General features: G+C 50.3%; 7 protein-coding genes and 1 long non-coding RNA gene across 11 annotated transcripts; 3 read left to right on the plus strand and 5 right to left on the minus strand.

Moving 5' to 3' along the window:
- Positions 1 to 52,399: 52,399 nt before the first annotated feature.
- Positions 52,400 to 116,354, minus strand: DCDC2C (doublecortin domain containing 2C). The gene is made up of 11 exons (XM_043453598.1): positions 116,042 to 116,354; positions 108,898 to 108,949; positions 103,490 to 103,566; positions 100,619 to 100,747; positions 96,439 to 96,576; positions 92,633 to 92,675; positions 82,233 to 82,359; positions 78,795 to 78,895; positions 77,246 to 77,314; positions 55,840 to 55,887; positions 52,400 to 52,425 (listed from the first exon to the last, which is right to left on the minus strand). The coding sequence occupies exons 1-11, from the start codon at positions 116,326 to 116,328 to the stop codon at positions 52,402 to 52,404; spliced, it is 1,095 nt and encodes a 364-aa protein (XP_043309533.1). The 5' UTR covers positions 116,329 to 116,354; the 3' UTR covers positions 52,400 to 52,401.
- Positions 116,355 to 117,327: 973 nt separating this feature from the next.
- ALLC (allantoicase) lies at positions 117,328 to 140,495 on the minus strand. The gene is made up of 12 exons (XM_043453666.1): positions 140,223 to 140,495; positions 137,459 to 137,553; positions 131,465 to 131,515; positions 129,962 to 130,049; positions 128,413 to 128,538; positions 127,245 to 127,324; positions 126,262 to 126,394; positions 122,050 to 122,205; positions 121,589 to 121,662; positions 120,001 to 120,109; positions 118,398 to 118,522; positions 117,328 to 117,674 (listed from the first exon to the last, which is right to left on the minus strand). Exons 1-12 carry the CDS (start codon positions 140,296 to 140,298, stop codon positions 117,510 to 117,512), a joined length of 1,278 nt encoding a protein of 425 aa, XP_043309601.1. The 5' UTR covers positions 140,299 to 140,495; the 3' UTR covers positions 117,328 to 117,509.
- An 8,495-nt stretch (positions 140,496 to 148,990) lies between these two features.
- Positions 148,991 to 172,853, minus strand: COLEC11 (collectin subfamily member 11). Its single transcript, XM_043453398.1, has 7 exons — positions 172,710 to 172,853; positions 167,628 to 167,770; positions 160,015 to 160,086; positions 154,332 to 154,403; positions 151,857 to 151,910; positions 149,920 to 150,015; positions 148,991 to 149,741 (listed from the first exon to the last, which is right to left on the minus strand). The coding sequence occupies exons 2-7, from the start codon at positions 167,743 to 167,745 to the stop codon at positions 149,350 to 149,352; spliced, it is 804 nt and encodes a 267-aa protein (XP_043309333.1). The 5' UTR covers positions 167,746 to 167,770; positions 172,710 to 172,853; the 3' UTR covers positions 148,991 to 149,349.
- A 3,898-nt stretch (positions 172,854 to 176,751) lies between these two features.
- On the minus strand, positions 176,752 to 181,744 carry RPS7 (ribosomal protein S7). The gene is made up of 7 exons (XM_043453622.1): positions 181,611 to 181,744; positions 181,366 to 181,448; positions 181,200 to 181,271; positions 180,920 to 181,063; positions 179,952 to 180,016; positions 177,303 to 177,453; positions 176,752 to 176,868 (listed from the first exon to the last, which is right to left on the minus strand). The coding sequence occupies exons 2-7, from the start codon at positions 181,438 to 181,440 to the stop codon at positions 176,791 to 176,793; spliced, it is 585 nt and encodes a 194-aa protein (XP_043309557.1). The 5' UTR covers positions 181,441 to 181,448; positions 181,611 to 181,744; the 3' UTR covers positions 176,752 to 176,790.
- A 6,575-nt stretch (positions 181,745 to 188,319) lies between these two features.
- Positions 188,320 to 205,475, plus strand: LOC122431974. The gene is made up of 3 exons (XR_006266678.1): positions 188,320 to 188,331; positions 203,296 to 203,301; positions 205,187 to 205,475. It is a non-coding gene; the product is annotated as an uncharacterized LOC122431974 (long non-coding RNA).
- On the plus strand, positions 192,325 to 202,070 carry RNASEH1 (ribonuclease H1). 3 transcript variants are annotated; one of them, XM_043453652.1, is made up of 9 exons: positions 192,325 to 192,545; positions 193,595 to 193,710; positions 196,212 to 196,370; positions 198,114 to 198,213; positions 199,050 to 199,104; positions 199,452 to 199,536; positions 199,996 to 200,120; positions 201,241 to 201,331; positions 201,721 to 202,070. In XM_043453652.1, the coding sequence occupies exons 1-8, from the start codon at positions 192,415 to 192,417 to the stop codon at positions 201,325 to 201,327; spliced, it is 858 nt and encodes a 285-aa protein (XP_043309587.1). In that variant the 5' UTR covers positions 192,325 to 192,414; the 3' UTR covers positions 201,328 to 201,331; positions 201,721 to 202,070. The 3 variants fall into 3 exon arrangements, with proteins under 3 accessions (XP_043309587.1, XP_043309588.1, XP_043309589.1); XM_043453653.1 differs by having other exon boundaries at positions 192,328 to 192,545; positions 196,233 to 196,370; XM_043453654.1 differs by lacking the exon at positions 196,212 to 196,370 and having other exon boundaries at positions 192,328 to 192,545.
- Positions 205,476 to 224,456: 18,981 nt separating the features above from the next.
- ADI1 (acireductone dioxygenase 1) lies at positions 224,457 to 232,703 on the plus strand. Its single transcript, XM_043453633.1, has 4 exons — positions 224,457 to 224,680; positions 226,747 to 226,866; positions 230,994 to 231,173; positions 232,160 to 232,703. The coding sequence occupies exons 1-4, from the start codon at positions 224,561 to 224,563 to the stop codon at positions 232,277 to 232,279; spliced, it is 540 nt and encodes a 179-aa protein (XP_043309568.1). The 5' UTR covers positions 224,457 to 224,560; the 3' UTR covers positions 232,280 to 232,703.
- Positions 232,704 to 238,585: 5,882 nt separating this feature from the next.
- TRAPPC12 (trafficking protein particle complex subunit 12) lies at positions 238,586 to 276,909 on the minus strand. Of its 2 annotated transcripts, none has more exons than XM_043452851.1 (12): positions 276,799 to 276,909; positions 266,775 to 267,989; positions 261,436 to 261,552; positions 256,333 to 256,446; positions 254,907 to 255,045; positions 247,570 to 247,682; positions 244,674 to 244,746; positions 243,990 to 244,063; positions 242,488 to 242,586; positions 241,014 to 241,114; positions 240,328 to 240,415; positions 238,586 to 240,208 (listed from the first exon to the last, which is right to left on the minus strand). In XM_043452851.1, the coding sequence occupies exons 1-12, from the start codon at positions 276,904 to 276,906 to the stop codon at positions 239,966 to 239,968; spliced, it is 2,484 nt and encodes an 827-aa protein (XP_043308786.1). In that variant the 5' UTR covers positions 276,907 to 276,909; the 3' UTR covers positions 238,586 to 239,965. The 2 variants fall into 2 exon arrangements, with proteins under 2 accessions (XP_043308786.1, XP_043308785.1); XM_043452850.1 differs by having other exon boundaries at positions 243,990 to 244,150.
- Between the last annotated feature and the right edge of the window lie 480 nt (positions 276,910 to 277,389).

Here is a 277,389-nt window from a genome sequence, read left to right on the forward strand (position 1 = left end):
TTGGGCTATAAAGAAAGCTGAGTGCCGAAGAATTGATGCTTTTGAACTGTGGTGTTGGAGAAGATTCTTGAGAGTCCCTTGGACTGCAAAGAGATCCAACCAGTCCATCCTAAAGGAGATCAGTCCTGGGTGTTCATTGGAAGGACTGATGTTGAAGCTGAAACTCCAATACTTTGGCCACCTGATGCGAAGAGCTGACTCATTGGAAAAGACCCTGATGCTGGGAAAGATTGAGGGTAGGAGAAAGAGAAGACAGAGGATGAGATGGTTGGATGGACATGAGTTTGGGTAAACTCCGGGAGTTGGTAATGGACAGGGAGGACTGGCATGCTGCGGTACATGGAGTTTAAAGAGTCGGACACGACTGAGCAGCTGAACTGAACTGAATCCTGAATACTCAGGGTTGATCTCCTTTAGGATGGACTGGTTGAATCTCCTTGCTTTCTAAGGAACTCACAAGAGTCTACTCCGAACACCACAGTTCAAAAGCATCAATTCTTCGGCGCTCAGCTTTCTTTATAGTCCAACTTGTACATCCCATACATGACTACTGGGAAAACCTTAGCTTTGACTAGATGGACCTTTGTTGGCAAAGTAATGTCTCTGCTTTATAATATGCTGTGTAGCTTGGTCATAGCTTTTCTTCCAAGGAGTAAGCATCTTCTAATTTCATGGCTGCAGTCACCATCTGCAGTGGTTTTGGAGCCCCCCAAAATAAAGTCTGTCACTGTTTCCATTGTTTTCCCATCTATTTGCCATGAAGTGATGGGACCAGATGCCATGATCTTAGTTTTATGAATGTTGAATTTTAAGCCAACTTTTTCACTTTCATCAAGAGGTTCTTTACTTCTCCACTTTCTGCCATAAGGGTGGTGTCATCTGCATATCTGAGATTATTGATATTTTCCCCAGAAATCTTGATTCCAGCTTGTGCTTCATCCAGCCATTGGCAGGTTCCAGCAGTACTATACCTATTGGCGGGTCCCAGAAGGCAGCTGTAGCACCATCAGTGGGCATGGCAGCACAGATGCTGTCTTGTTCATTAACAGCACCAGGGAAAATCACCAGCAGAAGAACAAGTGGTGCCATCCAGGTGGGTAGTCTAGCAGATTTTTCTTTAGAGCATCCATGAGGCAGCCACTGAGGTGCCCAAAGCTGTTGCAGGGAACTGGAGCTCTTGATGTGCAGATAGAGTCAGAATCCAAGTCCGAAACATGCAGAGTTGAGAGACTTTCTGAGATCCTACCTTACTCTTGGGCTGCTGTGATCTGGAGAAAACGTGCTGCATCTTACCAAGAACAGAAAATGGCAGGAAAAAAGGGTTGTTTTTAGGCAGAGAACACTCAAGAGAGAAAGTGATGTATAGATTTTGAAAGGCAGAGAGATGATGGCAGGTGGATTCGACTGAAATAGAAAATCTGAAGGTACCAGTTGACTAGTTGAGGGACACAGGAAATCTGTGGGTGTTTCATGACAGGCTGGAGGAGCTAACCTCTGGCAGGACTTGGCAGTGCATGGATGGTTGAAGGGCCAGTTTTCTGGCCCACAAGTGTATGTCTCTCCATGTAGTCGTATCTTCTTTTCTGCCTCTCAGTGCCATCTGGTTTTTAATAGTAAACACTGAATTTCAATTAAATATAAATGAAAACTTTATTCCTGATATAATTTACATCCCTTGAAAAGTTAAAATGATCTGAATATAAAGTTTCTTCTAATCTGTACTGAACATAGGGGTCATGATTACTAAAGGTTAGTCAAACCCTATATAGGAAGTAAACTAATGATTGCTTTTTCCTTTTTCTTTTCTTTTTCCTTTCACTGTGTTGTAATCTGCGTTTCATAAAATTAGGGGTGATTTTTATAAATCTCCTCAAAATTGATAAAATTAAATCATGTGTAACACTTAACAAAGTGATTTTGATTTCAGCATAGTGAAACTGTCTTTTTTTTTTTTTCCTGTTTTAACCTGAAGTAATTTTGTCAATATTTGAATTGCTTTCAGTGCAACACTTGCTTTAAACCTTAAAGTATCTCCATTTAGATTATCAGAGTACAAAATCCCTTCTGTCCCTGCCACCCCCGACCAAAGCAAACAAAACTCCAAACCCACAACTCAGTTTCAAATAAGCTTTGAAGAAATGGGGCTCTAGATATTTACATATAGGTCAAGAAATAAATTGCAAACTATTTACAAAAATACACAAGCTTACATGTATTAAAATCTACATCAGTTAATAAAAATATTAATACATATAAACACTATATAAAGTACCGTAGTGCTTGGTGCTAATTACCCTAATTACCACGATGCTCCAATCCATCTGAGCTTGTCATCTTCTGTCAAAGCTCTCTTTGATCCAGAATTATCTACATTCATCTTTTGGAGAGTCTCTGATATTAGAAAAAAAAGTAACTCCATTGTATTGATTTGCCCTAATGAATACATGGGCTTCCCTGGTGGCTCAGATGGTAAGGAATCTGCCTGCAGTGCAAGCGCCTACGGTTCGATCCCTGGGTCGGGAAGATCCCTTGGAGAAGGGAATGGCTACCCACTCCAGCATTCTTGCCAGGAGAGCTCCATGGACAGAAGAACAGGTGGGCTACAGTTCATGGGATCAGAAACAGTCAGACATGACTGAGCAACTTTGAGAGAGAGAGAGAATGAATATATGGATTATTAACAGCCAGCCTCTTAATGTGTTCGAATATAATTGATACTTTAAAGAGGAATGCCTATTCAAATGAACTTGAATTTGAAAGAATTTCTTTCATTATTAGAATGTAAAAAAAAAATCAGGCTGTTTTAAGAGGGCACTTTTGGGGGTAGGGGTGAAAGCGTTTGGTTATTTTTTGGAGACCGGTTCTGTGGGTAGTTAGAAGCCTAAGCTGTTCAGCCTTTTCAGGTTCACTTCCTGTGTGAAGAGCCTGTTATTTCTTAAGCTCTCAGGTCTTTCACAGTTTCTTTTGACGATGGTAGTAGGGGTGTTGACTTTATTGTAGGAGTTGTTTGAAAGGTCTTTCCTGTATCTTGGTTACGAGGTTTCTAGGTATCTATGTTATTAGATCTCTGCCTCCAGAGACTTAGTTGAGGAGGGAAAACAGATGAAGAAAAATATGTAATAAGTATTATAATAAAGTTTCTTAGAGGAATTGACACTTGACTTAATTCAGCAAATATTAACTAGGTGCCTGCTGTCTGCCCAGCACAGCCTAGGTACTGGGGATATGGTGATAAATAGGACAGGCTTAGTCCCTGCCTCCATGGAGCTTACTGTCTAGTGGTTCTGGACAGTGGGCTGCAGGCAACATGTTGTCAGGGAAATGGTTACTACATAGAGGTCAGGCAAAATGCAGACTTGCTTTCATGTTCCAGCATGGTAAAGTGGCATTTCATATGAAATGGAAAAGTAGCTCATGAAGTTATCTTGTATGATTATATGGGACTGTGTACTCACTGAGCAGGAAGTTCTGGGGAATCCGATAGCTGTTGCCATAGGTCAGTTTAACGGGGAACAGGCGTGATTGAACCATGATGGGTGTCTTTAATGGCATGGGGTAATTTAAAGCAAGCAGGTGACACATTCAGATTGCAGAAGTATTGCTTTAATGGAGTACAACTGAAAGCCTTTATGGGATAGTGTTGTAAAAAAACAATCTCTTATAGTTTGTAGTCAGGGCTGAGATAACTGAAAGCCAAATTCAGAGATTGATTCTGTGATTTGGTAAATTATGTTAGTATGTGAATTCACATACTTTGCAAGCATTTTATATGAATGTCAGGTTAAGCTAGATTAGTGAATAATGGGGTCTTAACAAATGGAATAGCAGCATATGAAAACATCAAGGCTTAAAGAACCCCAAACTCTTAGATTTATCCAAAATAGAATTCTCCATTGTGGCACTGTTAACATTTTGGAATGGATTATTTTGTTGTGGGGGGCTGCCCGGGGCATTGTGAGATGTTCAGCAGCATCCCTGGCCTCCACCTACCAGATGCCACTAGCACCCCATCCCTGAGACACGGCAATCAAAACTGTCTCCAGATATTGCCCAATGCCCACCCCCAACCCGGTGAGGCAAGGGGGGAAATTGCCTCTGGTTTGAGAAGCGTTGGATAAGTGTTACCTGTTGTGTAAACCTTGCTTGAGGAAACCATGACTCACAGAAAACCGAGAAGTCGTCTCATGCTCCATCTCTCATTATCATTTATCTAGTAATTCACACTTAACACTGTTAAAATCATATTAAACACTTTATAAAAGTAAAACAAATTGCAATTCTAGCATAAGTATCCATCTGTCAGCGTCAAATGCATAGCTCACTTCACACTTGTTACATCTGATGATATATATACACACATGGAATTAGTAATATGAATTATTTAATATTGCAAAGTGTTTCTCAGCTTCCCTGCATAGTGGTGTTGAATAGTATGTTAATTAGTGAGTATCACACTGGATACTCCAACTAGAATTTGAAGTGAAATTAAAAAACGGACATGCACCACTCTGAGACTTTAATATACAAGTATCTACTTCATCCATGCTCTCAGAGAGGATTTGTCAAACAATTTAATTTGCATTTTCTCTTATCAAAGTGCTTGTGCTGTTCCTATTTCTTCCATAGCAAAGTCTGTCTTTGATAGCAGAAGCACAACCCACATGCCTACACAGGCTTCAGGGAGAGTTATTTAGAGGGGAACGGAGGACAAGAACAAGAGATGCAGAAAAACATCTCCCTGGAGCCCAAATTAAATCAGTGTCACAACAGGGACCTACTTCAGGTCATAGATTGCCCTGTGCCAGCACTGAGTGCCAGGCCCAGACTGGTATCGACATCCCTTTGTTCTTTTATGAATCTATTCTCTCTCTGCTACGTAGGGGGCTCTCTAGCAAGTGGGGCCCAGGTGACGAGTTCTAAGGCTGGCACTGGGTCTTATCATTCATGTGTACTGCTTAGGTCATGCCCTTTTTCCCCAGTAGGGTACCTACTCCACAGCTATTCTGCGCTTACCAGTTCAGTCTCTGCAGAAAGAGTTCATGCCATGAGGGAGGGGAACTAGGGCTCTAGTTCCTTCTCTCCTTTTTGTATTTTAAATCTTTCTATTTGGAAAGACTTTTATTTTTTAATAAGTTTATTTATTTATTTTGGCTGTGCTGGGTCTTTGTTGCTCCGCAGGCTTTTCTCTGGTTGAGGCGGGGGTGGGGGGTGGGGGCTGCTCTCCAGTTGTAGTGCATGGGTTCCCATTGCGGTGGCTTTTCTCATTGTGGCACACGGACTCTAGGGAGCACAGGCTTCAGCATTTGTGGCATGTGGCCTCAGTAGTTGCGGCTCCCAGGATCTGGAGCACAAGATCAGTAGTTGTGGTGCTGAGTTGCTCCTTGGCACATGGGATCTTCCTGGACCAGGGATCGAACCTGTGCCTCCTGCATTGGCAAGCAGGTTGTTCCACTGAGCCACCAGGGAAGCCATTGAAATTACAAAAAACTTGCAAAGATAGTACAGGTCTCCTGTATACTCTTCCCCAGGCTTCCTTGAAAGGTAACATCTTCCACAATAAAGCTGCATTTAGAAAACTAAGACATTAACAAGAGTGCAATACTGTTAACAAAACCACAAACTTTATTTGGCTTTCCCCAGTTTATTTTTGCTGATGCCCGTTCTCTGTTCCAGGATTTTTTTTTTTTTCATTTATTTTTATTAGTTAGAGGCTAATTACTTTACAATATTGTAGTGGTTTTTGCCATACACTGACATGAATCAGCCATGGATTTACGTGTAAATCCCGATCCCCCCTCCCCACCCCATCCCTCTGGGTCTTCCCAGTGCACCAGCCCTGAGCACTTGTCTCATGCATCCAACCTGGGCTGGTGATCTGTTTCACCCTTGATAGTATACTTGTTTCAATGCTATTCTCTCAGAACATCCCACCCTCACCTTCTCCCACAGAGTCCAAAAGTCTGTTCTGTACATCTGTGTCTCTTTTTCTTTTTGTTATAGGGTTATTGTTACCATCTTTTTAAATTCCATATATATGCGTTAGTATACTATATTGGTCTTTATCTTTCTGGCTTACTTCACTCTGTATAATGGGCTCCAGTTTCATCCATCTCATTAGAACTGATTCAAATGTATTCTTTTTAATGGCTGAGTAATATTCCATTGTGTATATGTACCACAGCTTCCTTATCCATTCGTCTGCTGATGGGCATCCAGGTTGCTTCCATGTCCTGGCTGTTATAAACAGTGCTGCGATTGTTTCAGGATGTTACACTGCATTCAAGCATCATGATCCTTTAGTCTCCAAGCTGTGATACTTTTTTTTGGCTTTTCCTTGTCTTTTGTGCCCTTGGCAGTTTTGAAGAGTTCAGTTCAGTTCAGTTCAGTTGCTCAGTCATGTCCGACTCTTTGTGACTCCATGTACCACTGCACGCCAGGCCTTCCTGTCCATCACCAACCCCGGATTTTATCCAAACTCATGTTCATTGAGTTGGTGATGCCATCCAACCATCTCATCCTCTGTCTCATCCCCTTCTCCTCCTGCCCCCAATCCCTCCCAGCATCAGGGTCTTTTCCAATGAGTCAGCCCTTCGCATCAGGTGGCCAAAGTACTGGTGTTTCAGCTTCAACATCAGTCCTTCCAATGAACACCCAGGACTGATCTCCTTTCGGATGAACTGGTTGGATCTCCTTGCAGTCCAAGGGACTCTCAAAAGTCTTCTCCAACACCACAGTTCAAAAGCATCAATTCTTCGGCACTCAGCTTTCTTTATAGTCCAACTCGCACATCCATACATGACTACTGGAAAAATCCATACTTGATTAGACAGACCTTTGTTGGCAAAGTAATGTCTCTGCTTTTTAATATGCTGTCTAGGGTTGTCATAACTTCCCTTCCAAGGAGTAGGCGTATTTTAATCTCATGGCTGCAATCACCATCTGCAGTGATTTTGGAGCCAGAAAAAATAGTTAGCCACTGTTTCCACTGTCTCCCCATCTATTTCCCATGAAGTGATGGGACCAGATGCCATGATCTTAGTTTTCTGAGTGTTGAGCTGTAAGCCAACCTTTTCACTCTCCTCTTTCACTTTCATCAAGAGTCTCTTTAGTTCTTCTTCACTTTCTGCATAAGGGTAGTATCATCTGCATATCTGAGGTTATTGATATTTTTCCAGGCAATCTTGATTCCAGCTTGTGCTTCCTCCAACCCAGCATTTCTCATGATCTACTCTGAATATAAGTTAAATAGGCAGGGTGACAATATACAGCCTTGACGCACTCCTTTTCCTATTTGGAACCAGTCTGTTGTTCCATGTCCAGTTCTAACTGCTGCTTCCTGACCTGCACACAGGTTTCTCAAGAGGCAGGTCAGGTTGTCTGGTATTCCCATCTCTTTCAGAATTTTCCAGTTTATTGTGATCCACACAGTCAAAGGCTTTGGAATAGTCAAGAAAGCAGAAATAGATGTTTTTCTGGAACACTATTGCTTTCTCGATGATCCAGCAGATGTTGGCAATTTGATCTCTGGTTCCTCTGCCTTTTCTAAAACCAGCTTGAATATCTGGAAGTTCATGGTTCACGTATTGCTTAAGCCTGGCTTGGAGAATTTTGAGCATTACTTACTAGCATGTGAGATAAGTGCAATTGTACAGTAGTGTGAGCATTCTTTAGCATTGTCTTCCTTTGGGATTGAAATGAAAACTGACCTTTTCCAGTCCTGTGGCCACTGCTGAGTTTCCCAAATTGCTGGCACATTGAGTGCAGCACTTTCACAGCATCATCTTTTAGGATTTGAAATAGCTCAACTGGAATTCCATCACCTGCACTAGCTTTGTTTGTAGTGATGCTTCTTAAGGTCCACTTGACTTCACATTCCAGGATGTCTGGCTCTAGGTGAGTGATAGCAGCATCATGGTTATCTGGGTCATGAAGATCTTTTTGGTATAGTTCTTCTGTGTATTCTTGCCACCTCTTCTTAATATCTTCTGCTTCTGTTAGGTCCATACCATTTCTGTCCTTTAGTGAGCCCATCTTTGTATGAAATGTTCCCTTGGTATCTCTCATTTTCTTGAAGAGATCTCTAGTCTTTCCCATTCTGTTGTTTTCCTCTATTTCTTTGCACTGATCACTGAGGAAGGCTTTCTTATCTGTCCTTGCTAGTCTTTGGAACTCTGCACTCAAATGGGTATATCTTTCCTTTTCTCCTTTGCTTTTCGCTTCTCTTCTTTTCACAGCTATTGGTAAGGCCTCCTTAGACAGTCATTTTGCTTTTTTGTATTTCTCTTTCTTGGGGATGGTCTTGATCCCTGTCTCCTGTACATTGTCACGAACCTCTGCCCATAGTTCATCAGGTACTCTGTCTATCAGATCTAGTCCCATAAATCTATTTCTCACTTCCACTGTATAGTCATAAGGGATTTAAGTCATACCTGAATGGTCTAGTGGTTTTCCCCACTTTCTTCAATTTAAGTATGAATTTGCCAATAAGAAGTTCATGATCTGAGCCACAGTCAGCTCCCGGTCTTGTTTTTGCTGACTTTACAGAGCTTTTCCATCTTTGGCTGCAAAGAATATAATCAATCTGATTTTGGTGTTGACCATCTGGTGATGTCCATGTGTAGAGTCTTCTCTTGTGTTATTGAAGGAGGGTGTTTGCTATGACCAGTGGGTTCTCTTGGCAAAACTCTATTAGCCTTTGCCCTGCTTCATTCTGTACTCCAAGGACAGATTTGCCTGTTACTCCAGGTATTTCTTGACTTCCTACTTTTGCATTCCAGTCCCCTGTAATGAAAAGGACATCTTTTTTGGGTGTTGGTTCTATGAAGACCTACAAGGTCCACTGGACTTTCAACTTCAGCTTCTTCAGCATTACTGGTCGGGGTATAGGCTTGGATTACCGTGATAATGAATGGTTTGCCTTGGAAATGAACAGAAATCATTCTGTCATTTTTGAGATTGCATTAAGTACTGCATTTTCGACTCTTTTGTTGACTATCATGGCTACTCCATTTCTTCTAAGGGATTCCTGCCCACAGTAGTAGATACAATCATCATCTGAGTTAAATTCACCCATTCCAGTCTATCTTAGTTTGCTGATTCCTAGAATGTCAACGTTCACTCTTGCCATCTCTTGTTTGACCACTTCCAATTTGCCTTGATTCATGGACCTAACATTCCAGGTTCCTATGCAATATTGCTCTTTACAGCATTGAACCTTGCTTCACCAGTCACATCCACAACTGGGTGTTGTTTTTCTTTGGCTCCATCCCCTCATTCTTTCTGGAGTTATTTCTCCACTGATCTTCAGTAGCATATTGGGCACCTACTGACCTGTGGAGTTCATCTTTCAGTGTCCTATCTTTTTGCCTTTTCATACTGTTCATGGGGTTCTCAAGGCAAGAATACTGAAGTGGTTTGTCATTCCCTTCTCCAGTGGACCACAGTCTGTCAGACCTCTCCACCATGACCCGTCCGTCTTGGGTGGCCCCACACGGCATGGCTTAGTTTCATTGAGTTAGACAAGGCTGTGGTCCTGTGATCAGATTGGCTAGTTTTCTGTGATTGTGGTTTCAATTTATCTGCCCTCTGATGCTCTCTCTCAGCACCTAATGTCTTACTTGGGTTTCTATTACTTTGGTCGTGGGGTATCTCTTCACGGCTGCTCCAGCAAAGCGTAGCCACTGCTCCTGACCTTGGACGTGGGGTATCTCCTCTCTGCCGCTCCTGCACCGTGCAGCTGCTGCCAGGATACTAGAGTGAGTAGCCTATCCCTTCTCCAGGGGATCTTCCTGACCCAGGAATTGAACTGGGGTCTTCTCTGTTGCAGGCAGGTTCTTTACCAACTGAGCTATCAGGGAAGCTTCTTTTGAAGAGTCCAGGTCAGGTATTGTGCGCTGTCCCTCTATTTATGTTTGCCTGGTGTTTGGATTTGTAATGATTCCACTGGGGGTATGGGTTTGGGGGACAAATGCCACAGAGGTGAGCCTCCCTTTTCACTGTATCACATCAGAAGAATGGACAGAACATGACTTATGACTTACCCTTGGAGTGCTCACTTGGCTAAGGTGCTGGGTCTTGTTTCTCTAGTTACTTGTGTCTCTCCATACTGTGTATTTTTTTTTAATATCTATTTATTTGGCTGCACCAAGTCTCTGTCTGCAGCGTGCAAACTCATAATTGGCATGTGGGATCTAGTTCCTTGACCAGGGATCGAACCTGGGCCCCCTGCATTGGGAACCTGGAGTCTTATCTCCTGGACCACTGGTAAGTCCTTCTGTACCCTAGTCTTTAGAAGAAAGTTGCTAAGCCCAGACCACACTCAAGGGATAGGGAATGTACTTTTAAAAAAAGCATTCTAGCAATCCTTATTGAATATCCTTTCTTACCCCCACCTCCAAATGTCCATTCAGTTCCTGAGCCTTTGGAAGATTCTGTGATACATGACAATTTCGTTCTTGGCTTTCCCTACTATATTCTAAGTCACTTTTCTGCATTCCAGCCTTAATGTTTTATTGCTGTTGTCTCCTCTTCTTTTCTCTCTGGATTTATAGGATTATGAGTTTTTAAAAATCCCTTTAGAGTAGTTTTAGAGGAAGTGAAATTGAAAATTATTGTATTCAGTCTGGCATCTTTATCTGGAGGCCTCAGGGGAAACATTTTTTAATCATCAAAATTGACATGTAATCTGCATTAAACATTGTGACCAGTCAGGAAACTCAGTTCACAGCTAGAGAAGCAGGGCTTCTAGTGTTGGTTGGTATGCTTGGCCCTGATCATCAAGGGTAAATTAGGGTTACTGTTATAAAGCTAGCAGAGTCTGGACACTTTCTCTTACATGCCTAGTTAATAAGTTTAACAAAAAATAAAGTAGGCTTAGATACCTCAGGAATCAAAATTTGGGTCAGCTGACCAGGCAGAGAACTTTAACTGACTTATGATAGCCAAAGACAACCAAAGCTTGGATTGGTAGGGGAAGGAAGTGTGGACCATGAATCTTAAATCCTTATAACTCGGCTCAAACACATCTTTATTAATCAATATAGTAACCATTGTAATCAACACATGTTTGCCAACAAGAAATAAGCGTGTTTACTCCTATAGTGTAGTTTTCTGTGTGATTCAGAAAGTTCAAACCAGGCTCTGTAACAACAAGAGGGTGGGATGGGGAGGGAGGCAGGAGGGAGGCGTAAGAGGGAGGGGACATAGGTATACCTACGGCTGATTCATGTTGATGTTTGGCAGAAGCCAACACTATACTGTAAAGCAATTATCTTTCAATTAAAAATGAATTAAAAAAAAGGTAGATTATGGATCAGTATAGGCATTAATATAGTCATGGTGATTAAATATAAACCCCCTGGGTCGGAAAGATCTCCTGGAGAAGGAAATGGCAACACACTCCAGTACTCTTGTCTGGAAAATCCCATGGATGGAGGGACATGGTAGGCTACAGTCCATGGAGTCGCAGAGTCGGACATGACTGAGCGACTTCACTTTCACTTCATAATAAAAAAAAAAAAAATCTGTGCTTCAGGATTTGACAAACTCTTGGAAAACATATCTTGCCTCCTGCTGGTTGCAGAAGTATTTTCCCTACAAAAAGTCGTTGATATGCTTGAAGAAGTGGTAGTCTGTTGGCGAGAGGGCTGGTGAATATGGAGGATGAGGCAGAACTTCATAACCCAATTCGTTCAATTTCTGAAGCACTGCTTGTGCGACATGTGGTTGGGCATTGTCATGGAGGAGAATCGGGCCCTTTCTGGTGACCAGTGCCACCAGCTGCAGGCATTGCAGTTTGCAGTGCATCTCATCGATCTGCTGAGCATGCTTCTCAGCAAATGTAACGGTTTCCCTGGGGCTGAGAAAGCTGTAGTGGCTCACACTGGCAGAAGACCATGAAACAGTAACCATGACCTTTTGTTGGTGCAAGTTTGGCTTGGGAAGTGCTTTGGAGCTTCTTTTTGGTTCAGCCACTGTGCTGGTCGTTGCTGGTTGTCTTAGAAAATCCACTTTTCACCACGCATCCTAATCCAGTTGAGAAATGGTTCATTGTTGTGTAGAATAAGAGAAGATGATACTTCAAAATGATCATTTTTTTGATTTGCGGTCAGCTCATGAGGCACCCACTTATTGAGCTTTTTCACCTTTCCAGTTTGCTTCAAATGAATGCCGAATGACTGTAGAATGGTTGACAGTGAGTTCTTCAGAAACTTCTCATGTAAGAGGATCAGCTTTGATGATAGGTGTCAGTTGGTCATTGTAACTTCCGATGGCTGGCCGCTGTACTCCTCATATTCAAGCTCTCATCTCCTTTGCAAAATTTCTTGAACCACCACTGCGCTGTGTTTTCATTAGTAATTCCTGGGCCTAATGTGTTGTTGACGTTGTGCGTTGTCTCTGCTGCTTTATGACCCATTTTGAACTTGAATAAGAAAATCGCTGGAATTTGCCTTTTCTCTAACATCATTTCTATCTGTAGTCTAAAATAAACAGCAAGTAATGTCATTAGCTAAAAAAAATAAAGTGAGAAATGAGCATTAAAATGATGGATAGCATAACCGCATTTATTTAAGAATATATTCCAGTATCAAACGACAAAATTCTATGCAAAACTGCAGTTATTTTTGCACCAACCTAATAGCCACTCTGGCTTCTTGACCATTTGTGTAAATGAAGACTGTTCTCCATGAATTTGCTCTCTTTCTCTCTCCCTCCCTTGTCTTTCATCTTTCCTCCTCTTCCTCTTCTTCTTCATCTTTTAAAAACACTTTTAAAGAGCAGCTTTGTGTTTATAATAAAATTGGGGGGAAGACACAGAGATTTCCCGTATATAGGCATACCTTGTTTTATTGGGCTTTGCTGTTTGGTGCTTGCAGATACTGTGTGTTTTTACAAATAGAAGGTCTGTGGCAACCCTGCATCAAGCAAGCCTGTCAGTGCCATTTTTTTCCAACAGCATTTGTTCACCTCTTGTCCCTATGTCAGTTTCAGTAATTATTGCAATATTTCAAAGTTTTTCGTTATTATGACATTTGTTATGGTGATCTGTGATCAGTGACTCTTGATGTTAATATTATGGTTATTTGGGGGAGTCATGAACCATGCCTGTGTAAGATAATTGATAAATGTGTGTATTCTGACTACTCCACCAATCGGCTGTTCTCCTGTCTCTCTCCCTCTCCTTGGGCCTTCCTATTCCCTGAGACACAGCAGTATTGAAATTAGGCTAATTAATAACTTCACAGTGGTCTCTAAGTGCTCAAGTGAAAGGAAGAGTTGCATATCTTTCACTTTAAGTAAAAAACTAGACATGATTAAGCCTTAGCGAGGAAGGCACATTGAAAGCCAAGATGGGCCAAAAGTTAGGCCTCTTGCACCGGTCAGCCAAGTTGTGAATGCAAAGGAAATGTTCTTGAAAGAAATTAAAAGTGCTACTCCATTGAACACACAGATGATAAGCAAGCAAAACAGCCTTGCTGTTGATGTGGAGAAAGTTTTAGTGGTCTGAGATTAGGCCACTAGATTAGATAGAAGATTAAACCACCATAACATTCCGGTAAGCCAAAGCCTAATCCAGAGCAAGGCTCTAAATTCTCATTTTGATGAAAGCTACAGTAAGAAAGCTACAGAAGAAAAGTTTGAAGCTAGCAGAGGCTGGTTCGTGGGATTTAAGGAAAGAAGCCATCCCTTTAACATAAAAGTACAAGATGAAGAAGTATATATGTTCTGATATAGAACCTACAGCAAGTTTTCCCAAAAATCTTAGCTAAGAAAATTAACAAAGGTGGCTATGCTAAACAATAGATTTTCAATGTCAACAAAATGGCCTTAATATTGGAAGAAGATGCCATCTGGGACATTCATAACTAGAGAGGAAAAAATAAATGCCTGGCTTCAAAGGACAGACTCACTCTCATATTAGTAGCTAACACAGCTGGTGACTTAAAGTTGAAGCCGGTCTCATTTACCAGTTCAAAAATCATGGGGCCCCTAGGAATTCTGCTAAATTTACTCTGCCTGTGCTCTATAAATGAAACAACAAATCCAAGATGACAGCGAATATTTTAACCCCATGATTGAGACCTATTGCTCAGAAAAAAAGGACTTCTTTAAAAACATTACTGTTCACTGATAATGCACTTGGTCACCCAAGAGCTCTAATGGAAATGTACAATGAACTTAATGTTGTTTTCATGCCAGCTAACACAACATCTACTCTGCAGCCCATGGATCAAGAGTAATTTTAACTTTCAAGTCCTATTATTTAAGAAATACATTTCATAAGGCCATAGCTGCCATAGATAGATATTCCTCTGATGGATCTGGGAAAGTACATTGACAACCTTCTTGAAAGGATTCACCATTCTAGATGCCACTAAAAACATTCGTGATTCATGGGTATAGGTCAAAATATCAACACAGACAGGGATTTGGAAGGAGTTGATTCCAATTCTCATGGACGATTTTGGGGCGTTCAAGACTTAAATTGAGGAAGCAACTTCAGGTGTGGTGGGAACAGTAAGAGAACTGGAATTAAAGCGCAGCCTGAAGACGTGACTGCACTGCTGCAATCTCCTGATGAAACATTAATGGATGAGGAGTTGCTTCTTATGGATGAGCAAAGAAATGGACTTCTTGAAATGGAATCTACTTCTGGTAATGATGCTGTAATAATTGTTGAAAGACAACAAAGGATTTAGAATATTACATAAACCTAATTGATAAAGTTGCAGTAGGGTTTGAGAGAGTTGGTTCCAATTTGAAAGATGTTCTGTGGTGGGTAAAATGCTATCAAACAGCATGGCAATTACGGAGAAATTGTTTGTGAAAGGAAGTCACTGATGTGGCAAACTTCATTGTTGTCTTTTTAAAATTTGTTTATTTTTAATTGGGGGATAATTACAATATTGTGTTGGTTTCTACCATATATCAGCCGTAGGTGTACACATGTCCCTGCCCTCTTGACTCTCCCTCCCACCTCTCACCCCCGTCCCGCCCCTCTAGGTTGTCACAGAGCATCTGGTCTGCGCTCCATGTGTGACACAGCGAACTCCCGCTGGCTCTCTGGTTTACACATGGTGATGTAAATGTTTCAGTGCTGCCCTCTCAGCTCGTCCCACCGCCCCTCCCCCACTGTGTGCACAAGTCTGCGTCTCCTTTGCTGCCTTCCAAATAGGTTCATTAGTAGATCTTCCTAGATTACATATATATGTGTGTGTGTATATATGTTAATATACGACATTTGTGTCTTATTCTAAGACATTTTCATCCCAACCTTCAGCAACTGCCACCCTTGTCAGTCAACAGCCACCAACACTGAGGCAAACTCTCCCCCAACAAAAAGATTATGATTTGCTGAAGGCTCAGATGATGATTAGCATTTAAGCAATAAAGTATTTCTTAGTCAAGGTATGTAATTTTTTTTTTTTTTTTTAAGACATAATGCTGTTCGGGCATCGAAATGTGTATTATCAAGGGTGAAACAGATCACCAGCCCAGGTTGGATGCATGAGACAAGTGCTCGGGCCTGGTGCACTGGGAAGACCCAGAGGGATGGGATGGGGAGGGAGGCGGGAGGGGGGATCGGGATGGGGAACACATGTAAAGCCATGGCTGATTCATGTCAATGTATGGCAAAAACCACTACAATATTGTAAAGTAATTAGCCTCCAACTAATAAAAATAAATGAAAAAAAAAAAAGACATAATGCTGTTCAACACTTAATAGACTATAGTATAGGGTAAATATAAATTTTATATGCACTGAGAAGACAAAAAAATTCATGTGACTTGCTTCATTGTGATATTTGCTTTATTGCAGTGGTCTGGAACTGAACCCACAACATCTCTGAGGTATACCTGTATTTCTTGAACCTGCGTATGCATAGTCTCCACCGTTATCAACATCCCTCATGAGAACAGTACAGTTGTTACAAAGGATATACCTACACTGACACGTCATCATCCCCCAAAGTCCACAGTTTACCTCAGGGTTCACTCTTGGTGTACATTCTGTGGATTTGGACAGATGCATAATAACAAGAGGATGAGATGGTTGGGTGGCATCACCGACTGGATGGACATGAGTTTGAGTGAGCTCTGGGAGTTGCTGATGGACCAGGAAGCCTGGTGTGCTACAGTCCGTGGAATCGAAAGAGTCGGACACGACTGAGCGACTAAACTGACAGATGACTATAATATCATTCAGAGTATTTTCACTGCCTTAAAAATCCTGCAGGCTTCACTTATTCATCCCTCCCTCCAAACCCCAGGCAACCACTGATCTTGTCTCCATAGGTCTGCTTTCTTCAGTGAATAATGTGCATTGGTAAATAGAGAGCTTCTTTGTTCTTTTTTTCCAGCTGTGTGGATGCTGTAATGTTTGCTTAACCAGTTCCCTATAGGAAATAGGGTTTGTTTCTCCTTTTCGGCATTGCAAGCAACACTGCAATGAATAACCTGCTACAGACTTCGTTTTGTAGGTAGGTAGGTATATTTGTGATATGAATACCTAGAAGTGAGAGAATCGCAGAATATTGACTTAGTATTACAGTGGACCTGGAATGGGATTAGCAGTCATCTACAGAAACAGGAATGACCAGAAAAATAACACCCACTTCTAACAAAGAGTCGGACATGACTGGGCGACTAATGCTTTTCTTTCAACGCTAGTATTTACAACAGAGGAAATGTAATGCAGGGAAGTGCTTATGACATGAAAGAACTGAGAGCCTAACTGAGAAAGTGAAGCAGAGGCACCACAGCTTGTAGCCTGGAGACGCAAAAATGAAAAACCTGTGCTACTGAATCCCAGAGCTGTGGGTCACCTGTTGGAGACTAGGACCTCTAAGGACCTGTCTGGTGGGGGCTGGGGCCACTGAGGACATGCAGACGCTGCTGGAGAAGCGCCTGAGTTAGAAGAGAGAGGGAGAGGAGTGTCCTGGCCTGGTCCTTTCCTTCCTGTCTTCCAGTCTTTCAGAAATCAGCTGATCGTGAGTGTGGGTGCCACAATTAACAGAGGTCAGCCCCTTGCAGTCCAGAGCAGTGTGGTGGAAGCACAGTGAATGGATTCAGAACCTATATGGCCCAGTGCTTATTTTACTCAGCATTTAAGTTCATTCATCCTTCAGCCCATGTTTAGTACCTTCAAACTTCACTCTCCCCCTTTTCCCCAAACAGGAAGAGGGACTCAAAGTCCCATTAGTCACCGTCTCCTTTTTGACTTCAGGATCTATTGATGAGCCTCACCCCTCCCCAGCAGGTCCAGATGTGACTTTTTGTGGCCTGGTGACCTAGGAACTAAATTGTAAATTAAGTCCCACCAACACTCCATACAAAACTGTAGGAGATGGGGAAGGGGAAAAGTAGAAATCATTGGTTTATAGGTACAGAACAAAAATATGCTTTAGTATTATCATCCTGATTGCTATAAAGAGTCACAGGATCATAGCTGCTATTTATCACTTCCCTCTTTTATCTATTATTCCATATTTCCTTTTTTTTTTAAGCTAGCCCTTCAGGTGGTTAGGGTTATCTACTTGGCAGGGTAACTGTGTCAGTCAGGATATATTCACAACAACAGAAAACACACCTGGAATTTCAACTGAGAAAATTCAATACAAGGAATTGGTTAAGTAGTTTTGGCCACCTGATGTGAGGAACTGACTCATTGGAAAAGACCCTGATGCCGGGAAAGATTGAAGGTGGGAGGAGAAGGGGATGACAGAGGATGAGATGGTTGGATGGCATCACTGACTGGATGGACATGAGTTTGAGCAAGCTCTGGGAGTTGGTGATGGACAGGGAGGCCTGGCGTGCTGTGATCTGTGGGGTCACAAAGAGTCGGACATGACTAAGCGACTGAACTGAACTGAAGTAATTTTGGAGAACTGAAAAGGCAAAAAAGGGGATACTGAGCTAACCCGCAGGTAGGAACTGTGTGATGAAGCTGTCGCTCCTGGGACTGTAGGGACAAAAGAAGCTTGAAGGAGAGTACCTGGAGATCTCTGAGACAGCGCCTGAGGCTGACAGTTGATGGTATCTTTGGTTAGGCATGATGAGACTGGTTCTAGGAGTATCCCCCAACCCAAAGCTCAATACTGTAATTGTTAACCACTTGTCAGAGAATACTACATCCTTTCTCCCTCCTCTGCGTTGCAGAATCAAACAGAAAGTCAACTGGCAAAGTAGAAAGATGGTTTTCATAGTCCCAGCCCTAGCATCACAAAGCAGAGTGTTAAAGTGTGGGTTTGGACCGAGAGATGATGCTGTAATAACTGGGACAGCTCATCACTTTGCCTACTCAATATCTGTGCACAACTTTCTACATCTATTTCAACTTCTGGTACAGCAATCACAAACTTCAACTTTTCTTTAACAAAATACAATTGTCCTTTGTAGAAATAGGCACTCTCACCTTTTCCACAAAAGAGAAGATTGCAGATGTTATTTTAGTGATCTTTGGGTGATGTCAGTTACTCCTCAACTTTAGTTATTAGAGTCCCTCTTGAATATCCTGTAAGCTAAAGATGAAACTGTCAAGTCAACCAGTGCCATTAATTCTTACAGTGCAAAGGAAGAAAAAATTAGTTTGTATATACACAAATATATAAACACACAGATTTATAGAAATACATTAAGCAAAGAAGAAAATAATATTTAGGTATTAGTCCCCTCTTCTCTCTGGTCATGAGCCTGTAGTTGATACTTGTAACTTCCTTATTCCCCTACTCATTCCATATTTCCTTTGCTCTGAGCCAGCAACTATATCAGGTGGTGTGATCCAAAGCTCCATTCCTGAAGACTCTGAATCTTCAGGGATTCCCTCTTGTCTTGGTTGCTGTAGTTTCCCAGTAACTTTTGCAGTGAGAGTCGCATAGAGGAGAAAATGAAGAGAGCTGACACAGAGACAGACTCCCCTGACGTGGCAGCTGGTCACATGTGTAGGAGCAGGGGACAGAAATCTAGATGAGCACTAAAACTTTTACACAGATGTGACCCAGTTCTGGTTTGAGTGTGAATGGAATGAGATCTGGGCTTTATGTAGGGTTATCAACTGCCCTGGTTTGCTCCAGACTGAGGGATTGCCCAGAACCTGAGACTTCCTGCGTTTCAACAGGGAAAGTCCCTGGAAAACTGGGATGAGTTCATCCCCCTAGCCTACTGTGAACTGGCGAAGGCTGATTAGTGACAGGAGCTTCTTGGCATGAGCACCGAGTCACCTTCTGGGATAACCAGCCCTTAGGGAATAAGCAGTCAAGATAGGTTAGTTGGCCCAGTACGAAAGCGTTAAGTGGTGCAGGGAAGTGGTTCTTAAGACTATGTGGCAGCTGTCATTCAGATCCATCCCCAACCCTCGGAACCCATGAGTCTAATGTGAGCTCTAGGGAGAGAAGAGGTTGGGGGTAAAATCTTTGACACCCCCTGCTCAACAGAGTGCGACCCAGAGGGGACAGATTCTTTCTCACCACAGACCACCCACAGCTCCAGAAATTGAAGGCTCTAGCGCATTAATGACCAGTTGAAGATAGGCTGGAAGTTTCCAAGGGGTGGGGAGGAGGAACTTGGTAACACGGACTGGCACATCGAAGCTCTGAAATACTCAGCAGGGCAGAATAACATTTACGCAGGTGGGGCGTAACTCAGTGAAATGTGTGTTATTACAGCAAAACACCACAGGAGCAGGCCAGGAAGTGGGGAGGCCAGAGGAAACTTGGCAACAGTTAGGCTTTTCTTGAAGCAATTCCAACTGGCAGAAAAGGATGACGTTACTTTCTTTGTAATATTGCGCCACCTGGTGTTAATTTCTATGTACTCCTTTCTCCTAGTTCAGTTGCTAAGTCGTCTCAGACTCTTGGAGACCGCATGGACTGCAACATGCCAGGCTTTCCTGTCTAGTTAGATGCTTAAAAAGAAGCAGATGAATTAAGAGTCTGAGGACAGTTTCCAAAGTCATCAGTCATGTCTTCTTTTGTTAATTCGGCAGATATTGATTGAATAATTTCGATATGCCAGTTACTTTTGTAGGCATTGACAGTACAGCTGTGGACAAAACCGCTGAACTCATGGACGCTTACAATCGTGTGGGGATGATAAATAAGATAAATAAGTAAAGTATATAGTATGCTATATGGCTATAAATTTTGAGGAGAAGAAATAAATTAAGGAAGAAAGAATTAAGTTTAAAATTTTGGAGAGGGGAACTCTAAGTTTAGACCAGGTGATTAGGGAGGCCTCACTGAGAAGCTGACCTGTGAATAAAACACAGGGATAGAGAGAAAGAAACCTTACCTGCCTCCTGAGAAACCAGTATGCGGGTCAAGAAGCAACAGTTAGAAGTGAACATGGATCAACTGACTCATTCTAAACTGGGAAAGGAGTGCGGCGAGGCTGTATGTTGCCACCTTACTGGTTTAACTCACATGCAGAGCACATCATGCAAAATACATGAGTCACAAGCTGGAATCAAGATTGACAGGAGAAATATCAACAACCTCAGATATGGAGATGATACCACCCTAATGGCAGAAAGTGAAGAGGAACTAAAGAGCCTCTTGATGAAGGTGAAAGAGGAGAGTGAAAAATCTGGCTTGAAATTTAACATTAAAACAACTAAGCTGTTTCATGTTGATGTAAAAAACTAAGGTCATGGCATCCAGTTCCATCACTTCATGACAAATAAAAGGGCACTTGCTCCTTGGAAAGCAAGCTATGACAAACCTTGACAGTATATTAAAAAGCAGAAACATCACTTTGCTGACAAAGGTCCATATAGTTGAAGCCATAGTTTTTCCAGTAGTCATGAATGGATGTGAAAGTTGGTCCATAAAGGAGGCTGAGAGCCAAAGAATTGATACTTTTGAACTGTGGTGTTGGACAAGACTCTTGAGAGTCCCTTGGACTGCAAGGAGATCAAACCAGACAATTCTAAAGGAAATCAATCCTGAATATTCATTGGAAGGACTGATGCTGAAGCTCCAATACTTTGGCTTCCTGATGCAAAGAGCTGACTCATTGGAAAAGACGCTGATGCTGGGAAAGATTGAGGGCAGAAGGAGAAGGGGGCAACAAAGGATGAGATGGTTGGGTGGCATCATCGACTCTGGACATGAGTTTGACGAAACTCTAGGCAATAGTGAAGGACATGGAAGCCTGGCATGCTGCAGTCTATGGGGTTGCAAAGAGTTGGACACGGCTGAGCGACTGAACAACAATGAACGAACTTCAGAAAGTGGGTATAGAGGGAACATATCTCAACATAGTAAAAGCCACTTATGGCAAACTCATGGCTAACATACTCAGTGGTGGAAAGCTGAAAGCATTTCCTCTAAGATCAGGAATAAGACAACGATGTCCACTCTCACCACTTTTATTCAACATAGTTTTGGAAGTTCTGGACACAGTAATCAGGGAAGAAAAATAAAAGGAATCCAAGTTGGAAAAGAAGAAGTAAAACTGCACTGTTTGTAGATGACTTGATGCTCGATTATACACAGAAAACCCCCCAAACCCTACCAGAAAACTGCTGGAGCTCATCAATGAATTTGGTAGAGTTGCTAGGTACAAAACTTTAATATACAAAAGTTTTGTGTGTATACATATATGTATATACTATCAGAAAGAGACATTAAGAAAACAATTCTGCTTACCATCACATCGAAAATAATAAAGTGAAGAGTGAAAGTGATAGTCACTCAGTCATATCCAACTCTTTGTGACCCCACAGACTGTGGCCTGCCAGGCTCTTCTGTCCATGGAATTCTCCAGGAAAGAATACTGGAATGAGTTGCCATTCCCTTCTCCATAAAAAATAATAAAATACCTATGAATAAACCTATCTAAGGAGACAAAAGACCTGTACTCTGAAAACTGTAAGATGCTGATGAAAGAAATTGAAGATGACACAAACAGAAAGATAAAATGTATTCTTGGATTGCAAGACTGAATATTGTTAAAATAGCCATAGTCCCCCAAGGCAATCTACAGAGTCAATGCAATCCCTATCAAATTACCAGTGGCATTTTTCACAGAACGAGAACAAAAAATTTTAAATGTATGGAAACACAAAAGACTCTAAATAGCTGGAACAATCTTGAGAAAGAAGAACACAGCTCAGGAATCACACCCCCTGCCTTCAGGCTGCACTGAACCCGACAGTTATCAGCGCTGTGTGCTACCGGCACCAAAACAGACGCGCAGATCACAGGAGAGGACAGAGAGACCGGAGACAGACCCACACCCTTACGGGCGGCTACTCTCCGACAAAGACGGCAAGAATATGCAATGGAAAAAAAGACAGTCTCTTCAATAAGTGACACTGGGAAAACTGGACAGCTGTATGTAAAAAAATGAAATTAGATCTTCTCTAACACCATATACAAAAACTAAATCACAATGGACTGAAGACCGAAATGTAAGACCAGATACTATAAAACTCCTGAAGGAAAACATAGGCAGCACACTCTGACATAAAGTGCAGCAATACATTTTGGATTTATCTCCTAGAGTAATGGAAATAAAAACAAAAATAAACAAACGGGACCTAATTAAACTTAAAAGTTTTGACACAGTAAAGGAAACCATAAACCACAATCACAAAAAAACAACCTAAGGACTGGGAGAAAATGTTTGCAAATAATGTTACTAACCAGTGATTAATTTCCAAAATATACAAAAGTTCACATAGCTTAATATCAAAAAACAAACAATCAACTCAACCAATAAATAGGCAGAAGACCTAAACAGACATTTCTCCAAAAAAGATAACAGATGACCAACAGGCACAGAAAGCACACGCGGCTTCACCAGCTCCCGGAGCTGCTCAGACTCACGCCCATCGAGTCGGGGACGCCACCCAGCCATCTCATCCTCTGTCATCCTCTTTTCCCCCCGCCTTCAATCCCTGCCAGCATCAGGGTCTTTTCCAGTGAGTCAGCCCTTCGCATCAGGTGGCCAAATTATTGGAGTTTCAGCTTCAACATCAGTCCTTCCAATGAACACCCAGGACTGATCTCCTTTAGGATGGACTGGTTGGATCTCCTTGCAGTCCAAGGGATCTCAAGAGTCTTCTCCAACACCACAGTTCAAAAGCATCAGTTTTTCAGGGCTCAGCGTTCTTTATGGTCCAACTCTCACATCCATACATGACTACTGAAAAAACCATAGCTTTGACTAGATGGGACTTTGTGGGCGAAGTAATGTCTCTGCTTTTTAATATGCTGTTTAGGTTGGTCATAACTTTTCTTCCAAGGAGTAAGCGCCTTTTAATTTCATGGCTGCAATCACCATCTGCAGTGATTTTGGAGCCCCTAAAAATTAAGTCTGTCACTGTTTCCACTGTTTCCCCATCTATTTGCCATGAAGTGATGGGACTGGATGCCATGATCTTAGTCTTTTCTGAATGTTGAGTTTTAAGCCAACTTTTTCACTCTCCTCTTTGACTTTCATCAAGAGGCTCTTTAGTTTCTAACTATTAAGGAAATGCAAAGCAAAACCACAATGAGGTATCACCTCACACCAGTCAGAATGGCCATCATTAAAAAAAAATCTGCATGTAATAAATGCTGGAGAGGATGTGGAAAAAAGGAACCTTCCTATACACTATTGATGGAAATGTAAACTAGTGCAACCACTATGGAGAACAGTATGGAGGTTCCTCAGAAAACCTAAAAATAGAGTTACCATATTATCTTGCAATCCCACTCCTGGGCAGATATTGAAAGAAAACTACTTTGAAAAGACACATGCACCTTGATGTTCCTGCTGCTGCTGCTGCTGCTAAGTCGCTTCAGTCGTGTCCGACTCTGTGCGACCCCATAGACGGCAGCCCACCAGGCTCCGCCGTCCCTGGGAAACCCCAGGCAAGAACACTGGAGTGGGTTGCCATTTCCTTCTCCAATGCATGAAAGTGAAAAGTGAAAGTGAAGTCGCTCAGTCGTGTCCGACTCTTAGTGACCCCATGGACTGCAGCCTACCAGGCTCCTCCGTCCATGGGAATTTCCAGGCAAGAGTACTGGAGCGGGTTGCCATTGCCTTCTCCACTTTGATGTTCATAGCAGCCCTATTTACAATAGGCAAGATTTGGGAATATACATTTAGATTCTTGATCCAGTTTGAGTTAATTTTTGTAAATGGTATGAGCAAAGGGCCTAGAGTTACTCTTATGAAAAGATTTTCCCTTTCTGATTCAATTTCTTTTAAGATATTCTAATTTTCTATTTCTTCTTTTATATTTTAAAAGCCTTAAAGCAAAAATTAACCATGTTAAGCACTAATGCTCTGTTTAAGGTTCTAAGTGTAAAGTTTCAAGCTACAAGAGACAGCCATCACTTTAAGTAGAGTTTTTCAGTAGTCATGTTTATTATGAAATATTTCAGAAATAAACATGTAAAGATTATTATAATGAACACGTATCAACAACAAAGCTTAAGAAATAAAACATTTCACATCTAGAGGAAGCATACTGTATCTCCCTTTCAAATTGCATTTCCTTCCTATCATAAAAGTAACCACAATCACAAATTTGGTGATCATTCTTGCAATTCATATCCTTATATTAACTCCTTATTGCCAAATTCAGACTTAAATCGAAGAAAGTAGGGAAAACCACTAGACCATTCATGTATGACCTAAATAAAATCCCTTATGACTATACAGTGGAAGTGAGAAATAGATTTAAGGGACTAGATCTGATAGACAGAGTGCCTGATGAACTATGGACGGAGGTTCGTGACATTGTACAGGAGACAGGGATCAAGACCATCCCCAAGAAAAAGAAATGCAAAAAGGCAAAATGGTTGTCTAAAGAGGCCTTACAAATTGCTGTGAAAAGAAGAGAAGCGAAAAGCAAAGGAGAAAAGGAAAGATATTCCCATTTGAATGCAGAGTTCCAAAGAATAGCAAGGAGAGAAAGAAAGTCTTTCTCAGCGATCAATGCAAAGAAGTAGAGGAAAACAACAGAATGGGAAAGACTAGAGATCTCTTCAAGAAAATGAGAGATACCAAGGGAACATTTCATACAAAGATGGGCTCACTAAAGGACAGAAATGGTATGGACCTAACAGAAGCAGAAGATATTAAGAAGAGGTGGCAGGAATACACAGAAGAACTGTACAAAAAAGATCTTCACGACCCAGATAATCACAATGGTATGATCACTCACCTAGAGCCAGACATCCTGGAATACGAAGTCAAGTGGACCTTAGGAAGCATCACTACGAACAAAGCTAGTAGAGGAGATGGAATTCCAGTTGAGCTATTTCAAATCCTAAAAGATGATGCTATGAAAGTGCTGCACTCAATGTGCCAGCAAATTGGGAAAACTCAGCAGTGGCCACAGGACTGGAAAAGGTCAGTTTTCATTCCAATCCCAAAGAAAGGCAATGCCAAAGAATGCTCAAACTACCACACAGTTACACTCATCTCACAGGCTAGTAAAGTAATGCTCAAAATTCTCCAAGCCAGGCTTAAGCAATATGTGAACCATGAACTTCCAGATGTTCAAGCTGGTTTTAGAAAAGGCAGAGGAACCAGAGATCAAATTGCCAACATCTGCTGGATCACGAGAAGGCAAGAGAGTTCCAGAAAACATCTATTTCTGATTTATTGATTATGCCAAAGCCTTTGACTGTGTGAATCACAATAAACTGTGGAAAATTCTGAAAGAGATGGGCATACCAGACAACCTGACTGGCCTCTTGAGAAACCTGTATGCAGGTCAGGAAGCAACAGTTAGAACTGGACATGGACCAACAGACTGGTTCCAAATAGGAAAAGGAGTGCGTCAAGGCTGTATATTGTCACCCTGCTTATTTAACGTATATGCAGAGTACATCATGAAAAACTCTGGGCTGGAAGAAGCAAAAGCTGGAATCATGATTGCCAGGAGAAATATCAATAACCTCAGATATGCAGATGACACCACCCTTATGGCAGAAAGTGAAGAGGAACGAAAAAACCTCTTGATGGAAGTGAAAGAGGAGAGTGAAAAAGCTGGCTTAAAACTCAACATTCGGAAAACTAAGATCATGGCATCCAGTCCCATCACTTCATGGGAAATAGATGGGGAAACTGGAAACAGTGTCAGACTTTATTTTTGGGGGCTCCAAAATCACTGCAGATGGTGATTACAGCCATGAAATTAAAAGAGGCTTGCTCCTTAGAAGGAAAGTTATGCCCAACCTAAACAGCATATTAAAAAGCAGAGACATTACTTTGCCAACAAAGGTCCCTCTAGTCAAGGCTATGGTTTTTCCAGTGGTCATGTATGGATGTGAGAGTTGGACTGTGAAGAAAGTTGAGTGCTGAAAAATTGATGCTTTTGAACTGTGGTGTTGGAGAAGACTCTTGAGAGTCCCTTGGACTGCAAGGAGATCCAACCAGTCCATCCTAGGGGAGACCAATCCTGGGTGTTCATTGGAAGGACTGATGCTGAAGCTGAAACTCCAATACTTTGGCCACCTGATGCGAAGGGCTGACTCATTGGAAAAGACCCTGATGCTGGGAAAGATTGAGGGCAGGAGGAGAAGGGGATGACAGAGGATGAGATGGCTGGATGGCATCACCGACTCGATGGACATGAGTTTGAGTAAACTCCGGGAGTTGGTGATGGACAGGGAGGCCTGGTGTGCTGCGATTCATGGGGTCACAAAGAGTCAGACACAGCTGAGCGACTGAACTGAATTGAACTGACTTTTGCTTATGTATGTATCCCTCAATAGGATGTAATGTTACTTTGTGTTTTGTAAAGTAATACATAAGTGATATATATATAGTATGTGTCTTTCTACAGATAGAAATGTTTTTGCTACAGTTTTCTATTTTGTCATTTGTTTAGAGATAATTTGGAATTGCTTATTGAAGCATTTTTTCCCCCGGTAAAACGAATTGGATTTTCAGTTTTTAAATTAATTTTTATTGGAGAATAGATTTACAATGTTTTGTTAGTTTTCTCCTGTAGAGCAGAGTACATTGGTTATACATATACATATATCTACTCTTTTTTAGATTCTTTTCCTATGTGGGTCATTACAGAGTATTGAGTAGAGTTCCCTGTGCCACACAGTTATTACTTACTTTTTAAATATATAGTATTGAGTATATGTCTGTTCCAATCTTCCAATTTATCCCTCCTCCTGAAGCATTTTTTATGAGGGCTGCTCTCAAATCCTTGTCAGATAATTCAAATATTTGGTTTATCTTTATATTGATATCAGTTGATTGCCTTTTCTCATTCAGGTTGTGACTTTTCTGGTTCTTGGTATGATGAGTGATTTTGTTTTTGTATCCTGGACATTATGAGAATTAAGTTATGAGACTCTGGATCCTATTTAAGTCTTTTCTTTCAGCACGCAGTCACCTGTTTATGTTCAGGGCACAGTCCCTTGCTTGCTTTCTTTGGCTTTGGTTCCAATGACAGTGTAGGTTTCAGAGCCTAGAGGGTGCTTTTCTGGTTCACTGTGTTCGCCTGGCACCCCCAGGGCTCCTGTTTGATCCTGTTGATGCTGCAGGGGCCGAGTGCGCTTTCCCTGCAGGTCCTGCTGGAGGGAGTGTGGGAGATGCTGGGCCATGGGGCAGTTCTGCTTCCCTGAGCCTGTTCTCAAGGCTACTACCTAGGGCCTGCCTCATCACTGATGGTGCTGCTTGAGGGGGGTGGGAGGTACTTTCCTGGGCCCCCAGTGCTGCTAGGGTAGCGGATGCTGAGCCTGTGGGGCAGAGAGTGTTGCCCAGGACCTTCTCTCTAGGGCGCCTTGTGCCAACATGCTTCTTATTCCATCTGTGCCAGTGCCACTGAGGAGGGGCACATCTCCCGGGGCCTCCTTCTCCCTCTCGTGCTGGGAGTCATTCTCCACCAGCGAATGTGGTCCAGGAGACTGTGGACATAGGTCTCCCTCTGCTGCTGAGTGGAGGGCCAGGAGGCCCTGGGCCTGTTGGTGCTCCTGGGTGGAGCCAGGCGCCCACTCTTGCAGGTGCTGCTGGCGCAGGCAGGGCAGGCCAGCCAGGGATGGGGTGAAGGTGGGGTTCCCCACTAGGGCTCTGCTGCCTCTTTCCCGGCCCTTCAGCCAGAGAGAGCTGGCTTTTGCTGGAACTTTAAAAAATCTGTACCTTCTGGTGGTTTGAGTTGGGGCCCTTCTTCAGTACCGTCCAGGATATATGGGAAGCAAAGAGAAATTCCAGGGGACTTACCACTATGTCATTCCTCAAGTCCTAAGGTCCCTAGCCAGCCTGCTTCCCTCTTTCCACCTTTCAGAGTCCTTTCATGGTTGTCTGTAACTATTGCCAGGATTTTTAGTTGTATTTTGAGAGATGTGAAAGAGAAAGTGAACCTTCGTCATCTCATCTGGGACCAGAAGTTTCAAAGAAAGTGGGCTATTTTAGTACTGAAACATGTGTATTATCGTATGTAAAACAGATGACCAGTGCAAGTTTGATGCATGAAGCAGGACACTCAAAGCCGGTGCTCTGGGACAACCCAGAGGGATGGGGTGGGGAGGGAGCTGGGAGGGGGCCCAAGATGGGGAGACACATGTGCTCATGGGTGAGTCACGGCGATGTATGGCAAAAACTGCCCAATATTGTAAAGAAATTATCCTCCAGTTAAATTGATTAGTTAAAAAAAGAAAGTGGGCTATTTTATTTCATAGTTCTTTCCTCACTTTATTTACTCACATTTTGTTATAAACATACTTATAAACATCAAGCTTAAGATGACAGAATCTTTTTTTTTATCTTTGTATTCTGTGTCGGGGTATAGCCAATTAACACACAGTGGTGTGACAGTTTCAAGTGAACAGTGAAGGGACCCAGCTGTTCACACACATGTATACATTCTCCCCCAAATTCCCCTCCCAGGTCAAGGTGACGAAGCATAAAAATCAGACCCGAAGGTGGGCAGGAGACCAGAGCAGACGCTGAGGACCCCAGCCTGCTGGTGAAACCAGGCTGGTCTACCCATGTCCCTTCTGATTCTAGCATTCAGCAATGTGCTTACTTTTCCTTTTAGAAATTGTCCAAGTCTTCCCAAAGGATGTAGAATCCCTTAATGTGAAAAATAATTTTTTGTGGGCTTCTGATTTGCTCTAAAAAACCTTCAGTACAGAAAAGGCACATGGAGGAGTTGGTCTCTCCGGGCCCCCGGCACTTCCTATGGTGAGAACACAGACATGGGATACATACTTACACTAAAAATGACTTGCCATTAATTCGAAATTCACATTTAACTGCATGCCTATTTTTGATCCGGACCAAGATGCCCGCTTCCAGCCTTGAGAAAGTGGCAGGGTGCAGAACTACACTCCAGTCATAAACAACTGGAAGACCAGCAAACTGCGTGAAATGAGCATTGACGGCATTGGACAATGCAAGACCGTGTACCCTGAGAGGGACGGAACCTGGGGAGAGGGAACCCTGCAAAGCCCAACTTCCTTTCATCCCCCCCAGCCATTAATTATCCCAGCTCTGGCCCCTGCCCTCCCTCCCACTCCCTGGGCTGGCAGACTCCAGACACATGTAGTATCTGTTTCTCCAAGATAAGCTCACCTTGTCCTGCCAACCCAGCCTGCGCTCCTGGGAGCTCAGGCCAGACCTGGCCACGCACGTGGCTGATGCCCTGCCTGGCACGGCACGCCTGCTCCCGGGTGTGCAGACTCGGCAACTAAAGAAACAGCAGATCACTGCATGGCTCCCCTGCTGTGAATCTGGGACACGGCAGACTCCCGCTTCTCCACACCGACTATGCTGGGAGCCTTGTGAGGTGAACCACTCAGATTCATCTGAACACCAACAGGAGTGTGTGCATGGCTGAAGCTGTCACCACATTGCTGATCGGCTCTACCCCAATACAGAATAAAAGGGTGAAGTCAATAAACAATAAATAAAATAGGAATGCGGAATGAACTGCGGGGTGACACAGACGCAAGCGTGGCCAGGATCGGGCATGCTGTTGCTGCTGTCCAGTCGCTAAGCTGGGTCTGACTCTGCACCCCCAGGACGGCAGTGCACCGGCCTCCTATGCCCTCTACTACCTGCCCGAGTTTGGTCAGGTTCATGTCCACCCAGTGGGTGATGCCATCCAGCCATCTCACCCTCTGTCGTCCCCTTCTCCTCCTGCCCTCAATCTTTCCCAGCATCAGGGTCTTTTGCAATGAGTCAGTTCTCCGCATCAGGTGGCCAAAGTATTGGAGTTTCAGCTTCAGCATCAGTCTTTCCAATGAATATTCAGGACTGATTTCCTTTAGGATTGGCTGGTTGGATCTCCTTGCAGTTCAAGGGACTCTCAAGAGTCTTCTCCAACACCACAGTTTGAAACCATCAATTCTTCAGGATTTGGGTGTGAAGTGATTTTGTCACCACGAATGTCACTTGCATTCACAAGCTCATGGCCATTTCTAATTAAAGGTGAAGGCCCCTAAGTGCCTAGGGTGATAAGAAGTGTGTAAAGGGGAAAAGTCCTATTTTCTTCTCAGAATTGTGCCATTTGTTGTAACAATTGCATGGAACCCTATTCAGAAACTTGTAATGTAAAGCTATAGACACACCAACCTACACAAGCAAATTGCAGAATAGACTTGCTCTAGTCAAATATTTCCATTTCTCTAAAATTTCACTAATTGCCTTGGTAATTGCATTTGTAAGACTATAAGATGCTAGTGCAGGCTAACGTTTTAAATTCCATAAACAAAATAAGAAGGGACGTTTGCGAGAGGAGGGGAAAGAGTGCGGCGCCTGATGCCGTGTCTACATCCGGGCACTCCGCCTGCACCGGCCACGCACTGATTTATTTTTCACGCCATTACAAACAGGAAATTAAACTATATAAAAAGTTTTTGAACTAATTTTTCAAGCTGGCATTTTAATGCTTGGATATTAAGAATGGCCCACTTCATTTTCTTCCACCCTTTCAGTAACTGGAATGATCGGATTACGAGATTTCCAGGGTTAAATTACTTTACCCTTGATCCGCATCACACTTTACAAGAAATTCCCGTTCTTTGCTCTCAACAGAGACCCTGATGACACTGCGTGATTTGGTCCCAAAAGAAGCTAGAATGTTGGCAGCGAAGGTGCCACATTTTAATCTGATGGAAGCAGAGATACAAGGAAAATCAACTTAAAATCTGTTTGTGACACGTAGCTTTTGGAGCCGCCGAGTCAAGGAAAGCAGAGAGAGTGGAAATAGAGTCATGCTCTGTTTGTACGGGATTTAATTTCAGAGTCCTGATCTATCTTTTCTAGAAGTAATAACCCAAGCGCTTTGATTTTCTGGCATGCCTTAGTGTGCGGATTGGCGGCTATGTCTTTTTCCAACATCTTTACATTTGAGTGCACCTAAATCCAGACTTGATGGAGGTCAGACCCTCATTAATTCACTTCACCAGGCTGGAAAACTGCTCTCTAAGAAAGGGTGAAGAAAAAAATAAATCCCCCCTCATTCACAAACAAGGAATTACCAACATAACATATATCAGGAAAATCAGGCCAAAGAAAAAGTAATTCAACACCAGACCCACAATTTTCATCTAGGTTTTACCACAATCCCAATGTAATTGGTAAAAAATAAGTTAAATATGTTTTAAGATCAAATGTTTCCTTCAGCTTCAATTTAGAATGCTCATAAAATCATGAGCTGGCATCCACTGTCCTGATGAATCTTTAAACTTGGAACAGACCTCATATCATGCGAGTAAATTATGACACTGGATTTCAAAATGCTCATGTAATGTGATGGACTCTCTACAAAGACCCCGAAGAAATAAATATTCCAAGCCTTCGAGCCAAGGTCGCCCTATTGATTGAACAGGAAAGGGCGTTCTAGAAGGGCAAAGCCTTTTCAGAAATTAACACTACACAGATGCACCTGAATGCTTTTAAGAAATGTCTTTGGCAAATGGAACATCAATCTAAGGACTGGAAAAAGAAAAAAAATCAGCTCTTGTTGAGAAAAGGAGAATGACACTTAGAAAGCACTGATCCTGCCTGAAAGGAAAGGGGGAAAGAAAAGAAAAAAGGAGGGAGCCAAGCTTTCTCTAGGGATTAGAAAGTCACTGTGCTTTAATGGGCATTGAGCTCCCAGGGGTTGTAACATGGGAATGACAGCAGACTTCAAAGGTCACGTAGTCTATGCGGTCTACCGTGGAGGTCGTGACCTATGGAAGAATGGCCTCCGCTTATAAATAGCCGTGTATTGAGTGAAATGAATGGAAACCCATTTGTATCTTGGAAAATGTAATTGGGCCGATGGACTATGAGGAGAGGGGCCCTGGAAGAGAAGGGGAGGAGGTCACTGCTGCCAGCGTGCTGGGTCAGCGAGCAGGGCAGACGTTCCTGCAGGGCCGCGGGGCTGGGGGCAGGCAGGGAGGGCTCCGGGCTCCCTGTGCAGGGGACTGACTCCATCGGGCACATTAAACCATCTTCCATGGGCTGCTTTCCCAAAGCCGGAGGGGGCGGCCTGTGACCAGGGCTTGCCGCTTGCCTCATGATTTCAGTTTTTACATTAAACAGTGAATCTCCACTGTGAGAGGAGGTTCTGGGTTCCTGTTTTCATCTCACGGTTCATTTCCCCAATCCATCTTGCTTACTGACGTCTCGTGGGATTTCATGCCTGTGGTTTGCAATACGATGATGAGGCAGGAGTCTGTTTTCAGGCGTTCCTTCGCTGGGCGCATTGTGCTCAGATAAAACTGATAAGAAAAGTCACAGAGGTGTCTCATCGAATATCACACGCAAATCTGCTGACTTCTATTCTGCATGGCTGTGTAAACGGCGTGCTGGGATCACATGCTGCCCATCACCCCAACTCTTTGTGATTCAATATTTTTTTTTATTATACTCCATTTAAAGTTATTATAAAATATTGGCTGTATTCCCCGTTCTATATGACTCCTTCAGAGAAGTCGGCACTAGAAGAGACCTAGGTGTGTGTGTTACTGTAATGAGCCACTCAGATCAAACTGCAGTTTCACTCCAACCAACACTCACTTGGCACCCAACATTCACCAGGAACATTGCCATGAGCTACAAGCATCACTGGGAAAGTATATACTCTTTGCCAGTAAGGAGTTTACTGTCTTCTGGACCAGTAAGTCCTGGACCCACAACCCTACTCTCACACAGGCTTTGGGAATTCCAGAATATCAAAACCCCAACTAAAAGATTAGATAAACTTCAGACAGCTTGATACACAAAATAAGTCAACCGATCACTGGAGGAATGCCCACCTCCCCAGTCAATCACAAGTCTTTCCGCTCATGTTCTGTTTTCATTCACCTTGAATTCGAAGGCAGAATGTTGACAACTGACCCAGGAAACAAGCATGGAGCTAAAGCTCTCATTCTTACCTTGAAATTCCTAAAACTTTCTGTAATGGGTGTGCGGCAAGGAAGTCTGATATTGTTATAGCCACGCTTTCCGGGAAACAGACTCACTCAGAAGGACAATGCAGATAGTGGAGTGCAGTTTATTACGCCGGCGGGCCCAAGGCAGAGTCTCCTCTTAGCCAAGGACCCCGTCCAGCATTTGTGAAAATCTTTTATACCCCATGCGTACGTGTCTAAACCCACCACCTGCCCCATGTGTACGTGTCTTAAACAGTCAATAGTCAATAAGCCCGCAGTTACATTCCAACCAGTTAATAATCGATAAGCCTGTGATTACATCTTGACAGATACGAAAAAATTTTATGACCTGTCCTGAGACAGGTGTGATTCCTCTTAGGCAATGAGTAGCCTGGATGTGATCTTCAGGATTCCTCTGTCTGGAGGGGGTCTTATCCTTCCATTGTCGTCCTCACAGGCACTAAGCAGAGAGTTCAGAGTCCACTGGAGAGGCAGTCGAGCACAGCCAGCACGGACAGGCCTGAGATGGAGTTCAGGCCCTAGGAATTCCTTCTTCAATATGAGGTCCAGAGACACCCAGGAGGGTCAGCTGAGAGCAGACCACCTGTGAAGAGGGGAGCAGGTGGACCGTGAGGATGGGGGCCCTTCCGCTGGCCAGCCCCCTGCCAGCCCCCCCAGCCCTCCCCAGACCCCTCCCATCAGAGCAGGCTAAGTCCCAGGGCCAGGAAGGGCCTCCCAGCAACACTCCTGCTGGAAATGTTGAGATTTATAAGCAACGACGTTGATTCAATTCTATCCACTTATCATGAGTTAAGAGCCAGGGTGATCCTGGGAAAACTAGTTAGGGGAGAAGAGAAGAAAGTGGCGGGGGGGAGGAGAGATGCCTCCAGGACCCACAGCCTCGGATCCAAACCAGCGAGGGCCCCTGGAGCGGCCGGCAGTGGAGACGCCCCGTGAGCCGCAGGTCCCATCCTAGTGTGGTGGGAGAAGAGCTGGGTAAGAGGCAGAGTTCACTCGGACGGTTTATCTAACCTGATACAGACAGAAACATGGTCATGTGAACATGAAGTCAGTGCAGAAATTACTGACCAGCAGCTGCTTTACAGCCCGTTCTCCCGACAAGTCTTGGACCCCAATGGGTTTCTTGCTCGCCGCCCCTCAGTCAGGAGAAGTCACGTCCACGCACTTGGAGACCACACGGGTCCAGCCCAGGTGACAGAGTTGTGGCCCTCTCGGGAAGCGAACCCTTGGAGAATGGTGACAGGTTAGATGAAACCCAGGCGCTGCTTCTGAGCTGAGCCACCTCCCTTTTCTTGAACAAAATCCTTTTTCCTGAACCTGCAATATTGGCTCTATTTGAACTGGATCACAGATCTTCCTAGAAACGTGAAAGGTTGCCTCTTTCCCTAACCACAGGGCGACAGGACCGGCTCTCAGTCAGGCCTGCGTCTGAGCGGCCGAGGTGACCGTTCGTCCCTGGGGGTCTGAGCAGAGCCTCTCGAGATTGGCCTCCGATGTGAGACGCTGGGGTGAGACACACCTCTGAGGTCCCTCTCAGCTCTTCTGCTTCCTCACAGCATCTCTCAGGAAAGGGGCTCAGTTTATGTATCTTTCCTCTTTGCTGATTTAATTAGTGCCTGCTGTCTCTCCTGGGGCCCATGATGGACAAGTCTGCGGGTACAGTGGCTTTTGTCTCCCAGGCCTGCCTTGCCGCAGGACCAGATCCCCAGGCCTTCTCACCGTTGGGAATTTCATTTATCTTCCTTTTTTCCTAAGAAAGCCAGTAAGTCCCACATGGCTTCATCTCTGCCTGATGCCAACAGTGTGAAGCTCTTGTGTTAAAAAGCCTCACTGAAATAATGACGCTATATCCTAAATTCCAACAGTACTGGCTCTGATCAAAGAACTTGGAGCTCAAGTGAGATGAACCAAACTTCCGTCTTCTTGGCAGGAAGCTCCGTGCAGGCAAATGCAGACAAGTTCTGACGGCAGAAGTCCTAACCTCGATGCTGACGGGCCTTCGGACACTTCCCTCCGAAAGGAGACGTGACAGATACACACGACAGAGGAGAAGCCCGGTACTCTGCGGATCACCTGCGTCACCGCAGGCTGTCAGTCTCACCCGCCCTTGGCACAGACGCTCAGACTGAACCCAACAATGCATTAAAAAGACCACACACCATGATCAAGTGGGGTTTATCCCAAGGATCCAAGGATTTTTCCATATCCGCACATCAGTCAATGAGATACAATACACCACATTAGCAAATTAAAGAATAAAAACAATATCATCATCTCAATAGATGCAACAAAAAAAGCTTCTGACAACAAAGGCCATATATATGACAAGCCCACAGCTAACAGCACACGGAAAGCAGAAAGCATTATCTCTAAGATCAGGAACAAGACAATGGTGCCTATTTTCACCACTTTTATTCAAAATAGTTTTGGAAGTCCTAGCCACAGCAGTCAGAGAAGAAAAGAAATAAAAGAAATCCAACTTGGAAAAGAAGTAAAACTGTCACTGTTTGCAGATGACATGATACTATACATAGAAAATCCTAAAGATGCCACCAGAAAATTACTAGGTCTTGTCAATGAATTCAGCAAAGTTGCAAAATACAACATTCATACACAGAAATCTCCGGGCACTTTCTTTTTTAATTGCATGACTCTAACCTAGAAGGAGGAGGCGACCTCTGCCAATAATACTGCAGAGGTAGTCGTCCTGAGCTGTATATAAGGACAGTCTTATATTTAAGAAATACAATATTGAGAAAAACTCAGATAAGAACTTCTGGCATTTCCGATTCTTTATGTGATAAGCTAACCATTCTGCTCCTCTCCCAGGTCACAAGTGAGCAGCACTCGCCGTGAACACAGCAAACCTCACTCTCTGGTGGTGGGACCGAGTCAGGCAGGGCGTAAGACTGTGTCTGAATCCCTCACTACAGTCAGCATCTCCCAGCGGGAACACGGCCCTGAATATTGTCTAAAGGAGGAACGAAAGGTCCTTGACTTTGTGTGATGACTAAACTGTTATTATTTGGTCTCGTTTGACTATTTGCCTTTGTTTCTGCATGTTCTCGGTTCTCTGATTAAACTTATTCCTTGGCTGAAGTTTTTCCACAGACAAAAGGCAGGCTGAGGACACAGGGGTGGGGAGGAAGGACCATGGGGTCCTGCTCCATTTCACATCAAACCAGGATGGCAGGTAAAGTACCAGGAACACTGATCAGGGTTTCATTTCAAAATAATTCATCAACTAAGGAATCAGCCTGTGTGTGTGCGCGTGCGTGCGCGCGCATGCTCAGTCACTCGGAGTGTCTGACTCTTTGTGACCCCATGGACTGTAGCCCACCAGGCTCCTCTGTCCATGGGATTCTCCAGGCAAGAATACTGGAGTAAGGGTGCCATTTCCTTCTCCAGGGGATCTTCCCGACCCAGGGATCAAGCCCACATCTCTTTTGTCTCTGACATTGACAAGCAGATTCTTTACCACTAGTGCCTCCTGGGAAGCCCCACCAGCCTTTACCTCTATCAAAAACTTCTTCTCTGATTCTCCAGGTCTCTTCCATCAGACCTGGATCCCATGAACAAGGTTGGGAAAGTTGCCCCCAGCTTGGGAGTTTCTCAGGATTCTCCCAGAAACTCACCTCCTCTCTGTAACCCCGTGTCCTCTCAGTGCCTTGAGAAGTAGCCTGGGAAGGGGTGTTTTCCATCCCTGACACGCACCACGGTAGTGAAGGTGCCAGGAGGAGGGGGCCGCAGCCCAGATTTGGGTGGACACAAGGCCCCTGCAGGCTCCTCCTCCACAGCATCTTCAAGAAGGTGTGAGAGCAGGACAGGCTCAGCCATCGTGCAGACGGCCAGAGCCAGCGTGCTTGGAGCTCTGCCCTGTGCCTGCACATCTCCTACCACCCCTGGGCCGCCAGGTCCAAAAATGTGCTCAGCTGACCTTGAGTAACAGGGACTGAATGGTGTGGTCCCTGTCCATGCACCCGTGGACATTGTAGTGCATTCATACAGGTCTTGCACCATCAGGGAAGCAGCTGGTTGAATCCACGGATGCAGAAGCTCAGATACTTAGGACCAGCCGGTGACTATGTCATACTTGGTTTTCCCCACAACTCCTTCATTGTTCAGTGGTCAGTTATCAGTTGTATTGGTTGTGTGTTCCATCCAACAGAATAATTCGTCTTTGAAGACAAAAAAAATACGCTTTCTTATTTGGGTCTGATTCCCCCAAACCTGGCCCAAGCCCAGCACTTGGGGATATTTAATGAACTCAGATGTGTGCATGAACGGGGGAATGACTGAGCCTTGCACTTAGGAATCCACAGGACATAAAAGCCTTTTTTAAAAAGCCCCTATGTCTGATGAGCTGTTTCAACCAGACTCAAGTATATGGTGAGACGGAATCCACCTGACTGCAGTTCCCACCCTAAGCTGTGCCATCCCCAGACTCACCTTCCAGAGACCTCATCCCCAGATCACCTTCCAGAGACCTCATCCCCAGATCACCTTCCAGAGATCTCATCTCCAGATCACGTTCCAGAGATTTCATCCCTAGATCACCTTCCAGAGACCTCATCCCCAGGGCTCAGGGTACCCACTCCTCTGTCACCAGCATGGAAGAAGGTGGTTAGGTCCCAGACTCGTTCTGAGCTTTTGCAGCAATTGGAAAAGCAAGTTAAAGGTATCTCTAAGTGAGCCTAGGAATGTTTTCCAGGCTGAAAGCGGGGGTAAAACTGACAGGAATACAGCTCTTCATGTTGAAGCAACTGAGAAAAACACATGGAGAAGAAGTAAAACAATATAAAATATAACTGGGACTTGCAAATGATAAGCAATTTATTTTCCTTTCACACCATATTGAATCACAGAGAAGAGTGATGTCATTATTTTATTATTTATAGCTACTGGGACTTAGCCATCTGAGACTTGGCTGGGGTATCTGGATTTCAGACCATTTGTTTTCTGCTTTTATCATTAATCATCCCTCCAGCCAAACACTGGAGCTACAGAAATGCAGAGATCCCAAGCTCCCAGCTGTTGTGAGCACGGAAGACTTAGTGTGAAGCAGGGTGTTTGCATGTGTGTCCTGTGGGCCAAAGATGGTGGAAACACACGTCGGTGGGTGGCGCTAGCATTACAAAAGCTGTCAGGAGTCCCCCCGCCCCCATCCTCCCGGGCGGACAGGGCAGCAGGTGTGGTGAGGACCAGGGAAAAGGGCCTCAGGTCAGACTCCCCGTGTCCTGGATGCCTGCCTTTGGTGGGTAACACACAAGCTCCCAGCCCGCTTCCTGATTTGCAAAACCCTCCCCTCACTGTCCTCCCGCTCCTCATCCCCGTGGTACCCCCTTGCTGACAGGTGCGCTGCTGAGATGCACACGGTTACACCGAGCTTCACTCCCTAGTGGTTGACCCGGCCACTCGGCCTCCCCGACCCTGGGCGTCCAGCCACTGACATCCAAAGATGGCATGAGTCTCTCACCTCAAAAGAGCATGACCTTCGACGGCTGCTGTGACATTGCAGTGCCCAGCGTGGCAGCCACATGTCACTATCAGGCGCCTGAAACACGGCTCCTCCAAACTGAGATGCGGTGTAAACACAACACACACGCTGGACTTGAAGTCAGGCGTCCCGCTCATATCTTACACTGGCCGACATGGAAGAGAGAACATGCTGGTCTATGGAGCTCAACACGACACGTACTGTTAAAATTAACTGTGTACCTGTTTTACTTCCTTTAGTGTGGCTGCTGGAAGACTTGGAATTGTACACGTGGCTCCCGTCTGTGGCTCCCACGTTCTCCTCCTCTTGGATGGCGCTGTTCTAACTCCCTGCCTGGCCCAGCCCTGGGTGGTGCGGGAGTCGCTCTGGTCCAGCCGCTGTGAGACAGCAGGCCTGGAGGAAGGGGTGGCCTGTCCAGAGCAGCTGGACTCTTGGCTTCAGTCTTAGTGGCATCTTCACGCATCAGTAAGAGCTCAGGGGACTTCCCTGGCGGCTCCGTGGTGAACAATGCAGCAGATGGGGGTGCGATCCCTGGTCCAGGAAGATCCCACATGTGGCAGAGCGACGAAGCCCATAGGCCTCAAACGACTGTAAAACTAGTAGTTGTTTCCGGTCATCGGAGCCCAGGAGTGGGGGGCGGGGCAGGAGGAGTTGATGGGGGCAGGTGGAGGCAATGACGAGGTGAGTCCAGGAAGGCAGAAACAGACGCAAAGTGGGTGCAGGGGGCCAGGCCGGGGGCCACTGAGCTGGGAGGAGGGACTGAGAGGGTCTGCACACAGTTGCGGCCGGCCGGCAAGGCAGGACGGACCCGCAGTGCCCACAGCCCAGGTCACGATTATGCCAGAAGGTAACGCAGGTGCCGAATTCATTTCCTAGAGACCAAACTGCGTGCCCATGACTTTGATAATCTGCAAAGGGAAACCCCCCTCCACACCCACTTAACTCAAGTTCTCGAATTCACTTGGCCACTGGGGTAACTACTTTGAAACCTGGACACGTGCCTGGTTATTCAAGTCCAATTTCCCATAAAACAGTTCTCCTTTTGTCTTATATTCTAGCATTCCTTAAATCAGAAGTGTGAGTAAATAGGCCATTTCTAACATAAACGTTAATATCCCGTTATGTTCCTCAGTAGCCATCCTGTGAGCAGCCTCAGCTGCGCCCAGGCAGCCCCCACCGACTCTGAGAAACCCGGAGTTCAGACCCAAGACCTCAGAGGGGCCGCGCCCGCTGCTCGGACCAGCAGGACCAGAGGTGGGGAGGCCGGCGGAGGAGGCGGGGCCCTCAGATTTGAGAGAAGGTCCTTCTGCCCCGGAGGTGAAAGGTTCTCACCTGCTGCTGCTGCCGCTGCTAAGCCACTTCAGTCGTGTCTGACTCTGTGCGACCGCAGGGACTGTAGCCCACCGGCTCCTCTGTCCATGGGATTCTCGAGGCAAGAATCCTGGAGGGAGTTGCCATTTCCTTCTGTTCCCACCTGAGCAGGGTCCATTTTCAGCGTCTGTGTGAGCCCGGTCCACCTCCCCAACAGGGAGGGACCTGTAGGCACGAGGGGACCACAGCCCCTAAGAGGGCGGGCGGTCATTTCCCCACCAGCCAGCACATCGGGGAGCTCAGAGCTCTCCTTTTTCCTACAACACAAAGTGTATCTGTATATTTATATGCATCTATATACTTATAAAAAGGAGGATTTGGGGCCCTTGAGTGTTTAGGAGCATTGCTTTTTCTTTTCATTTTAAACTCTCTACCTTATACTGAAGTACAGCCAATGACAGTGTGATGATAGTTTCAGTGGACAACAAAGGGGAGAGGCATTTATCACCCACGCGTGACCGCATTTTTCTGTGTCTAGACTCCAAAAGCATGCCTACAAAGCACGCTGTGGGAACCCCTTCTGGCTTCCCCGGCCGTCAGGGTTCCTGGGGTCGCGTCGCGGATTCCACCATGGCCGCCTGCACGGCCCGCCAGGGCCCCTTCCCGCCGCTTCCGCTTCCGGCAACACCGCAGCCATGACAGGGACGTGCCGGCCTCCCGGCGTTCCCAGCTCGTCGGAACGCGGCACCTCGGCGGGGCCCGTTCGAACCCCGTCCCCGGCTGACCCGTGTGGACTCGGCACTCCCCGAGCCCTGCGAGGCCTCGCTCCAGACGACGGACGGGGCTGGGCGGCGGCCGGGCTTCGGCGACCCCTGGAGGAGTGCGGCCGACCCTCCGGGGAGCGGCGTGTTTACTCTTCCGCGCTGCACGCAGACATGTGCCTTTGTTAACGCAGACTTACTAACCGGCCAGAGGATCTCAGGGACAAAAGAGCGTCCTCATTCTTCAAGTGAGGAAGTGCTGGCTCACGGGCTCCAGTCGGCTGAAGGAGCATGCAGGGTGCAGCCCAGGCCTCCCCAAGACGTGCCCTCGGGCAGGACTGTTATTCCGAATTTAAGGCAGGCCAGACCCTGCAGGCTCAAGACAAATTCCTGGGCCCCTCCCTTAACTACCTAACGAAATTTAAACTGGGTTTTCCCCAGAGGCGTGACTGCTGGAGTCCAGTTCTGTGCGAGACCCAGCGCCTGCCCTGCCCCGCGTTGTCCGGGCAACGGCCCTCCTGACCCCGGCAGCCCCAGGCCCGTCCCATTCCTGAGCTCAGGGTGCTGTGTGAACCCCATTTTCCCTTCCTGCCTCTGACCCCCTTGACTGTGTGAGGTTTCCATTCACACATATTAAATTAGATTAAATTAAATTAGGTTTTCTCCTGTCCATCACCCTATGCCTTGGGCAGCTATCTGCTGTCTTCCTTCACCACGGTCTGAGCATCTTCCCCGCAGGTACTGCCACGAGGAATGCACCCAAGGGCCTCAGAAAGACCAGTCAAGGAATCTGTCCCCTACCTGAGCCTGGGGACAAGGAGGTTGGGGGTTCTGCCGGAGAGAATGGAGATTCTTGCATTATGAGCTACACAGAGTTGAAATGGGTCATTGGGAAAGGCCCTGATGCGGAGAAAGACTGAAGGTAAAAGGAGAGGGGCGGCAGAGGATGAGATGGTTGGATGGCATCACTGACTCGATGGACATGAATGTTAGCAAACTCCGGGAGATAGTGGAGGACAGGGAAGCCTGACGTGGTGCGGTCCATGGGGTCTCAAAGAGTCAGACATGACTTAAGAACTGAACAACAAGAGTTGAATGTAGCCTGTGCCTACATGACTCTGACCCCATGAAAATCCAAAACACGAGACAAACAGCATTCTGGATTGCTCTCAGCACACTAGATTTCGTTTCTGGCTGGCCAAGGTCACTCCTTTGGGCATTAATATGAGCAGCTCAACACATCCCCTCACTAGAAATGCAGTGAATCCTCAAAGAAAGGAAGAGAAGTGGCAGACATAAACGACCTACTTCAGACCACGGCCAGCAAGTCATCAGAGGGTAAATTTTTTCAGAATACTTTCCATTGGCAAACTGGGCATGTGTACAGAACAGCTCAAAGGGTGGATTTATTTCTGGACGTCTATCCTTGACTTTCTGATCTGACATTCCTAAAGGTCTAGATTGATTAATGGGCTTCCCAGGTGGTGCTAGTGGTAAAGACACCACCTGCCAATGCAGGAGACATAAAGACATGGGTTCAATCCCTGGGTTGGGAAGATACCCTGGAGGAGGAAAATGGCAACCCACTCCAGTATTCTTGCCTGGAGAATCCCATGGACAGAGGAGCCTGGCGGGCTCCAGTCCATGGGGTCACAGAGAGTCGGATAACACTGAGCAACTGAACACAGAATGATTAACTTTGTATGCTGTGATATTTTACAATGAGCAATAACAAAGGGCTGGTTTGCCACTACCAGGGAACCTCTTGGGCTTCCTGCTTGCTGCACTGGACTACGACGTCCCACGAAACACCATATGAAGCTTGCTACCACAAGGAAGCCTCAGAGTTATCAATACTTTAATAAGCCAGGGAGACTCATAATTCTGAATCCCACCTAGGAAATTATGGGGAGCTGCTCTTGCAAGTTATTTCCTCTGGAAATACTCTTAGCCTGCCTCTGCAGTCACCACATGAAGGTGGAGAAGCTTAAACGGAATAGGATTTACTGTCTCCTGCTGTTCGGATGCAAATTCATGCAGCATCGGTATCTGAAAACCTTCTCCAGAGATGTGAGCCAGCTCCTCCTCCTGTCTGTCAATTTATTATTTGTGTTGACAACTCACACCGCTGGTATCAAAGGGCAGATTGGACGTCAGAATTAGCAATCTTGGGCGCTAAACTAAACTAGAGAGGAAAAAAGCCGTCTAAAATTCAAGTGAACTCACATGAACCCCAAGAGTATGGGGGGAGATGGACCGACCTGGAGTCCGCACCGAGAGCAAACCCATGGGAGACCAGCAGGTCGGAGTGCGTGGAGGTGCCCTCCCGCCGGGCCTGGCTCAGCCCTGCGGCCGCTCCGCGCCCACCCCCCTCCCACCAGAGAAGCCGGTCCACACTCTGCCCTGTGCCCTCCAACCCCTCAAACAAAGAGGCCGGAGTGACACCTGCACGAAGGTGCGCGCTCTGCACCTGCGGCGTCGGAGAGGCTGCCTCCAGGGCAGGGGAGCGGAGCACCAGGAGCCACCAGGTGAGGGGCTGGCCGCATCCTCCCCTCAGGGGCACAGGCAGCGGGTCCTGCCCTGGGAAAGGATGCCCAGGCCCTTTGTTGCCTGTGCTCTGATCTGCGGAGAGCATCACTGAAGAGCATCTTGTGTAAAAACTGCAGGAAAAACATGAAGACATCATTTTCCAACTTTTTAAATTTTGAATATCCTTTGTGAATTTTTTTTCAGGAAAGAATTCATCTTCATGGGCATGTAAACTTGTTTTACCATTGAAAAATACACAGTGGAAACTTTATTCAAACTAATGTCTGTTAGTGTCGCCCGTGAACAATGCCAACAACACATTACACCCAACATTTTCTAATTCTCTAAACCTCAAATTTTAATCTAAACCTCAAAATTTAGTCAAATCTCATATTCTTTTATAAGTGTTTTATTTCAGCATTTAAAGTCAGAAATTTGAGGAATAAACATAGCGCCCTATGAGTCCATGATGTGCAGTTAAAGTTGGGCTTTCTCTGAATTTTCTTTTCATTTGTTTAGTTGAGTTATGAGCTGTGAATAATACTAGACATACCTTATAAATTGGGCTTCCCTGGTGGCTCAGCTGGTAAAGAATCTGCCTACAATGCGGGAGACCTGGGTTCAATCCCTGGGTTGGGCAGATTCCCCTGGAGAAGGGAAAGGCTACCCACTCCTGTATTCTGGCCTGGAGAATTGCATGGACTGTATAGTCCATGGGGTCGCAAAGGGTCGGACACGACTGAGCGACTTTCACTTCAGTTCACCTTATAAATAAGCAGCAGAGATACTGCTTAAAAGAAATCCATAATCTTGGTGATAGGCAGCTTTCTTCCAGCCTAGATGCCATTTCCAGTTACAACCTGTGCCCCCCTATTTGAATTGATGGCCACATCACTAACACTTCATGAGAAGACACGCTGCCCCTTGGACAGCCACAGGAGGGCTGTGGCAGACGACCAGGGAGCCAACTAAAGGGAGACGCCCGTTACAGGAGCAGAGGTGGGCAGCTTCTCCCCCTACCCAGGCTCACACGAGACTCAGGAAGCAAGCAGAAGACCCTGGAAGCTGGGGTCACCAGCACAGCATCTGTGCTTCAAAGTCATGCATTTTCCACGGACAAGAGCCCCAGCACTCACCCACGGTCTCCAGTATTCTTGATTTGCATGGCTCACAAAACACGTTTTACTGTCTTGTTTCTCATCCATACTGGAATAAACATTTCTCAATTTTTTCTAAACTCTGGTTATAGTCTGTTCAAAATCAGTTGTAAGCTTTGATCAGATTATTCCACAAACAGAGCCAAATAAAGTGTTTAACCTTATATAACTGCAAGCTTTGGCAACTTCCAATTATTGAGGGAAAAGCTTAAAACCAGGAGGTTCACTGAAATGTATCCTTAGAAAAGCAAAGCACGGGACTTCCCTAGCAGCGCAGTGGTTAAGACTGTGAGCTTCCACTGCAGGGAGCTCAGGTTCCATCCCTGGTCTGGGATCCCAGATGCCACGCACTGCAGCCGAAAAAGCCATGGAGGCATTCAACATATTGAACGATGAGAGTTCAAGTGGAGGGCTTAATTTGGAAATCCCATAATTTTGTGGAATTTTGTCAACTGGTAGGAAGTTTATGAAGAACCTATTTTTTAATTGGATAAATTTACATTTTATCACAATAACACAAAATTGAGAGGTTCTGTGATTCTGCAGCATAAAAACGTAACAAAACATTAAAAAAAAAATAATTAAGAATAGAAAATGGTGATCTGGGCTGATTTATGTGTGTGTGTTCTTGAACTCCAATTAACTACAGTTTCCAGAGGACAGAACTAAAATTAATCTAAGAGCTAAGATGTGCAGAGAACAGGAAAAGAGATCTTACAGCAGAAAGTGGGAAAATGTAGCATTTGCCTCATCTATCAGTGTGGATTATCACACTGGTCAATAGGGCCCACCCAATGAAATGCCTGGAATAACTGTCCTTTCTCAACAACCTGAAGTCCAATGAGGCAAATTTTTGACCACTAAAACCATGAGGAAGGTTTTATTAGGTATATAAAACAAGCCACTCATTTCTAAGGTGTTGAGTATATTTTCATTATCTTATAACCAAAAAAAAAAAAAAGAAAGAAAATCTATAAAAAAAAAAAAAAAGTCATCAGTAGAAACAACTTCTTTGCTGAGTTTTGTTCTGTAAAAATATTTGTCAAAAAAAGGTGCCCTGCATGTAAGCAATGAGCAAACTACAAAAATATTTGCCTGAAGTATTTTTTAATTCCAATATTTTTGAAATAGTAGTGGGGATTTTCACACTTAGCAAAATTTTCTCTGAGTTTACCAGGTCCCTCAGCACCTCTAGAGAATTTTCTGAATTAAAAATATAATAGTGTGCACAGAAGATGCAATAATTAGACCATATTAAACACTGATATCTTTTAAAAATACAGGGACATGGTATTAAACAAATATAATTTTAGGAAGGCAATTAACATACGTGAATATGTACCAAGAGTGGCTATTCTGCTTTTTCTTAGTTCAGATTATCTATATCAAAAAGTCCTGTTTGCTTTAATGTATGTGGACACTTTTTATTTTATATAAAACTTGCTTTTTCAGAAGTTTCAAAACGTGCTTTTTAATAGAACCATCTTCAGATGCACCAATGTGGTAAAAGTTAGTTTGGAGGCCAGTCACTCTCAGAGTGTGTGTGTGTGTGTGTGTGTGTGTGTGTGTGTGTGTGTGTGTGTGTGTGTGTGTGTGTGTGTGTGTGTGTGTGTGTGCGCGCGCGCATGCACACCTGGGTGTATGTCTGTCTTCTCTCCCTCCCTCCCTTTATACACACATACATATATTAAATTATTTTAGTAGCCTTTCTCACTATCAAAAGTACCCTAGTTCAGATGATATTATAAGACCATCGTAGTCATTTGCTTAATGGAGAATGCTTCAGCTTTTCCTTCCCTGCTTCCCTTTAGGTGGAGGAAGAATAACGCTTCCTCCCACATTTACCCAAGAGCTTCCCTGGTGGCACAGCTGGTAAAGAATCCGCCTGCAATGCGGGAGACCTGGGTTCGATCCCTGGGCTGGGAAGATGCCCTGGAGAAGAGAAAGGCTACCCACTCCAGTATTCTGGCCTGGAGAATTCCATGGACTGTATGGAATGGGGTCGTAAAGAGTCGGACACGACTGAGTGACTTTCACTTTCACTTTCCACATCCACCCAAAGTCAAGTGAAGGAGACTCTCACATGTACCAATCACAGAGCCTGAGGACTTCCAAGACTGAGGACTTGACATGCCATTCCCCAGTCTGGTGGCGATACGGGATTACTGATCTGCTTCTCTGTGTTTTTTTGGGGGCTCCAAAATCACTGCAGATGGTGATTGCAGCCATGAAATGAAAAGACGCTTACTCCTTGGAAGGAAAGTTATGACCAACCTAGACAGCAGATTAAAAAGCAGAGACATTACTTTGCCAACAAAGGTCCCTCTAGTCAAGGCTATGGTTTTTCCCGTGGTCATGTATGGATGTGAGAGTTGGACTGTGAAGAAAGCTGAGTGCTGAAAAATTGATGCTTTTGAACTGTGGTGTTGGAGAAGACTCTTGAGAGTCCCTTGGACTGCAAGGAGATCCAACCAGTCCATCCTAAAGGAGATGAGTCCTGGGCGTTCATTGGAAGGGCTGATGCTGAAACTGAAACTCCAATACTTTGGCCACCTCATGCGAAGAGTTGACTCATTGGAAAAGACCCTGATGCTGGGAGGGATTGGGGGCAGGAGGAGGAGGGGACGACAGAGGATGAGATGGTTGGATGGCATCACTGACTCGATGGGCATGAGTCTGAGTCAACTCCAGGAGTTGGTGATGGACAGGGAGGCCTGGCGTGCTGCAATTCATGGGGTCGCAAACAGTTGGACACGACTGAGCAACTGAACTGAACTGAACTGAACTCTCTGTGTTTATATAAATCAAGAGAGAACAGAATTAAAAACATGTGGCAGGTGGAAAAATGGAGGCATCTGCATTCTCACCTGTTGCCATGTCAAGAATGCCACAAGAGAAGCATTTCTGAAATAGCAGAGTAAGGACCATCAAAAGTCCACTCCTCCATAAAAGTAACAAGAACACTAGCAAAAAGGGTCAAAATCACTTTTTTAGGACTCTAGAAATTAATCAAAGGATTGCAGCTGTCCAAGGAGCATTTATTTAAGAAAAATAACTGAATCTCAGTAGGAACAGCAGGCTTTGTGACATTTTAACTTGACCTATTCCTAGCTCCCTCTCCCCAGCTCAACAATCACCTTGAAAATGGATCATCTCACAACTGTGAAAACCACAGCTTAGCACCCACAGGAGAAGGCAGGATGGGTTTGTGTGCATGGGTGCATGCAGTCGCTTCAGGCATGTCCAACTCTGAGACCCCATGGACTGTAGTTTCTCTGTCCAGGGGATTCTCCAGGCAAGAGCACTGGAGACGGTTGCCCTGCCCTCCTCCAGGGGACCTCCCCGACCCAGGGGTTGAACCTGTGTCCCCTGCAGCCCCTGTACTGCAGGTGGATTCTTAACCCCCTGAGCCACCTGGGATGCCCAGAGTGGGTTTGGGGCCCTCCAAAACCTCATACCCAGTATCTCTGTCCAATCAATAGCTGAACACGGAACTCAGCAAACTCCAAGCTGGATAAACTCAAAGAGATATGTACCTAGACACATCATGATTGAACTATGAAAGCCAAAAGCAAAGAGAGAATCTTAAAACAATAGGAAAGAAGCAACTTCTCACATACATATAACTCGTGCTACTTCGGTGGAAACACAAACAGTTTACTTTACCATATACTTTTGTAAAAGAGAAATATGTCTCCACTCTGCTCATTTTCCTTCCGGCCTCCCTACTCAGTTGAGAAGGCTTGGCAGACATCCAAACTCTTTTTCCTACTTCTTCACTTTCTCTTGCATACCCCAATAGGTTCTGACACATTTCAATGCACGCCGACTTCCAAAGCGTGTTAAGTATCAAATATAAGAAGTTGACACTGTTGAGCCTGTTACCAATGGTTATGACTATATTATCAATAAGTGAAGTGAAGTTGCTCAGTCGTGTCCAACTCTTTGCAACCCCATGGGCTGTAGCCTACCAGCCTCCTCCGTCCATGGGATTTCCCAGGCAAGGGTACTGGAGTGGGTTGCCATTTCCTCTCCAGAGGATCTTCCCGACCCAGGGATCGAACCTGGGTCTCCTGCATTGTAAGCAGACGCTTTACTGTCTGAGCCACCAGGGAAGTCAGTAAGTGTAACAGAATATATGCTTAAGTTCTCAACATAGCAATGCCCCGTATCTTGGAGATGACAATATTTAAATCTCTAATCTTGGTAGGAGGAAGGTTCAAGAGGGAGTGGACATACATATAGTTATGGCCGATTCATGCTGTTATATGGCAGAAGTCAGCACAACATTGTAAAGCAATTATCCTCCAATTAAATAGTAAATATTAAAAAATAAATGAATTTCTAATTTTGAAAATTTAACCTTGTTGATAGCATATTTTTTTTTTTACTGAAATGCAAAGGTAAATAGCCTGCAGCTTCTTTAACTGTGACTAGAAGGCAAACAGCACACAGTTAAGAGCTCTATGTGTGCTCAGCGAAACAACCCCCCAACTCCGAACAGAGTGATGTGAAGGCATATATTATTTGCTGTAATTAAAATCTTTGCTAAAGAAAACTGTTAAATCTTTGCACTTAGCTACGTGGGTATTACTTTTGTCATTAAGAAAAAGTAAATTTTAAAACCCATTTCCCAGCTCACCTTGGTAACTTTTTTCTTTCTTTTGGAATTAATCATTCAGCAGATAAAATATTTTCACACACTTTGAACTTCACAAAGTGGAGATTCTAGATACCTCTTTGTGAGAACTTCCATGTTGCATAAAAATGAAACCATACCTTTCAATACACATTCCAGGAAAAAAAAAAGTCATGAGGGGAAATGTGCAGACGTTATTCCAAACCCTTCTGGTTTTCTGAACTATCCCTGTGAGCCTTAATTTTAAAGAATCACATTTCACTCTTCTAAATGTTTACTAAAAAGAAATATCATCAAGAAAAAGAATCAGAAAAACATGGGATCCACGAGAAGCCCTCATCTCTAGCTCCTGAGGGGACACTACTGCCTGGGGCCTCGCTTCACCCCGGACGTGGTTTCTTGCTGTTAAACTGTCCATATGTGAGACGGAAGCATCATGATGGAAGAAAAACTGACTTCAAGTGGATACAAAGGTGATTTTTTTAATTTAATGGTTTCCACTCCCAGGCCATCTGAAAGACATAAAAAAGCAGGTTAAAGGGAAAACTTCCTCCAGCTCTGGTCTGGCCACAGTCCACTCCCAGTTCTCATGAGAGCTGGTATTTCTGTGAGGTCTGGAGATTCTGGGTGATTTTCTGGGCCGCAGTCTGTGTCGTGTTGAGAGTCAGGATCTATGGTACGAGATGGAAACTAACAGCAGTGCATCCAGGCAGTGGTTTGCTGCGGGGCAGGCGCTGGTGCAGAAAACAACCTTGACAATTTATTTCAAAGTGAGTCTGAAATTAGTTCGGGGTGAGTGGTCATCTCATTTCGGTTGATCTAAGGAGACCCCTGGGGTCCCTCCTGCCCCGTCTCCATCTTCTCCCCCAACCCCAGCCCCCAGCCCGCATTCTCTAAAGGTGCTGAGCTACCATGGCATTGCTTGAATTTCAGTTTTTTTGTTTGATCGTAATACTGAATTGCTCCTCCAGCACCCAGACCACACTAAAGTTAGGCCACAAATGTGGGTATCATTGGATGCACTATTTTAAATGAAGCAATATTTATGTACCCATTAAAATAAAGATTCTATCTTATACCAGCACACTACTGTGAATTTTAGAGAGTTTAGTTTCATTTGTCACTACAATAATTCTACACTAAGACAGATTAAATATTTTAGTGATTTGTAACTAAAAAAATTTTTTTAAGGGGGAAATAAAAGAAACCATGAGTCCAAGTCCTACCCTGTCACTATAAGCTGCACAGGTCACCCGCGTCTTTGGGTCATTAATTAATCCCTATGGTGTAAACGCCATGATCTCTGGACTTGCTCCTAGCTCTCACATCATCCTTCTCGCTTACAGAAGACCAAGGTCAAGACCATCGGGTCCATGAAGGGTGATGTGGACCGAACTGGAGGTTCTTACCCCAAACCCATCTTCTTTCCGAAGTAACACACACCAGACCCAGGACTGAGGCCTTGGGCAAAGGGACTGGGACATACAGCTCTGAATTCCTTCTCATAAAACATAGTGAGAATGGGGCCAGGTCAGTCAATGGGTTCTCCATCAGAAACGTATTGATTAACTGAAAATATCTAAAGACAAGATGGAGATGGTTTCCATTTGATTGCAATTTCCTCCTTAGGGTGTAACAAATGCTACGGTCAGGTCTAACACCAAGAAACCATGAAATGGTGAAATAATAGCTCTCCTTTCTCCTTCCACAGGCAAACACTGTATTACTAATTAACAGATGGTAAAGAACTGGTATGATTTTTAACAAGGACTCGACAATCCGGAAATCCTTGTTGCCAGCTTTGTTCAGCAGTCGAGCACCTCAGGTAACCCTCCGAAGAGTCAAATCTGGTAATAATCTTCGCAGAAACTCCAGCTTGCCTTCTCTCATTTAACAGAGAAGACAACCACCAAAATGAAATGACGGGACAGCCAACGCTTTTAGTACCTCCCATGTGTTCTTGTTCGAAGGGCTTTTTAATAAGTGATATCACTGTCAATCACCCCAACAACCTGAGTCAGGCATTACTGTTAGCCCCAATTAACAGATGAGACACAGACCTAGTTCACGTACTTAGTGAGTGGAGAGGTCACAGTTGCGTAGTCTGACTTGAAAGTCCATTCTCCTCACCAACAAAAATACACCATTTACTGGGGCTCTATTGCCTATTTCTGACATGTATGTGCAGGCATATGTATAAGTGATGCAGATATGTTTGTATGTAGATTTATATATCACATGTATTACGTGTATGTTCAGTCACTCAGCTGTGTCCAACTCTTTGTGACCCTGTGAACTGTAGCTGCCAGGCTCCTCTTGTCTGTGGAATTGTCCGGGCAAGAATACTGGAGTGGGTTGCCATTTTCCTCCTCCAGAGGATCTTCCCAACACAGGGATTGAATCCGGGTTTTTTTGCATCTCTTACACTGGCAGCCTGATTCTTTACCACTAGCGCCACCTGGGAAGCCCCAATATGTATTATAATTATGTCTTAAATCACTTTTAGATAGGAAGAATTAATTATGGATAACTATGCAAATATGTATCATTTTGGGGATGGCTGAGTCGCTCTGGAATGCCACATATGGGCGAGGTTCTAAGAAAGAGGGATGATCTAGGCCACGTGACGACGGCCATTCAATCTCACCAACCACTCCCTCCCAGCTTTACACTCAGGGAACAGAAGAAAGAATTCCAGATACATTTAGTCTTAATCGTTGTTTGAAAACTTTATGTCTGGGCACCAAAATATGAAATTCACAATTGTAACATCTTACTGCCATACCTCTTCAGCATCATGTGAAAAAAATGCCTAATGTTATTTGCATTTGCCTTTTGATCTTTCTAGCTTCAGACTGTTGCTCTTCACAGCTACGGCTGATACTTTGTTTTCATGGTATCTGTTGTTCTTTGTCGTCTGCCTGAGTCAGCTGTTCTTGGGAGGGCTGTCCCAAGGATGCCGGTTCAGGGGGTTCTTGTTGGTCGGGCACCTGTTCCTGGGACGGTTGTCCCAAGGATAACTGTTCAGCTGATTCCTGCTTGTCGAGTTTCACGTCTGGTTGTCCTGGCGAAGGCTCCTGTGACTGCTGTCCCATTGGAGGTTCTCTTTGATCTTTTTCAACTGGGGTGTCTAGCCGTACAGGTGTATTTTTTTCCTCTAGAATGTCATTTGGTTCCTTTTCTTGTTTTCAGTAAACAAAATAAAACAAAACCACCAGTAAACACAATAGCCATCTAAACCACATGAACTAAATCATAAAATGACAAGCACTGCTACTATATCACTGATTCCAAAATGACAATGATAATATTAAGAAAATAGTTTTCACATATGACATTATACTGACAAAGTGCTTTTACATGTTTTATCGCTTTTACTCTCATTTAGAAATGTCCATTCACTGTTTAAAAGTTGACAAGCTACTGGGAAGGCTTGATTTTTCTAAGAGTCACAGAGGGAGGGAAGGCACTTTCATAAAAATTAAAAAGAAAGCATCAGTGCAGGAGAATCCAGAGCCGCTGTTCTCCAGAAGAGGCGCCAACACATGAAAAACTGCCTAAGCAGAGAGGAGGATTCCTGGGTGATGACCAACCTCCCACCAGCCCAACCGTGCTCGCCAACGCCAAGCGAATCCTGCAGAAATAAAATCCCCCTGCTGTCAGAAAGCAGAGGGTGTCCCTAAAACCTGAAAACACCACCGCTGGAAACAGCCCAAGGAAAGATGCCTTCAGCTGGAGCTTCACAGAACCCAGGAGAAGCCAGGTGCCTCACACCCTGGCACGCTGATACCTTCCTTCCCCCCAAACCTGCTCCTGCTCTTGTTTGCAGGAGTAACTTTGCACCAGAGCCCAATCCAGAGAGCCCAGCTCCAGCGTCAACTGCATCACTCCTATCCCTTCCGCGGCCAGGTCTGGTCCATGTGGTCCTGAAGTCCGTCTCTCCTGTGCAGCCCTACTCCATGGTCCACGCCATCTAATAGACGTTACAGACAGTAACACTCAACCTCTCCCGTCCCCGCCTCCTGCTGTCAGAGTGATGATTTTAAAGCACGAACCTGATCACATCATCTCCCCGCTTTAACATCATCTACAGGACAGAGGCCGGGCCCCTAGAGTGACACCCGGGGCGTGGCAGCAGTGACCAGCGGACCCAGCTGTGCTCCCGCCCTAGCATCCAGCTGCTGCGGATGGTTCCCAGCCAGCTCGCACCTGGGATGGGGGGCTAAGGCCTCGTCCGACCACAGGGCTGAGAACGTGAAGCCCTGTTCCCGGCTGAGCTGGGGAGGGTCTCATGTAACCTCCTGTCTCTCCTCTCCTCTGGAAGGTGGCAGCATCATGAAGCCCCCAGATCCCTGAGTCAGCGCTGGGAGGGGAGATGCCCAGGAGAGCCTCCACCCCGTGGTTAGTGTCGCGTCCCCGAGACCCGGGGCTGATACCTTTACCGGCACCTGGCCCCGCCTGCTCTCGGGGACACAGCAGACCCGGGTTAGGGCACCTGCGTCCCTGTCTCTCCCCTCACATGGCCCCCCAACATCCTTCTGCTCCGGCTGCACCGCTGGCTCCCACCGCCCCTCCACACTGGCCCCCTTGCCCTGACCTCCTTCTCAGCACTGCCCACCCCTCCAGCAGACCCCCTGACCCTTTGCAGTCCACCTGCACAATCCCCTCCTTTGTAACACCTCCCGTCGCCCCCTGCATCCTCTCTCCTGGCCCGGGATGTCAGCCACTCTCTCCCCGGGACATTTCCAGGGTCTCCAGCACAAGCCTCTATCTGTGTCTGCGTCCACCTGTGTCCCAACCCGGGAGCAATGAGCTTCCAGAGAACGGCAGAGCGGCTCCGAGCTCACCTGTAATTCTCTCAGCACTCGATGCCGAGCTCGGGGTGGGCAACTCCCCACTATTCTGTTTCCTTTTTAAAGGATGATTTAAGTGACTCATGAGTGCTGGTTCGTCTACCTACATTCAGAATAATCTTGGACAGATTGCCTTCTCTTCCTGGGTCTCAGTTATTTCTTTCTTGAAAAAAAAAAAACAGGTGAAAGTGGATCTTCAGAAATGTAAGATCATGGTGATATGTGATCAAAGGCCACAGTGAACTGTGATCACTGGTCCCTTCGCGGGTGTGGTTCCGGGGACCCCACGGATGTCCGGTTCCTTACATGACGGGACATGGTGTCTGCACACAACCTAGGCACGTTCTCCGATATACTTTAAATCATGTCTAGATTCTTAGAACGCTTAACATGATGCAAATGCTATCTGAGCAGCTGTTGCGCAGGACAGTTAGACACTGTAAACGGTCACCTGCACTTGGCAAAGTTTTGCTTTGGGAAACTTTCTGGAATTTCTTCCCTAGTATTTTTGATCCACAGTTGGTTGATTCCACAGATGTGGAAGGCAAACTGTACGCATGATACTTATTATTACCACAACAGGTTTAAAGAGAGAAAACAAAGGAGGGGATTGTTATAGAAGAAAGACTAAAAACCTTCACAAGGTAATAATCGATTATATGAAAATGAAAGGCCGAGGAGGTGAGAGGCAGGGGGAGGTGAAACTGCACTTGGCAAACCCCCAGGAAGGTGCAACTGCGCGCCACTCACACCGGCCTAGCACCTCCTCCAGGCTCCCTCCTGCACCGGGAGGCGGGCTGACCTCTGCTGGGTCCCAGGCCCCACCTGGCAGCTGCCTGAGGCAGGCGTTGTGTCCTAGGCATCTTTTTTTTCCCAAGTGCTCAGCTCAGCCTGGCACATGGAAAGTACTTGGAAAATGCTTGATAAATGAAAAAAAGGGAATAAATAATAAATGGACCATCAGTATCTAGTCCCATAGGTAAAGCATCCCTAAAGACATATAAACTTAGAATGTGCAAAGTTAAAAATGGTAGTGAGATGTGAATAACAGATCACCATACTCTTTAATATGAAATTGCATGAAAGATTAATATACAGTAATAATGTGCTGTATCAATATGTAATAAAACACATTTCAAAAATCCCTGAGTTCACATCACCTTTTAAATGCAATCATCAGTGAGGTGTCTCTGACCTTGCACACTTGTTCTATATTGCACCCTTTCAGAATTGAACCCATAATCCAACAGGCCCCCAAATGTGGCTAAAAACGTGTCACTTCAGGGCCCTAAAAATTTCCATATTTGTCTCAAGTCCCCTGTTGAAACCTGCACCTTCTTACTCCAAGGACAAGGTTTTTTTTTCCCCTCTTCTTTTCTTTTTCCTTATAAAATGCTATAAACACAGTGAAATCTTAAAATGACTGCATAGTTCAACAATGCAAAGTCTGCCTGGATGGAATCACTGGCTGACAGACAGTGTGACTGTGTTGCTGAGTGAAAACCCTCCTTTGTCAATCCGCCTAAATATGGTGCCATACAAAAGAGGGTTTGCAGAGGTCAGAGCACAGTCACCAGAGGGTCAGCTTTTGCTCCAAGCCAGACAGGCTGCGTGGACACTGCCCCCAAATGGAAGTTCCGGGGGTGGCCCAGCGGGGGCGCTGCGCACACATTTCCGGGGGTAACTGCCAAGGACCCGTCTCCCAGGCGCCCCACAAACCATCACGATAGCCATTCTCTTACCAGGAAACGGAACCACTTTCTTATTCTTGCTGAGGTTCTTGAGAGGTGCTGAAAAAAGAAAGAAAGGAAAACCCAGATATTAATACACCGACTGAAAGGTTTCCGTCCCATGAGACGGTGGAGTGAGACCCACGGCTAAAAGCACGCGGGGCATGCCAGCACGCAGAGGCGAGCAGAGGCGTTCAGGGCCATTTCCGTGGAAGCAGGACCCTGCATTATGACTCAGGAGGTCAGACCAATGTTATGCCAACCGTGGTCTCTGAGACTATGGGGCGACGGAATGTTGATCTTCTTGTTTCTCTTCTAAGAAAAAGAGCATATTTTAGTCAAGGTGTTTTTTTTTTTTTCTCCAGCTCTCCCTCCTGCAGTTTCCCAGTGGGCAGTGGGGGGCACGTGCTGGTATTTCCTTTCCGCCACACAAGGGACCCCAGGGGGCCAGCGGCTCTCCAGCCAGACCAGGAACCTGGAAAGTGCGCATGTCAGGTGTACCCCACCACCAATCAGACAACGTCACTCAGTTTCCATGGCAGCTGCTCGTCAAAAACCTCAACAGTAACGGGCAGGAAAATTATAATATTCCGTGTCCAGTGAAAAATGCTAAAACTAGAAATGTGCGATTTACATCAACACTTGCAAGTTACAAAGCGCTGGTACACACAAGCACAACGTAAATAAATGCAATAAGACTTCTGCCGATCCACCCACTGAGCCTCTCATCTGACATTCTGCTTTGATTTCAGGTACTTTCAAGTTCATGAGCATCTCTGCCAACCCACCAGCACGGCATGAAAACGGTCATTCTGTTACAGACGCGCTCCGAAAAACTCAGTGTGTCGTTTCCGCTGACATAATCAACACGCAAATATTTTTGCTAATAAGCCTTCCAGTTAAATTGAACTCAGGGGCCAAAAAGAACTAGACTGAGGCTGTTCTGAAGACCTGACGTGTTGGCAAGTGAGACGGAACAGACACGAGAGCAGCTGGGGGAGCTGCCGGTCAATAGGGAAGAAATCGGAGAAGCTGTTAGGAGAGATAACTGGAGAGATCAGACTGCCAGCAACAGCAGCTGAGAGAATCTGAACGTTGGAGCCGAGGGGAAAGGAGTGAGAACTGAGATTTTCAAGAGACGGCTGATTTCGTTGACAGTCGTGGGAGGTCAGAGGCCACCACGAACCACAACAGTTGCATGGAATCAGAAAAACCATTGCCTTTGTCCACAAACCAGCCCCCTAATGCCCGGTATACAGTCGTGTGATTTGAACGTACTGTTAAGTCCTGTGTTCAACACTTGCTTCAAAATCTTGTCTTCATTTTCACTCATTTTTGAGACTGCCGGAGTCTACTACAGCTGCTCATTATGAATTAAGATGTCAGGCTGAAATTTGTGAAAACGAATCCAATGTTTTGGTTTCAGGGGTAATTGCGTTGTGACAGTTAGGAACCCTAAGTTAGAGGGCATTTATTTTTGTGTTTGGTGACAGCCATGCAGGCATCTGGCCTCTCCGTGAGCAAGGCGCGTTTCAAACAATCAGCAGACGTTCACCGGGTCTCTGCGGTTTGCTGTTGTTTTTGTTGTTAACTCATGTCTGACTCTTTTGCAGCCCTGTGGACCATAGCCCGTCAGGGTCCTCTGTCCATGGGGTTTTCCAGACAAGAATGAGGGAGTGGGGACCTTCCCAACACAGGGATCAAAGCCGCATCTACCACTGAGCCACCCAGGAAGCCCCAGGCCCTTTTACAAATCACATCAGAGAGCAGTTTGAATTCACAGACTCTCTGACAGTGACTTAAAGACCCAACAGGAGACCTAGATTCACAGATCAACTCTGTTGATTCTAGATTCAACAGCTCTCCTGCAACCGGTAAGGGTTTTTATTCCTAAAATAATTCTGTTTTCTACATTCACATGTGCTGCTCATTACAGAAAACTTGGAAAACAGAGAATAGGCTCCCCCCCAAATGAAAGTAAATTTAAGTCATAGACCCACCACTTGTTGTTTTAAGTTGTAACCTAGATGAAGTCTGGAGATATAAAATAAGCACTTATCTCTGATTTTACAGCCTCAAGATAAATTCCCTGATGCAGACTGCTGATGGAGAGGCGTGTCCTGCAGGAACCGACCCAAGTCACATCCTCCCCAGGACTCGGTCTCCCCGCAGCCCTCTTGAGCGACAGCTGCTCACTCTGCCACATGCCTGGAAAGCGGGTTCCCAAGCCTTTATCCCTCCTCGCCCCTAAAACCACCTCAGCCTCTTTGCCGTTCACATCTTGAGACTGGACTGCCCACTCCCCCTCCCTGGAGTAGCTACACCCCGCCTCTTGGACCAGCTTAGCCCGTGGTCTAGGGTTGTTAGCAGACTCTGGATGCAGGGGCAGTGCTTACCATTCTTTGTCCCATGTAGCAAACCCAAGCATCACTTTACATCGAAGTAAAGGATCACAGAATATCACTAAGCAGGTCTCTCAAGTAACCAGGGGATCTTCCCAACCCAGGGACTGAACCAAGGTCTTTTACGAACGGAAGGAAGCACCACCTGGTTAGTGACTGCGGACTGCGCACTTGCGAGAGCGCAGTGAGACGTGATGGTGGATGCATGGCGTTCACAGCACAAGACTGGAATGGAACACAGTCAAAAATTATTCTTAGTGAGAAAAAAAAGTATTACTGTTTTGAATTAAACTTCAGGGACTTAAAACTGCCTTAGTCTCCTAGAAAAATGAAACTTGTAAACTCTCACAAAAGGTAAGGCGCTGCGGTGTTTTGGAAACAGTATAGCGACCAGTAAGACTTCCGAGATTTTTGAAGCACGGATTACACAGGCTGACAGGATGGATGGGTGTTAACAGCCGGAAGCACTCAGGAGGGAAGGTAACGCTGTCCGGGTGAGGTGTGAGACAGGCTCACGCCCTCCCCTGCACAAAGCTCCGTGGGGCCACAGTGAGCTCCCAAAGCTCTGTGTCCTGTGCGTGGGTGCAACACTGCTCAGAGGCCTCGGCGGCTGTCCTTGAACTTCGGAGCACCCAGGCAGAGCCCAGAGGCACTTGCAAACAAACTGGGGGGCGGGGGGTCCTGACATCACTCACAGCCCCCTCATCGGGCGCTCAGGATGGGCGTTACGGAGAAGCCCCCCCTAAGCCCCACTTCTGGGGCCACAGCCATGACCCAGCTCACCATCCCCAGCACCCAGCTCAGCGCCTCCCCGGCAAGAGTGGGGAGGGGGAAGCGGGCGGAGCTGCTTGAATCCCTGCTCTTTCCACTGTCACCTCTGCCACCAAGGACAAGGCAGGTAATCACTCTGGCTCCTCCTCTGTAAAATGACGATCGTCACCTGGCAAGGTGGTTAAAATGAAAATAAAAATCAGAAGGAGATGCCTGTGCAGGAATTATAAATTATTGTTACAGCAGATGGTTCAATACACATTTTGTATATACTTAAGGCTCCATAAAAGCCGACAGCATTTAATGGGTTTTTTTTCAAGTACGCAGGTCCTTGACTGCAGGGAAATGGCACTGAGAGGCTGGAAGGGAAGACGGGGTGGACTCTGTCCATGGAGACGCCTCTCTGGGGTGAACTGTCCCCTCGTGAGCATCCTTTTGTGGAAAATGGAATAGCAAGGAGGAGAAGCAGGGGCTTAGACACACCCTGAACTGCAGGTGTGTGTGTGTGAGTCACTTAGTTGTGGCTGACTCTTTGCAACCCGAAGAACTGCAGCCCTCCAGGCCTCTCTGTCCATGGGATTCTCCAGGCAAGATCACTGGAGTGGGTTGCCATTCCCGTCTCCAGAGGATCTTCCGGACCCAGGGATCGAACCCTGGTCTCCTGCATTGCAGGCAGATTCTTTACCATTTGAGCCACTTAGAAGTCCCTTAAACTGCAAGGACACGCCTATTTGTGATGCTCAGCAGGTTTCTTTCTGGCCACTAACCGGGAACCTGGGGCCCACGTGGCTGTCTGCTCCCCTGTAGGGTAAATACTACCTTCACCTTTTAATACCTGGGATCCACTTTATAAAAACCTCTCTTCTTGAAAACAGAATATCTTCTCTGATCACTTTACTGGCATTTATGAATGAGGATTTTCTCTTAAGTTACCAAGAAGAGTAGAAAATGGAAAGGTAGACATTCCCCCACATTCAAAGGAAATTGTGGTTGAAAGATTTTGATTGTGGAGACACTGACACTTACAATGCAATTTTAAAATTGAAACCCCAAACGTCACAACACAAGGTCAGACTGAGGAACCCTGTCTTCCTGGATCTGTCGCTCCTCCCAGGATATAGGTGAGAAACAGCATAGAATGCTGCGCAATGAACTCTGCCGTCTTGGAGCCTGAAGGCACCCCCCTCCCCTGACCCAGCCTCGCTGGGCCTGCTCCGACTCCTGGTGGCTCTGCTTCCTGGGGTCTGACTAGACTCCACGCTCACCTCTTCCACGGGAAATCATCAACTGTTCCTTCAGCTCTCTTTTCCCTTCAAGGCTCCCCCCGGGGTTGGTTTAATCTACGTTTTGTGTTAATCGCTCAGTTGAGTCCGACTTTGCAATCCCATGGATTGTAGCCCACCAGGCTCCTCTGTCCATGGAATTCTCTGGGCAAGAATACCAGAGTGGGTTGCCATTTCCTCCTCCGGGGAATCTTGCTGACTCGGGGATAAAACCCAGGTCTCCTGCCTAGCAGGCAGATTCTTTACCATCTGAGCCACCAGGGTTTACCATGTATAAATGCTAAAAGAAGCCGGCTGTTGAGATGTGATGGGTGATCCCCTGTCCACCAGACAGGAGTCGGGGCTGACCTGCCTCCATACGAGCTGCTGGGGACCTCTTCAGCCTCTCCTGTAGCAAACACGCCTCCTCTACTTTCCTCAAGGGGAACAACCACAGGTCCCCACACATGGAGGCCACAGGGGAAGGGCGGGGGAGCCACAGTGTTGGATAATCCTGACTACTGGCTCCTTTCACAGGACACGATTGTCTCGAAGACTGTAATCACCACACTTCAGAGAAAGGAGTCTGTAGGTGCTTTGTAGGGGGAATAAAGTACACTCAAAGTACATACAATCCTAAAGGAAAGTTAGTCCATCCTAAAGGAAATCAGTCCTGAATACTCACTGGAAGGACTGATGCTGAAGCTGAAACTCCAATACTTTGGCCACCTGATGTGAAGAACTGACTCATTTGAAAACACCCTGGTGCTGGGAAAGATTGAGGGCAGGAGGAGAAGGGGACGACAGAGGATGAGATGGTTGGATGGCATCACTGACTTGATGGACATGAGTTTGAGCAAGCTCTGGGAGTTGGTGATGGACAGGGAGGCGTGGTGTGCTGCAGTCCATGGGGTCGCAAAGGGTCAGACACGACTGAGCAACTGAACTGAACTGAAAGAGCAAACACGCTGCTGATAGAGATTTGAGCCGCCGTTCAAGCCCTGGGGTGAACTGTAGGGTTCTACCCCCACCCCCAGGCGTGAGGCTTCAGACCTCAGAAGACACACCCTGATGGCTTCCCGGGTGTCCAATGGTTAAGGCGTCACCTAATGATGCCGGGGGTGCAGGTCTGATCCCTGGTCAGGGAACTAAGGTCCTGCATGCCTTGAGGCCAAAAAACCAAAACCCTAAAACAGAAGCAATACTGTAACAAATTCAATAATGACTTAAAACAAAAACAAACAAAAAAAGGAAGACACACCCTGGAGTGAGTTCTGGCTACAATGTTACAAGTTCAGGAACCTAGGAAATCATCCTGGCCCTAGGAAGCATGCACCCTGTCTATGCCTCAGTTTCCTCATTCATAAAATACCCAACTTACATGATAAAAAGACAAATGGTTAAGAAGGCATCCATCTTCACAGTCTGCAACACACTGCGTCATTTAATACTGTGATACATCATTTCCTGCGCCTCATGGTTGATATGCTACACTAGAAGGCGTGTACGGGAAAATCTCCTGTAAACTGCTTTTAAAACTACAAGTATAAACCATTATGATCATTAACGAATAGGTATGGAAGAAACTGGGGAAGGGCTCTCTCATTGGGTGGTGTTATCACCATGAGGCTCTGGGGGCAGGAACTAAGACCTTTGCTCTGTCAAGTGTTCATGCATATTTTAACTCCTGTTTCAGGAGACAAACCTGACTATCTGTTTATAACAGGATCTTACCGTGTCCCCGTGCATGGCTGAATTATTACAGGATATATACATTTCTATTTCTTCAACATCTACATGACATACCTTTTTTCTTTGTGTTGTGTCTTAAGGGAAACTTTTTCTTAAAAGACATTCGTGAATTGTCTTCCTGAAATAGAAACCGTCAGTGTTAGCAGCTGATACTTTGCTCTCTGAACATAAGCAAGAGCCCTTGGGACTGGAACATCCAGCTACAACTGGACGCTGAGAACTGATGTTTGCAACAAAGGTCAGCCCGCCAGAGGTTGTCACACATGCAAGAGAGTGACGTGCCAAACCACACAGCCCGTGCTGGAAGGCCGCCCACCTCTCCATGGTCCACCATGGGCCGGCCTTACTCTGGCCTGGCCTGGGAGCCCAGACCAAGATCAAGGAAGCCCACAGGTCACCCTGGACCAGATAAGTTCCCTTAGTCCAGCTTCAGGGTCCAGCCCTTCTCTGTTGGACTCCATACTGGAGACCAGGACCTATGGACCCAGTTCACACTGATTCCCAAGTGTAACTGTTTTCCATGACCATCCTGTCTTCTCAAACAGCCCCCACATCAGAATGACCCAGCTTCACCTTGGAATGTAAGGAACTGCAAAGAGAATGGCTCCCATCCTAACAAGAAAAAGTCAGATTATCCACAGAATTACAACCGTGAACTCCTGGGAGAGGCGGGATCACAGGGCAACAACCAGGCTGGACTCTCAGGACAGACAGACTCCCCTAGGAGAGAAAGGACAGAGAGCCGGCTTCCCTAGAGCAGAGCACAGGAGGAAGGGACCGCCACAGAGGGCAAGCGGATTTCAGCCAGGAGTTTCAGAGTGCTGCCGAATGTGAGGGCTTACAACCCGGGCTCCTCAGATAAACGGGATTCCAAGGCAGACAGCTGGGAATGAGCAACAGGAGCAAGGACACACCTGTAGCAATAGAAACAAAGAGAGCTCGTAAAACAACAAAACTCGTCAAAGGGACACCGGAGCCAAGCTGAAAGAACACCAATGGTCAAAAAGGGAGCAACCACCAACAGACCCTTGAAAAGATGCTCAGCATCGCTAATCACCGGGGAAATGAAAGTCAAAATCATGGTGAAATATCACCTCACAGCTGTCAGCGTGGCTAACAACAAAAAGACAATAAGTAACTAATTTTGGTAAGGCTCTGGAGAAAAGAGAACCCTCACCCCCTGCTGGTGGGACTGCAACATAGTAACTACTGACAGATGTAACCCTGGTCTGCAAAAACACAGGTCTTTGCAGGCCACAATTCATTGAAGTATATAAAGGCTTCCTGAGAATAAGTTTGAGAACCACCACCCTGAAGTATCAAATCAAATCAAAATCTGATACAGTACTATTTAATTCACTCAGCATATTATAAACAAGAGATGCTTGTGCGTTAACTCAAATAGTGGTGCCCTGAGTCCATCATCACTCTACACATCAAACCTCCAAGACCGAAAATAAACTCACAGTTTTCAAGCTCACCATTTGCAAGGAGAATTTCCGAACTAGAATTAGGAAAAAGAAGCCACCAGCTTCACCGATTAAGATATCTTTTTGTTACTTTTTAAATCTGATTCTTTATTTTTAATTACATGTTCTTATATATAGCAAGCAAGAAGAGAAACTTTACATTAAAAATACAGTCCTAAGTACTTCCCTGGTTGTCTGGTGGTTAAGGATCTGCCGTCCAATTCAGGAAACGTGGGTTCAATCCCTGGTCAAGGAACTAAGATCCCACATGCAGTGGTCCGCACACTACGACTACTAAGCTCTTGCGCTCCAGAGCCCAGGCGCCACAACTAGAGAACCCAGGCACCACGACAAAGATCCTGCCTGAGGCAGTAAAGACCCCCAGTGCCACAAATGAGGCCCGATGTGCATGCATAGTAAGTCACTTCAGTCGTGTCGAGTCTACAACGCCAGGGACTGTAGCCCACTAGGCTCCTCTGTCCATGGGGTTCTCCAGTCAACAACACTGAAGTGGGTTGCGGTTTCCTTCTCTAGGGAGTTTTCCTGAGCCAGGCATTGAACCCACATCTCTTACGTCTTCTGCATTGGCCGGCAGGTTCTTTCTCACTAGTGCCACCTGAGAAGCCCCACAGACCTGACACAGGTGAATAAATAAATACATTTAAAAACGAGACAAGCCTAACCCCCTTCCCATCCCCTAGCTCCCCCTCCCCAAGCCTGCAGTCTCTGGGCCAGGCTCAACAGAGCAGCGATTCGTGAATCAGGTGACAAGTCCGCATTTTAGAGCATCTTCCTGTGCCCGAGCACTGCAGAGTCTCTTACGCCTGAACAGACACTGAACGCATGGTGCTTCCTCACTGGAGATTCGAAATTGCTGTAAGATACTTCTACTGTGAGAGGGAAATTACCAAACATTATGGTATTGAAAGAAGCAAAGAGATGGTTCCATTTCCTCCTCAGTAGAAGGAAAGACTGCAGAACAATCATTGTGGAGGGGGGAGCCTCTCAACCAGCATTTGAAGGTCCCAACAGTTCAGTTCAGTCGCTCAGTCGTGTCCGACTCTTTGTGACCCCATGGACTGCAGCACGCCAGGCCTCCATGTCCAACACCAACTGCCGGAGTTTACTCAAACTCATGTCCATTGAGTCGTGATGCCATCCAACCATCTCATCCTCTGTCGTCCCCTTCTCCTCCTGCCTTCCATCCTTCCCAGCAGCAGGGTCTTTAGACCCAGTATATTCCATGGACAGATGGCTAGAACGGGGAGTCAGTGGCTGGTCTAACACGGGTTATCTCCCAGGTACGAGTGCATAGACTTGGTGATGCGTGTTTGGACGGTGCTGACAGAGAACACTGCATGTCACACGGGTTCCGACACTGAGGATGGGGGGAAGGATGCTCGGGGGCGGGGGGGGGGGGCACCTCAGTGCAGCAAACCCACGGAGACTGCTGACACGCATGTTCTGAGCCTGCAGTGCTCAGCGATCCGCGAGGTGCGGTATTGCGTGTAAGGTGGGAACCTGTTTTCCCATATTTTACAGCTTTCAAATAGCCTGTCTCTTCCTACTCATTCTATTCACAAGCAGAAATGTGACTTTTACTCACAGAACTGATATTTGCCCTGCCATGGACTCCCCTCCTTCAAATATCAGTACAGACAAACCCTGAAGATGAGTCAATAAGAGACAGGCCTTGACCTGAGCCACCATCACACGGTCTCGTGGACAGCAACTCTGTGTGAGCTCAACAGTAAACCTCAGCTTGGAATCCCAAGGACCCGGCTATTTCTCATCTTAGCTCTCTCTCGGGGAAAAGCTGCCAGGACCACAGAAAATACGTGGAATCAAGACAAAGGGCCCCAAACAATCTCATTTGTCAATTCAACATTCCTGTGGACCTTCCAGCCCTTCTCCTCTTCATGTTTCTGATTTTCTTCCCACTAAAACTACTCATGGAAAAGATATACTTTCTTCCAAAATATGGCTATTAATTTCTGGCAGTTAAGTTCTGAATTCACCTAAAAGCATCTTTCCAGAATGTGGTTGGTACAGGCGGCCAATAAAGCTTTCCCAGAAATGAAAATTTTAAATGATTTTTTTAATGTTTTAAATGTTTAAATGCTTTGCTTCCAAAAATTATATGTATGGCTCTGTTTACATTACACAGGTCTAAACCCTAGGTTGTTTGGTCCCTTACAGAAACATTGTAGATGGACTACATACTAATAATTCTCATAATTAAAAGTAAGTCAGGTCCCTAACCATCATTTCTAACATTGGCATAAATTCAACAAAAGTGTTTGGATGGAGCCCACCATATGAAAAGACAGATCGGTTCATTTATGTCTATTCTGTTATCAAACATCAATTCAATACCTCTGCTTTATTAATGCAGAGCATTTCACAGAATATATATGCCTGCAGCTGTGATGAAGAGAAAGCCTTTTTATTCAACAATGAACATTTCTCTTTCTGCTTGAATCCAAAGGAATCTCTTATGTATGGACGAATCCAAGCTTTATTTTTCTGAAGCTGTATAATTCTCTAAAACTTTTAGTTCACCAAAGCCCACTTAGCATCGATAACTTATATTTAGTCTTTGAAACTACACTTCTGCTCAGTATTAACCTTGCCTCTTAGGGAAGGAGTAAAACACTCAACTGTAGTGACAAAGTGATATCAAAATAATACAATGGAAAAAATGGTAAAGATACTGGGCAGGCAACGAATTTCAAAAATCAACTAAAGAATCGATGTCACTTTCACTGGTCACAAAAATCCTGAGTCAGAGACAATGAGAGATCAAACACTCCCCAGCTTTACTGGCATTTCTGGCAAAGGTAATTAGAGGAAATCCTCTGCCGACTGCCTGATAAAGCAGATGACAAGGGTAAGTTACTGTTGTGGATTTGGTGTGCATTTTATTTCAGCAAGATGCTTCAACAGTATTTTCATCAGTAGCTGCAGGCAATGGGAAATGACCCACGTTCTGAGCCCAACACTTGTTAAGTGTATTCAATCACTTATATGTAATTTATGTCAATTGAGAGAAACTGCTACTTGATTTTTTTAAGGTTTTGCTGTCTTATCAATCATTTTACAGTTAGAAACATATCAAGTCACTGTTCTGATCTGATCTCATCTGCGATGAGGTGCAGCACTTCCCTGCCCACGCAGCCCGAGTGAAGCAGAGCTACAAACAACATTTCTTTCAAAACCCCTCATCCTAGGAGGTTTTGATCCACAACATTACTTATTGTTATTTATATAAGAAAACCAAAATGCAAACAGGACATGACTCTTTTTTAAAAAAAATAAGCACGCAACATTCATCAATGATAGATAATTTCTGCTCTCTACTGCACCAAAATTACCCACAGTGTTCTATTTTTATTCCAATTTTCTTGTTATTATGACTGTACCCAGAGTCATAATGGTTTGAAGTTTTCTATTTTTCAACCACAAGAAAACACTGAAGTCTAAAAGCTATGAGAGGACCCGATCTTTCTCATCTCAGATTTTAGTTCTAGGAGGCCCAGGCTAGTTCAGTTAAGAATGTTTTGAACACATGCTCCTTGGCAGAAAAGACTGAGCAGAAGTTACGGCCCGACAGAAGGAACTGCCGCCTTGCAGGAAGAATAGGAGCCGGCACGCTTGAGAAAGCTGCTGGAAACCTCGAAAACACACCCACAGTAACTTGGGGGTAACCAGGGGGAAATGACAAGATTAAAATAGCATGCGTAACTGCCAAAAGAAAGGGTGTTAAGGAATGACCAGAAAGGGTAATTGATGAGTTTCTTGGAAGAAGTAACTCATGAATTGATTAGAGACGCAGCTTTAGGGAAAGAATGGAAGATCAGGCCAGAAGGGGAACTTAGAAGCTACGCTTCTTCAGGGGAAGGATGGGGGTCCGCCCTCCACTGAAAGGAAGAGAGGACGCAGGGAGGGAAGCCGCCACCAGTGTCCCCCATGAGGCTGACCCCGCAGGCTCACTAACGGCACGGCCAGGCCATCTGAAGGTGCCCCTTTCCTCACCTGGCTCTGCTTCTCGTTCAACACTATCAACAGAACATTCCTGGACAAGATTAAACTCTGAAGTCCATTGCACCTGCAGAATACAAGCCTTGCCCTTGAACAGCTTACATTAATTCCAGCCTAGGGCAATAACCTACAGACAAAATGACCCTCAGCGCTCCCTTGTCAAATCAGACACTAGACAGCAGATTCCCAATTTAGGCTTGTGTTCTAAATCTTTCAATTTATAAACATCAAGATTCTAACAGAACAAGCAATACCCCAGTGTACATTATTTTTAAGTTTACATTATGTCCCAAGGAATAAATTTAAATAGACATGAGCTCTATTTATGTGTTACTGGGGACTGTTTCTCACTTGCTTTTCCAATGGGCTAAATTACAAATGCTTTAAAGTCAGACAAAATCTGCTATTTTTCCATCACATTGACAGCACTTAATGCTCCAGAGGTTTTGAGGTCTGGTCCAGTCTTGCCTTTAACATGCATTTGAAGGGACTTCAACTTGATCTAATCAGACATAGTGAAAGTGAAAGTCACTCAGTCGTGTCCGACTCTTTCCAACTCCATGGACTATATACTGCATGGAATTCTCCAGGCTGGAATACTGGAGTGGGTAGCCATTCCCTTTTCCAGGGGATCTTCCCAACCCAGGGATCGAAGAGGGGGTCTCCTGCATTGCAGGCGCATTCTCCACCAGCTGAGTCACCGGGGAAGCCCACATACATAACATTGTCACAAAACGTACAAAATGCACCTCTATGAGGTGATAAAACATCTCATAAATCAGTGAATACATGTGTCAAAGATCTTGTCTAGGAAGTATTTTATGATGGATAGCACACTTATTATCAAAGTATACTTGACTTTTGAAGCCTTTGGAAAACTTTCCACAATTATCCTTTTATCTTCTTTCATGCTTTGTACCTAGAACCTGTCACCTTGGCAGCCAGTCTGGATGCCTGTCAGTCAAGAGTGGTCATGTGTTCTGATCACGTCCTACGAAGCAGAAATAAAACCAGACCACCGACCGGCACACCAGGGTGTCCGAATGTCCTTCGCTGGTGTTTGGTTTCAGTTATTATCAGCCGACACAGGACGGACCAGAGTAATTCCACATCTACTTAAGGTTTTAAACTTTAGTTTCCATTTTTAAATGTATTACTGAATAAACTACTCTATCCATTGGAGGGGAGCTCGGGGGGCCAGTCCTGATGCAGATAAAAGTCCGAGCATAACTAGTAGTTGGCCCTCCGCAGAGGGGGTCCCTCCCCGTCCGAGGGCCCACACCCACAGCTGCACACAAGCGCGGGGCCCGTGCAGCGGGGCGACATTTACTACTCAACAGCCCTGCGTACAAATAGACACCTGCAGTTCAAGGGTCGACTGTACCTCCCTAAGACTCTCAATATTTCTTTATAATCACAAAAATATACCCAAGGAGAAATCAATAGAATATTTATTCCAGTAAAAGAGAAGTAAAACTGCTGGCGTGAAATTAACTGATCAAAACGAATGACACCCAAGACGATACCCAAGAAGTGAACCCAACGTTGTTCTGGAAGAATTCCACACAAGCACCTGATTCTGTCTTTTTTGTGGGGGCGGGGTATTCTTTTTATGTGAATGGCAGCTTTGCTCAAAATGTTTGCATTTATTCCAAATAAATAAAATCACCATTCTGAAGTATACTGGAAAAAAAGTAAATTCTGATAATATCCTCAATACTGATTCATAGTACTTGTTAAAATAATACTTTTCTATTATCAGCAGAGTCATGGTTCCTTTAATATGCTACATAAAAAAATAAATGGAAAATAGTCTTAAGAATATACACAAAAGTGAAAACAGATTCTAAACAGGAATTCAATGTTTTCACTTTTTTCTTATTTGTATCTGCTGAGAATTCTTCAAGAACACTGAACTTTTTATAGTTTGGTAAAATCTTCTTAATTTTAAAACATGAGATAGCATAGAAGGAGATTTAATTTAAAAATACAATTAATGCCAACTATGAGTAAGGCATTTTATGTGCCTGATGTTAACAAAAATGAAAATATAAAATAAAGTCAAATTCCCACTTTCAAGGACTTGAAACCGCTACTAGAAATCACGATGAGATTGGAGAATAAGAGCAATAACTGCTATAATTACTCTTAACCCACTGTGTAAAGGCTTTTTAGGAATCACTCTAATCTCCACACTGACCTCACAGGTTAGAAATCCCAGCTTTACAAAGAAGCTGGGGCTCAGGGAGTGACACTGTGTTCACGACACAGTTCATGTCCAAGGTCTGCACTGGTCATCCACTGCGTTTGGTTAAACATTCTGGTTAACAGAGCAAGTAACACCTGCGTCACACGAGTGGTAAATCTCCCCGAGAGTCACTGGACGCTGAAAGCCAAGTGAATGGGACTTCGGTTTTCGGGGACATCAGAGCAGACACACACTGTGACCTTCTCAGCACAGGCTGGTCACTGAGGGGCCTTTCCTAAGGACCCTGCAAAGGGCAGAATGCTGGACAAAACCCAGCACACTGCTTCTAACGAGAGAGCTAAGAGGGAGAACCCAGTGCCCACTTTCCAACTGGAAAACACGCGCTTTCGTTATTTAGCTTCAATACAAATCGCATAAACATCGTTTTAAACATAAATATACTTTTCAAGAACTTTCAAATCCACTGTCACAATTGATTCTTTCAAGGAAAGTAAACCTGTAAATGTACAATAGTCCTTGATTGAATGAATGGGATTCAGAGAGGTAAAATTACTTAACAAAGGACACTTGCAAATTAACAGAAGCACAAAAACTGGAGTCTGGCCCTCTCTAACTCGGCTGCTCGTAGAAACATGTTCACACATGGAACCGTATCTCATGTGCGCCCTCTCCCCTGAAGCTGTCAGGATCCTCCTATAATTTGCTATTTCTACTCATATACATAAAAAGCGTAGCATCGAGCATATTTTATCCACATACTCACTAATCCCAGAGGTTAATTTGGTGATAAACTACTGAACAACAGACCTGCAGCAGAGGAAACAAGCTCTGAAATGTCAAGGGGTCTTCCCAAGGTCACACAGGGTGAGTGATGGATAAGCTGATGTGATGTCAAACTTTGGATGGCTTCCAGGTGCTGGTTTTGATAGGTACCTTCCCAAATATTAGTATATATGGCCCAAAGTATTACTATTTATGGCTCAGGCATTTTTTTATGGAGTGATGAGAATAAGTGAACTCAGGAATTAGTAAAGAAATTCTTCTGTACTCAGACAAAAATCATTATGATCATGTAATTATTTAACAAACGAGGAGACCTTGACTCCACCTAGGACACAGCTACTGGAGAGGAACGCCATGGAGGCGGACGCGCCATCACCCGCCACGTGGGGCCAGCTGCTCGGCCAAAGCCCTGCCTTCCCAGGGGCTGTGAGCCTAGTGGTTTGGGAGCGCATCCTCCCCTGATGCCCCCACCCTGTGGACACGTTCATCCTGAGCCTGACAGCGCGGAGCATTCCTGGCTCCCTGGACAACCCAGGAGGGTGTCTCTAGGTGCCTGAGGCAGATAACTTGGGGTGGGGGGAGGCGTCTCCTGATACATGACCCTAAAGGAGTCTTCCCGCCCCTGTTTGTTATCTGCTTTTAGAGCGGATCCATCCACCTGCTTGAACTGTCTTCACATTTCCTTTCCTCTGAGTCGGTTTTCTGCCTCTAGGGAACAGAGCTATGGTGGATGATGGAGACGCAGATGTTATATTTCTAACAAGCACCTGACAAGGTTTGGGAATCCTTTGATTATCTTGTTAGGTCTGTCTTCAGAATAGGAAACACAAAACTACAGAATCTGTTGATACAAACCTTCCTTTCATTATCTTCATAAAGCTTTTCATCTTCTTTTTCCTATTGTTAAAAAATAAATATAGCAATCAACTATCTGCAAGAAGGATATTGTCAAATACATCCTTAATCTCCCAAACTCCTCTCACCTTCCTGGTTGGGTCAAATTCTTTCTTGTTATAAATATCACGCAGCAGTTGGGTCTAAGCCTTGACTATCCTGGCTACCACTGCTGGGATCCTCTTTCCCTTCCATTTGGTCAAGCACTACCCCTTCCCCACTCTAAACTCTTCATTTTTGTGTGCACCTTGTTACATATTTTTATACAAAATACAGAATATTATATGCTCAGTTGCACCTTGATTTTTTTCACTTAACATGACATTCCGGAGCCCCCAACCTCAGTACACATGTGTCTGTCTTATTATTTTATAGCTGCAGTGTTTTCCATTGTATGGATGAAGCATAAATTAATCAACCAACCCCACAGGATGAATATCTCACTTGTTTCTATTTCTTGTTATTTATGAGTATATCTGTGGGATATTCCTAGCTATGGAAATGACGGTTTAAAAACATGTGCAGGTTTAATTTTCATAGGAAGAACAAAATTCCCTTACCAAAAGGCTGTACCATTTACCTTTGACCCTGTTAAGAAGCATTTCATCACCCTGCATCATCCCAGCCCTGGACACCATCAACCTGATTTTCAAAACAAACTCACCATTTCTTGCTTGTATTTCTTTAAATAGAATGAAGTGGATATATTTTCTTACATCTTTCACTGATGTGTATTCTTCTCTGTGAATTTCCTACCTGTCTCATTTGCCTTTCTTTTATGGGATTATATTAATGACTTAATGAACTCTTTGTAAATTGAGAACATTTGCCTTACAAATAGTTTCTTCCATATTTTGGCTGACTTTTGGCTTTATGGTATTTTCCAAAGAGGATTTAATTTTCACATAGAGAAAGGTCAAGGCTTCGGTGACATCTTAAGACGTAGTCTCTGGAGACTGACTGAATATCTGGCTTCATTTTTAGTTCTCTCTGTTGGGAATCACTTCTTGGCCCCAGCTTTATCACAGCCCTGCCTCGAGGCCAACCATACAGTAGTCATCTACTGTGCTCAGGTTCTTGATGAGATTCAAGACCAGTTACTCCTGCATGCTGAGCGATGTGAGAGTTGTTAAGAATATAGTAAAATAAAGTCTCTCTTCACAAAACTTACTCTGTCAGAGGACACAGGAGAAGCGCTCAAATGACTCTAAGAAGAGCCACCGTGTGATTCAGATGGTGTAAGAAACAAGCAAAACCCCACAGTGGGTCACAGGGGGAGAGCTACCGCCTCCTGCCGAAGGATCCAGAAAGCTTAGTGAGGATGTTGGGTTTAGTAAGGAGCCTTGGAGGGCGGGAGAAACTTGAAATGGCAGTGATGAGGTTGTTGTTCAGATACAACTTGTCCAGCTCTTTGTGACCCATGGACTGCAGCACGCCAGGCCTCCCTGTCCATTGCCAACTCCTGGAGTTTACTCAAACTCATGTCCATCGAGTCAGTGATGCCATCCAACCACTTCATCCTCTGTCGTCCCCTTCTCCTCTTGCCTTCAATCTCTCCCAGCATCAGGGTCTTTTCCAATGAGCTGGCTCTTCGAATCAAGTGGCCAAAAGGCAGTAGAAAGTGCCATAATAACCTCCATGGAGAGCACCCCAAATACCAATGTCAACCTCTCTCCCTCCCCACTCCATGGATACACAAAATAACCCAGGACATTTTTAAACAGATAACCTTTTTGCAGGCAGGAAAAACTTAAAAAAAAATCAATTAAAAGGTTGATAACCCATATCTCAGAGTTAGATATAAAGGCTTAGAGTCCCAGAGGCTGGACAACCCATGCAAACCTGCCTGCAGACCACTCTGAACTCTTCCCAGGGTGCAGAATTCCTGCCAGGCCGGAGAGCCCCAAATACATGGCCTGTGACTTCATCTTCACATTCCTTTGGAAAGTGACTGAATCTTTGCTAAACTCTTAGACAATGTTTTACAAACTTAGCAGGCAGCACTCATGAAGTCCTGCTTCCATGCGAAGTACCTTACAACGGATGGATCCAAACAAATCAGCCACGAGCAGGGCTGGAGAGACTGCAGCCCATCTCGATTCTGACAGTTCTCAGAGACCCAATTTAATTAAAAACACGTGTCAGGAATGCAGTTTGAAATAAATAAAGAGGGAAAGTACACACATCATCTTTATAAATTCACAGAAGAGTTTTCCAAATTAGCTAATTAACATTGATAAGATCCCAACTTTTTAAGAAGGAAAATATTATTACAGTGTCAGATGTGGGCAAAGTTGTCCTGACTGTAACTAACACATTTAAAGCGTCCTGAGGATGTAGCTGTGCAACACTGCAAACGTATTTCACATCCCTGAACTTAATGAGTGTGATGAACTAAGTGCACTAAAATAAAGTCAAAACAGCAAATCTTATGCTATATATTAACATGCTTTATCCTAAAAAATTTCAACTAAATGAAACAGAAACACTTGTGATCCAATATCAAAAATACGTATTTCTAAACATTGTTCATCAGTTCAGTTCAGTTGCTCAGTTGTGTCCGATTCTTTGCGACCCCATGGACTGCAGCACACCAGGCCTCCCTGTCCATCACCAACTCCTGGAGTTTACTCAAATTCATGTCCATCACGTTCGTGATGCTATCCAACCATCTCATCCTCTGTCATCCCCTTCTCCTCCTGCCCTCAATCTTTCCCAGAATCAGGGTCTTTTCCAATGAGTCAGCTCTTCACATCAGGTGGCCAAAGTACTGGCGTTTCAGCTACAGCATCAGTCCTTCCAATGAATATTCAGGACTGATTTCCTTTAGGATGGACTGGCTGGATCTCATTGCAGTGCAAGGGACTCTCAAGAGTCTTCTCCAATACCACAGTTCAAAAGCATCAATTCTTCGGTGCTCAACTTTGTTTATAGTCCAACTCTCACATCCATTCATGACTATTGGAAAAACCATAGCTTTGACTAGACAGACCTTTGTTGGTAAAGTAATATCTCTGCTTTTTAATATGCTGTCTAGGTTGGCCATAGCTTTTCTTGTGTTTTGTTCATAACAGTATGCTATCCTACAGCTTGGCACGGTCATTACCATTTTATCCCAGGATCACACACTTTGGTTTAAGCAACTGAGTCACAGGCAACGCAAAGCAATTCCATAGAATTTATGAAGCTCCTACTGTGTATAAGACACTGTCCTAGACACCGTGAAGGACGCATATCAGCCCCTCAGGATTTCACAATCAGTTTGGGGAAGGTGATCAAGCCAGAAACCACATGCCTAAGAAACCTATATATCCAAGGTCGAATAAACATCACAAGATCGATTTTTCAAATGAACAGACAAATGCAATGCCAAGAGAAACCCCAGTCCACCGAGAGCAGATAGATCACACAGCCTCTTGGCCAAGAAGAGTGGAGTATTATTTCTTTTCATTAGCGTTACTAGCTACTGTAATGCTTATACAATGCTTGCTCTCTCTGTGATCCCATAAGAACGTGCAGGGCTGGCAACCTGCAACCTCAGAGGCCTTTCACACCAGTGGGGTTTTTGATCGTCTCGTGCTGGAGCCAAGATGAGTCGTGTGCACTTGTCAGGACTGAAACATCCGGCAGCCTCGCACATGAGTAAGCCAGCACCCAGCCCTACAGAGCACCCGTCCTGGAAGCCCGGTGTGGGGAGTGCCCCCTCCGAGGAGCGGGACGCAGCTAGCCCGCTCCCTGTGGAGGAGGAGAGACCGACTGTAGAGCATTTGAAACTGGGTTCAGAGCCCAGCACCCTGCTTCCTGACTGCCAGTGTGGTAGACTCGCTCACATCTCTCCATCTCGCTGGTTTTGAGTCTACAAAGGGCCTGACACCACCTGGAAGAGCGACGTGTGGGTGAGCTGGGATGCGAGTCCCAGCACTGTGCCTGCCCTCCGGGCAGAGCTCCGTGGAGATGCGTCGGCCCCATCCAGCCCTTCTGCCCGACTTAACTCATCCTGTTTGGGCAAGAGAAGGAGGCTTGGAAACTCCTTATCACCTTCCTGCCCCAAAGCTCAGGTCCTTAGCCCAGATACGTACAAACGAGGTGCTTGTGTTTGCCATCACTCCAGTGATACTGCTGGCATTGAGAAAGTCACTTTGACACATGCTAAGAAATTGTCTCCTGACTGAAGTCAGCTGCTAATACACAAGACGCCCCCAGAGGCCCAAGGAGATGTATCTACAGAACAAGTCAGTAAGGCAGAGATGAATTCTGACAGTGTGCAGACCTCCAGGTGATGGTATAAACTCAGTGCAGACGAAACCCTAATGCCATGTTCCCGTTAAACCATGACATTCCATTACTCCATGACTGGATCCTAACAGTGCCCTTTCCTCCAGGGCCCCAATACAAGCAGCGGACCCTTGGCCCCTGGTCACCCAGTGTCCTGGGACTGACGCCCTCCCATCCCAGACGCAGCCTTACACTCATCACCCACCGTGAGCATCCTTGTAAACACCCCCGACCTGCATTTGAAAGGTTTCCCTAAGCGTCTGGACACAGTGTGTCTTTCCCTGAATGCTGCCTCCTGGTCAGAAATAAGACTCTAAGGAAGGAAAAAGGATCAATTGAAAGATTATTCCCTCTAGCCGTCTGTTTCAGATCATAAACTTTCTCAGGTTGAAAAACCTGAACCAGCTTCCTGAGGACCCACATCCTTCCCCTTTCCACGATGGGCAGGAACCAGGGGCTGACTCCAGCTCCAGCACCCCACAGTCCCCCACCTTGGAGTCACTGCTCCCCCTTCCCACGCGTGGAGCCTGGACACTGCGGGGCAAGTTTCAGAGCAGGAGACGGCCGCCTGCAGGGCCATCACACTGTGGATTGGTTCACATTCTGTCATCAGAACACACTTGGACTCGATACCCCACATGTGTTACACAACCTCCTGCCTGGGACCAAGAATTTAAGAACAAGAAGCCACCTTGAAAAAAAAATCTAGGGATAGAATTTTTAAAACAAATTCCCAAAATCTGTTTGTCAGCTCCATGAACTGTACATTTAAAGTGAATTTTGTCTTGAATGTTCTCACCACACACACGTCTCTGTTAATCAGCTGGATTATGATGATCATTTCACAATCGATACATATATCAAGTTGTGCACCTTAAAAATAGACAGTTTTTAGTTATCAAATATCTCTCGATTAAACAAGTCAAAACAGAAGGGCATCAGTTCTGTTTTCCCAGTGCACAGATTTCATACAGATCAGTCACATAATCTCACCACTTACTACAGGAAGAAACACGCTGCGTGCGTTGACGGCACATCCAAAGCATATGGACGGGAAACAGAGAAAACCCAATCCACACGGTGTGTTCTGAGCGAGCTCACGCGGCCACTGCAGAGCCTGTGCCACATGCAGCCTCAGCCAAGACGTCGTCACACCACACGGACACCCCACAAAACCGACGCCCGAGGTACTCGGAACAACGGAGCCTCCCCACACCCCCTGCCATGGCGCCCCTTCCCTTCCTCCCTTCTAAAGATGCCTCTTGAGAGTTGTTGGGGGAAAAGCTTTTCAGTCTGTGACTGGAAATACAGCAAAGGGCAGTTAGGATTAGTGCAGAACCATGAACACTACGCCTGCAACTTCTGACTCACGAGAGCCCGAGGTGAGCACAGCCTGGAAGACACACACTCCGGTCCAACAAGTCTACCCTGGGTGAGCTGGCTCTCAGACCCTTGTCTCATCCAACGGGAGACCCACCCAGCATGTGACAAGGATGAAGAGGGGCCCTACGGCCCCCCAGCTCAGGCTGGCCAGTACAAAATGAACGAGAGTCAACTCACCCTGTTGCTTTCAAAATCAGACATGTGTCTGTGTGTCTCTTCAGTGTCTTTGACGATCTCGGCTGGTCTCTGGGGAGAAAAGACACCACATGCTGGATTTAGTCAGTCAACCTCGTCAAGGTCCTTCCAAGCCACAAAGAGCGGGTGAAACCCTGTGACTGTCTGACGCTTGTACGGGCAGAGACAAAAGCCACCCTTTATCCCACAGAGGTTTCTTCCCTCCCAGGATAGCACCTGCTCTGTGTTTTTACCTTTGACTGTGACAACGAATGCCCACCTCTGTAATAAAATTGTTGGGGAAAAATGTTAAGAGACACTGTAAATGCCTTTTGGGTAAAAAGGAGAGACTGGTCACTGCAGACCCTCTGCAATTCCCAGCGTACCCATGGGGACCCTGAACAGCACCCTCCTCCGGGTCCAAGAGACTGCCTGGCCCTGCTCCCTCCAAGGCCATGGGCACACTATGCTGTGTGGGTACCTTCCTGGTGGTCACGGCTTGTTGGCAAAAGGCAACGAGCTGTTGCAGTCGGTGCCCTGGGGTCTCTCTCTGCTCTGGGAAAATTGTGTGTTCTGGGGTCAAAAATCAAAGGCTCCCGCGGGGGCTTCTGGGGCAGATGAGGGCCTCCCAAAGTCAGTCAGCCAGGAGAGTCCAACCCCTGGTGCTCCCATGACCTCAGAGGCAGAAAGGGCACGTGGTCAAGTGCACACTGGCCTTTGAGGCCTCTGCCTGGACAGGTTGCATGTCATCGGGGACAGCAGGTCATATAGCCACACCCGACTTAAAGTGAGTGGACGAGTGGCTGGACTGATGCTAGCGCTGAGCCCCGAGGGCCCGACAGCTCCTGCCAGCTGATCCCGGACATGCAGCCCTTGGCTTCGGCTCCTGTGCAGGAGCCCAGCCTCGAGGTCAGCCCCCCGGCCAGCTCATCTGTCCCCTCCTCTCCTCTGGGGGCCACGCAGGGCTTCACCTCCCTCCTCTGTGAAGCCAGGAGGACGGGAACGGTGAGTGAGGGTCCCCGGTGCACCAGGCCCTGTATGGGACACTTCCACGCCGAGTGCACGATGTCACTCGGGGCCCAGGCTGACCGGCTTGGTGACGTCACCTGACTGCAGGGACAGGAGGCTGAACCTGAGAGCAGGAAGCTAGGAAGGGACAAACCCCTGGTTCCCGACCACGTGGTCTGAAGACACCACTCATCCTGTCTTTCCAGCAGTGATTCCTAGGAGCTTCCCACCTGCCAGGCCCTCTCCTGGGAACAGGGGCTACACAAGTAAGCAATGCAGACCATCCCATTGGTGTGGAGCTGGCAGCTTAGCCAGGGGGAAAAGACAGGAACCAAAACAATGACAAGATGGAGTATGCAGTCACAAATAACTGGTCAGAGGGTCCTGGTGGCAGGAGAGTCTTGGGGGAAAGATGGGCAGGAAAATGTGAGGTGCAGGATCTGAAGGGTGTTAACCGCAGGAGGCAAAGAACATTCTAGAGGGACCAGGGAGAGCTCAGGGGAGGGGCCGGGGACGTGGCCAGGCAGGGGGAGGGGCCACCCACCCCGTCCACAGGCAGCTCCACGCGCACGTCTGGGGCCTCCTTGACTTCCGGGGCTCCTTGGGTCTCCTGGTTAGGAGTCTGGGCTTTAAACACGTCACCATCTGGAGGAAAATAACACAGTGTTTTCAAGCTGACGTGCACTGCACCTTTTCTGACCCAAACCAGAGTTACAGCTCAGCATTCTCAGAGCCTCCTGTGTTGTTGTCAGGCAGCCTGGTCCAGGGGCGGCAGGCCCTGCACGCCACCTCCCTCCCCGCTGCCCCGGTCCTGCTTCAGTTCAGGAGCTGGGCTTGGGGTCCCTCGACACCTGTACTGTGTCCACAAAGGTCCTGGACCCTGGGAGTCCGGGTCATCCCTGTGTCCCACAGCTCACGGGCCTCAGGCCAGAGACAGATGCAGTGAGCATTCAATAAGAGTGTATCTGGCTCCGTCAGTTAGAAACAAGTGCAAAGCAACCGCCAGAGATGATCAGAGTTTAAGAGCAGTGCTAACAACAGCAGTGACAGCAGCACGAATGACGGTGGTGCCAGCGGTGCCAACAGTCACAGTCTCAGTCACGCTAACAGCAGTGACAGCAGCAGGGGCAGCCACAGTGACAGTGACACTAGTAACAGCAGTGACAGCACCAGGGGCAGCCACAGTGACAGTGACACTAGTAACAGCAGTGACAGCACCAGGGGCAGCCACAGTGACAGTGACACTAGTAACAGCAGTGACAGCAGCAGGAGCAGCCACAGTGACACTAGTGACAGCAGCAGGAGCAGCCACAGTGACAATGACACTAGTAACAGCAGTGACAGCAGCAGGGGCAGCCACAGTGACAGTGACACTAGTAACAGCAGTGACAGCAGCAGGAGCAGCCACAGTGACACTAGTAACAGCAGTGACAGCAGCAGGAGCAGCCACACTGGCAGCAGCACTGACAGCAGCACGAATGACGGTGGTGCCAGCGGTGCCAACAGTCACAGTCTCAGTCACGCTAACAGCAGTGACAGCAGCAGGGGCAGCCACAGTGACACTAGTAACAGCAGTGACAGCAGCAGGAGCAGCCACACTGGCAGCAGCACTGACAGTAGCACGAATGACGGTGGTGCCAGCGGTGCCAACAGTCACAGTCTCAGTCACGCTAACAGCAGTGACAGCAGCAGGGGCAGCCACAGTGACACTAGTAACAGCAGTGACAGCAGCAGGAGCAGCCACAGTGACAGTGACACTAGTAACAGCAGTGACAGCAGCAGGGGCAGCCACAGTGACAGTGACACTAGTAACAGCAGTGACAGCACCAGGGGCAGCCACAGTGACAGTGACACTAGTAACAGCAGTGACAGCACCAGGGGCAGCCACAGTGACAGTGACACTAGTAACAGCAGTGACAGCAGCAGGGCAGCAGCCAGTGACAGTGACACTTAGTGACAGCAGCAGGGGCAGCCACAGTGACAGTGACAACTAGTAACAGCAGTGACAGCAGCAGGGCAGCCACAGTGACAGTGACACTAGTAACAGTGACAGCAGCAGGAGCAGCCACAGTGACACTAGTAACAGCAGTGACAGCACCAGGGGCAGCCACAGTGACAGTGACACTAGTAACAGCAGTGACAGCAGCAGGAGCAGCCACAGTGACAGTGACACTAGTAACAGCAGTGACAGCAGCAGGAGCAGCCACAGTGACAGTGACACTAGTAACAGCAGTGACAGCAGCAGGAGCAGCCACAGTGACACTAGTAACAGCAGTGACAGCAGCAGGAGCAGCCACAGTGACAGTGACACTAGTAACAGCAGTGACAGCACCAGGGGCAGCCACAGTGACAGTGACACTAGTAACACAGTGACAGCACAGGGGCAGCCACAGTGACAGTGACACTAGTAACAGCAGTGACAGCAGCAGGGGCAGCCACAGTGACAGTGACACTAGTGACAGCAGCAGGGGCAGCCACAGTGACAGTGACACTAGTAACAGCAGTGACAGCAGCAGGGGCAGCCACAGTGACAGTGACACTAGTAACAGCAGTGACAGCAGCAGGAGCAGCCACAGTGACACTAGTAACAGCAGTGACAGCACCAGGGGCAGCCACAGTGACAGTGACACTAGTAACAGCAGTGACAGCACCAGGGGCAGCCACAGTGACAGTGACACTAGTAACAGCAGTGACAGCAGCAGGAGCAGCCACAGTGACACTAGTAACAGCAGTGACAGCAGCAGGAGCAGCCACACTGGCAGCAGCACTGACAGCAGCACGAATGACGGTGGTGCCAGCAGTGCCAACAGTCACAGTCTCAGTCACGCTAACAGCAGTGACAGCAGCAGGGGCAGCCACAGTGACACTAGTAACAGCAGTGACAGCACCAGGGGCAGCCACAGTGACAGTGACACTAGTAACAGCAGTGACAGCACCAGGGGCAGCCACAGTGACAGTGACACTAGTAACAGCAGTGACAGCAGCAGGAGCAGCCACAGTGACACTAGTAACAGCAGTGACAGCAGCAGGAGCAGCCACACTGGCAGCAGCACTGACAGCAGCACGAATGACGGTGGTGCCAGCGGTGCCAACAGTCACAGTCTCAGTCACGCTAACAGCAGTGACAGCAGCAGGAGCAGCCACACTGGCAGCAGCACTGACAGCAGCACGAATGACGGTGGTGCCAGCGGTGCCAACAGTCACAGTCTCAGTCACGCTAACAGCAGTGACAGCAGCAGGAGCAGCCACACTGGCAGCAGCACTGACAGCAGTGGCCAGCAGTCACACTAGCAGCAGCAGTGACAGCAGCACCAGGAGCAGCCACACTGGCAGCAGTGACAGCAGCACCAGGGGCAGTCACAGTGACAGTGACACTAGTAACAGTAGTAATGGGCCAATAGCAGCAGCGACAGCACCAGGAGCAGCCACACTGGCAGCAGCGCCGACAGCGTGAACAGTGACCACAGCAGCACTAGTGGTGTCAGTTGCAGCAACAGCCCTAAAAACAGCAGTGGGGCTGGAAGGAGCATATTTTAAATTATCCCCTTTTAAAATCACTTCTCAAAGTGAGTCTTTTAAAAGTCTCTCATACTCCAAACAGTTCAGGTGGCTTTTGTGCTCACATTTCCCTCAAAAGGTTGACATGCTTGTTGGCTGTTTTCTGTGTCAACAGCCCTTCAGGGACAACATGCCCACCCTGACGTCCAGAGAGACAACGGAGTGAGTTCTAAGTCCTGTGTTAATCTTCGGCTTCCTGACAGGAGAAGCCCACTGTCCTCAACCGAGGAGTTTTGTTTTTTCACTCCCCTCACCACGGCCCTACCCGATAACCGATGTATTAATAAATCGGACATTTACAGTCAGGATTTTAAATCAGATCGTCATCAGTCACATCTCTGCAGGGTGAAATTGGTCTGGAAAAGCACATTCTCAACCCGGCAGCTTTCTGCATTGCCAGCAGCCACGTGGAATTTCACCTCACCTGCCCCACTCTGGATTAAAGCCTCTGCCTTTGGTTTCTTTTTTCCTTCTTTGGCATAAAACACAGAATCCTGTGTTTTGGGTGAAATGCTGTCCTGTTTACGAGTGTCTTTCACCTTGGGATCCTCCTAAGGTACAAACGAAGAATAAAAAGCACATTAGAATGGATGCGTACTGTCCATCTAATCAGTTATTTTGAGAAGAGCCAGGGAAAGTGCACACTCCTCAGGTGATTTGTGGGAGAGGACCCAGGTACCCCCAAGAGGCCCCCATCTTGCACCATCTGGACCATGCTGTCTCCTACATTTCTCTTCTGTAAAGTGGCAAAAATACTCCTCTCCCTCCTCCGAGGAACACCAGGGGAAGCACCTTGGCAGGAAGGGAAGCGGTTCTCTTCCCAAATGAAGGGGCCGTGCGCCTGGCGGAGGAGGGCCTCCCAGGAGGGTGTGCGTGGGGCGGGGGGCAGGTCTGCAGGGGTCGCTGGGGCTCTAGAGACACTCCTGCCAGCCTCTGAAAAAGTGCTTCAGCAACAACCACCCAACGATCGCCCCTGGAACTTCAGGGCGGGATGGAGCCCCTCCAATGAAAAAAAACAACGCCTGGCAGTTGTGTCGGGTTACACCTGAGGGGAACTCAGATTTCTTAAAAAAAAAAAAAAACACCAACTATAAACTATAATAACAAAGCATAACCAGATCACAGTGTGAGATGAACTCAATCTGAGCACCACTCCAATTCTACCCCATCGTTACATACAACCTTATATTCCACCCTTTACATACAAACCATCTTTTTTAGTTCTTTACTGAAGTATTTGGAAGTGAATACAGGTAAAACTATATAGACAGATACTTCTCGTGAGTTCTCTATGTCACTTAAGAAAATGTCAAACTAATTAAAAAAAGACAGAAAATGTCAAACTAAAAACAACTACCTTGTACCATTTATATACGGCACTGTGTATTATGCAAACCACTAGGGGTTTCTTCCTTGTGGAAATTAAAAGTGAAAATAGTCCTTCGACCACATATAAGCACCATGCAAAATCTTTCTACCTATTTTAGGAGGCTTTCCTGCAAGTTGAAACTGTGTTCATAAGTAGAGGAAGCAAGGCCTTGGCAGAACTGGTTTTAGAGACAGAAATGGTATATGATGTTTGTGTCTTGGAGGCAGCTGGAGGCTGGGATTTAGAAAACTTGCTTGGTTCTTCCTGGCATGACTCACATCTCCTTGTCACAAGCATTTTCCATCTTTGGTCTCTAAGATAAAGACATCATATATTGAGCTTATTATCTCTGAAATAGCACTCAAAGGACAGTGACAAGGAAATATTGCCCCCCCTCATTACGAGGGCACAAAGGCAGAGACAATGCTGAATGAAGAGACCAAAGCAACGCACACTCATCGAGGTCAGACGCCTGCTCCCACCACCCCAGGAGTTCCCAGGGCAGTGGGGCGGCAGGTGAAGGCGCATACAAGTCCTATCTACTGTACTGGGTGGTTCCCTGACATTAGAAACAGAAGCCCCTGCAGAACTGCAGGACGGTCACCTCGTTCAAGAAACAGGCCTTGACACAGACTGCTAGCTAATCCATCATCCACACTCCAATTTGGTCTCCATACCATGAACATGCTCCGTGGACCCTAACTCAACCACAGACCCAGCCCAGAAAAACAGCAAAATATTTACACAATTCTGCTTTCAATTTCCTTCATCTTTCTTCCTGTTAAAAGTATTTTTGGAAAATAAACCTAAGACAAACTGAGCTTATTACCCTGTGGTGTCTTGAGAAATAATATTATCCCGCAGAGCTGCCATCAATCAGTCCAGAGAATTCCATGGGCTGTATAGGCCAGAACACTGGAGTGGGGAGCCGTTCCCTCCTCCAGGGGATCTTCCCAACCCAGGGATCGAACCCAGATCTCCCACATTGCAAGCAGATTCTTTCCCATCTGAGCCACCAGGGAATCCCATGAATACTGGAGTTGGTAGCCTATCCCTTCTCCAGGGGATCTTCCCAACCCAGGAATCAAACTGGGGTCTCCTGCATTGCAGGTGGATTCTTTACCAGCAGAGCTATCAGGGAAGCCCAAAGTGAAAGCATTAGTCGCTCAGTCATATCCGACTCTTTGTGCCCCACGCACCCACGCACTGTAGCCCACCAGGCTCCTCAGTCCATGGGGATTCTCCAGACAAGAATACTGGAGTGGGGTTGTCATTTCCTTCTCCAGGGGATCTTCCCGACCCAGGAATTGAACCCGGGTCTCCTGCATTGCAGGCGGATTCTTTACCTACTGAGCTATGAGGGAAGCCCTCCTATTAAAAGCATTTTTGGAAAATAAGCCTGAGGAACACTGCACTTACTACTCTGTGGTGTTTTGAGAAAGAATATTTTCCTGCAGAGCTGCCATAACCAATCCAGCTATTTTAATGCCACTGCAACGGATCATCCAACACATGAAACACAGCCTCCGAAGGTCACCTGGGACGGACGAGACTGGGTCCAGTTGGCGAATGCAACAACCAGTTCCAAGGCAATCCATCCTCAGGTAGAAACCTACACGCCTCCTGGAAAAAAGGCATTTCTCTGGCTCCCCAGGGAACTTCCTGGTCCCAAAGCGGGTCAAGACCTTCCATCAACAAACCAGTCTCGGCTTTGAGCATTGCTAACACAGAGGATTCGCTAACATTTGAACCTGAGCGTTGCATCCCCAGGCTGCCGGAAGATGACAACAAGCACTTCCTGACTGTCCTGTGACGCTGTGTGTGACCTCGTCAGCATGCAAATGTCAGCTCCAGAGTATTTATCTCACACTGAACTTCAGTCTAGACCTGGCTATTAGAGTGTGGGTATCAGGCGCCCACATGCACTCACGCTTGGGTTCCAGTGCTTGATCTCAGTTATTTACTATTTGCTTACCAACACTTGGGTTTTATGGCCCAAGAGAAATAGGTAATATTAACATTCTGATCGTGGATATGATATAAATACAATGCTCACTAACTATTTACCAGTATTTTATGGAGTCTTGCACCATGTATCACTTTAATATACAAACCCAATTTTAAGTGTTTGTTAAATTAGCCACACTTCTCTGGAAGGTAATAGATACCTTCTTTGGAAGATACATGCGTGCATGCTAAGTCACTCAGTCGTGTCTGACTCTTTGTGACCCCATGGAACGTAGCCCGCCAGGCTTCTCTGTCCATGGGATTCTCCAGGCAGGAATACTGGAGTGGGTTGCCATGTTCTCCTTCAGGGGATCTTTCCAACCCAGGGATTGAACCTGTTTCTTAACGTCTCCTGCTTGGCAACTGCACAGTAAATTTGGGTGCTATAAAACTGAATTTGCTGTAACAAAATCAGAGTGGCTGTCTTCAATTACTTTCATTGGACTAAGAGAGTCATGGTTCAAGTTAAGTGGACCATTTAAGGCATTGACAGGCTCCTAGGACTTCCGTGGTGGTCCAGTGGTTAAGAATCCACCTGCCAAAGCAGGGGACACAGGTTCCATCCCTGGTCTGGAAAGATTCTACACGTTGTTGGGGAACTAAGCCCATGTGCCACAACTACTGAAGCCCACAGACTCTGGAGCTGTGCTCTGCAATGAGAGGAGCCACTGCAATGAGAAACCCAGGCACCGCGATCAAGAGTAGCCCTCGCTCATCGCAACTAGAGAAAGCCCACACCAGCAACCAAAGATAAAAATAATTTTTTTAAAAAAAGGAATTAAGGTATTGGCAGAGTCCTAATGCATTTCCTGATGTTCAAATATCTGCCTCGGGCAATAAGTGAACTAAGCCAATCAAACAAGGCAGACTGGGTCCCAAGTATGGTTCAAGTGTGCTAATTATTATTATTTTTGCCATTCTCTTAAAAATGGGCATTTTGAACAGTGCGATTTAAAATTCCGCTAAGTTAATTCCGCTTTCATTTTGTTCTCAACGGAAATCTAGATGTAAGAAGCAAACAGCTTTGCTCTTCACTTTTTTTTAAATACTCTGTTAAGGTATCTACATTAGCTTAAATTATCTACATTAGCTTAGATTTATGCCCTTGGAAGCAAGTCAGATGCCAGGAATCCTGCGGGAGGGAACAAGAAGGAAAGGGGGGAATCGGCTTTCACCAATGGAAACCGTGGAGGTCAGTGGCAGTAAGTCTCACCACTGGTCAGCAGAGCCAGGGTTCCAACTGAGGACATCAGAGTCCAGAATACTCGCTCTTAAAGCCCTGGGCATTCCCTGTGTGGGAGTCCTTGGCTATAAGGAAGGAAACCTGTTGTCATAATATGTAAAGAAGGTCTCGCCCACTTCCTAGGCATCCAATTAGATCCAGAGAAGTTTCATCTTTTTCCTCATTAAAGAATCCACACGGATAACCCCAGATGAACATGGGAGCAGACTTGTCCTCTACTGCAGATCACACAGAATTCTGTTTGACATCAACAATGCTTCACGGGGAGTTCAGGGTTTATGAGCCCAAGTCACTCGTTCTCCTTGCTTGGCCCTGCAGTAAGCTTTTCTCTGATCAAAACAAAACCAAAACAATACTTTTCTGTACAGATATCATCTCATATCGCCCCTTCCCTCTCGTGTGGCAGACATGGTCATCTTGAGCAAAGCACCTCCTCGCACACCAACATCTACCTCCTGCTCCCCCAGGGGCCCAGTTCTCTGAGCTCCTGACCGCCATCCACACCGCCGCCCTGGGAACCCTGAAGTCACTCCTGACTCCTCCCACTTCCTCACACTCCCGTCATCTGGGTATGCCCATGTTCCTCCTCACGGTTTTCCTTCCCATTTTACTGAATTGAGATGCCAAAAATCGGTAAGACACATGGTTCTTTCCTGCGTTGCTAATAAAGAAGTTAAGTTGCCACTTAAGCCATGTTGAGGTGCTTCCTTATTACCCAGAAGTTCTTTCCTCTACATCCTGAAAAAAAGCCCTTTGGAACTATTTAGACATAGATAATTATCAATACTATGTGGAGGGAAACAGTGTGTGTGTGCGAGCTTACTTATGTCTGACTGTTTGCAGCCCCATGGACTATAGCCTGCCAGGCTCCTCTGTCCATAGGATTCTCCAGGCAAGAGTACCGGTGTGGGTAGACATGCTCTTCTCCAGGGGATGTTCCCGACCCAGGAATCAAACCTGAGTCTCCTGTGTTGCAGGCAGGTTCTTTACCACCTGAGCCACCGGGGAAGCCCAAAGGAAAACAGAGGAGCCAATAACCAGAACCAGCTTTCAGAAGTGCGGACATGACCTTAGACTCCCCCAGCCCAGTGGACCCTTCAGCTAAATGCAGCCTCACAAGTACCTGGTGGAACCAGCCCAAGACCCACTCAGCCAACCCACAGAATCTAGAGAAATAAGGAATCGCTGTCATCACAAGTGAAACTCGCTCAGTCGTGTCGACTCTTTGCGACCCCACGGACTATACAGCCCATGGAATTCTCCAGGCCAGAATACTGGAGTGGGTAGCCTTTCCCTTACTCCAGGGGATCCTCCCAACCCAGGGATCGAACCCAGTTCTCCCGAGTTTCAGGAGGGTTCTTTACCAGCTGAGCCTTCAGGGAAGCTCAAAGGCTGGCATGTCAAGAGTCGTCGTAAGCTCCTCTTGTCGTAAGCACCTCGTTTTTAGATAATGCTCTTTGCACAGTAACAGGTCATTGAAACCGGTAGCTCAGCTATGCATGCGTTGTCTCCCTTTCTGGGTCCATAAACGAATTGGCTGTTGTTTTACAAAAGCATATGGAACTGAAGAACATACCCACTAAAAGCAAACGCACATAGGAGCCCACTTCAACTCTGAATCACAGCAGAATCATTTCAAGGACATTTACACAGCAATTAAAATCACCATGTGCAGTGCCAGCCATGCACCCCCTCAACTGGAGAGACGGTAAAGCTAGTGGCTGCGGTCAGGTTCACCGGGACAACAAATGAATCCACAACACGACGGCCAAGAGGCATCAGCCTAAGACGCGCGGCTGTCTTGGAGCCGGGAAGACGGGCGAACGCTCGTCACAGAACCAGTGACGCGGGGCAGCTCTCCAGCCCGCCTGCCGCCCTGCGTGCCGTTGCCTGGGCGACCCGGCGGCCTCAGGATGGGCCTCTCCTCTGCTATTTCCACCCGTGCTCCATTTTCAGCCCGTACAGTTCGTTCTGTCGTTAGCAGGGATTCTCAAGTGCACGTCTGTTCATTTCACTTCCCTGCTGAGGTCAGGAGCCCCAAGAATACAGGTGTCTCACCTGCCCTCCCAGCCCGCCACCTGCACCCCACTTTCCCTCCACAGATACTGTGTCCTCCTCACTCTTTGCGGCCGTGCTAATGGAGAGACACGGGTGCATCTGAAAGTCAAAGAGGTGACTGGCTGCCCTCCTGGAATTGTTGATGAAGGGGGGTGTTGATGCTGGTGGAATTGGGAATGACAGCAGGCTTGGGCTAGACCAGAGAACAGAGCCCATTTCCCGGGTGAGGACAGTCACGATCCTGTGGTCCCTGCGTCCTGTTCACTGGCACGTTCTGGCACTCCACTGGCAGACACTCACATGTGGCTCATCTGTTATCTCCAGCACACGAAGCTTTGCCCGGCCACCAGACACACATAAATTCATCAACAGATGCCCTCATTCAAGCCTGACAGTCTGTGGGTGGAGAACTCTGTGTGTATTTGAGTTTGTTCACTGAAGGGTCAGGAAGACCTTGTACCATAGGTCATTTACAAACACACTTGCAGGACTTCGCTGGTGGTGCAGTGGATAAGAATCTGCCTGCCAACGCGGGTGACCCAAGTTCGATCCCTGGTCCAGGAAGATTTCACATGCCGCAGAGCAACTAAGCCAGCAAGCTGCAGCTCCTGAAGCCTATGCGCCTGGAGCCCTGCTCTGCAGGAGCAGAAGCCACTGCGATGAGAAGCCTGAGCACCACAACGAAGAGCGGCCCCCACTCGCCGCGACCAGAGAGAGGCCACGCCCAGCAACGAAGAACTGGCGCAACCGAAAATAAATAATTTTTAAAAAATCAAATGCGTTAAAACAAAACACACACTTGCAGATTTAGGCCACACGATTCAGCAGTTCCACTTCTGGGCTCATATCCAGAGAAAACACTAATTCAAAAAGATATACACACTCCAATGTTCGAAGCCGTACTATTTACAGTAGTCAAGACATGGAAGAAATCTAAGCATCCATCAACAGGTGAATGGATTAAGAACAATGTGGTACATGTGTACAATGGAACAATATGGATGGAGATTTTCATGTTATCAGATTATCATATCATTATGATTATCATCATCGTATGAAACAAACATACCTAACATTATCATATTATCAGAAGTTATCTTATTAAGGTAAGCCAGAGGAAGACAAATATCATATGATATCCTTTATATGTGGAAACTTTAAAAAATGATACAAACTGACTCATTTACAAAACAGAAATAGACTCACAAACATAGAAAACAAACTCGTGGTTAGCAAACGGGCTAAGAGGAGGGAGGGATAAACTAGCAGTTTGGGGTTAAAATATGATACTTTGCTCTACAAAACAGATAAGCAGCAAGCACTGGGGACACTGAGTATAGTGTGAACTGTATACAACTGAGTATACAGTGAACTGTACTCAATATCTTGTAATAGCCTATTACAGAAAAGAATCTGAAAAAGAACATATGCACATATGTATGTATAACGGAATTACTCTGCTGTGCCCTTGAAAGTAACACAACATTGTAAATTAACCATACTTCAATTTTTAAAACTGTTTTAAAAAACTGCTTGCAGATTTAAAAGAAAACTCAGTTCTCAGTCTTACCAACAGCTGCTACTCCGCCCACCTGACACCCTTAGAATAGGGAGACGACCAAGGACTCAGGAGAGCCCCTCAACATGCTGCAGGGCGATGTCCCCACCGAGGGGCAGTCCTGGGCTTCCAGGTGGGTTTTTAAATTTCCTCCCCTCACTTTCCAGAAGGATGTTGAGATGGTTTGCACAGAATATAGATGAAAGCTTAATAAGCTAGAAGTGGAAAATCGGGAACAAGTAAATAAGGGAACACATGTATGTAGCGTAAGATAGTTGCCGTGACTCATCCTAAATCCAGGTTCCTGCAGCCAAAGGGAAAGGGTCAGCATGCAGAGCGGTTTCCATTCTCAGCAACACAGCCCAGTCCTCAGACGGGGCTAGGACCCCCTCGGGGCTTGTTCTGAGGTTAATAGGCCACATGGACCTTTACACAAGAGACAACGGATAACGCAGAGCCCTTTTCGATGTCTGTATCTCAGCCTTTGCTAAACCAGTGCTGTTTGTTTTCTCCTAGGACTTTTAGTCTTCTATTAATAAAATAAAACCTGCTTGTGTATGCATGATAGATCTAATTTTTCTAAAATGACACATTTTTGCATTGCAGTTCATGCCATGTTGGTAATCATTCTGTTTAAAGAGTCCAAAGTATTAAATACTGTTGTCGAAACCCATTATCTTCCCAGTGATAGATTTCCAGAAGGGGAAAGGAAATGCAGATACGCTGGAAGAAATGTGCTCAATTTTAGATCGATTTTAAATGTATAATGAAAAGAAAACTACATCCCTAGTTATAAGGAGCCAAAGCCAAAACAACAAAACAGTGAAAAGAGGGCACAACAAAAGCACGTAGTTACCAACCCGCACTGCAGGTGCAGCAGATGGATTCAATCACCTGTGTGTTCAGCAGCGTCCAAAACCACCAAGGTGTGGGATTTCAAACATGCACCGTTCATGCTAAATAAGAGTCATCACTGAGAATTCAGTGCCCACACGACGTGTGAAATCCCGGGGAAGGCGGCAGAGAATAACGCTGTAGAGCTCAGATCCTGTGCTGTTTCCCTCCCGGATGACCTGGCGCTTCTCTGAGTCACGTCTCCCAACCTGCACCTCGTCTGCACGTGGAGACGTGCCGACCGCCCCCCTTCCCACCAGCCATCATCCTAATCACACGACTCATTTATACAAAATGTGTGTCACAGCACAAGTCCATGCGTCTGTCCCCACTAGATAGAGAGCACCCCGAGGGCAGAATCCCGTCTATCATTTCTGTGTTCTCGGTGATGCTTACCCATTCATCCAGCAGACATTTAACATTCAATGCAATCCTTAGAGACAGAGAGAGATAAAAGTAAGTAAGATGATCCTTCAGCTCAAGAAGCTACCAAAATAACAACAGAATCAAATCAGAGAAACCTTCACACCAAAAGCCAGACAGCAGGAGAAAGAGGTAGTCCAGGCTTGTCTCATCTAGGAAGAAATGTGCAAAACTCCCTAGCAATATTTAGCAAAATATACTCAGAAAGTATTTTTTTTCAGCAGTGAGGCTTTTTCAGGGCAGGCCGGCTGGGCAAGGATTGTGGCCATGAATTCAGTGTGAAGAGGGCCAGTTCAGTGGTGTCATCACTCTGAGCTCTTCCAGGGCAAGTACAGACCAAGCGAGGGCTGGGTCCCAAGGCGAGGCTTGCCCCAGGTGAACGCAAGGTGGTCCGGGGGTACAGAAGCCAGAGCTCCTTGCAGGGAGCTGACAGACGGTGGGTATGAAATAGGAACTGCCATAGGAGGGGAGCAAAACCCAAAGGCTGGCGGCCTGCTATCAGAAAACAGTAGACTGATAACTCAAGAGCTCCCAACGCCAACAGGTTCCAGAAGGTCAGGACTCAAGCAGACCAGTTGGGAAGGAAGGAAATAGTAGGCATTCAACAGCTTTGTTGAATATTCACACAGCGGAGCCACTGCAGCACGGATTTCATAAGCTGGTCTGGAATATGCGGTCATCGTATAAACAGGTGATGTGGGCCTGTCCAGGTTGCCAAGATCTGGCCTCTACCTGCCTCCCTTGTCCCATGCTTTGTGTTGCAGTAACAGATTGTGTGTTTGGATGAACACATACACACGTGCACACACATAAACACACACACACACACTTCCTCCAGCTGTCATGTCTACCTAAAATCCGCTCCCAGCTCCCTCCAGGCCAAGCTTGGCTCACTTTTGCTCCTCCCAGGCGGTCCCATAAGACCTGTGTGTATTTTTATCTCTGTACTCCCTGTGTTCCATCGCTAACATCTGACGTGCCTCCCAGGCCTGGACTCTGGGCCCCAGGTTTGCCCCTGATCTGTTCGCCTCGTTCACAGGAGGGAGCCTGTGCTCAGAAGCTCGTTCTACAGGAGCGGAGCCAGCCTGTCCAGTGTCCTTTTTGATGCCAAAGGACACCAGGGTCTTCTGGAGGAGGAATGCACCTCACCTCACCTGAAGGGGAGCAAACCCAAGGGCTGGCGGCCTGACTCAGAACAGAACAGACTGACATGCTCAAGAGCCCCCTAGGGGCGAGGACAGTTGTCACTGTCCCTTGTCAAGAAGTACTTACTTTTTTCTTTCTTCGTGAATGTTTCTCCATGTCTGTGTACTTTCTGAAAAAACAAAAGAAAGTCACGCTTGAAATGTTTAAAGCTCACCAAAATAATCAAATAAAAATGTCGACCACCGTCTCAGCCTCAGGAAACACTGACCACCACAAGGAAGGAGCTAACTGTCCCCAGAGGACACAACCTCCTAGCAACATCAGCTTCCAGGAAGAGAAAGCACCCCCACCCTGGGGTTGTGGGGGGGTAGTGGCTGACCCAAGGTTGACCCAAGGGCAGCACATTTATAGGCACCTTCTGCCCTAAGGCCTTTATATGCTCTCAGGGCAGGGTGGATGGGAACCCTAACATTTGAAAGGATTTGACAGTTGTTTAATCACATTTGCAAACACGGTTTCTTCACACAGCCCTTGAGAGGACGTGCAGAACCAGCATTCCTGCTCTCCTTGGGCTGGTAGACAACTCGGGCTCCAGACACGAGGGTTTACTCAAACGCCCAACTGATCAGCAGAACTGGGGCCAAAGCAGCCAACGTTGGGCCAATCCAGCCCAAAGTCCGGTTCCTCCCCCGTCCCCTCCCCTGCCAGCAGGGCTCCTGTCTGCCTTCCGAGTCGTCTGCCTTCCGAGTCGACAGCCACGCAGACCGGCCCCCCTGCAGCTAATACTTCCCTGGGGCCTCCGGGCCTCCGCTGTGCGCGTTCGGACCGGCCCCCTGACGCAGGCCTCCCGCTGAGGAGCACCTGCCCGGCCGGCCCCCCTGACGCAGGCCTCCCGCTGAGGAGCACCTGCCCGGTCTGCCTCCTGAGTGGTGACTGGACTCAGGCTCTCATCCACCCTGCGGACTCTTCATCCCAAGCCCCAGCTCTCTGACGAGGGAGAAAGCTCTTTAAGCAACCCAGAGACTCGGGTCAGGGTTCAACACGTGACCAGATGACAGGAAAGAACAAAACACTGATGGGCAGAGGCCCTCGTGCGAGGAGCCAGGGACACAGTGGGAGCACCATTCAACTCAGCCCAACAGCCCCGACTGTCTCTCCACCCACCACGTTGTCAGGACCATCAGCAGTGGATTAGAACCGCAGTAAAGCCGGGGTAAAAAGCTTTCTATAAAGAAAGCTGAGTGCTGAAGAATTGATGCTTTTGAACTAGTGTTCAAAAGGGACTCTTGAGAGTCCCTTGGACTACAAGGAGATCCAACCAGTCCATCCTAAAGGAGATCAGTCCTGGGTGTTCATCGGAAGGACTGATGTTGAAGCTGAAACTCCAATACTTTGGCCACTTGATGCGAAGAGCTGACTCACTGGAAAAGACCCCGATGCTAGGAAAGATTGAGGGCAGGAGAAGAAGGGGACAACAGAGGATGAGCTGGTTGGATGGCATCACCAACTCAATGGACATGAGTTTGGGTAAACTCTGAGAGCTGGTGATGGACAGGGAGGCCTAGCGTGCTGCAGTCCATGGGGTTGCAAAGAGTCAGACACAACAGAGCGACTGAACTGAACTGAAAATCGGGAAATACCCAGCCCCGCCAGGCGTGGGGGCGGGACGCTTACCCAAGCATCCACCTGCCCACCACACCACGGGGGGTCCCCGTCCACCAACGGGACGAAGGGAGCCTTAAAGTAGAAACCCTAGCCGCGGAGGAGCCAAATTGGGCAGGAGGACACTGCTCCCGTGAAAGCGTCTCAAGTTTCCCACCCGGAGCTCCTGCGGGGGTCCTGGGGTGGGGGTGAAGGCCCGCCGGCAAGGCGGAAACCACCCAGTGCCCCGCAGTGAGATGAAAACAGATGCCTCTTGTTCTCAACGCAGTGACCCTAACAGCTCAAGGGAGAAGCCCGACGCGGAGGGTTCCCGCAGGCCCGCCCATAGGCCCCACACTAAGTGTGGATCTGACACAACCCTGGGGGCCCAGCCACCAGCGCAGCACAATCCCGAGGGTGGGCTTCAGACACTGCTCATCTCAGCAAGGCCTGGAGCTCAGACGGGTGCTTGGTCCGCCTTAAACACTGCAGCGACAGCCCCGTGAAGAAACACGTGGGCTCGTGTGTACACGGGTCCACGGCCCCCAAGAGCCCGACACCCCTGGCGCAGGAGACGCGGGGACGGCTGCAGGTTCCCGGGCAGGCCCAGGCCTGGCCCCCAGCAGGGCACATCTGATGCCCGCAGGCCTGGCCTCCCCTGCCCAGGCCGGTTTTCTCAGCTGACCCAGAGGCACCAAGCCCAAGCCTTCCCTTGGGGCCAAACGTGAGGAGCTGGATTGGCATACAGCTCCGACCTTCGGTCCCGCAGGCAGCCTCCTGCCCGCCCGTCTGCGGAGCCCGGGGCCGCCCCGACGACACCGGGCATCCAACACTCACAGCTCGTCCGGCGCCGTGACCCCGAGGGCCCCAGACCCACAGGGCGGTGTCTGCATCTGGCGGCAAACTCAGAAAGGACAGACGGGACTGGAATCCACAGGCTGATAACGTGGAGCTGGGAGCACGGAGGGTTTTCACACAAATACAGCCTGAGGGCAAGCTGGGTGGGACACGGAAATTCGCGGAGGGGTCAGGCACCATTCTGCCCCGGGGACGGACGCAAACCACCTGTCTCATCACCTCAAGGACCGGGACCGAAAGACGAACTCTCTGCTGAAGCAGTCCGCTCCGTTCTCAGGAGCATCGACGCACGTCGGATCCCCGACGCTGGGCTCTTCAGGACCCGGGACGCACGTCAGCGCCAACATTGGACACGGGAGACACGTCAGCGCGCCGACGCTGGGCTCTTCAGGACGCAGGACGCACGTCAGCGCCAACGTTGGACACGGGAGACACGTCAGCGCGCCGACGCCGGGCTCTTCAGGACGCGGGACGCACGTCAGCGCCAACGTTGGACACGGGAGACACGTCAGCGCGCCGACGCCGGGCTCTTCAGGACGCCGGACGCACGTCAGAGCCCCAGCGCCGGGCACTTCTGCCTCAGGGAAGAACCCGGCCGTCCCCCAGGCCTGAGCCCACAGGAGAGCACGGGGCCTTCTCTTCAGGCGCCCGCCTGCCCTGTCCCAGATGCCACCGGAGAGTGACGGACAGTCGCCAGACGCTCTCAGGGGACGGGATCGCAGCCCCCGCCGTCTCATCCTCCTCCCAGCCACTCCTCCACAACCAAAGACCCACACTCCGAGGGCTCCCTGTTACCTAGGTACGGGATCTAGTAAAATCATGGCTTTGTTCACCAGGAGAGACCACTCCCCGGCACACACTGCTTTACAGAAGGAAAAGCAAGTTGAATTAAGAAAACAAACTGTGTCAGGGGGAGGGTGGGTTATCATGACCGTGGCCTGGGACTACCTCCATCTTGCACGTTTAGACCCTTGACCTCTGTGACCCCAGGAACCCAGAAAAACCCCAGTCCCCAGCGCACTGGACACAGGACGTCGCTGTGCTGTGCAACTCTCCCCAACACCAGAGGTTCCTCCACGCCTAAGATTTTGAAAATCCAAAACTGCATCACATATAAAATGAGAAGATCAAATTTCACTACAGAAAAACAGCAGATACCTGAACTGATCTGGTAACAGCAGATACCTGAACAGATACCTGAACAGAGGATGAGATGGTTGGATGGCATCACCGACTCGATGGACATGAGTTTGAGTAAACTCCGGGAGTTGGTGATGGACAGGCAGGCCTGGCCTGCTGCAGTCCGTGGGGTCACAGAGAGTCGGGCACGACTGAGCCACTGAACTGACTGAACTGAACTGGCCACGTGAGGGAGAGGTGCCAGGGAAAGGGCAGGTTTCACCAGGCGGAATAAAGGAATGGAAAGTGCTCACTGTTGGACTTCACTCGGCACCTTCGGGGACTTCCAGTAAGGGAAATTCTTGAAGGCCTCCAGTCCCGCCGCCACGTAAAAATGGTTGTCTTGCAAATCCTTGGAGTTGTCCAAAAGATGTCCATTCATTGTAAATAATCTGCGGATAAAGAAAAAGCAATGGGCTGGAGATTTAAGAGCCATGACGTCAGGGCCGAGGATGGGGAGAAGGGGCACCCAGTAGCCAACACGACTGGCATGTGGACCACATAGGGAGTAACGGGACTGATGCTCTCTGAACAAACCTAATCCAAACAGGCCGAGCCCTGAGCGGGCGGCTCTGCCAGGATTGGGCTTGCTTTCCATTTTCAGATTTTTTAATTTTTTATTTAATTTTAATTTTATTAATTTTATTTTAATAAAATAATTTTAATAATTTAAATATTATAATACTAATTTAAATTTAATAAAATAATTTTAATAAAAAATAAAATTAATTTTATTTAATTTTAATTTTTAATTATGTACAAGTGCTGAAAGGCGCTTTCAGAGAAGAACACTTTAAGCTGTTGGTTGTTGTTCAATTAATTTTAACTAATAACAGCTAAAATTAGTACAAATTGGCTTATGGTGTATAACAATACTTGAAAAAAAACACCCTGGCATTTATTAGAAAATAATATGCCTTCTTATAAGCACTGAAAGAATAAAATATGTCTGCTTTCCATTCTGCACTCTTTCCGGCAAGTATTAATGCACTCATTCATTCATTTAAGAAGCCATTCAGATCGCTCAATGTTGAGCATCTGTTAGGCACAAGACAATGAGGTAGTCATTGCCTTGGATAAAAATATGAATAAGAAAGTCACTGCTTCCCCAGAGTCAAGAAGTGTACAAAACTTGGAAGCCAAGTAGGACCAGAGAAGGGCAAAGGGCCAGTGTTCTGAGGAGAGAAAGACCAGAAGCTACTGTAGGCTTCACTGAGGTGGGAGAATGTGCAGAGGGGTGTGAAGGGTGCATAGGAGTTCCATGTGTGAAGATGGAAGGCTTTGCGGAAGCAGAAGGGGTCTCTGCAAAAATCCAGGACACAGGGGGCTGACTGCCACTGAAAGATGACACCCAGAGGACTTGAACTCTGAATCTCGAGCCTGGAATTCTAAGGGGAGGAGCTCATCGCTGACTCAGAGTGAGCGGAGGTTGGAAATGTGGGGCGAGCGCTGTTTGACGGCACTCAGCTGGCTGTTATGGATGGGATGTGACCAAGGGAAAGCACCTCGCCCCGGGGAAGGAGACGCAGAGCTGTCGCTGGGGTGGAGGACGTGCTTACCAACAACTGCAGCAAGCACAGGAGGGGAGACGAGAGAAGGAAGCAGGACATGTGGAACGGGCGGGACCCCTGGGACCTACCCCTCCCTCCATCACACACCAGCAAGCGGGGGACCAGCCCGGGGGCTGGCTCACGCACAGCGGCGGGGGCCCCCCCGCCACGGAAGCGCTGATCCCGTGAGCCCAGGATGGGGCCTGAGCATCTGTTTCCAACCAGGGCAGCTCCTGGCCCTGCTGCCATGGGTCACCTGGAGGGGCAACAAGGAGACCCCAGACAGGAGAGAGCAGTGAGACACCTTGGGAGCTGAGCACCAGGCTTCCAGGTGGGAGGCAGGGCTTGGAATTCCCTTCCCCGCCTGCTCTTCCCTTGGACGGTCAGTGCCTGTCCCCCCAGAGGGCTCACAGCTGACCAGCAGCAAGTCAGGGTGGGGCAGGCACCCTCAGCAGTGAGCGGCCCGGGGAGGTGGCAGACTGACCTGTCATAGCCTGGAGGACAGCATCCCCCCAAAGCCCGGGCTCCGGGGGTTGCACCCCAAGGCACTGGGGGTGGAGCCTGGGGAGACGCCACTGGAGGAAGTGCTGGGACAGATGGAGCAGGAGCTTGAACAAGGAAAACTTTATAAAGTAAGGGAACTGAGAAATGAGCAATTACTTGAAAGAGACACATGTATCCCAATGTTCATTGCAGCGCTATTTACAATAGCTTAGAACATGGAAGCAACCTAGATGTCCATCAGCAGATGAATGGATACAGACGTTGTGGTACATATATACAATGGAATATTACTCAGCCACAAAAAGGAATGCATTTGAGTCATTTCTGATGAGGTGGATGAACCTAGAACCTATTATACAGAGTGAAGTTAGAGAAAGAGAAATACCTTATTCTAACGCATATATACAGAATCTAGGAAAATGGTACTGAAGAATTTACTTACAGGGCAGTAGTGGAGAAACAGACATAGAGAATAGACTTATGGAACATGGAGGGGAGGAGAGGGTGAGATGTATGGAGAGAGTAACATGGAAACTCACATGACCATGTGTAAAATAGATAGACAACGGGAATTTGCTGTTTGTCTCAGGAAACCCAAACAGGGGCTCTGTATCAACCTAGAGGGGTGGGATGGAGAGGGAGACGGGAGGGAGGTTCAAAACGGAGGGGATGTGTGCACACCTATGGCTGATTCATGCTGAGGGTTGACAGAAAACAGCAAAATTCCGTAAAGCAATTATCCTTCAATAAAAAATAACAAAATAAGCAATTACTGTTTGGAACATAAAACAGAGGAGCCATCCCAGGACAAAGCAGGGAATGATAACAGAACACAGAGATGGAAAGTTAGGGGGTAAAAATGAGAAGTGCCATCATGCAGACAATAGGAATCCCCAAAGAAGCTAAAACAGGAGCTGAAAGGAAGAAACACATGTAGAAACAATGAAGATTAATGTCACAGAGGGAAAGACAGAGGGCAGTTGAGCTGGAAGTGCCCCCAGCGGGTGAGAAAGCAGAGAGACCAGGGTCAGGGTCACCGGCACGGCCGACCGAGCTCCACAGAGGCTGAGAGTGGAAACGGTCGGACCTCGGAGCCTCAGGACTCGGCCAGGACTGCTCAGTACCGTGCTCTCCAGCTGGGACAGGGAGACAGGGGGCGCCGGAGGACAGGCCACCCTCCCTCGTCCTGGGCTTGCTGCCCGAGCAGACTCCACTGCTGTCTCAGCCTCACCTTCCCCTCCGGCCAAAGCCCTGCGGCCTCGACGACCTCCGCTGCCTCCCTGCACAGACCACCAAGCTGCTGGCTACGACCTCGGGCTGTCCCTGGACTCACCTCCTCACCGAGCCCCTCCGGGCTGGTCCCTCCCTGCCCGGCCATGGGCCGTCCACCCATTTGCCCCCTCCCTCACCCCGGGCCGCCAAGCATCAGAGAAAACCGCGGCCCTGCAAGGCATCCCACCGCACATCCCGGGCCCAGGCTCGTGGGGCCCCCAACTCTGCTCGGCCTCACTTCTGCTCCGCTCACTCGGCTCGCTGTCCCCCGTCCACTCACGAGAGACCACCTTCCCACCTCCAGGTCCAGCGCCTTCCATCTGCTTGGGACCTTGTCCCCGTGGCCACCCCAGCCCTCTCCTCCCAAGTGCATCACTGACCACGCACACACACATGCACACACACACACAGAGCAGCCTCGAGACAGCAAGGTGCCGGCCTGCAGGGCCTGCATGGTATGGACACTGGAGGCTGCTCTGGCCTCAGGCCTGGCTACCTCCTCACAAGGACGCCAGCTGTATACAGTGGACCATCTGCGGTTTCCCCCAGACCCTTCGCTTGTTCCTGATCGTGATTGCCAGCCCATCCCACACTCACAACACACCAAGGGTTCCTCAGACACCACCACATCATGACTCCTGGAAGCAGGTACTGTTCTAATTTCCAGTTTCCCAGAGGAGGAGACAGGCCTCGGGAAGCTCAGCGCCTCCCCAGTGTGACCCACGTGCGGCTACTGCGGCCTCCTTTGTCCAAGGACTCCACCCCCACCGATGGGCCAGTCAGTCCCCCGACTTCTCCTGCCCAGGTGTAATTGCTGGCCACCCGCGGGGACGCTGGGGGCCCTGGGGACAGAGTGGGGTCACGGGACACACCTGCCTGGGTAGCCATGTTCACCACACCTCGTGGGAGGGGGACACTCACGAAACTTCATTGAGTGAATGCACAAAAATGGTTAAAAATAAGTATGGTCCGAAGACTCCAGAAATACTGCCTGCCTGAAGAATTAAAACCAGAGTTCACGAGCCTCATGTCAGACCTCGCTGTACTGGTTAGAAGTTCTCACCGAAACCCCCACTTCCCGGGTCCCTGGGGCAGCCCGCAGGCTTACTTTCTAACGCCTCCCAGAGGAAAGACCTTCTCCCCGACCGTGGCCAGCACGCTGTTCCACTCCATCAGGCTGAATTTGGGTATAATAATCTTTACAGGTGGAATAAATAATCTTCCATTTGTGAAAACACTGCAAGGATAAAAGGAAAAGACTTTGTTAGTGCCTCACGCTCTGGGGGAAAACGCTGGGCGTTCAAGAAAAAAACACAGAACCATGGAAACCATGCAAAGCCCTGAGCTCAGAGAAGGGGGCAGAAACAGCAGGGACTCGGCCTCCTAGGAGAGAGAACACATCAATGAGCAGGGCTACACTCTGTTCTTTAAAAACTATGCCTCTGTCAAAACAGAATTCTCCTACACTGTTGGTGGGAATGAAAACTGATACAGCCACTTGGGAGACCAGTATGGAGGTTTCTTAAAAAACTAAGAATAGGATTTCCACATGACCCAGCAATCCCACTACTGGGCACATACCCAGAGAAAATCATAATGCAAAAAGACGCATGCACCCCAGCGTTCACTGCAGCCCTATTTACAACAGCCAGGACGTGGAAGTGACCTGGATGCCCATCAGCAGAGGAATGGACAGAGAAGATGTGGAACATACATGCAATGGAATAATATTGTTGTTCAGTCGCTAAGCCATGTCTGACTCTTCCACAACCCCACAGACTGTAGCCTGCCAGGCTCCTCTGTCCGTGGGATTCCCCAGGCAAGAATTGTGGAGTGGGTTGCATTTTCTTCTCCAGGGCATCTTCCCGACCCAGGAATCGAACCCACATCTCCTTCATTGGCATGAGGGTTCTTTCCCACTAAGCCACATCCAAATGCAAATAATTTAAAACTGGAGAAATACATCTCTTTTTTTTTTCAGGGTAAATGTAAATTTAATTTAACATGTTTGCACCCAATAAAAAGAATCCATTTTCTCATTAAGGCTCTGTGGCAAGAGGCCTGCAAACTCCAGAGTCCACCTTTTCCATGTTTAAATGTTGCCCCCAAACAAACCTTGAAAGGATGTTCTGTGCAAGCTGCATCACAACTCATGTGTGATGTTACTACTACACTGAAGATTTGCAGCAACGTTCCCACCTAGTGGTGCTCCTAAAGGGTGTACACCAAAAGTCTTTCCAAACATAGACAGCTACTATTAATTGTTTAAGTAGGACAAACATTAAATGTTTCTAAATAAGAAGTATTTTTTCAAAGTAGGAAATAGGACCTGGATCCAGGAATGAATTTTATTATCATGGTGATAATGATGGTGATAGTGGTGGTGATGGTGGTGGTGATGGTGGTGGTGGTGGTGGTGATGGTGGAGATGGTGGTGATGGTGATGATGGTGGTGGTGGTGGTGATGGTGGTGGTGGTGGTGGTGATGGTGGTGGTGATGGTCGTGATGGTGGTGGTGGTGCTGATGGTGGTGGTGGTGGTGCTGATGGTGGTGGTGGTGGTGATGGTGATGGTCGTGGTGGTGGTGGTGGTGGTGGTGATGCTGGTGGTGATGGGGATGGTGGTGGTGATGGTGGTGGTGATGGTGGTGGTGGTGGTGGTGGTGGTGGTGGTGATGAAAGGTCACAACACCTTTCTCCCTCGAACACTGAGAACTCTGAAAACCATCTTAACTATTTTCTGTTTGTTTTTAAGTTACAAGGTCTCCATGCAAACACGGTAGAAAAGGCGCTGCATTTGGATGGTATTTGGGTCCATCTAGTGGAGTTTCTAGCACACCGTGTACAGAACAAAGCACAGGCCTTAAGAATAACTGATTTATTATAGGAAAAAACAGTCTGGAAACGGAAGTGAGAACCACTGAAAACTTGGGTCAGGACAAAAAAATACATATATATCTAGGGAAATGTGTCTTCGCCAGGAAGGACTCAAGCCAGTAATGCTCCCTCAGGTTTCTATCCATTCTTCAGAAAGAGATGTCTTTCACAAAATTTAGAAATACTGTCTCTCGTTATTTCAAAACAGTTCTCAGATGAATAAAAGACACAGTAGAAAGATCTCGGCTGTGTGAGTGGCTCCCTTGCAGAAGGCTAAGGAAAAGTATCTTAGAGAAACGATGGTTGGGTTTTTGAGGGTAAGTGAAGGAGCAGCTTTGCTAACCAGCAGGCCATGTTTGCTCGTGATGCCCTTGGGTGTCTCCGTCAGGGCTCTGCTGGTTCCACAGGGGCTTCCCCGCCTCCCGGGCCCCAGCTCTTGGCTGGTCAGCAGGGGCGGGAAGGACAACCGGCTGGAAAGTGGAGCCTCGGCTACTCAAGGGACCAAGCCGAGCTGGGGCCCCTCTGACTGGGAGCCAGGACCTGCAAACTCACTGGAATTCCTTCTACAGGAGCAGGACCAGGAGAGAGGGGAGGCGCATCAGCTTCTGTCTCCGGCATCCGGCTGCTACAGAACTCACCCTCCACAGCCTCCGCTCCTGCTACCCCGGCTCCCGGTTCACCAGGGAGGGTCAAAACTACCTTCCTCGCTCAAACATCAGAAACTCTGAAAGCCACCATAACTATTTTCTGTTTGTTTTTTAAGTTTCGCTGGGAACAGAACTTCTACATTTCCTATCACCATCCAGCAGCTGCAATGACTAGACTGCAAAATGAATGAAAAAAATGGAGACTAAATTGCGTGTTTCTGCCCCACGTGACCCGGGAACTGCGGTGGGGCAATGGCATTGGTTCTCCAAACTCAAGCTTCTCGAGAGAACACGTGGCACCTGCAAGGCGGAATCGAACAGAAGGTTCCGGGAAGATGGACGAGACGGCAGGGTGACAAGGAGGAGGACAAGGAGGAGGGCAAAGCAGGGAGGCTACTGTCTTTAAGGGGCTCGGGCAAGCGCGATCTCTCCCCCCCACCCCCAAACTGTACTCACTTTATTTGTCGGGACATACGATGGAACATCTGCCACCTGGAAGGCACGTTCATGCCACAGTGCACCACCGGCTTGATCTGCAAGGAGACAAAGGAGGCCCAGAACCCAGGTCAAGCTAACAAATGCTTGGTGGATACCGATATCACACACAGCGTCAGCCCAAAACCTAAGTAAAGGTGGGGCAGCCCCGCTAACAGAACAGACCCCAGAGGGGACCAGGGAAGCTGGGCTCCATGCTGGGCAGAGTCTGGGAGCTGCAGCTGCTCAATCTGGCACATCCTAGAGCCTGTGCTCCACCAGAGAGGACTCCATGATGAGAAGCCCTCACGGCACAACTAGAGAAAAGCTGGCAAGCATCAAAGAGCTCAGCCAAAACTAAACAAATTTTTTAAATTATATATACTCGTATACTTATAGCCACCAAACCAATGCCACGAATATCAACAGCTACCATGAGTTTGCAGACCCAGTTTGGAAAGAAAACAACAGACATTATCCTCTGCAAAATTATATTAAGATACAGCTACCCTAAGAAGCAGCTCTCTGCTTGACTGCATAAAATTATGGAAACAATGAACTAATTGCTTTTTTATGTGTTAATGATTCATTAACCCCAATATCACCTGCCTGATTCAATGGCTCCAGCAATTAAAGACATGATTCTGGACCTTCCCCTCCGTATTCCAGATAATAATCTCCTAACAAGGGTCAGGCAAACATGCTTTTCTGTTGTCTGATGGTGGTAACAGTTTCAAGACTCGTGTCAATCATCTGCCCCAAGAGGCAGGACCCAGTGGGCTTTAGAGCCCTTTATTGAAGGTGGTGGCTCAGACAGTAAAGAATCTGCCTGCCATGCAGGAGACGCCGGTTCGATCCCCAGGTTGGGAGGAAGAGCCCCTGGAGAAGGAAATGGCAACCCACTCCAGTATTCTGCCTGGAGAATCCCATGGACAGAGGAGCCTGGAGGGCTACTGTCCAAGGGGTTGCAAAGAGTTGGACATGACTGAGCGACTAACCAGGGTCATTAAACCAGATTTGCATCCCTGATGGAAGACACTCGAGGCTGCCAAAGCAGCATGGATGGTTTGCTGATGCCAACTATGAATGAGGCACTGCATTCAGACCTTTATAGGCATTCATGTCTGATCCTCAAAACAACCAGGTAGCAAAGAATCAGAGAGGCTATATAATCTTTCCAAGAACACACAGCTATTAAGTGTCCTGGACATAATAAGCCATCAAAAATATTTTATTATAGGTTTTAGCAAAACGGGGACTTGAACCAATGCTGATATAGCATTTAGGAGCCTTTGTTGAGTCATCCATGACTCCAGGACTTTTTCCATCTCTTTATCACTGTGTGAGCTTGCTCAACTTGTCTTGCTTCCCTAAGCCTGTCTGTCTGTGCATGCAATGCAGATCACAGCAGTGCATGTGCAGTAAATCAGACAGAAAAAGATAAATATTTCATGATGTTACTTATATGTCGAATCTGAAAAAAATACAAATGAATCTATATACGGAACAGAAACAGACTCACAGACATAGCAAACAAACTTAGGGTTGCCAATGGTGAAAGTGGGGGGATGATAAATGAGGAGACTGGGATGAACCGATGCAAGCTACTACACATAAAATAGATAAGCAACAAGGATTTACCATATAATACAGGGAACAATATTCACTCCTTGTAATAACCTATAATGAAAAATAATCTTAAAAATATGCATAACCAAATCACTTTTTCAATCACACTTGAAACTAACACAATATTGTAAATCAAATATACTTCAATAAAAATACAAAAAAAAATTAGGCAAAAAAAAATAGTTAAAAAAAAAAGTACTTCATTGACATAGGTTTACTCGAGATACCAGTAACACAAAGTGAGTGAACGCATTGTCCAGTGCTCAGCAAAGCACCTGATGTTCAGAGCTAAGAGCCCAGTCAACAGCAGTGGATCTTATCTGTCTTGTTGCTCTGAAGTCCCTTCTCTCCCCAGCCCCATCCTCTGTGAACACCCTCACAGCCTTCATGCAAAATATCAAACAAAAAAGCCCCATAGCTGACCCGTGGTCATGCTCCCCTGGAGGATGGACTTCAGCTCAGTTCAGTTCAGTTCAGTCCAGTCGCTCAGTCCTGTCTCTTTGCAACCCCATGGACTGCAGCACTTCAGGCCTCACTGTCCATCACCAACTCCCGAAGCTTGCTCAAACCCATGTGCATCGAGTCGGTGATGCCATCCAACCATCTCATCCTCTGTCATCCCCTTCTCCTCCTGTCCTCAATCTTTCCCAGTATCAGGGTCTTTTCCAATGAGTCAGCTCTTCACATCAGGTGGCCAAAGTATTGGAGTTTTAGCTTCAGCATCAGTCCTTCCAATGAACACCCAGGACTGATCTCCTTTAGGATGGACTGGTTGGATCTCCTTGCAGTCCAAGGGACTCTCAAGAGTCTTCTCCAACACCGCAGTTCAAAAGCATCAATTCTTCAGTGCTCAGCTTTCTTTATAGTCCAACTCTCACATCCATACCTGACTACTGGGAAAAACCATAGCTTTGACTATTTGACCTTTGTTGGTAAAGTAATGTCTCTGCTTTTTAATATGCTGTCTAGGTTGGTCATAACTTTCCTTCTAAAGAGTAAGTGTCTTTTAATTTCATGGCTGCAGTCACCATCTGCAGTGATTTTGGAGCCCCCCAAAATAAAGTCTGTCATTGTTTCCCCATCCATTTGCCATGAAGTGATGAGACCAGAAGCCATGATCTTAGTTTTCCGAATGTTGAGTTTTAAGCCAGCTTTTTCACTCTCCTCTTTCACTTTCATCGAGGCTCTTTAGTTCCTCTTTGCTTTCTGCCATAAGGGTGGTGTCATCTGCATATCTGAGGACTTCAGCTGCCCGCTGACAAATGGACTTACAGGTTGGAACTGACGCTCTGAATGACTCCAGATTTGCTGACTCCGCAATCAGAGAGACTATCACAGAGCATCAGATGGCCTCGTGATTCATGCAGCCTGCTGGCCATCCTGGGAAGTCCCTACTCAGAAGCAGGGCCTCAACTAAAACCGACCCAGGGACAGTACCTGCCCCAAATTCTGCCAGGCTGCAGACTCCGGAAGGCCCTCGGCCATGGTTCCATTTACTAAAGCTTTATTTGTGGAGGACCCACCACAGGAGGAACTGTGCTAAGTGTTAGAGATGCAAAGGTGGGCATCACACCTGGCCTCAGAAGTGCTGGGCACGTGGGGACCCAGGCCACTGAAGGGGCGGTCTGGAAAGAAGGGGACAGCACATGCAGCTCTGTGGTGCTCCGTGTGGGCCGGTGCGGGCCACAGACAGGTGCACCCCCTCCTCACAGCGACACAAAGCAGGCTTCCTGGAGGAAGCGGCATCCAGGCTGAGAGCCGAACTACAGGAAGGAGCCAGTCCATCGATTGTGGGAAGAAATGTTGAATGAGGCTGGGGGAGCAGCATACGCAGCATCCTGGTGACAGGACTTCGGACACACCCTCATGGGTAGAAGGTCTCTGGGAAACAGAAAGCGCTAGACTAGATCCTGGACTCAGAGGGAGCGGTGGTGAGAGGTGGGGCTGACCGAGAAAGCAAGGGCCAGGTCAAGGTTAGCAGACTCCATCCCCCGGGAGCAAGGAGGCAGGCCTGGAAGTGTCTGAACCAGGGAACCGAGGTGATCAACTCGGAAAGGGAGGCGCAGCATGCCGGAAGGCCAGCGGAAGGCATGGGGTCCCAGGAGCAGCTCTGGTGCCATCAACAAGAATCAGAGGAATAACTGAACAGTCTGAGGGGCGAGGGGAGGGACGGGGCGCCGGCAGCTGGGAGATGGGAAAACTAAGAGCAGCGTTTAGGTCTCTGGTTTCAGGAACTGGGTGAACAACCAGGAACTTGGTGTACAACTCCGTTCTCCGAAAAAGGGAAACAAAATAACAACTGGGTTTGGAGGAAGAGGTACAGCTACGGAGGCCAAGCTCTGGAGCCGGCAAACTACAGTTCGTGAAGCCTGTGGGCCCCAGAGCCGGCACTGCACAGCAAGAGAAGTCATGGAGGTGAGAAGCCCTCGCCCCAGCGCTAGGGTTGGGCACAGCTGGGGACAGCCCCCTCGGCCACGAAGGCCCCAGGGAGCCAAAACGCATAAATGACAGTTTTTTTAATGTTTATTTAAAAAGTCTTTTTAAAAATTGGAGACGGACGAGATTCTCTTTAAATCAACATGACACCGTCATCAAAACTCAAGATCCCAAGAGCACTATTTGGAGTCGAGGGGTCCTCTTCAGAACTAGTCTTTAATCCCACTTCCCGCCCCACTGGGAGAGGGAGATTCAGGGACCTAGGGGTTAAGGATGACCATACACATTTCCTCTCTCTTTACTAAGGTAGCTCTGAAATTCAGTGATTGCCAATTGCTTTCTGGTTGGGAACTTTTCCTCCTGCCCCTGGCAAATGACAGTCTAAGGTGGGCAAGTAATGCTAAACGTGTCCTCAGGCTGGTGCTTGGGGGAAAAGCAAGCACCGCTGGACTGTCCTTGATTGGAGCCCTGGCTGGAGTTCAAGGACATTTAGAGGACATAGAGGATGAGAACAGACACATTTAGTACGGGTACAGTATATATATTTCATCATGTAATCCTCATATTACACATTGTTTAACACACATTCTCATCTCCTTTTTACAGAGGAGAGAACTTAATAGCAAAATTACCACATGTAGAAGCAGATACTCTAAAAACAGCTCACCTTTGAAATACTCCATGAAAGCCCATTTATAAAATTAAAAAGTAAAAATCATCTTGCATTCTAAATAGCATCAGGCTATCTTGCTCAAACCTGGTGATTTTTGTTGTTCATTAAAAAGGTGGATCTCTTTTAGCTTACATGTGAACTACGGTTTGTTTGTTTGTTTGCTAAGACCCAAGCGATGTGAGTAGAGTGATGGATGGTTCCATCTTGTAGACCTTTCAAATGTCTTTCAAGCACAAAAATGTTGGGAACATAGAGCAAATCTTTAAATTTAACATTATAATGAGCTTCAACATCGTGCGACTTAAAATAACTTTTCCTGACACCTGTCTTTCCTAATCCCCAAAACAAAAGAGTTAAAAGGCTTAATGAATGACAGTGCACTGCGTCTCATTAACTGGATTGATGGACCTGCTCTCTCCCTAACGGCCGTCTTAGAACGTTCTCGCCCACGTCCACCTTCTCAGGGGCTGAGGTGCTCTGACAACAGAACAAGCTCACCCAGTGATTTCTGGCTTCAAGAGCAGCCTGCCTTTGTAGGCATTCCCTACAAAAGGCTGTTTCTATGAAACTTCAATTACTCCATACTGACATTTCCATTTTTACCAAGTCATCCACTTTATCCCATCTTTAGTAGCTGGCAGTGAGCACTTACTTCCTTCAACTTCCTCATCTTTGCAGGTTTTCTGGGAACTATATTAATATAACTGCAAAAGAAGAAAGAAAAACCTAATTAGAAGGTAGATATTTAGATTGAAAATTTGAGCCTCTTTGGAGGTGTCTCCTCTTTGGCATCACAATATCCCACTCCATATCAACTTAAAACTAAAATCTAGAGCACCGTAGATGCCCACGTCAACATACGACAGCAATGTCATTGCAGGAAAATATCCACGCTGGCCACGGTTGGCACCACTCGGGAAAACTGTCCTCAAGTGGCACTGCTTTCCCTCACACATTATTTATCACAGAGGAACCTTGGGAAGGACTCAAAGAGGAAAACTTTAGGGGGTGACTCGTGGCTCTTCCAGGGTCCACTACCGGCCAAAGTCAGGGTGGAGACCTGGATGCCCCGCCCAGCTCCCTCACGCCTGCCCTGTCCCGCGTGTCTCACGGAATGTCGTCGTGGACCCCATCCTGCCAAAACCTGAACACTGGAAAGAGCCACAGGAATCAAACGTGTGTGAGCCCCACAGGTACAACCTGGGGGTTTAACAACCTGGGGACTTCTGAAGAGTCCTCCATATGCCTCAAAGATAGAACAGATGTTCTTAATGATAAAAAAGAATACATTAAAATGTATATGTGTTAAGGCTTCCTTCTGATTTAAAACAATTTTTTACGTGTTTGGGATTGTTCTTGACAATGATTTTAGAGAAATCAGAGAAAGACTGACTAAGAGTTGGCAGATGGAAGGAAAGACATTTTTAAGCGCTTACAATGCAGTCAGGAGTCACAAGCTCAGACGCCTACGGAGGCAAGTGAACGGTGATGCTTGCAAAGGGTGGTGTTAGGGAAGGGTGGGGTCTGCGGCTAGAGGAGAGAGGGTCCCTCTGAGACGGACGGGGCGCGTAACTCCTGGGCACTGTTTTCCTGTGGAAATGTAGGCAACTAAACACTCAGTCCTTTTAAACAGTAAAATCCTCTACTTTTAATGGAAACCGAGATTTCACATTACACGAACACCTCCATGGTAAAAGGCTGCAGCCAACTCGAACCTTCGAACACTGTGAACTGAAGAAACTGGGCATCTTCAGTCACCACCGTGGCTCGTAGGCCCTTCCACGCACACTTCTGCTCGTCTCCAAAGGGGCGTTTTAGGGTTGGATCCCCAAATTCCATATCTGACGATGAACATTAATCCCCCAAATGACACAACTTATTATCATGAGATGGAAAACAGAAGGTAAAAATAAACATGGGAAAATTAAGGCATAAAAAGATTGAACAGCCACAAAATGCCATGTATTGTCTCCACATTGCCTGCCGAAGAACACCGAAACAGAAAGAAAGAGGGGATAAGTGATGCCTCGGAGACCCGGTGGGCCCGGGGCATTAAGCCAGGCGCCTGGAGGAGGTTTCTGGGTGGACCCAGGTTTCCTTGGGGGTGGGGGGCTGGGGAGCAGGAACTTGAAGCAGAGACTAGATGCTCGTGTGCAAGGGGCATGGCCCCCTTGCTGCTTCTGGAGAACAAGAGCAAGGCAGAAGCCCACCACAAGGACCACACTGGGCATTTCAAAGTGCTGTGTCCACTGCATCCTCACAACCCACACTGGAGCAGACATCAACGGGCCCTGTTCTACGGATGAGGAGGCAGAGTCTCAGCGACGCTGCCCAACCGGCCACGTGCTGCCACACGGGCAAACCCAGGACCCTGTCCAGCCCAGGTCTCCCGGCTCGGACACCACACTCCTCCTCCCCTGGCGTGCTGGCCTCTGCACATGCTCGTCCCCCTCCCCGTCTCCTGCTAGTGCTCAGGTGCACGTGGGGGTTAGGAGACTCGCGGACAGACCCGGGTGCCACCGAGCTGCCAGAGTTGACCAGCACGTTCACTTTTTATCTCAACAACAAACTCCTAGGGTAAACAGGAAAAATTCCTACCATGATTCAGATTCTTTGGGGTCTCCCTAAACACACACGCATATGCATACACATACATACTCACATACATATATACACACGCACACATACATGTACATACATGTGTGCACACACCCATACATGCACACATTGTTCACACATGTCTATACATACAAGTATGCACACATGTGTGCACACATACATACACACACACATACACAATGCCCTGATCTACATTTTATTGTGAATACAACTTTCTCAACAAATCATTAATTCCAAGAGTTATGGGACATTTATCTTTTAAGTAAGTATTGGCCTACAATATTTTGTTTTATAGAGAAAAAATTCTATTTCTCATCTCAAATTAATTTATTCCAGAGAGTGTAGGAAATGTTTGAATGATGACTGGATTTGGGTAGATTTTACGCTGCTTGTCTTCTCAATGTACCATTTCACAGCCATTATTATGAGAAGACCTCCAGGGCGGTTCATATATCATCAGGTTGCACTTCAAAGTTCATCCCCTGGCGGCACAATTAGAAGCTTATTTGCTGGTGGAAATGAATTTTAACCACTCAACGGCTCAGCAAGTACAGAATATACATTCCGACAAGTGCTAGCTCACTGATACCAACATAAATTAAGCCCAAACAGTTTTCAGAGCTTTATTCACCAACATCTGGGTTCCAATTTCATACTTCACTGATCTAAAAGGTAGTGAAGAAGCGAAATCCAAATGCCTCTCTGTATTGAACTCTGCATGCAAACCCCTCCCATCCATTTGATAGCAGTGAAGGTACATGGAAAATGCAAAATAACAGAGGGTCTCCACCACATGGGAACCCCTCCTCCCCTTCCTGCTCAGTGAACTGGATCACCTTCCATTCCCTAGAGAATATAATCATCGACCTTAAGAAACTCAGGAAGAAAAACATCTCAACGTCTTTCTCAACATTTCTGCCATGAGTCCAAAACATTTTAAATAAGCCCTGACAAGTCTCTCCACCAAATGAGAGTCTCCTGCATCTCCTGCACGAGCAGGTGGGTTCTTTACCTCTGCACAACCGGGGAAGCCCCAATCCAAGTGCTACCTCTCAGCAGCTGCGATGTCTGTGATTTTCCTTCAAATGCAATCGGATGTCAAGTTTGCACATTTGCAGATGCCATTAAGAACTTAGATCACAAGCCAGCTAGCTCAGAAAACACCTCTATCTGGGTGGCCCTGAAAAACTCAAGGTACTGACAATTTGGAGGGCCCTTTGGAGAGGGAGCATCCTGGGCATTTGGGAGAAGAAAATGGAAATCCACTCCGGAAACTCTCACTTTTATCTCAGGCTTGAAAGGATTTCCTCAAAAAACAAATCCCGTAGAAAAGGAGTCATTTGCCATCAAAACCTAAGTAAACTAACAAGAATAGCAAGGACCACAAGAGAAAACCAGGTGAAATAAGAGAAAACTTTCAAATACTGGGACTGTAGGTACAGATCACAGAAGGACAAGACTTCAATAAAAGACAAACTTGAAAATACATGCAGGACCCAGAGACTCAAGAGAATGAAATGGAAGCTTTGAAAAAGAACCAGGTAGCATGTTTGGAAATGAAAAATTAAATGATTTAAAATGCAACGAATAGGTTTGAAAGCGTAGGATACACAGGCAGAAAAATTAATCAGAAGATCTATGTGAAGAAAGTGCCTAGATTACAGCACAAAGTTGAAAGAGAGAGAGAGATGAGAAAGAGGAGGTTTGAGCCAATGAAACAGGCCCACCCACACCCACCCAGATACCGGAAGCAGAGAGAGAAACCAAAGCAGAGACACCATCTGAAGAGACAGTGGCTACGAACTCCCCCAGAGCCGACGACAGTCACCGTGCCAGGACTCTGGAAAATTCAATAAATCTGCACTTAGACAGACCACTTAATGCACAGTACCCAGAATCAAACAATGTGCATTTCAAAGAGCTAAAAGAAGATAAAACATTACTTTCAAAGAAGCAAATGATGATAGCTGATTTTTCATCAGCAACCACTGAGTTAAAAGACAATGAGAAACGCCTTCCATGGGCCGAAGGACACTGTCCTCCACAGATTTATGACAAAAATACATGAAGAAAAAGGATGAGAAGACCTCGGCTCTGGGAACCGTGGACCAAGAAAGCCTGATCGACGTGTCCTCTTCAAAACAAGTAAAACTGGACAAACTAAAAGCACACCTCTGCAACATAATGAGATAGCGAGGAGTTAGCACAGTCCAGGAAAGGAAGGAAACAGAAAGACAAGAGCCTGATGTCCGGGGCCACTTTGGTTTAGGGGTGGTGGCTGCTGGGAGCAGAGACCTGAGAAGAACCACAGACAAAAGCGCTGGCTCAGGGCCCGCCAGCCACGGGGTCGTTATGACCCACTCTCCTAGAGAACTGGGACCCCACTGGCTGCACCGGCACAGTAGGGAGCATCCTGGCTTCCAACCCCTGGGTGGTCCGAACCTTCCCACACTCTGAAGCTGTGTCAAAGTGACCATGACCTGGGATGACACCGTTCAACTTATTTCTGGAAATAAGTTTTAAAAGTAAAAACTGTGCAGCACACAGAGATAATGAGGCAGAGGGAAGAGAAGACAGCCTAACAGAGATGCAGCCGTAACAAGAGCCGCTGTGGCTTCAGGCGGAACCACTCCTGCCCAGGGGAGCCAGCAGCTGGATCTCCCATGGATGCCTCACGACACAGATGAAGCTTCCTGCCATGGGAGTGAGCCTGCGAGCACCTGCCCGGGTCAGGCCTTCAGATGTGACTGCACCAGCATCTTGATTACAGACACATGAGTGTCTCTGAGGCAGAACCACTTGGCTAAGTTGCTCCGGACTTCCTGGTCAGAGGAACTATGAGACAATAAACACTGTTCCCACCAGTAAGCTTGCATGAATAGGACATGCAGTAACAGATAACTCACATGCTCTCCGGGAGGAAGTCTCATCCACGTGCACCAGGAGATGGGTAGAAGAATGTGCACAACAGTGTGCTGACAGCATGAAATTTGAAACAACACCAATTATCCACCAATGGATTGAATAAATAAACTGGTATATCAGTCAACAAAATAATACCTAACAGTGAAAACAAATGACCTATACTTACATGCTATTAACATGGATGAGCCTCAGAAGCATATTATTGTATGAAAAAGCAAGTAACAAAATACACAGAGCATAACTGCATTTACATAAAGTACGTAAAACATTGGAAAAAATGTATCCTTCAGAGATAGATTATTATGGAAAGATGATAATCACAAAAGCCAAAATAGTGTTTCCCTGTGGGCAAGGGATGGGAGTGGATGTAGGAGGTTTTGAAAATACTGGTCATTCTCTTTTCCTGAATCCAGATTGTGGTTCACACAGAGGCTGGCTTTATTACTATTCTTTAAACTACACATAAAATTGCACATACTCCTCTGTATATGGGGCTTCCCAGGAAGCTCAGTAGTAAAGAATCTTCCTGACAACACAGGAGATGCAGGAGACACGGGATACTCAGATTCGATCCCTGGGTTGGGAAGATCCCCTGGAGGAGGAAATAGCAACCCACTCCAGTATTCGTGCCTGGAGAATCCCATGAACAGAGAGCCTGGGGGGCTACAGTGCATGAGGTTGAAAGAGCTGAACACGGCTCAGCAAATGAGCACGCACACACTCCTCTGTATACATGATAAATTTCACAATAAAAGAAATGGCATCAACAACACGTGAGAAACAGAAGTGACACCTCTAGAGAGAGACAGGAGACGTGAGTGGTGCCGAGGCAGCCCAGGAGTTCGCGGAGGACGAGCAAACAAGTGCTCTTCGCGCTTCTGCTCTGTAAGGCAGTGCAAGCCGCTCAGCCGTGTTCGACCCTTGGCAACCCCATGGGCTACACAGTCCATGGAATTTTCCAGGTCAGAATACTGGAGTGGGTAGCCTTCCCCTTCTCCAGGGGATCTTCCCAACCCAGGGATCGAACCCAGGTCTCCTGCATTGCAGGTGGATTCTTTACCAGCTGAGCCACCAGGGAAGCCCAAGAATACTGGAGTGGGTAGCCTATCCCTTCTCCAGCAGATCTCCCCGACCTAGGAACTGAACCGGGGTCTCCACATTGCAGGCGGATTCTGCCCTCTAAAGGAAGCCTTTTCTGAGTCCCTGCACCTCGACAGAACTACCCCTGTGCCTCTGTCTGCGCAGTCTCCGCTTTCTCTTCTGCGGTTACTTCTGATTGTGTCTTATCTCCCCGAAACACACACTGAAGGGCCCTTGCAACCTCCCCAGTTCTGCCAGGCTGCCCTCCGGGAAGACGCGCACAACAGCTTTTGTTAAGGAACTGAAGAAATCGTTGCACTGATACGACATTTGTATAACGTGGTACCCAGAGCTTAGCGAAATGATGAAGACTCTCAGAGCAGAGACGGGGGAGCTCCTGGAATAAAAAGTAAGGGTGTGAACATAAGTGTGGTGACCGCATTTGCTGAAAGGCCTCACAGGGAGTGCAATACCAGCCCCAGGCTAAACGAAACGGAATTGAATTCACGCGCTGGGTGGGCAGCCACAAGCACTCCCGACGGCCTGAACCTGGCCAGCTCCATCATGGCTTTCCAGGTGGCTCTGGAATTGGTACGTGGGCCTGCTTGCCAGGACACCTACATCCTCCCCAGCCGCGGTCCTGACCTCTGCAGTGCTGGGGCGGCAGAGGCCGGAAGGCACGTCTGCACTTCCGTAGCTGCCAGAATTTCGGAAATCCCAGGTGCCTGTCCTCGGCAGGGTCTGAATCTAGCAGGCCAGAGGACGGTGAGCAAGCCCACAGCACACTTCCGGAGGCGTGCTCATGGAAGGACGCGCGCTCATGGAAGGACGCGCGCCCGGGTCCCCCGGACGCCAGTCTGGACGAGTCACGACCCAGCTCTGCGTGCTGCTCCGCTCCGCGTGGCCGACTCCTCTTCTCCCCGCAGAGCTTCCCACCTTTCCAAAGAGGCGCGCCCTGGCGCCCTATTTTCACTGCGAGGCCCGCCGCCCCCCTCCGCATCCCCTTCCTAACCCTCTGCGTCACTGATGGTCTGGGGACAGACACCGCCACCGGCGGACGGTGCATGGCGCGCTAGGAGTTAGCGCCGGCCGGGCAGAGCCGGCGCGGTCCCCGTCTGGGAGGCCGGATGCGGCCCCGGTTGGACAGGGGCGCGCGGGCCGCGGGCACTTACTCCAGCTTCTTGAAGCGCTCGCGCCCGGCCGCCACGTACTTGCCGCCGGCCTGCAGCGAGTCCAGCTCCAGCACCGGGTGCCCGCGCGTCGGCGTGAAGAGGCGCCGCACGCCGAACGGCACCTCCACCTGCTCCGTCAGCTGCTCCAGCAGCGCCTCGAAGGTGGCCACGCGGCGCCGCGACAGCACGAACTTGCGGCCCACGTAGAACTGGTCCCCGTTGCGGTACACCACGATGGTCTTGGCGGGCGTGGTGTCCACCAGCGTGTGCGGCGTGCGCGAGCCCATGGCCGCGCGCCTCCTCCGCCGCCACCCGGCCGCCGCCCGTGCGCTCCAGCCGCCGCCGGGCAGCCCGGCCACCGGGTCACCGGGTCCACGGTCCCACCGCCCGCGCTGACGCCAGCGGCGATTGTGACCGCCGCCCACCTGGCCCGCCGCCCAGGAGAGGGGCGGCCTAGCCGGACAGGGTCGGGTCGCGGGCGGGGCCAGGCCTGGCGATGGGCATCCGAATCCCGGCAGGTGAGGCCCGCAGAGCTCGGGGGCAGGGAGGGAGACACCCGCCACGGTGGGGGGTGGGAGGCCGAGGGTGCCCTGGGCCCCACCGGGACTCTCCAGCTGCTCCTCCACCTCCTGCTCTGCCCAGAGGCGGAGAGGTGGGGGTGGTGGACAGGACCATCAGGACAATTAAAACTGGTCAAGGAGGATGCGCCAGGAACCATCCAGAGCACGTGGGAATCCAGGTGAGCAGGCGCGGCTGGCAGGCGGTGCCTCAAAGGTGTAACCTTCAGAAGGCAGCTTCATGTGCAGCAGGAGCAAGTCAAGGGCCTGGGTGACCTTGGGAAGGTCACGTCCTGTTCCAGGTAAAGGCAGGCCCCACCTCTTCAACCCAGACAGAGAATGCTTGTAGGATTATATTTTTCCAGTGGCTTTGATGGGTTTCAACAAACCTTTCAGGATAGAAGACTATGTATAAAGTGCTAAAGTACCTCTGAAGGTACAGAATACCGATGTTATAAAAATATTAATATCTTGTACTGTTTTAAAAAAGTAATAAAGAAATCCTGCTATTTCACAGCCACCGCTAGTTTTTGAACTACCAAGTGTTCCATGAGTGAGTGGTACCCGACTCTGGTCCCATGGACTGTAGTCCGCCAGGCACCTCTGTCCATAGGATTTCCTAGGCAAGCATCCTGGAGTGGGCTGCCATGCCCTCCTCCAGGGGATCTTTCCGACCCAGGGGTCCAACTGCCAAGCACTGCATAGTGACATTAAATGCAGATACCCGTGTGTGAGGGTGACCACTTTATTAAATCATCAGGAATTATATTGACCTTCAAAACACTAATTGCTAGAAACTTAAGTTTCATATATTGAACACACTTCAGAAGAAGAGTCTGAGTCACTGTACAGTCACCGGGGTTTTGTGGGTTAGAGGTTCGCCCTGAAGCCCGCCTTCACCGAGAACCTCATCATGGGCTTCTCACGGGGCCGCAGGAGGCAGATAGAGCTGGGGAAGCCCTTGAGTCGAGGCGACTCACGCCCCCATCGGGGGTGATGGTGAACTTGGCGTGGGTGATGACATCCTGCAGTTCTGGGGTCAGGCTGTCCAGCACATGCATCTCATCGGGCTTCAGCTGGAAAGAGAGGGGAGGCGGAGGTCCTTGTAATGACCAGGGGGCTGACTCTCCCAAGGCCACCCATCCGCTTGGACTCTGGGCCTTAAAAGGTGAAAAGTTATTCCATGATAATAATTCGGCTCGCCCTAGCAATCTGCTTTTGGGGACAGGATGCCCTAAGGAGACCGGCATGAATACTCAGGTCCCCGTGATGTTTCTTTCTGATAGTTAAGTAAGTGGACAAACTGATGAGAAAAAGAAAGCAGAAAGCGGGCCCGTGGGAGTCCCTTCACTAAGGGGAGCAGCGCTCACTCCCATCTCCGACCCGAAAATGACCATGTCCCTCCTGCATGATCCAGGGAAATGCTCTGGATCACCTCAGCATCCATCCCATGGCTGGCCACACCCTGGAGGCCGTAAATATGCTAGCCGCCCTACCTAGAGAGTCAGTACAATGCAGAAACGTTTCTCCATGTGTGCATGCTTGAACAAGGTGGTCTAAAAGAAAATTTTTTTTTTTCAAAGAAAATTTGAGAGTTAGATTATGCAAATGTGAAACGAGAGAGCCTGTCATTTTATAATATAAAGGGGCAGAGACAGTTTTTAAAATCTCATTTGTCACACTGTTAAACCAAGCAGAAGCTTTGGGGCGGAGCTGTGACCCTCTGAAACCCGGCCTTGACTGAAGCAGCCCACGGGAGGGCTGCCTGCGTGGCCCCAAGGGATCGGACACCACACTACATTTGTGACCGGAAGCAGTGGCTTCCACTTATGGCCCAGAAGGTCCCACTTCTGCCTGACCATGTTTTCCTCCTCCTGCATTGTCAGGATGCAGCCGTCCACCTTGCAGCTCTCAGGAGAATTACCTGTCGGAATAAGACAAAGGCGTCTTTTCCACTCTGTCTGCACCCAGCGCAGTTTGGTTTATGGAATACTGACCTTTTTAATCAGATCAAAAAGCCCAGCAAAAAGTGAGCATGGGTGAGGTGAGCGTGCTTCTGGGGTGCAGGAAGAGGACATCCCAATGACTGTTTCTGTTTCTTTAATATACATGCACGTGTGAATACACGTGTGTGCACATGTGTGCATGTGTGTACACATGTGTGTGTGGATGTGTGTATTAGGCCTGGCGTGTTTGATGTTATAACTGGATGCCAGCTTGTTCCCGATCCCCGTGCCCATCATCCCTGGCTGACAGATACCCAAGGCCAGTTGCAGGGCATCCATGCCATGCTGCAGTTTGGGGTCCCTGGCTGCATGGATTTGCTGCTTATTACCCTGGTTTTGACTAAACTGTCCCTCACAAAAATAAACAAGTGACTTTAAACTACCACACAAAGAACCATGGATTAAATATACCACTAGAGATGATTTGTGAACATCCATAAACAGCAAAAAAATAACAGAACTGACATTCCTCCTGACCGTCAGGAGCCGCCCTTGGTCAGTCATGTTGAAAAGTGGAAACAGTGACCACTAATCAGATCTAAACCACAGGAGTCTTCCCAACAGGAGTTCAAATTATCAAGACCCCTTGAAACCGTTTACATCCACCCATTGAGGATGAACTTCACCTTAAATATATACTGACCCTTGATGAAACAGTTAATAGTTGAGTGAGGTCATAATGATTCACAAGACATTTAAAAATCAAGCATCCAGTGCATGAATACAGTCTGCTGTATTTATTCAAAGACAGCCAAAGAATCATGAGACACCCACCATAGTACTTGGCAAAACTTCACTTAATGATTATAAAAGTTTAGTAACCTCTTTTGAACTTATTATAATGGACCATGTATCTATTTCATAAGGAAGTAAACATGGAATATTAAGGGTGCTTTTCCAAATATTATTTTACTAAAGGAAGGCCATGATTTTTAAAATGTGTGTAGATCACTGCCCAGAGAAGAAATAGTCACCGAGCTGCTTGCGATCCCTCCCCTGAGAAGATACCCCCACCTTGTTCTTTCGATGTCCTAACCAGGAAGTGTTTCATAGGCTTTTTCACATGGAGTTCAGGGACCTTGTGGTGAAGAGCCTTAGTGCCTCATAGAATCTCACGACTTTTGTGGTCGAGTGCACATCTAATGCTTTATAAAGACAGAAGCAGAGTGCAAAGGGTTAAGACAACATGCTTGAAGCTACACAACTGTGAGCGGAAAGCCAGGCCCACAGCCCGCTGCCCTGAGTCCCTCTCCTGCTGGAGCCCGCTGTCTTTATTCTTTTTCATAGTCTTTATTTATTTGTTTGGCTGCATCGGGTCTTAGTTGCGGCATGGAGCCCGCTGCCTTTACGACCAGCACATCAATTATAAGCGGTTTCTTAGTGGCATCACGTTTACCTTTGAAATACTTTGTATCGATTTCAATTTGAGTTATTACTCCAGGATGCGCCAATCGGAAAACTGCCCACTCACAGCCTGGAACCAGGAGAATACCGTTCTCATCATTCTGGAATTCAAAAAGAGGTAGAAACAACGTAAGTCAGCTTGCTGTCATTCAAGACCAATCCTGAAAACCAGCAAGCGACAATGTTGGCGCGTACTTGTCATTTCCTGCCATAAAAGAGTAGGGCATCCCTGGTGATTCAGAAGGTAAAGAATCTGCCTGCGATGCAGGAGACCAGGGTTCAGTCCCTGGGGCGGGAAGATCCCCAGGAGGAGAGCATGGCAACCCACTCCAGTGTTCTTGCTGGGGTAATTCCGTGGACAGAGGAGCCTGGTGGGGTCACAAAGAGTCAGACATGACCGAGTGACTAACGCTTTCATTTTTCACTATAAAAGAGTACCTACTTCCTGTGATCTGGTGTAAGTTGCTTCTTGCGTAAAAAATCGTCACTCTACCGTCACTGTGTAAACTCCTGATGCCGACTCGGGTTAATCGGGTGCTAGGTAAATTTTGATGAATTTCTGATATGATCATGTATGTCAGTTATAAATTCAGGTGGGCTTCCCAGGTGGCGCTAGTGGTAAAGAACCCACCTGCCAATGCAGGAGACATAGGAGACGCGAGTTCAATCCCTGGGTCAGGAAGATCCCCTGGAGGGGAGAGCATGGCAACCCACTCCAGTATTCTTGCCTGGGAAATCCCATGGACAGAGGGGCCTGGCGGGCTACAGCCCACAGGATTGCAAAAAGCTGGACATGACTTAGCACACATGCACATGAATTCAGGTGGGATGCTGTACACCAAAGGATGTTTGTCTAACCCAACCAAGAGCTCCTGTGGTTGGCTGGTTTTGACTTTTCAAAGTAGATCTGTCTTTGACCAAATCTATACCAATATATGACCTGCCTCCAAACACAAATTTCTAGTGAGGATACTTTGTTTATATTTGGAAGCATTGGGTGATACAAACCCATGAAAGGTATGTTTATAATTAAGTTATTATAATTTGTATAATATATATAATTATAAATAAGTTATTATAAATTAAATTAAATTATTTGTGATATGATTTACACACTAAAAGGTGTTTTCTTTCGTTTTTTACTTCCTTATCTTGAGTTAGTTACTGGCCAAATTAAACAGCTGAGCCATCACACGTTCACAGAAGTGGTCTGTCTCACCCAGCAATACGAAAAAATCAAAGACGATGAAATAGTGGTTTTTTCCCTCCAGATCAACAAATTTACTCATGGGTTTTTGTTAAATTTAGATGCTCTAGTTTTTATATTAAAAAAAGGGATAATTCCAATGATGTGTTGGAACAGCCAGCATTAATTAGCAAGTTTGACTTCTAGGTCTTTATGTGTAGTCTGGCCCTGATATTATAAGGAAACAGTAGAAGATTTAGAAAACATGTAGAAGCAATAAGTATTTACAAAAATGCCTAAGAGGTTTCTAAAATATCAGTCTCCTTGATGTCAAATGAAGGAAAAAAGCTTTACTTTCTGGGAAGCGTTGGGATGCAGCATTTTCACGTCTCACCTCCAGTATCAGGGGCCTGTCCAGCCTCCGGGCTGTTTCCCAGCCATCTTCCATCGACTTCGCTGTGCTGACTCCTGCCAAAAACAGTGTTTAACGGGATTTCACAGGATCATCACGTTTTATTAAAAATGTGAGAATGACTGCATTGGCGTGACCGGTGCAGATCCCGTGCACCTGAGCAGTGCAACATCTGTGATTTTCATTAAGATGAACGTTTCAGCAAATTCACACACAACTATAGGGTTAGTAAATTTTACTTTTCCTTTTAGAGCAACTGCTTAAGCCAAAATTAGGAAGGGAGAGTGCTATTGATTTACTTCCTGTCTTAAAGGCTTTCAATCCTATATGAAGGATCTCACCCACCCATATGGCTTGAGATGGCCCCTTCCTCTAAGTAATTCATACCACACTGGGGTGCGGACTGTGAGGCCCACACGTCCCAAGCTCAAGCATCGCCTCACCTGTTATATTGTTCGGGTGCCCAAAATGTGCACTGCTGAATCCTACACAGGCACCCCCATACGCGATGGTCACCAGGTCTAATGGTTCTTTGGGGTCACCCGCAGTCCAGTCTTTTTGTCCAGTACTGTATACCCTAAGAGGTGCAATTCCACCATCTGAAAAGGAAAAGTGCCTTATTATTATTATCACTTGGGAAAAGTTGCCCTTTGTGGATCTTAAAACACAGAGCTCTCCACATCTGCCTGCTCTAGTTCTTAAATACACTAAGGCCTTTGCACCTGCCACCCCCTAGTCCTCAGACAACTTTGCTGTCCAAAGACTACTCGCTGATCTCAGGTCTCAGCTTGTAGCATGGCCCCAGGAAGGCCTTTCCCTCTCTAGAGCCATCTCCTTCCTGCCCCCCACCCCCACCTCAGCCACTGTCTGATTCCCCAGGTTAAGGTTATCAATGCCCCCCCACTTATTTACTTCATTGCACTAATCACAGTCCAGAATTACCTTGTTCTTAAGTCCCTGATAATAAGTCTCCCAAAAGCAGAATCTAAAAATCTTTGAAGGCCAGAATAGCTACCTGTCTTGCTTGCTTCCGTGTGGCACATAGTAAATACTCACATATTTGTGGTGGTTGTGAATTAATAACTCCAGGAAGGCCAAAAATCAGTTGGGAAATTCACCACAGATATAATGCTTGGTGCCCGAAATCAACATTGCTAAATCCCACACCAACTTACACAAGATCTTAGGTTTTTATTTTTACACACGTTGCTTTGCAGTGTGGTTGAGAATACTGAAGATAACATTCACAAATTTAAGTAGCTGCTGAGAACCAGAGCAGCTCGAGAGTAGGTCTGCAGAGCAGAAAATAACTACCAAGATCCACTCACATTATGTGAGTCTAATAAAATGGACGTTTCTTATTTGAGTATCACTTCCTAGAAGGTGGAACCCAAGCTTTTTTATACAGAAGCTCAAAGTCATTAATCAGAATATTCTAATGAAACCAGCCCTATATTTTTACATGAAAAATCTGGTGAAATTGAGTGATCTGAAAAAATTTCAGTAGAACAGTGGAAGTCTTGATATTTGCAGTAAATAAAACCAGGCTGTCTTGGTATTTGCTGTCGTTCAGTCCCTCAGTCGTGTCTGACTCTGCGACCCCATGGACTGCAGCACACCAGGCTTCCCTGTCCTTCACCATCTCCTGGAGTGTTGGTTTAAAACCCAAGAAAATATGCTAACAAGAGTAATTCACAACACTATCCTAGCTCATTGAACATTATGAGCTGCCTTCATGGTACATAGTGTTAATGTCTCTTCATGTAAAGCTGATTTTACATTAAAAAAATAAGATTCTTGTTTACAGAATTAATATCCAATCTCACTTTTAATCAAACTGTCAAGGAATAGTCCCCTTCATGGATCACAGCCTTGACGTGGCAAAGGGGCTTGTGTAAGATCATGGCATCCAGTCCCATCACTTCATGGCAAGCAGAAGGGGAAAAAGTAGAAGCAGTGACATTTTGTTTTGGGGGCTACAAAACCACTGCGGACAGTGACTGCAGCCCTGTTGGCTCAGATGGTAAAGAATCTTGTCTGCAATGCAGGAGACTTGGTTTCGATCCCTGGGTCAGGAAGATCCCTTAGAGAAGGGAATGACAACACACTCCAGTATCTGGCCTGGAGAATTCCACAGAAGATCCTGGCAGGTTACAGTCCATGGAGTTGCAAAGAGTAGGACACAACTGAGTAACTAACACTTACTTGCTCCTTAGAAGGAAAGCTATGACAAACCTAGACAGAGTATTGAAAAGCAGAGCCATCACTTTACTGACAAAGGTCCGTAAGTCAAAGCTGAGGCTTGCCAGGTAGCACTAGTGGTGAAGAATCTACCTGTCAATGCAGGAGACACAAGGGATGTGGGTTCAGTCCCTGGGTCGGGAAGATCCCCTGGAGGAGAAAATGGCAACCCACTCCAGGATTCTTGTCTGGAAAAGTTCATGGACAGAGGAGCCTAGCCGGCTATAGTCCATGGAGTCGCAAAGAGTCAAACACAACTGAGTGTGCACACACACATGGTTTTTCCAGTAGTCAGGTACAGATGTGAGAGTTGGACCATAAAGAAGACTGAGTGCCAAAGAACTGATGCTTTCAAACTGTGGTGATGGAGAAGACTCTCGAGAGTCCCTTGGACTGCAAGGAGATCCAACCAGTTAATCCTAAAGGAAATCAACCCTGAATATTCATTGGAAGGACTGATGCTGAAGCTGAAGCTCCAATACTTTGGCCACCTGATGGGAAGGGCTGATTCACTGGAAAAGACTTTGATGTTGGAAAAGATTAAGGGCAGGAGGAGAAGGGGACGACAGAGGACGAGATGGTCAGATAGCATCATGGATTCAACAGACATGAATTTGAGCACACTCCAGGAAACAGTGAAGGGCAGGGAAGACTGGCCTGTTGTAGTACGTGGGGTCTCAAAGAGTTGGACACAACTTAGCAACTGAACAACGAACAGTAAATAAAATATGCAAGTGACCAAGTAAGCAACTGAGATTAGTCATGAGGCTGCTTAATACTCTAACAACTTAAATGGGAAGAGAATTTTAAAAAGAAGAGATCCACATATATGTATAACTGAATCACTTTACTGAACATCAGGAGGGGATGACAGAGGATGAGATGGTTGGATGGCATCACCGACTCGATGGACATGAGTTTGACCAGGCTCTGGGAGTTGGTGATGGACAGGGAGGCCTGGCATGCCACAGTCCATGGGGTCGCAAAGAGCTGGACCACGACTGAGAGACCGAACTAACTGAACATCAGAAAATCAGAAACTAACACAACACTTAACAACACTCCAATATAAAAAATAGAAAGCTTTTAAAAAACAATAATTAGTCGTAAGGGAAATGCAAATCAAAACCACAGCGAGATACCACTTCATTTCCTCTAGGGTGGCTGTGATCAAAAACTCAGAAAATGACAAATGTGGGGAGGATGTGGAAAAACCAGACCCTTCATACATTGCTGATGGGAATGTAATATGGTGTGGCCATTTTGGAAAGAAGTCTGATAATTTCTCATAAAATTAAAAACACAGTTATTATATGACTCAGCAATTTCAACTCCTAGGTGTACACCCACATGAAAACCATATGTTTGCACAAAAATTTGTACAGGGATGTTTATGCCAGCATTACTCATAAGCTTTCAATAGGTGAAAATAGCCCAAATGTCTATCAACTGATGCATGGACAAGCAATGAGGTCTGTCCATACAATGGAAGATTATTTGATCACACACAGGAATGAAGTACTGATGCTCAACAATACGGGTGAGCCTTGGAAACATGCTAACCAGTCACAAAAGACCATTTATATGAAATGTCTGGAGTCGTCCAGTGGATCAAGACAGAAAGTGGACTGGTGGCTGCTTAGGGCTGGGGGAGATGAATGTTGATAGCTCAAGGATATCAGATTTCTTTTCAAGGTGATAAAAATGTTCTAAAGTTGACCGTGGCGATGGCTGCACATATCCTATCTATATCTATTTCATGCGCATGCTCAGTCGCTCAGTCGTGTCTGACTCTTTGCCACCCCATGGACCATGGACGGTAACCCACCAGGCTCCTCTGTCTATGGAATTTTCCAGGCAAGAGTACTGGAGTGGGTAGCCATTTCCTTCTTCAGAGGATCTTCCCGACCCAGGGATTGAACCTGCATCTCCTACATTGCAGGCAGATCCTTTACCTCTGAGCCACCTGGGAAGCCATATTATATATTTACATAGACTTTACACTGTATACTTACATGTACAATAAACCATAGAATTGTATACTTCACATGGGTGAAATGCATGTTACATTTATTACATTGCAATAAAGCTGTACAATAAAACAAAATAAGGGTTATTTGTACACAGCACTTCAACTGCTAATATGTCTGTGAAATAGACATTGTTAGGTGATATCTAACCTAATACACCTTAGGTCCATCACATCCCAATTTAATTGATAGTTTTTCCTAACTACCTACAGATGGCAGGGCTAAAACGAGAATTTCCTAGTACACGAAAAGGGAAGATTAAAATCCTAAAATGCTAGAGAGATCAGTGACCAAGGAGGAAAGGGTGACTTTGCTTTGTGTTTTTAAAACATGTCAGCACTCAATGAAGAAACCACAGGACTGGAGATGGTCCATCATATTTACCTGGGAAAATGTTGAGTCGTATGTGACTCCACCTCTGCTGGGAATTGACCGGAAAGTAGTTGTGGCTGGAAGCAGAATTTCCCGGTTTAATTTCTGTCATAGGAACCAAGCAACTCCAGTCGTCGGACTTCAGCTAGCAATAAATATAAAAACACTAGTGATGGCTCTTGGGACAATAAATCCTCTCATCCTAATCCCTGCATGGGGCTTGCGGGGCAACCACTTTGGAACAAAATTAATGATGGATGCCTAATGGAACACTTTAATAAAAACACTAATAAACATCAAGTCCCAGATTTAATAAACAGAATAAAGGCCTGCTTTTATTTTACCCTGGTCATAACAGCCACCGGGCGGTGGTGGCCAGGGATGGGCAGGGGGTTAGAAACGAACCTCTGGATGTCTTCACTTTGAGGATTCATAAAAAAGCAGCAGCCAGAATGTGATGTGAACATTTAAATAAAACCCAGGCTCTTGCCGTGGGCCTGGGGGTAAATGGGTCAGCCTGAACCTCCCAGCTCTCTCCTCTAGATCAGCGCTTCACTGGAAGGGCCTGCTTGTTGTTGCCATTATGTATTTCCCCAGTGTGTTATGGATCCACACTTTTGTAAAATGCAATGAAGATCACCAGACAAACTTCGAAAAACAAGAATGTCCCCAAATGCAAACCAAATTGTTTCTTGCATTACATTCATCCAGCATAACGCTACTTTGTCCAATAGCTATCAAAAGTATGTGAACTGACTCTGTGTTTATCTCACAGGGCATCATTCTGCGTCTCTGTGAGCAGATTGCCCCGTGGGAAAAAGCACCCTGGACCTCGCATGCACCGCGGTCAGGGGTGCACAGACCCACCCAGAAACCTCTCTAGGGTCGCACGGGGCAAGCACAACGTGTGAGCTGTGCCAGGCTGAGTGCAGGTGGGCAGGCGGGCAGAGCTCCCAACAGCCCGTGACAAGCCCCCGCTCGCCCGGGAAACATACCTCCGAAATGGCTTCAAACTCCTCAGGGGTGGCCGCAGTTCCTGTCCTGACTTCTCGTTGTGGGATTTCTGGCTGCTTATCTAAAGTTACAGTGACCATGAGGGTTACCATTCCCATTCAAAATCAGAATATACATACTCTCTTCATGAACGGTAGGGTCATTTTCATTTTGCCTAAAGATATCGTTTCTTAAGTCAAAGTATCAGATGACCAATGTAATAGATGTATGTGTTAAAGTTCCTCCATATTTAAAATACTTAGGGTAACTTCAAAAGGGGTGTTGCACATCTGGTGGTTCGTCTGCTCATCAGAGGGTAAATATCATCTCCAAGTTTAGCCAGATGGACAAACTTATCACATGACTCGGGTTTTCAAAAGGCTGGATTGATAAAGTTATGGAATGTTGTAAGTCAACTCCAAAAACACTGCTTCCCCCAGTGGCATCCTCAGAACTGATCCGTGGGCGATTCACCAACAGGAGCCTGTGTGGATGATTAGTGCACCTCCTGAAAGCATCTTTCTCTTTGTCACTGGTCCCTCCCTCCCACCATCATGTGACTTTTCAGGTCCCTCCGTCGTCTTTCGGGAGGGGAGAGTCGTTTTCACGCCCCTGGAGCCTCCTACAAGCTGGGCACAGAGTGCCTCCAGGATAAGACTGCTAACTGACATGACTCCTGTTTCCCAAGTAAAGTACAGACATGCCCGTGAGGGTACATGTTTCTAGAAAGCTACCTCTGGGACCAGCCTGGGAGGACACCAGTTCCATTCCAGGATTCGGAAAGGAACCTTCCTGGGAAGCCCAGAGCTGCCATGTCCTTATGCAGACCCCCCAGGGGCTGGGGGGCAGCAGAATGAGCAGGGGAGAGGCCCCACAGCTGGCCTGGACCGGGCTCCAGACCGCCCTGGCCACGCCACCCAGCCACCCGCCCCGGCAGCCTGCTCCCCAAACCCTGCGCCTCCTGGGGGTGCTGCAGTGTGAGAATAGCGAAATCTAAGTTGAGCTGAAGAACACGTCTAAGCTAAACCTCAAAAATCACGGAGCCCTTGACGGGGAATGTCATCAGCCTCTGTGGCAGGGAGAGGGCCTCTGCACGAGATTGTCTGGGCGGGAAGCGAGCCATGAGGAATCCCCACACAGCTCCTCCCAGGCCAGGGGGTCCCCAGGCACCTTCTTCGAAGTTTGCCGCTTGAATCGATACTCGAGGGGCGTGATCTCCCGTGAAGTAGGACGTGTCCACATCGAAGCCCCGGATAGCACCCTGGATGCCCAGCTGGACCACGCACCCGTCGTGACCTGGGGGATGTAAACAACAGGAACCACTCGGGCTGAATCCCGCCGACGAGCCTCGCTACTGAGCAAAAGGACAGCGGAAGTAAAACACCGGAAACGCACTTCTCGCATCGGAGAGAAACGTGTGCGGGCTCCTCCTCGGCCGAGACTGCCAGGTCTCTGCTGACGCGGCCTCACGGGGCCGCCACTGGCCACGTGGACCCTCCCTTCTAATGTGACCAGAGCGTGTATAAGCCCTGGATCCAGAGGGGCCACATGTCTGACTCCAAACTGGCCACCTCCTGTGTGCATCATTGGCAGACGGGTGTCTCTGAGCTTCATTTCTTTTAACTGCAAGTCAGGGATGAGATAAGCTTCCAAAAAGTTTAGCTATACCTCTGGTGTAGGGACCACCAGCCCAACTCGGCCGGGGCTCAGTATTGAGCTGGGTCTCCTGGAAACAGCCTGCTCTTTGCCTTCAGGGACCCAGCCAGGACCACCCCTCCCTGCATCAGATGATGTGTAAGAACTCCCAGTGTGACACTGTGTGATTCTTGGTTTCCAGCAGTCAGATTCAGATCAACCTTAAAATGTCCAGTTTTATTAGAATCTAATAAGGCCTGAGCTTCCCTGTGGCTCAGACAGTAAAGAATCTGCCTGCAGTGCGGGAAACCTGGGTTCAATCCCTGGGTTGGGAAGATTCCCCTGGAGGAGGGCGTGGCAACTCACTCCAGTATTCTTGCCTGGAGAATCCCATGGACAGAGGAGCCTGGTGGGCTACAGTCCATGGGGTCCCAGAGAGTTGGACACGACTGACCGACTAAGCATAGTACAAGCACAGTCATGAGGCCTGGAGTACCACAGAAATATAGAAAATTAAAATACTTGAGACAGTAGCAAGAAAGTCAGCGATTAGCCTAATGCTGGCTGCTTTCCTTTTACAGACTTTTCTATAAATTTAAAGGGTGTATGTTGCTTGGTGAGTAGCAGTGAGCAGTAGCTTCTTAAGGCGGCATAAAAGATAGGATGGATCTTGGCTGAGTTCCCGGCTTCTCTTACGGTTGCTGTGACCTGAGCTGAGTGAATGAGGCTGTTTCCATGGCAATCGGATGGGACCAGAACACCTACTTCAGAGAGGGGTGCTGACGTCAAATGCCGCACACGCACCGACCGACGTACGCATGCGGCTCAGCTTCTTCACCCATGGCCCTCCTCTTCCAGAGTCTCCTTTTCCTCACAAGTGCCTGCCCCTTCCTGCTTGCACTGATGACCAGGGCTCTCACGACCCCTCCTGAATTGTCAGAGCCTGCCATTCAGAAGGGACATCTGAGGTGACTGAGTAGTCCAAGGGCCCGTGTTAAAATCGACCCCCAATGTGCGCTGCTTCCCAACAGCCCCTGATCTCAAACGTCACAGGAGTGAGTGAACAGAGTCATCATCGTCTTACCTGGGATCCTTTTCCTTCTGGTCTGCCATCCGTCCATCCATTTCCCAAACTCGGTGTACTCATGTTCCTTAAATCTTGGGTTGTCCCTCTAAAGCAAAGACAAGCGGATCATTAACCTTCATGCGAGAGCCTGGGCTCCCAGGAAATAGACTTCTGCCACAAAGGGACAGATGCACGGTGCAGAGAACAGGGACTGTAGGGGAGACGGAGGACGATGCCTGTGTATCTTCGTATCAGCTTCTGAGAAAGAAGTCCTACTTCTCTGCGGGCCATCCTCCACGGAACTTGCCACTGGCAGCAAAAGGTAAAACCACACATGGCTCATTCCAGGGGCCCCACCACTGGTGCAGCCGCAACCTGGGCGCCTCCTCAAAGGTCGTTTAGCAAAGCGAGGAAGGGTAACTGGACCCCCAGAGCAGCCCCAAAAAGACTGGGCAACCAGAATCCGGGAGAGTCTCAGGAAGTGCAGGCTCGATGCTTCGGGTTCCTCTGAACACTCACCCCTACCCCCACCCCCATGCTCCGAGCTGCTTCATGCCCACCAGTGAAAGTGAGACCCCACCCCAAGGCAGTCACATGCTGCCAGGCGCCAGCTCTACGGGCCCCAAGGCCATCACCCCTCTTGAAATAACTCCCGCTGGTCCCCCTGCAGGGACAGGGTGGCGGGATTCCCCAGAGTTCCCGTTCTTCCTTACATTTATCAGTATTTTGTTTTTAATAAACATATGCCAACGAAGGTCCATATAGTCAAAGCTATGGTTTTCCCAGGAGTCATGTACAGATGTGAGAGGTGGATCATAAAGAAGGCTGAGCACCAAAGAATTGATGCTTTCAAACTGTGTTGCAGACTCTCAGGAGTCCCTTGGACAGCAATCCTAAAGGAAATCAGTCCTGAATATTCATTGGAAGGACTGATGCTGAAGCTGAAACTCCAATACTTTGGCCACCTGATGCAAAAAGCCTATTCACTGGAAAAGACCCTGATGCTGGGAACGATTGAAGGCAGGAGGAGAAGGGGATGACAGAGGATGAGATGGTTGGATGGCATCACCAACTGTTTGAGCAAACTCTGGGAGATAGTGAAGGACAGGGAAGCCTGGGGTGCTGCAGCCCATGGGGGTCACAAAAAGACACAACTGATTGACTGAACAACAACATCTTTATAACTAAGTAGGAATAACATTTTCCAAAAATTTCAAGCTATGAAACACTTTTCTTCCCATCATAAGTTATAAACACAAAGTAGGGCAGAGAGAAATACAAGAGGACTCAGTGACTCCCCCACAGAGCAAGGTGGACCCAGAATCCTGAGCCGGGTCCACATCTGTCTCTGCCATCTTAACAGAAGTGGAGGCTAATTTCCACACATTTCTACTGTTCTAATATGCTAATTCTCTGGGTCACATCACGTGACTCCCAGCCCAAACACACAGGGAGATTTTAATTAGCAGGACTGCGTGGCTCACCCCACCCCAGCACTTAGCAGAGGCCAATTTACAGTACCTTTAAAAGATTTTCAGCAGGAGCAAAAAAGTCATCTGTTGCAAATAAAATCTAGACAAAGAAAGAAGTAAAGATAAAATAACCATAAATTTAAAACCATTTTATTTCATTCCCTGGTGAAACATTATGAGATGCAGTAAAAAGAAAATGTGAAATTGCCAAGGGGGAGAGAAACAATACGCAATTAAGACACAATGCTTTTTAAATGCTTAGATTTCATTGCCTGCCTCCCCCTCTTAATCTTGACTTCCCACCCTTTCCTTCTTAATCCCCTTTACCATCTGGATACAAAAGTGCTAACCTCTTAGAAAGAAAATAAACCAACTTTTTTTCAAGAACGCGGGACCCCGGACTTTGTGACCCTTGTCCCAGAGCAATGGGGAAAAAATTGACACCGGGGTCACCCCTGCAGCTTAGCCAGCCCATCCTAGGACACCCTGTGGGGAGGTTAGCCTATGGTTTGTTCAGTTCAGTAGCTCAGTCATGCCCAACTCTTTGTGACCGCATGGACTGCAGCATGCCAGGCCTCCCTGTCCATCATCAACTCCTGGAGCTTGCTCAAATTCATGTCCATCGAGTTGGTGATGCCATCCAACCATCTCATCCACTGTCATCCTCTTCTCCTCCTGCCTTCAATCTTTCTCAGTATCAGGGTCTTTTCATATGAGTCAGTTCTTCGAATCAGGTGGCCAAAGTATTGGAGTTTCAGCTTCAACATCAGTCCTTCCTATGAATATTCAGAACTAATTTCCTTTAGGATGGACTGGTGGTATCTCCTTGCAGTTCAAGGGACTCTCAAGAGTCTTCTCCAACACCACAGTTCAAAAGCATCAATTCTTTTGTGCTCAGCTTTCTTTATAGTCCAACTCTCACATCCACATATGACTACTGGAAAAACCATAGCTTTGACTAGACACACCTTTGTTGGCAAAGTAATGTCTCTGCTTTTTAATATGTTGTCTGGGCTGGTCACAGCTTTTCTTCCAAGGAGCAATAAAATTGCTTTAGTCACCATCTGCAATGATTTTGGAGCCCAAGAAAATAAAGTTTGTCACTTTTTCCATTGTTTCCCATCTTGTTGCCATGAAGTGATGGGACCAGATGCCATGATCTTAGTTTTCTGAATGTTGAGCTTTAAGCCAACTTTTTCACTCTCCTCTTTCACTTTTATCAAGAGGCTTTTTAGTTCCTCTTCACTCTCTGCCATAAGAGTGGTGTCCTCTGCATATCTGAGGTTATTGATATTTTCCACAACAATCTTGATTCCAGCTTGTGCTTCATCCAACCTGGCATTTCACATGATGTACTCTGTATGTAAGTTAAATAAGCAGGGTGACATTATACAGTGTTGACATACTCCTTTCCCAATTTGGAACCAGTCTGTTGTTCCATGTCCAGTTCTAACTGTTGCTTCTTGACCTGCATAGAGATTTCTCAGGAGGCAGGTTAGGTGTTCTGGTATTTCCATCTCTTGAAGAATTTTCCACACTTTATGGTGATCCACACAGCCAAAGGCTTTGGCATAGTCAGTAAAGCAGAAATAGATGTTTTTCTGGAACTCTCTTTTTCAATGATCCATCGGATCTTGGCAATGTGATCTCTGGTTCCTCTGCCTTTTCTAAATACAGCTTGAACATCTGGAAGTTCTCGGTTCACATACTGTTGAAGCCTGGGTTGGAGAATTTGAGCATTACTGGCTGTGAGATGAGTGCAATTGTGCGGTAGTTTGGGCATTTTTTGGCATTGCCTTTTTTGGGACTGGAATGAAAACTGACCTTTTCCAGTCCTGTGGCCACTGCTGAGTTTCCCAAATTTGTTGGCATATTGAGTGCAGCACTTTCACAGCATCATCTTTCAGGATTTGAAATAGCTCAACTGGAACTCCATCACCTCCACTAGCTTTGTTCTTAGTGATGCTTCCTAAGGCCCACTTGACTTCACATTCCAGGATGTCTGGCTCTAGGTAAATGATCACACCATCATGATTATCCGGGTCATGAAGATCTTTTTTGTACAGTTTTTCTGTGTATTCTTGCCACCTCTTCTTAATATCTTCTGCTTCTGTTAGGTCCCTACCATTTCTGTCCTTTATTGTACCCATCTTTACATGAAATGTTCCCTTGGTATCTCTAATTTTCTTGAAGAGATCTCTAGTCTTTCCTATTCTATTGTTTCCCTCTATTTCTTTGCATTGATCCCCTAGGAAGGCTTTCTTATCTCTCCTTGCTATTCTTTGGAACTCTGCACTCAAATGGGTATATCTTTCCTTTTCTCCTTTGCCTTTCACTTCTCTTCTTTTCTCAGCTATTTGTAAGGCCTCCTCAAACAGCCATTTTGCCTTTTTGCATTTCTTTTTCTTGGGGATGGTCTTGATCCCTGTCTCTTGTACAATGTCATGAGCCTCTGTCCATAGTTCTTCAGGTACTCTATAAGATCTAATCCCTTGAATCTATTTGTCACTTCCATTTTATAATCAGAAGGGATTTGATCTAGGTCATACCTGATTGGTCTAATGGTTCTCCCTACTTTCTTCAATTTAAGTCTGAATTTGGCAATAAGGAGCTCATGATCTGAGCCACAGTCAGCTCCCAGTCTTGTTTTTGCTGACTGTATATAGTTTCTCCACCTTTGGCTGCAAAGATTATAATCAATCTGATTTCAGTGTTGACCATTTGGTGATGTCCATGTGTAGAGTCTTCTCTTGTGTTGTTGGAAGAGGGTGTTTGCTATGACCAGTGCTTTTTCTTGGTAAAACTTTGTTAGCCTTTGACCTGCTTCATTTCGTACTCCAAGGCCAAATTTGCCTGTTACTCCAGGTGTCTCTTGACTTCCTACTTTTGCATTCCAGCCCCCTATAATGAAAAGGACAGCTTCTTGGGGTATTAGTTCTGGAAAGTCTTGTAGGTCTTCATAGAACCGTTCAACTTCAGCTTGTTCAGCATTACTGGTTGGGGCATAGACTTGGATTACTGTGAAATTGAATGGTTTGTCTTGGAATCTAACAGCGTTCATTCTGTTGTTTTTGAGACTGCATCCAAATACTGATTTTTGGAGTCTTGTGGACTATGATGGCGACTCCATTTCTTCTAAGGAATCTTGCCCACAGTAGTAGATATAATGGTCATCTGAGTTAAGTTCACCCATTCCAGTCCATTTTAGTTTACTGATTCCTAAACTGTTGATGTTCACTCTTGCCATCTCCTGTTTGACCACTTCTAATTTGCCTTGATTCATGGACCGAACATTCCAAGTTGCTATTTTTCTTACATCACCTGACTTTACTTCCATCACCAGTCAAATCCACAACTGGGTGTTGTTTTTGCTTTGGCTCCATCCATTCATTCTTTCTGGAGTTATTTGTCCACTGATCTCCAGTAGCATATTGGGCACCTACTGACCTGGGGAGTTCATCTTTCAGTGTCCTATCTTTTTGCCTTTTCATACTGTTCACGGGGTTCTCAAGGCAAGAATATGGAAGTAGTTCTCCATTCCTTTATCCAATGGGCCATGTTTTGTCAGTACTTCCACCATGACCCGTCCGTCTTGGGTGGCCCTACTCAGCATGGCTCATAGCTTCATTCAGTTAGACAAGCTGTGGTCCATGTGATCAGATTGGTTAGTTTTCTGTGACTGTGGTTTTCATTCTGTCTGCCCTCTGATGGAGACAGATAAGAGGCTTATGGAAGCTTCCTGATGGGAGAGACTGACTGAGGGGGAAACTGGGTCTTGTTCTGATGGGCAGGCTATGCTCAGTAAATCTTTAATCCAATTTTCTGTTGATGGGTGGGGCTGTGTTCCCTCCCTGTTGCTTGACCTGAGGCCAAACTATGCTGGAGGTGATGAAGGTGATGGTGACCTCCTTACATGCATCCCATGCACACACTGCTGCACTCACTGCCCCCGACCCTGCAGCAGGCCCTCGCCGACTCACACCTCCACCGGAGACTCCTGGACACGGGCAAGTCTGGGTCAGTCTCTTGTGGGGTCACTGCTCCTTTCTCCTGGGTTCTGGTACACAAGGTTCTGTTTGTGCCCTCCAAGATTTTGTTTCCCCAGTCCTGAGGACGTTCTAGCAGCTCTATGGTGGGTTAATGGCGACCTCCTCCAAGAGGGCTTATGCCATACCTAAGCCTACTGCACCCAAAGCCCCTGCCCCTGCAGCAGGCCACTGCTGACCCTCACCTCCACAGGAGATGCTCAGACACAGTTCTGGCTCCGTCTCTGTGGGTCTCTGGGTCCTGGTGCACACAAGGTTTGTTTGAGGCCCCTGAGCATCTCTGGCGGGTAAGGGGTTTGATTCTAAACACGATTTTTCCCCTCCTACCATCTTGCTGAGGCTTCTCCTTTGCCTCTGTGGTTTGTTAACCAAAGCAGAATGTTTGTTTGTTTGTTTGGCCACACCTCATGGCTTGGGGGTATTTTAGTTGCCCTGCCAAGCAGGGATTGAACCCTGGACATGGCAATGAAAGCGCTGAGTCCTCACCACTGGACTGCCAGGGGGCTCCCAAAGCAGGACACCTTCGAGAGTGAGCTGTAGACTGGCTGCTGGCCACTCCACCGAACCTGAGGCTCAGGGACCCCTGTGGTCCGGGAAAGACTGTCCTGACCTCTGAGCCCAGCCAGAACCTGAAAGGCAGGGGAGGGCCTAGGCTGTCTGGGAGTTGCTGGTTGTCTGGATGGCCGAATGTGGGGAACCATGTCTGTGTGACCGGAAAGCACAGGGCTGAGAGTGAAGTGCACATCAGAGGAAGGTGTCATTAGCCTCCAATTAAAATAAAAAATTAATTTAATAATAAAATAAAGGAAGGTGTCAGTGAGCCCAGACCTTGCTCAGTTGTCTCCAACTCTCGTGACCCCATGGACTGTAGCCCACCAGGCCCTTCTGTCCATGGGATTCTCCAGGCAGGAATACTGTAGTGGGTTGCCATTTCCTTCCCCAGGGGACCTTCCCAACCCAGGGATCGAACCCATGTCTCTACATCTCTTGCATTGGCAGGTGGGTTCTTAACCATGAGCGCCACCTGGGAAGCCTATACACAGAAGAGGGCTAAATTCCTTAACTAAAGATGTATGGTTTTCTTTTACAAATAGGAATCTTTTGATGTTGTGATGACATGGTCTTTGTTGCAAAAGCCCCTACAGATCCTGACTGCCCCCTCACCTCTTCGGAGCCGTCCGTAGAACCATGTGAGGGGCTGTGTCCGGGGCTGACGCCCTCGGCTGTGTCCTCCGAATAAAGCATGGTGCTCACCTTTTAGGTTGTGCATGGTTTTGTCTGTTGACATCTGCCTCCAGAGGACGCAGCTCGGTGAGCTCACCTGGGCGTCCCTCCCCTGCTCAGGGCCTGCAGCCCCCCTCCGGGGCAGAAACCTTCCGGGCACAGGGGGCCTCGCTACCCCCCCAGGCTCCCGCCCTCACACCCCAGGTCAGCTCCCTTCCCCTTGTCCTCTGTCTGACCCTCCCCGTCACCCCGCTGCCTTGCCGGCTCCTCCCCCGACTGAGGGCTCCTTTGAGCATCACTTCCCTGCATGGTCCTCCCCTGCCTCCCCACCCTGCGTGGTAGATGTGGTCCCGCACTGCCCTGTCCTGCCTTGATGCCAGCCCTGGTCTGCACATCTCCCGACAGAACCTAAGCTCTCGAGGGTAGGTCTGTAGCTCACCTGGCGCCTCGTGTTAGGTTCTCACGTGATTCTCACACTGAAGTCTGAGGACCACTCATCTGCCCCATAAGGAAACACACTGGGGGGTGGGGGGTTCTTTTCACAGGGGCAAAATGTGTGTTTCTAACCTCGGGCAATGCTGCCCCGGTCATAATTGTCACCAATTTAGGGAATGTTCCCTGGGAGACTTTGGCGGCGATGGGCTTCCTTGGGGAGGCCAGCCTTCTTCCTGATTCCTGCTGTTCTAGCTCAGGTCCCCACAGTGGTCAGCTGGAGCCCCAGCCCGGGTGCATTAAATGCAACACTTGTTCTCACCCTGAGACACCCTGCTCACCTTTCCTCCTACAAACTCAGATGCCAAGTCAATCAGCTGTGTAAAGTCTGGAGGCCTAGCCACTTTTCCTTCCCTGGGGGAGTCAGCCATGCTTCCTGCAAGGAGAAAGGCAGGCTGGGTCAGCATCAGGCCCCCAAACCGAGGCTTGAGCCGTTCAAACAACACACGTGCCCCCCACTGGTTGTGGGGGTACCTGCTGGCTTAGGGTCCCTCCCCAGCAACTTTGCACAAAACTGCAGTTGGGAGGGAACTAGAGATGACCCCCATGTGAAGCATCTGAGAAGAAAATACACAAATTCTGCAACCACAAAATGCAAAGTTTCATTATTCAAGGAGGAAAAAAAATGCTTCAGTGTAGAAAAGAACAATTTGCCTTGAATAGTTTTAAGGTACATTCAAAAAATACATACCGGGCTTCCCTGGTGACTCAGTGGTAAAGAATCCTCTGCAAATGCAGGAAACACAGGTTCAATCCCTGGTCCAGGAAGATCCCACACGCCATGGGGCAAGTAAGCCCATGTGCCGAAACTACTGTGCCTGCGCTCTAGGACCCAGGAGCCACAGCTACTGAGACCCCACGCCCTACCGGCCGCGATCCTCAAGAGAAGTCACCGCAGTGAGAAGCCCCCGCTCGCCACAGCTAGAGAAAAGCCCGAGCCGCAAAGAAGACTCTGCACCACCAAAAATAAGTAAGCATAAATAAAATTATTAGGAAAATAGCCTTTACAGAAAGGCTACTCTGAGACATTAGGAAACAATGTCACTTTAAAAAATAAAACGCGTTTTGATTCCACGTGTTTGACTTAGTATGAATAGGACGATAGATTTCTAATTTAAAAATAATATATATACAAGCAACAAAGGTTTGGAGTATAGCGCAGGAAACTCTAATCAACTCCTTGTAATAATGAAAAATACTCTGAAATATATGTGTATATGTATAACTGAATCACCTTGCTATGTACCTAAAACATTTTGTCAACTATACTTCAATGAAATATATATATTAAGAACACACACACACACATGTCAAGCAGCTGGGCAGTAGACCCTGGTGGAGGTGGGCACAGAAATCAGAGGAGAGAGCACCCTCCTCGTCCCCAGTGCCGGACGTCCTGCCTCGGGAGCTTGGCGACGTCTGTCCCCTCTGCCAGGCGGTCCTTCCCCGGGCACCTGTGCAGCCCACCCGTGACCTGTGCTCAAGGCTTGGCTGGACCGTCTCCTTCTTGGTGCAAACTGCTCCCGCAGTGCAGTGGCATCTCACCCACCCCCACCCCAGCACCGCCAGCACCCCCGCCGCAGCTAATCTTTGTCTCCACAGCACACAGACCTCTGTGGGACTCGCCTGCTTGTAGGTTTTATTATCTCCTTTCCAGATTAGATGTGCTACGCTCCATGAGGACACTCGTGAGCCAACTCATTAGAGAAGTCCCCGAGGCTGGGGAAGACGGAGGGCGGGAGGAGAAGGGGGCAACAGAGGACAGGATGGTTGGATGGCACCACCGACTCAATGGACATGAGTTTGAGCAAACTCTGGGAGATATAGTGAAGGACAAGAAAGCCTGGTGCGCTGCAGTCCATGGGGTCGCAAAGAGTCAGACACAACTGAGCAACTGAACAACAAATGAGGACACTGATTTTTTCTTTTTTTTTTTCTGGCCCACTGGTGTATCTTCAGGGCTTGAACTATTGCCTGCCACATACAAGATGCTTGATAAATATTTGTTGAATAAATGAATGAGTGAATAATGCTTTCCTGATTTTTGTGTTAAAATACTGATTCCTCAGATGGACTAAAATCTTCCCAAGGATGAACAGGTGCAGAAGCAAACAGGACATTTATTTCCTGACATTTATATGAGTCTACAATAGCATCGTACACAGTTCATTTATTTTATCTCACCTTAATCCTCAGAACAACCCTGTGAATTTGTTATTCACATCTTAAAAACAAAATGCTTCTTTGAGAAGCCGAGTGAACTGTCCAAACCACACAGCTGGGGAGGGAACCCTATTTCCAACCCAGAAATGTCCTGACATGACAGACATTTGAGAGCTCTCAGCCCACGTCAGAGTCACAGAACGGATGCTCATCCATTAGTGTTAGGCTCATCCAGTGGCCGAGGCTGAAGCTCCCGTGGTGGCCAGGCCCGTGGCCACGCGTGGGACTGACCCCTGACCCCTGCTCTCCAGGGGTCACAGTGGAGGGCAGACACAGCAGGAGATGCAGAGACAAGAGGTGTCCTCCTGGGGCCCCCTTTAGGAGGGACACCCGGGCTGGGCACCAAGGAGTCGGAGCGACAGAGAGCACGTGGCCGGGTGGGCTCCAGGGCCTGGGGGCTGGAGAACCCCGCTGGTCCAGACCTGCATGGGTCAGCCTGGAAGCCCCTGGCCACAGGTGGCTATTTAGCGAATTTTAAATAATCACAAATGAATAAAAAGTAATTTTAAAGAATTACAAGTGAATTATAAGAATTACAGCAAATTTTAAAGAATTACAAGTGAACAAAATAAAATTTTAAAGAATTACAAGGGAATAAAAGTGAATAAAATAAAATTACAATACAGTTCCTCTTGTATTGGCCACATTCTGTGTGCTGAGTAGCCGTGCGTGATTCCCAGGTTGCTGATGCAGAGAACTTTCCATCCACTCACGACATTTACCGGCTGGAGAAGATAATAGTGGAGGGCCCACCCATGCCCCTCCACCACATACTCGCAGTCTGAAACCTTTAACGCCAAAGGACAGGCAACACTAGCCCACCCGGCAGACACGCCCTCACTGTGGCTGATCTAACGATTCTCCCCAGAGCGTCCCTGCTGTGCCCCCGGGCAGCCATCGGAGCTCACACACTCTGCTCTGCTCAGCTCCACCAGCCGCTCAGGGCACTGGGGGCTCAGAGGATGGGGCAAGGCCGGGCCACGGGGTGGACCCATCCCAGACCCGGTGGGTTGCTCAGGTGCCCCCCGACCACCACCACCACGACAGCTCAGCCCGTGTCCCGCGTCTTGAACAAAACCCACAGGGCCAGGCCCAGCGTGCACACTCAACAGAGACTTGTGAGTGTTTCATTTCCGTAGCTAATTATGGAACATGTGAGTCACCCGGTGTTTCAAACAGGCTCGGCTTTGTTTCTCAGTCGGCTGCAGTGAGTTTGAGACACCCCCAGGACAGAGCATCCGCACGTTTGCCTGAGTCAGGGATGCAGGGTTGCCGGCTCGGTACCCCACTGAATGGGAGGAGCCAGGCGTCATGGCAACGCAGGCCCAACCCACACGGAGCAGGCATCACTCTGCCTCCCTGCGTCCCAGAGAGCCGTGGAGGGTGGAGGGTGTTCTTTTTCACCTTAGCCGTCTCTTATCTTTTGCTTTGATGTGCCTCAGACTACACCAAACAGTCGGTATGACACGCATGGACCAGAGGCTGCAGATTCAAGGGAGAAAGAGATTAAGGGGAAAAAAATTTTACACTTTTTCCCTAGGTATTGGTGTCACCGCTTCAGGTTCTTCCAGCCCCACCCCCTGAAAACTGGCGCTCCATTTAGACAAGGAACACTGCAGCGCAGCACTTGTTTTAAAAAAAGAACACGCCCTAACACGACATTGTTCATCGACTATGCTCCAATATAACATAAAAAAAAAAAAAAAAGAATGCTCCCTTCTGGAATGAATGTTCCGTTTGGAAAATAAATACATAAAAAGTCCTTCTTGGGTCCACATTGGTCAGTGTAGCAGCACCCCCTACAGCTAAGGGGTAAAGCCTCAGAAGTGACCCTCGTCCGTCTGCAAGATACAGGCCGCGTCCGGGGCCACCATGCCAGATCTTTCAACATGGCCTGTTTCTCAGATGGGGTGAGCACACTTTCCTCGAGTTCATTACAATACATATATATATATATATATATATATATATATTCATCAAAGGGCACTTCAAAAACAGCTGGAAGTTTCCGAGGCTGACTTCTGCTTTTCCCCATGAACTCTGGCATTTGGCAACATCTGTTTTAATCGGCAGAATAAGCTTGGCTTGGGGCAGAGATTCTCCGCAGCATCTTCCTTAGCCTTCCCTGGAGGCCACGTCTGCCTGCTTCCTGAGCCCGCATGCTTTGCTAGAACTGAGGTGTCACACGGGACCTTACAGCCACTCCAAGACCTAGTGACTTAAAGCTTTATCATTCTCCTGGCAAACTCCATTAACAGGTAAGATTTGGCTACTCAAGTGTGTTTAAAATGTGTTGCACTGAAATAAAAGAAAAACAGATCTTTGTGAAGCACTGCAGAGGAGCCAGGATAGAGAGAAATCTCTGAGGAAAATGAAACTCCCAACTCAATTTAATAGAAACAGCAGGGGCAGAGGTGCGGGGTGTGAAATCCAGCCCCTGTCTTCTCTTCAGACACTCACAGCTTTTCCTACGACCCTGTGTTTAGACAAAACATCCCGCCCTTCAAACAGGCGAGTCACTCAGCCCTGGGGACTGAGCAAACAAGGTTTGATGCTGGTGTGGGGTCCACGCGTTCTGTGGTTGCGCTAAGATGGTAACTATCTGCTATTTGAACCATCTGAGTTTGAAGTTAATGAAATCTAAAGCTCAGTGCTGAGAAGCCAGGTGTCATCTGAACAGCCAGAAGAGAGATTTCCGTCTCTGTAGAAAGTTCTAGTCAAGGTGGAGGTGTGTGGATGCAAAGTACATTGCTGCATGTTATAGGAGGGCACTCATTATTTTTATGCCTTTTCACGAATAACCTTGGGTGTAACATCAACTTTCAGTAAGTCTTGGAAGTCTTTAACAACCTCCCACCAAGGCAGGAAAGCCAGAGCTAACACTGCAGAGCTGCCTGTGGGCTTCCTGCCGTTGGGGACATACTAGGTGCCCCTACAGTTGAATACCTACTAGGTGCCTGGGAGTTGGAGATGTACTAGGTGCTCCAGAGTTGGAGACCTACTAGGTGCCCCTACTGTTGAAGACCTACTAGGCGCCTCTGCAGTTGAAGACCTAATAGGCACCCCTGCAGTTGAAGACCTAATAGGTGCCGCTGCAGTTAGAGACCTCCTAGGTGCTCCAGAGTTGGAGACCTACTAGGCGCCAGGCACGGCGCTCAGACCATGACACAGGCTCTAACGCCCCCGAGCTTCTTACAAGGTGGCCATGTCTGTCCCCACGTTCCCCATGGATACCGTGCACATCCAGCCCCGCTTGGTCTAGGCCTGGGGAGGGAGCTCAGATCGTCCCCTGCAGCCTCCAAAGCCAGTGCTCCTGCCTCAGGGCTTGTCAGACATGAGGCCACTGGGAGGTCACTGGCGAGCTGAGGGCAGCTGCCCCCCGCGGCCACCAGGCCTCCCTGCACAGACGCCTTCACCCCAGACTCGGGCCGCTTTCTGCCCATACTTTGCTCTCCTGCTGCATAGCCACCTGATCACACCTCCTGGGGGCTGAGAACCCCACCACCACCAAGCCCCACCCCGCATGAAATCCTCGGCCAATCTGAGTGTGAGGGCATGGAACCCACCCACCAGCCTCATTCTGTTACCGAGTCCAAGCTTGCTCTGCTGGCTTCATGATGCTGGGAAATGACTTTATTCGGAAAGCCAGCTGACCGAGAAGATGGCAGGCTAGCACCAAAAAATAATCATCTTAGCGAGGTCTGGATGCCAGGTTCTTTTACAGATCAGAGATGGGCGGGAGATGAGGAAGCAAAGTAAAAAGGCCATTAGTCTTGCACACATCTAGAATGGCAAGCCTCAGCCAGGGGGTGTGTTCATTTCTTCCTTCCTGCCATCCACAGGTGGACAAGGCTCTGAATGAAGGCAGTTTGGTTTAACAGTCAGGCGGAGAGGCAGGGTTCTCTGAGGCAGGCCATTGTGTATGATTACAATAACAAGAACAATGAAAAGCAAGCCAAAGAAACAGTTCCGACATGGAGCCACAATTGGTTGCTTCTGTGCAACAATTCCATTTCTGGAAGGCCAGTGCGTGGCCTCCCAGGCCGCTCAGGCCCTGGCCCCTTCCTGCCCACAGGCCTCAAGCACTCAGTCATCAGCCTGTCTATCACATCAGCCATCATTCCCAGCTTCTTCTGACAGCCAGCTGGGTACCGCTGGGCACTGAGGATGAGACACTAAACTGACCGTCTGCCTTTGAAGACAGCACTGGGAGAAGAGTGGGTGGGATGAAGTGGGCGGAGCTGGGCCATGGGGGGTGCAGAGAGGTCCTCATGTTGGGGGGCTGTGGGTAGGCATTGACGGAGCAAATGTGAAGTGGGCTGAGATTCCCCAGAAATGGGCAGGGTGCACCTCGTCTCCGGAGATGCACAGGTCCTGGGGATTGTGCCCACAGGCAGACTCCCCAGCCGACTGGATCTGAGTCCAGTGACGGGGACCCATGAACACACACCTCCCACCGCCGGAGGGGAGTCCAGTCCACCGCCAGAAGGGAGTCCAGTGACAGGGGAGACAGAGACACCGGTGCCCATGGATGGTCCCAGTAACAGACACACAGCGGGCCCGAGTGTCGGCACAGCCCGTCCTCCCTGCAGAGGGCAGAAGGCCCCCACCATTGTCTGCTCCTTCGTCCCCCCAAAAAAACCTGTGTACATGTCGCTTCACGTGGCAAGAGGGAGTTTGCATCTGTGACAAAGGTTATAGACCCTAAGAGAGGGAGGGGATTCTGGGTGACCCGGGTGAGGTTACCCTAACCACCTGAGACCTCTCGGGGAAGCAGGTTTTCGTCCCTCGGTGTGTGGGGGGCTGTCCATGGCTCTGAGACTCAGGCGCTGTGGGTGCCCCAAACTCTCAGCTCATGGTCCCACACTGCTTCTATTGATGGAGGAACCCCCAAACCTGAGTTCTCTCATTCCCACCCACTCAGACCACCCACCTGCTCAGACTACCTGCTGCGTCTACCTCTACATCTAACTACTAAGTACAGAATTCCCTTACCTCTTCATTTAAAATTAGCTTTTACATAATTCTAGGCAAAAAGCAAGACCTCCTCTAAAAGGGTCTGTGACTGAGGTCAGGCTGCGATGCTTAATGCATATGCTACAGCTTTTCAGGCAAACTGCAACTCGGTCATCAGAAATCAGGAGCGTTATATGGGTTATTCCACTGCAAGGAGGCCATTATTCCCTCCCAATGGAAAAAGCCTAGTCTTGAAATTTCATACAGTCAAGAGCTATTTTCCTTTGGGATTTGCCCTAAAATGGGAAGGTGCTGTGGGGTGAATCTAGGAAACGTGTGTGGAAGGTCTTTGTTCGAGGAGCCAGCCAGGCTGTCCTGACAATTCAAGAACAACAGTGATTTCTGTCATCAGTGTTGATAAGCCCTAATTTAAAAAAAAAAAAAAAAAAGCCTCTGGCCAGAAGCATGAGGTTTATAGCAAAATGGATGAAGTTTATTGAAGTGTGGACAAAACTAGAGTGAGTGTGAGCAGTGACACAGAGGACCCCAAGGTCGGCACTGAGGCCCCTGGGGAACGTGACTGGGGATTTGTTCAAGTTTTTCCCGGATGTGGCTCTCCTTTGGAATAAGGTTTCATCTCACCCGTGGGCTTGGTGCTGTTGGCGTTTCTGTAGTTTTGTAAAGACCAAAGTCAGACGATTGGAGCCCCAGCAGAGCAGGACCAGAGCCCAGAGCCGCTCAGCACACTCAGGCTGTTCCCAGCCCTGTAAACACTGTTCCTGGGGTTCAGCCACTCCTGACACCAAGTGTCTGCCAGACCTGTCCCACCCTCCCCTCTCACGGGGGTCAAACACTCGCTGTGCTAGCACGTTCCTCTCTGCCGCCCTGTTCTTTCCACAATAACAACTTAAAAACATGTTGTTTATCAACGGGCCTCCAAGCTCACCAGGAAGGAGTCTGATGTTCTGCATTCAGGATCGGGTCTCTTCTGTCCCACAAGCCAGCCCGGGTTGTGTGGTGCTCAGGTGCCAGCAGGAGAGAATTCAGTTTCCCAGGGACGGGCTGCTCCTGTGTGACGTCACAAGGGCTGTGGGCGACGGAGCTCCGAGCTGAGCGGCCCCTCCCCGCAGAAGCCAAGGGGCCCCCCCAACCCCAACTGAACAATGTGGGCCTGAACCCCCCTCTGCCAGCCCTCGGGTCCCCGGGGGTCCGTCTCTAGGAGGCTCCCGTGAAAGCATGTGTGTCCAGTACACCCAGCCGTGGGTGCCCAGCAGAGGGGGTGGGTGCAGGAAGGACCCTCCGCCCAGAAAGTGCAGACGCACACGGAGCTTCCAGGGGCTAAAGGGGCCCGTGGACCTGGAGAAAACGTACCTGTGCCTCGTGGTGCAGCAGAGACACCTGTCCCGGCCCTGGAAGCCTGGGGTCTGGGGAAGGGCTCCCTGTGAGATGGGGACAGCTGAGCACCGCCTGACACCTGTGTTCATACATGACACGCGTGATCATGCCTGACACCTGTGGTCACACCTGACATGCATGGTCGTGCCCAACACACGTGGTCACACCTGACACACGTGGTCATGCTTGACACATGTTGTCTTGCCTGAGACCCATGGTCACACCTGATATGCATGGTCATGCCTGACACACATGGTCATGTCTGACACATGAGGGGCGCAGCCAACTGCACTCATCGTCACAGCATCCTGCAGCGCGGTGTCCCCGGCTCACAGATGGAGAAACTGCAGCCCAAGGCTGCCAAGGTCATCCTGGGAGCCTATGTCAGGAGCGGCTAACCCGAGCAGGGGCTCAGACACCCGGTGTGTAGGTGCGCGGGCACCCCTGCCCCTGGAGGTGTTTCCCACCCCAGGAGCCCCTCCCGCTTCCCTGCCAGGGCTCTCCTCCCAGGCCTTGGCCCACGCGGCTCCCCCTGCACCCCCACCCCGCCCTGATGGAAAGGCTGCCCCCGTCCCCCTCCAGGAACCTGGCTGGCTCCCACCAGACCCTCTGGTACCCAGAGGCACGCGTCTCCCCTTCCAAGTGAAACTCTTAACAGCAAAACCCGTCCTGTGCTTCTTCACGGAGCAGACTGCTTTAATTTAAACTAATGGGTGTGCTTCTGTCCTGATGTCTCCGGTCACCCACGGCCTCTCTGGAGGCGGCAGCCACAGTGTCCAGGCGGCGGCCTCCAGTGGGTCCCCAGAGCAGGAGGGCCTCGCTGTCCTCCGCTTCTCTGAGTCCAGCCAGACACAGACAGCGGCCACAGCAGGGTTCTCGGAGCTGGCGGAGGCTGCCGGCCTTGCAGGCCGGTGCTCTGCAGTATGTTTGGGCTTCTCCCTTCCTTGGACGGAGCACCCGACATTCTGCAGTCTTTCCAAAATTCCTTTCACCTGCCCCAAATCTTTCAACAAACCCCCTTTCTACTTACATCAGCCAGAATCTGATTTTCTTGCTTACAGCGAAGAAACAGCCCTGCCCTCAGTTCTGACCTGCTGGATTAAACTGGGCTACACCTGGTGACCACCCCCCCCCCAGGTCTTCCCCTGCCACCTGCCCCGAAGGAGGGGCGTGGGTTCCGCCTAGACCCGACACCAGAGGTGGCCGGTGCCCACGGGCAGACGTCAGAGCCTTTGTCACCCTCATCAAGAGGCAGGTATGTCCAGACAAAGGCTGCCCCCGGGCAAGAATATGCCCACAGGACATCTGTCTGCGAGGAAACACCTTCCTGCCAGTCTAGCTGCGGCCTCCGCCCCCAGACCCCCAGGGCCCAGGGCAGCAGGCGGTGGGGACCAGGGCAGGAATGACAGCCCCTGGCTAGAGCCGTCCGCCCGCTGCAGTCCGAGCAGCCACTTGGGGTCACACTGGCGCCTGGAAGGGACCCCACACGAGCTCGATTCTTTCCCGACGGCCCCCCGCGGCTGCGTCTGGGGCCCCCTGCTCCCCTCGCTCCCAGGCGCCCGTCATCCCTTTGTTCCTCCTTCGGCCGTCTCCGCGGCCGCTGGGTGGCAGTGTGGACGCGCGCACCGGCCACCCGCCGGGCAGCTCCCGCGGCCGCGGGCGGCGCGCATCCGCGCACAGCGTCGCGGTCCCGCCTCGGTGCAGCCTGAGAAGCGCGGCCCACCCGCAGCCAGACCGCTGCTCCTCCTCCGCAGGTGGGGCGCCGCGCCCTCCCTTGCCAAGCCGGGGGCTTGAATTAGCGCTTCAATCCCGGCTTCCCTCCGGCCGTCGAGTCCGAGCAAATGCGCTGCAGTGGTCACCCCCTGCAGAGGCGTGTGGCCCGGCCCGACCACAGACCGGGCCGCGGGCTTCCTGCGCGGCCTGCTGGCACGGGGCCTCCCAGGAGGGCGTGGCGGAGGAGGGGGCGTACATGGCTCCCTCTGGTCCCCATGAGAGCACAGAGGTGCCCCCCTCCGCCTCCCTATAAGAGAGGGACCCAGACCAGGGAGGTGAGGGCTTGCCCTGGGCTGCATTTACCCCGGGAGAAGAGCCCGGCTAGGGCCGGGTGGGGGCACCCTTGACCCACCCTAGAACCAGGGCGGTTCCCGTGATGGAGCGCAGTCTCTCAGGCAGAGGTCCCGGCCCTCACGCTGCAGAGGCTCAGGCTTCAGGACTCCCAGGCCCGACCCCTCCCGAGCCCCTGGCCCGCACGGTCCTGCGCAGTCAGCTCCCTGGCACCGGCCCTCTGGGCTGGATCTGCACGTCCTGTGAGGGGCAGGCACCTGGGCCAGCTCAGGGCAGTGGGCTCAGGGCAGTGGGCTCAGGGCGGGGATGCCTGCAGATCCCGGGGGTGCTGTGGGGGTGCCCACAGAAACCCGGAGCAAGGCTGCTATGGTACCTACACATCCACAGGGCGCTCGAAGAGGACCAGCCCTCTGATGGAATCTGGCACCTTCACCGCGCTGGGCATCACCCCGCCTTCCCTTCGCCCCAGTGGCTCGAGGCAGACCGTCCCTTCCTCCGAGGCAGTCAGTGTACAAGCTGCAGACATAGTCGGGTAGCAGGGCCTCGCTCCCAAGACGGACTCGCAGGAGGCCCTGAGACTGTCTCCCCCCAGCCCCCTTCTGGCCCCCGGCCCCAGCTGTTTTCCTTCGTACATGCACATCTATATGCTTCCTTAGAAAAATGAAGATGTTTGTTATTTGCTTGCTTAGAAAAATGAAGATGCTTGTTAATTTTTTTGCTGAGGTTTCTGACATACAGGAGGAAGAATCATGGGTGACTGTGGCAGGCAGCTTCTAGAATGGCCCCCAGTGTCCCCACCCCCAGGAGGCCCCTCCTGAGTATAGGCTGGGCCTGGCCACTGGCTTCTGAGACAGGGATGCAGACTGGGATGGGGCATCACTTCCCTCATGGGCTCAGGCGGTGCTGCTCAGAAGTGCCAGCGGTCATCGGGAGCTGCCCAGGGCAGAGGTGCCCAGCAAGGAACCCAGGCATCATCCAGCCACCTGTGTGGCCTCACGGTCAAGTGTGGCCAGTGAGGCAGAGCCTGGCCGTGTCTGGCGTGAAGTCCTGCCCCATGGCACCTGCAGGGACACCGAAGATTTGTCACAAGTTGCTGTTTGGGGGTGACAGTGATACAGGAATAGACAAGGAATACTGAGGACATGGAAGACAAAAGGACACCGTACATTCAACCATCAGATTAGAGCCTTTATTTTTCTTGTTCTTGAAATCTGGGTTTGCAGCAAAGCAAAATTGTCTCTACTTGATTAATAAAGAAAAGGAACTTATATTTTAATATAATTTACAGATGCATGATAAAGTTAAGAGGATGCTTTTCCATACATAGTCCTTTAAGACCTCACTACCATTGTTTGTACTTAACTGTTGTAATATTTAAAGACATCATTTTATACTTTGGACAAAGCCAAGAGCAATTCGGAGTAATAATTACATAACAAACATTCTGGCTACAAGTTGTAAAACGTTAGGTTCTTCAGGAATAATACCCAGAAACACTGTTTTTCCTTTCAGACCCTGGAAATGCGGGGGCCCCCTACACATGCTCCTTGTCGAACTCGCAGAGGAAGTGCATGGTGAGGTGGCAGGCCACGTCGTTCCAGCCCCCTGAGGCCACCAGCTCCACGCAGTCCTCCTCATCGTAGGCATTGTTGGGTTCCCCGCTGCGCCACTTGCTGAAGGTCTGCATGGGCGAGCGGTCCGCGTAGACGAACGCGCCCTCCCTCTCCAGGTCGTTGATGCCGATGAAGACGCGAGCCAGGCCGGCCTGCGTGATGTAGGCAGCCAGCAGCGCGTTGGCGGCCTCGTCCTTGGGCATGCTCAGCGTGCCGCCCCGGCCCTGGCAGGCCAGCTGCGCGTCCACGTAGCGCTTCTCCTCCTTCACCAGCAGGTACATCTTCTGCTCCGTCTCGCGCACCCCGGCGACGGCTGCGATGATAGGGCTGCAGGGTGAGCGCTGGTGGTCCCCGAACAGAGCACCGACCCAGCGCACCGTGCAGCAGGGGCAGAGTCCCGGCTGGCCCACGGAAACCACACCCGCATCCAGCAGTCCCCGGGGCAGTGCTGGGGGAGGCCCGGGAGCAGGAAGGTGCCCGGAAGCACGTACCGTTCTTTATGAACTTCAGCTCGGCAGTGAGCTGGGTGACCTGGTTGTCCATCTCCCCGATGGCCTTTCTCAGCTGGCTGCATTCGCACGGGATGCCTGTGAATGGAGACCACGGCCAGCATGTTAGGAGATGAACCCCCTCCCCAAAGCACCGACGTGATGCAGCAGACACTCAGGCCGTCCAGGCTGTGAGCGAGACTTAACCCTAAAGGCGAGGAGCGGTGGGAGGGCGGCAACAGGGGCGCCCGAGTCAGGTCCTAGTTTCTCAGTCTCGCTCTGGTCACCGTGGGGAGGAAATCAGTGGGGTGCAGAAGTGGGACGGGGTGGGCGAGAGTGGGTGTCGTGACCGTCACCGCTGGAGGATATCTGGACCATCATTGCCGGGGCGGGGGGTGGGGGGTGGGGGTAGGTGGAGAGAAGACGAGCCGTTTGAGAACCATGGTGGAGCTAGAGCCCTTGGGTGATGTTCGGTCATCCATGCGTGGCCCAGCACGCTTCAGTTTAGGTATCTCCTCCTGGCCTCTCGAGAGGACCCTAATCATCATGCCCTGAAGAGCTCCACGGGGTAAGGAGCCTTTTCGGAATGTCACTTGGCCGTCACAGCATCCGGGTCGACTTGCAGGTGGAGTCACACCTCGCTCCAGCCTCGGCTCCAGACCTGGAGGGACCGCTGGCTCTGCCTGTCCGCGGCCCCGCCCACCTATGGCCCCGCCCATCCGTGACTAGGCTCCGCCCCACGGCCCCGCCCACACACTGCTCGGCCCACCCACCAGCGGCTCTGCTCACCTATGGCTTAGCCCGCCCGCGGCCCCGCCCACCTATGGCCCCGCCCACCCGTCACTAGGCCCCGCCCCCAGCAGCGGCCCCGCCCACCCGCAGCGTCGGTGTCTGGCCCGTTGTCCAGACTCCCAGTCACCCTTTATCACCGACAGCCCGAACACCCCCACCACCCGCAGGGCGCCCCCTCCCGGGGCACTGGCGCCGCCGCGCCTGGGTGCGGTCGCTCTGAGGGCACTTTCTCTGAGACGTGTCTTCGAGGTCTCTGAGGGCCGAGCTGGAGAGCTGGGCCCGCTGTCCGCCCGACAGGCCCCTCAGCGCGCCCAGGGACAGCCCCAGGGACGCGGACACCGCGTCCCCACCTCATCCAGAATCTGTGAGGTGTCTCCTGCGCCACCCGGGGGGCGGGGGGGACAGACAAGGACCGGCAGGTGCAGACCCGCCAGGAGGGGGGTCTCAGCAACGGGTCTGAGGGGCCGCGAGAGCCGCGGGAGGGCGCGGCAGGGATCGGAAACAGGACGGACGACGGGGGTGCCCGCAGGGACAGTCCGGCGGGGTGGGGAGGCTGTGTGTGGACAAGGTGAACCTGCGGGGACGCTGGAGGCGCGAGCTGGGCGGTGGGCTGGGAGGTGAGGGCCGCCCTGGAGGGGGTGGGGCAGGCGGCTCCGCTGGAGAAGGAAGGCGGGCAGCAGAGGGGCTCCTCTGGGGAGAGAGGGGAAGTGGGGGCGACGGGACGCTGACAGAGAGGACGGGTCTGCCCGCCGCCGGAGGGGTGGCCGGCAGGGACGAGCTGAGCTGGGGTCCCCTGGGGAGTCTGCTGCAAGGACTCCAGAAAGAGCGAAACCAGAAGGTACAGACAGTGCTTTTCAGAGAAGCCCGGTGCTCAGAGCAAGTGGGCTCCCCAGAGACGCATCAGGAAAGGACCCCTGTGTCTGAGCCGAATGAGGAGCTGGACCACATGCAGTCGGCAGGCAGGCCACGGCCCTAAGCAGGACACTGACACGTTCAGGCGGGAGGGAACCAATCACTGAAGGAGCCTAGGGAGCGGCGCCGGGGAGGGGGGTGGAGTGTGGCAGGTCCGGGTGCTGTCATGATTTAAACTTTTTAAAAGTGCAGTTTTAACACATGTTTAAGAAAGCCCTGGACCCTTTATGCCATACCTGGTTCTCCATTAGGGCCAGGGGGTCCTATGTCACCAGAATCTCCTTTTTCACCTGCAAAAGAGAAGCAAGGCCAAAGTCACCAAGCAGGGGTAGGGCATGCTCCATGAGCTCAGAATGTCCAGGTGACAGCGTTCATTCTTCCATGGGCAGTGCCCTGGGGTTTCTCCCGGTCCCTCCTCCCGCGGCAAACTGTAGGGAGGTACAGTTTGTCGATGATTGCTTCTCCAGGCTCTGCTTACATGACCGGGAACACACACATAGCAAGGGACTTGACAGTTGACCAAACAAGGGTTTCTTCATGTCAGTCCTGGAAAGCCAGCGTGTTTCCTAGAACATCCATCATCTCAGGAAATCTTAGGCTCAGTGCTAGTCCTGTCCGAGTCCCTCATCACAGCAAGAGAACCCAGGTGGAACATGTGACCTCAGAGATGAATGGACCTTACGGGTTACCCAGCAAGACAGTCAAGATGAGACTGATCCTCCCTGACCCTCTCTGGGAGGCAGCGAGGTGTCACCATGGACATCTGGGCACCAGCCTTCCGTGGACAGGACATGACACTCAGCCACTCTGCCCCTCCATCTCTCCCAGCTTATGAAACAAGGGGGTCAGAGAAAGCCATGGAGACAGAGCTTCTAGCTGCTTTGAAATTAGACGATGGATATTTATTTTTAAATCACAGGGATGTCCCTAAAGCATAATCATTCTTCCCACTGAGAGAACCTAAGCATCTCTGCTGACCTGGCAGTGAAGGGACGGTGAAGTGCATATCCTTGGAGACCCGTGTTCTGTCTGATGGAGATGGAGAGAGCTCGACAGGCTCCACCCTAGCGATGCCTTTGTTTTCTCAGCATCAGGAGCTTGAGAATGACTCAGGGTTCAACCTGACAAGGGCCCAGCATGGCAGCCTCAGAGACATGGAAGCCCAGGTAAGCTGAGCCCACTGAGTGCCTCCAGGGCAAGCTGTCCCCCATGAGACCCCGACATTTACCCAGAGCACGTGCTGTGTGTTACAAGCATGCACACCCCTACTCCTAGGCAATGTCCACTGCCTTTTGCACAACGGCTAAAAGGCAGAAACCCCTCCAGCGACCCTCAGCAGATGAAGGGGCAAGTACAGTGTGTTCCATCCATGCAACAGAATATCGTTCAGCCTATGGAGGGAGGAGGTCCTGATGCCTACTGCAGCAGAGATGAGCCTCGGAAGCATCGTTCTAGTGAAATAAGATACAAAAGCGCAAATAGTGTATGTTTCCATGTATGTGAAATATCTAAATGGGCAAGTTCACAGACAGAACACAGATAAGTGGTCGCTGGGGCTGGAGGGGAGAGGGGAGTTACTACTTCATGAAAACAGAGTTTCTCTTTGGAGTAATGAAAGCATTTTGGAAATATATATATTTTCAAATATCTCTATATATATAAACCAGCAGTGGTGGTTGTACAACATGGCAGTGGTGCTTAGTGGCACTGAATTGTACACTGAAAGTGATGCATTTTATGTTATGAATGTTTTACCACCACTTTTTAGAGTTTCCTGGAAGCAGTCGTGTCCTCCTCTGTGTCACGCACATCTGTGTGCTCCGTGACGAATCCCCGGGGCAGGGGCTCCCTGCGGATTTGCTAGGGACGGAGGCACTCTAGGGACAGTCCCTGTCCCCACCGTGGGGCCCAAGGAGTGTGGCCTGTCACCCCATCTGGGGCTTTGAGTCACGAGTGGGTCTAGGTGATCTCTCCTGATGGGGGCCACAGGGACCTGCCCTGGCCCAGCCCGGCCCTGGCAAGAAGGGCTCCTTGGCCAGGACTGTGATGGAGTGTGTGCGCACTGGGCAGAGCTGACCACAGCCAAGCTCCCTCACCCCTAACCCCCCGCACCCTTCCAGGCCCCCCCCAGCCTCGGTCTCCTGCTGCCAACACCTGCAACAAGACCTGTGGGAAGCCTCCATGGGACCGGAGGCCTGCCTGCCTCATCAGGAGCCTGGGGGTCCAGCAGAGGTGCAGATAAGCCAGGGGCTCAGAAATCATTCGCTGACAGAAGGTGGAGGGGGCAGTGCACGAGGCTGAGTCACCCCTTGACTGCCCTGGGCCTCGTCTCTCAAGCCCACCCTCCAGGGTCGTGCGGGTCAGACGGGGTGACGGGGGCCCTGATGCTCGTGGGGAGCTGCCCCCCAGTCCCAGGAAGTCTGAGCCCCCCAGCGGGAGGTGGACACACGGTGCATCCAGAATACCGTCCTTCTGCTGCTCAAATGGGCCTCCTGATTGTCCCCTGAGACCGGGCAGCTCGTCAGCCCTGCAGGGTGGAGGCACCCCTGCCTGGCGGCACCCAGTCGAGTCTGATCGCTCCCAAAAACTAAACATCAGGGCAGACCCGATCACGTGTAAAGCACATACAATGAACACGCCCGCCAGCTGCTCTCCGAGCGCCCATTGGTGAGCCCGCAAGGGAGCGTGAGCCAGAGGTGTGAGTGAGATACCTTTGGAGCCGATGGGGCCGATCTTCCCGTGGCGCCCCACGCCGCCTTTCTGTCCTTTATCGCCCACGTCGCCTGGGGAAACAACGAGATCACAGTCGGCCGAGGCACGGGTAACGTGTACGGGTAACGCGTATGGGTAAGGCGTACGCATGCCAGCCTCCCCGAACACACGTGCATGCGCACACACACAGCCATGCACACATACGAGGAGGCCGGACACGAGGCGAGTCCTGCCCCAGACGCTGTGTGCCCTGCATGACGCTGGGGACGCAAGAGCGACACAGCTCAGCGTCTGCCAGAGGAGGCGGCTCTAACCCCGGTGACGAGTGTTGTAACAGGAGACGCGTGGGGGCCTCCTGTGGTGGTTCGGCTGGTTTTCACACTGTTTCCTCATTGACCCGCAGGGTCCACTGGGACGCTTGCCATGGCCTCCTTAGGGGACGTGCAGATCCACTAAATTAGATTAACCTTGGGCTCCACCGGCAGCCTCATGAAGACCCATGCCCAGAGCAGCTGGAGGTCTCAGAGACCACCCACCCAACCACAGCTGCAGACGGGAGGGCAGAGACACAGTCAAGGGACTTGCACCTACAGTGAGGAGCTGGGCGAATGGTTCCAGGCACAAGGACCCCACTGGAGATGGGCGGGCCACTGGAGCCTGGGGAGTGACCTCCTGCCTGGGCAACATGCCGTCTCACTCAGAAGACCCACCACCGCAGAGGAGCCTGGGTCACATTGGGGTAGGTCGGGTGTGAGCGTGGGCCTGTCATCCGGAGTCTGCTGTTTGCTAAAAAGATTCCAACTAGAAAAGGTGAGAACACAGTGCGGGCCTCCTACAACCTGAGGTTCACTTCTCCCTGAGACCCCTGCAGCGGGGCGCTCAGAACAACACCTGCCCACCCCTCTGCTCCCCCAAGACGGCCCCTGCCGCCCCAAGCAGACAGGAGAGGGTAGGAGGCTGGGAGGAGGGCCTAGAGGGGAAGCACCTCCATCAGGAACAATCTGGTGAAGTGCTTCCTCCCCCGCTTCCCCCACTACATGTAAAACCTCCCAGCTTAGCAGTCGATCAAGTAATGATTCAGTTCATCTGCTGAAGGACGCAGTCAGGGTCTAGCACACATCCTGCTGTTGTAAATAAGTCATAACCGGAGGATGATTGCAGAGCCCCTGGCGTTCAGCCCATCTGTGAATTGCACAGCCGAACTTCGCCACTAATTCAAGGTTGCCGCTGACACAGGGCACCTGTCCCCAGCATGTCTGTGTCCAGCTCCTGCCCTTGGAGGAGTGTGGGACGTGGTCCCTGCTGCAGGGAGCTCTGAGAAACCAGGTACAGATACGGGCAATCAGACAGTTGGACGCTAGCGGCTCACGGGGCAGGGGATGGAGGCAGGCCTGGAGCCCAAGGCCAACGGGGAGCAAAGGTGCTGGGTCCGCAGACCCGGGGAGAGGCCCCCGGGGGCTTGTCACCACGGATGGCTGGACCCACCCCAGGGGGGACTCCACAGGTCTGGGAGGGGTGTCCCCACAAGCTCCCAGGTGATGCAGATGCTGGTCTGCATCCTGATCCCAGAACCAGACTTGGGGACCCCTGAGGTTTTGGGGGCACGAGAAGGCTGGAGGTGCAGGAGGCTACCCGTGCAGGCCGAGGCTGGGGCTCAGCCAGCCCTGCATCTGGGCCCTCAAAATCGACTCTCTCCAAACGGTGGATAATAATGCCCTCCTTGTGGTCTGAGACACTGGGTGCACGGCGCTGCCCACCTGCCCCGAGGAGCCGTGTGTGGGGCGCTCAGAACTTGGGCCCTGGCCGAACTGCCCCCGTCATTCGACCCCACCTGGACCCACACAGACACACAGAGCCCTGGGCCCACCAGCTCACGCACCAGAGTCTACATTTTAACACATCCCAGGGTGACTCCAAGGCCCCGAAGCTAGAGCAGGACCGGGCTTGCTCCCCGCCTGGTGGCCTCACAAGAGGGCCTCTGTGCAGAATGCCGGGTGCTGGGGGAAGCTGGGCCCCAGGTGTGGCCAGCATGACCAGCACCCTGCCCTGCACGGTTCCCACACATCAGGCCCCCCAAGGGCAGAGTGACAACAGCTACCAGCTGTGGGTGCTGCTGCGGGCAGTGTTGGTGCTGGGCAACTTGTGCACACACACACATTACACGTGTGTGCACATATATGTGTGTGCCTGTTACATGTGTGCACACACGTGTATGCTAACACACACATATACATGTGTGTGCACGTGCATTCATGCAAATGTGCTCATGCACATGCCTGTGCATGTATATGCATGACATACACATGCACACATATGTGTACACACATGTCTACACTCACACAGACATGCACACATGAACGAACACCACATTCAGACATGCAAACGTAAACACACACCCTGCAACCCTGTCATCCTCGCAGAACTTGAGCTGGAACTGGGAGCAGGAGCCGGCAGCTCCTGCACCCTGACCCTGCGCACACAAGGCCTTTGGGGGGTGGGCTGCCGCTCCTCACGGAGTATTCTCTCTGTGGGGTTTGCTGGAGAAGGAAGAGGCGAGAACCACTGGGTCCCCTGACATATCCACATGCTCTCTGCTTGAGGGCGACCCACGGTCAACCAGAAGCAGCAGAAAAGCCGGGTGACTGCTAACCCGGCAGGGACTGGAGGCAACAAGAGCCCACTGCCTTCATCCTGCCTCCTCTCCAGTCTTTAGGACAAAAAAGCACACTCCCCTGCTCTGGAGGTGGGGGAGGACCAGGAACACACTGGACACACTCAGAACCTGTCCCTCCACACCTCTGGAGCTGGCGGTAGCAGCTCCCAGGGAGCCCGTCCCCTCCGCTAATGAGACGGGCACTGCGCATATTTGTCCTCTGGACACGCATGAGGGATGGGGCTTGCAGCGGGCTGGTGAATCTGATTAATTTTAATGAAGATCTCACACAGTCCTTTGAAGAGGAGACTGGGCAGAAAGAGCACTTGGCAGCCCGCTTCCTCAGCGATTTTTAATGGGCATGACACACACGTTCCAGCGCCCAGAAAGCCCATCAGGGTCGGGATCACCCTTCACCCTCCTGGGCCGGGAGGGGCCCCAGCTCCTGCGCTCGGGGGCCAGTGGGCGACCTCTTAGCTGCGTGTCTGGGGGCTTGAGACGACACGTGATTAGCAGGTGGTGTCAGCAAGCCCAGCGCATGCTGTGTGCACAGGGCGTTCGGGCAGGAAGTGCGGGCAGGACTCGCATTCCAATGAAGGACCCCGACAGTGGTGGGGGTGGTGGTCTGCCGCGAACGGACTGGTCTTTGTTCTTCCAGAAAAGCCAGCCAGCAGCTTGCAGGCACTTTCAGCTGCAGCTGCTTTGAGTTCCCAGCAGGGGGGCTGCTCCATGTGTGACCATGTGTGACCAGAGACCCCCCCAACACATGGCATGCCAGCCGAAGAGGGAGGGCCCCCACCTGCAGCAGCCCCACGGCTGGCCCTCCGTGGGAGCTGGGCTGAGAAGGGCGCCAGGGGCAGGGTGCTGCGGTCCCACCCACCACATCCCTCCTGGCGCCGGCCGACAGTCTTGCCCACCTCGGCCACCCCCCCAAACCAAAGCTGAAGCTGTGTAAGCCCAGCTGGTCCTCCTGCTTGGAGGAGCATCTCAGAGCAGAGTGTCTGCCTGACGGGCAGCAGGGGGAAGCCAGCCCAGCGTGGCCAGATGCCTCGGCCACAGACCATCCCCCCACCCCAGAACCTGAGGAGGGGCGGGTCCCCGCACAGTCACCCCGGCCCTTAGACAGGCCACCCACAGATTTCAGAGGCACTCCTTCCAGGTATTTCCCAGACAACTGACTGAGGGCCTTCCAAGGGCCGGGTCCTTGATGGGATGGGAAGACTCCAGTCAGGAGCCAGGGAAGAAGGGAAGGAAGGGGTCCCACGGGGAAAACGGTGCAAAACCAGGGAGACTGGATGCCCAGGGGGCATTTGGGACATCTTCCTCACACTTTCTCAGCAACTCACAAAAATGTTCCTGGTCGGACAACTAGGATCCCTCATGCCTCGGGGGAACTAAGCCCGAGGGCCAAAACTAGAGAGCCCATGCGCAGCAACGAAAGCTCCCGCGTGACGAAACAAAGATCCCTCATGTCCCAGCAAAGGCCTGACGCAGCCAGGTAAGTCAACACGTCTTTTTAAAAAGCACACTGATGTAGCCTCTCACTGCTGCCAGGCTGGCGGCTCTCCAAGGCGGTGAGGGTGATGGCGGATGGCATTCTTTTGCTTCAGTAAGAAAGAAAGGGTGGACAGATATGACCCTTTTAAACGGCCATATCCACCCATATTTCAAAGACACCGGCATTTCGATCTACAATTACATGCCTGGAATTTATCTTCCAGCTCCACTCATGCACATTAAGAATGACATTTAAAGATGACTCACTGCAGCCAGGCCCTAGGAAACTGCAAACCTGCCTTATAGGAGACCAGCCAGATAAAACCCAGACACCATGTCATCAGGAGGGAGCGAGCAAACCCGCGTGTCCTCCTGTGGACGGATCTCCAAGTACATGGACAAGCGGAAAGAATAAAACGCACGACAACACGTACATTTTGCAACTGCTCTACAGAAGCAGGAAAGAACAGAGCTCACTTGGTCGTTCCAAAATATCTGCGAAGATGAAGAACCCCGACAGTAGGTCAGTGGGGAGGGTGGCTGGTGGGGAATGAAGGAGGCTAGTCCCTGGGAATATACATTTTGAACTTTGAGCCAGGAGCATAGTTGGTTTATTTTTTAATTAATTTGTTCCAAGTAAAGGTAGAATAAATAAAAACCAGCTCCTGGGCTTGATGGAGGGGTGGTGGTGACAGAAACGCTCTAGGTCTTAGGTGGGACCAGGGTTTCACAGGCCAAAGTCACGGATGGTACATGCCAAAAGGAGACGGTGGGTAAATCACACCTCGAAAAAATGAGAAAACAGGGCATGGGCTGACAGACATAATGGCCTTTCACAACCTCCACCTGACACCAGTGTTGTGAGCTTGGCTGGGGACGGGCTAGACCGTCTCAGGGCGTGTTCTCACAGGACAGTGTCCCAGCGCTGACAGAGCACTCCACACACCGCTTTTAAGGACTTCGCAAATTTTAAAGCAGCCGCAGTTAAGTGTTCCCTAAAGAGGACGCTTGCTGACCTCGTCGTGCACCGTGTAGCTGCTTCCCTGTGAACCTCAGCACCAGCCCAGGAAGCAGGCTACACGACACCATTTTACTAGCAAGGGAACAGGTGCAAAGTGACCTTCGTTCTCGGGATTCAGAACCCGCCTAAAAAATGACTAGCGTCCATCAGCCATAAATGGGAGGCCACAGAGTGACGCCCACCATGGCCCACCCAAATCTTCACCCTCTCTCCCCTGCACACCGACGTAACTGCTTCCATCGCTGTTTGCACACCCTCATGATTGCGCTTACATGTGTGACGATCACAGGGCACGTGAGGGCCAGCCAGAGCTGAGCTCCATGCCCTGAGCCATCCTGTGATGTGCGCCCCCCAAGAAGCACTTTGTTTCCTGGGGCCAGGCAGGCAGGAACCCGGGAGCACTGTTTAAAGAGCGCTCTGTGCACCTGCTCACTCACATTCCCCCACCCTCTTCTCCCCCAGCAGTGCCCGTGCCCCAGCCGTGCCCACGGGGCCCAGGGGCGGCAGGTACCTTTCTCTCCCGTGGGGCCGACTCTTCCGGGCCGTCCTGGGGCGCCTTTGTCCCCCTTCTCACCAGCGTCCCCTGCGGAAGAAGCCACAGGCCATTAGGACCTCACGCCGAGCTCTGGGCGCCGGCCTCTGTGCGGAGGGGGCAACCGGAGAAAGCTGCTCCGCGTCTGTGGCTCCAGCGGGGCCCTGCCCTCCCCCCTGCCCAGCCCCAGGGCCTTCAGCCCCGCGTCCCCGCCCCTCCCACGGGCCTCCCTCCGGGTCTGCTCTAGGACCCTGCGTCCTCGCCCATCCTCTCCCGGCAGCCATGCGCAGACCCCTCTCCAGCCGGCCCTCGGGGCTGGCGCCATCTTCCCACTGGCCTCGCTTTCATTTATTTTGCTCAAAACTAAAACAGGGAAATGGGCTGTCTGTTGAGTCTCCCAGGTATTGCATACTTGGCACGTCCCAAATCGACCCCAGGGTTTTCCCCCAGAAGTGAGTCTCTTCTGTGGACTTTCCTGCCGCTGAGACATCGACTCACCCGGACGCCAAGCCCCAGGTCCCGAGTTGTTCTGGTTTTCCATCCCCCTCGCCAAGGCTGGTGGGCTACCGTCCATGGGGTCGCAGAGAGAGACAGAGAGAAGTCGCTCAGTCGTGTCTGACTCTTTGCCACCCCATGGACTGCAGCTGACCAGGCTCCTCCATCCATGGGATTCTCCAGGCAAGATTACTTGAATGGGTTGCCATTTCCTTCTCCAGGGAACCTTCCCAATCCAGGGATTGAACCTGGGTCTCCCGCACTGCAGGCAGACTCTTTACCGTCTGAGCCAAAGACTGGGAGGCAACTGGGAGAGTGAGTATCCGCCAGCCGTGCACAGGCCAGCCAGCTCTCCCGGTCTCCCTCTGCGGCCCCCACGCCCGGCCGTGTCTCTGCAGCTCTGGGGGCGCGTGGACCATGAGCCTGCCCTCACATGGCTCGGGACAGGGGCCAGGTCGTAGAGAACCCTCCGGGAGCAGGTTAGATGTGGCGGGAGAGGGCGGAGTCCTGACGGAACATCCCGGCCCCGCCGCCCGCCCCGGGCCCGCTCCAGTCCCGCCAGAATGACCTTCCTAAAACGCAGAGTCCGTTAGGACACCTTCCTTGGTTGGAGATTCAAAACCACCAACTGCCAAATGTCCCTAAAAATAATGTCCCGTCTCTAAGCCCCACAAGCCCGTGCCCGGAGCCCAGGTCTTTCTCACACGGCTGCTTCCACCGAGTCGGCCACGACCGTCAGCCCACCTGGAGGGGTTCCTTCTCACCATCAGACCCTCTAGGAGGCTGTTCCTCAGCCCCCTCAAGGTGGGTCTCCCCTCTCTGGAGACGGGGAGCCTGTCCTCACCACAGTCATCACGCCTCTCGTAGCTTCCTGCTGCACCCCCTCCCGGGAGTGGGTGTGGCTGACGCGCCTTCCCAGGTGTGCACAAGTTCAAGTGCACTTCTGTCCTGTGTGAACGCTCCACGTGCCCCTTCCCTGGGTGGCCGGCTTCTGTGAGATTACCGACTCCTCAGTGACACTGCCCAAACTGATAATCTGGCCTAAGTGTGTGGGCTGGGAAGTGTTCAACAAAGAGACGAGCAAAGTGAGCGCCAAGGAGAGCTGGAAGGTGGGGGGGGCGTGTCACCGCCAACCCCAGCACAGCCGTGGCGGCTCCGGCAGCCACTACTCAGGGTGACTGACACGTGAGGCACACACACTCCTTGAATCGCCAGGTAGTTCTCGGGATTTTTTCTTATCTTTTAAAAAGGAATGGCAACCCACTCCAGTACTCTTGCCTGGAAAATTCCATGGATGGAGGAGCCTGGTAGGCTACAGTCCATGGGGTCACAAAGAGTCAGACACGACTGAACAACTTCACTTTTTTTCTTTCTTTAAAAAGGAAGGAAACCATTGCAACAATGGTACTGGGAGAAGCACTGATAGTCCGGCATGAAGCACCAGCAACAGAAGACTCATCTGTTACCGCCAAGAATCGGCGGACACTGCAGGGCCACCAGCATCGTGAGAGAGAAGGAACAACCCAGGAGGCAGGACTCGGGGGGCAGCCAGAATGCTCTGAAATGAGACCCGGAGGATCCCCGCAAAGGTGAGAGGGAACAGGAGCAAAGGGCAGTGAGGAAGGACCAACTAGGGATCTCCTGCATGAAATGGACTTCCAAAACCAGTTACTCTATAGACAGGGCTTCCCGGGTGGCACTAGTGGGAAAGAACCTGCCTGCCAATGCAGGAGACCTGGGTTCCATCCCTGGTCAGGAAGATCCCTGGAGGAGGCCACGGCAACCTGCTCCAGTGCTCTTGCCTGGAGAATTCCATGGACAGAGGAGCCTGGAGGGCTACACTTCATGGGGTCGCAAAGAGTCGGATACGACTGAAGCGACTTAACACACACATAGACAGGCTGAGCAACAGAATAGCCAATGACAAGGCTAGTTTATGAAACAGAAGGTTAGATAGAAGGACTTGGACGAAAGGCTGGAAAGTTTTGTTTTGGTTTTGAAGTTATCGAGTCGGGAGTTGAAGAAAAAACCCACAAATCCCCACACCCACCACACAGGAATTCCAGAAAAGGGGAACAGACGTTTGAGCCTTCATAGCTGTGATTTTCCAGCTCTGCGGAAAGTCACGAAGGGTGTGATGCGAGCGCCCACAGAGCAGCAGCAGAAGAAAATGAGGGAAACAACTCAGATGTGCTAGAGTGACGCACTGGACGTCCGGAGTAAAGAGAAAATTCTGCAAAGCAACACGAGCAAAAGGAATATTTAAAGCCTGTGTGCACGTGAATGGGGATTAGACAGACGTGAATCCCCGGCAGTGACATGGGCTACGAGAATAAAATGAGGCAGGTTTTCAACAAAAGGCCATAATTTAGACAGAGATCAGGAGGGGCCTCCCCGATGACACGGCTTCTGACAGAGACCTGCTGAAGCAGGCGGATGCACCCAGGCAGGGAGTGAGGGGGGAGAGGACTGCCTGGGCAGGTGAGGAGCAGCGAGCCGGGGGTCTGGGCCGGCAGCGGGGAGCCAGAGCAGCCTGCGCTCAGATCAGGGGCCCCGCCAGGCTGCGGGAGGGAAGCGCCCACCAGAGCACCTGCTGCATCGCAGGAGGGCAGTGAGGAGAGTGTCCGCGTCTCTGAGAGCACCTGGGGAGCCCGGACCTCATGGAGGCCTCTACAATCCTGGAAAAGCAGCACCAGCAAACCCACCAGGTTTTCTTTCATCGGTTAGGATGGACTCCGAGAGCTCACACACCGCTTCACTCATCTGCCTAGCATCACCACCTCAGCCCCTGCCCCCCGACATCCCATGTGACGCGAGAACCGTGTCCACTTCATGGATGAAGACTCAGGCCAGAGACCGGCCACACGTCAGCCCTCCAACCCTGGCCTCAGCCATGCTTCCCGGGACAGCCAAGCCCCGGGGAGCAGACAGGCGGCCAAGCCCCTCCTTGGGGAGAGAAAGCCATCACGCCGCCTCCTGCCCCGCGTCCGCCCGCTTCCACCGGCCGTCTCCGAGGATCCGGCAGGGGTTGGGAGTGAGGATCCAAGGTCAGCAAGAGCCTGAAGAGCCCCGAACATCACCTCGTGTCCCCGGACTCCCCTCGCCAAGACAGGAACAGGAATAAGACATCACCCGACACAGTTAAGGCTTCCTGACGAGTGGGACCCATGGGGCTTCTTTTCTTTTTTCTAATTAATTAATTTAACTATAGGATAATTACTTTACAATACTGTGGTGATCTTTGCCATACATCGACGTGACTCAGCCACGGGTACACACGTGTCCCCCCACCCTGAACCCCTCCCACCTCCCTCCCCTGAGGGGTTTCTCTCTTCCCAAGTGTAGGCAGAAAACCATCCTCGCCCTTCTCCTAAGGCTCTGGGGCTCTGACCCGTGACTCTCTGGCTCTAGGCCCTTCAAGCCTCCCCCAGCGCTGGACGGAGGCCCCCAGCCTTCCTCGCAGTCCTGTCGGGGGTCGTCCAGAACCTGGAGTCCCCTGGCCTCCTTGCCCCAGGCCATGTAGACTGTCCCGCCTGGCTCCCTCATCTCTGAAGAGGAGGGGACGACCTGTGTGCACACAGCGTGCTGGGGGTCGCTGGAAAGACTCACCACCCCCCCACCCACCCTGGGAGGCAGCCCAGATACCTAGGCTCAGCCCGGGAAAGCTCCTGGTCACCTGTCCAGCGACCTTGACCTTGAACTTGACTTCCTCCTTGCACATGCACCCTAGAGGCACTTCCAGGAACACAGGCGGTTTCCAAGCCCTGTTGGTGTTCGGCAGGGCTTGAATTCATGGTGTCTGCTGTCTGGGGGCATAGAGCCTGTACTCCTTCGGGGCTGGGGGGTCCTCGCTGGGGACTGTCCTCCTGACCTCTCCCAAACACACATGTGATGACACGCATCTGGCAACGCACACAAGCCCGGAGCGCGGAAGCCTTTCGCCACAGCCCGGTCTCTGTCGGGCGCTGATCTGGGGCCGATTTGCTACGTCAGGTTCTGAATGACGGGTATTCGTAGTGTCTCCACCAGCAGAGGCTGACGCTTTGCTGTCTTGCTCATTTCCCGCGGCTGTGTGCAGATGTCCTCCGGCCTCCGCGAAGGGAGGCTCGCCTGGCGCCTGCGCACCACGTCGAGACCCGTGGGCGAGCTCCCCCGCCTAGACTGCACTCGGGGGGACTCTCCACCGGAGCGAGAAGGCAGGGCGCGCATCGCGGGCTGAGTTCACAGCCGCCGGGGGAGGACCGCAGCGGCTCGGCTCTCACCACACCTGCTGCAAATGCAGTCTGCGGGCAGACCTGCCCAGGCCAAGCGCAGGGCACAGGTGCCCCGGCAACGGAAGGAAGGGGCCTGGAGACGACAAGAGAAAGGGACACGGGCCAGGAGAAACATTTCAGAAGAGCGAAATTCCCAAGTGCATGTGTGAGTCCCGTAACTTGTTTTATCAACCTTCCTCCAATCAATTTTTTTCCAGTAGTCATGTATGGATGTGAGAGTTGGACTATAAAGAAAGCTGAGCGCAGAAGAATTGATGCTTTTGAACTGTGGTGTTGGAGAAGACTCTTCAGAGTCCCTTGGACTGCAAGGAGATCCAACCAGTCCATCCTAAAGGAGATCAGTTCTGGGTGTTCATTGGAAGGACTGATGCTGAAGCTGAAACTCCAATACTTTGGCCACCTAATGTGAAGAGCTGACTCATTTGAAAAGACCCTGATGCTGGGAAAGATTGAAGGCAGGAGGAGAAGGGGACGACAGAGGATGAAGTGGTTGGATGGCATCACTGACTCGATGGACATGAGTTTGAGTAAACTCCAGGAGTTGGCAATGGACAGGGAGGCCTGGCGTGCTGCAGTCCATGGGGTCTCAGAGTTGGACACGACTGAATGACTGAACTGAACTGAACCAATCAATTGGATAAAACCTTCAGAATAATGATGCCATTTTAAAATCTCTGAGTGGCAGGCTTGCTAATACACACTAGTGTTCTCCCTGCAACCCCATTGTTTCAGCCATAATGGAAAGGGCTCTTACTCTCTCTGAATGCAAAGAGAGCATGCTATTTTTGGGTCTGCAGATGGACCTCACCTCAAGCACAGCGCCAGTCCGGGGGAAGGCCGCTTGGAATCGTGCTGAGAAGGACCTGAAGCCCATGTGGACTCGGTGGAGGAGGCGTCTGCATGGGACAGCAGAGGCGGCAGCGTTCAAGACCCTCTGTGTCTCCAGGCTCCCTTTCTAAGGAGATGGGCACTGGCTGGTCCTTGCGAGCTGAGTCTGGCCCCATGTTTATCTAATGGACAAGCGGAGGCCACGCACCTCCTCTTTCACCTTAAGAGCAGGACCCGTATTGTGTTTCTACTTCCATCCCCACCTGCCAAGGCCATTCCTGACACACGTGCGGTCATCAGACCTTTCACAGGCTCTTGGGCACGTTCCGGGCAGGTGTGGCCGGCAGAGCCCTTGTCCCCTCCCTGGCTCCCTGTGTGGCCGGAGCACCCAGGGGTCGGGAAGCCGCTTGGAGAGGGTGGGGGGCGGCTGGGCATCCCCTGTGCCCTGAGGCTGGGTGTGACGCTGACGCTGTTTACACTGAGCGCTGGAGGAGTCCCAGCCCCTCCACGACCCTGAGCCCCATGGAAGGGCCTGGGGTCAGAAGGGCCTCTCTCTGCTCCCGGGGCCTCCTGCTTTCTGCATCCGGGGAGCGTCCCGGAGCGCCTGCGAGGTCAGAGACGGAGCTGTGAGCCGGGGATCCAGGCAGTGAGGACCAGCTGAGCGCAGCTGCCCCCTGCTCCCCCCTCTCCCGCCGCAGGGGCCCAGGTCTGGGGGGGCCCTGCCGTGATGCCAGCCTCACTCTGCAGGGGGCACGTGTGCATGGAGACCTGAGCATCTCTCCTCCACCCTTCCCCCGCTGCTCCCCTCACCCCTGTAAAGGCCAGAACACTGAATCCCTCCTCGCTTCCAGCCAGCACCCTCTCATCCAGAAGGCCCTCACACAGCCCCGCAGCTCTGAGTCAGAACACGCCGCGCTGAGTATCCAGGCGAGGTGTGGGCGGGCCCGTCAGCGTGCCTCTGCAGCCGGTTCACAAGCAGCCTGTGGAGTCCAGCATCACGCAGCTCGCCCTGAATAGCCGTTGCAGCTTGTTTGCCAGTTATGCCTCAGCAAAGCCGGATAGCTAAGAAAAAACAAGCTGTCCAGATCCCAAGGGCTTTTGCAAATATACTAGGAAGTTTCTCCACTGGAAATGCCGGTTTGTTGTCGACAGACTAGCATGAAACTACACGTGTGAGAGATGAGGCTGCCCCTGAGATCCGGGATCCAGACCGCACGCTGAGTGACAGCGTGTCACCCACGGCCCCAGACATCCCACACCGCGGCTTGGAGCCTGTCCAACCTCCTGCTAGCGGGTGAGCCTTGGTGAGCAGGGTCCAGGCTGATTCAGCGACACACCCCCTCTGTGGAAGACCTCGCAAGGCATTTGCTCACTGCACCTGCCCAGTCCGTGCGTGTGGGAGGGGCAGGGGTGACAGCTGGTCAGCTCTCTGTGGACTGGCCTTTGCCTGGCAGTTCAGTGGCTCATCAGGTGGTGAGAGACCATTGCTGAAGGAAGCGACCGGTCCCTGGGGCGGCTGCCCATGGGGGAGAAAGCCGTACCAGGCCCATGGAGCATGTGGGCCAGAGACATCTCATCTGGATGCGGCAGAAACTGTGCCAAAGCAGATGGAGACAGCATCTTCTCAGAAGCGCCCTCGAGATGCACTTGTAAACCCAAACACCTGACTCTAGACGCTGCCCCCATTTTGTATTTAATCTGTGGACGTGGCTGAGCTGTAGACAGGCGGGGCTGCACCCTCCTGGACTCTGCTCAGAAGCGCGGCTGCTGAGACGGCGGTGGGCCTCCTTCCAGCTTTTCTTCCAGTTTCTGTGCATTTGTATATTTTTATCGGGATTCAGAAAGGACCATTTGAAATTGCTGACTCTTTCTACAACAACTGGTCTATGTGTAAAGCGTTCCTTAGGACCTCCTCCTGGTTGCCTTTCCCAGGTTACCCGCCCGCCCACCGGCCGCCATGTGGGAGGCCCAGCCTGGGAGGCCTGGGGACCGTACCTTTGAGGCCGGGAACGAGGATCTGCACGGAGCAGGCGTCGTCCACCGTCTGCTGAGAGGCCCCAGCCCGGAGCACACACAGGAAGGCCAGGCCCATCAGAGCCAGAGCCCGCTTCATGGTGAGGTTGGCAGGACGCTGACTCCTGGAGGGAGGGGGGGGAATAAACAGTGACGGGAATTCCGAAAGCCCAGAGTGAGTGACAGCCCGCAGGCCGCCTGCCTGGGGCCGCTGCCATCGTTCTGGGGCATCCCTCTCTCTCCCTCTCTCTCTCTCCGTCTCTCTCTGCCTCTGTCTCTTTCTCACTCGGGTGCCAACTTAAAATCCTCCACCCAGATGTCCCCTTGCCCAGTGGTGACAACGATGACCATCCTGGGAGGTGTTACTCCGGATTCTCGTCTTTTGGTTCTTTATAACTAAGGTTCATTACACACAAAGGCGTGTTCATCATCAAAAACCAAACGCTGGAGAGCCACCCTTCACACGATGGCATCCTGACCCCAATATCTGGCGCCTGCCCCAGCCGCGTCTCCTGCAGAGGGGCCCGTCCCCACACCTGTGAGCCCGCCCGCTCCCCCTGCCCTGAAGTCGGCTCAGCGGATTCTGGGACAGCGCAGGGCTAGTGCATCCAGATCTCAGTCCTGGGATCCTGGTTCTCACTGCATGGTCTTACCTGCTTGACTCAGCATTCTATTTTGCTTGTTTAGCTGCTCAGTCGTGTCTGACTCTTTGTGACTCCATGGACCGTAGCCCACCAGACTCCTCTGTCCATGGGATTCTCCAGGCAAGAACACTGGAGTGGGTTGCCTTTTCCTCCTCAAGGGGATCCTCCTGACCCAGGGATCGAGCCCTTCTTTCCTGCATTTCAGGTGGGCTCTTTCCTGCTGAGCCACCAGGGAAGCCCTGAGTCAACATTACTGCTCCAGGAGGCATGCACATTGTGTTGCTACAGGCACCTGTGGCTTATCCGTTATCTCCTTACATCGATGAGAAGGCATCTCACCAGGACGGCTGGGGCGGGAAGAGAGGGAACCCCCGCTTTAGCGGCAGATTGCTTGTGCTCAGGTTGATGGACTCTGGCTTCCTGGTGTTTGTGGGATGCAGGCCATGTTCAGATTGTTTGAATCAAAAGCGTATGTGAGAATATCCTCTCTAGCTAGAAACAACTGCATCAGGAGACTACCAGGGTGTTTAGCAAGACCTATTGCTCTGACTGGTCATAGCAAACACTCTCTTCCAACAACACAAGAGAAGACTCTACACATGGACATCACCAGGTGGTTGACACCGAAATCAGACTGATTATATTTTTTGCAGCCAAAGATGGAAAAGCTCTATACAGTCAACAAAAACAAGACCGAGAGCTGACTGTGTCTCGGATCATGAACTCATTGCCAAATTCAGACTGAAATGGAAGAAAGTGGAGAAAACCACTAGACCATTCAGGTAAGACCTAAATCAAATCCCTTATGATTGTACAGTGGAAGTGAGAAATAGATTTAAGGGACTAGATCTGATAGAGTGCCTGATGAACTATGGATGGAGGTTCGTGACATTATACAGGAGACAGGAATCAAGAGCATCCCCAAGAAAAAGAAGTGCAAAAAAGCAAAAGGGCTGTCTGAGGAGGCCTTACAAATAGCTGTGAAAAGTCGGGAAGTGAAAAACAAAGGAGAAAAGGAAAGATATACCCATTTGAATGCAGAGTTCCAAAGAATAGCAAGGAGAGATAAGATAGCCTTCCTCAGTGATCAATGCAAAGAAGTAGAGGAAAACAACAGAATGGGAAAGACTAGAGATCTCTTCAAGAAAATTAGAGATACCAAGGGAACATTTCATGCAAAGATGTGCACAATAAAGGACAGAAATGGTGGGGACCGAACAGAAGCAGAAGATATTAAGAAGAGGTGGCAAGAATACACAGAAGAACTATACAAAAAAGATCTTCACAACCCAGATAATCATGATGGTGTGATCACTCACCTAGAGCCAGACATCCTGGAATGTGAAGTCAAGTGGGCCTTAGGAAGCATCACTATGAACAAAGCTAGTGGAGGTGATGGAATTCCAGTTGAGCTATTTCAAATCCTGAAAGATGATGCTGTGAAAGTGCTGCACTCAATATGCCAACAAATTTGGAAAACTCAGCAGTGGCCACAGGACTGAAAAAGTTCAGTTTTCATTCCAATCTCAAAGAAAGGCAATGCCAAAGAATGTTCAAACTATCGCACAATTGCACTCATCTCACACACTAGTAAAGTAATGCTTAAAATTCTCCAAGCCAGACTTCAGCAATACGTGAACCATGAACTTCCAGATGTTCAAGCTGGTTTTAGAAAAGGCAGAGAAACCAGAGATCAAATTGCCAACATTCGATGGATCATCAAAAAAGCAAGAGAGTTCCAGAAAAACATCTATTTCTGCTTTATTGACTATGCCAAAGCCTTTGACTGTGTGGATCACAATAAACTGTGGGAAATTCTGAAAGAGATGGGAATACCAGACCATCTGACCTGCCTCTTGAGAAACATGCATGCAGGTCAGGAAGCAACAGTTAGAACTGGACATGGAACAACAGACTGGTTCCAAATAGGAAAAGGAGTACGTCAAGGCTGTATATTGTCACCCTGCTTATTTAACTTATATGTAGAGTACATCATGAGAAACGCTGGGCTGGAGGAAGCACAAGCTGGAATCAAGTTTGCCGGAAGAAATATCAATAACCTCAGATATCCAAATGACACCACGCTTATGGCAGAAAGTGAAGAAGAACTAAAGAGCCCCTTGATGAAAGTGAAAGAGGAGAGTGAAAAAGTTGGTTTAAAGCTCAACATTCAGAAAACTAAGATCATGGCATCCAGTCCCATCACTTCATGGCAGATAGATGGGGAAACAATGGAAACAGTGTCAGACTTCATTTTTGGCTCCAAAATCACTGCAGATAGTGATTGCAGCAATGAAATTAAGATGCTTACTCCTTGGAAGGAAAGTTATGACTAACCTAGACAGCAAGTTAAAAAGCAGAGACATTACTTTGCCAACAAAGGTCCGTCTAGTCAAGGCTATGATTTTTCCAGTGGTCATGTATGGATGTGAGAGTTGGACTGTGAAAAAAGTTGAACGCCAAAAAATTGATGCTTTTGAACTGTGGTGTTGGAGAAGACTCTTGAGAGTCCCTTGGGCTGCAAGGAGATCAAATCAGTCCACCCTAAAGGAGATCAGTCCTGCATGTTCATTGGAAGGACTGATGGTGAAGCTGAAACTCCAATACTTTGGCCACCTGATGCTAAGAACTGACTCATTTGTAAAGACCCTGATGCTGGGAAAGATGGAGGGCAGGAGGAGAAGGGGATGACAGAGGATGAGATGGTTGGACAGCATCACTGACTCAATGGACATGAGTTTGAGTAAACTCTGGGAGTTGGTGATGGACAGGGAGGCCTGGCGTGCTGCGGTTATGGGGTCGCAAAGAGTCAGTCACAACTGAGGGACTGAACAACAACTGCTCTGACTTGGTCTCAAGAAGACCGCCTCTCGAGAAAGGGGAGCAGCGGGAGGAGGACCCTGAGTGGTGGACAGCCCCCTCAGCCCTTCCCTCATCCCCTGGCCCTCTGCCCACTCATGTGTCTGTGCCCACCCACTCAGCAGGTCCTGTCAGCAGAAGTTGGGGTGGGCAGACCCTGGTGGGAGCCTGTTTCCCAGCCTTCAGGCTTCTTCCTGCCCTCTTAGAAGAGGAATTTTGTTTTATAAACCAGGAAGCTGCAGCTCCTCCCGGCGCCTCTTCAACAACAACACCCTTATCTCCCGGCCACGACCCTGGAGGCCAGAGCCTGCGAGACTAGGACCCTCCCCTCCATGAAGGAGGCAGCTTTGCAGAGGGGAAAGGAAATTAGCATAAATACATTGTAAGAATGAAACAGGCAATGAAAAAACGAGGCTTCCTGTATGCCAAACATGCAACTGTACATTTTCATTAAACACCCACAGCGGGCCCAGCACCTTACAGGTACCTCAAGTGCCTGCAGAGAAGCATGTTCCTTGGAAGCGCCGCGGGTCTGGGGGGCAGACACCCCACCCCACCCCCCGTGTCATTCCTGCAGTGACACCAGGCCTCCCCTGCGGCCACAGCACGGCCAGCGTCACTCCAAAGGCACGCATCTTTCCCGTCTTCTTATCAAGACCCCCAAAGGAAGAAGAGCCCTTTTCCGTATTTCCCCCCCTAACTTTATGAGAATCATCCGTGTGTTCTCTTATTTGGCACATAGGTTGTTCAAAACCATAAATAAAATTGTGGAGCCGTGAGAGTTTGGGGTGCTGCTCTGCTCACCCCCAGAGCAACACGTTTCCCATCAAACCAAAAACCTGGTTATACACACTCGTGGCTTCCAAACATCCCGTCAGCTTCAGGACTGAGGCCCAGCTTCAGCCCGCAGGCAGGCGTTGGGGGTGGGGGGCGCCCTGCAACACTGCCCAGCCCAGTGCTGGAGGCGGGGTGACCCCTCCCCGATTATAAAGGGACCCGACATAAGGGGACTGGATTTGCCCCGACAGTTTGCCTTCTGCAGCCCCGCTGGACTCCTGTCACTGTGCCCCACCCGGAGCTGCTGGGCTCTGGGTTTGGGTAAACTCCGGGACTTGGTGATGGGCAGGGACGCCTGGCGTGCTGCGGCTCATGGGGTCGCGAAGAGTCGGACACGACTGAGCGACTGAACTGAACTGACCTGAACTCAAGCACAGAGGAGCAGTTCTCCTGGGCGCCCCTCCTGCGGGGCACGTACCCGGGCTGGGACTCAGGAAAAACTGCTGCTCCCCGCTTTGAATCAGCTTGGCAGGGCTTGCCTCGGTCTGCTAGTAACTGGTAGACTAAGTGCTTCTCCTTGGTGGGCTCTGGGCAGTCTCCACCATGAACCACAGAATTAACCCGGCCTTGGTCCCTGCGACCGGCCGACCCGGAGCAGACCACTCTGCCCCGCTCCCAGTACCCCCAGCGCCCCCCAGCAGCCACGCCTCGTGGCCCCAGCATCTTCCACGGGGTCCCCCCGCGTCCCGCCCCCAGGCTGCAGAGGGGCCGGCAGAGTCCCTACCTGAGGTGCACAGCAGGCAGAGGGGCGTCCTGGCCGCGGCTGCAGGGACCTGCACCCCGGCCTGGGGGCTTCGCTCAGACCCACGTCGGGCGAGTGGCCTGGCTGTCAGACGGCCAGTGACTCGGGCCGGGGCTGCGTCCTTATCTGCAAACGGCTTCCTGTTTGCAAAGCCTCGGGCGGAGGAGGGAGTGTGGGAACTCGGGGACGTGTGAGAGATGGGGTCTCAGGGCCCCTCACTCTTCCCCCCAAACTTCCACATCAGTCCCTTCTTTATGCGTCTTTTCTGTTCCTCTTTCTTTCTTTGAGTAAATAAGCATGCATATTGTGGGAATGCAGGAGAGTAGAGAGTGACAATTATCACCTGATATCACACAGAGAGCAATTATCACCTGATATCACACAGAGAGCAATTATCACCTGATATCACACAGAGAGCAATAAGCACAGGCTGACATACTGTATTTTTTTTTCGTGTGGATTTAAGTCCAAAACCATGAAGTACTCACCTGCTGCTTGCCGAGACCTAATCTGTGTGTGTGTGCACTAAGTTGCTTCTGTCTTGTCTGACTCTGCAATTCTACGGACTGTAGCCGCCAGGCTCCTCTGTCCATGGGGACTCTCCAGGCAGGAATGCTGCACTGGGTTGCCACACCCCCTCCAGGGGATCTTCCCGACCCAGAGATCGAACCCACGTCTCTCATGTCCCCAGCATTGGCAGGCGGGGTTCTCTACTACCGCCACCTGGGAAGCCCCAACCCATGGTGAGATCCCCAAAGCCCTCCACTCACTGGGATTTCATTTAAGGCAACACAAGCCAAATCCATGACTGGATGGATCCAGCCTCCATGTGGCTGGAAGTGGGGCGCGGGGGGCCGGGGGTGTCACTTAAGAAGACACTTAGCAAATTAGGATCATAAAAAAGCTGGGTTCAAAGATGAACATTTATTAAGACTGGCAAGAGAAGTTGTCACAAATTACAAAAGTAGGGACTGACAGATGCCACACACATCCCCAGATGCATGAGGAAGAACGGACTGTTTATTCAAGTCACCAACCCGACAACTCAGAGGGAAACAGACCACTTTCTGGAAAACACAAGCTGCCACCACGGACTCACCACGAAAAAGAGAAATCAACAGGCCTGGAGCAATTAAGGGGATCGCACTCGTAATTTTAAATCTCCCCAAAAGGAAATCTCTAGGCCAGACGGTTTCATAGAATTCTGCCAAATGTTTAAAGAAAAACTAATTCCATACACTTCTTCCAGGAAACAGAAGGGGGTGGGGGGAAACACTTACCAATTTATTTTACAAAGTTAGTGTTACCCTGATACCAAAACCAGACAAAGACACTACCAAAAAGAAAAGTATAGACCAAATACTGGCAAAAGATTATGGACGCAAAAAAAAAAAAAAAATGTGTAGATGAAATCAATTTTTAGCCAAGTATTAGCAAACAGAATTGAGCAATATAGGAAAAGATTTATAAGCTATGACTGTGGGGTATTTTGGGGATGCAAGGCTGGGTCGATATTCAAAAATCGGCTAAAGTGAAAAATCGACTAAAGTGATCTACCACACTAATAAACTAACACAGAAAAGCTACATGTCACATCAGTTGAGGCAAAAAGCATCTGACAAAATCCAACACACTTCAATGATAGAAACTCTCAGAAAAATGGGAACAGATGGGGAATTTCCTCATCTTAACAAAAGGCATGCATTTTTTTTTTTTAACAAAAACTGTATTTTTAATTGAAACGTATCTGACACACGACATTTAAGACCAAGGTGTATAGCACATTGATCTGATACATCTGAACACAGAAATATGGTTGCCTACAGGGGTGGCATCAGTTAGCACTTCACTATATCAGAGTTGTCATTGCTTTTTTAAATGTTTATTTAAAAATTTTTGGCTGACTGGTCTTAACTGCGGCATGCAGGATCTTAGTTCCCTCCTGCTGCTGCTGCTGCTGCTAAGTCGCTTCGGTCGTGTCTGACTCTGTGCAACCCCATAGACAGCAGCCCACCAGGCTCCGCCGTCCCTGGGATTCTCCAGGCAAGAACACTGGAGTGGGGTGCCATTTCCTTCTCCACTTAGTTCCCTGACCAGGGATCAAACCCAGGCCGTCTGCATTGGGAGTGGAGTCTTCAGCCACTGGACCACCAGGGAAGTCTGTCATTTCTTTTTTTTGTGGTGGGAATAATTAAGATCTAGCTCTCAGGAACCTTGACGGTTTTGACACAACACTGCTGTCTGTTTACTAGACTGCGCTCTCAGCTCTCCAGGTCTTGCTAGCTGCACACTCGTACCCTGAAACCCCTCTCCTAGGCCCCGCCTGCCAGCACCTCTGGCAACCACTGCCCCTCTCTAGTTTGGCTTCCTCAGACCCACCTGGAAGTTACAATCAGTGTCTTTCCGTTGGATTATCTCACTTAGCTTATGACGTCAGGGAAAAGCACGCTGTCAATGAAGGACGCCCCTCCTCCTCACGACTGAGTATTTGATTGCACACCTCTATCTGTAGCTTTTATCCATTTGTCCCGTGACAGGTTACAGTACCTTGACTATTGTGAATAACGCTGCACCAAGCCTGGGAGGACAGACATCCCTTGGGTGTTTTCATTACTTTTGCATAAATACTCAGAAGTGGAATTGTGTGATCGTACGGCAACTCCTTTTTTGAGGAAGCTGCATGCTTTTCTGCAGTGGCGCACTGATACACATTTCCACCAGTGTTTTCTTGAGTTGTTTTCAAGAGTTGTTACCTCCATTGTTACCTCTATGACCAGCATTCTGACAGGTGTGAGGTGATAGCTTGATAGCTTGTGGTTTTGATGCGCATTTCTGTGATTTTAACTTGCGTATTTGAAGTACATTGTAAATTACAGCTGTTTCTAGATCACAAACCGCGTTTATACCTGCCTTGCAAACGAGTACCAAAAAGCCTCCAGCATCACTGGTGCTTCTCCTCTGGGGCCTCCGGTCTTCCTCTTCTTCACCCCACTGACCCCCGCCCCAAACTGACCGCCAGAGAGCCGGGCCACTTCCGAGGGTTCGGACGAGAATCTGGCCCACGTCCCAGTCATTATTTACATTTCTCAGGCATAACTGAGACATCTGGACATGTCTCCAGCTGGGACTCTTCCCCAGAGGTCACCTCTGTGCAGCCCTATCTCCGGACACTTTGTCCACGAGGACGTCAACCTCGCCCGCCCTCCCCTCAAGGCTCACTTCTCCAGAGCTCCTGGTGGCAGAGGGACACCAGGCCACCCGCCCCGCTAGCCCGACACAGGCGCCCAGCCAGCACGGGCGAGGACGCGAACGTGGAGCGCACAGGGCCCTGTGGTGGTGAGAGGCGTCACGGCACGTGACACCGGAAGGTCCCGAGGTCATGATGGGAGGCGGCTCACAATCGGCCGGAGGACTTTGAAACCCTGGAGATGGCCCATCCCTGCAGCTTCAGCTTCGGGCGGCCGGGCGGGGACCCAGGTGTTTCCCTCCAGCGAGCTCCGGGCTTGTGGCTGCCAGTGCAGGCCCCACCACAGGGCCCCCACGGGAGGCGGCTCTCAAAGGCAGCTGACTCCCGCCCCCTCCCTTGTTGCCCACCTTCCTGGTCCAGCACAGAACAAGTCAACAAACCACCCATCACTGAAGGGAGACCTGGCCCACAGGCCCAAGGTGAGGCTCCTCAGGCCACGAGGGAGGAAGGATGGGAGGAGCAGGGGCGGCCTCGGGGGTGGTCAGTCCACCAGGGGGCTGAGGCAGCGGGGCCCTCGGCCAGTCACGGACCCCAAGACAAACCCAGCGGTTTAAAAGTGGGCTCCGCTGTGTAACAGAGGAAACGTGAACTACACCCATGCGTGTGACCACCTACGAGGGGCGGGAACCAGAAACACGGACGCACGTGTAAGGGGGCCACTGTGCCGTGCACCTGAGACCGACACAGGGCCCCGACCACAAGCCGTGGGTCCAAGGCCCCCACCCGGGCAGGAAGCGCTGCGGAAATCCGGACAGCTCTGCAGGTCCGAAAGCCACGCCCAGAACAGTACTGTGAATGTTTTATTTAGTCATTTGTCTACAACTGAAACTCTGGGAATTCAAAATTAACGTCCTTGCCCGTGAGCTTCTTATAGACACCAGAAAATGTTTCAACCTACGAGAGAAGAGATAAATCGTCACAACAAAGACAGGGGACGTGCCGTCTGCAGTCCCAAACGGGGCAAGCCCGTCTCTGGTGTGGGGAAAGAACTCCACACCCTCACCAAGCGCGGCTCCGCTGGGGCACTCGGAGACCCTCGGTGACGGTTTACCGGGAATGAAGCAAAAGGACAGCTCTCCCCAGGGTCTATACTGACCACCACCCAGCCCTAAGTTCAGCCTAACACACCAGAGAATTACTTCACTTCCATTTCTCCTAACAATTTAAAACAACTCCAGTGTTAAAACATCTGCCAGTTTAACCTGATCTACAGCCCACAAGGCCGTCGGCGCCAGGCCCACAGGCGGGGTCCGGAGCCGACGGGGAGCGCCGGGCTGCGCTCCGCCGGGTCTGCGTCTGGGCCTCTCCCCGGGAGGCCGGCCCAATACCTTGTGCTCCACGTTGTTCTGCTGAGCCTTGTCCAAGTGGACCTTTATGAGTCGGCTGCCGTCCAGCTTCACGCGGATCCTCTTGCCCACGATCTCACTGGGGAAAACCAAGTCCTCCAGGATGGCGTCGTGCACGGCGGTCAGAGTGCGGCTTGAGGAACACAGCGACAGAGGTGAGAAACCCAGCAAGGTCTGCCCCCTGGGAACCCCAGGGCACCTCCGCAAGTCAACCCCCGAGTGGGCGCGCCAGGTTCCTGAAGCCACAGCAACGTCAGCTTTATAACATGAGTTACACCCTTCCGGCTCATGTGTCACAGCAGAGCTGACGTCACACGAGGAGAGGCAGACACACTCGCTACCATCTCACTTCAAAAGCTCGGCGGGTTGTAAACCACACACACCAGCTGTCAGCAGTGATCGTCTCCAGGAAAAGGACATTGGTGATGACTTTTACTTTTGGACACACCTTTAGGTTGTCATTCACATGATTCTCAACGAAATCACTACAGTAACCTCTTTTCCAAAACAATCTTCTCCAGTGTTGTCAAATGATTACAGATACCACCACAGGCTTTACCTACCCAAGACCCTTTGAGGGCTCCCTGGCCTCTAAGATGCACCAAAGCCCCTCACTGTTACTGAGGTGGAACGAGGCAACACCCCACCCAAAGGACACTGCTCTATCCCAGACTCTAGAATGCAGCCCCTCCCATGAGGGTCCCAATTTCAGCCCACCCCATCAGACTGCCAAGGGAGCCTTGCTCCTCTCCTGGATAGGACTCCAAGTTCACAACCCATCTGGCTGCCTGACAAGGTTCAATTAACCCCAAACTTCTAGCCTATCAGCTTTGTATCGCAGGATACCAGGAATTAGAGAATTAAGAGACTGTTCTCATTCCCAGTGTTTGCAGGGCTCCCTTTTATTACGGAACGCGTCCAAGTCTTATTCACCCCTCAGTGGCTCAGACAGCATGTCCGTTTCTTCCTGTCCAGCAGCTCCGCACACAGAAGGGGCTCCTAAATGACCGCAAAGCCTCACTGCTCCAAGACCAAGAGCAGCTTCCTCATCTCCCAGCAAACAAATCAGACAGCCAGCCCCGTCGCTGAATGGCTGCTAACCACTGGCTAAGCACACCCTTACGGGTTAGGAAAGCACCATGGACAGTTAATTATTTCCTTCAAAACAGAGTTAAAAAAAAACAAAAAACAAACCACAGAGTAGAATGTAATCCAAGCTGATCTCAAATTCTAGCCCGATCTAAAATCTCTGTCAGGGAAAGCAATGGCAGCACAACTTAACAATCACGAAGCAGCAGAACTAGTCTGCTTCAGAAGGAAAGTAACCGGAACCCTGCATGTAACTCATGCAGGACAAAGATGAGCACCGAGAAGGAAAAGAAGCCGAAGGCAGGAAAGCAGACTGGACATGGGTGGGATCGCTCAGTGCAGGGGAAAGGAAGACTCTCGGGTCTGGACCAGGTCACTGGGACAGGCTGATGTCATCAGCTGAGAAGTGGAGACAGGTTTGGGACGAGGGAGAACCACGGCTACAGATCTGGGGGTCAGCGCCTTCACTGTGTGCAGAGCAAAGGACCTTCACTGTGTCTGCTTTTATATTCAAGTACTAATTCAGGTTGTCAGAGCCGAGGCTACAGAACTACTTAAGTATCAGCGTTAATAAACTAAACGTTCTTGATTATCCCTGTGTTTGATCTCCTGCCAACTATCCAGAATAGACGTTCCCCAAAGAAGTTCTACATTTCAGTGCTACTCCAACTGCCCTGAAAACAAGATCAAAGCAGTTACAGTGCAAGTTCCATAACACCCGGCACCTGCCTCTCCAGCCTCCCCACTGCCTCTCCATCCTCCACACTGGCACCGGCAACACCTGTCCACAACACTGCAGACCCCTCACGCCCTGCTTCCAGGCACTCCCTGGTTCAAGACAAGACTGAGTTCAGACGCCAGCACCAGCGAACACCAGCTGAATGGAGGATGAGTGATGCCCTAACCCCGTCGGCAGGGATGCTCAAGTCCTTCCTCAAACTGCCCAAGCGCAGGGCCTGCAGGGACCCAATAAACCAGGTGTGTGGAATCAGCGACTTCAACAAAATACCAGTAAGCCAACCAAGGAGCCAACCTCCAGTATCTATAGTTTACGGCAGATAACCTGCAAGTCAATCAAGTTCATAAAACATGCATCTAAAATGCCAGCAACAATAAAAAAAAAAGCAAAACGCCAGCAACACCTTTAACCTGTGCCATGAGCCAACAGACAAGCCCAGTTTTCCAACCTCAAATCCACAGCAAAAGTAAAAACAGCACACACGTACTGCCCACCTCCACACCGGCGTGCTTCACCCCACCACACTCAACCAGCTGCCTCCTCACTGCTCCCACCCTTCACCCGAAGAGCCGGATCAAAGTCTCACCTCTGTGAGCACAGCCACCTGCGTGACTGTCTGTAATTCTCACCTCCAGAATCAACCTTGAAACATTTCACACAGTTACAGAAACCACGTTACTTGATAAAAATCCCCATGTGAACGGCTTTCCTCCATCATCCACACTTAATTTTAAAAAACTTACTATAAATCCTACTATAAACAACCCATGCCAATCAACATTTTTGATGCTGATAAAACCTACCTCCTGGGACGTTTCTGCTTATTTTTCGTACGGCTTTTTCGAGTTGGCTTAGGCAGAATTCTCCTCTGTAAGGGAAAAATTATCATGCAACAAACTTTTAACAACAAACAAAGGACTTAATGGCTGAATAAATTCAAAGCTCCAGAAAGTTAAACCTAGACCCAACAAGTAAGTAAGAATCTCTGAAGTACTTCCTGACTTCATTTATTCTTTCAGAACCCACAGCTTCTATTAAAATGTAACTGGAGAAATGTGACTGATCCCCACTATTACATGCCTGTTCACATTTCATCCAAGCCACCACCCACTTACAGGTACCAGGTCAGAACACTACTCCTTGACTTCCTCATTAGTCAAGCACTTAAGTCCTATAGATTTCTGTCTGCAGGAAGGCCCAATCTAACTTAAAAAACAAGAACAGCCTCTTAACCATTTTCTCCTTACCCTATCAACCATTCCTTAGCATGCCTTTTCCTCCCAACATCTACATGTAATTCCCCAGGATGGTGTGAGCCTGCTGAGAAATCCCACCAGGCGGAGCAAGCGCCAAGTTCACATCTTACCTTCATCACCTCTGCACAACCCACTGCCCTTATGGCACTGCAGCCAAGGCAGGCACTGAGGCCGCTTCAACATTAACAGCAGTTTAGCTCAGTTCCCTTGCTCAGTCGTGTCCGACCCTTTGCGACCCCATGGACCGCAACACACCAGGCTACCATCTCCCAGAGCTTACTCGAACTCATGTCCATCCAGTCGGTGATGCCACCCAACCATCTCTTCCTCTGTCGTCCCCTTCTCCTCCCGCCTTCAATCTTTCCCAGCATCAGGGTGTTTTCCAATGAGTCAGGTCTTCCCAACAGGTGGCCAGCCAGCAGCAGTACCCCTTATCTCTTTAACCTGGTGCAAGTGACTCTACCAACACAAGCCCTCACTCCAGCGACCCGACACGACGTGCCCCGCGGGCGCACCTGGGCAATGAAGACGACGTGCTTCCCGCTGAACTTCTTCTCCAGCTCGCGCACCAGGCGCACCTGGATTTTCTGGAAAGACTTCAGCTGCGGGACGGGGACGAAGATGATGATAGCTTTCCGGCCACCGCCAACTTCGATCTCCTAGTGTCGAAGCGGGAAGAGAACAGATGAAGTCAGGCGGGGAGAGTGGCCCCGGCCCTCCCAGCGGCCCGCGCACGTGCCCGAGCCCCGCCCCGTCCTGGGGGGACCCGAAGCCCACCCCGGGGGCCCCCCTTGCCTTGGCGGCCGTGATGTTCAGCTCCCGCAGCTGCGCCTTGAGGTCCGAGTTCATCTCCAGCTCCAGCAGGGCCTGCGGGGCGGCAGAGGGCGCAGCCCATGTTCAGCGCGCGCAGCCTTCATTCACCCCGACCCCCGTCGGGACCTCGGCTCGCCCGCCCCCTCACCTGGGAGATGCCCGACTCGAACTCGTCCGGCTTCTCGCCGTTGGGCTTGACGATCTTGGCGCTGGAGCTGAACATGCCGGGACCTGGAAGCACAGGGTGCTCAGAGGGAGCGGCCGGCCCCATCCTCCCCCCGCACAAGCCATCGGGGCCCCCGGGCCGGACAATCGGCCGCATCCCCACCCGGGGGCCCCAGACGTGTGCCCCCCGAAGCCGGCGGACCGGCAAGGCGCCCACGAATCACGTACCTTGCAGAGGCGGCCAAAGGTTCTTGCCGCTGCCGACTCGAACAGGCCTAGGAAGAGGCCTAAACCTCGCGAGAGTTCGTTAAATCCCGGCGGCGGAGGGGAAGAGGCGGGAATAGCGCGAGTAGAGAAACCGGAAGAACCACTGAGACGCGGAGGCAGCCTAGAGAGTCCCCGGAATGGGCTCCTGAGGGCCGGAAAACTGGGAAGGCTTTTCGGCTCGGCAGTTATCCTTGTCTCCGCTGCTCGCGGGAATTCTCGTGTGGGCTATCGAGGTTCCAAGCGGGTGGTGGGCGGGCCCGGCGGGAGTCTGTCGGGCGACCCAGGTCAGCCCGAGGAAAACAGCTTGGGCTACACCCGGAGACAGGACCAGAAGCATAACTTAACACGAGGAAGCTTAACGTCCCAGCTGAAGCAATGGAAACGAACCGGAGACTTGGGTTCCGTTTGGGCTGTGGAGGACCAAATGAGATGCTTGTGAAAGCGCTTTGGGAACGAATTGCTTTACGAATAAACGTGGTTTTCCAAACCACAGTGGGCTCTAGTATCGACTGCTTGGTGCGGCCGACGATTCTGAGACGTCTAGAAACACCTGTGCTGGAGGCGGCCTGGAGCTGAAAAGCCACCCCAAGAGGGGAAGTTCAGCTCAGTTCAGTTGCTCAGTCTTGTCCGACTCTTTGCGACCCCATGGACCGCAGCACGCCAGGCTTCCCTGTCCATCACCGACTCCCAGAGTTTACTCAAACTCGTGTCCATTGAGTCCGTGATGCCATCCAACCATCTCATCCTCTGTCATCCCCTTCTCCTCCTGCCTTCAATCTTTCCCAGCATCAGGGTCTTTTCCAATAAGTCAGTTCTTTGCATCAGGTGGCCAAAGTATTGGAGATTCACCATCAGTCCTTCCAATGAACACCCAGGACTGATCTCCTTTAGGATGGACTGGCTGGATCTCCTTGCAGTCCAAGGGACTCTCAAGAGTCTTCTCCACACCACAGTTCAAAAGCATCAATTCTTCAGTGCTCAGCTCTCTTTATAGTCCAACTCTCACATCCATACATGACCACTGGAGAAACGATAGCTTTGACTAGACAGACCTTTGTTGGCAAAGTAATGTCCCTGCTTTTTAATATGCTGTTTAGGTTGGTCATAACTTTCCTTCCAAGGAGCAAACGTCTTTTAATTTCATGGCTGCAGTCACCATCTGCAAAGACCTGGGGCCAAACAGGGCGCGATTCCAGGAAGAGGACAAGGGATGCTTAGGGAAAGTCAGGGCTCAAGCTGAATTTAGTCAAGGTGTGGTGAAAGATTCGGAGATGGCAAATGGCCTGAGAGTGGGTCAAGAATTCAACACAGAAGAATTTTTTATTGGAAAAATGCTTACTATCCTGTCACTTGAAACACGTGTGTAAAGGACTTCCTGCCCTAGAGAGGAGCGAAAAATACAATTCACAAATAATTGTCTAGGTGTGTGTTCTGTACTAGCTATAAGGAAAACCCACTGGACCCTTGCCCTTGGGAGATGGCAGTTTAGAGAGTGAAAGTGAGAGTCGCTCAGTCGTGTCCGACTCTCTGCAACCCCATGGACTACACAGTCCATGGAACTCTCCAGACCAGAATACTGGAGTGGGTAGCCTCTCCCTTCTCCAGGGGATCTTCCCAACCCAGGGATCGAACCCAGGTCTCCCACACTGCAGGTGGATTCTTTACCAGCTGAGCCACCAGGGAAGCTCACCAAGGAAGTTTAGTGAAGAAAACATAAATTGTATGACTGAGTATAGAATGACAAGTTATAACAGTACACACGGGTAAGATGAGTAAAGGGGGGCAGGAGGACTCATGCTTTAAGAAACCAGGGAATTCTGTGGAAGAGATGAAATTAATCTGTGGTGAGGAGAAGGGGAGGACAGAGGATGAGATGGTTGGATGGCATCATTGACTCGATGGACGTGAGTTTGAGCAAGCTTCGGGAGTTTGTGATGGACAGGGAAGCCTGGCGTTCTGCGGTCCATGGGGTTCCAAAGAGTCACTAGGGAGAAGGGCATTTCCAACCTAGCAAACAGTATCTGGCTGTGGGGAGATAATCTACTTGAACTTCAGTTTCCTCATCTGTCGAATTTACCAGAGCAATTATCCACATGGGCCAGGTGCTGTGGAAAATGCTTAGAACATTACACTGCTGCTGTGGCTGCGAAGTTGCTTCAGTCGTGTCCGACCCTATAGACGGCAGCCCACCAGGCTCCACCATCCCTAGGATTCTCTGGGCAAGAACACTGGAGTGGGTTGCCATTTCCTTCTCCAATGCATGAAAGTGAAAAGTGAAAGTGAAGTCGCTCAGTCGCGTCTGACTCTGTGGGACCCCATGGACTGCAGCCTACCAGGCTCCTCCATCCATGGGATTTTCCCAGGCAAGAGTTCTGGAGTGGGTTGCCATTGCCTTCTCCAAGAATGTTACACTAGGTGATTTCTAAGATTTCAAGCAACCTTTACTAAGATTGTGTTCATTTCAGATTTTTAAAGCTATGTATATTCTCTATGTGATTGCAGCCGTGAAATTAAAAGATGCTTACTCCTTGGTAGGAAAGCTATGACCAACCTAGACAGCATATTAAAAAGCAGAGACATTATTTTGCCAACAAAGGTTCATCTAATCAAGGCTATGGTTTTTCCAGTAGTCATGTATGGATGTGAGAGTTGGACTATAAAGAAAGCTGAGTGGGGAAGAATTGATGCTTTTGAACTGTGGTGTTGGAGAAGACTCTTGACAGTCCCTTGGACTGCAAGGAGATCCAACCAGTCCATCCTACAGGAGATCAGTCCTGGGCGTTCATTGGAAGGACTGATGTTGAAGGTGAAACTCTAATAATTTGGCCACCTGATGCAAAGGGCTGACTCATTGGAAAAGACCTTGATGCTGGGAAAGATTGAAGGCAGGAGGAAAAGGGGATGACAGAGGATGAAATGGTTGGATGGCATCACCGACTCAATGGACATGAGTTTGCATAGGCTCCGGGAGTTGGTGATGGACAGGGAGGCCTGGGGTGCTGCAGCTCCTGGGGTCACAAAGAGTCAGACACGACTGAGTGACTGAACTGAACTGATACTTCTCTAATGTTAGGGGGAGAGGGGTCAACTGATAATCTCACTGGAGTCAGCTTGGAACTTGTGGAAGAGAGAAAATAGAGCTGACCTGTGATCTTACCTGGGTCATCATTTCAAACCCCCTTGATGAACCATTTCCATTCCTTTGCCCACTTTTTCCACCTGGCTTCTGTGTCTCCCACTCCACGAAAGCAGCACTCTGAAGTTCATCCAGTCATTCTTTCTGGTCTCCAGGACTTTGTTGGAAGGCCTGGTGGGAGAGGACATTCTTGCCTTGTTCCCCATCTTCGGGGAAAGCACTCTTTCATCACATCGGTGAGTATGATGTCAGCATTAAGTGTTTGTAGATGTTTTTTATTTTTGAGGAATTTCCCTTCTATCCCTGTTTTCTGGGTTTTTATCATAAATGGGATTATGTCAAGTGCATTTTATGCATCAATTAGTATAATCATGTGAGTTTTTCTTCCTAGCCTGTTAATGTTGTAGACTACTTTAATGGGTTTTCAAATATTGCACCTTCCTTGAGTGTCTGGAATAAACCCTGCTTGGTAATGGGGTATAATTCTTTCTCACTGGGCTCATCATCTTAGTCTCATTTAGTTTATCATCCACTTATTAATATTTTGTTGAGGATTTTTAATGTCTATTCACAAGAGACATTGGTCTCTAGTTTTGTTTTTTTGTACTGTTTTGGTCAGGTTTTGGTTTTAGGTTAATACCAGCATAAAATAAGTTGGGAAGTGCTCCCTTGTCTTGTATTTTCTGAAAACAGTTGGGTAGAATCAGTGTTAATTCTTCAAACATTTGGTTGAATTCAGCTGTGAAATTATCAGGGCTGGAGATTTCTTTTTCTGGGGGTTTTTACTATGATGAATTCCATTTCTTTAAAAGTTACAAGGATATTTAGATTATTTCATATTGGATGAAATTTGGCAGTTTGGTACATTTCATTTAAATTGTTGAATTTATGCCAGTAGAATTGTTCATAATATTCCCTTATTATCCTTTTAATGTTCAGAACATTAAAAGATGTATTTTTAAGAAGATTCCACAGGAACCTTCAAGTCAGTACATTATTTCGAGTTCCTGCAGGAGGAAAGTACTACGTGGAAACAGAGCTTGTACGTCCCAGGATTAAAGGACATCTGGGCCGTGATCCGGAGAGCAGTGTCTGTTGAGGGGGGGTGAACAACAAAGCACCCCTTCTTTAGGAAGATCTACTTTCCAGAAGTCAGAGGAAGGTCACTCAGTGCTAGAGAGGTCAGGTTTTTCATCTGTTCTGATAGCAGATGCCTTAAGTGTCGAGCCTTGGCTTGGAAAAACTGCTGTTTTTCTTTGGTAATCCTAGGTCCCTTTATGGATAAAAGCATTAGCAAGTGGATGCTGTCTTCCTGAGGGGAGGCTCAAGAAGGAGAGCAAAGAAGCAAATCTATATGTTGCAACAGAGTAGAACCTTGGGAAGTGTGTAACACCCGGGTCAGCCTTCAGAATTTGTGAAGAATGAGGACTCTCAGTAAAATCCTGAGGCGTTACTGTCCCTGAATTGTTTTTCTTTCAAGTGAAAGGGATAAGGTACTGGCCTGTTTCATTAACTGGAATACTAAAGAAATGGAGATATTGAGAAATGGAATATTGCCTGCCACATCAGTAAACAAAGAATGTCACAGTCATCAGCAATTGCAGCCAGCTCTGAAGGTGAGTTGGCCAGCCCTGAGGGAACTCAGGAAGGAAACAGTATCAGCCAGGGGAAGCTATCAGACTGCAGCTTCTCCTTATAGTGAGCCCTGAGGAAATCAGGGTGTGAAAATACTGAGATGCATATGAAAGGAATGATTTCAATGAGCCCAGACTCTTGCATCTTCCCATACACAGTTGGTGTTCAGTTGCTAAGTCTTGTCTTCCAACTCTTTGCAGCACACCAGGCTTCCCTGTCCTTCACGATCTCCCAGAGCTGGCTCAAACTCATGTCTGTTGAGTTCTGATGCCATCCAACCATCTCATCCTCTATCGCCCTCTTCTCCTTTTGCTTTCAATTTTCCCCAGTTGGCAGTGCAATAATGTCTCTGTCCAGAAGGAAAAGGCCAAAGGCGGAAAAACTCAGCACTACTTTGTCTGAATTTGTGCTATGTGCTGCGCTAAGTCTTTGGGACCCTTTGGACTGTAGCCCACCCGGCTCCTCCGTCCGTGGGGTTTCCCAGGCAAGTATACTGGAGTGGGTTGCCATTTCCTCCTCTGGGAGAGCTTCCCAACTCAGGGATCAAACCCACGGCTCCTGCATCTCTTGCATTGGAGGCAGATTCTTTACCCACTGAGCCATCTGGGAAGCCCCCATTGTCTGAAACACCCCTTCCCAGGAACCAGGCCAGTGGCATTTTCAGCCAGCTTTGGTTGAAATGGTCTGATCTCAAGATGAGACTGAAGTGCCAAAGGCAAACTCACATACAGAGCAAGGCCTGAACTGGAAAGAAGCCTTTACAGAGATCCCACATAAAGCCTGGAGGACCTCACACACAAAGAGGCTGTGAGCATGGATCCACAAGAAAGATGTACCTTCAAACTCCAGGGTCAGCAGGGAAAGCAGTGAGCCCAATGGGGCAACATGGGTACCACCTCTCCTTGCTCACCCAGTGAAGGAGGAAACAGACAGAATAGGCTCCATCTTGAAAGCAGGACTCCATCTTGGGCCAGACTGTGAATTTTGAGCTACATGCCCAGTATCTATGGAAACATACCAACTGGAAAACCAGGCCCCCGGAAGGAAGAGCCTCAGGGCTCATACCTAGACTCTCTGTAGCCTAAAAGAATACCCTAATTATCTGTGTAACCAAATAGAATCATAAATTCTATTAAGCTTATTGGGGGTATGACCACAGGCCTATTGATAATTGTCCACTGTTAACTACCTAGGCTTAAGGCATATGAATCATGGGTTAAGTTTGAGTGTATCTTTCTTTTCCTTTATTCAGACTAGTTTCAGGGAATTAGGGGAGGTGGATTTGGGCACGTACGCTTAGGGTATATAAGGTTTTCATGAAAACTGGTCGAGGTCCTTGGCTAAGAGGAGATTCTGCCTTGGCCCCGCTGGTGTAACAAACTGCACTCCACTATCTGCATTGTCCTTCTGAGTGAGTGTTTCCCGGAATGCGTGGCTGCAATACTAGACATGCTCTGGAGCCTTCTCTGGCCCCTGTAGGGACAAGAAAAGTGATGGCCTTAAACAAACAGACTGCCAGGTATTTCTCCAGCAAAGATGGGGTTATTCGGGGTCAGCAGAGAAGTGCAGTTCAGGATCTGCCACCGTGGTGAGCCATGTGGAGTTCCGGCACAGTGAGGGAAAGAGAGTGCTTCTATGGAGAAGAGGGAGGTGGGGGCGGGGGGGCTGTGGAAGACAGTCTGTGGCTGTTTGCTGGCCGAGTCTCTGCCGGGAAAGAAGAGAAGTCCTCTTCCTCTTGGGCTCTGCCATTGTCGCAGGGCAGGAGAGATCCCATTCTGGTCTCCCAGGTCTATTTAAGGTTTCTGCTAATTAACTTTTTACACTGGGTAGTTCTGGCCCAGGACAGAATACTGCCAGGGCAGAGGGTGCAGTTAAACAATCAAGATCAGTTCTCCTTTAAAAAGTTAACTTGTTTATTGTATAAAAGTCCCCGTGAGAAGGGATCCTGTGTTGGGAATGCTTTATCTTAGCTCTGTGAGGCAGAAAGCCTAGAGGTCAAGGGGGAGAGAGAGTTTAGACTTAAACAATTCCCTTCCCTGCAGATCACAACTCCTGATGTTCATAATAAAATGACAAAAGATGAGTTACTGATGAGTCCTTGACTGTAAAATGAATTTATGGACCTGCCTGTCTGATCAAGAATTAATGGACTGAATTTAACAGAAGGTTTTCTCTCCCCTCCACTTAGAGCTGGCAGGATTTTTATTGTATTATCTATCAGCCAATGTAAGGAGCATGTGAGTAAAATAAATGTGCAAGCCTGTAATGAATGTGAAAATCTTATGCATTTAATTGAAGCGAGGTCACTGGCTTCTTCTGGAGAGTCTCAAGGTCACTTTTCCCGTATTACAATAGGTGGCCTGTAGAAATACTGGTGAACTATCAGTAGGCAGATGGTGGTTGCTGAGATATTAATATCTAAATTATAGAAATATTAATACATTTGATTTTTATCACAAACTGATTACTTGCTCATCTTCAATATATCTCATCAAATGCAACACCATTTTTCCTGGGCATCTTCATGAAACACGCACAAGATGAAAAGAATTGGTGCGTTTGTGGACACGCTGTGTATCGACCACATTATCCACACACAGTCTGGATACTCAGCCACCGGACATGGCAGCAGCATCTCCATTTTTCAAACCATAGAACAGAGACTTTAAGCAACTCACTGAATTAATACAGCTGGAAATTGTGGGGCTGAAATTTTCAGTCAACATTGTGAACTTCACAGCTCAGGGGCAGAGAGCAGCAGATCTGGGGGGGCCGAGTCACAGCCGCACTGCATCACTTCTGCCACTCAGCCCCACCCCCCACCCCTGGGCAAATATCCCCAGGCAGTATCTTCCGACTCTGGTCCAGGGCTCAGTACCTTATTGAGAATGGGCCAGTTTTTGCCCAGGGTAAGTAAAGTCACACGCTTGGAGCCAGAGATTAAGATAAAAAAACATTTACAGTTATCAGTCAACAAAAATGCCAGAAGAAACAGTTTTCTAATTGCAGAAAGCCACTCAGATGATTTTCTGAACATACTCAGATAATTCAAACAACTTTGTAGGGATGATGAGTACTCTGTGATAAAGGACCACAGTCAGCTAACTTACACGAAAAAACAAGTCTTAATTAAGTAGGTCGGACCCAAGGGTCAAGCTAGTGGGAGGCGGGCAGCAGTCAGGCAGCACTTTTCCAGGGGCCCAGCCTCTTTCCTCCTCCAGGCAACACTGCAGTCCACAGCTGTGTCTATCTCCTGCACAACTGTTATCATTTCATACCTGGCTGACAATCCCAGTTCTTTTCAAGCTTTGAAGGTACTTGCTTTTGACTCACTGCCCTGACTTACTTCCACTTCAGCTTCTCAATCAGAAGTCAGCTCTTCCAGGTGCCACCTGTGTCCACAATTTAACCTGTACCACTGGGAGGAGGTAATTGAGTGATGCGTCTAAAGAAAGTAGGTCAAAAGTAACATTTCCAAGGCCCTGGTCTGTGCATACCAGGAGGCCACAGGAGCTCCCGAGGCCCTGGGCAAAGGGAGAATGAACAATCTCAAGAACGGGCTCCTGAGAGCGGTCACTGGTCCGTCCCTAACTCTCATCATATATTCACGGAAGAGATGTGGCCATCAATCATTACTTGATTTTTAAGGGCAACTTTTTTGAAAGAAGCTACCTTGAAGTGCAATAACAACAGGGACGAGCAATGGACAAGAGCCAATTTAAATTAGTAAAGCTGAAATTTTTTAAATGGGTATTTATTGAGTTCACAGGCAAGAACACACTGATCACACGTTTGCTGCTCCTTCTTCCTGGACTATCAGACTTCCTTCTCTGCCTAACTCACCTGAGTGAACGCTCCTTTTATCCTTCAAATCTTACTCTTGCACTACTGCGTTCCCTGGCCCCCCAGGCACTGGCTCACTCCCCCTGCCTGGCACACACTTTTCTCTTGAGATGTCGTCTGTCTGTTCACAGGCCTATCTCTGTCTTGTCAATTTTGTATCCCCGGGGCTTGGGTCACACAGCATAGGTGTTCAGTAACATTTGTTGAACTGAAGACTTCAAGAAAGTTGTTGTTTTTGTTCAGTTGCTAAGTCCTGTCTGACTCTTTTTGACCCCATGAGCTGAAGCACTCAGGCTTCCCTGTCCTTCAGTATCACCCTGAGTTTGCTCAAACTTGTCCACTGAATCAGTGATGCCATCCAACCATCTCATCCTATGTCATCCCCTTCCTCTGCCCTCAATCTTTCCCAGCATTGGGGCCTTTTCCATTGAGCCGGCTCTTCACATCAGGTGGCCAAAATATTGAAGCTTCAGCATCAGTCCTTCCCGTGAATATTCAGGACTGATTTCCTTTAGGATGGACTGTTTTGAAAATTAGGTAGATTAAAATTATTATTTGAAAAGGAAGGCTTGTCAATGGAGAGGACTTTTAAAGAAGTCCATTTGCTTACAGAACAAAATGTGAAATATTGGGTAGATTATAGTCTAAGATGCCACCCTTATGGCAGAAAGTGAAGAAGAACTAAAAAGCCTCTTGATGAAAGTGAAAGAGGAGAGTGAAAAAGTTGGCTTAAAGCTCAACATTCAGAAAACTAACATCATGGCATTTGGTCCCATCACTTTATGGCAAATAGATGGGGAAACAGTGGAAAGAGTGGCTGACTTTATTTTTCTGGGCTCCAAAACCACTTCAGACGGTGATTGTAGCCATGAAATTAAAAGACGCTTACTCCCTGGAAAGAAAGTTATGACCAACCTATACAGCATATTAAAAAGCAGAGACATTACTTTGTCAACAAAGGTCCGTCTAGTCAAGGCTATCATTTTTCCAGTAGTCATGTATGGATGGGCGAGTTGGACTATAAAGAAAGCTGAGTGATGAAGAACTGATGCTTTTGAACTGTGGTGTTGGAGAAGGCTCTTGAGAGTCCCTTGGACTGCAAGGAGATCCAACCAGTCCATCCTAAAGGAGATCAGTCCTGGGTGTTCATTGGAGGGAGTGATGTTGAGGTGGAAACTCTAATACTTTGGCCACCTGACGTGAAGAGCTGACTTATCTGAAAAGACCCTGATGCTGGGAAAGTTCGAGGGCAGGAGGAGAAAGGGACGACAGAGGATGAGGTGGTTGGATGGCATCACCGACTCAATGGACATGGGTTTGGGTGGACTCTGGGAGTTGGTGATGGACAGGGAGGCCTGGAGTGCTGCGGTTCATGGGGTCACAAAGGGTTGGACACGACTGAGCGACCGAACTGATAGTCTAAGAGAATATTCTAAGACATTAGCGTTCCAATAAATTTCCCCTTGGGTCTCAGCGCGTTAAGTACTGGACATCCCTCTGGTTACAGCGCCTGGGTGGAGGTGGGGCAACGTGCCCCCCCCCCCAACTTGAGGAGGCCATGGAGGCGGCGGCGGGGTGCGGGCTCACCCCCTTTCCCCCTCTCTCTCTCTGCCGCACCCACCCCTCTTTTCCCTTGTAGACCCCAATGTCTTTCCAGCCAGGACAACAGTGGGTGAGTAGACCAGCCCATCCGCGTGCCTGGCTGGCCCCGAGTGTACCCCGCACCCCGGGAAAGCCCCGGAAGACGGAGGGCTGGCCTGGGGCCGGGGGCTGGGGACCAGCCCAGCGCGCAGAGCCTCCAGCGCCCACCACAGCACCAGACCCCCTGAACGGCTACCAGGGGCGCAGGCGGGCGAGAGCCGGGCGGCACGGCCCCCACCAGGCCCCGCCCCCAGACCTCTCCGCGGGGCCCCGCCCCGGAAGTCCCTGCCCCCGCTTCTGTCCCCTGGGCCCGGACCCCGCGACTTCCGCCCAGGTCTCGTCCTCACGGACATCCGGCAAACTGACGAGTCAGAAGAGCGCTTGGCTCTGGGCCCCACCCTCGGCACCGGGATTTGCGTCATCTCCCTGCGCCGCCGCCGGAAGTTCGGGCTCTGTGATGGTGGCGCTCGGCCGGGAGCTGAGGTGGTCGGCGGCGGCCGGGCATGAGCGATGACCCGACTCCTGGGCGTGGTGCACAGAGTGGCTTTGGCCATTGTGGGCTGCAGTAGCCCGAGCTGCCGCAGTCTTGCCATGTTCTATGCCGTGAAGAGGGGCCGCAAGGCCGGAGTCTTCCTGACCTGGTGAGCAAGCCGCACCTCGCGGCCCAAGGCGGTGTGGGCGGCTTCGCGGCGAGGGGGCGGCAGTCACCCCCTGGAGCCCGCGCGGCCCTCTCTTGGGGTAGGCGCGTGGGGGCCCTGACGTCGTCGGCCTCGGTTCCGTTTCGTGTTTGCTGGGAGTATCAGAAACGTCATTTACAGTCAGGGGGTGACCAGAGGATTATTTCTATTTAATCCTTCCTGGTGACTCAGACGGTAAAGCGTCTGCCTACAATGGGGGAGACCCAGGTTCAATCCCTGGGTCGCGAAGATCTCCTGGAGAAGGAAATGGCAACCCACTCCAGTATTCTTGCCTGGAAAATTCCATGGACTGATAAGCCTGGTAAGCTACAGTCCATGGAGTCATAAAAGAGTCGGACACGACTGAGTGACATCACTTCACTTCTTCCCTTCTTTTGCACGCAAAGAGTTCCCAAACGGTGACACATAATGGAGCTCAACGCCTAATGTCATCTGCTTTTAAAAAGAGAAATTCTTGTCAACTAGTGTTTATATCCCCATAACAATCCTGTGAATTAGATGGGATTCTCATTTTTGGGTGCAGTTACTGTGTTACAGAAATTCAGGGGGCGAGTAAGTGACAGATGTAGGTCTTGAACCCAGGTGTTATGATTCCAGGACCAAGACTCTTCCCCCTGCATTATCGAGGTCTGTTACCTGTGTATGTGTTGTGAGTGCCCAGTGTTTCCCCCTGCAGCTATGCTGTGAGGAGGAGGCACCTCAGAAGCTGATCTCTATGTTGTAATGAAGTGATTAAAGACTCAAAAGTTCTAATATGCTTTGAGGAAGGCTACTTATGGTGTGAGTGTACTGTCTGGCTGGCACATAGCATGAAACAGGGTGAAGGGTTGGACATGCAAGATATACTACAAACACTAAGGCATGATCCTTTGCCTCTGAGGAGCTGACAGCCTCACCGTTTTTCACACTGTTCCCAACCTGAGAAAGTCGTCCATTAAAAAGTAGGGTAAATAACAGAGCAGGGAAGGTGGTAACACTGCCTTTTGTTTCAGGGATGAATGCAGAGCACAGGTGGACCGGTTTCCTGCAGCCAGATTTAAGAAGTTTGCCACAGAGGAGGAAGCCTGGGCCTTTGTCAGAAGGTCTGCAAGCCCCAGTGATTCAGGAGGTACAGCTCACATCTTTGTGACATTTTAGTTTGTTGAACGGAGACTGCAATGGCAACCCAATCCAGTACTCTTGCCTGGAAAATCCCATGGACGGAGGAGCCTGGTGGGCTGCAGTCCATGGGGTCCCTACGAGTTGGACACGACTGGGCAACTTCACTTTCACTTTTCACTTTCATGCATTGGAGAAGGAAATGGCAACCCACTCCAGTGTTCTTGCCCAGAGAATCCTAGGGATGGTGGAGCCTGGTGGGCTGCCGTCTATGGGGTCGCACAGAGTTGGACACGACTGAAGTGACTTAGCAGCAGCAGCAGCCTGTTCAAAGCTTGTCAAAGCCCAGGATTCTCTTGATCTATATGTTGCAGTGGTGGTTCAGTTGCTAAGTCTGCCACTCTTTGTGACTGCATGGACTGTAGCATGCCAGGCTCCTCTGTCCTCTGCTATGCTCTATATAGCTACTCTTCTAAACACAGAGAGGAGGTATTTTGGTCGTTTCCATTTTACAGATTAGGAAGTGGGCTGAAAGCATTTTAGCTGGGGACTGCTGTTGGTAACAGTGTTAGAGACAAGCCAGGACTCAGACGCCCATCCAGGCCCTCACTGCGCTTGATCCCGCCTTTGAGAATACGCGCTCTTGTTCGTGGGTTGAATGGGCTCTAATTGTAAAATGACGAATGTAGTTCTTTTCCCAGCATGCACCTCTGTGGCATTTCCTTTTTACCTTAGACGGAGTCCTGCAATTGGAACTTCCCCCAGTTCACGTGTTAGAAAGTAGTTAATTGACGTTTAAGGACTAACATAAGGGACACTGAGAGTGACTAATTTAGAGCACAAAAGTTTAAACTGTAACCTACCCTGAAGAAGTGTTTTTTATTTTCATGAACTTTACTCAGGCATTTTTTACGGCAGTGGATGAAGGCTGAGAGGAGACTATTTCAAATCAGCTTCTTTTGAGCAGTCTCTGGAGCTCACTGAGGTGCTCAAGCTTTGAACAAGTGCTCCTCTGGGCTGTCGTGACCATTTTGGGCAGAGCGGGGTTCTGGGAGAGGCAGGTCCTGCTAGGAATCTGCCCTGAAATGTGAGTTTCCGAAGTAGAGGAGACCCACCCTCCTGTGTGGCTGCTGCCGCCTCCATCTGCCAGCAGCCTTTCAACAAGGGTGTGATGTGACAGTTCCATTTTCTCCCCAGGTGGGAAATCAGCTTGGTATAGAAAGCTAGTTTGGAAGTATCAGTCTTGTCTTGGCTGGGTCCTTTTTCTTTTTTTTGAGATTTATTTTTGGCTGTGCTGGGTCTTCCTTGATGCAAGGCCATGCTCCCTAGTTTCGGTAAGTGGGGATAACCCTTGGTTGTGGAGCATGGGCCCCAGGCGCGTGGGCGTTTGTAGTTGTGCTGCAGGGGCTTAGTTGCCCCTTGGGCACGTAGGGTTTTCCCAGACCAGGGATCAAACCTGTAACCCTTGTATTGGCAAGCAGACTCAATCACTGGACCACCAGGGAAGTCCCCTAGAGGAGTATTTTCAAGGTAAATATGAGGAAATACAAGTGCATCAGAGTGGAAATACCAGTGTTGCTCTGGAGGTAGTGGAAACTTCCCTCCAGTTCTGCCAGGCTGGCCTTAGCATTCCTCTGAGACGTGTGGGGCGAGAGGCTGTGCCAGGCAGGAGGCTTCAGCCGATGCCTGTCTAGTCAGTGCTCAGTAAATGCACTGGTTTAGGGGTTAGGGTAGGAAATGCCTTCCAGTGTTGGGTTAAGGTGGTGGTTTTCGAGATCTCCTCTGTGTTCTTATTTCTGCTCCATGAAAGGGAAGTGCAGGGAAAGCGGCTTCAGGTCACCGAGTGCCTCCTTGTACAGCGGCTGTGATGGGTGAAGTCATTTGACGGAGTTCACAGCTGATGAAAGGTAGAGCTCAGATAGAAACCAGTTGTTTGAATCCTGGTCTCGTTCTTCTGCGTCAGCTGCCATAAGTACATGAAAGAGTTAAGCGAGCTATAGCCTGAGTGGGTATGAGTATCCGTTGAGGGTCACCCTCGGGTCCACTCTGGAGGGAGCGCTCGGCCAGTGCCCCCCCTCCACCCCCCGTGCAGTGCCCACCAGTGCTGTCCCTGCGGGGCCCCAACCCCGATACCTTTTGGCTTCCACTTCCCTTTCTTAATATGTCCCATTGTCTGTTCTCAGCTTATGTAGAAAAACTGGGTCCTTGTTTTCTCTTGGGAAAGAGCCTCTCAGATTTTCAAACTTTGAGCCCTAGAGGGTTTAGCACCCATGGTATCTCTACCGTCTGCATGGCGACCAGCGTTCTTCTTTAGCAGAAGCTTTGCTGTGGTCTTCACCCTGCCCTTGTGGAGCTTCTTAAGGAAAATTTAGAGTCATTTTCCAGGACATTAGTCTTTCCCTTTTTACAGAGCCCCACACAGGGTGTTTACGCCTGACTTGGTGAGTTTCTGGATTCTCCATCATTTCATGTTGTGTTGTTTCCAGTTTTTGAATAGACTCTATCTTTCAGGGCAAAAAACTAAACACGTAGAAGAACCACAAGTGAAAGCAAGCAAGCGACTCCGTGAGCCCTTGGATGAGGGTGAAAAGGCAGAGCCGTGTGCAAAGCACGTGAGACAGAGCACAGAGACACCACCTCCAGTTAGCAAAGACACCTTTTCTTACATGGGTATGTCTGTCTGGAATTTTTAAAATTTTGGTAGTGTAATTGTTTATGTGTAAAAACTTTTTCCACTTCATAAGGGAAATTTGAGCTGATGTGTAACATTCTTACCTGAAAAAGTTATTTAAAAATCTCTGAGGTCACTATTTTATAATCAGTCAAATGGTGCAGAATTATTAGAATTTTAGACATTCACTGAAAACTGTTATATAAGCTACACATAAAAAACTCTGTGATCTTTGTAAACACCATTGTTCTCTATGGACACAGTATTTCTGGTCCCTAAAAAATGCAAAGACTTCAGCTCTCCAGATAAGAAAGGCCCTGGACAGAGCTCCTTTGCATGCTGACTGGCGCCAGTATCTTAGCATTTACGTGCCGTCTTTGCAAAACAGACATGATTCTGTCGTCTCCTGTGAAGCAAGATAGTTGTGAGTGTCTCCTGTGCCTTTAACTCTAGGAATCAAGTGTTTATATTTAGTGACTTACGGTACATGAGTCTCCTTTTTGTCTTTTACATGTCTAAATAAAAAACACGAATAAGTAGCAATTTTTATATAAATCAGTGTATTTGGGGGTTCCAAGTTTTCCCAAAGAAGAAGCCATTTTAAAATTCAAAAGTGAAAAAAATAAATAAAATTCAAAAGTGAAGTCGCTCAGTCCTGTCCGACTCTTTGCGACCCCGTGGACTGTAGCCTACCACGCTCCTCCGTCCATGGGATTTTCCAGGCAAGAGTACTATTCAAGGGAATTATAAATTCAAGGGGAACCAGTAAAAAAAGTTTGGTCAGACCGTGTGGAAACTGTGTTTGAAGTTATATGAAAAGCAGAATCAAATGGTTTAGATCAAGTGAGGCAGATACTTGTGGGTGACTGGGAGATGAGTGTGCCCAGCGTACCAGCAGGTGCCTGAAGTGCGAGGGTCCCCGACTCAGTGCCTGATGGGTCCTCACAGTGGGCACAGAGCCCAGGACCCAGGAGGCCGTCATACTGAGCGTCTCGTTCACTAGACCGTGGTCTCCAAGGCTCCCAGCCCCACCCTCTCACGCCTCACCTCCACCCCGCTTGCCTTCGCCTGTTTAGTCTGCCCTCTGCCGCACGCCGCACAGACACGGCTTCTGCTGCCCCACACCCCTGCTCCCCGGCGCCTGGTAGCCCAGGGCCCCCGGCCTTGCTGAGTGCCCTGCTGGCCGTCAGCGGCCTGAGAGTCACTCCTGCTCTGCCTTGTTCTTTATACAGCGTTGGTGTGTTGATCAAACTCTTTTGGTGGAAAGAAGCAAACAGAACCACAGTTCACTGTAGCAAAAGGCCCAAGACAAAAGTTAGGTCCGCATTTGTCAGAGGACTTGCCCTTCAGGCAGGGAGGTCTTCATCACCGTCAAGGCACTGGTGTCTGCAGGGGCCGCTTCGGGGGTAAACGCACCCCCGACCCCTGTGGGGAGGGGGCGGTGGCATTGCTTGTTGGCCTCTGAAGCAAGCATTGTAAACAGCAGCAGGTTCTGGGTTTACAGAGCAATCGCTTTCACTTGAACTTGCCCAGCAGGCAGGACTGAAATATGAGTGGATTCCAAGCAGGAAGTGTCAAGTGCCCCCGTGCGGCATTAGTAATGTTCTCCTGCACAGAAAACTTCTGAAGCGTAAATACCCTCTTGAAGTAGAATGCTAACTCAACTGTAGTAAATCTTTTAGATGAATTCCAGTTTTTCATAACGCTGATCCCTTGACGCTCACTCGGTCTCCCACTCACAGGGGACTCTGTGGTCGTCTACACCGACGGCTGCTGCTCCAGTAACGGGCGCAAGAGGGCCCGAGCGGGAATCGGCGTTTACTGGGGGCCGGGCCATCCTCTGTAAGTAAGCCAGAAAAGCGGCTTTTACTAAGCTTCACAGTTAACTGAGTCATGCTTCAAAACCTGGGAAAGGATGAGGCAGCGTCTGCCACTGTTTGATTATTTGGAGGCGTTGGCAGGGCTAGCAGGAGGGTCCCGAGCCCCTGGGAAGTGGTTTTCGCAAGGATGCACCAGGGGCGGCTCACCAGATTGGGACCCTGTGTCCCCGCCACTCTTGAAGATGAGTGAGCTTAGAGGTGACCCGTGGTTTTCAAAAGGCAGAGAGTCAGGGTGAGGGGAAGCGAGATTGTTCACATACGCCTGCCCCACGTGCGGAAGAACTTGAGTAACTGACGGGTCGGAATTCACGTGAAGGAGGGATTGGATCCCTGTGAAGTAGCCGCTCACCGGTGTCCAGGTTCCCGAGCGGCCCCGGCGGGAGCGGGGTCAGCCGCGCGGCGTGCTGCTCTCGCGCCTCCTGGCCTGTCCGTCCGCCACCTCCGCTTGATGCCTCACTTAGCCTTGAGTCCTCCACGGGGTGGCGAGCTCGGGTGGTGTGAGCATCCAGAGGGGTAGTACCCAACCAGGACCACACGCTGGTGAGTTTCAGGTCCAGAAATTAATCTCGGGTTTTGCCTCCTGGTCCAGGGTTCCCCTACAAGACCACACCATAGCGCTTCTCAATAAAATGTAGGGTTTCTTGGTTTGATTTTTAAACGCTGTGTTCTTGAATGATGCTTTCATGTTTCATTTAAAAAATGTATACAAGCCTGTTAGCCATTAAGAGACTTATAGAATGAATCACTTTGAGAATTAGTGTTATAATTTTATTTTCCTTTGTACTGTTTTGAAACCAGAAATGTAGGAATTAGACTTCCTGGGCGACAGACAAACCAAAGAGCAGAGATTCATGTAAGTTATTGAATCTGTTTTTCTACCAAATGTGTCAGTTTATCGTTCTTACCTGTTGACTAGAACATATCAACGAACTCTCTACTCTCCGTGTATGTAAGATACTCAGAGTCCAGAAGTTTGGGGCAATAACAGTCCTGATGAACAGGATATTTCTAGAAAAATGATAAAACTTGTTTCAAATAGATGTCTAAACAGGAGAATTGTATGTGTAGCATTATTTCACATAAACAATATTATCTTTACAATTAGCACAGGAAAAGGAATTTAAATTTTTTGGTAATTTTGAGCAACAGTGTCGAAAGTTGAATGGTCTTTTCAGCATGAAACTGGTGTGTTTCTTCAAGGCAGCCTGCAAAGCCATCGAGCAAGCCAAGGCTCAGGACATCACTAAGCTGGTTCTCTGCACGGACAGTATGTTTACCATCAACGGTAAGCGGCCACGTTTGCCTTCTCCTAGGGTTTTTGGAATAATTATGCAGGGCAGTAGGTGTTTCCTTCCCTGGAGGAGGTGTGGTGTCAGGGCGGGACCCAGGCGGTAGGGGATGGCGCTGGTGTGTTGGGGGTGAAGGAGGCCCGCACTGGTCCGGGGTTGGCCCCAGAGGCTCGGCCGTGATGGGCATGTGCACTTCCTCTGGGAAGTTCTGCACGTGGGACCACGACTGCGAGGGGCTGTGGGGTTGTGGAGGAGCGGGGAGGAAGCGGGGCCTCAGCCCCAGAGCCGCAGGTTGTAGGTTGAGTGGAGGGATGGAGGAGCCAGCGCACGGCCCCGTGGGAAGGAAGGTCCAGACAGTGACTCGGGTGCCAGCGGAGCGGCGGTCAGAGGGCCGTCTAGGGAGGAGGGAGGAGCTGCGCGTGCGGGAGGGACCTCTGAGCGTGCGTGTCGTCCAGGCATCACCACCTGGGTGAAGGGCTGGAAGCAGAACGGCTGGAGGACCAGCACCGGGAAGGAGGTGACCAACAAGGAGGACTTCGCGGAGCTGGAGCGGCTGGCGCGGGGCATGGACATTCAGTGGGTGAGTGCCGGGCCGCACGCTCGCCGCTCGGGCTGCGAGGACCAGGGGAATCAATGAGCTGGAGCGGCAGTGGTTTGGGGAGTGACGTGATGACCTGGGTCCAGGCGGCAGCGACACGGACGGCAGTGTGTGTGAGAGCGCCCCGTGAGGAGTGCTGCTGCTGCAGGCGGGCCCACCGCGAGAGCCGCCTGTGAGCGTCAGCTCCTGGTTTCTTTGGGGTGGCTGTCACGTCAGTTAAACCAATGTATAATGTGTCTCGTTAAGAACGTAGTTGCGTGCTAAAACTTTAGTAATGTGATTTTTTTTCTTATGCTAGGTCACTTTTATTAAAATTACCTTTTTTTTTTTTGCTTTTTGTTTTATGTTGGAGTATAGCTGATTAACGATGGGGTGGTAGTTTCAGGTGGACAGCAGGCTCGGCCCTGTATATACACTGGATGTATATGTATCCATATCCAATGGAGAATATATATTCATTCTCCCTGAAAGTTAAAAGTCCAGTCACTTTCTCAACCCTACCTGGCTCTCCCAGCCCAGGACCCTCTTGACCATTCGGCAACCTGTTTGACATTTAAACTTGCCTTTCAGGGACTTCCCTGGTGGTCCGGGGGTCAGGACTCCGTGCTTTCACTGCTGAGGGCATGAGTTTGATCCCTGGTCCGGGAACTAAGTCCCGCAAGCCTTGAGGTTCAGCCAAAAAATAAAATAAAAAAATTAGTAAACTTGCCTTTCAGCAACCTAAGTGCAAACAGTGGTTCAGTTACACGAGGGCACCCCTTCCGTGTAGCAGCCCTGAGGGAGAGTAAGGGGGGGGTGTGTGTGTGTGAGACATACATTCCATCCATGCCTCTACTCTGCCTGGAAAGCTCACCATTAAGTGGGAAAAAACCAACACAGCGCTGAAGCCCCGTCTGGGAGAAACAGTGGGTCTCTGCCGGCGCGTCTGGTGCTCGGGTGCGGTGGGCACACGCCTTGGGCTGCTCCGAGCTGCGCTGAGGGGGCTGAGGGGGCCCCGCGCTCGCCCTCTCTGAGGGGTTGGCTCCTACTGCAGTGAGCGTGTAGTCATGTGCTGCTTGTGTAAAACACTGGTAAGAATGAAAGGAAACATTTTACTTAACAGATGCATGTTCCTGGCCATTCGGGATTCAGAGGCAACGAAGAGGCGGACAGATTGGCGAGAGAAGGCGCGAAGCAGCCCGCAGACTGAGCAGGTGCTGTAGCTCCTGGAAACCCTAAGCCGTGGCCCCTGTCCCCCCGTGTCCCCTTTACTTTCCGGGGTGAAGAATACAGCTACAGGCTGGGCCCCACCGTCTGTGGGCAGACCCGCCTTTCAGGCTGAACCCAGAAGGCGGGCTGGCGGTCTGTGGTGTGTGCAGTAAAGCCGGTTGGATGGTTCATAAACTGAACATCCGTTCAGATTTGAGAATTTTGTGAGATCTTAGCATTATGCTTTATCGGGCTTGATACTGTTCTCATTAGCTGTATTGCAGTTTGGACAAAAATGTCAGGGCCTTGGTTTCACAAGGACGAGGTCGTCACGGGTTTAAAAACGCAGGCGAGAAGTCTAGGTGTTTTCTGAAAGCGTTCATTTGCCTTCCAGTCGGCGGGATGGAGTCAGGACTCTCGGGTGGACCTGTGCCTTCGTGGGGCTGGAGGAAGGTGCAGCCCCCCCCACGACCCACGACCCAGGACCCAGGACCAAGACCCAGGACCCATGCCCAGCCAAGGGGACGTGGCTGCGCCTGGTGGGCATGAGGGGGGCCGCCTGCTCCCGCGGTCACGGCGTCTGAAGACAGTGGTTGTAGATGAATGCTGTAAAAGTGTCTTTGGTTATTTTTGTTAAAAGCACCTTGAAAATGAAAAACTTTAACGTTGTTTTTTTCTTCTATTAGAAATTTTGTCATAAAAGCATGCAGAAAATGATACAAAATAAATGGACAGCTTATTGAATTACTGTTACTACTACTACAAACACCGTTACCATTATGACGATTACTGCAAGGCGAACATCCTTGTGACCACCCCCCGGGCCAAGAAAGAAAACCTGGCCTGGCGCCTCCATGCACAGCACCCCCCCGCCTCCCCGAACCAACCCCACTTCTACAGAGGCGACTTCCTGCTTTTCTCCGGGCAATTTAGTCTGCTAATTCTTTACCTTGATGTTTCTTTTTTTTTTTTAATTTATTTTTAACTGGAGGCTAATTGCTTTACAACATTGTGTTGGTTTCTGCCTCACAACACAGGAACCAGCCTTCAGGATACGTATGTCCCCTCCCTCCTGAACCTCCCCTGCCCGCTAACTTGACATTTCTTGAGTTTCTTTAATTCACAGGTTCTGCCTCAATCCATGGTCTCCCTACAGTTTATCTGTTGAAGAGCCTGAGCAATCCGCCCTGCCGGTTCCCACTCTGAGATCTGTTACTTCCCGTCTTGGGCCGTCCAGCGTGTTCCCGCGCCTCTGTCGCCTGTTGGCAGTGGGCCCCTCCCATGGGCGTGTGTGTCCCGGGCGCTCATCAAAAGGCGGCAGCGGCTTCATCCTTCCCGCCCGGGCAGCTGCAGCGCTCAGGGCCCGGGTCCGTTAAATCTCACAGGTGGCAGAAGGCTGATACCCTGTCATTCTGCTTGTCTATTAGCTGGAATGGTTTCAGAAGCTCCGTCCCCTCATCTGATTTTGGTTCCAGGGGGTAGAGGTCACATACGAAAGCCAGGATAAGTGCTAAGATTGGCTCCCTGTCATCCTGAGAAGGTGACCAGTTAGGGGTTTTTCTCTGTGTGTTTCTATAACATGTAAAGGTACGTATCGCTCATGAACTCAGTACTTGAGCCGCCTTGGTGGATTCCAGTCCAGGCACCCAGCTTGCAGCTGGGGGGAGCCTTTCAGTTGGCTCTTGATTGCTCTTCATGTTCACGTGCGTACATTTCCTGCTGGTCCGTCTCCAGCTGCAATCTGGGTTTCCTGTTTGGGGGAGATTTTATGTTTTTGTGTCTCTAACGAGGGCCTCAGTTGCGCCTGTGTTCCCTCTGGGGTTTAGATGTGTCCTGTCATATCCCAGCGCCGGGCGTGCCCTGCCAGCATCTCCTGGATTAGGGTCGTGGGGGCTGAGGGCCCCCAGGGAAGTCAGTCCAGGCACCACTGCAGTTCAGCAGCTTCAAGAAATCAGGGTCTTACAGTCAGGGATGTGTTGCTCTTTAGCGGTATTTTAACTCCTCAGGGCCTGAGAATTAGCTGCATTATTTTGGCTGGGGTGGGGGGGGTCTTAATTTGTTGGCATAGGTGACTCGATCCACAGGCAGTGTCTTAGGTCTGGGGTGCTGACATCCTGCCACGGCGCACCCTGCCCTGAGTTTGGAGGGGCTTCAGGTAGAAAACAGACCCACCTGCATGTCTCGCGGAGGGTGTGGGGTCCTGAGAGCCCAGGCAGGGGACGTTGGTTGGCATCTGGGAAGGGTGGTGGGGCTGGTGGACATGCAGGAGAACTACCCCACTCAGGACGGGACGAGACGGTGCCGGGGGGAGCGCAGCAGCTCAGTCAGGGCACAGAGCACTTCCTGGACAAGCCTGTCCAGTCATCAGGGCCCAACTGGAGGACGCTGAGCTGCATGCGAGCATGCAGGCTGCAAGGGGCTGAATCGTGCCCCCGGCACAGGGTGTGACTGGGTTTGGATGCTGAGCCTTTCCTGAGGCGGCTGCATTAAAATGAGGCTGTTTGGGTGGCCCTAGTCCACTCAGGACCCCGGGGACACCTGCAGAGGGAGGGCCACGTGAGCACATGCGGGACGGAGGCCGTCTGCAGGGCAAGGAGGAAGGCCTCTGGGAAGCCAGCTCTGCTGACATCGTCATCTTCGAGCCCAGCTCCAGGACCAAAAGGACAAAATTCTGTCTCAGCCCCAAGGCTGCAGTGTGTTGCTCTGGACGCCTGAGCAGACGGGATAGTTCTGTACATGGAAGTTGGGAAGGTTTCCAACTGGAAATGGTGACCACAGGCCGCGGGGTCACGATGACAACTAAAGACTTTCAAGGTTGTTGGCTGAACTATTCTTTGTAATTCTTCTCAGGTAACTTGTCATGTATGTTTAATACGAACACATGCAAATAGAATATAAATGTTAAGGAAGGACTTCCCTGCTGGTGCAGTGGATAAGAATCCATCTGCCAGTGCAGGAGACACGGGTTCGATCCCTGGTCTTGGAAAATCCCACGAGCCTTGGAGCAGCTAAGCACACACACCACAGCTACTCAGCCAGCACCCTAGAGCCTGGGAACCGGAGCCCCCAGTCCCTGCAAGCAGAGAGAGCCTGCGTGCAGCAACAAAGACCTAGTGTAGTCATGAGTTAGTTAATTTACAAACAGACTAAGGAAGCATCGCCTCACCTGTCAGAATGGCAGCCATCAGACAACTGTCAGGATGCAGAAACAAGGGGCCGCTCACACACTGTTGGCGGGAATGTCAATTGGTGCAGCTACCGTATGCACCTGTATGGAAAACACTATGGCAGTTTCTCAGCTAAAAATAGAACTATCCTATTACCCAGCAATTCCACTCCTGGGTGTTTATCCAAAAAAAAAAAAACAAAAGAATTTGAAAAGATAAAGTGCGCCGCTATGTTCATCAGTTCAGTTCAGCTGCTCAGTCCTGTCCGACTTTTTGCGACCCCGTGGACTGCAGCACTCCAGGCCTCCCAGTCCATCACCAACTTCCAGAGCTTCAAACATATCCATTGAGTTGGTGATGCCATCCAACCACCTCATCCTCTGTCATCCCCTTCTCCTGCCTCCAATCTTTCCCAGCAACAGGATCCTTCCCAATGAGTCAGTTTTTTGCATCAGGTGGCCAAAGTATTGGAGTTTCAGCTTCAGCATCAGTCCTTCCAATGAACACCCAGGACTGATCTCCTTTAGGATGGACTGGTTGGATCTCCTTGCAGTCCAAGGGACTCTCAAGAGTCTTCGCCAACACCACAGTTCAAAAGCATCAATTCTGGCACATGCAGTCATAACTACAGGGGATGGAAGTTTTAAAAAGTATATCCCAGAAGATGAAAATTTGCTTTAACAAGTGTGCCAGGCCTCTAGAAGTTAGTATGTTAAGCTGAACCAACTTGATTGGATTCGCTGTCCGTACATAGGGCTTGTTTTCCAAAGAAAAATATTGTTTAGAGTAGCAAACTTATAAGCCTGCTCAGGCATGTTGTAAAGCCGCTGGAAAAGTAACTTGGAGCAAGTTTTGTGAATGGAAATGTAGTGCTCAAGTCACATTCTGCTTTAAAAAGTTGTAACAAATACAGATGAATTAAAAAAAAAAAAAAGCATCAATTCTTCGGCGCTCAGCTTTCTTCACAGTCCAACTCTCACATCCATACATGACCACTGGAAAAACCTTTGTTGGCAAAGTAATGTCTCTGCTTTTTAATATGCTGTCTAGGTTGCTCATAGCTTTTCTTCCAAGGAGCAAATGTCTTTTAATTTCATGGCTGCAGTCACCATCTGCATTGATTTTGGAGCCCCAAAAAATAAAGTCTGACACTGTTTCTATTGTTTCTCCATCTATTTGCCATGAAGAAATGGGACTGGGTGCCATGAACTTAGTTTTCTGAATGTTGAGTTTTAAGCCAACTTTTTCACTCTATCACTTTCATCAAGAGTCTCTATAGTTCCTTTTCGCTTTCTGTCATAAAAGTGATGTCATCTGCATATCTGAGGTTATTTCTCCTGGCAATCTTGATTCCAGCTTGTGCTTCATCCAGCCCAGCATTTCTCATGATGTACTCTGCATATAAGTTAAATAAACAGGATGACAATATACAGCCTTGACGTACTCCTTTCCCAATTTGGAGCCAGTCCATTGTTCAATGTCTGGTTCTAACTGTTGCTTCCTGACCTGCATACAGATTTCTCAGGAGGCAGGTAAGGTGCTCTGGTGTTACCATCTCTTGAAGAATTTTCTACATTTTGCTGTGAACCACACAGTCAATGGCTTTAGCACAGTCAATGAAGCAGAAGTAAACGTTCTGGAATTCTCTTTTTCAATGATCCAGGGGATGTTGGCAATGTGATCTCTGGTTCTTCTGCCTTTTCTAAATCCAGCTTGAATATCGGGAAGTTAACAGTTCATGTACTCTTGGAACCTGGCTTGGAGAATTTTGAGAATTACTTTGCTAGCATGTGAGATGGGTGTGATTGTGTGATAGTTCGAACGTTCTTTGGCATTTCCTTTCTTTGAGATTCGAATGAAAACTGACCTTTCCCAGTCCTGTGGCCACTGCTGAGTTTTCCAAAGTTGCTGGCATGTTGAGTGCAGCACTTTCACAACAGCATCTTTTAGGATTTGAAATAGCTCAACTGGAATTCCATCACCTCCACTAGCTTTGTTTGTAGTGATGCTTCCTAAGGCCCACTTGACTTCGCATTCCAGGATGTCTGGCTCTAGGTGAGTGATCACACCATCGTGATTATCTGGGTCATGAAGATCTGTTTTGTACACTTCTGTGTATTCTTGCCACCTCTTCTTAATATCTTCTGCTTCTGTTAGGTCCATACCATTTCTGTCCTTTATTGTGTCTATCTTTGCATGAAATGTTCCCTTGGTATCTCTAATTTTCTGAAGAGATCTCTAGTCTTTCCCATTCTATTGTTTTCCTCTGTTTCTTTGTACTGATCCCTGAGGAAGACTTTTTTATCTCTCCTTGCTATTCTTTGGAACTCTGCATTCAAATGGGTATATCTTTCCTTTTCTCCTTTGCCTTTCACTTCTCTTCTTTTCACAGCTATTTGAAAGGCCTCCTCAGACAACCATTTTAACTTTTTCCATTACTGCTTCTTGGGGATGGTTTTGATCACCACCTACTGTACAATGTCATGAACCTCTGTCCATAGTTCTTCAGGGACTCTGTCAGATCTAAACCCTTGAATCTATTTCTCACTTCCACTGTATAATTGTAAGGGATTTGATTTAGGTCATACCTGAATGGTCTAGTGGTTTTTCATACTTCCTTCAATTTAAGTCTGAATTTGGCAATAAGGAGTTCATGATCTGAGCCACAGTCAGCTCCTGGTCTTGTTTTTGCTGACAGTATAGAGCTTGCCATCTTTGGCTGCAAAGAATATAATCAATCTGATTTCAGTGTCAACCATCTGGTGATGTCCATGTCTAGAGTCTTCTCTTGTGTTGCTGGAAGAGGGTGTTTGCTATGACCAGTGCATTCTCTTGGCAAAACTCTATTAGCCTTTGCCCTGCTTCATTCTGTACTCCACGGCCAAATTTGCCTGTTACTCCAGGTGTCTCTTGACTTCCTACTTTTGCATTCCAGTCCCCTATGATGAAAAGGACATCTTTTTTTTGGTGTTAGTTCTAGAAAGTCTTGTGAGTCTTCATAGAACGGTTCAATTTCAGGTTTTTCAGCATTAGTGGTTGGGGCATAGGCTTGGATTACTGTGATACTGAATGGTTTGCCTTGAATAGATCATTCTGTTGTTTGGGTGTCTGCAGCATCTAAGTACTGCATTTCAGACTCTTGTCGACTGAGGGCTACTCCATTTCTTCTAAGGGATTTTTGCCCACAGTAGTAGATGTAATGGTCATCTGAATTCACTGATTCCTCAAATGTCTATATTCATTCAGACCTGCCTGTGTTCATGGCAGCATTATTTACAATTGCTGACATGTGAAACAACCTAAGTGTCCATCAGCAGAAGAAGGGATATGGAAGATATGATGTGTATACATACATACAGTGGTATGCGGTGTATATGTGTGTATGTATGTATGTATGCATACATGGATACAGTGGAATAATACTCAGCCATAGAGAAAAAGAATGAAATTTTCCCTTTTGCAACAACATGGGTGGGCTTGGAGGGTATTATGCTTAGTGAAAGTCAGAGAAAGACAAATACTGCTGGATATCACTCACAAGCGATTAACAGCATGTACAGCACAGGAAATAGTCACTATTTTATAACAACACTGAATGGGTGTAACCTGTAAGAACTGTGAATCACTATGTGTACACCTGTAACTTACATGATGTCGTACACCAGCTCTGTAACTTACGTGAAGCCTACGCCAACTCTGCTACAGTATTTTTTAAAAGTGGAAAACGACTGAGGAAGAGCAGCGCATGTAGAGCTGGGATTCTGGGCTTTGTGTCCCGCCTTCTTTAGTTGCTGCCTGTCAGACAGCAACTAGTGCTGGGCCTGGGCCTTGAGAGTTCAGCTGGGAGGGACCCCAGACCCAGTGGTGAGGAAATCCCAGGGCCGGAGCCTGGAGGAAGCCAGGCCCAGACGAAGGGGCGTCCCCGGGCCGCAGCAGGAGCAGCCTCGCGCTCAGCACTCTGCCCTTTCCCGCCGGCCTTCTCCCTGTGGGGCTCCGGGGTCTGTGAGACGCAGACAAGTCCCGGTGGGCACGGGCTTCCAGCCTGGACCCGCCCCAAGCCCCAGGCCCGACTCCCCTCAGCACCTGCCCTGGGACACGGGTGCGCCCCTCGGATGTGTGCCCGGCCAGACTGGGGGCTGTGCTCCCAGCCGCCCCCCCATCTTCCCATCTCCAGGCGCCAACCCCCATCCCCCGGGCGCTCCGGCCGAGACCCTGGGAGAGCCCTGAGCCCCGAGCCCGCTCTGCTGCTGCAGATCCTGCGGCCTCCTCCCTCCTGGCCCACAGCCGGCCCGCAGCCCCTCGCCCTCTGCCACCCAGACCCCTGCAGTCGCCTCCAGTCGGGGTTCTGCTTCCCTGGGATGCTCGGCCCTCACCCCCGCAGCCCCCCGCCCCGCCCTGCGCCCCCTGCTCCTACACGCTGGCCCCTCTGGGCCCCCGGCCCCTCCCTCGGGCCATGCCCGCTGTCCTCTGGCTGGCATCACGCTTTCCTCCAGGTGACCCAGCCTCCTCCCACGCCTGCCCGAAGGTCACCTCACCGCCAGCCCTCCTGGCCGCTCCTCTCAAGTGCAGTTCAGCTTCCCCGTGGCCCACACCGACTCCCTGTCCCTCCCTGTCCCGTCTCACACACGCGTGTGCACACACAGACGCGCACGGGGCTGGCTCCCTTCCTCCTCTTGGCCTGTGCCACGATCCCACCTGGCACCCCCTCCGTCTGCCCCACGGCTGTTGCTTTCCTGTGTGCCCCCTGCATGAGAACCCAACTCTGAGAAGGCGGGGGTGTTTTCCTGCTCACGGCTGCACCCGGGCAGCACAGCGCCTGACCCAGAATGGTTCTGTAAGTATTTGTTAAGTGGATTGAGAAACACCGTAAAGCCAGGGGCGGTTCTCAGCCCGAAGGAGATGCCGGATTGGACGGAGCAGGGGGACTGAGGATGGAGGGAAAGAGGGGTGGGACTGGGCCCCGGAGAGGAGACTGCCCCCCATTCCCTCGGGGGTGACCCGGCACGGCCGGGGAGGCGGTCAGGCGTTTAAGGCCCAGAGGTGCTGAGTCACTGCGCACCTGACCGGTGCGGATCTGCCACTTGGTAGAAGTTTACTTTTCATCCGAGTGAGATTTGCTTTCTGAAAAAACTTCCCTGTAGTTCAGATTTCAAGATCTATTATTTTTACAGTCTTGTGTTTTTTATTCCTAAGAAGATTTGGTCCTAATACTTCACTCCCTTGGCCTCGAGTTTCTACTTCCTTCCCAACGTGGGTGGCATTAAAATGAAAAATAGACCAGGACCTCTCCTGTGGTCCAGTGGTTAGAATTGATAGCTTATGGTGAATGAGGTCAGATTCATAATCTCCAAAGAAGATTTAGCTTTGGGACCAGGGACCAGGCTGGATCAGTTGAGCTTTTGTGTAGCAGAGTTATATTAAAGTATAAAAACAGAGAAAGTTTCTGACATAGACATCATCAGAAGGGGGATAGAGTGCCCCCTCCACCCCGCTAGGCTTATCAAGACCAGATATACTTTTACCGGACCCACTCCCACAACATACATCTTAAATTAACGATGAAAATTAACAATAGAAAGGTCTTACCCACTCCCACATAAAATGTCAGTCAGAAGGTTCTTGTTAAAAAGGAGAAACGTGTCCTTGTTGTTATATAATCCTAACTACAGAGCTTCTCTGTACTAAGCACCTTCTCTGATTTATTATATTCTTTGCAGCCTAAGATGGAGAAGCTCTACACAGTCAGCAAAAACAAAACTGGGAGTTGACTGTGGCTCAGATCATGAACTCTTTATTGCCAAACTCAGACTGAAATTGAAGAAGGTAGGGAAAACCACTAGACCATTCAGGTATGACTGAAATCAAATCCCTAATTATTATACAGTGCAAGTGAGAATTAGACTCAAGGGATTAGATCTGATAGACAGAGTGCCTGAAGAACTATGGCAGAGGTTCCTGACATTGTACTGGAGGCAGGGATCAAGATCATCCCCAAGAAAAAGAAATGCAAAAAGACAAAATGGTTGTCAGAGGAGGCCTTACAAATGGCTGAGAAAAGAAGAGAAGCAAAAGGCAAAGGAGAAAAGGAAAGATATACCCATTTGAATGCAGAGTTCCAAAGAATAGCAAGGAGAGATAAGAAAGCCTTCCTCAGAGATCAGTGCAAAGAAATAGAGGAAAACAATAGAATGGGAAAGACTAGAAATCTCTTCAAGAAAATTAGAGATACCAAGGGAACTTTTCATGCAAAGATGGACACAATAAAGGACAGAAATGGTGGGGACCTAACAGAAGCAGAAGATACTAAGAAGAGGTGGCAAGAATACATAGAAGAACTATACAAAAAAGATCTTCATGACCCAGATAATCATGATGGTGTGATCACTCACACTCACCTAGAGCCAGACATCCTGGAATGTGAAGTCAAGTGGGCCTTAGGAAGCATCACTACAAACAAAGCTAGTGGAGGTGATGGAATTCCAGTTGAGCTATTTCAAATCCTAAAAGATGCTGTTGTGAAAGTGCTGCACTCAACATGCCAGGTAATTTGGAAAACTCAGCAGTGGCCACAGGACTGGAAAAGGTTAGTTTTCATTCCAATCCCAAAGAAAGGCAATGCCAAAGAATGCTCAAACTATCACACAGTTGCACTCATCTCACACACTAGCGAAGTAATGCTCAAAATTCTCCAAGCTAGGCTTCAACTGTATGTGAACTATGAACTTCCAGATGTTCAAGCTGTATTTAGAAAAGGCAGAGGAACCAGACATCAAATTACCAACATCTGCTGGATTATCAAAAAAGCAAGAGAGTTCCAGAAAAACATCTACTTCTGCTTTATTGACTATGCCAAAGCCTTTGACTGTGTGGATCACAATAAACTGTATAAAATTCTTCAAGAGATGGGAATACCAAAGGACCTTACCTGCCTCCTGAGAAATCTGTATGCAGGTCAGGAAGGAACAGTTAGACCTGGATATAGAACGACAGACTGGTACCAAATCAGGGAGTACATTAAGGCTGTATATTGTCACCCTGCTTATTTAACTTATATGCAGAGGACATCAAGAGAAACGCTGGGCTGGGTGAATCACAAGCTTGAATCAAGATTGCTGGGAGAAATGTCAATAACCTCAGATATGCAGATGACACCACCCTTATGGCAGAAAGTGAAGAAAAACTAAAGAGCCTCTTGATGAAAGTGAAAGAGGAGAGTGAAAAAATTGGCTTAGAGCTCAACATTCAAAAAATGAAGCTCACGGCATCCGGTCCCATCACTTCATGTCAAATGGGGAAACAGTGGAAACAGTGACAGATTTTGTTTTCTTGGGCTCCAGAGTCACTGCAGATGGTGACTGCAGCCATGAAATTAAAAGATACTTGCTCCTTGGAAGAAAAGCTATAACCAACCTAGACAGTATATTAAAAAGCAGAGACGTTACTTTGCTGACAAAGATCTGTCTAGTCAGAGCTATGGTTTCTCCAGTAGTCATGTATGGATGTGAGAGTTGGACTATAAAGAAAGCTGAGCACAAAAGAATTGATGCTTTTGAACTGTGGTGTTGGAGAAGACTCTTGAGAATCCCTTGGTCTGCAAGGAGATCCAACCAGTCCACCCTAAAGGAGATCAGTCCTGGGTGTTCATCGGAAGGACTGATGTTGAAGCTGAAACTCCAATACTTTGGCCACCTGATGCGAAGAGCTGACTCACTGGAAAAGACCCTGATGCTGGTAAAGATCGAAGGCGGGAGGAGAAGGGGACGACAGAGGATGAGATGGTTGGATGGCATCACTGACTTGATGGACATGAGTTTGAGCAAACTCTGGGAGTTGGTGATGGACAGGGAAGCCTGGCGTGCTGCATTCCATGGTTTGCAAAGAGTCAGACACGACTGAGTGACTGAACTGAACCCTTAGTACAGAGCTTAAGGAAAAACATACCCTTGAACAAGACAGGTCATTTTGTTGTGTAATCATTAGCTCTGGGCTTAAAGAAATTTAGTCTTAAAGATTGTTGTCATAACAACTCAGAGTTTAAGAAAAAAGTGTCTCGTGTGAGTAAGACAAAGCAGTGTATAAAAAAACATTTGTCCCTTTCTCCTCCTCCAGAACTCTAGACCCCAGAGGACCCTGAACTTCTTATCAACGTACCTAAGAATTAACTCTCTCAGAACTCTGTGCTTCCCTTGCAGGGAGCCCAGATTTAAGCCCTGGTTGGAAAACTAGGGTCCTGCATGCTGTATGGTGCAGTCAAAATAAAAACAAAAACCAGAGACCTGCCTTGAAATGCCCCTGAGCAGAAAAAAGCACTCTGGTCCTACAAACAAAGCAAGAGACCCAGATTGACTTGGGTCATTTCTTTTCTTTTTTAAAGTGTATTGAATTCGTTACAATACTGCTTCTGTTTTCTGTTTTGGTTTTTCCACTGCAAGGCATGTGGGATCTTAACTCCCTCAACCAGGGATCAAACCCACATCCCCTGCATTGGAAGGCAAAGTCTTAACCACTGGACCACCAGGGAAGTCCTGCCCCGGGTCCTGTCTTGCTTCCTTGCCTGTCGTCAGTAGCTCAGCTCTCTGCGACCCCATGTACTGTGGTCTGGCAGGCTCCTCTGCCCGTGGGACTCTACAGGCAGGAACACTGGTGTGGGTAGCCATTTCTTCCTCTCCAGGGGATCTTCCCCACCCAGGGGCTGAACTTGCTTCTGCCGCGTGTCCTCCATTTGCACGCAGATCCTTTACCACTGAGCCACCTGGGAGTGCCATTTCTTGCTTAGGGCTCTGCAATCATGGGCAAAACGGAAATGGTTTCCCCAAAACTGGTTATGAGGTAACTACTGACCAATTCCCTGTTTTTTAAGAGAATTGTGGTGTTGCAAGCAATCACCGTGAAGAGTCAGCCGTCACACCTCCTGGCTACATCCACCCATGCCAGCCTCCTTCCACGTTTAGGGTGGAGTCCTCCGGTTTGCGGACTCTCTGTCTGGGTGTGTGCACAGGAAACTTGCCGATCACCGCTCTGGCACTGCATTGGCTTTACTTGTTACGTCTGAACTTTGGACAGTGTTTACCAAGAATGTGCATTTGGAATCAGCCGATGCCTCTCCCTGATAGCTCAGTTGGTAAAGAATTCGCCTGCAGTGCAGGTGACCCTGGTTTGATCCCTGGGTTGGGAAGATCCCTTGAAGAAGGGATAGGCTACCCACTCCAGTATTCTGGCCTGGAGAATTCCATGAACTGTATAGTCCATGGGGTTACAAAGAGTCGGACACGACTGGGCAACTTTCACTTCCTTTTTCCAGAGCACGAATAAGTTTTGTCTCCAGGAGACAATTTCTCCCTGACAAACTTCACTACTTCTTAGAAGGGAAATGATGTCAGCAGAGTTTCCTCCAAGTGTTTGACTTTGGAAACCCTTTCTCGAATCCCTTTCCTCACCCTGTGTGATTTGGCGCACACTAGGGAAAAGGCTTTATTGGAGCGTGTGTTCTGGGGACTCAGCTGGTAAAACTGAAGATGGCAGAGGTGATGCACTGGAATACGCATCGGTTTTATCTTCATGCTGGAACACAGAGGTTGGGATAATTTACCTACATGCTGTAAACACGCCCGCACCCCCCAGGACAGGGCGCCTGCTGTCTTTGACCCCATTTCAAAGATGTAGTAAAACCGCGAGAAACACTTTCCTTTCAATTAGTTTGAATAAAATTTTGCTGACTGGGGCCTCTAGACAACTGGTTCCAAATATGACTTCTTTGTGAAGAAATTCAGGCTCATGCACAGACGGCTTGAGTCTCAACTCAAAATCCCATTACTTTTTGTAAAAATTAGCATCAGAAATGTTCAGATATACACCACAGAGAACAGCTTCATGAAGTTTCAGTTGTGTCCCCCGGCTCCGTTCTGTTCACGTTCTCGTCCTCTTCGGGCTGTGTTAGTGAACTTGTCACGTCTTCTTACTTGCGGGGTGTGAAACCAGTGGGCCCCACTGGATTCCTTCTGTGGCCCCTACTGTTAGCTCCACCTTTATTGACGGATGAACCCTTGTGTCTCACAGCAAACTCCTGTTTCTAGCTCTTTCCGTTAAAATGCTCCTGAAGCTGTGCTTTTTGCACAGGTGCGCCTCTGAGGCTTCTGCCCTCCTTATTTGTGGCATCCACTCTCCCTGAGCGTTTTCTGTGTATTCCAGAAGACCCTGCAGCTCCTGCCATTAAAAAGCCATTCCCCGAAGTTCGGCCCTGACGGGAGAGGAGTTTAGACACAGGCCCGCGGCGGACCGGGGATGCTCCCGGGTCGCTGGGGCTGGGAGGGCGCGGCGCCCCCTGAAGACGCGGGAGGGCGGAGCCGAGAGCCGCTGTGCCGTCTGTCTCATCCTTTTATTCGAAGCTCTCCACAGGCGGAGAGCTTGGCCGTCCAGTGTGTGCCGTCAGCCTCTCCTCCCCTCCCGGACTGCCGTCCCCCCGCCCGGCCTGACGGGCTGTGACGACGCTGCCGGGCCGGGGCCTCCCCAACAGCCACGGCCGGGCCCGGGGCTCGCTGTGGGCACGCGGACGCGCCGGCCACCTGGAAGCTTCCGGAAGGCCGGATGTCCGCACAGCATGCCGGGAGCGCTTTCCCCTGAACTCAAGCAAGCCTCGTTTCAGGGCTCCTGCCGCTGTTTCCTGTTAGGTCCGCAAAGCTTGCCTGGCGGGTGAGAAGCGAGTCCACGCTCCGCTCCGGGCGAGCTGAGCTGTGAGGGACGAGCCGGGCGCAGGCGGGCCGCCCAAGGCCAGGGCCGCCTGGGGTGAGGGGCGCTCCCGGCCTTCTCAGGCACGTGAGACAGGACCCCGTTGGGTTCTGTCTGCTCCAGCCGCTGGCTGCGTCTGTCACCTGCACTCTAACCGGGAGAGCTCGGAGCTGGGTCTCTTTTTTCTTTAAGATCGAAGTAGAGTTGGCTCACAGGGCTGCGTCCATCTCAGGTGGACCGCATCGTGACTCAGTATTTTTGCAGATTATACCCCATTGTCAGTCATTACCAGACGGTGAGGGTCAGTCCCCACGCTGGGTGCTTGTCTGTTTTACACGGAGCGGCTATGTCTGTTCCCGAGAGCTGTGTTCTTCAAGGGCAGGGGCACCCAGGAGGACAGTTTGGTGAGGAGGCCAGGCCAGCACCTGCTGCCCCTGCTGCCCCTGCCACCCCGCTGGGCAGAGCGCTGCCCCAGGGGTCACACTGTTGGTGCCCTGGGGATCATGCTGTTGGTGCCCTTTGGGGGGGGGGTCAGTCACCCTGTTGGTGCCCTGGGGGGGGGGGTCAGTCACCCTTTTGGTGTCCTGGGGACCAGTCACACTGTTGGTGCCCTGGGGGGGGTCAGTCACCCTGTTGGTGCCTTGGGGGGTCACCCTGTTGGTGCCCTAGGAGGGTCGCACTGTTGGTGCCCTGGGGAGGGGTCACCCTGTTGGTGCCCTGGGGGTCACTCACACTATTGGTGCCCTGGGGGGGTCACGCTGTTGGTGCCCTGAGTGGTTCACCCTGTTGGTGCCCTTGGGAGGTCACCCTGTTGGTGCCCTGGGGGTGATCACTCTGTTGGTGCCCTGGGGGGTCACGCTGTTGGTGCCTCAGTGTGGGTTGGGCTGCAGCTCCAAACTACCAGCAGTGATCGTGTTTCTCACAAGACAAAACAGAACAGCCCAGTTTCTCTTAAGAAGGACCCAAAGAAGCAATCACATTTTCAGTTTTATTAATCTTGGCCCCTGAGGACCAATGTTTTTAATAGCCTCTGGGACAAAGCAGGAAGTAACAGAAAGCCTCTCACATACTGTTCAACAAAGCGCCCTGGTTGTTTTGAGGCAGAAGCTTTTGTATGACTGAGCTACAAACCCATCCTGCCACCAGGTAACCGTGGTTATTCCAACCAGGGTGTTTGGCAGACATTCCCCAAAATAGGGTGAGCCTGTCTCTTCAGGTCCAGGGACTAAGACTCCAAGCTTCCACTGCAGGGGGTGCAGGTTCAGTCCCTCATCAGGAACTAAGATCCCACATGTCTTGAGGTATGGCCAAAAAAATCAGCAAGTAAACAACTGACAACATTTATGGCCAATTCAAGCTTTCAAAAGAAAATTCAAACATTGTGAAACTGTTTCTGCCCTATGATGTTTATAGCTTTCCTACTCCTTGATTTTTCTGGTAAGCCTAGTGGTATTGTAGACCAGGCTGTGTAAATATTTGGAAGAGACACATAACTTTGTGGAACAGTATTCTCAAAAGGACTAGTGCATACTGTTACACAATCATGTACAAATTAACTAGTCAAAGTTCAAGACACATGGATATAACAGAGTTTGAAATCATTGCTCTAGTTGTCAGATTCCACATTGCAACTAACTTTTAGGAAACCACCAACTGTCAAATTTTGGTGTAGTATCAATATCTACAACTTTGGTATAGTATGAATATCTACAACTATCCAGAAGGCTATTACAATACTCCTCCCCTTTCCAACTACATACTTTGTGAGGCTTGATCTTCTTCATACAATTCAACCAAAATAACATATATCAAGAGACTCTTTGCAGAAGCAGATGAGAGCCCCTCTTCCTTCTATTAAGCCAGACCAGAATTGTAGAAATGTAAAACAAAAATGCTACTCTTTTCATTTTTTATTTGTAAAATATGACTTCTTCACTAAAATGTTATTTGTTCAGACATAATGGTGATCACTGATATGTTTAGATGAATTAATATATAAAAACCTATTTTTTCTCCTTTCAGATGAATGTTAGTAGATAGAATCCACATAAGCAAAGCACCCGGGGGTTCTGCACATTCGTGGGTGAAGGAAGGGATAACAGCCATGAGAGAAGGTCATAAGCAGAGCCATTTTAGCTCCTGGGTGGGAGGATCTGGAAGACCGAGACTGTTGATCTCTGTTTCATTAGCTCATCCCCACTGGCCTGCTCTGGGCATTCAGGAGTGGGTACCAATATGGGCTTTCCAGATGGCACAGTGGTAAAGAATCTGCCTGCCAGTGCAGGAGATGCAAGAAACTCGGGTTTGATCCCTGGGTTGGGAAGATCCCCTGGAAAAGGAAACGGCAACCTGCTCCAGTTTCTTGCCTGGGAAATCCCATGGACAGAGGAGCCTGGAGGGCTACAGTCTATGGGATCACAAAGAGTTGGACACGACTGAGCATTCACATGTGCCCCAGTGCTGGCGGGTACCTGCCTCAGGAGTTAGGCTCAGGGACGTTCAACCTACTCGTTGATCTCCATCCTTCAAAACAACTAGTAATGAACTTTAGAGCCTACTTTTCCCATTCTAGACAGCCTCTGATTCCTGGAACTCAGAAACTATCCTCAGTGAGCCAGACTGGAGTTATTTTTCATTCTTATTAAAAGAGCTCATGAATGAAGGAGCTTAGCTCATAATAAGCATAGAAATAATATTCATTATTAGTAATAAACAATAATGATAATTATTATACTATTGTTCTTGGAGTTGAACACTCCAAGATGACTTTTTTAAATCTTTGTATTAATAGGTTTAAACTCCAGGAAAGAAAATTTCTGCATCGTCAAAATGACCAAACTTACATCAACCCCAAAATAGCTGTTGCCCCCATCGTTGTATTACCTGCAAAGTTGAACATGAGGTCCCCTCCTTCCATGACACTGGGTTATGGCAGCTGCGGAGACACTGAACTGGGGGCCAGCCACTCCGAGCCCCCGCGTCTGGCCTGGGGGACCGTGAGCTGCTGGGGCCCTTCCTGCCTGTGCCCACCAAGTGCAGGGCAGAGGAGCCATCCAGAGCGGACGCTAGGAGACCGTCCTCCCCACTCCGTGGGGCTCTGGCATTTCCACACACCCTCAGCTGGGCCCTGAGTGTCCCTTTTTCCAGGCCCTCCTTCAGGGACGTTTGTACAGTGAACGCCTGGAAGACAGGGAACTGGTCCCTGGAGCGAGGGCAGGTTCGCCTGGCGCCCAGAACAGGCAGGATTCTGGCTCCCTCTGAAGGGCAGCATGCTGAGCCCTGGCATCATCTGACCCCTTCCACTAAAAGTCCCTTTCCAAAAGTCCACCCCTCCTTAGGACCCGGTGCCTGGGAGCTCTGACAGCTGCCGTAGGAACCCTGGGCCAGGCCCACCTGTTAACCTGCTCTGGGCTGAGACCCCAGACCCTCCACACCTCTTCCCACAGGCGAGGAGAATCAAGTACTTGACAGTGAAGTCAAAGTGTAATATTATCATATTTCTAAATGCTTTTGGCTGTGCCACGGGGCTTAGGGGAGTTTTAGTTCCCTGACCAGGGATTGAACCTGGGCCCTGGCCAGTGAAAGCACGGAGTCCTCACCACTGGACTTCCAGGGAAGCCCCTGTAATATTATTAATGTGATACACCTGGGTGGACGGGCCCCAGCCCTGTGGCAAATCCAGCCTGATGCCTGCTTTTGTATATTCCACAAGCTGAGAACGGTGGGTACATCTTAAAGTGCTTGTTATTAAAGGGCCCGCCCACCATCCCGCGTGTCGCCTCTTGGCCCACACAGCCCTTCACAGAAGAGGCCCCCAGCCCTGGTGGAGGCGCCTGCCCACCTCCTGCGTGTTTCACAGCTCAGGTCCCGGGTTCTCTGCAGCTCTGCCGTATCCACGTGGTTTGCGAGTGGACCCGGGTTGGGAGAGCTCTCAAAGCTGGGATGGGTGAAGTCTATGCAGGCAGATCTGTCCTCGAAAATCCAAACACATTCTCCCCAGCTTGCCTACATCAGTGTAAACAAAGAACAGAGGGGCCTTCGGAGCCCCCAGCTCAGCGGGGACCTAGTCATCAGCAGCTGCGGTCACCGGTGAGAGGAATTCGGGGTGAGACCAGGACAGGGCCCCTGTGCTCTGGTCAGCAGGCCCCCTGGGTAGTCAGGTGTCCGTCCCAGGGTGGACATTAGCTCTTGGGCCCCCCCGTCACAGTGAAGAACTAAAATCACCACTTGGGGGTCTGCTCTGGGACCAGCAGGGCTCTGTCACTGAGTCGCGTGCTTGCCCGCGCGTGTCCCCAGTCACGTCCGTGTGGACAGGCCTCTCCCTCTGCCCCTCGGAGCAGCCGCCCCAGAGCCGTCCCCCAACTACAGTCCCCAGGAGGACCCCAACAGCACCCAGGTCGCAGCTCTCAGGGGGAGTGCTTGCCTTTCACTGCACAGGAAGGTGACAAATTGTGGTCACAAAGGATATTCTTGGGCTGCCGCTGGCTCTTCTCCTGGAAGGAGTAGCTCAAGTTCAAAAGCCTCCCCTTCAGAGGAGGGGGCCTGCAGGCCAGCAGCGCTCTCGTGACTGTAGGGAGGGCTGTGCTCTCCTGGTTCTGCCTCGGGAACTGGTTCAGGCAGCAGCGCCGGCTCCCTGAGGGTTCCTCAGGGACTCCCAACCATCCAGCGTTTCCAGAGCGTGCATTTTGTGGCATAAAACAGCTCTCTCCCTTCTCCCGAGTACGAAGGGGGGAAATGCATCTGCTTGAGACCCAGGCCCACCAGTAGCGGTATGTGACTGCTGCTGCTGCCGCCGCCTCTGGGGGCTGGAAGAGGGGGTTTGTAGGCCCTCTGCAATTCCCAGATGCAGTGATCCCCGGCTGGAGGAGACAGGCACCCTTACTTCCCACGCTATATTTCAGCAGTTCTGTCTACTGGCTTTCGGGCTGGGCTCCCTGAGCTCAATCGCTGCCCACCCCCGCTCCCCGCTCCCGCCAGCCACTTCCTGGCATTGTGACCGTGAGCAGGTGAGCTGAGTAGGTGAGTGAGTCTCCTGTTTGTCTGAAGTGTGGGTCATAAGTGGCGCCCTCCCTGTAGTGTGCAGTGAGGGGGTATCACACCTCACACCTCCAGTTGCTGTGTTACCAGGCACAGGGGCAGTCATCTTTCCAGGGGACAGAAGAGGTGTTAGGCCAGGCCAGAAGATGGCCACAGTGGCACCTTGAGGACTACTCCAAGTGTTTCTCATCATACCTCTTCCATTTTCGTTCAACAAACCTAAAAAGCTGTCTGTGATAAGCAGACATGGACCGTGGGAGACTAAGCAGACAGGCTCTCTGATTAGTGGTCGAGCGCAGTTGCTGTTGTTGCTCAGTCGCTAGGCGGCGTCCAACACTGTCACCCCACGGACTGCAGCATGCCGGGCTCCTCTGCCCCCCAGTCTCCTGGGGTTCGCGCGAACTGGTGTCCGTTGAGTTGATGATGCCATCCAATCCTCTATCCTCTGTGCCCCCTTCTCCTTTTCCCTCTCAGCAATGCAAGTGCATTCATTCATGTAAGTACCATGAACACGGGGCTGACGGCTCTCGGAGACAGACGTTAAACAAGCACTATGAGCACGTCTGACTGGGAACCCACACCCCCCCACCCGCTGGGTAGGGGTGTCCCAGAAGACCTCTCTAAGGAAGAGAGATGGGAATTCCCTGATGGTCCAGTGGTTAGAATTCTGAGCTCTCACTGCCAAGAACTAAAGTTCCCCAAGCCTCACAGTGTGGCCAAAACAATTTAAAATAAATACATAATTTTATAAAGGGATATTTATGCTGAAAATGGAAGGATGGAGGAGAAAAGTGCTTGGAGGAAGGGAGAGTAAGGAAGGAAGGTGGGTCAACTGCATGTCAAAGGCCTGGCGGTCAGGAGGAGCAGGAGATGCAGGCGGAGACCGGGTGTGTGGAGCGCAGAGAACAGGAGGGAAGGGTGGTCAGGAGCCAGCCACATGGGGCTGTGGAGCCAGGACAGAGTTAGGAAGGAGGGGGAGAGGCAGCAAGTGACGTTATCTGGCTTGTGTTTTTAAATATATGCTGAGCATAGGATGGACTGGGTTTCCCTGGTGGCTCAGCTGGTATAGAATCTGCCTGCAATGCAAGAGACCTGGGTTTGATCCCTGGGTTGGGAAGATCCCCTAGAGAAGGGAAAGGCTACCCACTCCAGTATTCTGGCCTGGGTCACAAAGAATTGGACACCACTGAGCGACTTTCATTTTCATTTTCACAGGATGAACTATTGTGGGGCAAAGAAAGGAGCAGGCGGTCAATTTTATTAGGCCAGAAGACGTGCAGAAGGAGCTGGGGTGACTGCTCTTAGAGCCGTCCAGTGTAAATCCCATAGGTTTTCCAGTTACTCGATTCCCTGTTACAGACCCTGGGGTGAACAGCTGACATAACCTGACCTCTTGATTGAGTACTTTGAAGAGATAAACCTATTTGTTGCAGGAAGTGGACCCCCTTGCAGGGCCTGAAAGTGGGCTCTTGTCTAACACTTGGAAGTGAATTGTTCGAGGAGACACATGTGCTGACAAAGCAAGGGATTTTATTGGGAAAGGGCACCCAGGCAGAGAGCAGGAGGGTCAGGGAACCCAGGAGAACTGCTCTGTCACATGGCTTGCAGTCTCAGGTTTATGGTGATGGGATTAGTTTCCAGGTTGTCTTTAGCCAATCATTCTGACTCAGAGTCCTTCCTGGTGGTGCACGCCTTGTTCAGCCAAGATGGATGCCAGAGAGAAGGATTCTGGGAGGTGGTCGGACATGTGGTGTCTCCTTTTGACCTTTCCTGAACTCTTCCGGTTGGTGGTGGCTTATTAGTTCCGTGTCCCTTACCAGGACCTCCTGTTGTAAAACAGTTCATGCAAATGGTTACTACGGTGCTTGGCCAGGGTGGGCGGTTTCAGTCAGTGTGCTTCCCCTAACACTTGCAGAGAGAAGGAGGGCTTCTAAGCTCCCAGAAGGCTTGAATATAGGGGACCTCGAACCATTTGCCATTCCATTTGAAGAAGTTAGTGAAATCTGATAAAATATTGAAATCAGAAGTCCTGAACTCAGGCCAATGATTTTGGTCACCCAATTTGTACTGAGGCCAGATTTGAGTCCAAAGTGACTCGAGTTTACGAACCTTGAGATCAGTCAAGAGCAGAGGTTTGAGGTTTCGTTTTACATAGGCCAAGGGACAGTTCCGCGGGACGGATTGGCTTGCTGCTGCTAAGTTGCCTCTATCATGTCCGACTCAGTGCGACCCCATAGATGGCAGCCCACCAGGCTCCGCCGTCCCTGGGATTCTCCAGGTAAGAACACTGGAGTGGGTTGCCATTTCCTTCTCCAATGCATGAAAGTGAAAAGTGAAAGTGAAGTCGCTCAGTCGTGTCCGACTCTTAGTGACCCCATGGACTGCGGCCTACCAGGCTCCTCTGTCCATGGGATTTTCCAGGCGAGAATACTGGAGTGGAGTTCCATTGCCTTCTCTGGATTGGCTTGACCCCATAGCAAATGGCTAATGACTGTCCGGTCGAGAGAAAAGGTTGTCACCTAATCTTTTGACCGGGCAAACGGAGAGAGAGAGAGACTCTTAAGGAGGGAGGGGTGTCCCCCAAGTACCTCCCCAGAGGGCCTTTGGGCCGGAGGGTTCCCTGGGAATGCAGAAAGGACAATAGTCTATGTGCCCTAGAGTACCATCCGAGCTTCCCTGGGCTACTGGGTCAGGTGAGAATTCGTGGTGGATGGAGGGAGGTCGAATGGCAAAAGGCCTCTGTCCTGGAGTTGGTCAGTCTCGCAAAAAAGAGAGTGTAGAGAAAAAAGGAAGAGAGAGAGAGAGGCCGATATTCCTTGGGGTTCGTGGAAAACCAATAAAGCCCTTACCCAGGGCTTGTACCGCCCACGAAGGCACGGGGCATCCTCCCGAGGAGGTATTGAAAGCCCAGGCGGGGAAAGCGGGCTTGGCAGGTTTCCACGCTCCGAAGAGCTGGCCGTGGAGAACGAGACTGAGAAGGAACCTCAACCTCCCAGGTTTCAGCACCAAAAAATGTAGGGTAAGGGAGTTAGAGCAGGCGAGGTTCGGAGAAAGAAGGAGACCGGCACTTTACAGGAACAGATCACCTTTAATGAGCTGAGAAGGGGCAGCAGTCAGATGAGTGGGCTGCTGCGTCAAGTCAAGAAGAGAGTAGGTATATACAGAAAGCATATATATGCGGAGATACAGCGTTTTGAGGGGGTCTATTTTTCCTCAAGATTATTTTTGATTAGTTAGCTTTCAACAACTGGGGAAAGGAATTCCTGAGACCTGCCGGAGACTGGGATTGGTTGGGAGCTGAACGTAATCAATCTTAATGTCCATTCCTTTCTTTAGGGGAGAAAATTCTTGAAAGTTGAGTGCCGAAGAATTGATGCTTTTGAACTGTGGTGTTGGAGAAGACTCTTCAGAGTCCCTTGGACTGCAAGGAGATCCAACCAGTCCATCCTAAAGGAGATCAGTCCTGGGTGTTCATTGGAAGGACTGATGCTGAAGCTGAAACTCCAATACTTTGGCCACCTGATGTGAAGAGCTGGCTCATTGGAAAAGACCCTGATGATGGGAAAGATTGAGGGCAGGAGGAGAAGGGGACGACAGAGGACGAGATGACCGACTCAGTGGACATGAGTTTGAGCAAGCTCTGGGAGTAGGTGATGGACAGGGAGGCCTGGCGTGCTGCGGTCCATGAGGACACAGAGTCAGACATGACTGAGCCATTGAACTGAACTGAACTGATAGAATGGTGGGGAGGACCTGGAGGGGAGTTTTAACTCCAGGCTATTTTAGGCCCGGTAGCTTTTCTTCAGGGACACTGCTTCGCGCCCTGAGCCTGCCCGCCGGCGGGAAGGAGGCGCTCCGCCCGGGCTTCCAGGCGTGCCCCGCCCGCCCTCCCGGGGAGAGGAAAGGAGGGAGGAGGGGCGAGGGGAGGGGCGAGGGGAGGAGGAGGGCGGGGCGAGGGGAGGGGCGAGGGGAGGAGGAGGGCGGGGCGAGGGGAGGGGCGAGGGGAGGAGGGGAGGGAGGGGAGGAGGGGAGGAGGAGGGCGGGGCGAGGGGAGGGGCGAGGGGAGGAGGGGAGGAGGGGAGGAGGGGAGGAGGCGGGGAGCGAGGAGGGAGAGGGGAGTGGAGGGAGGAAGGGGAGAGGGAGGAGGGGCGGGGAGGGGGGACGGAGGGGGAGGCGTAGGGAGGAGGGGAGGAGGGGAGGAGGGGAGGAGGAGGGCGGGGAGGAGGGGCGCCCGCGTGCGTCCTGGTGCAGGCCCCGGCTCACCCCTGCCCACTCTCGCCCAGGTCCCGCGCTCAGTTCCCGGCCATGGTGCAGGCCTGGTACATGGACAATGCGGCCGACGACCCGCGGCGGCCGCACCGCGCCGAGCCCGCGCGCCCTGTTGGCCTGGAGCAGCTGCGCCGGCTCGGGGTCCTTTACTGGAAGGTACGCGGGGCCCGCGCGGCGGCACAGGCGCCCCTCCGGCTCCCCGCGCGCCCCGCCTTCCGGCCAGCGGGGCTGCGGAGCCCGGGGGCCCGGGCTCAGTGCGCACGTTCGGCGCGGGCCTGGCCGGCCTCCGGGCCTCTACCGCGGGGCGCGCCGCGCGCTCGGTGCCGGGGATCCGGGTCGGGCGGGGGGCGGGGGGGAGGGCGGAGGGGTCGGAGTGAGAGAGGGGCCCGGGGTCCGCGGGTCCCCGCCGCCTCAGTGGGGAGGCCCGGACCCGGTAGGCGCGGGCCTGTCCTCAACGGCCCGGGCGGGGCGGCCGGAGGGCGGTTGGGGGCCCCTGAAGGGTCCCCTGTGCGTCTCCCTGGGGTTGGGGGGGGTGCGGCTCCATGGGAGGCGCCGTCTGTTCAGACTCCTGACCTTTGGTCTCGCTGTCCACGGGACAGTTTTGGAGCCGGAGTGGACACTGGCCAAGGTCTGAAAGTGTCCGGGGATAAAGTAAGACTGTGTTTTCAGTTCCTCTGCCAGATCGAGTAGGGCTCCTCCTACCTCCCAGTTCTCCTGTGGATGGGAAGACCCAGGACTGTTAGAATTAAACTTGTATGGTTGCTCAGTCGTGTCTGACTCTTTGCGACCCCATGAACTGCAGCACGCCAGGCCTCCCTGTCCATCACCAACTCCCGGAGTTTACCCATCGAGTCAATGATGCCATCCAACCGTCTCATCCTCTGTTGTCCCCTTCTCCCGCCTTCAATCTTTCCCAGCATCAGGGTCTTTTCCAGGGAGTCGCCTGTAGACTTGTTTGAAAGTGAAAGTGAAGTCGCTCAGTCATGTCCCACTCTTTGCGACCCCCGTGGACTGCAGCCTACCAGGCTTCTCCGTCCATGGGATTTTCCTGGCAAGGGTACTGGAGTGGGTTGCTATTTCCTTCTCCAGGGGATCTTCCCGACCCAGGAATCGAACCTGAGTTTCCCACACTGCAGGCAGACGCTTTACCCTCTGAGCCCCCAGGGAGGCCCCAAGTAGACTTATTTACTGTGTGCTCCCAGTGCCCTGGGCCTGTTTGTCCTTTATAATGACTTCATCTTGAGCAGGACAGTAGCTGGGCATGTCTGCCTGTTGTGTATCAGTGACGCCGTAGGGTGTGGGAAGCTCTCACGGGCGATGTGAAGGTACACGGTGTGGGCCACACATGTGCTGTGTGGGTCTGCTCATGTGGGGAGTGGTCATGTAGACATTCACATCTCCGGCTTCCTTGGTGGCTCAGAGGCAGAGGCCGCCTGCTGACACAGGAGACGCAGGGTGGCTGGGAAGCTCTCACGTGTCTGGGGCAAGGATGCCACGCCTGTCGAGCCGGTGCTCTGCAGTCGGGGCGCTGCAACTCCGGAGCCCGTGTCCCGGCCCGCTGCAGCTCCACGAAGCCTGCACACAGCAGTGAAGACCGGGCACAGCCAGAAACGCATAAATAAAATTTTAAGGAAAGAAAGAAAAGGCCGCTGGGGCCAGCCGGTAGAAAGCCTCTTGTCTGCCTGAGGAACCTGGGTTTTATTTGTGGGCTCAGAGGGCTTCAGGTGTTTTGGCTCGGGGAAACGCAGTCAGCATAGAGGTGCCGTAGAGACAAAGGTCAGGCAGGCTTGCAGAGGGGGCAGCGCACGGCGTGGCGGGGAGGTGCCCGTTACAGGCGTCAGGCCGTCGGAGCTTCCCCGGACTCCTGGTGCTGGGACTGGAAGCGTGACGTTTCAACGGAATCTCCCTGGAAGGGCTGTTGGAGAGAAGGGAGGCGGGGATTCCACACAACTGCGCTGTTTTTAGCCTTTAGGGAAAGTGGGGAAAGCATGACAAGAAGTTGGGAAAGGAGGGGAAGAAAGGTGAGTTCAGGATTGACAAAGGACCAAATGATGTTAATACAGTAGATGTGGAATATGATTATTCCGGAGATCCAGAATGTGGACACAGGACTAGGTAATGAATTCGGAGTATAATCATACTGGAGATCCAGAAAGAGACTGTGTGGGTGTTTCTGTGTGTTCACGTGACCTCCTGTTTGTTGCTTGTTTAAACTCTCTTAGCTGGATGCAGACAAATACGAGAACGATCCAGAATTAGAGAAGATCCGAAAAGAGAGAAACTACTCCTGGATGGACATCATCACCATATGCAAAGACCAACTACCGAACTACGAGGAAAAGGTGAGGGAACTCTGAATTATTTGAAAAGGGGAATTATTAATTATTGACTATTAATAAATGCAGGAGAAGGCAATGGCAACCCACTCCAGTACTCTTGCCTGGAAATTCCATGGATGGAGGCGCCTGGTAGGCTATAGTCCACGGGGTTGCAAAGAGTCGGACATGACTGAGCTACTTCACTTCCTTTCTTTCTATAGTTCCTTTTGGGGAAGGAAATGGCAACCCACTCCAGTGTTCTTGCCTGGAGAATCCCATGGACGGAGGGGCCTGGTAGGCTGCAGTCTGTGGGGTGGCAAACAGTCAGACATGACTAAGCAACTAACACACACACACACACACACATTAATAAATGCAAGCCTTTCCTTATTTTTAAATGTCTTTCATTTTGGTTTATATGAGAGGAATGCTGGCCTTAGAATAAGCTGAAAAGTATTCCATCCTCTTCAGTTTTTTGGAAGAGTATGTCTAGAATGCTTTTACTTTTTTCTTAAGTGTTTGGCAGATTAACCAATGAAGCCATGTGGTGTTTTTGTTTGTTTAGTCCTTAAGTCCGGTGTCCGACTCTTGTGACTCCATGGACTGTAGCCCACCAGGCTCCTCTGTCCATGCGACTTCCCAGACAAGAACACTGCAGTGGATTCCCATTTCCTTCTCCAGGGGATCTTCCCGACCCAGGGATCAAAGCCTTGTCTCCGTGTCTAAAGGTCACGTTTTGTTCTTTGCGTGCTTGGTAATTATTGACTGGATGCCAGACAGTGTGATTTATTCTCTTGGATGCCGGGTACTGTTGTACCAGTAGAAATGTTCTTCAGTTTTCTTCTGGAATGCATGCAAGCTTATTGGAAACAATTGGATGCTTGAGTGGTGTTGGGTGTCAACACCCAAAGAGAGTCGGACGTCAGGCCGACTCTCCTGCGATCCCACGGGCTGTAGCCCCCAGGCTGCTCTGGTACACCACACAAAGGCCCTGGGATACTGAGGTTTTTCCGGTCTGACTGGTGGGACAGGCTCTGTTCCCAGGCCGGCTAGGGCCAGGGGCTGTTCCTTCCGACCCTGAGGGTCCGAGTGGCTCTTTTCCAGCTGCAGCTCCTTTCCCTACACATGAGCGTGCACAGACGGGGCGAGGAGCCCTCGAGGGAGGGCCTCTGCAGGCCCCTGGGATTTCCCCGTGGAGGTCTCTCCCCTAGGGCACTGCACGCCAGCTCCCTCCATCTCCCCAGATTCTCAATCCTGGTCTTCAGCTCAGGGTGCTCCGCCTGGGTACCCCCTCCCAGCGCCACAGCCCGAGAGCTCGCAAGCCGGAGCCGGTGTGGGGCTCACCTCACTGGCTTTCTGCCTCCCCGGCCACTTTCTTCCCTCTCCTGGTGTCTGGTGTTTTGCAAACTATCAGTTTGTATATGGTCTTTGCTTTGATTATTGGAGGTGGGAGGGGAGATCCGGTTTCTGTTACCCCATCTTATATGGAAGTGGAGTCAGTGTGTTTTTTTTAAATTCTTGGTTTTGTGTTGGTCCCCAGGTGTCTGTTACTAGAGAAACTCACTAATCTTTGGCCAAGTGAGAAAACAGACGTGCAGAGTTTGTAATGAGGCTGAATGTGTTCAAGTTCAAGGACAGCCTTGTTTTTGCAATTGCTGTCTTTGCTTTTTGGGGAACAAGGTGACTCCTTTAGAAACGGCCGTGACGACAGCAGTAGTTTCCGAAGTTTCCTGTCGTGATGAGCTTTGGCAGCTGTGTTGCTCCCAAGACTTGCTGTTTCCATCATGCTGAGCTGCGAACTGTGGGGCTGCGGCCTTAAGCCACTCAGTGTAGCCTCTTTTTCTTACCTGTGGACACCTGGAGGGGGTGAGGGCCTCTTCCCCGGGTCGTGCTGGTAAAGCCAGGCCCAGAACCCAGTCCTCCTGGTCCAGGGTCTTCACCGGCCACCAGGAAGGCTGCCTCCACCCACACTGTTCCTCGCTAGCTTGGCTGTCTTCTGTGTGTTAGCACCTTGCCCTAAGAATGGGAGTGGGGCAGTAACACCCAGATTGCTGAAACACAGATGTGTTCTGTGGGGTTTATCTCTTTACTCTGTTCTGTCCCAAAGGATTCTTGCCGCTTGGAGTACAGACGTTATAACACCTTTTTTACAAAAGGATGAAATTTCTCACTGAGTGCCTGCGAGTCCTGCCATCCTCTTAGACTGAAATTACATGTTCTTACCTGGAATTTCAGACTTCCTGTCTTCTCACCAGCGCCCTTCCTTCCACAGAAGGGGCTTGACGGTTGTAAATCCTGGCTGTTAGATTATTCTTATCATTACCACCTTCTAGAACGGCCTCTCTCCTGAAATAAAACACCATCCCTAATACCAGCTTATCTCTTGTTCTTGTAGAGCACTCTTCTGTACTGTCTGGTGGTCTCACGGCTGTCTTAGGTTAACGCGTTTTGGGCAGGAATCCTGCGGGAGGGGTGCTGGGCTTGCTCGGGGCGCCCCACCCGGAGGCCTGTGCCCGGGGTGGGTGGGGGCCCCAGTGCCCCTGATGCACAGCTTGGCTAAACTGGTGCCCATCCGGCTCCGTGTTGTGACCGGCCGACTCTCCCCGCTCTGGGGAAGACGTCCATGGAGAGTTACTTTCTGCCTGTGAATATTCTGCTCGGCGTCAAGCTCGGACTTGGTGTTGGTGAATCTTGCTGACTCTGCCCTGAGTCCGTCACCGTGTCCCTCCAGCCCTCATCTTCCTGTACTGACTTGGCCTGGTTCTCTCCTGTCGACGCCCCTCAGTACCGGCGTGCGGATCCTTGGTTTCCTCGTGGGCCCGTGTCCATGCCCGCCGCGATCCACCTTGACGTTCAGATTGGTCCAGACTTGGCGGGGAGGGGGGTGTGGGGCGGGCCCTCTCCGCGGTCCTGCCGCGTCCCCGCCGTGTTCCCAGCCCCTCCGTGCTTCCAGGCTCAGGGTGTTCACGCCCCTCGGGGCTCCCTCGGCCCATCCTCGGGTCTCTCTCCTCCCACACACACCACGGTTCCCGGTGGCGGCTGCGTCCACACCGTTAGGATCAGCAGGCCTGTCCGTGGAGTTCCAGGCGAGTCGCGGTCCTATCTCACTGAGGATATAGTCAGAGTACTGTGTTCAAAAGCACTTAAGCGAGTTTTCTCTTCCTCCTGTGGTTGTGAGCATGTGGCTTGATTCCAGATTTAAGGTCCCCCCCTCTCCCCATCCCCAAGCTTGTTTGGTTTTTATTTATGACTCTGTAAGAAGTAAAGGGAAAGAAGTGAAGGTGAGTGCACAGTCGTGTCCGACTCTCTGTGATCCCACGGACTGTAGCCCACCAGGCTCCTCTGTGCTTGGAGTTCCCCAGGCAGGAGTCCTGGAGTGGGCTGCCATAGCCGGGCTCTAAAATGAAGACCACCAGAAGGCCCCTGGCTCCCCGTGGCTGCCCGCCCCGCCCCGCGCCCTGCTGTTGAGCCCGCCTCTGTGTTGAGTCTGCCACCGCGCTCTGCCCCGGCCTTCCGGGCGTCTCTAGTGTCCCTCAGCGACAAACATCACAGCAGGGAGCGGCGCCGGCATGTCTTTCCGTGCTGCTGGAGGTGCATCTTCAGGGCAGATTCCTAGACGGGCGGCGGGTCAGTGCGTATCCAGCTGTGCCCACCCCTCCAGGGGCTGTGTGCCCAGCAGGGCGGGGACCTGTCCCCACGGCCTCGCCCGCCTGAGAGGCTGCTGTTCTCACTGGAAGTGGGGATTTTCCAAACATCTGTGGATTGTCCAGAAGGGTGGAAGCATTACGTGAGAAGAGCTTTGGAACCCCCCCGGGGCAGGAGGCGAGAGGTGGGGAGTCGTCAGAAGACCAGTCAGAGGTGACGGTTGCATGGGTGTTTACTGGAGAATGCTTCCAACGTTTGTGCACATTCGAGCATTTTTATCATGAAACGTCAGAGGATAGAGCCCCGAAAGACACAGGCCAGGCTGGGGTGAGCGGGAGGCTTTACTGAGCGCCTTCCGCAGATGTACACGCTCTCCTGCCCTTCTGGGGTGACCACGTGCCTTCGCGTCTCATGGGAGCAGGCCGGGTGGTCTGCGCTGGGGCAGGGGTGGTTCCGGCCACCTCACCCCAGGGGGCCCCCAACTCACAGAGCTCCCCCCACCCCAGATCAAGATGTTCTTTGAGGAACACTTACACCTGGACGAGGAGATCCGCTACATCTTGGACGGCAGCGGGTACTTTGACGTGCGGGACCAGGAGGACCAGTGGATCCGGATCTCCATGGAGAAGGGGGACATGATCACCCTGCCCGCCGGCATCTACCACCGCTTCACGCTGGATGAGAAGGTGGGCTCGCGGCTGCTCTGCTGGAGTCTGCTCTGCGCGCCTGTTGGAGGCTCAGCCCCGGCAGCGCTAGGCGAGGATGCTGCCTCAGCGAGCGGCCAGGGGTTCTCGGGGGCCGGGGTCTGCAGGGGCACACGGGAGACTGCACCCCCTGGGCACGTGCCCAGGCCAACGGGAGGCGCCCCTCCAGGGATCCCTGCTCCTTCATCATTCGAGAGCATGTCCGTTAGGCCTTAGCCATTGGGCGCTGGAGCCGTGGACACGGCCACAGAAGCAGAAGGGTGGTCTGGAGCTCCCTCCGTGGGCTTGGGACTGACCTGAGACTCAGGGGTGGTTCTGGAATAGAGAACGGGTGTGCTCGGCTTAAAGCTCAGGACTTGGAGAGGACGTGTGAGGGAAGGTCGCCCCACTCCTGGCCCCAGCGTCTCTCCCTGAAGGCGGCCGCGATCAGGTCCTCAAAAGTCTTCTTGGAGAGACGGCTCGCTTGGCAGGCGAGCATGTCATGCACAGGAGGCGGCGGGCTTCGGCCGGGGCGGTGGCGTCCCCCTTTGCTGCTCGCTGGGCTTTGGGACGGTTTCCTGTCGGCACATAGAAAGCCTCTGCCTGTACGCAGCCGCCTGCCGGCCACTCTGGGACACACTCCAGTTTCCTGCGTAGAGTGGAGGCCCCTGGAGATGGGTCCGCCAGCTGTCTCCAGTTCTCGGCTGTCGTAAACGGCGCCGGGACAATGCTGAGAGTTCCCCTGTAGGATACACCCCCGGAAGTGCACCCTGGCTGGACAGGGGCACAGGTTTCTAACCGTGCGGCGGGAGGGGCCCGCGTGCAAGGCGGTGTGTTTATTGAGAGCGCGGGCCCGACGCTGCCCCGCGGCTGCCTGAGCCCGGGCCCTCCTGCCTTTCAGAGGAACATGTGTGAGAACGGGGGTGAGCAGCATGGAGCGTGACCTCATGGCTGTGTAACCAGCACCCCGTGTCTGTGTGTTTCCCTAGAACTACGTGAAGGCCATGCGGCTGTTCGTGGGAGACCCCGTGTGGACGCCGTACAACCGGCCGTCGGACCACCTCGAGGCCCGGACACAGTACCTGGAGTTCCTGGCGCGGACGGCCTAGCGGCCCCTCATGACGCAACACAGAGTCTGTCCCTTTCTCCTGCTTCAGAATGCATTTTAATGGATGGAGCTATGGAGCTGGTTGCATGTGCAACCAGCTGGAAATCTGGGCACGTGATTCACTTCTCTGATTTGGGGTCAGGGGTCAGTGGCCCCCCACCAGCTCCAGCCTTCAGCTCTGACCAGTGAGTTTCATCTCCCCAAATACAGCCACTTACTGCCTGATTCTCGGGCTTTAAGCAGGTGCCAGGCGAGGCCACACCTGCCCTGTGCAGACGTGTGACAGTGGGTGACAGGATGGGTGGGAGATCACCCACTTTTCTCCCAAAACACAGGGGTGCTGGGGGGCAGCTGGCATGTTGGGGGGCATGCACTCGCTTAAGCCACTTTCTTGTTCAAAATAAAGTAGCTGCCTTAACACTCTGCTGGTGGCTTGGAGTTGCCTTATATTCTGGTACCTGTGGTTCCTTCAAGTCGCCCCATTTGCCTTTGTCGTCTGATGAGTGTGCATGTGCGTAGTTAATGTCTGTGTTTCCTGGGTCGGCACTGTTCCACGTGCAATTTCTAGGTTTAACTCACTACAGTAAATGTCTTCTACAATCAAGCCTTTGAATTTTAACAAGAATCGGTACATCGTTTGTATTTTTAATCAACAATTTTAAGATATAATTGTATCTCATTTGTTATAATCATAGAAAACCCCTGAATTAGCCTCAGATTTGAAGGGCAGTTTGCTTTGGGTATTCTTTTAAACTGGATTAAAACTCTTCATGTTGAAATGGACATGTCATCACTTCCACATTGGTCTTGACGTGTGTCCAGGCACAGAGGGAACCCAGGCCTCGCCGTGTGGGTGAACACTGGACTTAGGGGGGCAACACCACCAACCCCCAGGGTTGGGCGCTGCCCCTCCTCGCGGAGACGGGGCTCAGGGGAGGGAACCTCGGAGCAGGGGTGGCTTCTCCTGCAGGCGTCGTCAGTCCGAGAGAGGGTGGTGGTTTATGGACTTGCATTCGTCAGGGGCTCCCAGGAGCACATGCCTGGGAGCTGAGCTGTCCGTGTGGACCTAGGAACACTGCTTGTTGAGTGTCTCAATATGTTACTTGACAGACATACCTCCCTTTAAAGGTGTGCAGCACTTGGGGGGTGGCTTGTGGCTCGCGAACCTAGACAGCGTATTAAAGCCAGAGAAATCACTTTGCCTGCAAAGGTCTGTCTAGTCAAAGCTGTGGCTTTTCCAGCAGTCATGTATGGATGTGAGAGTTGGACCATAAAGAAAGCTGAGTGCTAAAGAATAGATGCTTTTGAACTGTGGTGTTGGAGAAGACTCCTGAGAGCCCTTGGACTGCAAGGGCATCAAACTAGTCAGTCCTAAAGGAAATCAGTCCTGAATATTCGTTGGAAGGACTGATGCTGAAGCTGAAACTCTAGTATTTTGGCCACCTGATGCGAAGAACTGACTCATTGAAAAAGACCCTGATGCTGGGAAAGATTGAAGGCAGGAGGAGAAGGGGACGACAGAGGATGAGACGGTTGGATGGCATCACCGACTTAACGGACGTGTTTGAGCAAGCTCTGGGCGATGGCGATGGACGGGGAAGCCTGGCGTGCGGCAGTCCGTGGGGTCGCAGAGTCGGACGCGACTGAGCGAGCAAGCACAGTAAGGGGGTGAAGTTAAGCAGAAACGCGAGCACGGGCAGTGGGGGCGCCGCACAGGCCGTGTTGTTTGCTGATTTGCACGAATTTGGGAGCAGAGCCCGACCTCACAGATCTCAGACACGCCTGGGGCCGTGAGTGTCACTGTTCCTCCAGACCCGGCTCCTCGCGGGGGTGGGGTCGGGGGGGATGCTGAGGGGAGCTGCTGTGCTTGGATGCTCAGTCGTGTCCAACTCTTTGTGACCCCATGAACTGTAGCCCGCCAGGCTCCTCTGTCCATGGGGATTCTCCAGACAAGAATACTGGAGGGGGTTGCCATGCCCTCTTCTAGGGGATCTTCTCAACCCAGGGATCGAACCACGGTCTCCCGCATTGCAGGCAGTTTCTTTACCATCTGAGCCACCAGGGAAACCCAAGAAGACTGAAGCCTATCCCTTTTCCAGGAAATCTTCCTGACCCAAGAATCTAACTGGGGGATCCTTCAATGCAGGCAGATTCTTCACCAGCTGAGCCACCAGGGAAACCCTCCTGAGGGGGAGGGCACATCTCAGGAGGCTGAGCCCAGGGGGTCTCCCTCCTCCCCCGGGGACCCCAATGTTGCTTCTCCCAGGAGCTCAGGCCAAACAGGCTCGCAGGAGCGCACCTAGGTGACCCGGAGCCTCGGCCTCTGGCTTCATCCTCTGCTCCTTACGGAGGGGACTTGGTGTAGCGGGTTTGGGGGCTCGCTCCTCACACTGCTCCCTGCCCAGCTCTGGTCCCCCAAAGCTGGGGCCTTCCGTGTCTGCCGAGGGGGCCGGGGTCACACAGCCTTGGAAGAGGGGCGCCAGGTGTCCACCCACTGGAGGGCCAGTGTGCAGGATGTGCTGCCCCCCCAAGGTTCTACACTCCGACTTCCTTCCAGGGCTGGACGCTGGCCTGTCTGCTAGGGCTCCCCGTCCTGAAACGTCCGTGGCAGCCCTGGGGGTGGCGGGCTGGTTCCAGGGAGGCCCCTCCTGGCTCATCCTCACGCGGCACGGGGCGGGGGAGGCAGCCCTGCCGGGTCCTCCTGAGAGCACCGCCCAGGGTGGTGGGGTGGGGCCTGTGAGCCGGGGCCCCTCAGACAGGAAGCTGACTCCGCAGGTGGACAAGGGGACCCCGGACTGCTGGGCGGGGCTATCAACGCTCCTGATTAGAAACCACAGGCAGCACCGCCGGGGCTTCATCAACAGCGCTAGTGCTGCGGATGCAGGTGTGGGCGGAGTGTGTGTGTGTGCGCGTGTGTGTGAGGGGGGAAGTGTGTATGTGTGTGTGCGTGCAGGGGAAGTGTGTGTGTGCAGTGTGTGTGCACATGTGCAGTGTATGCGTGTGTGCGCATGTGCAGCTGTGGGGGGAGTGTGTGTGTGTGCATGCGCGTGTGTGAAGGGGGAAGTGTGTGTGTGAGGAGTGTGTGTGCACACATGTGCAGTGTGTGTGCGCATGTGCAGTGTGCGGGGTCATGGACGGGTGGGAGGCTGGCACGTATTTTATCTGCGTATTTATGCATCTGTTGTGGGTAATAGACTTGTCTGAGGTTCAAGTAGGGCCACGTTTGCACATAATTCCCAACGCCTGAATTGGCCATCTCCTCTTATACGTGAGAGACCGGCTGAGAAGGCTTGGTCACCAGCAAGGTGGGCTGGATGTGGCCACGGGCTGGGGGTCCTTCCCGTCTGGCCGGGCCTAGCCCTGGGGACGGCCTGGCTCTGCCTGTTGGTGAGGAGGCTGGGGGCGGGGGTGGGGGGCGCGGGCAGGCGCTGCTCTGACGTGTGCTGGAAAAGGAGGGGGACGTGAGGAGCCCCCTGCCCGGGGAGGGGAGGGGATGGCCTCCTCCGCCCCTGCTGGGCAGGAAGCCTGCCTATGAGCGGGCATCCCCTGGCCTCTCCTCCCCCCACCACAGGCTCTTTGCTTGATGCTCTCAGGACCGCTGGCCTCGCTGTCCATGACAAGGTGGCAGAGGGCATCCCTGTCCTTGAACAGCCCCTGGAGCCCGAGCCGCTGGGACAGTCCCTCTGAGCCACGAGGCTCCCACACGGGTTTTTCTCCAGCTCTGCAAACATGTACCTGCAGGTGGCTTCCCTGGTGGTCCGGTGGTTACGGATCTGCCGCCGATGCAGGCGACAAGGCTCCAACCTCTGCTCAGGGAAGACTGCACAGGCAGCAGGGCAGTTAACGCGTGTGCCACCACTGACACGCGTGTGCCACCACTGACACGCGTGTGCCACCACTGACACCCGTGCGCCCAGAGCCCACGCGGGGCGAGAAAGAAGCCGCCACAGTGAGCAGCCCCCGCAAGCGCAGCCAGAGCAAGGCCACGCGCGGCAAGGAAGACCCAGTGCAGCCGAGAAATAAATGAGAAACAACACACATGAGAACCATGTGTGTCTACAATGTTTCTGTTGCTGTTCAGTCGCTCAGTCGTGTCCGACTCTTTGTGACCCCATGAACCGCAGCACGCCAGGCCTCCCTGTCCATCTCCAACTCCCGGAGTCCACCCAAACCCATGTCCATTGAGTCGGTGATGCCATCCAACCATCTCATCCTCTGTTGTCCCCTTCTCCTCCTGCCTTCAATCTTTGCCATCATCAGGGTCTTTTCCAATGAGTCAGTTCTTTGTATCAGGTGGCCTGAGTATTGGAGCTTCAGCTTCAGCATCAGTCCTTCCAATGAATATTCAGGATTGATCTCCTTTAGGATGGACTGGTTTGGTCTCCTTGCAGTCCAAGGGACTCTCAAGAGTCTCCTCCAACACCACGGTTTAAAAGCATCAATTCTTCGGTAATCAGGTTTCTTTAACAGTCCAACTCTCACATCCATACATGACCACTGGAAAAACCATGTTTGTCTATAGGGACTTTTGTCAGCTAAGTAATGTCTCTGTATGTTTTAATATGCTGTCTAGGTTGGTCACAGCTTTTCTTCCAAGGAGCAAGCATCTTTTAATTTCATGGCTACAATCACCAACTGCAGTGATTTTGGAGCCCAAGAAAATAGAGTCTGTTACAGTTTCCACTGTTTCCCCATCTATTTGCCATGAAATGATGGGACCAGATGCCATGATCTTAGTTTTCCGAATGTTGAGTTCTAAGCCAGCTTTTTCACTCTCCTCTTTCATTTTCATCAAAAGGCTCTTTAGGTCCTCTTCACTTTCTGCCATAAGGGTGGTGTCACCTGCATATCTGGGGTTATTGATACTTCTCCCGGCAATCTTGATTCCAGCTTGTGCTTCATCCAGCCTGGTATTTCGAATGATGTACTCTGCATATAACTTAAATAAGCAGGGTGACAGTATACAGCCTTGATGTACTCCTTTCCTAACTTGGAACCAGTCTGTTGTTCCATGTCTGGTTCTGACTGTTGCTTCTTGATCTGCATACAGATTTCTCAGGAGGCAGGTCAGGTGGTCTGGTATCCCCATCTCTTGGAAGAATTTTCCACAGTTGTGATTCACACAAAGACTTTAGCGTAGTCAATGAAGCAGATGTTTTTCTAGAACTCTCTTGCTTTTTTGATGATCCAACAGATGTTGGCGATTTGATCTCTGGTTCCTCTGCCTTTTCTAAATCCAGCTTGAACATGTGGAAGTTCTGGGTTCACATACTGTTGAAGCCTGGCTTGGAGAATTTTGAGCACTACTTTGCTAGTGTGTGAGATGTGTGCAATTGTGTGGTAGTTTGAACATTCTTTGGCATTGCCTTTCTTTGGGATTGGAATGAAAACAGACCGTTTCCAGTCCTGTGGCCACTGCTGAGTTTTCCAGATTTGCTGGCATATTGAGTGCAGCACTTTCACAGCATCATCTTTCAGGATTTGAAATAGCTCAACTGGAATTCCATCACCTCCACTAACTTTGTTCATAGTGATGCTTCCTAAGGCCCACTTCTCATTCCAGGATGTCTGGCTCCAGGTGAGTGATCACACCATCGTGATTATCTGGGTCGTGAAGATCTTTTTTGTATAGTTCTTCTGTGTATTCTTGCCACCTCTTCTTAGTATCTTCTGCTTCTGTTAGGTCCCCACCATTTCTGTCCTTTATTGAGCCCATCCTTGCATGAAATGTTCTGTTGGTATCTCTAATTTTCTTGAAGAGACCGCTAGTCTTTCCCGTTCTACAGAATGGGAAAGATTAGCGATCAACAAAGTATATATTTCTTATTTTAAAAATACACAGTATTTCATAGTATACACATCCTAATCCTGACTCTTCGGGGTCTGGGCACGCCCACGTTCATGTATACGATCTCTCCGGGAATCGCTGTGTGCACTACTCAGCTACGGAGCACAGCTTGCCTTCACTGCCATCTTTAAGTCACTGCTTAGTTTTTAAAGGCAAAACATTTACCAGTTTTGGTGAGTTTTTTCCACTGGTTATAAAAATAAAACACACACACATTATGCAGAAACGTAAGCTCAGGCATAAAAGGGAAAATAAAAATGCGTTTCAGTCCATCCTTCCTGTGACTGTAGTTTAACATCAAGCATTAGTTTTCAGGTTTTTCTATTAACATATGCATCCTGTGTTATGTAAACATACATTTGAGGACTTTTCCAGGTCATTAACTTTTTAAATGATATGGTCTTGCATGAATGCCTCTCAGGAATATGTGGTGATGAATGAAAACACTCTTACTATAAATATTTTTGACTCAGTTGCCAGTTTATTTTCCAGAAATGCTCCATCTTTTTTCTGCTCCTACAGGCCAGGTGTGAGCATGTGTTCCCACGAGGTTCAGGACCGTCTGGCTCCCTGACTTCGGGGGGTGGGGAGCATGGCCCCAGGGGTGTGGGTGTCTCAGCTCAGCTGACGAGCCCTGCAGACAACAGCTTCAGCAACAGACGCTGACCTGTCACGGCCCCGGGGGCTAGAGGCCGGGGCCGGGGCTGCAGGGTGGGCCCTGGGCCTCACTCCTCGCCGGGTCCTCTCCTGCACACCCCTGGGCCCCCACCTTCGGGACTCCATCCCACCTGGTCACCTCTGTAGAGCCCCATCTCTGCAGAAGGCCATGCTGGGGTTTGGGGAGATTCTGGGGGAGCAGCGTTTGGGGAGCTTCCTGGGTGTGTGATGTGCAGTTAAGGCCTGGATCTGGGACCCGGGGGGCATGGGGTGTGGGTCTCCCCTGGGCTGGGACCCCCCCCCCCCTCCCGGGAGGCAGGCCAACATTACTTGATGCATTTGATTTAGAAACTTAAAGGAAAACGGAGTGTAAAGCAGGTGGATCACAACTGTCAGCCCAGAGGCTGCGGACGCTCTGGGGGGAGGGGTCCCCTCCCTGCGTGAGCCGGAGGTGCCCCTCATTCTCTCTGGAGGTGTTGGGCTGGTGCTCCTGGCAGCCTCTCCTGTCTCTCCTATTTTACAGGGTAACTGATCTGTTTCAACAACTGCGTTGAGACCGTCTGCCCAGGAGATGCTGCATTTGTGTGTTTACCACGGAAGTGACTAGAAAGAGGGCATGGCTCTGCTTTATGCAATACGTGTTTATGTCAGAATCTTAAGGGAACTCTGTTTTAAATGTATGAGCAGAGCTGGGTAACTTAAAGGGCCCCTGCCAGAGTCCTTCAGTCCAGGTGTGTTAGACTCTTTAAAGGCAGGAGTGACCATGTGAACGTGAGAGCAGACCGTGACCCCCAGAGCTGAGAACAGTCACCCCGTGACCTGGCACAGGACCCCCCACTGCACACACAGGCCCGTGTCCGCGCCCCCGCCCCCAGTGCTGGGAACGCGCAGGATGAAGAATGGATTCGCTCCCCGGGCACCAGACCTCCTCCGAGGGGCTCAGCAGAGGCTGGACAAGGCCCGGGGGAGAAGAGTGGAGCTGCAGCTCTGGGGCGGGGGAACGGGCCCTCTCCCCCCGACCTCTACGAATCTCTAGGACGTTCCGGCTCAGGGCGAGAACCGTGTGTTACGTGGTCAGCTCTTCCCCGAGGCTGCTGGGAGTGGCCCCGGGGCACCCCGGCCCCCCTGCTGTGCGCAGCCCGCCTGATGGAGAAGGCGGTGTGGGGGGTGCACGCAGGGGCGCTAGGCCAGCTTGAGGCACTGCGTGTTGAAGCAGTCGCCCTCCTTGCTGGCCACGGCCTCCAGCAGGGCCTGCTTCTTCTGCAGGCTGCGGGACGACTCCAGCTCGTACATGGTGGTCAGGTTGAAGAGCACGCTCTCGTGCAGGTACTGCCGCGGGTCCCGCTGGGCCATGGCCTCCAGCTGCCGCAGCGAGTCCTTGAGGCGGCCCAGGTACAGCAGGCACACGGCCGCGTTGTTGTTGGCCTGGGGGGGCAGGGGATGGGGGCAGGGCTGGGCGGGGGTGTGCGGGCGGCCCAGGGCCCCCCAGCCCGTGAGGGTGCCCGATGCCAGCAGACGCGCCACCTCTGCCCGGGGCGCCTTACCACTGCATTTGACGGGTCCACCCTCAGGATCTCCGTGAAGAACCTGTGCGCTTCCGCGAAGTTATTCTGACCGAGGTGAAGGAAAGCTCTGCAAATAAGTGACACGGGAAGGATGATCAGAAGTCAGGATGCAGGCGGGTGTGTGGCGGGTACACCGAGGGGGCAGCTCCAGGAACTGGAACCTCGCGGGGAGGGCACGGGGAATGCAGCCCGTAATAACGCCTTATCTTAGTGGGCGGACAGATCACATCTAGCTAGACTAGTCGTGCTGATCAGTTCGAAAGCGAGAGGAGGACCAGGTCACTATGCTGTGTAACAGGAACAAATGGTGTTTCAGGTCAACGACACTCCAAACAAACTCACAGAGAAAGATTCGGCTTGGGGTTCCCGGGGGAGGAGGGCAGGGATGGGATGAAGGTGGGCCAGAGGTACAAACCTCCAGTTATGAATGAGTACCGGGGGTGTGGTGTACAGCACCGTGAATATCATCAACACCACTCTATTACGTGTGAACGTTGAGAGAGTGCGTTTAATTTCGCATCTGTATGAGATGATGGGTGTTCACTGTTTTGTGGGCATCACTTCACAGTGTATGGAAACCAAGTCATCACTGTTCACACCTTAAACCTGCACTGTGTGGTCAGTTAATCTCAGTAAAGCTGGAAAACACGAAAAAAAATACACACCTGTTCATCAAAACCATGGTTTTGCCTTGTAGTCCATCCAGTTTCTGTGCTACTTTCTCTACGTCTTGAAAGTACTTTTCAGCTGTTTTTATGTCTCCAATCTGCTTTGACAAAATGAAGTAGTCAATTCAGGCGATGAATGTTAAATCTACATCCACGCATACAGTTCCCTAAGGTCAGGTGAGGATACTGAAGACATGATTACGAATCAGGCAGGGTAAAACTTTGGTAACTATTTACTAACTGTCATTTTTCATTAAAAAACAAATAGCAAAAGCCACTGAGGACAGAGCAGGATGTCAACATCTGTTCGTGTGTCAGAAAGTGAGTGATTAGATTATATAAAAAGGCAATTAAAAGGCAATATAATAAAAGTATTGTGATATATCTAGTAAGCAAATAAACAAACCCAAACTAGTTATTGAAAAAAAAACATGAGATAATAAGTGGAAGAACTAATCAAGAAAAAGAAAGCGTAAGTAAAACAGAATTACAGATATAAGAGGAGAAATGACCACAGGTAAAATGAAACTGACGTGATTATGAAGAAGACTGATTTACAGAACTCAAAGCAAATACACGTGAACACGTGGAGCAGACGTGCGCTCTTTCTGTTCTTTCTAAATTGCCAAACTGATCCCAGAAACAGAGAAGAAACCTCTCCCACACATGAAACACTAAAGGTGTTAGTAAGCTGTCCCACAAACCCCATGAGTGTGGCTCAGGCCTCTTTGAGGTCAGTTATTCACATCTTCCAGCAACAGATAATTCTAGAATTATCTGAGAACAGAGAGAGAAAAAGCAAGCTACCTCTATGAAGACAGAAAACAGATACCAAGTGCTCCTGAGAACAGTGGGTGCACACACACACACACAGAGACACACACGCATACACAAACACACACGCACACAGAGACACACACAGATACGCACACACACACACAGACACATGCATGCACACGCACACACACACAGACACACACACAGACATACACACACGCATGCATGCACACACATGCACAAACCCAGACCAACCACAACTGCAAAGAGCTGGGGCCCTCCCGCAGAGCACAGGGTTTCGGGGGGATGCGGCCCTGAGTGTTTCCGTGGTGCAAAGTGAAGACGCTCCCACCTGCTTCTGCCCTCCATCCCGGGGAGGAGGGCGTGAGGGGGCTGGGGCGGGAGAGGAGCACATGGAGGCCGGCTCCTCACGTCAACACGTTTCTACTGCAACAGGGCAACGCCTCAGTCACCGTCTCTGCACCGCCTGATGGAAATCTACGTACATTCACGTGTAGCAAGTGGCTTCCCCGTGACATCGAAGTGGGAGGCTCGACGCTCAGTACAGTCAAACCAGGACCAAAAAAGAACCCGGCTTCTGACAGCAACAGAAGCCTGACGTGACGCCCTCCCCGCGCTCCTGGGACCTACAGGGCTCGGCTGCGCTGCAGCCCCGGCCCCCAGCCCCGCGCACCTGCAGGAAGATGCGGCCGATGCAGCTCAGCACCTGAGGCTCCTGCTCTGGGTGGAACTGGATGACGGCGCGGTACGCGTCCACAGCCAGCACGTAGTCCTGTGGGAACACGCCAGTCAGGAGACGCCGCTCCGCGTGCACGGCACCCAGACCGCGTGAGCAGGGGACACGGCCCCTGCCAGGCGGGGGGCAGACGGCGCAGCGGGCCCGGCTCTGGGGTCTGGCACTCCCGAGAGCTCCCCGCCTTGGGGGCCCGGCTGTGCGCTTGGCCCGGGGGCCTTTCTCCCTCCATCCGCTGAGCAGCAAGTAGCATTTCACCCGGACCAACTTTTTCCTGCTTCTGTCAGCCCCCAGGGTCCAAGCTCGGATGGCAGGCGGCCCCGTCCTGTCTGTGCAGGGGATGCTGTCTGGGGCTCATGCTAACAGCTCACTGTCTTGATGGGCGCGGTCACAGACCATAGGCCTTGACGGTAGTTTTCTCCTGAGCCTCCGTGGAGCCCCCGAAGGTACTTCTCTTTCTTTACTTGCCTCCGTCTTCATCTTCACGCAGACCGGGCCTGGAGGTGCTCATTTGCTAACGGGGACGTCAGATGACCGGGGATGTCCCACAGGAAAACCAGGTGCAGACGCTCCAGCCCCGCATCTTGGAGCGAAGCGCATCTGAACGCACTGGGCGCCCTGGTGCCCGCGGGGAGCCGGCCACGCCCACTGCCCGTGCCCCACACAGTGTAAGTGCCCGTGTCCACGAGAGTGAGGGCCCTCTCCCGGGGGCGCAGTGGCCCCCAGCCCCCCAGGCCTGGACGGGAGCCCCGGAGCGGCTGCAGCGCTGGGCTCAGGTGTGCTCCGAGGAGCCCAGCCCAGAGCTGCTGTTGGCTGGAGGCCGTTCAGGGAGACTGTCCTCTGCCGGGTGAAGACACGCCGCCCCTTCAGGGCTGCAGTGGGCTCTCCAGGGAGAGCGCTGCCCACTCTGGTTGGGCAGCCATGGCCGATGGTGCCGGGAGTGGCTGGCGTGCGGGGCGGCATCGACACCATGGCCTCACGCTGCGGTGCGAACTGGCTCGCCCGAGGCGGCAGTCGGACGCACACGTGTGCCGAGGCTGTGACCGCAAGATGCTTCACTCCTTTTTAACACAGGAACACGAAAGAATCGTCTCAAATTTCAAATTAAACTGCATTTGGGGCAAAAGCACTTCTGAAGCACCGTATTGGTTCTGTGCTGGGTTCCGAGAGCGCGGCTGGCAGGCGTAGTCAGGACGAGGGGAGCCCCTCGGTGAGCATGGGGCCGGGACCCCGAGGAGCACTGGAGGAGGAGGACTTCGGGAGCCTCGTGCAGACCCGGCACCATCACTAACCAATTGTCAGTGCTGCACTCCACGGAGGGCCCGTTGAGGAGAAACTAAAGCCTGCGGACCCCAGGTGTGGCCCTAGCCCCTCTGCTTACAGGCCGCATGGGGGCCCTCCCTCCCAAGAGCCCAGGGCTCCCCGCCTCTGAGGAACGGTACCTTCATGAGCAGCAGGCAGTTGGCCATGGAGCACATCACCCGGCCCAGGCGGGACCGCCACAGCTGCACGGAGGCTGCAGGAGAGGGGGGTTGAGTGTGCGGGGACGCGGCCAGTAGCCCAGCCACACAGGGACGGAGCCCCCCGTCCCTGCGGCCCTGCCCTGGCCACGGCTTCCTGTGCCGCTCGGCCCATTGGGCTGTGCTCTCAACAGCTGCCTGGCTTCAGGGTGGACAGATCCTGACTGAACCAGGAGATGAGCCATCGTGTGGCAGGGCCGCTCCGGTGGGTTGTGGATGGGCAGGGCTCCCTGCTGTTGGGCTGGTGGACAGTCACATGTGGGCGTCAGCACCAGAGCCCTGGGGACAGTGGCCTGCCTGCCCGAGGCCTGGGTGTCCCACCCTCTTACGTGGAAGCATTGGTTCCTAACCCAGCTGCCTCGCGGGCTCTGAGGGCTGGCGGGGGGGAGAGACGTGGGGTGGGAGGGTGGAGGCCGGGGCAGCTCAGACCCCAGTAGGACCTTCCTCCTGCCGCTGGGACCAAGGGGCAACTCTGGGGTAAGAACCTCCTAAAAAGGAGGCTCGTTCCAGGAGGAAAGCAGCGAGGAGATATGCATGGGAGGGTGAGCGAGACGGACAGAGGCTGAGACCCGGAGCAGCCTGGGCCGGCCCGCGGGCGGCACTGACCTTGCCTGTTCTCCTGCACGATGCTGCTCATGGTCCCGTCCTCCGCCAGGCCTTGCTCCAGATTGGCCAGGATCTATGGGACATGCAAGGATGACAGGAGTGAGTCTGCTTCTGGGCGCTCTCCTAAGACGCCCCGGAAACAGCAGGTTTTTCTGCCGAGGAGTGTCTCCCGGGGACACGAGTCGAGCGGTTGCCGCTCGGGACGCACAGAGCGGGTGGCAGACAGAGGGGGGCCCTCTGGCTTGAGGAGGGTTAGGGCTGACGATGCCCGTAGAGCGTCCAAGGACCCTGGATGTGCAGAGGGTGAGCCCTTCTGTCTTGGAAGCTTCAGGTATGAGACACATGAGGACGATTATTCACTTCTGTGAAAAACATCAGTCTCGCTCCTCCAGGACACCTGACGTGTGTGGCCCTTTGTTAATCTATCACCGAAGTTCTGATCATCTATCACTTTACACTGTTTTTACTCTTTGGCTAATGACCTTGAATCACTTCTTTTGTGACTGTTTCCCCCGAAAGAAAGGAAGTTGCTGCCGTGGTGATCTGGGCAAAGGATAGATTCTCATGGAGGGCAGGATGAGGAGAAAAAACTGTTAACAGCGAACACTGCTTGCTGGGGAGAAAAATAAAGGCGTGTTAACTGGAGACGGGCAGAGAACTCACGGTTCTGTGATGGTGGGCTTCAGGCACCTGCTCTGCGGAGACACCCTCGCTCCGCGGGTCACCCCAGAGGGGAAGCTCACTGCCAGCAAAGCAGCTGCTCTGGGCTCTCACTGGCCCGGGACAGGCCACTGGGCCTCTTCGGCCTCAAGGGTCTGCTCCTCATGCCAGGAGGACGACGACGTGCCGTGAACACAAGGCTTGTCCTACCGTGACCGCTCAGGACACACCCGTGGTTTAAAACCAATAGCGGCAAAGACAAGCTAGTTGGCCCAAACCAGGTCACTCTTTTCAGCTATTTATTAGCCGTCTCCTGACCAGGAACGGAAGTCTTGATGGGCCACTGAGTGGGGACAGGAACACAGAGAGGGCTGGAGGCACCGAGGAAGAGGAGGGGGCCTGGCTCTCCCGGCTTAAGGGCCGTGCAGGCTCCCGCGGGCCCACCAGGCGCAGGTCTGGGTGCAGGTCAGAGGCCATGGGACTCTGCCTCCCAGAACCACCCAGGCGGGCTGCACCCAGGGCGCCCAGGCTAGAAGGTGCTCGGGAAATGTGCGTGGGTGGGGGCAGGTCAGCCCCACCTGGGCTCCAGGCCAGAGGACACAGTTCCCGAAGCAGCTGCAGTAATGAAGTAACAGTGGCTCTGAAAAGTGAAGATGCTGCCTGGAGGTCAGGCGGGAGGACTCAGGAGAAAGTGGGGTCTGGGGGACAGTCCTCAACCCCATGGGCGGGGCCGTGTGACCAGAGCTGACGGGCTGCATGGAACCTGCCCGCCTCGCCCCCACCCAGGGTCGGGCTCGTCCTGGGCTGGCCCTGGGCGGGGCAGGGTCACTCGGCCGGGCAGGCACCGTCAGCACCATGGCCAGCAGTGGAGGGAGGCCCCGGGCCCAGGAGGCAGGCGCTTGCTTGGTGGTTGGTTCTGTCCAGGAGAAAACTGCCGGCCTCTCACGGACTGCGGGTGGGGACGGTCTAAGGACTGGGTTTATGTATGAAGTGTCCAGTCCTCAGACCCCCGGGCGCCGGCCCTCACGACTCACTAATGACCCATGAGCCCACAGAGGGGCTTAGATTCCCCCGGAGCGTCCTGGGACCTTCCCAGCCCTACCGTCTCTTCCAGACTTTGGAAAAGAGGTTTTTCAAAGTGAGAAGAGGCTTCCTGGAGCCGCCCCAGGCCACTGAAGGAGCATTAAGCACTCCCAGAAGCCAAACACTGGTCCGCATCCATCATCTGACCCCACGACAGCCTGGAGGCGGCTGGGGACATTCCTCCTCCCCACGCGAGGCGCTCAAGGCCTCCAAGAACCAGTCATCCCGCTAGGAAGATTCTGCCTGGCTCCAAAGGCCCTCCAACCACGGCCCGTGGATGTGCCCAGCGGGTGTCATACTTTGAAACCACACTCTTCCCCGTCAGGTCAGAGTGTGAACCTTCAACGACAAGGTGAACCAGCCCCCACTTCCTGCTGGGAACCCGGAGGACCACCCAGGAGCTCCGGAAGCATCCACCAAGAGAGGCTGGAGCCTGGAGGAGCTCGGCAGGTCCAAATAACCCCATCTTACGAATCTGTCAAATGTCGCTGCCCCTGACTGCTCACAGTCACAGCTCTGAAAGCCCCCCTCTCCCACTGGCTACCTGGCAGGGGGTGGGACGGGGCTGCAGCCGGGGGACCCCAAGCCCCACCCCTCCGCCCCATCGCTTGTGGAGCAGTCTGATTGGCTGATGCAGCCCATGCCTGCCACGTCACAGCTGCTTTACAACTGAGAACAGCTCGGGATGCCCTGCTGAACCTCACCTGCCTTCAGAGCCAGAATTGCGAATGACAGCTGTCACGACAGTCGCCATGACGCTGTGTGATCTGCTTTGATGCTGGAACATTTCCAGCCATTATCTCTTTAAATCTGGCCCCAGCGCCTGTCAGACATGAAGCAGGTGCTCGGAGCCTCCGCAGGACGCGCAAGCGGCCGGCAGCCCAGGCACACGTTCCCGGGTGTCACTTCTACACGAGAGGAAACGCTTCTGCTTTTCATTTACTGACAGCACCAGGAAGAAGGGTTTCAGGCCACAAGCTTTGCCAAAACCCACCCACCATCCCCCAGAACAGCTCAGCAAGAAGCGCGTAGCATGGCCACAAGGAACTGGGCCACCTGCCCTCCTGGAGGGGGACGCGGAGATGGGGGTGGGGACAGGGCGGTGTGAGGGCGGGAGGAGGGGGGCAGGCGGCCCAGCCGGAGCAGGGCTTACCTTGCTGCAGACGGCCTTCACCCTGTGGAGCCGGTCCAGGGCCTCCTGGGGGTTCCCCAGGTACTGCTGGAGCTCCGCGTGCAGGATCCGCATGGAAAAGGGGACCATGGAGCCTGGAAGCAGAGCCAAAGCGGCGTCAGTCTGTCTGCCATCACCAAGCACAGCCGGGAGCCCGCGGACGCTCCCGAAGCAGGGAGGACAGACCCTTCCTTTCTTGGCGAAGTACACAGTGATGCTGGTTCTCAAACCTGTCCTGGTTCTTTTGGTAAAGCGTGTGTTCCAGACGACGGCCACAGGAGGGCTGGCCATCACCCCCTGCCCACAGCTACGCCCCAGTTGTGTGGAGGCCACCACCTGCTCCAGAATAGGACACTTGAGGACCCTCTGTGAACAGGCCAATATCTACTTAAGATAATTAAATCAATAAGGAATAACTTTCCGAAGGAGAAGGCAGTGGGTGCAGATGGTATCACTGGTGAGTTCTACAGAACATTAAGGAAGAAGAGGTGCCAATTCTCTATAGTTTCTTCCGGAAAATAGAAGTGGAGGGGATCCTTCCTAATTTGTCCTATGAGGCCAGCATTAGCCATGTATCAAAACCAGACAGTATCACAAGAAACAAAAACTATAGATCAACACGGCTGACGGACACAGATACAAAAATCCTCGGCAAAATTAGCAAGTCAAATCCAACTAAATTAAATCTACCAAAAAATTAGCAAGTCAAAACTAACAGTGTATAAGAGAAATTATCCACCATGACCAAATGGGACTCATTCCAGGTGTGCAAGGCTGGTTCAACGTTCAAAAATCCATGTCACCCATCATGTCAAACAAGCTAAATGAGAAAGATCACACGATGAAGCCAGGGGAACAGAAAAAGCATTTGACAAAATGTGACATCATGATGAAAACTCTCAGCAAATGAAGAGCAGAGGGAAACCTCCCCAGTCTGATAAAGAATACCTATGAAAACCTACAGCCAGCGACCTGATTACGGTGAGAAATCACGCGCTTTTCCTCCAAGATCCTGAGTAACGCAGGGAAGTCCCCTTTTCGCCGCTCGTACTGAACGTGGTACTGGAAGTCCCAGCTAACGCGGCAGAACAGGGAAGCCGAGACCCTGCCTGCAGCGCTGTCTGCTCTGGGCCCTCAGGCCATCCTCTCTTCTCTCCACGCATCGTCTTCTATGGACTCAAGCCTCCTACCGGAGCCCACCCGCCCTGGACCAGACTCTCGCAGCCCCAGGAGGTGGACAGCGGTGGCCCTCCATGTGCGCCTGTGACTTGCGTCTAGAGGTGGGACTCTACTCAGACCAGAGTAGGAAAGGTGGGCAAGGGAGGGCCAGCACTGGTGTCCTGTAACCACGCTACCTTTGCCCGTGACTTTCCTGGAGGGCCCCGAGACAGCCAGGCTCCGGGGGGCATCGGCTTCCCCCTTCTCGCTTGGCACCGCTGGGCTGGTGCAGCTTACTTGTCTCAAAGGACAGAACCCAGGAGGGAAGCAGACACTCGGCCTCAAGACACAGAGAGAAAAAATGCCCCTCCCTAGAAAAACACGGCTCAGAGTCAGGACAAGAGAAGGGGATAGACCGTCTGTTACTTCCGGCCTGAACAGGTTAGCTGGAGAGCCGCGTACTCAGCAGGTCTTGGTGCCAAGTAGAAGCGCACGCGCTGGACGTACAGTGAAGGGACGCGGCCACGGTCCCCAAGCAAACGCTGCAGGCTCATCAATAGAACGGCAGACACTGCTTTGACCTAAGTCGGGCCTTTCTTTTGTTTATTCGTCTTAAAGAAATACAAACAAAAATAACCTAAGCTGGCTCTCAGTCCGGCAAACCCAGCCTCGCTGTGTGTTAAGAGTCACTGGGAATCGGTGAAACCCTTCACGCCAGCGGAGTCCGGCAACACGACCCGCGCGGCTCCACGCCAGCCAGGGGCCCGTCTCCCCGGCAGGGAGCACGCGCCTTGAAACAGAGCGCGTGTCAGAATCTGGAAGGAGACTGGCTTCCCGGAAGGTCCCCTGTGTGGCCGTGACCTGCCGACTGCTAGGTTGGTATAAATACTGTAGGCGCGCTCCCGTGAATCATTTAGGAAACGCTAAGTGCAAATGCTCCTACACGGCTCATGCTCTGGAGTCCCTGGCAGGACTGCAGGCCCGCTCGGCCGCCAGCACCAGAGCAGGTGCCCCAGGAATCACAGACCGTGCCAGACAGCAGGCCTGGATGGCAAAGCAAGAGGGGTGACGTCAGCCTGACCCCAGTGGGCTGCCTCCCTCAGCAGGCGCAAGACTTCCCAGCGGGGACGGGCTGGGCCTCCGGCCCCCACTGGCCCCGCGTGCTGGGCAGGCGGTGCCTTCCCTCCAGCGCTCCGGCCACCTGCACGGGACAGGGAGCCGGACACAGCCAGGCTGCTGTGAGGCCCGAGGGGCAGACGCGACGGCCCGGTGCCTGCCGGACGCCCAGCAGAGCACAGACTCCGCGGTCAGCAGGCCCAGCTCGCCCCCGCAAAGCTGGGCAGGGCCTCTCTCTGTCCAGGCGGCAGGGCCCGCTGCCTGAGCGCTGCTCTGGGCTCGCTTCCCTGGACCCTCCCTGGTCTCCCCGCCCCCTGGCGCCCCACCGTTCTGTGCTCCGACATGGGGACAGAGGTCGGGGACAATCTGTGCCAGGCTGATGGCACAGTATCTCTCACCCACGCTGACAGTGGAAACAAAGAGCCAGCCCGAGCAAGGCCAAACAACCCTCAACAAACACACCCCGACGTCAGGCTACCTGGAAACAGCGCCAGCCCGAGCGAGTCCGAGATGACTCATTACTAAGGGGTCATTCAGTGCTGCCCCCACGCCCCGCGGCAGACGGGGAGCTCAGAACGGGCCAGGTGCCCCGGCAGCATCTCGGGCACTGTGTCTGATGCAGGCAGTGGGCATGCATGCATCTCCCTGCTTCTCGCGTCTGGAGGAGGGTAGAGGCGGCTTCGCCCAGGTGTCCTGATGGAGACGGAGCCCGACCGAAGAGGCCGTATCTCTGACCGCCTGTTCCAGGAAAAGACTGCAGACGCCAGAGTTCACAGGAAGGGTGAGCCACGTGAAAGGCGGCAGGACCCCGGGCCAGCCCCCTCAGACTGAGGAAGATACGCCTGACTCGTGCAACTCGGAAGAGCTCTGGCGCAGAGGAAGGCGAGCTGGAGCCCAACTTGCCCAGAGGATGGTCACTCTGGGGGGCGGGTCCGTCTTCTCACGGAAAACAAAGGGGTCACCTGGCACCCGCTGAGCTAACTCCGCACCACCGCGTGAGCTCACCTGCTGGCAGTGTCCGCATCCAGCCTGGGAACTAGACGTGAGCTGCGTGGTTCTGGAGGGAGCGCCGGCAAGGACTAGAGAGCAGCGGCGGCTCACCTTTGTGGACACGGGCGGGAGGGGCGATGGGGCACTCGGGGCCGTCAGAGCCGGGTGTGCGGACACACAGGCCCCGGGGAGGCGCGCTGTCTGCTCACGGCCCCCAGCCCGGGCTTGTACACCGCGGCCAGCACAGCGCAGACGCGAGCGGCCTCTGACGCCACCTCCAGGCCCCGAGGTACAGGGGCGCACCCACAGCGAGGGGGAGAAGCGGCGGTCCAGGGGGAGGACGCGGACCAGGGCCGAGGAGGGACAGGCTCCCAGCGGGTGTGTGGGCCCCGGCCCAGTTCACTCGGGCCTGTTCAGTGACCCGTCATCACTGTTTCAGAACAAGGAGAGAATCCAAACAACCGACTGAAAGGCAGCCTGAGTGTGTGGAAACCACACTCCCTTGTAAGGAACTCCATGAAATTGCTAGAGGTATCAGCGAAATACGGAAGACCACAAGAGTCTTCCTTTCTTGGATGAAAACAAAAAAGGGAAATTTCACAATATTAGCTCATGATTCATTACGACTTGTTATGAATACTCTGAATGGATTAAAAACTATGCCCAATATTTAAATAAAACATATTAAAGCTCATTCATAAAAGTTATTTCTTTATATCGTTACAGCTTCCTTTTTACAGCACAGTTTAATGACCTGCTTTGCTTATGTACTGCAAGCTAAAATGAAACAAATGAATCAAAATCCCACATTTATGCTTGTTATACCACAAAATGGAAAGAAAAATTGGTAAACATTGAGCATACCATTATGGATGAATGTTAGCACACTTTAGCTAAGATACATGTATAATTTATGTCTATTTCATAACTTAAATTAGCTGCTTAATGGAGGAGGGCGACCAGCTCCTCTTTATCCCTAAGACAACACGCTGCAATTCCAGTTAGGATGGGAAGCCTGCTTAGTCTGCACGCTGACGTCCCGGGAGCTGGGGGTGGGCGGGCGACGCACCATCCCACGCCTGGGCCCGAGGGCCTGGGTTCTCACTTCATGGGAAACTGGGTGTCATCTCCCCAAAGGACCCGGTCCAGCACCCTGCCTGGCATCATCGACCAGGACCCTGGGGCTGCTGAGCGCTCGGCGTGGTCAGGGCTGGACGCTTTCACTGGCCACCCTGGAAATACCTGCTTTTCCATCTCCAATCATTCTTTTTTAATAAAAACATGTTTATTTAGTTAGCTGTGCCAAGTCTTAGCTGTGGCATGTGGGATCCAGCTCCCTAAGCAAGGACTGAACCCGTGTGCCCTGTCCTGGGAGCTCGGAGTCTCAGACACTGGGCCACAAGGGAAGCCCCAGCTCGTCTCATTCCTAACCTGCAGTAAACTCAAAGTAGCTGATGTATGAACAGTTGTTTGAACTTAAAATTTACGTGGGCCTCAACAGGAAAAGAAATCAGCATTTTTATGTAGCTGTGAGTGTTAAGGTGCCTGAAATCCAGGCCCACTGGGCGCCTGCCTGTATGCTCGGAGGTCTGACTCTCTGTTAGCAGCGGACAGACCGGCCGTCAGCATCAGCTGCCCACCCCCGGGCCCAGCGCGGGGTCCCGCTCACGGCATGACTGGGGGGGCCCAGGGGCACTGCGGCCGGGGTCGGGGGGCGGCGAGCAGGCCAGGCAGGGGCTCACCTGGCCAGAGCTGGGACACGGTGCCAAGAAACTGTTTTTCCTTTTCCTACGCTGGAGGGAAACAGCTGGTCCTTGTTAGAAGCACAGGAGAGCCCTCTCTTGATCATCAAAGCTTTCAGGTAGAATTTTTTGAACGGAAATATCCCAAACCTCCCATGTAATGTGCCTGTTACCTCTCCACAGAACGTCGCTCCCTGTAAGAAGAGGCGACAGAGCCTGATCCTCACGGGGGCAGAGTCTGCCCACTGTCTTTCTGGGAGGGACGGACCGTGAAGGGTTGGAAATGTGGACGAGAAAGCTCTGGCCCTCACTCCCCAGTGGGGACGTGGCCCCCGACAGCCAGGGGACGCTGAGCCCCTGGATACGCACGGAGCTGCGTGCATGACGTGCCTTATGGAGCAGAGCAGGCTATGGCCTGCGCCCCAGGCTGCGGGGCTGCCTGTGTGGGTGGGGGGGTCACAGAGAGACCAGGTGGGGGTTCCCTGGGGTGAGTGTGGGGGGTCAGAGAGGTGGGGGCTCCCTGGTGCGAGTGTGGGGGGTCAGAGAGAGAGGTGGGGGCTCCCTGGTGCGAGTGTGGGGGGTCAGAGAGGAGGTGGGGGCTCCCTGGTGCGAGTGTGGGGGGTCAGAGAGAGGAGGTGGGGCTCCCTGGGGTGAGTGTGGGGGGTCAGAGAGGAGGTGGGGGCTCCCTGGGGTGAGTGTGGGGGTCACTGGAGAGGAGGTGGGGGTTCCCTGGTGCGAGTGTGGGTGGGTCAGAGAAGAGGAGGTGGGGGTTCCTGGTGCGAGTTGTGGGGGTCAGAGAGAGGAGGTGGGGCTCCCTGGTGCGAGTGTGGGGGGTCAGAGAGAGGAGGTGGGGGCTCCCTGGGGTGAGTGTGGGGGGTCAGAGAGAGGAGGTGGGGGCTCCCTGGGGTGAGTGTGGGGGGTCAGAGAGAGGAGGTGGGGGCTCCCTGGGGTGAGTGTGGGGGTCAGAGAGAGGAGGTGGGGGCTCCCTGGGGTGAGTGTGGGGGGTCAGAGAGAGGAGGTGGGGGCTCCCTGGGGTGAGTTGGGGGGTCAGAGAGAGGGGTGGGGGCTCCTGGGGTGGTGTGGGGGTCACTGAGAGAGGAGTGGGGTTCCCTGGTGTGAGTGTGGTGGGTCAGAGGAGAGAGGAAGGTGGGGGTTCCTGGTGCGAGTGTGGTGGGTCAGAGAGAGAGGAGGTGGGGGCTTCCCTGGGGTGAGTGTTGGGGGGTCAGAGAGAGGAGGTGGGGGCTCCCTGGGGGTGAGTGTGGGGGGGTCAGAGAGAGAGGAGGTGGGGGTTCCCTGGGGTGAGTGTGGGGGGTAACAGAGAGGAGGTGGGGGTCCCTGGGGTGAGTGTGGGGGTCACAGAGAGGAGGTGGGGGTCCCCTGGGGTGAGTGTGTGGGGGTCACAGAGAGGAGGTGGGGGTTCCCTGGGGTGAGTGTGGGGGGGTCACAGAGAGGAGGTGGGGGTCCCCTGGGGTGAGTGTGGGGGTCAGAGAGAGGAGGTGGGGGTTCCTTGGTGCGAGTGTGGGGGGTCAGAGAGAGGAGGTGGGGGTTCCCTGGTGCAAGTGTGGGGGTCACTGAGAGAGGAGGTGGTGCCCTGCCCGCCCCGCGCAGACACTGTCAGACCCACTGGAGGAATCATGGGTGAGCAAAGCCAGGTGGGCGCAGCTCCCACCCACCCCTTAATGCCCAGGACCATCCCCTCTGCCTGGGGCTGCACCCCTGAATGTTGCTGACGGGGCTCCTGGCTTTGGTCCCTTCCCCCTGATCTTCTGGAGACCTGCTGGACTTGGGGGGCCACTGGGGGGCAGGCCGTGTCACACACGTGGGATGGGCCTGCTGCCCCTCCTGAGTGCAAGCTGCCCGGCAGGCTGCCTCGCTCCCTCTGAGCCAGCTCCATCAGGGCGACCGCTGGACGTCTACCCCGCTCCGGGCTTCAAAGCCTGCCTCCCCTTGTCCTCCACGAGCTGACTGCTGCCCTGCTCCGGGTTTGAAAGCCTGCCTCCCCTCCTCCTCCACAAGGGCGAAGTTCCCGCAGTCAGAAGGAAGAGACAGAATTTTAATGCCAGGGAGGCTAAAGGCCTCAAAGTCCCCCACGCTGAAAATCCTCCTCCAAGCCTGGGGAAACTCGGGGCAACACAGCCCGGCTCCCGTCAGCCTTTACGTGTGAGAGAGCCGGTGATGAAGGAGGAAGCGCTGAGAACCAGGACAGCACAGCCCCAGCCTCCCCCGCGTCCCCAGAGACGGGGCTGAGCTTCAGGGAAACAGCAGAGGGCAGAAGCTGAGCCTCGGCCGAGCGGGCCCCCGCCGGCGCCTCACCCCTGCGCCCCGGGTACACGTGCGGGTAATACTCGTAGTAGAGGTCCGGCTGGTCCAGGCTGCCGAAGGGCTCGAACTCCATCTCGGCGTTCTGGAACAGGCCCAGCTTCACCAGCAGCGCCAGCCTCACAAACCAGAGCTGCAAGCACAGAACACGAGGCGCACAACCATCACCCGCGTAGACGGGTCCAGAGGTTCCCCCTCCCCACTGGCTGCTTCAAAAACGTAGGCGCCTCTTTAAGTTTTCACTTCACTTTTATTTAGGCTGTGCTGCAGGGCGTGTGGGACCACTGGACCGGGGAAGTCCTCAAGGCCCATTAATTTGATATCAGAGCTTGATTTCAAATAGATTTAAACAAGTGCTAAACTAACACTCCCTGGGGGCTCAGCTGGTAAAGAATCCACCTGCAATGTGGGAGACCTGGGTTCGATCTCTGGGTCGGGAAGATCCCCTGGAGAAGGGAAAGGCTGCCCACTCCAAAGTTCTGGCCTGGAGAATTCCATGGACTGTACAGTTCATGGGGTCGCAAAGAGTCAGACATGACTGAGCAACTTTCACTCACTTCACAAACTAACGCTCTTTCTTAGCAATTTGCATAACTATAAGTTTATAAAAATGGATATAAAAGAGACGCTCCCTCCCTGAAGGAGAGCAGAGTCCAGCTGGGGCTGGGGAGGTGGTGGAAGGCAGGGGCAGTTGGACCTAGCGAGGGAGGGAGGCGGGGACACTGGTGAAGGACCTGGACTCTCCACCAGGAGGCAGGGACCATGATGGGATCAGGGGGCGGTGCACAGCCAGCTCCATGTGGCCGGAACGCAGGGTCCCTTCCGGAAAATGACGGCCGCCAAGTGAGAGGGCAGGACCAGACACTGGCAACTGCCGGGGCCGCGGGAGTGACCCGAGTCAGCCTTGTCCCGCTGATGGGAGGAGAAACAAGGTTCAAACAGACTACGCCGCAAGGGACGGACCGAGAGGCTAGGCCCGGGGTCGGGGAGGTGGGGGGGCCGCCGGGGCGGGGGGCCACCCGGGGCAGGGGGCAGGACTCAGCAGTGCTGTCGGAGCAGCCGGGGAGAGAGCTGGGCTGGGTCTATGGCAGCTGAAGCCGCGTCCGCTGAGGACCGCCCTGGCTGCGGGCGCGGTCAGGGAGCACTGTGCGGACGCTGCGCCCCGGGGCCTCGGAGCCCTCTCCCCTCACCGGCTGTCAAGGGACCCAGAGAACCTGGGGGATGGTCTGGCTGGGGAGGGGGTTCCAGGGGACGTCAGCATGAGAGACCGCGGCTGGGGTGGCGGGCTTCGAGGACTTGAGCAGCTGCCCCCTCTCCTTGGAGGGCTTTCCTGCCATTCAGAACCCCGCTACCCACACCTGAATGACTGAAGCCTTCACTGTCCCCAGGTGACGGTGGCCCGGGGAGGACGCGGTCATACCTGCAGGGAGTCCGCCGTGTGGCTGGTCGGCAGCCCGCTCTTGCCGTAGCCTTGGCCATGGGCCGTGAGCAGCCGCCCGCACAGGTCCACCGCAGCCCGCCAGTTCTTGCAGCTCTGTAAGACACGGACGGTCACCAGAGGGCCACCTCAGGGACAGCCACGCCGGGGCCGGCCACCACGGGGTCGGTCACCCCAGGGACGGTCACTACAGGCTTGGTGCTCCGACGCACAGGCCTCACGGGCACCAACCACAGACGCCCTTCAAGATGAGCCAAAGATAAACCCTTAAAATGTAACCACTGATAGAATCCCAGGAGCAAAACTCTTGTTGGAAAGCCCCACTCTGCCCCCAAACCCATCAGGCTGCTTCCTGTTTAGCAAGGTAACTCCATCTCATGATTTTTTGAAAATTAAACCACAGTCAACATTTAATTTCAAGCTGTGCTGGATACGTTTATTTGTATCTAAGGTCTGCATGTGACCGTAAGTGGTTTTAAATATGTTTAACAGAATTCTCCGCTGCCAACATGAAACACGATCAGTGAGCTGTGCTGACACATCGCGATCCAGGCCGCGTGTCCACATGCAGCTCCCTGTCAGGCCTGGACCCGCAGAAGCCCAGCTGAGGCGGCGCAGGGGCACAAGGACTCGGCCTCAGCTGCTCCTCCCTGCCCTGAGGGACGCAGGAAGGAGGACCACCAGGCTGACAGGAGGAGGAACAACACCAGAGGGACCGTCTGACCCCTGAAGAAGCTGAAGAGGATGCTCACTGCGCAGTTCCCAAGGACAGGCACTGCCCGCTGCCCTCAGCGCACAGACCAGGCCTCGGGGCCGCCTGCGTGCCGGAGCGGGTGAACACTCACCCTGGGCCCTGTTAACTGCAGGTCCAGAGAGGGAGCCGGACGTTAGCCCGCGGTGTTCTTTTTAAAGGATGCTCTGGGCATTCTGTGCTTGCAAAGTGCTTCTGAAACAAGAAGCTGAGGGCGCCAGGAGAGTGAGTCCAGCCTCTGGTATCCTCAGCGAGAACTCACATTTCTTCTTACGATGCAGTCAGCACCAGCTCCTTGAGGAGGAACCGCCTTTGCTCGTCTTCCTGTGTGTGTGTGTGTGTGTGTGTCTCTGTGTACATGTGTCTGAGTGTGTGTACGTCTGTCTGTGTCTCTGTGTGTGTCTCCGTGTGTGTGTGTGTGTGTGTGTGTCTGTGCACGCACACACACCCAGCATACCTAGCGCAGCTGGATCAGGAAGCATGCTGGCTCGGCCTTACTCCAAGCTCCGTGGTGATCGGGCCACATGCCCCAATGCGCCCCACCTGACGCCCGGCCCCAGGCGCCCCAGGCTCCTCAGGGCTCCTCCTGACTCGACAGTCACGGCGTCAGTGCCGAGTGACAGTCCACCACCGTGGCAGTCACCCCACCCGTTCACCTGCTGAAAGGCTCCTTGTGTGGCTGAGTGCTAGGTCGCTTCACTCGTGTCTGACTCTGTGACCCCCTGGACTGCAGCCCACCAGGCTCCTCTGTCCATGGGACTCTCCAGGCAAGAGCACTGCAGTGGGTTGCCAGTTCCTCCTCCAGGGGATCTTCCCAACCCAGAGATCGAACCTGCGTTTCTTACATCTCCTGCATTGGCAGGTAGGTTCTTTACCACTAGAGCCACCGAAAGGCACCTGGACTGCTTCCAATTTCTGGCCACAGCGAGTCAGGGTGCTGTGAAGATATGTGTGGAACCTCTGAGTACAGGGCCAAGGTGGGGGTGGTGGCGACTTATTTAGTCATTGGTTAAGAAGAAACTAACAGGAATATTAACACGTTTGCTTATTATCTTCAGTTAGGGAAGGAGCCACTTTTTAAAAGACTTACATTTACTTAAGAAAATGAGTATTAGGATAGCAGGTTTTTGCTTCATTTTTAATAATCGTCTGGTTTGAAATATAGAAAACACATTTTTAATATAAAAATCATAGCAAGAGCTGAAAGCTTTTCACATGGTAAATTTTACCATTTTTAATCATTTATTCAGCTCAGTCGCTCAGTTGTGTCCAACTCTTTGCTACCCCATGGACTGCAACACACCAGGCTTCCCTGTCCATCACCAAACTCACATCCATAGAGTCAGTGATGCCATCCAACCATCTCATCCTCTGTCATCCCCTTCTCCTCCTACCTTCAATCCTTCCCAGTATCAGGTGGTCAAAGTATTGGAGTTTCAGCTTCAACATCAGTCCTTCCAATGAATATTCAGGACTGATTTCCCTTACGATAGACTGGTTGGATCTCCTTGCAGTCCAAGGGACTCTCAAGAGTCTTCTCCAACATCACAGTTCAAAAGCATCAATTCTTCAGCACTCAGCTTTCTTTATGGTCCAACTCTCACAGCCATACATGACTACTGGAAAAATCATAGCTTTGACTAGACGGACCTTTGTTGGCAAAGTAATGTCTCTGCTTTTTAATATGCTGTCTAGGTTGGTCATAGCTTTTCTTCCAAGGAGCAAGTGTCTTTTAATTTCATGGCTGCAGTCATGGTCTGCAGTGATTTTGGAGCCCAAGAAAATAAAGTCTGTCATTGTTTCCATTGTTTCCCCATCTATTTGCCATGAAGTGATGGGACCAGTTAAAATGATCTTAGTTTTCTGAATGTTGAGTTTTAAGCCAACTTTTTCACTCTCCTCTTTCACTTTCATCAAGAGGCTCTTTAGTTCTTCACTTTCTGCCATAAGGGTGGTGTCATCTGCGTATCTGAGGTTACTGATATTTCTCCTTGCAATCTTGATTCCAGCTTGTGCTTCATTCAGCCCAGCATTTCTCATGATGTACTCTGCATAGAAGTTAAATAAGGAGGGTGACAATATACAGTCTTGACATACTCCTTTCCCGCTTTGGAACCAGTCTGTTGGTCCATGTCCAGTTCTAACTGTTGCTTCTTGACCTGCACAGAGATTTCTCAGGAGACAGGTCAGGTGGTCTGGTATTCCTGTCTCTTGAAGAATTTTCCAGTTTGTTGTGATCCACATAGTCAAAGGCTTTAGTGTAGTCAATGAAGCAGAAGTAGATGTTTTTATGGAACCCTCTTGCTTTTTCGATGATCCAACCAATGTTGTCAATTTGATCTCTGATTCCTCTGCCTTTTCTAAATCCAGCTTGAGCATCTGGAAGTTCACGATTCATGTACTATTGAAGCCTGGCTTAGAAAATTTTGAGCATTACTTTGCTACCCTGTGAGGTGAGTGCAATTGTGCGGTAGTTTGAGCATTCTTTGGCACTGCCTTTCTTTGGGTTTGGAATGAAAACTGGCCTTTTCCAGTCCTGTGGCCACTGCTGAGTTCCACACCGCCTGTGTCTTGATGGTAACAACGCATTTCTCCAGAGGGTCTCCTGCTCTTTCCACCTCACTGTCTTCCAACCCCAGTTCCCCTTCCTGCCCGGTGGCCCGCCTCCACTTTCATTATGAGTTGTTAGAAATGTTTGTTGAAAAAACTGGTTTTCAAAGCTAGAATTTAAACATACTATTGTAATTTTTAAGCACTGTGAAGAAAATCTTACGAAAATCTCTTCATTACTGTATATGACATGCAGAACTCTGATATCAAAGGTAGTTATATATGAGAAAAAAGATCTAAATTTCAAAATATTGTTTTTTTAAAACTAGGAAATAAGATAGAGACTGTGTTTGAGAAACTGAACATAGTTGAACATTCCCCAACTTCCAGAAGAGGAGAAAAACAGTCCAATAAAAATCACTCAAGTAACTAACAGTATGTATGTAACTTTTCCCGCCTGTGACTCAAAGGCAATCATCAGTGTTACATGTGACACCAGGGACGTGATTAAAACGTCCCTCTCCATGGGCGGCGACATTCATTTCCCCGTAAACGGCGATCTTGGAACAGTGACATTACTTAGGAAAATGTGCTGAGAAACTGTCCTAGTTTTAAAGATGAGTGCGATTATTTTAGGACATAATTAAAATACCAGGGCCAGGTAATGGGCTTTCCTGAATACATTTCCCACCTTAAACAGGTCTCCTTGCTAGCACTGTTAATATAATTTTTACCGGCCTCAAGTATTTTCAATGTATGAGAAAAAATCAAACCAAACCACATGTACTTGACACCAAGAATAATAAAAAGACGTAACAAATTGGCCTGAGGATTAATGACCACGTCTGTGTGTGGCTTCGTGTGTCCCCTCCGAGCTCACAGTTACAAGTCACGCTTCAAACACAGCTGCCTGCTTGTGACGCTGCCGCACGGCAGGTTTTCAAGGCCATGGAAACGGAACGACAGCGGCTGCCCCCCGAGGCAGAGGGTCATTCCACCAGACACACGCGGCCGTGCACACCGTCACCGTCCACACGTGCGACTCCATGAACACGTACCAGAGCAGACAGACTCACAGACACTCACAGACGCGCTGTCCTCTCTCCCTTTTAAAAACTGAGTATGTCCTCACCTTTCCTTCCCAAAGCTTCTCATTCATGGGAAGAATTCTAGAATCACTTCAGTGAAAGAACCCAATGAAATATGTGATCTACATTTACTAAAGAAAACCACTAAACTTCAGTGTGAAGATGTCAGCAAACCACCTAAGCAAGTGTTCCTTTGCACTTTTGTAACACATGAGAGATGCTGTGGGGCAGACGGTTCCCAGCGGCTCACGGGCCCCGGGAGCACTGCCCGCCCAGGTCAGCGTGCCCGCGGTCAGTCTCCCCTTCTGCTTCATGACCACGGCTCAGCCCCGGCGTCTGCACTCACTCTGGTTAATGAACAAAGAAAGGCTTTTGTGTGCGCTTCTGGGGAGTCTGCTAATTTAGTAATAAACCTTCTACAACAAGTGCAGAAAACAGAGTTCTTTCAGAAAATCAACATACGATTACTTCGCTCTAGTTATTTTGATGAAGCATATTTAATCAAAATATATACTGTCTCAAATAATTCCCATGTTATATGTGATGCTCTCTGTTGCTCAGGACTGGTTATCTGATCCAACACAACTCCATTTCTGTGCAAGGGCTGAGCATAAGACACTCAAAGTGACTGGCCCTTGGGAAAATATTACGAGGGAGGAAGAACTTACACGGAACATCAAATGCACCGTGACTTACGATGAGCTGCTTCAACCCGACCAGAGACTGTTCCACGGAGCTGGCGGTCAGCACCTGTCTCTTCGCTGCAGCTTTTTCACCCAGGAAGCGAAGCATTAAGTCCTTAACTGCATCTCCCTGGAAAGAACACAAGAGAAATATGTCAGGACAATAGAATGTTAATTAAACTCAGCTACCTGAAACTCACAGCTAACCAAAATTTCTCTTCTTTTCCCACTGGTGTATGGAGGCTAAAATGCGGTTATGGTACAGCTGGGCTGCAACCAGCCAGACGCTCTAGCACCCCGGTCGCTGGTAAGATGCAGAGCTCAGAGCAGCTGTTTCTCCCGGAGAGGAGGTGGTAAGTCAGCAGTGGCAGTGCTGCGCTGGAGGCGGCCGGGGCTCGTGGGGCGCGAGGCGCCGCCGCCCCTGGGAGGAGCATGGTGCACGGCGGGGCCCAGGCTGGGCGGGCAGGCCTGAGCCCTCTGCCCACAGCCCACACGGCAGCCCCCTGGCCTGGACCTCTGGGGGTCCCCAGGGCTCAGCCAGAGCAGTGAGTGGTGGCCCGGGCATCGTCCTCCCCCAGGGGCCGCGTCACCCCAGCCCAAGGAGGGCCCTCTGTCGGGGGCAGCTGCACCAGACTCTGCACAGGGGCTCCCGGCCCAGCCCCGCCTGCGCCCGGGGTGAGGCTGAGAGGGAGTGACCATCCGTGGCCCGGTGGCCAGGGAGAGCCCGGGGAGGGGTGGGGACAGACCGCCGACAGAGGGTGACGGAGGGCAGCTCGCAGCCCACCTCTGCCCAGGGCCCCCCGGCTCCTTCCCGCCGTGCCGGGGAAGCAGGCACAGCGGTGCCACAGAGGCAAGGCTCCTCTCCCGTGATTGCCCGCACGGTCGGCGTGGGTTGGGCACGCAGGAAGGCTGCCTCCTGCTGCTGAAGGAGGGCAGGGCACAGCCTGGCAGCGGGGGTCCCGGGCCCTGAGCCTGGAGCTCAGAGGCCACGCTGCACCTCCTCCTCACGCTGGGGCAAAGGCCTGGAAGCAGCAGGGTTACAGTTTCTGCTTCCAGAGAATAAGGTGAAATAGCTCAAGTGCCAGGCTCCAGAAGGGACTAACTGATCCGGGAGGGTAATCAGAGGGCAGAACAAGGAGAGCGCGGGCACCCGGCCCCACAAAGCTCTGCACACAGGCGCCTCCGAGCAGACAAAGAGCTGTATCCGAGCAGAGGGCCTGTGAACCAGGGAAGGGCGGACTCACCCTTAAAGCCGCGGAGCAGGGAGGAGCGGTGTGAGTCCTCTGACCTTGCAGCACCCTCGGCAGTGAGCCCACACTGCAGACGCCTCCTGCCCTCTCGATTATGCCAGTTAATTAGCACAGGATGCTCGAGACAGGAGCACCGTGGGGCTGACCAGCACTCACACTGAAAGCCCACAGACACGACAAAATGTTCCGACATGGACCGGTTCCTGCTGTGCCGCTCGGCCAGGGCGGTTCTGATACGGGGGTCCTGGCGCCTTGGCTGCAGACCCTCCACAGTCACTGGAGTGAGGGGTGTGGCCTCCTCCCTGGGATGTTTAGAGAGCTATCTCCCTGCACCTGGGGGGGACCCACCTAGAACCCCACAGACCCCTTCTACTCAGCAATCCCTCAGTGTGCCCAGGGCAGGGCTGAGGAAGACCGCGTGAACGGGAGTCTGCGGCGGGCCCTCCGCGTGCAGAGGATAGGGCTGCTCCCCCCCTGCAGTGTGCAGACGGCTTCAGCAGCGCCTTCGAGGCTTTAGTGGATGACGTCCATGTGAAACACAGTGGCTGAGTCACGGGCAGGGCCTGTGAACGTTACTGTCAGGGACGCCTGGTCACGGGCAGTGGGGCTGGAAGGACAGCACCCGGGCATGACCAGGAAAGGGGTCCCGGCGCCTGCCTGCTTCCTGGTGGGACTCCCGTCACATCCACACTGTGGGGGCCGGGGGCGGGATCAGGGAGCAGAATCAGACCCCGGTGGAGGAGAGGCCTGGCCCTGGGTCTGGATGTTGGGTTCGCAGAGCCCCCTGCGAGGCCAGAGCGCCCCAAGGCGCCTCGCTGTCCCGTCACCCCTCACAGTTGGCACCGACTCGCTGCCAACTCTGGTCTGTGGATCCCGTCCCCTTCCCTCCCCCCTCACGGAACAACCTCCAACTTCCACCCTCTCCTGGTTCTGAACATTTCTGAACAGCCATCTCCCCACAAACTGTCCATCCAGTTCCTCAAGAATACAGGCCTCCCAGACTCTGATCAGTTAGAAATGCCGACACTCCTCTTTGGAAGCTTCTGCGGTTGGATGAAGAGTTACACGCTCACCTGAGCGGCCTCCACCTTAACTCACACTGCTCCAGGAGGTCACTTCACAAAGAAACAATGTAACGCTTCCCCTCTGCCCACATTTCATCCCTTAAGAAGGAATGCTTAATTTGGTACCAATAGGTGAGCAATTTGGAAAAACTGCCAAGTGTTTTAGAAAGCTGATGCAGTGTTGCAACAATAACAGTGGCGTGGGGAGGAGTGTGTGAACAGGTAAATCCAACGAACGCCTGGCTGACATCTTAAAAGCCTGGCGTGCACAGCGAGTTACCACACGTGCTGGACCGATCTAACTCCTCTGGAAAATAAACACAGCATTTCTGGCGTAAACCACACAGCTTTTCTTTTCCGTGAAAAGTTCTTTGAAGAATAATACACGACTGAAGAGACACAGGTGAAGAACCAACTGGCACGTTGGTTCCATGGGAAAGTCAAAGGCCTTTCAGGAACTATTCTGCATTCATATTTCAATTTACGAGGTTTCCAAAACAATCACTGTGGACTGCAAGAGGGATGGAAGACACTGCTTAAGGATTTAAAGGAAGCAGAAAGGACACACAGCGTCTCCTGGCTGGCCGCAGGGTGGGCCCTATCCCAGCAGCGGACGCCTGCCTGATCCTGGCTGACCCCTGAATGCCCTGCTTATTCCACGATCAGCCACGTGGAAGCGTCAGAGCTCTGAGGGGCCGTCACAGACCCCTTGCTTCTCACTGGCGGAAATGGCCTCCATGCTCGATTCAGTCTGGGTTCACCTAGCAGCAAGCATTGGCACTGTTTCTCAGCTCAGGAGTGACCGACCTGCCTCACGGAAGGGCGTCGCGGGGCGTTCAGCGTCTCTGGCCCAGGAGAGCACCGTGCTCAGCCCACCCTCAGGCGACCCGAGGGAAGCAGCTCTGCGCAGCCCCAAACGCACCCGAGGAGCCCTGGGCCCGGGACCGCCCCGCGGACCACGGGGTTAAGGCATCAATCCTGACCAACAAACGCCTCTGACATCCGAGCCCATAACTGGGATTCACTGAGGAGGCCGGGAAGGCAAGTTCACGCCCAGTGCGTTCTGCTGGAGAGGGTGGGGAGGGCGCCCAGCACAGCGGCTGGCGGGCGGCGAGCCCCCAAGGAAGACGCGTCTCGTCAGCAGGCACCCCGAAGAGAACACACACAGGCCGTCCACATCTGCGGCCTCTCACGTCAGTGCCCCACAGGGACCTGGGTCAGGAAGATCCGCTGGAGAGGGGCTAGGCTGCCCACTCTAATATTCTTGGGCTTCCCTGGCGGCTCAGCTGGTAAAGAATCTGCCTGCAATGCGGGAGACCCTGGTTTGATCCCTGGGTTGGGAAGATCCCCTGGAGAAGGGAAAGGCTACCCACTCCAGTATTCTGGCCTGGAGAATTCCATGGACTGTGTAGTCCATGGTGTTGTAAAGAGACTCAGAGACTTTCACTCACACTCCCCAGAGAGACGGCCGGCCGAGCTCACCTCTCCAGAAGCTGTGCTGCTTCTCCGTAGGATCGGCCTCACGGGCCGGGGCTCCACCCCGCGTGGCTTTCTGACCCGGCCATGGCAGGGGAAGGGGAACGCCTGCCTTGGGAGGGGCCCCTTCTGTTCCCGGAGCGGACAGCACGGGACACGAGCCACAGACCCTGCAGATCCCACCCGACACACAGCCGAGCTCACCTCAGGTGGACGTGCACACACACCCACGGAAACGCTACCACGTAAGGCACGCTACGTGCCTTCCTGTATCTGGGCTTTCAAATTTAACAAGTTATGAGTCCCATTAAATATTTTATTATAACATTGTCTTCATTTTTTCACAATAAATAAAAATACTTATTTGAATATAACGTTATTTTTGTGTGTGCATGTGTGCAAAGTCACTTTAGGCATGTCCAACTCTTTGCAACCCCATGGATTATACCCCACCAGGCTGCTCTGTCCGTGGGATTTCCCAGGCAAGAATACTGGAGTGGGCTGCCATGCCCTCCTCCAGGGAATCTTCTCGACCCAGGGATGGAACCTTACCTCTGTCTCCTGCATTGGCAGGTGGGTTCTTTACCACTAGTGCCACCGACGAAGCCATAACATCATTTTTTCAGCCGAATATGTAAACATTCCACTGAAAAGACGAGATGTGGTGAATGTATTCAACTAGCCTCCCGACAATGGACTCCCAGATGCTTTCAGATTCTTTCCAATTATAAACCTCGCTCTGATGGGCGTCCTGAAAGCTGGCTATTCATACACCAGTGAGATTCTTTCCTCATAAATAACTACTCAGGGTGGGATTTCTGGGTCAAAGCATACCCACATTTGGACATGCATTTTAAAACTTAAGAAAGTTTGTGACAAATTATCAGCCCCTCAGGGCTGCCTAAGCTGGCTACTTCCTCGCATTCTAACAGACACGGAATAATTACAAATGACTCAGATAAGAAAGTGAAAATAACTTCATCTTCTTTGATGACTGGTAAGATTGAACTTTTTCATGCTGTTATTTACAATACATAGTATTTATTTTATGATTACATATTTATATATCTTGTGATTTATTGAGAGACCATCTGTTTTTTTTTCCACCAAATCTGTAACAACTCTTTCTACATAAAGCACATTGCTTGTAACACATACACACTTTGCCATATCTTAAAGGAGAAGAAAGGGGATTTATCATCTATAGGAGCTCAGCTGTCATAATAAACTGACCACACAGTTTACAGCTTCTCCAGAGAGCTGTCATGCAGCTCCCTTGCTGGTAACTATTTCTAAGACTCTGATTAGCACCTTAAAGACCTTTGTTCAGAGAAATCAACAGGGTTCTAAATTACCTAGTGACATCAGAGCAAACACTCTCATGATCAGAATCTTGGGACCTGCTGGAAAAAATCAGGGTTTTTCAAAGCTCGACAGGCCTCTTCTGTGTGAACATACACGGAACAGAGACGGGGAGAAGCGAGGAGACGTGGCCGGGGACACTCCCGCCCGCTGAGCGCACCCACCGGCCCTCGGGCGCGCTGGAGGCCCTGCGCCCTCACCTGGATGTTGTCGAACTTGAGGCCGGGCATGGTGAGGTCTTCCTTGTCCACGAACACCGAGCCGTACTGCTGCGTGGCGACCGAGACCAGGACGCTCCTGGTCGCCTCCCCGGGGATCCAGGCGTCGCTTCGCCGGTCCATCTCGCTCATGCTCAGGGCGGTGGCAAATGGGTCCTCGCTGCCGGCAAACACCGCCTGGATCTGTGAGAATGGCTTTGGGGACTGCGAGATCTCCAGAGGCGCCGTGGAGACACCCGACCCTGGCCTCTCCACCCCTGGGGAGGAGGCAACGTCCACGGAACCTGGGGAGCTTCCTCCCACGGGGGTAGCGGCGAGCGAAGACAGGCTTTCCGGAAGGGAAGGGCTGGCGTTGGGGTTACTGACGGAGATGAAGGTGGAGGTTGTGAAGGAATCAAAGAAGTCCGAGGCCAAGGAGCTGCTGCCGGTCGGATCGCCGAAGAACTTGCTCAGGCTGGGGCTCGGCTGGACCACCTGGGGCGGGGTCCTGGGGGCAGCCTCACTGGCGCCGCTGAAGCTGGGGGATTTCACCATCTGGGACTCGAAGCCGTCACGCAGGGCTGGGGTGGGGGCGCCGGGGGGCGGCTGGCTAAAGATGGTGCACACGGGCACCGGCTCGTCCTTGGGGGCTGGCTGCCGGGGGGACGTTCCTGACGGCGGCCCCGCTGCGGGCACCCGCTCAGCCCCTGGACCCGGGTCCTCTGCGCCCCTGTGTTCAAAAGCAGGTGGGTCTTCCACGTCACCGTGCTCGGGGTCCTCTCTCAACGAGGCTCTGCTGTCAGGGGTCATGTCCGAGACGTCCTGAGGCGTGTCCCCGCCATCACTCTCACCGTCGTCACTCAGAGAGCCCAGCGTGCCCTCTTCTGTGCAGGGCCCCCGTCTGTGATCACCGCTGCCCTCGGCGGGCTCTCCCACGTCCTGCAGACACCCCAGGTCACCCGCGTCATCTTCGCTGTTGTTTGGGGAGTCAGAGATGAGCACGCTCTCCATCAGGGGCTCATCGAGCTTATCCGCGAAATTATTCGAGTCCTCGGATTCGAACTCGTCTCCACCGAGATCGATGGTCTCCTCATGGTAAAGAAGCTGGCCCTGGTCTCCCTGAGGCCCCTGTGGAGCGATGGTCTGGGCTGGCCCCTGGGCGGGCACGCTCTGCTCGGGCACATGCTGGCCGGCACCTTCGGCATTCTCCATGACCACCTGAAATGGACAAAGGCACGTCAACCTCAGCAGCTTATATCTCGGTATTAGAATGGCTTTGTCTTATTGAAATTGTAGATGGCCTTGAACTACTTCCCATAGGGCAACGCAGTAAGAGAAGACTCGTCACTAACCCATCATTATGTAGACTGGATCCTTACAGCAAGAAGCAACGACTTCAGCAACAATTAAAGAACCCTGGACTAAAGCTATGATTTTTCAAAATCTGACCTGTGAAGTAGGCAAAGACTTTTACAATGGACAGTTTTGGGGAATTTATGGGACACTTACTTATTGATAAGGGAATGCAACCTTTCTCAAACACCATCTTCCAACAACATAAGACATGACTCTACACGTGGACATCACCAGATGGTCAATACTGAAATCTAATTGATTATATTCCTTGTAGCCAGAAGTGGAGAAGTTCTATACAGTCAGCAAAAACAAGACCGGGAGCTGACTGTGGCTCAGGTCAAGAACCCCTTACTGCCAAATTAACACTTAAATTGAAGACAGTAGGGAAAACCATTAGACCATTCAGGTATGACCTGAATCAAATCCCCTATGACTATACAGTGGAAGTGACAAATAGATTCAAGGGATTAGATCTGATAGACAGAGAGCCTGATGAACTATGGACAGAGGCTCACGACACTGTGCAGGAGGCAGTGATCAAGACCATCCCCAAGAAAAAGAAATGCAAAAAGACAAAATGGTTGTCTGAGGAGGCCTTATAAATAGCTGAGAAAAGAAGAGAAGCTCAAGGCAAAGGAGAAAAGGAAAGATATACCCATTTGAATGCAGAGAAATAGAGGAAAACAATAGAATGGCAAAGACTAGAGATCTCTTCAAGAAAATCAGAAATACCATGGGAACATTTTATGCAAAGATGGGTTCGATAAAGGACAGAAATGGTATGGACCTAACAGAAGCAGAAGATATTAAGAAGAGGTGGCAAGAATACACAGAAAAACTGTACAAAAAAGATCTTCACGACCCAGATAATCACAATGGTGTGATCACTCACCTAGAGCCAGACATCCTGGAATGTGAAGTCAAGTGGGCCTTAGGAAGCATCACTACGAACAAAGCTAATGGAGGTGATGAATTCCAGTTGAGCTATTTCAAATCCTAAAAGATGATGCTGTCAAAGTGCTGCACTCAATATGCCAGCAAATTTGCAAAACTCAGCAGTGGCCACAGGACTGGAAAAGGTCAGTTTTCATTCCAATCCCAAAGAAAGGCAATGCCAAAGAATGTTCAAACTACTTCATAACTGCACTCACCTCACACGCTAGCAAAGTAATGCTAAAATTCTCCAAGCCAGGCTTCAGCAATACGTGAACCAAGAACTTCCAGATGTTCAAGCTGGATTTAGAAAAGGCAGAGAAACCAGAGATCAAACTGCCAACATCCATTGGATCATCAAAAAAGCAAGAGAGTTCCAGAAAAACATCTACTTCTGCTTTATTGACTATGCCAAAGCCTTTGACTGTGTGGATCACAACAAACTATGGAAAATTTTTCAAGAGATGGGAATACCAGACCACCTGACCTATCTCCTGAGAAATCTGTATGCAGGTCAAGAACCAACAGTTAGAACTGGACATGGAACAACAGACTGGTTCCAAATAGGAAAAGGAGTACGTCAAGGCTGTATATTGTCACCCTGCTTATTTAACTTCTATGCAGAGTACATCATGAGAAACGCTGGGCTGGATGAAGCACAAGCTGGAATCAAGATTGCTGGGAGAAATATCGATAACCTCAGATACGCAGATGACACCACTCTTATGGCAGAAAGTGAAGAACTAAAGAGCCTCTTGATGAAAGTGAAAGAGGAGAGTGAAAAAGTTGGCTTAAAACTCAGCATTCAGAAAACTAAGATCATGGCATTTGGTCCCATCACTTCACGGAAAATTGATGGGGAAACAATGGAAACAGTGACAGACTATTTTTGGGGGGCTCCAAAATCACTGTAGATGGTGACTGCAGCCATGAAATTTAAAGATGCTTGCTCCTTGGAAGAAAAGCTATGACCAACCTAGACAGTATATTAAAAAGCAGAGACGTTACTTTGCTAACAAAGCTATGTCTAGTCAAAGCTACGGTTTTTCCAGTAGTCATGTATGGATGTGAGAGTTGAACTATAAGGAAAGCTGAGCGCCGATGAATTGATGCTTTTGAACTGTGGTGTTGGAGAAGACTCTTGAGAGTCCCTTGGACTGCAAGGAGATTCAACCAGTCCATCCTAAAGGAGATCAGTCCTGAGTATTCATTGGAAGAACTCATGCTGAAGCTGAAACTTCAATACTTTGGCCACTTGATGCGAAGAGCTGACTATTGGAAAAGACCCTGATACTGGAAAAGATTGAAGGCGGGAGAAGAAGGGGATAGAGGATGAGATGGTCGGATGGCATCACTGACTTGATGGACATGAGTTTGAGCAAGCTCCGGGAGTTGGTGATGGATAGGGAGGCATGGTGTGCTGCAGTCCATGGGGTTGCAAAGAGTTGGACACGACTGAGTGACTGAACTGAAGTGAGCCTGTCTGAATAGCTCGGCAAAGAATAAAACTCTCTGATAAGCAATTCCGTGTTTACCAACTCACTTAAAATATATTTTTAAAGAAAACACCATCTAAAAGAAAGAAAGTCAAGTAAAAAGGAACACTCAGTCTGTAACAATATTTTGATTCTCTTCAGTAACTCTGTTTCCATTTCAATCTGACTTTGAAAACTAAAGTCCACCTCTTTTCTAGTGATACCGTCTACACAGATGATGCCCCATCCAGAGTAAAAATTAAGTTGTTTACCATAGTTTCTAAATAGAAATTACACCTTTGTTAGAAACCATTACCAGAGGTTGAAGTGTTGGGCGGAAAAGTCTTGCAAATCAGTAATCATTATCAGCTGAGTGCCACTGTGTCTGAGTCATTACCCTGCACTCCATGAAATGACAGAAACGAAGTTAGCTGCAACACACATGCCACCCCCCGACCCCCCGCCACGAAATAAAGAAGGACCTAGGTGGAAGTGGGCAGTAGCGAAAGCCCCACCTGTCTCCCGACTTCTTTCCCTAGAAAACCTTAGAAGGTTCTTGTCACTCTCTCTGACTCTTCTGAAGGCAAATTTTCTATAAACCATTTTTATCAAACACTGAATGATACAATATTTATAACCTGCGGCTGATATAATACATCCTAACTCCCTTTTCAGACCTAATATTCTGAGATCTCTCATACTCTTGCTCTTCTTTCATTTTCCTCGTGTATTTCCTCAAACAACATGTTAGATTTTTGCTTTTTACTTTAATTTCTCCTCCGCTTTTAACCTTGAGACTCATTCCTGTAAGCAGCATGAAGCTGTGATTCCTCATTTTTGCTGATGATGCTCTACTGTGTGATGGTTCCACAACCTAGTGTCCCTTCTTTTTTTTTTTGGCCACCTCATGTGGCATGTGGAATCTTAGTTCCCTGACCAGGGATCGAACCTGTGCCCCATGTATTGGGAGCACAGAGTTTCAACCACCGGACTGCCAGGGGAGGTCCTGATGTATCTATTCTTCTAGAGGAGTTCCGTTTTTGAATACAAACAGTGCTGCTCTGAATACTCCTGTACGTGCCTCCTGCTGCATGTGTGAAAGCGCACTCATATTATTAAAAGTGAAGCACGTGGGGGCGTCGTGGAGAGTACAATTCTTCATCAGTTAGCACCGCACTGTTTTACTAAGTCCATGTACCAATTCACACACCTGGTAGTGGTGTGTGTAAGTGTTCTTCCCGTTCAGCAGTCACCAACGCTTGACATTGTTACACTTCTTAATATCAAGATACTAAAAATTCATACAAATCAACAGGATTATAAATGATCCAACAGAAAAGTATCCTGAACAAAGATCTGAACACGGTGAGAGAGATACACATTCATTCCACAGGCGTTTGTCCTGTGACTTAAACAGCCGCACAGCTTGATTTTATCAGGATGATTCCTCATTGGACCAATGGTTACAGTAAAATTAAGCACTTCTTTTCAGTCTCAAGAGTCCTGGCTGACACAGCAATCAGAGCAGAAAAAGAAATAAAAGGAATCCAGATAGGAAAAGAAGAAGTGAAACTCTCACGGTTTGCAGATGACATGATCCTCTACATAGGAAACCCTAAAGACTCTACCAGAAAATTACTAGAGCTAATCAACAAATATAGTAAAGTTGCAGGATATAAAATTAATACACAGAAATCCCTTGCATTCCTATATACTAACAATGACAAAACAGAAAGAGAAATTAGGAAACAATACCATTCACCATTGCAACAAAAAGAATAAAATACTTAGGAGTGTATCTACCTAAAGAAACAAAAGACTTATACATAGAAAACTATAAAACACTGATGAAAGAAATCAAAGAGGACACAAACAGATGGAGAAATATACCATGTTCATGGATTGGAAGAATCAATATTGTGAAAATGACTATACTACCCAAAGCAATCTATAGATTCAATGCAATCCCTATCAAGCTACCAACGGTATTTTTCACGGAACTAGAACAAATAATTTCACAATTTGTATGCAAATACAATAAACCTCAAATAGCCAAAGCAATCTTGAGAAAGAAGAATGGAACTGGAGGAATCAACCTGCCTGACTTCAGGCTCTACTACAAAGCCACAGTCATCAAGACAGTATGGTACTGGCACAAAGACAGAAATATAGATCAATGGAACAGAAGAGAAAGCCCAGAGATAAATCCATGTACCTATGGACACCTTACCTTCGACAAAGGAGGCAAGAATATACAATGGAAAAAAGACAACCTCTTTAACAAGTGGTGCTGGGAAAACTGGTCAACCACTTGTAAAAGAATGAAACTAGAACACTTTCTAACACCATACACAAAAATAAACTCAAGAATGGATTAAAGATCTAAATGTAAGACCAGAAACTATAAAACTCCTAGAGGAGAACATAGGCAAAACACTCTCCGACATGAATCACAGCAGGATCCTCTATGACCCACCTCCCAGAATATTGGAAATAAAAGCAAAATAAACAAATGGGACCTAATGAAACTTAAAAGCTTTTGCAGAACAAAGGAAACTATAAGTGAGGTGAAAAGACAGCCTTCAGAATGGGAGAAAATAATAGCAAATGAAGAAACAGACAAAGGATTAATCTCAAAAATATACAAGCAACTCCTGCAGCTCAATTCCAGAAAAATAAATGACCCAATCAAAAAATGGGCCAAAGATCTACACAGACATTTCTCCAAAGAAGACATACAGATAGCTAACAAACACATGAAAAGATGCTCAACATCACTCATTATCAGAGACATGCAAATCAAAACCACAATGAGGTACCATTACACGCCAGTCAGGATGGCTGCTATCCAAAAGTCTACAAGCAATAAATGCTGGAGAGGGTGTGGAGAAAAGGGAACCCTCTTACACTGTTGGTGGGAATGCAAACTAGTACAGCCGCTATGGAGAACAGTGTGGAGATTTCTTAAAAAACTGGAAATAGAACTGCCATATGACCCAGCAATCTGACTCCTGGGCATATACACCGAGGAAACCAGATATGAAAGAGACACGTGTACCCCAATGTTCATCGCAGCACTGTTTATAATAGCCAGGACGTGGAAGCAACCTAGATGCCCATCAGCAGACGAATGGATAAGGGAGCTGTGGTACATATACACTATGGAATATTACTCAGCCATTAAAAAGGATTCATTTGAATCAGTTCTAATGAGATGGATGAAACTGGAGCCCATTATACAGAGTGAAGTAAGCCAGAAAGATAAAGAACATTACAGCATACTAACACATATATATGGAATTTAGAAAGATGGTAATGATAACCCTATATGCAAAACAGAAAAAGAGACACAGATGTACAGAACAGACTTTTAGACTCTGTGGGAGAAGGTGAGGGTGGGATGTTCTGGGAGAACAGCATTGAAACAAGTATACTATCAAGGGTGAAACAGATCACCAGCCCAGGTTGGATGCATGAGACAAGTGCTCAGGGCTGGTGCACTGGGAAGACCCAGAGGGATGGGATGCAGAGGGAGGCGGGAGGGGGGATCGGGATGGGGAACACATGTAAATCCATGGTTGATTCAGGTCATTGTATGGCAAAAACCACTACAATATTGTAAAGTAATTAGCCTCCAACTAATAAAAATAAATGAAAAAAAATAGATGGAGAAATAACGGAAAAAAAAAAAAAGAGTCCTGGCTGAGACAAATACGGTCCCATTACTTATGTGTCATGGAGGAACTCCTGCACGTGGACACCACAAGCTGTGACCATGAATGCTATAAACAGGAAGTCCAAACAAAATACCGCCCTTTTCCCAAAGATTTAGACCCTGGAAACAACTGCCTGTAGATACCATAATAAAGAAACAGTAGTATACTCAAACTGCAGTGAAAATGAATGAGCTATCCTATAGCAAATGCTTCAATGTTTGGACCTCACAAATCTAATTCTAACACACTGAATGGGTAGAAAAATAAACAGTACGATGACTTTCTCCCTGAAGTTCAAACAAGAAAATTAAACAATATATTATTTTAGGAATACAAACAGAAAAAGAAGGTGATAATGCACAGTTGGACTGGGGAGAGGGCTGGAAGAGGCCTCGAGGAAAGGTTTGATGGGGGCGGCGCATGGGTCTAAGCTGTTGGCAACGCTGGTGCCAGAAGCCACGTCTGCACTTGACTTTGTGTTTTTCATGTCTGTTACATGCAGGCTTTACATTTCATACTTTAAAAACAGAAAAGCACATGTATCTGTCCTTGATTTGCATGAGATATAAATCTTCGCTTCTCCTACTGATTTAATAAATGCTCACATGGCACTGGTGGTAAAGAACGCACCTGCCAGTGCAGGAGACACAAGAGACTCGGGTTTGATCCCTGGGTCGGGAAGATCCCCTGGGGGAGGGCATGGCAGCCCACTCCAGTGTTGTTACCTGGAGAATCCCACGGACAGAGGAGCCTGGCTGGCTACAGTCCATGGTCGCAGAGTTGGACATGATGGACCGACTAACACACAGCACAACATAAAACCAGAGACGTGGTTTTAAGCTTACATCCAGAATCAAAAATACTAGGAAAGAAATCAGACTTTCTCCTTATCTGCTTGAGTTCTTTGCACATGAGCTTAATTAATGCCTGAAAATATTTTTAAGTGATTTAAATTCACTAAGAACAATGAAAACTACTGCTCTTTAGGCTCCCTTTCTGGACACAAGACTGCAGTTAGAAATCTTTCACCAGATTGCAATAATGGAAACCATATTTCCATGAAAGAACTGTGCCAAGAGGTAGGAATCTAATTAGTATACAATTGGAAAGGCCCCCATGGAGAGACCACTCACCACAGATCAAGCATTTTACATGTATTATCATATTTAAGCCTTTAGGACCAGCTTACAAAGCATAAGCTCCATCACAAAGCAGGGGTCAAGTGATTAGCCTGATGTTGTCAATGGATACGGAGGAGATTCCTACACAGGTTTTTCTGCCTCTGCTGTCCTGGTACGGCTGCTGAGACAGGTCAAGATTAAGAGCAGAGGGTAAGGCAGGGAGAGCTTGGAATGACTGCTTGAGGCTTGGGCTTACTACCAAGTAAAGTGACCTCTGAAAATGACTTAATCCTTTAGTCTCTGCTTCCTCATCTGAAGATTGGGATCATGAAGATTAAATAGCAATGGACGCACAGGAACTAGTAATTATCATTTTAATGATGAAGCAGAGTGGTAACACGCTGTCCAGGAACAGTGAAGATCCTGTTAGGGATCATAGACCGTGAGGACTCGTGACTGTATTACTTTATTTGCGACCGTCTGTCCCTCCCCCCAGCCCATTACACAGACTGCTGAACTCACTGACATACAGCACAGCCTCCTGAATCTGCAAAAAGAAACAGGTATTTAAATATGATGTTTCCAGTAGCCATAAGAAGGTGTGAAATGCAAGTCCAAGGAAATGCGTCATTGGGGTTAAACTCTTTTGTGGACTAGGTGAGAAAAACAGGCATATATAGAGAACTTTCTTGAACCTTACGCTCTACATGTTTTCAAGTCCTCCCAGTATCGATACTCCAGTCAGCTCTGTCCTGCGTGATGCTCTGGAAAGCGTCAGCCAGCTTTTACATAGAGACTGATAAGCCTTTACACAGACCATCGCGTTTTGTCCCCACAATGAGTCCGCTTGGGCGGGTTACCGTGAACGTTCATCTACAGAAGAGGAGGCCAGGAGGAACGAGTCACAGTACGACAGCTGGGCCCCGGGGCGCAGACCCTCCCGAGCTTTCGGCGCCCAGTGTGGGGGCCGCTCCAGCGGTGTGGAGCCAACGGCCGCCCCTGCAAAGGGCACGCACCCAAGGCTCGCGCTCCGGACCCTCAGGGCCACCCTGGGCCCGGAGGGTGGCGGGACAGAGACGAGTCCCCAGGGAGGAGAGAATCCCGGGCAGGAGAGACCTAGGAGCAACGGAGACCTGGGAGGAGAGACCCCCCCGGGGAGGAGAGACCACACGCCCCCCGCCCGGGGAGGAGAGACCTAAGGCGGGGGAGGAGAAGGAGCCGCGCAGACCTGGGGGGCGAGACCTCCGGGGGGGAGAGACCAAGGGGGAGGGGAGACCTGGGGGGAGAGACCCTCTGGGAGGAGAGGTCCGGGAGGAGACCCTCCCACCTCAGGGGCTGAAACTTGAGACGGCACGAGCCCCCTCTTCACAGCCCGGGCCCTGTCCTCACCCGCCCCCCAGCCCCCCGGGGTTGGGGAAAGGGTCACCTGTGGCTGTGACTCGGGTCCGGGAGAAGCTGGAGGAAGCCCGGAAGCCAGGAGCGGACTCGGCGCTTCCCGCGGCGCCTGCGCCTGCGCGCGCCCTCTGCCGCGCATGCCCCGTGCAGGAGCCGAAGACCGCCGCGGTTCCGGTTCCGGCCGTGGTGGGCGGGGCCTGGGGGCGGGAGCGAGGGGGCTCCGGGTGGGGCGGGGCCGAGCGCGTCCCGGCTAACCAGAGGGACGTCGCTAAACCTGTGGCAGAAGGCAGCTGGGAGGGAAATGGCTGAGCTTTTTTTTAAGTTCGTGGACAGTGCATCCTTGAAATACTTATTTCCAGGGCTGTGTCTTTGTGCCTATATGTGTTTTCAACTTTTCTTGTTGAGAATACATCCATCTGTACTACTTGTGTAATCACATTAAGGATAAAAATGGTAATAATAATAATACCAATGATAGCCGGGTGGAATTGATCCAGCAGTATGAAGATCCTGAATGCCCTAGCGCCACAACTCAATCTCAGGCAAGCGGAGCTGCCGAAGAGGATGCCCGCGTCTGTGCTTCTGCTTTCTTGACATCCGCTGTCACCTTGGAGATACCCCG

The sequence above is a fragment of the Cervus canadensis genome, chromosome 30 (genome assembly GCF_019320065.1).
Source record: "Cervus canadensis isolate Bull #8, Minnesota chromosome 30, ASM1932006v1, whole genome shotgun sequence".
NCBI lineage: Eukaryota > Metazoa > Chordata > Mammalia > Artiodactyla > Cervidae > Cervus > Cervus canadensis.

What these genes read in the sequence shown, in the direction of transcription:
- RNASEH1 (XM_043453652.1), top strand. Translation starts at nt 192,415, where the DNA reads ATGACCCGACTCCTGGGCGTGGTGCACAGAGTGGCTTTGGCCATTGTG. An exon ending in AAGCCCCAGTGATTCAGGAG is followed by an intron (nt 193,711 to 196,211) that starts GTACAGCTCACA and finishes TCTATCTTTCAG; the next exon opens with GGCAAAAAACTAAACACGTA. An exon ending in TGGGGGCCGGGCCATCCTCT is followed by an intron (nt 198,214 to 199,049) that starts GTAAGTAAGCCA and finishes TTTTGAAACCAG; the next exon opens with AAATGTAGGAATTAGACTTC.
- ALLC (XM_043453666.1), bottom strand. Translation starts at nt 140,298, where the DNA reads ATGGCTGCCCGGGGGCACAGCAGGGACGCTCTGGGGAGAATCGTTAGA. An exon ending in AGCGGCAAACTTCGAAGAAG is followed by an intron (nt 127,325 to 128,412) that starts GTGCCTGGGGAC and finishes CTGTAACTTTAG; the next exon opens with ATAAGCAGCCAGAAATCCCA. An exon ending in CGATACAAAGTATTTCAAAG is followed by an intron (nt 118,523 to 120,000) that starts GTAAACGTGATG and finishes TTATTCCGACAG; the next exon opens with GTAATTCTCCTGAGAGCTGC.
- ADI1 (XM_043453633.1), top strand. Translation starts at nt 224,561, where the DNA reads ATGGTGCAGGCCTGGTACATGGACAATGCGGCCGACGACCCGCGGCGG. An exon ending in TCGGGGTCCTTTACTGGAAG is followed by an intron (nt 224,681 to 226,746) that starts GTACGCGGGGCC and finishes AAACTCTCTTAG; the next exon opens with CTGGATGCAGACAAATACGA. An exon ending in TACCGAACTACGAGGAAAAG is followed by an intron (nt 226,867 to 230,993) that starts GTGAGGGAACTC and finishes CCCCCACCCCAG; the next exon opens with ATCAAGATGTTCTTTGAGGA.
- COLEC11 (XM_043453398.1), bottom strand. Translation starts at nt 167,745, where the DNA reads ATGAAGCGGGCTCTGGCTCTGATGGGCCTGGCCTTCCTGTGTGTGCTC. An exon ending in CCTCGTTCCCGGCCTCAAAG is followed by an intron (nt 160,087 to 167,627) that starts GTACGGTCCCCA and finishes CTTCTTCCGCAG; the next exon opens with GGGACGCTGGTGAGAAGGGG. An exon ending in CGGCCCCATCGGCTCCAAAG is followed by an intron (nt 151,911 to 154,331) that starts GTATCTCACTCA and finishes TCTCTTTTGCAG; the next exon opens with GTGAAAAAGGAGATTCTGGT.
- TRAPPC12 (XM_043452850.1), bottom strand. Translation starts at nt 276,906, where the DNA reads ATGCGCGGCAGAGGGCGCGCGCAGGCGCAGGCGCCGCGGGAAGCGCCG. An exon ending in CGTGTACCCGGGGCGCAGGG is followed by an intron (nt 247,683 to 254,906) that starts GTGAGGCGCCGG and finishes CTCTGCTTCCAG; the next exon opens with GCTCCATGGTCCCCTTTTCC. An exon ending in TGAAGGCCGTCTGCAGCAAG is followed by an intron (nt 244,747 to 247,569) that starts GTAAGCCCTGCT and finishes CATGTCCCATAG; the next exon opens with ATCCTGGCCAATCTGGAGCA.
- RPS7 (XM_043453622.1), bottom strand. Translation starts at nt 181,440, where the DNA reads ATGTTCAGCTCCAGCGCCAAGATCGTCAAGCCCAACGGCGAGAAGCCG. An exon ending in TCGAGTCGGGCATCTCCCAG is followed by an intron (nt 181,272 to 181,365) that starts GTGAGGGGGCGG and finishes GCCGCCCCGCAG; the next exon opens with GCCCTGCTGGAGCTGGAGAT. An exon ending in AGAACAACGTGGAGCACAAG is followed by an intron (nt 176,869 to 177,302) that starts GTATTGGGCCGG and finishes CTTCTCTCGTAG; the next exon opens with GTTGAAACATTTTCTGGTGT.
- DCDC2C (XM_043453598.1), bottom strand. Translation starts at nt 116,328, where the DNA reads ATGGGCTCGCGCACGCCGCACACGCTGGTGGACACCACGCCCGCCAAG. An exon ending in GTGCCGAGTGAAGTCCAACA is followed by an intron (nt 92,676 to 96,438) that starts GTGAGCACTTTC and finishes TTGTTTTTTCAG; the next exon opens with AAAGTACACAGACATGGAGA. An exon ending in ATTCACGAAGAAAGAAAAAA is followed by an intron (nt 82,360 to 92,632) that starts GTAAGTACTTCT and finishes TTTGTACCTTAG; the next exon opens with GAGGATCCCAAGGTGAAAGA.